The 239,780-nt window shown below is 41.8% G+C and overlaps 15 protein-coding genes across 19 annotated transcripts; 7 read left to right on the top strand and 8 right to left on the bottom strand.

The window, feature by feature from the left end:
• The first annotated feature begins 3,535 nt into the window (after positions 1–3,535).
• LOC146631553 (uncharacterized) lies at positions 3,536–4,984 on the top strand. Its single transcript, XM_085353760.1, has 2 exons — positions 3,536–4,658; positions 4,743–4,984. The coding sequence occupies exons 1-2, from the start codon at positions 3,536–3,538 to the stop codon at positions 4,982–4,984; spliced, it is 1,365 nt and encodes a 454-aa protein (XP_085209886.1).
• A 21,304-nt stretch (positions 4,985–26,288) lies between these two features.
• LOC146631552 (uncharacterized) lies at positions 26,289–27,737 on the top strand. The gene is made up of 2 exons (XM_085353759.1): positions 26,289–27,411; positions 27,496–27,737. Exons 1-2 carry the CDS (start codon positions 26,289–26,291, stop codon positions 27,735–27,737), a joined length of 1,365 nt encoding a protein of 454 aa, XP_085209885.1.
• A 15,593-nt stretch (positions 27,738–43,330) lies between these two features.
• Positions 43,331–44,779, top strand: LOC146631551 (uncharacterized). The gene is made up of 2 exons (XM_085353757.1): positions 43,331–44,453; positions 44,538–44,779. Exons 1-2 carry the CDS (start codon positions 43,331–43,333, stop codon positions 44,777–44,779), a joined length of 1,365 nt encoding a protein of 454 aa, XP_085209883.1.
• Positions 44,780–50,743: 5,964 nt separating this feature from the next.
• LOC146631550 (mitochondrial tRNA methylthiotransferase CDK5RAP1-like) lies at positions 50,744–61,164 on the bottom strand. 2 transcript variants are annotated; one of them, XM_085353755.1, is made up of 5 exons: positions 60,690–61,164; positions 60,508–60,611; positions 60,389–60,423; positions 60,201–60,301; positions 50,744–51,795 (listed from the first exon to the last, which is right to left on the bottom strand). In XM_085353755.1, the coding sequence occupies exons 1-5, from the start codon at positions 60,973–60,975 to the stop codon at positions 51,602–51,604; spliced, it is 720 nt and encodes a 239-aa protein (XP_085209881.1). In that variant the 5' UTR covers positions 60,976–61,164; the 3' UTR covers positions 50,744–51,601. The 2 variants fall into 2 exon arrangements, with proteins under 2 accessions (XP_085209881.1, XP_085209882.1); XM_085353756.1 differs by lacking the exon at positions 50,744–51,795 and adding an exon at positions 59,497–60,112.
• A 5,269-nt stretch (positions 61,165–66,433) lies between these two features.
• Positions 66,434–68,561, top strand: ghrh (growth hormone releasing hormone). Its single transcript, XM_085354821.1, has 5 exons — positions 66,434–66,525; positions 67,198–67,302; positions 68,115–68,219; positions 68,327–68,452; positions 68,549–68,561. Exons 1-5 carry the CDS (start codon positions 66,449–66,451, stop codon positions 68,559–68,561), a joined length of 426 nt encoding a protein of 141 aa, XP_085210947.1. The 5' UTR covers positions 66,434–66,448.
• A 3,308-nt stretch (positions 68,562–71,869) lies between these two features.
• rpn2 (ribophorin II) lies at positions 71,870–85,077 on the bottom strand. 2 transcript variants are annotated; one of them, XM_085353753.1, is made up of 18 exons: positions 85,022–85,077; positions 84,493–84,683; positions 84,297–84,392; positions 84,003–84,178; positions 83,822–83,897; positions 83,198–83,332; positions 81,329–81,505; positions 81,112–81,230; positions 80,768–80,873; positions 76,843–76,934; positions 76,609–76,723; positions 76,199–76,393; positions 76,033–76,119; positions 75,847–75,942; positions 75,238–75,313; positions 73,611–73,740; positions 72,949–73,048; positions 71,870–72,461 (listed from the first exon to the last, which is right to left on the bottom strand). In XM_085353753.1, exons 1-17 carry the CDS (start codon positions 85,032–85,034, stop codon positions 72,997–72,999), a joined length of 1,932 nt encoding a protein of 643 aa, XP_085209879.1. In that variant the 5' UTR covers positions 85,035–85,077; the 3' UTR covers positions 71,870–72,461; positions 72,949–72,996. The 2 variants fall into 2 exon arrangements, with proteins under 2 accessions (XP_085209879.1, XP_085209880.1); XM_085353754.1 differs by lacking the exon at positions 72,949–73,048.
• A 1,940-nt stretch (positions 85,078–87,017) lies between these two features.
• mybl2b (MYB proto-oncogene like 2b) lies at positions 87,018–94,869 on the bottom strand. The gene is made up of 15 exons (XM_085353752.1): positions 94,850–94,869; positions 94,318–94,414; positions 94,111–94,182; positions 93,935–94,027; positions 93,615–93,835; positions 92,941–93,073; positions 92,787–92,846; positions 92,484–92,684; positions 92,039–92,311; positions 91,824–91,963; positions 90,770–90,866; positions 90,574–90,681; positions 87,465–87,569; positions 87,244–87,375; positions 87,018–87,146 (listed from the first exon to the last, which is right to left on the bottom strand). The coding sequence occupies exons 1-15, from the start codon at positions 94,867–94,869 to the stop codon at positions 87,018–87,020; spliced, it is 1,881 nt and encodes a 626-aa protein (XP_085209878.1).
• A 1,048-nt stretch (positions 94,870–95,917) lies between these two features.
• Positions 95,918–96,527, top strand: LOC146631546 (uncharacterized). The gene is made up of 2 exons (XM_085353751.1): positions 95,918–95,951; positions 96,040–96,527. Exons 1-2 carry the CDS (start codon positions 95,918–95,920, stop codon positions 96,525–96,527), a joined length of 522 nt encoding a protein of 173 aa, XP_085209877.1.
• A 248-nt stretch (positions 96,528–96,775) lies between these two features.
• ift52 (intraflagellar transport 52 homolog (Chlamydomonas)) lies at positions 96,776–101,696 on the bottom strand. The gene is made up of 13 exons (XM_085353749.1): positions 101,242–101,696; positions 100,816–100,903; positions 100,536–100,665; positions 100,364–100,439; positions 100,139–100,210; positions 99,930–100,056; positions 99,758–99,841; positions 99,591–99,659; positions 99,203–99,357; positions 99,036–99,123; positions 98,806–98,914; positions 97,062–97,207; positions 96,776–96,987 (listed from the first exon to the last, which is right to left on the bottom strand). The coding sequence occupies exons 1-13, from the start codon at positions 101,358–101,360 to the stop codon at positions 96,946–96,948; spliced, it is 1,305 nt and encodes a 434-aa protein (XP_085209875.1). The 5' UTR covers positions 101,361–101,696; the 3' UTR covers positions 96,776–96,945.
• A 2,454-nt stretch (positions 101,697–104,150) lies between these two features.
• On the bottom strand, positions 104,151–108,156 carry srsf6b (serine and arginine rich splicing factor 6b). The gene is made up of 7 exons (XM_085353750.1): positions 107,991–108,156; positions 107,133–107,275; positions 105,974–105,976; positions 105,728–105,846; positions 105,217–105,419; positions 104,983–105,045; positions 104,151–104,594 (listed from the first exon to the last, which is right to left on the bottom strand). The coding sequence occupies exons 1-7, from the start codon at positions 108,095–108,097 to the stop codon at positions 104,210–104,212; spliced, it is 1,023 nt and encodes a 340-aa protein (XP_085209876.1). The 5' UTR covers positions 108,098–108,156; the 3' UTR covers positions 104,151–104,209.
• A 1,466-nt stretch (positions 108,157–109,622) lies between these two features.
• Positions 109,623–113,685, bottom strand: acot8 (acyl-CoA thioesterase 8). The gene is made up of 6 exons (XM_085353748.1): positions 113,483–113,685; positions 112,442–112,578; positions 112,010–112,235; positions 111,045–111,202; positions 110,763–110,954; positions 109,623–109,765 (listed from the first exon to the last, which is right to left on the bottom strand). The coding sequence occupies exons 1-6, from the start codon at positions 113,680–113,682 to the stop codon at positions 109,647–109,649; spliced, it is 1,032 nt and encodes a 343-aa protein (XP_085209874.1). The 5' UTR covers positions 113,683–113,685; the 3' UTR covers positions 109,623–109,646.
• Positions 113,686–116,152: 2,467 nt separating this feature from the next.
• phactr3b (phosphatase and actin regulator 3b) lies at positions 116,153–186,160 on the top strand. The gene is made up of 13 exons (XM_085353747.1): positions 116,153–116,261; positions 153,887–154,045; positions 154,177–154,251; positions 154,391–154,531; positions 155,468–155,698; positions 155,772–155,979; positions 158,574–158,764; positions 160,427–160,580; positions 183,343–183,398; positions 184,545–184,606; positions 184,754–184,894; positions 185,612–185,688; positions 186,098–186,160. The coding sequence occupies exons 1-13, from the start codon at positions 116,153–116,155 to the stop codon at positions 186,111–186,113; spliced, it is 1,620 nt and encodes a 539-aa protein (XP_085209873.1). The 3' UTR covers positions 186,114–186,160.
• A 6,988-nt stretch (positions 186,161–193,148) lies between these two features.
• On the bottom strand, positions 193,149–195,341 carry ppp1r3db (protein phosphatase 1, regulatory subunit 3Db). Of its 2 annotated transcripts, none has more exons than XM_085353745.1 (2): positions 195,287–195,341; positions 193,149–195,112 (listed from the first exon to the last, which is right to left on the bottom strand). In XM_085353745.1, exon 2 carries the CDS (start codon positions 195,090–195,092, stop codon positions 194,199–194,201), a length of 894 nt encoding a protein of 297 aa, XP_085209871.1. In that variant the 5' UTR covers positions 195,093–195,112; positions 195,287–195,341; the 3' UTR covers positions 193,149–194,198. The 2 variants fall into 2 exon arrangements, with proteins under 2 accessions (XP_085209871.1, XP_085209870.1); XM_085353744.1 differs by having other exon boundaries at positions 195,281–195,328.
• Positions 195,342–198,798: 3,457 nt separating this feature from the next.
• On the top strand, positions 198,799–215,016 carry LOC146631540 (solute carrier family 41 member 1-like). Of its 2 annotated transcripts, none has more exons than XM_085353000.1 (10): positions 198,799–198,941; positions 203,897–204,004; positions 204,264–204,335; positions 205,640–205,784; positions 205,877–206,023; positions 206,419–206,563; positions 206,662–206,741; positions 211,028–211,162; positions 211,335–211,483; positions 211,590–215,016. In XM_085353000.1, the coding sequence occupies exons 1-10, from the start codon at positions 198,813–198,815 to the stop codon at positions 211,767–211,769; spliced, it is 1,290 nt and encodes a 429-aa protein (XP_085209126.1). In that variant the 5' UTR covers positions 198,799–198,812; the 3' UTR covers positions 211,770–215,016. The 2 variants fall into 2 exon arrangements, with proteins under 2 accessions (XP_085209126.1, XP_085209125.1); XM_085352999.1 differs by lacking the exon at positions 198,799–198,941 and adding an exon at positions 202,167–202,361.
• A 1,359-nt stretch (positions 215,017–216,375) lies between these two features.
• LOC146631539 (carbohydrate sulfotransferase 11-like) lies at positions 216,376–238,740 on the bottom strand. The gene is made up of 3 exons (XM_085353743.1): positions 238,227–238,740; positions 224,409–224,488; positions 216,376–217,633 (listed from the first exon to the last, which is right to left on the bottom strand). Exons 1-3 carry the CDS (start codon positions 238,318–238,320, stop codon positions 216,788–216,790), a joined length of 1,020 nt encoding a protein of 339 aa, XP_085209869.1. The 5' UTR covers positions 238,321–238,740; the 3' UTR covers positions 216,376–216,787.
• Between the last annotated feature and the right edge of the window lie 1,040 nt (positions 238,741–239,780).

The following is a 239,780-nucleotide window of genomic DNA, read 5'->3' as shown; positions in this document are numbered from 1 at the left end:
CAGATGCCAAATACTTTTCATGACAGTCTTCGTTACTGCATAAATCTCCCCTTTTATCATTGATCAGTAAATCACTGCATATACATTCATCTAACCGTTATAATTTCATGAGTAAAGATTCTCAGATGACTGAATGGCGGTTTTAGTAAATGTTGAACTTTATTGTGATTTCTATTTTTAGAATCAATAGCACACATTTTGATTTCGTTTTGCAAGCTGCTGATTTCACACAGATCCACTGCCCAAACGTGCCTTTGAGTTTTTCATCATTTAACAAGAATAGGCTCAGGCAATCATTGTGTAATTAGGCTTTGGGAAGGTCTGGGGACAGGTATGATGATGGTGGTGGTTTTAAAGCACTGTGGCACAACAGCTTGACTCAGGGAGATGTTAAAGATGCCCGCTAGGACATCAGTCAGCTGGTCAGCACGGGCTCAGAGCACGCGTCCAGGTATATTGTCTGGTCCAGCAGCTTTGTGTGGGTTGACTTTAGTGAGAGTCCTTCTCACACTGGCCGTGGACAGGGACAGCACTTGGTTGTCTGGCGACGGGGTGGCCCTCTGTAGTCCATCTTGCATCCCATTTAAAGAAGTTCGTGTTCGCACTGCGCTTGGATGTCCTGGCCTCTGAGGTTAAGGTGTACGGCTCCTGGTTGTCAACTGACCAATTTATCATGGCAAAGCCTGTGGTGGACAAAAGATAAGAGGCTGATTATAAAAATGATCCATGCACGCCTTATGACCTACAGCATGTACAGTTAACACAGCTAAATGGCTGTGAAATTGTAAAATTACTTTTGAAATAAAGCTATTCAAAGTCATTTAACTGGGACTATAATAATAGCAATGTTAGTGCTAATGTTTGTTTGCTGGCTAATTAAAATAAGCTGCTAGGTGATGGTACTGTTTCAAGTTCTCTCATTGTTTGACATGTAGGGCAGATATTTTGGTGACACTGAGATCAGCCAGACACTAAACAGCAGTGTAATATCAACGCTAGATTAGATGTTTTCTAATCCGATAAAATGACATTATTCCTGTTTATAGAAGATGTTTGTCGTCTGTTTGTTTGACTGACAGGAACAGGAAATAGTGGTTGGAAATTACTGTTGGTGTTACATGAGGGTAAAGAAGGGCTTTAAGCACCTGGGTAAAAACTGGACCCATGATGAAACACTACAACAAGTACAACATATTCTTCAGTTTTAATATGTGACCATACTGTGCAGACTGCTGATGAGTTACACGGTTACATTTCATTAATCATTGTTAAACTAAAGTGGTAAGCAGTTACTTTATCCTTTCACTTAAAATTTCCAGGAAAAACACTACCTTGGCTACTTTTGTGCTTACATTTGATCTATGCTGGGTCACTACTTTTGCACTATAATGCTGCTGCTGACACCTTGGTTCACACTGACAATTAGAAAAAAGCTGATAGGAAAAGAAGGATGGAAAATGCCTGGAATTTAGTTACACTTGCAAATACTGCTTCCTCCAAACTGCAAGCATCAATAAAATGTTACAGTATTGTTTTCTATATCTGTGCATATATCCTTATTGGTAGTTTTCTCGAAATAGAAGCTCTTCATTTAAAAAAAAAAATCTCTGATAACATTGCTGAAGCTAGCGCCCACCCCTACTGCGCGTACTGCAAATAGAAAACTGATATATACTTACATCATGGAGCAGCTGATGTCTGGTTTCCGACAAATACAGTAAAGAGGTGCGTTCTCCCCCTCCATACCAGTGTTCTCAGGCACTGCTACATGGTCAGTGTCAGACACTTCACTGTCCTACAACATACCACATAGGACCACATTAGAAATGACATGTATGTAGACATGCTAATTATACCTGGCTAAATGGATACAGTAACAAAATGTTACTAACTACTCTAGTTATTAGTTTCCAGATGTGTGCAGTTGCTCCAGTCTTACTGACAGTATACCGTTTCAAACACCAGTGCCAACATTTTATTTTTTAAATCTTAGTATGATTCTGCACCAAGACTTGTGGCCTGTTGCTCGGTAACTTATTGTCTGACTACATTAACTACACTTCATAAACATCATTCATTTTCTCCTACTTATTTTATTCAGGTTGTATTCCAGCTGTCATAGGGCAAAAGTACACCCTGGACAGGTCGCCAGTCTGTTGGAGGGTTATTAGAGAGACTCAGACAACCACTCACACCAACAGCCAACTAACCTAACCCCGCGCATGTCTTTGGAGTTCAACACCAGTCTGGCCGAATCACAGATAAGCAGGGTGTCTGTGCTGCAGAGCACAGCTGTGTCAGAGACTCTCGACATCAATGTAGCGTTAAGGATGCGGAGCGATGGGTGCACTAACACAATGTAAATATTAACGTTCTCGCCATTGTCAATATGCTGTTGCGCCCTTGTTCGTATTATTGCAACCATATCTCGAGTCTAGCTTACCCTAAAAGTTTGGAGAGAATTGGTCTGTTAATAAACGCGATCGATTGTTTGGGACTGCTCTAGCAATCACGTCGCATAAACAACTCTACTTCCGGTGGGAAAACTAATTAAGGGTAAAGTCGCACTAATAACACCTACCACTCGCGTTCATAAGCATACACTATGATCACTTCCACGCAGTAACGTTGTAATAAATGTAATCCCCGGTAAAGTCAATTAGCGAACACTACTGGCATGTAATGCCAATGGCGACCATTTCACAAACTGTAGAAAATGCTCAAAATGTTGTCGGCACCAAAAGTGAAGGGCTGACAGTTGTGTTTATATACGAACCGTAAGCGCTAATGTTGGTTAGCATCAGCTAAAGCGAGGAAGTTTGACACTTGCAGAGGCAGTGAACGCAGAGAGAGCTTAAAAACGCATTGTGTTTTTGTTTTGTTTTTTTGCATTAAGACGTTGCACACAAAATTACAGATATAACGGTGACTTAGCTGCTCGTTGGATAAACCCATGGATCTTAGAAAAGATCAACACTACTCAGATGTAAGCACCCGTGTATAACACAATAGGCAAAATTACGCTTGCTAACCTTTCCACATCACAGGCTTCACATTAAATAAACATTTTTTTCAAATACTCACCATGATCTGAGACCGTTTAAATATTTTGTTCCTCTGAAAATATGGCAGTATGAAGCTAAACCTTTAGCTTGACGGCTAAAGCAATGCTAAGATTTACACGGAAACAATCAGCGGACATCGGTCTACATTCTTCTTCTATGGTAGCAGCCTGGGCAGAGTAACAGCCAACTTTAAACTGCGCCATCTGTTGGCACCAATTACAGTAGAAAACATTATTGCGACAACACGTTTTTGGGGGAAAATAACAGAGATTGAAACTTTACTGATAATTTGTCCAAGTTGAAAAATGCCCTCCTCCAAAAATATCACGTGACAACCTCATTGCCTTACAGAATTATGACGTCACACACATGTAGAATCTTACCACCATTCTTTCCTTTGATCCTTTGATCCAAAAACCTATAAATAGGGGTGAAGAGCAACGACTTTTAGTCCGTTTCTCGCAGCGTTGATGTGTGCAGCATTGAACCGTTCGCCAGAAAAGCCTTTTGAAATATTTGGATCCTTTGCAATTGTAACTGTATCCAGACACAACATGTCTCAAACAAATCCAAAGGGACAAGAAGTTGACGCCTACACTCTTCCTTGGGATGAGCCACTAGACTCTTCCATTTCCTCTCTTCCCTGGTGTGACCAAGTGGAACTAGAGGAAAAGCGTTTGGAAGAAATGGAGGCTGAAGCGCTCAGAAACACAGAGAACATTAAGTTCTTGATGGAGGAAAATGAGCGAAAGAGCGCTCAACTAAAAAAGTTATCATACCAGCTTCAAGAAAAGGAAGCTATTATTGAGGAGAAACAACAGGATCTCCAAGACATGGACAAAAAGAACCAGGAGCTCCAAGGAAAACTTGATGAAGCCCTGCAACAAAATAAAAAACTTGCCCAAGAGAAGAAACAAGATGGCATGAAGAAGAGAGGGCTGCAGAGCAATCTCCAAGAAATGGAGCTAATGTACAGTGTAGACAAAAAAAGGCTTGATCTCACACTGCAAGAAAATGAAAAGCTCCTCCAAGAGAAAAGGCAACAGGAGTTAAAAGAGAAAGAAATGCATTCCAAGCTTCAGAGCATCAAGCAACACAATGAAAGCTTGCAAGGAAAGCTTGATCAAGCTCTGCGGCAAAATAGAAAACTCCTCCAAGAGAAGATGCAAGACAGCACGAAGAAGAGAGGGCTGCACTCCAATCTCCGAGACATGGAGCTCATGTACAATGTAGACAAAAAAAGGCTTGATCGCACAGAGCAAGCAAATGAGAAGCTTCTCCAAGAGAAAAGGGAACAAGAAAGCAAACAAAAAGAAATGGATTCCAATCTTCAGAGCATCAAGCAACAAAATGAAAGCTTGCAAGGAAAGCTTGATGAAGCTCTGCAACAAAATAAAGAAATCCTTCAAGAGAAAGAGCAGCTGGACAGAAAGCAGGGAGACATGGAGTGCCAACTCCAGCTCATGGAGGGAAACAACAGGATGCTGCAGGTAAAGTTCGAAGAGACACTGCACAAATATCAAGACCTGCTTCAAGAGAGAGAGCAGCTGGTCATTAAGCAGAGAGAAGAAAAACTTCTTCTCCAGGAGTTTGAGAAGAAAAACCAAAACCTGCAAGAACTTTACAACAAAATGAAGTTCAAAGCATCTGAGCTGGAAGGAGAAAATGAAAAGCTGCAAAAACAGGAGGCAACATCTAAAGTGCTGAAAGAAAGGTTGGAAGAAAAACAAGCCGAAAAAGAAGAAGTGCAGAAAAAATGCAACAAGCTGCAGAAGCAAAACACAGAAAAAATCGAGGAGCTGATCCTCATCCTCGAGAAAAAGCAGAAAAAGAAAAAACGCTTCTTCTGGAGGAAGAACACTCCTTCTTTCACTACTGCCAATGTCACCTCTTCTTCCCCCACCTCTGCTCCAGCTTAATTCCCCCCCCCTCCCCCCAACCACCTCTCCCATCTCCCTCCCCTCTTTTCACAGTCACCCCCCAACCAGTCCCGACAGTTGACTGCCCCCTCTAGAGCCTGGTTCTGTCATAGGTTTCTTCCTTTAAAGGGAGTTTTTCCTATCCACCGTCGCCTCGTGCTTGCTCAGAGGGGATTGTTGGGGTTTTCTCTCCTCTCTCCCTTTAGTTTACGCTCTTCTTTACATCCCACCCACCCCCACCTTCTCTTTTTTCTTAATAATTGAACAATAAAAACAATTGGTCACTAATTAAATGTGTCAAATCAGTGTCTTTATTCAAGAATACAAGAAATGGGTAATAGCTGCATGTGTGTTTGTGTGTGTGCATAATATGCATACTTTACGTGTTGGATCCAAATCCCACAAGGAATTAAATAAAACAAGAAGACAAACAAAAACAAATATTTCTCTCCCTTCCCAGGTCAGGAATCAGGATGAGGAAGAAATGAGGTCAGATCAGTGCAGGTTTTTGCACTACTGACATAAAGTTTCTGCTGATTAAAAAAATTATGTCGATATTTCTGAAATACATTTGCAAACAAATAACTTTGACAACTTGTGTTTTTTCATAAAAGAAAAATCAGAGAGCAGAGCTGGTAAAACAGCTTAGCTCCGCAGGTTACAGGAGATCAGATGCCAAATACTTTTCATGACAGTCTTCGTTATTGCATAAATCTCCCCTTTTATCATTGATCAGTAAATCACTGCATATACATTCATCTAACCGTTATAATTTCATGAGTAAAGACTCTCAGATGACTGAATGGCGGTTTTAGTAAATGTTGAACTTTATTGTGATTTCTATTTTTAGAATCAATAGCACACATTTTGATTTCGTTTTGCAAGCTGCTGATTTCACACAGATCCACTGCCCAAACGTGCCTTTGAGTTTTTCATCATTTAACAAGAATAGGCTCAGGCAATCATTGTGGAATTAGGCTTTGGGAAGGTCTGGGGACAGGTATGATGATGGTGGTGGTTTTAAAGCACTGTGGCACAACAGCTTGACTCAGGGAGATGTTAAAGATGCCCGCTAGGACATCAGTCAGCTGGTCAGCACGGGCTCAGAGCACGCGTCCAGGTATATTGTCTGGTCCAGCAGCTTTGTGTGGGTTGACTTTAGTGAGAGTCCTTCTCACACTGGCCGTGGACAGGGACAGCACTTGGTTGTCTGGCGACGGGGTGGCCCTCTGTAGTCCATCTTGCATCCCATTTAAAGAAGTTCGTGTTCGCACTGCACTTGGATGTCCTGGCCTCTGAGGTTAAGGTGTACGGCTCCTGGTTGTCAACTGACCAATTTATCATGGCAAAGCCTGTGGTGGACAAAAGATAAGAGGCTGATTATAAAAATGATCCATGCACGCCTTATGACCTACAGCATGTACAGTTAACACAGCTAAATGGCTGTGAAATTGTAAAATTACTTTTGAAATAAAGCTATTCAAAGTCATTTAACTGGGACTATAATAATAGCAATGTTAGTGCTAATGTTTGTTTGCTGGCTAATTAAAATAAGCTGCTAGGTGATGGTACTGTTTCAAGTTCTCTCATTGTTTGACATGTAGGGCAGATATTTTGGTGACACTGAGATCAGCCAGACACTAAACAGCAGTGTAATATCAACGCTAGATTAGATGTTTTCTAATCCGATAAAATGACATTATTCCTGTTTATAGAAGATGTTTGTCGTCTGTTTGTTTGACTGACAGGAACAGGAAATAGTGGTTGGAAATTACTGTTGGTGTTACATGAGGGTAAAGAAGGGCTTTAAGCACCTGGGTAAAAACTGGACCCATGATGAAACACTACAACAAGTACAACATATTCTTCAGTTTTAATATGTGACCATACTGTGCAGACTGCTGATGAGTTACACGGTTACATTTCATTAATCATTGTTAAACTAAAGTGGTAAGCAGTTACTTTATCCTTTCACTTAAAATTTCCAGGAAAAACACTACCTTGGCTACTTTTGTGCTTACATTTGATCTATGCTGGGTCACTACTTTTGCACTATAATGCTGCTGCTGACACCTTGGTTCACACTGACAATTAGAAAAAAGCTGATAGGAAAAGAAGGATGGAAAATGCCTGGAATTTAGTTACACTTGCAAATACTGCTTCCTCCAAACTGCAAGCATCAATAAAATGTTACAGTATTGTTTTCTATATCTGTGCATATATCCTTATTGGTAGTTTTCTCGAAATAGAAGATCTTCATTTAAAAAAAAAAATCTCTGATAACATTGCTGAAGCTAGCGCCCACCCCTACTGCGCATACTGCAAATAGAAAACTGATATATACTTACATCATGGAGCAGTTGATGTCTGGTTTCCGACAAATACAGTAAAGAGGTGCGTTCTCCCCCTCCATACCAGTGTTCTCAGGCACTGCTACATGGTCAGTGTCAGACACTTCACTGTCCTACAACATACCACATAGGACCACATTAGAAATGACATGTATGTAGACATGCTAATTATACCTGGCTAAATGGATGCAGTAACAAAATGTTACTTAACTACTCTAGTTATTAGTTTCCAGATGTGTGCAGTTGCTCCAGTCTTACTGACAGTATACCGTTTCAAACACCAGTGCCAACATTTTATTTTTTAAATCTTAGTATGATTCTGCACCAAGACTTGTGGCCTGTTGCTCGGTAACTTATTGTCTGACTACATTAACTACACTTCATAAACATCATTCATTTTCTCCTACTTATTTTATTCAGGTTGTATTCCAGCTGTCATAGGGCAAAAGTACACCCTGGACAGGTCGCCAGTCTGTTGGAGGGTTATTAGAGAGACTCAGACAACCACTCACACCAACAGCCAACTAACCTAACCCCGCGCATGTCTTTGGAGTTCAACACCAGTCTGGCCGAATCACAGATAAGCAGGGTGTCTGTGCTGCAGAGCACAGCTGTGTCAGAGACTCTCGACATCAATGTAGCGTTAAGGATGCGGAGCGATGGGTGCACTAACACAATGTAAATATTAAAGTTCTCGCCATTGTCAATATGCTGTTGCGCCCTTGTTCGTATTATTGCAACCATATCTCGAGTCTAGCTTACCCTAAAAGTTTGGAGAGAATTGGTCTGTTAATAAACGCGATCGATTGTTTGGGACTGCTCTAGCAATCACGTCGCATAAACAACTCTACTTCCGGTGGGAAAACTAATTAAGGGTAAAGTCGCACTAATAACACCTACCACTCGCGTTCATAAGCATACACTATGATCACTTCCACGCAGTAACGTTGTAATAAATGTAATCCCCGGTAAAGTCAATTAGCGAACACTACTGGCATGTAATGCCAATGGCGACCATTTCACAAACTGTAGAAAATGCTCAAAATGTTGTCGGGACCAAAAGTGAAGGGCTGACAGTTGTGTTTATATACGAACCGTAAGCGCTAATGTTGGTTAGCATCAGCTAAAGCGAGGAAGTTTGACACTTGCAGAGGCAGTGAACGCAGAGAGAGCTTAAAAACGCATTGTGGGGTTTTTTTGTTTAGTCTTTGCTTCGTTGCTTTGCTTCGGGATTTTTTTTGCATTAAGACGTTGCACACAAAATTACAGATATAACGGTGACTTAGCTGCTCGTTGGATAAACCCATGGATCTTAGAAAAGATCAACACTACTCGGATGTAAGCACCCGTGTATAACACAATAGGCAAAATTACGCTTGCTAACCTTTCCACATCACAGGCTTCACATTAAATAAACATTTTTTTCAAATACTCACCATGATCTGAGACCGTTTAAATATTTTGTTCCTCTGAAAATATGGCAGTATGAAGCTAAACCTTTAGCTTGACGGCTAAAGCAATGCTAAGATTTACACGGAAACGATCAGCGGACATCGGTCTACATTCTTCTTCTATGGTAGCAGCCTGGGCAGAGTAACAGCCAACTTTAAACTGCGCCATCTGTTGGCACCAATTACAGTAGAAAACATTATTGCGACAACACGTTTTTGGGGGAAAATAACAGAGATTGAAACTTTACTGATAATTTGTCCAAGTTGAAAAATGCCCTCCTCCAAAAATATCACGTGACAACCTCATTGCCTTACAGAATTATGACGTCACACACATGTAGAATCTTACCACCATTCTTTCCTTTGATCCTTTGATCCAAAAACCTATAAATAGGGGTGAAGAGCAACGACTTTTAGTCCGTTTCTCGCAGCGTTGATGTGTGCAGCATTGAACCGTTCGCCAGAAAAGCCTTTTGAAATATTTGGATCCTTTGCAATTGTAACTGTATCCAGACACAACATGTCTCAAACAAATCCAAAGGGACAAGAAGTTGACGCCTACACTCTTCCTTGGGATGAGCCACTAGACTCTTCCATTTCCTCTCTTCCTTGGTGTGACCAAGTGGAACTAGAGGAAAAGCGTTTGGAAGAAATGGAGGCTGAAGCGCTCAGAAACACAGAGAACATTAAGTTCTTGATGGAGGAAAATGAGCGAAAGAGCGCTCAACTAAAAAAGTTATCATACCAGCTTCAAGAAAAGGAAGCTATTATTGAGGAGAAACAACAGGATCTCCAAGACATGGACAAAAAGAACCAGGAGCTCCAAGGAAAACTTGATGAAGCCCTGCAACAAAATAAAAACCTTGCCCAAGAGAAGAAACAAGATGGCATGAAGAAGAGAGGGCTGCAGAGCAATCTCCAAGAAATGGAGCTAATGTACAGTGTAGACAAAAAAAGGCTTGATCTCACACTGCAAGAAAATGAAAAGCTCCTCCAAGAGAAAAGGCAACAGGAGTTAAAAGAGAAAGAAATGCATTCCAAGCTTCAGAGCATCAAGCAACACAATGAAAGCTTGCAAGGAAAGCTTGATCAAGCTCTGCGGCAAAATAGAAAACTCCTCCAAGAGAAGATGCAAGACAGCACGAAGAAGAGAGGGCTGCACTCCAATCTCCGAGACATGGAGCTAATGTACAATGTAGACAAAAAAAGGCTTGATCGCACAGAGCAAGCAAATGAGAAGCTTCTCCAAGAGAAAAGGGAACAAGAAAGCAAACAAAAAGAAATGGATTCCAATCTTCAGAGCATCAAGCAACAAAATGAAAGCTTGCAAGGAAAGCTTGATGAAGCTCTGCAACAAAATAAAGAAATCCTTCAAGAGAAAGAGCAGCTGGACAGAAAGCAGGGAGACATGGAGTGCCAACTCCAGCTCATGGAGGGAAACAACAGGATGCTGCAGGTAAAGTTCGAAGAGACACTGCACAAATATCAAGACCTGCTTCAAGAGAGAGAGCAGCTGGTCATTAAGCAGAGAGAAGAAAAACTTCTTCTCCAGGAGTTTGAGAAGAAAAACCAAAACCTGCAAGAACTTTACAACAAAATGAAGTTCAAAGCATCTGAGCTGGAAGGAGAAAATGAAAAGCTGCAAAAACAGGAGGCAACATCTAAAGTGCTGAAAGAAAGGTTGGAAGAAAAACAAGCCGAAAAAGAAGAAGTGCAGAAAAAATGCAACAAGCTGCAGAAGCAAAACACAGAAAAAATCGAGGAGCTGATCCTCATCCTCGAGAAAAAGCAGAAAAAGAAAAAACGCTTCTTCTGGAGGAAGAACACTCCTTCTTTCACTACTGCCAATGTCACCTCTTCTTCCCCCACCTCTGCTCCAGCTTAATTCCCCCCCCCCTCCCCCCAACACCTCTCCCATCTCCCTCCCCTCTTTTCACAGTCACCCCCCAACCAGTCCCGACAGTTGACTGCCCCCTCTAGAGCCTGGTTCTGTCATAGGTTTCTTCCTTTAAAGGGAGTTTTTCCTATCCACTGTCGCCTCGTGCTTGCTCAGAGGGGATTGTTGGGGTTTTCTCTCCTCTCTCCCTTTAGTTTACGCTCTTCTTTACATCCCACCCACCCCCACCTTCTCTTTTTTCTTAATAATTGAACAATAAAAACAATTGGTCACTAATTAAATGTGTCAAATCAGTGTCTTTATTCAAGAATACAAGAAATGGGTAATAGCTGCATGTGTGTTTGTGTGTGTGCATAATATGCATACTTTACGTGTTGGATCCAAATCCCACAAGGAATTAAATAAAACAAGAAGACAAACAAAAACAAATATTTCTCTCCCTTCCCAGGTCAGGAATCAGGATGAGGAAGAAATGAGGTCAGATCAGTGCAGGTTTTTGCACTACTGACATAAAGTTTCTGCTGATTAAAAAAAGTATGTCGATATTTCTGAAATACATTTGCAAACAAATAACTTTGACAACTTGTGTTTTTTCATAAAAGAAAAATCAGAGAGCAGAGCTGGTAAAACAGCTTAGCTCCGCAGGTTACAGGAGATCAGATGCCAAATACTTTTCATGACAGTCTTCGTTACTGCATAAATCTCCCCTTTTATCATTGATCAGTAAATCACTGCATATACATTCATCTAACCGTTATAATTTCATGAGTAAAGACTCTCAGATGACTGAATGGCGGTTTTAGTAAATGTTGAACTTTATTGTGATTTCTATTTTTAGAATCAATAGCACACATTTTGATTTCGTTTTGCAAGCTGCTGATTTCACACAGATCCACTGCCCAAACGTGCCTTTGAGTTTTTCATCATTTAACAAGAATAGGCTCAGGCAATCATTGTGGAATTAGGCTTTGGGAAGGTCTGGGGACAGGTATGATGATGGTGGTGGTTTTAAAGCACTGTGGCACAACAGCTTGACTCAGGGAGATGTTAAAGATGCCCGCTAGGACATCAGTCAGCTGGTCAGCACGGGCTCAGAGCACGCGTCCAGGTATATTGTCTGGTCCAGCAGCTTTGTGTGGGTTGACTTTAGTGAGAGTCCTTCTCACACTGGCCGTGGACAGGGACAGCACTTGGTTGTCTGGCGACGGGGTGGCCCTCTGTAGTCCATCTTGCATCCCATTTAAAGAAGTTCGTGTTCGCACTGCGCTTGGATGTCCTGGCCTCTGAGGTTAAGGTGTACGGCTCCTGGTTGTCAACTGACCAATTTATCATGGCAAAGCCTGTGGTGGACAAAAGATAAGAGGCTGATTATAAAAATGATCCATGCACGCCTTATGACCTACAGCATGTACAGTTAACACAGCTAAATGGCTGTGAAATTGTAAAATTACTTTTGAAATAAAGCTATTCAAAGTCATTTAACTGGGACTATAATAATAGCAATGTTAGTGCTAATGTTTGTTTGCTGGCTAATTAAAATAAGCTGCTAGGTGATGGTACTGTTTCAAGTTCTCTCATTGTTTGACATGTAGGGCAGATATTTTGGTGACACTGAGATCAGCCAGACACTAAACAGCAGTGTAATATCAACGCTAGATTAGATGTTTTCTAATCCGATAAAATGACATTATTCCTGTTTATAGAAGATGTTTGTCGTCTGTTTGTTTGACTGACAGGAACAGGAAATAGTGGTTGGAAATTACTGTTGGTGTTACATGAGGGTAAAGAAGGGCTTTAAGCACCTGGGTAAAAACTGGACCCATGATGAAACACTACAACAAGTACAACATATTCTTCAGTTTTAATATGTGACCATACTGTGCAGACTGCTGATGAGTTACACGGTTACATTTCATTAATCATTGTTAAACTAAAGTGGTAAGCAGTTACTTTATCCTTTCACTTAAAATTTCCAGGAAAAACACTACCTTGGCTACTTTTGTGCTTACATTTGATCTATGCTGGGTCACTACTTTTGCACTATAATGCTGCTGCTGACACCTTGGTTCACACTGACAATTAGAAAAAAGCTGATAGGAAAAGAAGGATGGAAAATGCCTGGAATTTAGTTACACTTGCAAATACTGCTTCCTCCAAACTGCAAGCATCAATAAAATGTTACAGTATTGTTTTCTATATCTGTGCATATATCCTTATTGGTAGTTTTCTCGAAATAGAAGATCTTCATTTAAAAAAAAAAATCTCTGATAACATTGCTGAAGCTAGCGCCCACCCCTACTGCGCATACTGCAAATAGAAAACTGATATATACTTACATCATGGAGCAGTTGATGTCTGGTTTCCGACAAATACAGTAAAGAGGTGCGTTCTCCCCCTCCATACCAGTGTTCTCAGGCACTGCTACATGGTCAGTGTCAGACACTTCACTGTCCTACAACATACCACATAGGACCACATTAGAAATGACATGTATGTAGACATGCTAATTATACCTGGCTAAATGGATGCAGTAACAAAATGTTACTTAACTACTCTAGTTATTAGTTTCCAGATGTGTGCAGTTGCTCCAGTCTTACTGACAGTATACTGCTTCAAACACCAGTGCCAACATTTTATTTTTTAAATCTTAGTATGATTCTGCACCAAGACTTGTGGCCTGTTGCTCGGTAACTTATTGTCTGACTACATTAACTACAGTTCATAAACATCATTCATTTTCTCCTACTTATTTTATTCAGGTTGTATTCCAGCTGTCATAGGGCAAAAGTACACCCTGGACAGGTCGCCAGTCTGTTGGAGGGTTATTAGAGAGACTCAGACAACCACTCACACCAACAGCCAACTAACCTAACCCCGCGCATGTCTTTGGAGTTCAACACCAGTCTGGCCGAATCACAGATAAGCAGGGTGTCTGTGCTGCAGAGCACAGCTGTGTCAGAGACTCTCGACATCAATGTAGCGTTAAGGATGCGGAGCGATGGGTGCACTAACACAATGTAAATATTAAAGTTCTCGCCATTGTCAATATGCTGTTGCGCTCTTGTTCGTATTATTGCAACCATATCTCGAGTCTAGCTTACCCTAAAAGTTTGGAGAGAATTGGTCTGTTAATAAACGCGATCGATTGTTTGGGACTGCTCTAGCAATCACGTCGCATAAACAACTCTACTTCCGGTGGGAAAACTAATTAAGGGTAAAGTCGCACTAATAACACCTACCACTCGCGTTCATAAGCATACACTATGATCACTTCCACGCAGTAACGTTGTAATAAATGTAATCCCCGGTAAAGTCAATTAGCGAACACTACTGGCATGTAATGCCAATGGCGACCATTTCACAAACTGTAGAAAATGCTCAAAATGTTGTCGGCACCAAAAGTGAAGGGCTGACAGTTGTGTTTATATACGAACCGTAAGCGCTAATGTTGGTTAGCATCAGCTAAAGCGAGGAAGTTTGACACTTGCAGAGGCAGTGAACGCAGAGAGAGCTTAAAAACGCATTGTGGGGTTTTTTTGTTTAGTCTTTGCTTCGTTGCTTTGCTTCGGGATTTTTTTTGCATTAAGACGTTGCACACAAAATTACAGATATAACGGTGACTTAGCTGCTCGTTGGATAAACCCATGGATCTTAGAAAAGATCAACACTACTCGGATGTAAGCACCCGTGTATAACACAATAGGCAAAATTACGCTTGCTAACCTTTCCACATCACAGGCTTCACATTAAATAAACATTTTTTCAAATACTCACCATGATCTGAGACCGTTTAAATATTTTGTTCCTCTGAAAATATGGCAGTATGAAGCTAAACCTTTAGCTTGACGGCTAAAGCAATGCTAAGATTTACACGGAAACGATCAGCGGACATCGGTCTACATTCTTCTTCTATGGTAGCAGCCTGGGCAGAGTAACAGCCAACTTTAAACTGCGCCATCTGTTGGCACCAATTACAGTAGAAAACATTATTGCGACAACACGTTTTTGGGGGAAAATAACAGAGATTGAAACTTTACTGATAATTTGTCCAAGTTGAAAAATGCCCTCCTCCAAAAATATCACGTGACAACCTCATTGCCTTACAGAATTATGACGTCACACACATGTAGAATCTTACCACCATTCTTTCCTTTGATCCTTTGATCCAAAAACCTATAAATAGGGGTGAAGAGCAACGACTTTTAGTCCGTTTCTCGCAGCGTTGATGTGTGCAGCATTGAACCGTTCGCCAGAAAAGCCTTTTGAAATATTTGGATCCTTTGCAATTGTAACTGTATCCAGACACAACATGTCTCAAACAAATCCAAAGGGACAAGAAGTTGACGCCTACACTCTTCCTTGGGATGAGCCACTAGACTCTTCCCTTTCCTCTCTTCCCTGGTGTGACCAAGTGGAACTAGAGGAAAAGCGTTTGGAAGAAATGGAGGCTGAAGCGCTCAGAAACACAGAGAACATTAAGTTCTTGATGGAGGAAAATGAGAGAAAGAGCGCTCAACTAAAAAAGTTATCATACCAGCTTCAAGAAAAGGAAGCTATTATTGAGGAGAAACAACAGGATCTCCAAGACATGGACAAAAAGAACCAGGAGCTCCAAGGAAAACTTGATGAAGCCCTGCAACAAAATAAAAACCTTGCCCAAGAGAAGAAACAAGATGGCATGAAGAAGAGAGGGCTGCAGAGCAATCTCCAAGAAATGGAGCTAATGTACAGTGTAGACAAAAAAAGGCTTGATCTCACACTGCAAGAAAATGAAAAGCTCCTCCAAGAGAAAAGGCAACAGGAGTTAAAAGAGAAAGAAATGCATTCCAAGCTTCAGAGCATCAAGCAACACAATGAAAGCTTGCAAGGAAAGCTTGATCAAGCTCTGCGGCAAAATAGAAAACTCCTCCAAGAGAAGATGCAAGACAGCACGAAGAAGAGAGGGCTGCACTCCAATCTCCGAGACATGGAGCTCATGTACAATGTAGACAAAAAAAGGCTTGATCGCACAGAGCAAGCAAATGAGAAGCTTCTCCAAGAGAAAAGGGAACAAGAAAGCAAACAAAAAGAAATGGATTCCAATCTTCAGAGCATCAAGCAACAAAATGAAAGCTTGCAAGGAAAGCTTGATGAAGCTCTGCAACAAAATAAAGAAATCCTTCAAGAGAAAGAGCAGCTGGACAGAAAGCAGGGAGACATGGAGTGCCAACTCCAGCTCATGGAGGGAAACAACAGGATGCTGCAGGTAAAGTTCGAAGAGACACTGCACAAATATCAAGACCTGCTTCAAGAGAGAGAGCAGCTGGTCATTAAGCAGAGAGAAGAAAAACTTCTTCTCCAGGAGTTTGAGAAGAAAAACCAAAACCTGCAAGAACTTTACAACAAAATGAAGTTCAAAGCATCTGAGCTGGAAGGAGAAAATGAAAAGCTGCAAAAACAGGAGGCAACATCTAAAGTGCTGAAAGAAAGGTTGGAAGAAAAACAAGCCGAAAAAGAAGAAGTGCAGAAAAAATGCAACAAGCTGCAGAAGCAAAACACAGAAAAAATCGAGGAGCTGATCCTCATCCTCGAGAAAAAGCAGAAAAAGAAAAAACGCTTCTTCTGGAGGAAGAACACTCCTTCTTTCACTACTGCCAATGTCACCTCTTCTTCCCCCACCTCTGCTCCAGCTTAATTCCCCCCCCCCTCCCCCCAACACCTCTCCCATCTCCCTCCCCTCTTTTCACAGTCACCCCCCAACCAGTCCCGACAGTTGACTGCCCCCTCTAGAGCCTGGTTCTGTCATAGGTTTCTTCCTTTAAAGGGAGTTTTTCCTATCCACTGTCGCCTCGTGCTTGCTCAGAGGGGATTGTTGGGGTTTTCTCTCCTCTCTCCCTTTAGTTTACGCTCTTCTTTACATCCCACCCACCCCCACCTTCTCTTTTTTCTTAATAATTGAACAATAAAAACAATTGGTCACTAATTAAATGTGTCAAATCAGTGTCTTTATTCAAGAATACAAGAAATGGGTAATAGCTGCATGTGTGTTTGTGTGTGTGCATAATATGCATACTTTACGTGTTGGATCCAAATCCCACAAGGAATTAAATAAAACAAGAAGACAAACAAAAACAAATATTTCTCTCCCTTCCCAGGTCAGGAATCAGGATGAGGAAGAAATGAGGTCAGATCAGTGCAGGTTTTTGCACTACTGACATAAAGTTTCTGCTGATTAAAAAAAGTATGTCGATATTTCTGAAATACATTTGCAAACAAATAACTTTGACAACTTGTGTTTTTTCATAAAAGAAAAATCAGAGAGCAGAGCTGGTAAAACAGCTTAGCTCCGCAGGTTACAGGAGATCAGATGCCAAATACTTTTCATGACAGTCTTCGTTACTGCATAAATCTCCCCTTTTATCATTGATCAGTAAATCACTGCATATACATTCATCTAACCGTTATAATTTCATGAGTAAAGACTCTCAGATGACTGAATGGCGGTTTTAGTAAATGTTGAACTTTATTGTGATTTCTATTTTTAGAATCAATAGCACACATTTTGATTTCGTTTTGCAAGCTGCTGATTTCACACAGATCCACTGCCCAAACGTGCCTTTGAGTTTTTCATCATTTAACAAGAATAGGCTCAGGCAATCATTGTGGAATTAGGCTTTGGGAAGGTCTGGGGACAGGTATGATGATGGTGGTGGTTTTAAAGCACTGTGGCACAACAGCTTGACTCAGGGAGATGTTAAAGATGCCCGCTAGGACATCAGTCAGCTGGTCAGCACGGGCTCAGAGCACGCGTCCAGGTATATTGTCTGGTCCAGCAGCTTTGTGTGGGTTGACTTTAGTGAGAGTCCTTCTCACACTGGCCGTGGACAGGGACAGCACTTGGTTGTCTGGCGACGGGGTGGCCCTCTGTAGTCCATCTTGCATCCCATTTAAAGAAGTTCGTGTTCGCACTGCGCTTGGATGTCCTGGCCTCTGAGGTTAAGGTGTACGGCTCCTGGTTGTCAACTGACCAATTTATCATGGCAAAGCCTGTGGTGGACAAAAGATAAGAGGCTGATTATAAAAATGATCCATGCACGCCTTATGACCTACAGCATGTACAGTTAACACAGCTAAATGGCTGTGAAATTGTAAAATTACTTTTGAAATAAAGCTATTCAAAGTCATTTAACTGGGACTATAATAATAGCAATGTTAGTGCTAATGTTTGTTTGCTGGCTAATTAAAATAAGCTGCTAGGTGATGGTACTGTTTCAAGTTCTCTCATTGTTTGACATGTAGGGCAGATATTTTGGTGACACTGAGATCAGCCAGACACTAAACAGCAGTGTAATATCAACGCTAGATTAGATGTTTTCTAATCCGATAAAATGACATTATTCCTGTTTATAGAAGATGTTTGTCGTCTGTTTGTTTGACTGACAGGAACAGGAAATAGTGGTTGGAAATTACTGTTGGTGTTACATGAGGGTAAAGAAGGGCTTTAAGCACCTGGGTAAAAACTGGACCCATGATGAAACACTACAACAAGTACAACATATTCTTCAGTTTTAATATGTGACCATACTGTGCAGACTGCTGATGAGTTACACGGTTACATTTCATTAATCATTGTTAAACTAAAGTGGTAAGCAGTTACTTTATCCTTTCACTTAAAATTTCCAGGAAAAACACTACCTTGGCTACTTTTGTGCTTACATTTGATCTATGCTGGGTCACTACTTTTGCACTATAATGCTGCTGCTGACACCTTGGTTCACACTGACAATTAGAAAAAAGCTGATAGGAAAAGAAGGATGGAAAATGCCTGGAATTTAGTTACACTTGCAAATACTGCTTCCTCCAAACTGCAAGCATCAATAAAATGTTACAGTATTGTTTTCTATATCTGTGCATATATCCTTATTGGTAGTTTTCTCGAAATAGAAGATCTTCATTTTAAAAAAAAAATCTCTGATAACATTGCTGAAGCTAGCGCCCACCCCTACTGCGCATACTGCAAATAGAAAACTGATATATACTTACATCATGGAGCAGTTGATGTCTGGTTTCCGACAAATACAGTAAAGAGGTGCGTTCTCCCCCTCCATACCAGTGTTCTCAGGCACTGCTACATGGTCAGTGTCAGACACTTCACTGTCCTACAACATACCACATAGGACCACATTAGAAATGACATGTATGTAGACATGCTAATTATACCTGGCTAAATGGATGCAGTAACAAAATGTTACTTAACTACTCTAGTTATTAGTTTCCAGATGTGTGCAGTTGCTCCAGTCTTACTGACAGTATACCGTTTCAAACACCAGTGCCAACATTTTATTTTTTAAATCTTAGTATGATTCTGCACCAAGACTTGTGGCCTGTTGCTCGGTAACTTATTGTCTGACTACATTAACTACACTTCATAAACATCATTCATTTTCTCCTACTTATTTTATTCAGGTTGTATTCCAGCTGTCATAGGGCAAAAGTACACCCTGGACATGTCGCCAGTCTGTTGGAGGGTTATTAGAGAGACTCAGACAACCACTCACACCAACAGCCAACTAACCTAACCCCGCGCATGTCTTTGGAGTTCAACACCAGTCTGGCCGAATCACAGATAAGCAGGGTGTCTGTGCTGCAGAGCACAGCTGTGTCAGAGACTCTCGACATCAATGTAGCGTTAAGGATGCGGAGCGATGGGTGCACTAACACAATGTAAATATTAAAGTTCTCGCCATTGTCAATATGCTGTTGCGCCCTTGTTCGTATTATTGCAACCATATCTCGAGTCTAGCTTACCCTAAAAGTTTGGAGAGAATTGGTCTGTTAATAAACGCGATCGATTGTTTGGGACTGCTCTAGCAATCACGTCGCATAAACAACTCTACTTCCGGTGGGAAAACTAATTAAGGGTAAAGTCGCACTAATAACACCTACCACTCGCGTTCATAAGCATACACTATGATCACTTCCACGCAGTAACGTTGTAATAAATGTAATCCCCGGTAAAGTCAATTAGCGAACACTACTGGCATGTAATGCCAATGGCGACCATTTCACAAACTGTAGAAAATGCTCAAAATGTTGTCGGCACCAAAAGTGAAGGGCTGACAGTTGTGTTTATATACGAACCGTAAGCGCTAATGTTGGTTAGCATCAGCTAAAGCGAGGAAGTTTGACACTTGCAGAGGCAGTGAACGCAGAGAGAGCTTAAAAACGCATTGTGGGGTTTTTTTGTTTAGTCTTTGCTTCGTTGCTTTGCTTCGGGATTTTTTTTGCATTAAGACGTTGCACACAAAATTACAGATATAACGGTGACTTAGCTGCTCGTTGGATAAACCCATGGATCTTAGAAAAGATCAACACTACTCGGATGTAAGCACCCGTGTATAACACAATAGGCAAAATTACGCTTGCTAACCTTTCCACATGACAGGCTTCACATTAAATAAACATTTTTTCAAATACTCACCATGATCTGAGACCGTTTAAATATTTTGTTCCTCTGAAAATATGGCAGTATGAAGCTAAACCTTTAGCTCGACGGCTAAAGCAATGCTAAGATTTACACGGAAACGATCAGCGGACATCGGTCTACATTCTTCTTCTATGGTAGCAGCCTGGGCAGAGTAACAGCCAACTTTAAACTGCGCCATCTGTTGGCACCAATTACAGTAGAAAACATTATTGCGACAACACGTTTTTGGGGGAAAATAACAGAGATTGAAACTTTACTGATAATTTGTCCAAGTTGAAAAATGCCCTCCTCCAAAAATATCACGTGACAACCTCATTGCCTTACAGAATTATGACGTCACACACATGTAGAATCTTACCACCATTCTTTCCTTTGATCCTTTGATCCAAAAACCTATAAATAGGGGTGAAGAGCAACGACTTTTAGTCCGTTTCTCGCAGCGTTGATGTGTGCAGCATTGAACCGTTCGCCAGAAAAGCCTTTTGAAATATTTGGATCCTTTGCAATTGTAACTGTATCCAGACACAACATGTCTCAAACAAATCCAAAGGGACAAGAAGTTGACGCCTACACTCTTCCTTGGGATGAGCCACTAGACTCTTCCATTTCCTCTCTTCCTTGGTGTGACCAAGTGGAACTAGAGGAAAAGCGTTTGGAAGAAATGGAGGCTGAAGCGCTCAGAAACACAGAGAACATTAAGTTCTTGATGGAGGAAAATGAGCGAAAGAGCGCTCAACTAAAAAAGTTATCATACCAGCTTCAAGAAAAGGAAGCTATTATTGAGGAGAAACAACAGGATCTCCAAGACATGGACAAAAAGAACCAGGAGCTCCAAGGAAAACTTGATGAAGCCCTGCAACAAAATAAAAACCTTGCCCAAGAGAAGAAACAAGATGGCATGAAGAAGAGAGGGCTGCAGAGCAATCTCCAAGAAATGGAGCTAATGTACAGTGTAGACAAAAAAAGGCTTGATCTCACACTGCAAGAAAATGAAAAGCTTCTCCAAGAGAAAAGGCAACAGGAGTTAAAAGAGAAAGAAATGCATTCCAAGCTTCAGAGCATCAAGCAACACAATGAAAGCTTGCAAGGAAAGCTTGATCAAGCTCTGCGGCAAAATAGAAAACTCCTCCAAGAGAAGATGCAAGACAGCACGAAGAAGAGAGGGCTGCACTCCAATCTCCGAGACATGGAGCTCATGTACAATGTAGACAAAAAAAGGCTTGATCGCACAGAGCAAGCAAATGAGAAGCTTCTCCAAGAGAAAAGGGAACAAGAAAGCAAACAAAAAGAAATGGATTCCAATCTTCAGAGCATCAAGCAACAAAATGAAAGCTTGCAAGGAAAGCTTGATGAAGCTCTGCAACAAAATAAAGAAATCCTTCAAGAGAAAGAGCAGCTGGACAGAAAGCAGGGAGACATGGAGTGCCAACTCCAGCTCATGGAGGGAAACAACAGGATGCTGCAGGTAAAGTTCGATGAGACACTGCACAAATATCAAGACCTGCTTCAAGAGAGAGAACAGCTGGTCGGTAAGCAGAGAGAAGAAAAACTTCTTCTCCAGGAGTTTGAGAAGAAAAACCAAAACCTGCAAGAACTTTACAACAAAATGAAGTTCAAAGCATCTGAGCTGGAAGGAGAAAATGAAAAGCTGCAAAAACAGGAGGCAACATCTAAAGTGCTGAAAGAAAGGTTGGAAGAAAAACAAGCCGAAAAAGAAGAAGTGCAGAAAAAATGCAACAAGCTGCAGAAGCAAAACACAGAAAAAATCGAGGAGCTGATCCTCATCCTCGAGAAAAAGCAGAAAAAGAAAAAACGCTTCTTCTGGAGGAAGAACACTCCTTCTTTCACTACTGCCAATGTCACCTCTTCTTCCCCCACCTCTGTTCCAGCTTAATCCTCCCCCCTCTCCCTTTAACTACTAACACCTCTCCCATCTCCCTCCCCTCTTTTCACAGTCACCCCCCAACCAGTCCCGACAGTTGACTGCCCCCTCTAGAGCCTGGTTCTGTCATAGGTTTCTTCCTTTAAAGGGAGTTTTTCCTATCCACTGTCGCCTCGTGCTTGCTCAGAGGGGATTGTTGGGGTTTTCTCTCCTCTCTCCCTTTACTTTACGCTCTTCTTTACATCCCACCCACCCCCACCTTCTCTTTTTTCTTAATAATTGAACAATAAAAACAATTGGTCACTAATTAAATGTGTCAAATCAGTGTCTTTATTCAAGAATACAAGAAATGGGTAATAGCTGCATGTGTGTTTGTGTGTGTGCATAATATGCATACTTTACGTGTTGGATCCAAATCCCACAAGGAATTAAATAAAACAAGAAGACAAACAAAAACAAATATTTCTCTCCCTTCCCAGGTCAGGAATCAGGATGAGGAAGAAATGAGGTCAGATCAGTGCAGGTTTTTGCACTACTGACATAAAGTTTCTGCTGATTAAAAAAAGTATGTCGATATTTCTGAAATACATTTGCAAACAAATAACTTTGACAACTTGTGTTTTTTCATAAAAGAAAAATCAGAGAGCAGAGCTGGTAAAACAGCTTAGCTCCGCAGGTTACAGGAGATCAGATGCCAAATACTTTTCATGACAGTCTTCGTTACTGCATAAATCTCCCCTTTTATCATTGATCAGTAAATCACTGCATATACATTCATCTAACCGTTATAATTTCATGAGTAAAGACTCTCAGATGACTGAATGGCGGTTTTAGTAAATGTTGAACTTTATTGTGATTTCTATTTTTAGAATCAATAGCACACATTTTGATTTCGTTTTGCAAGCTGCTGATTTCACACAGATCCACTGCCCAAACGTGCCTTTGAGTTTTTCATCATTTAACAAGAATAGGCTCAGGCAATCATTGTGGAATTAGGCTTTGGGAAGGTCTGGGGACAGGTATGATGATGGTGGTGGTTTTAAAGCACTGTGGCACAACAGCTTGACTCAGGGAGATGTTAAAGATGCCCGCTAGGACATCAGTCAGCTGGTCAGCACGGGCTCCGAGCACGCGTCCAGGTATATTGTCTGGTCCAGCAGCTTTGTGTGGGTTGACTTTAGTGAGAGTCCTTCTCACACTGGCCGTGGACAGGGACAGCACTTGGTTGTCTGGCGACGGGGTGGCCCTCTGTAGTCCATCTTGCATCCCATTTAAAGAAGTTCGTGTTCGCACTGCGCTTGGATGTCCTGGCCTCTGAGGTTAAGGTGTACGGCTCCTGGTTGTCAACTGACCAATTTATCATGGCAAAGCCTGTGGTGGACAAAAGATAAGAGGCTGATTATAAAAATGATCCATGCACGCCTTATGACCTACAGCATGTACAGTTAACACAGCTAAATGGCTGTGAAATTGTAAAATTACTTTTGAAATAAAGCTATTCAAAGTCATTTAACTGGGACTATAATAATAGCAATGTTAGTGCTAATGTTTGTTTGCTGGCTAATTAAAATAAGCTGCTAGGTGATGGTACTGTTTCAAGTTCTCTCATTGTTTGACATGTAGGGCAGATATTTTGGTGACACTGAGATCAGCCAGACACTAAACAGCAGTGTAATATCAACGCTAGATTAGATGTTTTCTAATCCGATAAAATGACATTATTCCTGTTTATAGAAGATGTTTGTCGTCTGTTTGTTTGACTGACAGGAACAGGAAATAGTGGTTGGAAATTACTGTTGGTGTTACATGAGGGTAAAGAAGGGCTTTAAGCACCTGGGTAAAAACTGGACCCATGATGAAACACTACAACAAGTACAACATATTCTTCAGTTTTAATATGTGACCATACTGTGCAGACTGCTGATGAGTTACACGGTTACATTTCATTAATCATTGTTAAACTAAAGTGGTAAGCAGTTACTTTATCCTTTCACTTAAAATTTCCAGGAAAAACACTACCTTGGCTACTTTTGTGCTTACATTTGATCTATGCTGGGTCACTACTTTTGCACTATAATGCTGCTGCTGACACCTTGGTTCACACTGACAATTAGAAAAAAGCTGATAGGAAAAGAAGGATGGAAAATGCCTGGAATTTAGTTACACTTGCAAATACTGCTTCCTCCAAACTGCAAGCATCAATAAAATGTTACAGTATTGTTTTCTATATCTGTGCATATATCCTTATTGGTAGTTTTCTCGAAATAGAAGATCTTCATTTAAAAAAAAAAAATCTCTGATAACATTGCTGAAGCTAGCGCCCACCCCTACTGCGCATACTGCAAATAGAAAACTGATATATACTTACATCATGGAGCAGTTGATGTCTGGTTTCCGACAAATACAGTAAAGAGGTGCGTTCTCCCCCTCCATACCAGTGTTCTCAGGCACTGCTACATGGTCAGTGTCAGACACTTCACTGTCCTACAACATACCACATAGGACCACATTAGAAATGACATGTATGTAGACATGCTAATTATACCTGGCTAAATGGATGCAGTAACAAAATGTTACTTAACTACTCTAGTTATTAGTTTCCAGATGTGTGCAGTTGCTCCAGTCTTACTGACAGTATACCGTTTCAAACACCAGTGCCAACATTTTATTTTTTAAATCTTAGTATGATTCTGCACCAAGACTTGTGGCCTGTTGCTCGGTAACTTATTGTCTGACTACATTAACTACACTTCATAAACATCATTCATTTTCTCCTACTTATTTTATTCAGGTTGTATTCCAGCTGTCATAGGGCAAAAGTACACCCTGGACAGGTCGCCAGTCTGTTGGAGGGTTATTAGAGAGACTCAGACAACCACTCACACCAACAGCCAACTAACCTAACCCCGCGCATGTCTTTGGAGTTCAACACCAGTCTGGCCGAATCACAGATAAGCAGGGTGTCTGTGCTGCAGAGCACAGCTGTGTCAGAGACTCTCGACATCAATGTAGCGTTAAGGATGCGGAGCGATGGGTGCACTAACACAATGTAAATATTAAAGTTCTCGCCATTGTCAATATGCTGTTGCGCCCTTGTTCGTATTATTGCAACCATATCTCGAGTCTAGCTTACCCTAAAAGTTTGGAGAGAATTGGTCTGTTAATAAACGCGATCGATTGTTTGGGACTGCTCTAGCAATCACGTCGCATAAACAACTCTACTTCCGGTGGGAAAACTAATTAAGGGTAAAGTCGCACTAATAACACCTACCACTTGCGTTCATAAGCATACACTATGATCACTTCCACGCAGTAACGTTGTAATAAATGTAATCCCCGGTAAAGTCAATTAGCGAACACTACTGGCATGTAATGCCAATGGCGACCATTTCACAAACTGTAGAAAATGCTCAAAATGTTGTCGGCACCAAAAGTGAAGGGCTGACAGTTGTGTTTATATACGAACCGTAAGCGCTAATGTTGGTTAGCATCAGCTAAAGCGAGGAAGTTTGACACTTGCAGAGGCAGTGAACGCAGAGAGAGCTTAAAAACGCATTGTGGGGTTTTTTTGTTTAGTCTTTGCTTCGTTGCTTTGCTTCGGGATTTTTTTTGCATTAAGACGTTGCACACAAAATTACAGATATAACGGTGACTTAGCTGCTCGTTGGATAAACCCATGGATCTTAGAAAAGATCAACACTACTCGGATGTAAGCACCCGTGTATAACACAATAGGCAAAATTACGCTTGCTAACCTTTCCACATCACAGGCTTCACATTAAATAAACATTTTTTCAAATACTCACCATGATCTGAGACCGTTTAAATATTTTGTTCCTCTGAAAATATGGCAGTATGAAGCTAAACCTTTAGCTTGACGGCTAAAGCAATGCTAAGATTTACACGGAAACGATCAGCGGACATCGGTCTACATTCTTCTTCTATGGTAGCAGCCTGGGCAGAGTAACAGCCAACTTTAAACTGCGCCATCTGTTGGCACCAATTACAGTAGAAAACATTATTGCGACAACACGTTTTTGGGGGAAAATAACAGAGATTGAAACTTTACTGATAATTTGTCCAAGTTGAAAAATGCCCTCCTCCAAAAATATCACGTGACAACCTCATTGCCTTACAGAATTATGACGTCACACACATGTAGAATCTTACCACCATTCTTTCCTTTGATCCTTTGATCCAAAAACCTATAAATAGGGGTGAAGAGCAACGACTTTTAGTCCGTTTCTCGCAGCGTTGATGTGTGCAGCATTGAACCGTTCGCCAGAAAAGCCTTTTGAAATATTTGGATCCTTTGCAATTGTAACTGTATCCAGACACAACATGTCTCAAACAAATCCAAAGGGACAAGAAGTTGACGCCTACACTCTTCCTTGGGATGAGCCACTAGACTCTTCCCTTTCCTCTCTTCCCTGGTGTGACCAAGTGGAACTAGAGGAAAAGCGTTTGGAAGAAATGGAGGCTGAAGCGCTCAGAAACACAGAGAACATTAAGTTCTTGATGGAGGAAAATGAGAGAAAGAGCGCTCAACTAAAAAAGTTATCATACCAGCTTCAAGAAAAGGAAGCTATTATTGAGGAGAAACAACAGGATCTCCAAGACATGGACAAAAAGAACCAGGAGCTCCAAGGAAAACTTGATGAAGCCCTGCAACAAAATAAAAACCTTGCCCAAGAGAAGAAACAAGATGGCATGAAGAAGAGAGGGCTGCAGAGCAATCTCCAAGAAATGGAGCTAATGTACAGTGTAGACAAAAAAAGGCTTGATCTCACACTGCAAGAAAATGAAAAGCTCCTCCAAGAGAAAAGGCAACAGGAGTTAAAAGAGAAAGAAATGCATTCCAAGCTTCAGAGCATCAAGCAACACAATGAAAGCTTGCAAGGAAAGCTTGATCAAGCTCTGCGGCAAAATAGAAAACTCCTCCAAGAGAAGATGCAAGACAGCACGAAGAAGAGAGGGCTGCACTCCAATCTCCGAGACATGGAGCTCATGTACAATGTAGACAAAAAAAGGCTTGATCGCACAGAGCAAGCAAATGAGAAGCTTCTCCAAGAGAAAAGGGAACAAGAAAGCAAACAAAAAGAAATGGATTCCAATCTTCAGAGCATCAAGCAACAAAATGAAAGCTTGCAAGGAAAGCTTGATGAAGCTCTGCAACAAAATAAAGAAATCCTTCAAGAGAAAGAGCAGCTGGACAGAAAGCAGGGAGACATGGAGTGCCAACTCCAGCTCATGGAGGGAAACAACAGGATGCTGCAGGTAAAGTTCGAAGAGACACTGCACAAATATCAAGACCTGCTTCAAGAGAGAGAGCAGCTGGTCATTAAGCAGAGAGAAGAAAAACTTCTTCTCCAGGAGTTTGAGAAGAAAAACCAAAACCTGCAAGAACTTTACAACAAAATGAAGTTCAAAGCATCTGAGCTGGAAGGAGAAAATGAAAAGCTGCAAAAACAGGAGGCAACATCTAAAGTGCTGAAAGAAAGGTTGGAAGAAAAACAAGCCGAAAAAGAAGAAGTGCAGAAAAAATGCAACAAGCTGCAGAAGCAAAACACAGAAAAAATCGAGGAGCTGATCCTCATCCTCGAGAAAAAGCAGAAAAAGAAAAAACGCTTCTTCTGGAGGAAGAACACTCCTTCTTTCACTACTGCCAATGTCACCTCTTCTTCCCCCACCTCTGCTCCAGCTTAATTCCCCCCCCCCTCCCCCCAACACCTCTCCCATCTCCCTCCCCTCTTTTCACAGTCACCCCCCAACCAGTCCCGACAGTTGACTGCCCCCTCTAGAGCCTGGTTCTGTCATAGGTTTCTTCCTTTAAAGGGAGTTTTTCCTATCCACTGTCGCCTCGTGCTTGCTCAGAGGGGATTGTTGGGGTTTTCTCTCCTCTCTCCCTTTAGTTTACGCTCTTCTTTACATCCCACCCACCCCCACCTTCTCTTTTTTCTTAATAATTGAACAATAAAAACAATTGGTCACTAATTAAATGTGTCAAATCAGTGTCTTTATTCAAGAATACAAGAAATGGGTAATAGCTGCATGTGTGTTTGTGTGTGTGCATAATATGCATACTTTACGTGTTGGATCCAAATCCCACAAGGAATTAAATAAAACAAGAAGACAAACAAAAACAAATATTTCTCTCCCTTCCCAGGTCAGGAATCAGGATGAGGAAGAAATGAGGTCAGATCAGTGCAGGTTTTTGCACTACTGACATAAAGTTTCTGCTGATTAAAAAAAGTATGTCGATATTTCTGAAATACATTTGCAAACAAATAACTTTGACAACTTGTGTTTTTTCATAAAAGAAAAATCAGAGAGCAGAGCTGGTAAAACAGCTTAGCTCCGCAGGTTACAGGAGATCAGATGCCAAATACTTTTCATGACAGTCTTCGTTACTGCATAAATCTCCCCTTTTATCATTGATCAGTAAATCACTGCATATACATTCATCTAACCGTTATAATTTCATGAGTAAAGACTCTCAGATGACTGAATGGCGGTTTTAGTAAATGTTGAACTTTATTGTGATTTCTATTTTTAGAATCAATAGCACACATTTTGATTTCGTTTTGCAAGCTGCTGATTTCACACAGATCCACTGCCCAAACGTGCCTTTGAGTTTTTCATCATTTAACAAGAATAGGCTCAGGCAATCATTGTGGAATTAGGCTTTGGGAAGGTCTGGGGACAGGTATGATGATGGTGGTGGTTTTAAAGCACTGTGGCACAACAGCTTGACTCAGGGAGATGTTAAAGATGCCCGCTAGGACATCAGTCAGCTGGTCAGCACGGGCTCCGAGCACGCGTCCAGGTATATTGTCTGGTCCAGCAGCTTTGTGTGGGTTGACTTTAGTGAGAGTCCTTCTCACACTGGCCGTGGACAGGGACAGCACTTGGTTGTCTGGCGACGGGGTGGCCCTCTGTAGTCCATCTTGCATCCCATTTAAAGAAGTTCGTGTTCGCACTGCGCTTGGATGTCCTGGCCTCTGAGGTTAAGGTGTACGGCTCCTGGTTGTCAACTGACCAATTTATCATGGCAAAGCCTGTGGTGGACAAAAGATAAGAGGCTGATTATAAAAATGATCCATGCACGCCTTATGACCTACAGCATGTACAGTTAACACAGCTAAATGGCTGTGAAATTGTAAAATTACTTTTGAAATAAAGCTATTCAAAGTCATTTAACTGGGACTATAATAATAGCAATGTTAGTGCTAATGTTTGTTTGCTGGCTAATTAAAATAAGCTGCTAGGTGATGGTACTGTTTCAAGTTCTCTCATTGTTTGACATGTAGGGCAGATATTTTGGTGACACTGAGATCAGCCAGACACTAAACAGCAGTGTAATATCAACGCTAGATTAGATGTTTTCTAATCCGATAAAATGACATTATTCCTGTTTATAGAAGATGTTTGTCGTCTGTTTGTTTGACTGACAGGAACAGGAAATAGTGGTTGGAAATTACTGTTGGTGTTACATGAGGGTAAAGAAGGGCTTTAAGCACCTGGGTAAAAACTGGACCCATGATGAAACACTACAACAAGTACAACATATTCTTCAGTTTTAATATGTGACCATACTGTGCAGACTGCTGATGAGTTACACGGTTACATTTCATTAATCATTGTTAAACTAAAGTGGTAAGCAGTTACTTTATCCTTTCACTTAAAATTTCCAGGAAAAACACTACCTTGGCTACTTTTGTGCTTACATTTGATCTATGCTGGGTCACTACTTTTGCACTATAATGCTGCTGCTGACACCTTGGTTCACACTGACAATTAGAAAAAAGCTGATAGGAAAAGAAGGATGGAAAATGCCTGGAATTTAGTTACACTTGCAAATACTGCTTCCTCCAAACTGCAAGCATCAATAAAATGTTACAGTATTGTTTTCTATATCTGTGCATATATCCTTATTGGTAGTTTTCTCGAAATAGAAGATCTTCATTTAAAAAAAAAAAATCTCTGATAACATTGCTGAAGCTAGCGCCCACCCCTACTGCGCATACTGCAAATAGAAAACTGATATATACTTACATCATGGAGCAGTTGATGTCTGGTTTCCGACAAATACAGTAAAGAGGTGCGTTCTCCCCCTCCATACCAGTGTTCTCAGGCACTGCTACATGGTCAGTGTCAGACACTTCACTGTCCTACAACATACCACATAGGACCACATTAGAAATGACATGTATGTAGACATGCTAATTATACCTGGCTAAATGGATGCAGTAACAAAATGTTACTTAACTACTCTAGTTATTAGTTTCCAGATGTGTGCAGTTGCTCCAGTCTTACTGACAGTATACCGTTTCAAACACCAGTGCCAACATTTTATTTTTTAAATCTTAGTATGATTCTGCACCAAGACTTGTGGCCTGTTGCTCGGTAACTTATTGTCTGACTACATTAACTACACTTCATAAACATCATTCATTTTCTCCTACTTATTTTATTCAGGTTGTATTCCAGCTGTCATAGGGCAAAAGTACACCCTGGACAGGTCGCCAGTCTGTTGGAGGGTTATTAGAGAGACTCAGACAACCACTCACACCAACAGCCAACTAACCTAACCCCGCGCATGTCTTTGGAGTTCAACACCAGTCTGGCCGAATCACAGATAAGCAGGGTGTCTGTGCTGCAGAGCACAGCTGTGTCAGAGACTCTCGACATCAATGTAGCGTTAAGGATGCGGAGCGATGGGTGCACTAACACAATGTAAATATTAAAGTTCTCGCCATTGTCAATATGCTGTTGCGCCCTTGTTCGTATTATTGCAACCATATCTCGAGTCTAGCTTACCCTAAAAGTTTGGAGAGAATTGGTCTGTTAATAAACGCGATCGATTGTTTGGGACTGCTCTAGCAATCACGTCGCATAAACAACTCTACTTCCGGTGGGAAAACTAATTAAGGGTAAAGTCGCACTAATAACACCTACCACTTGCGTTCATAAGCATACACTATGATCACTTCCACGCAGTAACGTTGTAATAAATGTAATCCCCGGTAAAGTCAATTAGCGAACACTACTGGCATGTAATGCCAATGGCGACCATTTCACAAACTGTAGAAAATGCTCAAAATGTTGTCGGCACCAAAAGTGAAGGGCTGACAGTTGTGTTTATATACGAACCGTAAGCGCTAATGTTGGTTAGCATCAGCTAAAGCGAGGAAGTTTGACACTTGCAGAGGCAGTGAACGCAGAGAGAGCTTAAAAACGCATTGTGGGGTTTTTTTGTTTAGTCTTTGCTTCGTTGCTTTGCTTCGGGATTTTTTTTGCATTAAGACGTTGCACACAAAATTACAGATATAACGGTGACTTAGCTGCTCGTTGGATAAACCCATGGATCTTAGAAAAGATCAACACTACTCGGATGTAAGCACCCGTGTATAACACAATAGGCAAAATTACGCTTGCTAACCTTTCCACATCACAGGCTTCACATTAAATAAACATTTTTTCAAATACTCACCATGATCTGAGACCGTTTAAATATTTTGTTCCTCTGAAAATATGGCAGTATGAAGCTAAACCTTTAGCTTGACGGCTAAAGCAATGCTAAGATTTACACGGAAACGATCAGCGGACATCGGTCTACATTCTTCTTCTATGGTAGCAGCCTGGGCAGAGTAACAGCCAACTTTAAACTGCGCCATCTGTTGGCACCAATTACAGTAGAAAACATTATTGCGACAACACGTTTTTGGGGGAAAATAACAGAGATTGAAACTTTACTGATAATTTGTCCAAGTTGAAAAATGCCCTCCTCCAAAAATATCACGTGACAACCTCATTGCCTTACAGAATTATGACGTCACACACATGTAGAATCTTACCACCATTCTTTCCTTTGATCCTTTGATCCAAAAACCTATAAATAGGGGTGAAGAGCAACGACTTTTAGTCCGTTTCTCGCAGCGTTGATGTGTGCAGCATTGAACCGTTCGCCAGAAAAGCCTTTTGAAATATTTGGATCCTTTGCAATTGTAACTGTATCCAGACACAACATGTCTCAAACAAATCCAAAGGGACAAGAAGTTGACGCCTACACTCTTCCTTGGGATGAGCCACTAGACTCTTCCCTTTCCTCTCTTCCCTGGTGTGACCAAGTGGAACTAGAGGAAAAGCGTTTGGAAGAAATGGAGGCTGAAGCGCTCAGAAACACAGAGAACATTAAGTTCTTGATGGAGGAAAATGAGAGAAAGAGCGCTCAACTAAAAAAGTTATCATACCAGCTTCAAGAAAAGGAAGCTATTATTGAGGAGAAACAACAGGATCTCCAAGACATGGACAAAAAGAACCAGGAGCTCCAAGGAAAACTTGATGAAGCCCTGCAACAAAATAAAAACCTTGCCCAAGAGAAGAAACAAGATGGCATGAAGAAGAGAGGGCTGCAGAGCAATCTCCAAGAAATGGAGCTAATGTACAGTGTAGACAAAAAAAGGCTTGATCTCACACTGCAAGAAAATGAAAAGCTCCTCCAAGAGAAAAGGCAACAGGAGTTAAAAGAGAAAGAAATGCATTCCAAGCTTCAGAGCATCAAGCAACACAATGAAAGCTTGCAAGGAAAGCTTGATCAAGCTCTGCGGCAAAATAGAAAACTCCTCCAAGAGAAGATGCAAGACAGCACGAAGAAGAGAGGGCTGCACTCCAATCTCCGAGACATGGAGCTCATGTACAGTGTAGACAAAAAAAGGCTTGATCGCACAGAGCAAGCAAATGAGAAGCTTCTCCAAGAGAAAAGGGAACAAGAAAGCAAACAAAAAGAAATGGATTCCAATCTTCAGAGCATCAAGCAACAAAATGAAAGCTTGCAAGGAAAGCTTGATGAAGCTCTGCAACAAAATAAAGAAATCCTTCAAGAGAAAGAGCAGCTGGACAGAAAGCAGGGAGACATGGAGTGCCAACTCCAGCTCATGGAGGGAAACAACAGGATGCTGCAGGTAAAGTTCGAAGAGACACTGCACAAATATCAAGACCTGCTTCAAGAGAGAGAGCAGCTGGTCATTAAGCAGAGAGAAGAAAAACTTCTTCTCCAGGAGTTTGAGAAGAAAAACCAAAACCTGCAAGAACTTTACAACAAAATGAAGTTCAAAGCATCTGAGCTGGAAGGAGAAAATGAAAAGCTGCAAAAACAGGAGGCAACATCTAAAGTGCTGAAAGAAAGGTTGGAAGAAAAACAAGCCGAAAAAGAAGAAGTGCAGAAAAAATGCAACAAGCTGCAGAAGCAAAACACAGAAAAAATCGAGGAGCTGATCCTCATCCTCGAGAAAAAGCAGAAAAAGAAAAAACGCTTCTTCTGGAGGAAGAACACTCCTTCTTTCACTACTGCCAATGTCACCTCTTCTTCCCCCACCTCTGTTCCAGCTTAATCCTCCCCCCTCTCCCTTTAACTACTAACACCTCTCCCATCTCCCTCCCCTCTTTTCACAGTCACCCCCCAACCAGTCCCGACAGTTGACTGCCCCCTCTAGAGCCTGGTTCTGTCATAGGTTTCTTCCTTTAAAGGGAGTTTTTCCTATCCACTGTCGCCTCGTGCTTGCTCAGAGGGGATTGTTGGGGTTTTCTCTCCTCTCTCCCTTTACTTTACGCTCTTCTTTACATCCCACCCACCCCCACCTTCTCTTTTTTCTTAATAATTGAACAATAAAAACAATTGGTCACTAATTAAATGTGTCAAATCAGTGTCTTTATTCAAGAATACAAGAAATGGGTAATAGCTGCATGTGTGTTTGTGTGTGTGCATAATATGCATACTTTACGTGTTGGATCCAAATCCCACAAGGAATTAAATAAAACAAGAAGACAAACAAAAACAAATATTTCTCTCCCTTCCCAGGTCAGGAATCAGGATGAGGAAGAAATGAGGTCAGATCAGTGCAGGTTTTTGCACTACTGACATAAAGTTTCTGCTGATTAAAAAAAGTATGTCGATATTTCTGAAATACATTTGCAAACAAATAACTTTGACAACTTGTGTTTTTTCATAAAAGAAAAATCAGAGAGCAGAGCTGGTAAAACAGCTTAGCTCCGCAGGTTACAGGAGATCAGATGCCAAATACTTTTCATGACAGTCTTCGTTACTGCATAAATCTCCCCTTTTATCATTGATCAGTAAATCACTGCATATACATTCATCTAACCGTTATAATTTCATGAGTAAAGACTCTCAGATGACTGAATGGCGGTTTTAGTAAATGTTGAACTTTATTGTGATTTCTATTTTTAGAATCAATAGCACACATTTTGATTTCGTTTTGCAAGCTGCTGATTTCACACAGATCCACTGCCCAAACGTGCCTTTGAGTTTTTCATCATTTAACAAGAATAGGCTCAGGCAATCATTGTGGAATTAGGCTTTGGGAAGGTCTGGGGACAGGTATGATGATGGTGGTGGTTTTAAAGCACTGTGGCACAACAGCTTGACTCAGGGAGATGTTAAAGATGCCCGCTAGGACATCAGTCAGCTGGTCAGCACGGGCTCCGAGCACGCGTCCAGGTATATTGTCTGGTCCAGCAGCTTTGTGTGGGTTGACTTTAGTGAGAGTCCTTCTCACACTGGCCGTGGACAGGGACAGCACTTGGTTGTCTGGCGACGGGGTGGCCCTCTGTAGTCCATCTTGCATCCCATTTAAAGAAGTTCGTGTTCGCACTGCGCTTGGATGTCCTGGCCTCTGAGGTTAAGGTGTACGGCTCCTGGTTGTCAACTGACCAATTTATCATGGCAAAGCCTGTGGTGGACAAAAGATAAGAGGCTGATTATAAAAATGATCCATGCACGCCTTATGACCTACAGCATGTACAGTTAACACAGCTAAATGGCTGTGAAATTGTAAAATTACTTTTGAAATAAAGCTATTCAAAGTCATTTAACTGGGACTATAATAATAGCAATGTTAGTGCTAATGTTTGTTTGCTGGCTAATTAAAATAAGCTGCTAGGTGATGGTACTGTTTCAAGTTCTCTCATTGTTTGACATGTAGGGCAGATATTTTGGTGACACTGAGATCAGCCAGACACTAAACAGCAGTGTAATATCAACGCTAGATTAGATGTTTTCTAATCCGATAAAATGACATTATTCCTGTTTATAGAAGATGTTTGTCGTCTGTTTGTTTGACTGACAGGAACAGGAAATAGTGGTTGGAAATTACTGTTGGTGTTACATGAGGGTAAAGAAGGGCTTTAAGCACCTGGGTAAAAACTGGACCCATGATGAAACACTACAACAAGTACAACATATTCTTCAGTTTTAATATGTGACCATACTGTGCAGACTGCTGATGAGTTACACGGTTACATTTCATTAATCATTGTTAAACTAAAGTGGTAAGCAGTTACTTTATCCTTTCACTTAAAATTTCCAGGAAAAACACTACCTTGGCTACTTTTGTGCTTACATTTGATCTATGCTGGGTCACTACTTTTGCACTATAATGCTGCTGCTGACACCTTGGTTCACACTGACAATTAGAAAAAAGCTGATAGGAAAAGAAGGATGGAAAATGCCTGGAATTTAGTTACACTTGCAAATACTGCTTCCTCCAAACTGCAAGCATCAATAAAATGTTACAGTATTGTTTTCTATATCTGTGCATATATCCTTATTGGTAGTTTTCTCGAAATAGAAGATCTTCATTTTAAAAAAAAAATCTCTGATAACATTGCTGAAGCTAGCGCCCACCCCTACTGCGCATACTGCAAATAGAAAACTGATATATACTTACATCATGGAGCAGTTGATGTCTGGTTTCCGACAAATACAGTAAAGAGGTGCGTTCTCCCCCTCCATACCAGTGTTCTCAGGCACTGCTACATGGTCAGTGTCAGACACTTCACTGTCCTACAACATACCACATAGGACCACATTAGAAATGACATGTATGTAGACATGCTAATTATACCTGGCTAAATGGATGCAGTAACAAAATGTTACTTAACTACTCTAGTTATTAGTTTCCAGATGTGTGCAGTTGCTCCAGTCTTACTGACAGTATACCGTTTCAAACACCAGTGCCAACATTTTATTTTTTAAATCTTAGTATGATTCTGCACCAAGACTTGTGGCCTGTTGCTCGGTAACTTATTGTCTGACTACATTAACTACACTTCATAAACATCATTCATTTTCTCCTACTTATTTTATTCAGGTTGTATTCCAGCTGTCATAGGGCAAAAGTACACCCTGGACATGTCGCCAGTCTGTTGGAGGGTTATTAGAGAGACTCAGACAACCACTCACACCAACAGCCAACTAACCTAACCCCGCGCATGTCTTTGGAGTTCAACACCAGTCTGGCCGAATCACAGATAAGCAGGGTGTCTGTGCTGCAGAGCACAGCTGTGTCAGAGACTCTCGACATCAATGTAGCGTTAAGGATGCGGAGCGATGGGTGCACTAACACAATGTAAATATTAAAGTTCTCGCCATTGTCAATATGCTGTTGCGCCCTTGTTCGTATTATTGCAACCATATCTCGAGTCTAGCTTACCCTAAAAGTTTGGAGAGAATTGGTCTGTTAATAAACGCGATCGATTGTTTGGGACTGCTCTAGCAATCACGTCGCATAAACAACTCTACTTCCGGTGGGAAAACTAATTAAGGGTAAAGTCGCACTAATAACACCTACCACTCGCGTTCATAAGCATACACTATGATCACTTCCACGCAGTAACGTTGTAATAAATGTAATCCCCGGTAAAGTCAATTAGCGAACACTACTGGCATGTAATGCCAATGGCGACCATTTCACAAACTGTAGAAAATGCTCAAAATGTTGTCGGCACCAAAAGTGAAGGGCTGACAGTTGTGTTTATATACGAACCGTAAGCGCTAATGTTGGTTAGCATCAGCTAAAGCGAGGAAGTTTGACACTTGCAGAGGCAGTGAACGCAGAGAGAGCTTAAAAACGCATTGTGGGGTTTTTTTGTTTAGTCTTTGCTTCGTTGCTTTGCTTCGGGATTTTTTTTGCATTAAGACGTTGCACACAAAATTACAGATATAACGGTGACTTAGCTGCTCGTTGGATAAACCCATGGATCTTAGAAAAGATCAACACTACTCGGATGTAAGCACCCGTGTATAACACAATAGGCAAAATTACGCTTGCTAACCTTTCCACATGACAGGCTTCACATTAAATAAACATTTTTTCAAATACTCACCATGATCTGAGACCGTTTAAATATTTTGTTCCTCTGAAAATATGGCAGTATGAAGCTAAACCTTTAGCTCGACGGCTAAAGCAATGCTAAGATTTACACGGAAACGATCAGCGGACATCGGTCTACATTCTTCTTCTATGGTAGCAGCCTGGGCAGAGTAACAGCCAACTTTAAACTGCGCCATCTGTTGGCACCAATTACAGTAGAAAACATTATTGCGACAACACGTTTTTGGGGGAAAATAACAGAGATTGAAACTTTACTGATAATTTGTCCAAGTTGAAAAATGCCCTCCTCCAAAAATATCACGTGACAACCTCATTGCCTTACAGAATTATGACGTCACACACATGTAGAATCTTACCACCATTCTTTCCTTTGATCCTTTGATCCAAAAACCTATAAATAGGGGTGAAGAGCAACGACTTTTAGTCCGTTTCTCGCAGCGTTGATGTGTGCAGCATTGAACCGTTCGCCAGAAAAGCCTTTTGAAATATTTGGATCCTTTGCAATTGTAACTGTATCCAGACACAACATGTCTCAAACAAATCCAAAGGGACAAGAAGTTGACGCCTACACTCTTCCTTGGGATGAGCCACTAGACTCTTCCATTTCCTCTCTTCCTTGGTGTGACCAAGTGGAACTAGAGGAAAAGCGTTTGGAAGAAATGGAGGCTGAAGCGCTCAGAAACACAGAGAACATTAAGTTCTTGATGGAGGAAAATGAGCGAAAGAGCGCTCAACTAAAAAAGTTATCATACCAGCTTCAAGAAAAGGAAGCTATTATTGAGGAGAAACAACAGGATCTCCAAGACATGGACAAAAAGAACCAGGAGCTCCAAGGAAAACTTGATGAAGCCCTGCAACAAAATAAAAACCTTGCCCAAGAGAAGAAACAAGATGGCATGAAGAAGAGAGGGCTGCAGAGCAATCTCCAAGAAATGGAGCTAATGTACAGTGTAGACAAAAAAAGGCTTGATCTCACACTGCAAGAAAATGAAAAGCTTCTCCAAGAGAAAAGGCAACAGGAGTTAAAAGAGAAAGAAATGCATTCCAAGCTTCAGAGCATCAAGCAACACAATGAAAGCTTGCAAGGAAAGCTTGATCAAGCTCTGCGGCAAAATAGAAAACTCCTCCAAGAGAAGATGCAAGACAGCACGAAGAAGAGAGGGCTGCACTCCAATCTCCGAGACATGGAGCTCATGTACAATGTAGACAAAAAAAGGCTTGATCGCACAGAGCAAGCAAATGAGAAGCTTCTCCAAGAGAAAAGGGAACAAGAAAGCAAACAAAAAGAAATGGATTCCAATCTTCAGAGCATCAAGCAACAAAATGAAAGCTTGCAAGGAAAGCTTGATGAAGCTCTGCAACAAAATAAAGAAATCCTTCAAGAGAAAGAGCAGCTGGACAGAAAGCAGGGAGACATGGAGTGCCAACTCCAGCTCATGGAGGGAAACAACAGGATGCTGCAGGTAAAGTTCGATGAGACACTGCACAAATATCAAGACCTGCTTCAAGAGAGAGAACAGCTGGTCGGTAAGCAGAGAGAAGAAAAACTTCTTCTCCAGGAGTTTGAGAAGAAAAACCAAAACCTGCAAGAACTTTACAACAAAATGAAGTTCAAAGCATCTGAGCTGGAAGGAGAAAATGAAAAGCTGCAAAAACAGGAGGCAACATCTAAAGTGCTGAAAGAAAGGTTGGAAGAAAAACAAGCCGAAAAAGAAGAAGTGCAGAAAAAATGCAACAAGCTGCAGAAGCAAAACACAGAAAAAATCGAGGAGCTGATCCTCATCCTCGAGAAAAAGCAGAAAAAGAAAAAACGCTTCTTCTGGAGGAAGAACACTCCTTCTTTCACTACTGCCAATGTCACCTCTTCTTCCCCCACCTCTGTTCCAGCTTAATCCTCCCCCCTCTCCCTTTAACTACTAACACCTCTCCCATCTCCCTCCCCTCTTTTCACAGTCACCCCCCAACCAGTCCCGACAGTTGACTGCCCCCTCTAGAGCCTGGTTCTGTCATAGGTTTCTTCCTTTAAAGGGAGTTTTTCCTATCCACTGTCGCCTCGTGCTTGCTCAGAGGGGATTGTTGGGGTTTTCTCTCCTCTCTCCCTTTACTTTACGCTCTTCTTTACATCCCACCCACCCCCACCTTCTCTTTTTTCTTAATAATTGAACAATAAAAACAATTGGTCACTAATTAAATGTGTCAAATCAGTGTCTTTATTCAAGAATACAAGAAATGGGTAATAGCTGCATGTGTGTTTGTGTGTGTGCATAATATGCATACTTTACGTGTTGGATCCAAATCCCACAAGGAATTAAATAAAACAAGAAGACAAACAAAAACAAATATTTCTCTCCCTTCCCAGGTCAGGAATCAGGATGAGGAAGAAATGAGGTCAGATCAGTGCAGGTTTTTGCACTACTGACATAAAGTTTCTGCTGATTAAAAAAAGTATGTCGATATTTCTGAAATACATTTGCAAACAAATAACTTTGACAACTTGTGTTTTTTCATAAAAGAAAAATCAGAGAGCAGAGCTGGTAAAACAGCTTAGCTCCGCAGGTTACAGGAGATCAGATGCCAAATACTTTTCATGACAGTCTTCGTTACTGCATAAATCTCCCCTTTTATCATTGATCAGTAAATCACTGCATATACATTCATCTAACCGTTATAATTTCATGAGTAAAGACTCTCAGATGACTGAATGGCGGTTTTAGTAAATGTTGAACTTTATTGTGATTTCTATTTTTAGAATCAATAGCACACATTTTGATTTCGTTTTGCAAGCTGCTGATTTCACACAGATCCACTGCCCAAACGTGCCTTTGAGTTTTTCATCATTTAACAAGAATAGGCTCAGGCAATCATTGTGGAATTAGGCTTTGGGAAGGTCTGGGGACAGGTATGATGATGGTGGTGGTTTTAAAGCACTGTGGCACAACAGCTTGACTCAGGGAGATGTTAAAGATGCCCGCTAGGACATCAGTCAGCTGGTCAGCACGGGCTCCGAGCACGCGTCCAGGTATATTGTCTGGTCCAGCAGCTTTGTGTGGGTTGACTTTAGTGAGAGTCCTTCTCACACTGGCCGTGGACAGGGACAGCACTTGGTTGTCTGGCGACGGGGTGGCCCTCTGTAGTCCATCTTGCATCCCATTTAAAGAAGTTCGTGTTCGCACTGCGCTTGGATGTCCTGGCCTCTGAGGTTAAGGTGTACGGCTCCTGGTTGTCAACTGACCAATTTATCATGGCAAAGCCTGTGGTGGACAAAAGATAAGAGGCTGATTATAAAAATGATCCATGCACGCCTTATGACCTACAGCATGTACAGTTAACACAGCTAAATGGCTGTGAAATTGTAAAATTACTTTTGAAATAAAGCTATTCAAAGTCATTTAACTGGGACTATAATAATAGCAATGTTAGTGCTAATGTTTGTTTGCTGGCTAATTAAAATAAGCTGCTAGGTGATGGTACTGTTTCAAGTTCTCTCATTGTTTGACATGTAGGGCAGATATTTTGGTGACACTGAGATCAGCCAGACACTAAACAGCAGTGTAATATCAACGCTAGATTAGATGTTTTCTAATCCGATAAAATGACATTATTCCTGTTTATAGAAGATGTTTGTCGTCTGTTTGTTTGACTGACAGGAACAGGAAATAGTGGTTGGAAATTACTGTTGGTGTTACATGAGGGTAAAGAAGGGCTTTAAGCACCTGGGTAAAAACTGGACCCATGATGAAACACTACAACAAGTACAACATATTCTTCAGTTTTAATATGTGACCATACTGTGCAGACTGCTGATGAGTTACACGGTTACATTTCATTAATCATTGTTAAACTAAAGTGGTAAGCAGTTACTTTATCCTTTCACTTAAAATTTCCAGGAAAAACACTACCTTGGCTACTTTTGTGCTTACATTTGATCTATGCTGGGTCACTACTTTTGCACTATAATGCTGCTGCTGACACCTTGGTTCACACTGACAATTAGAAAAAAGCTGATAGGAAAAGAAGGATGGAAAATGCCTGGAATTTAGTTACACTTGCAAATACTGCTTCCTCCAAACTGCAAGCATCAATAAAATGTTACAGTATTGTTTTCTATATCTGTGCATATATCCTTATTGGTAGTTTTCTCGAAATAGAAGATCTTCATTTAAAAAAAAAAAATCTCTGATAACATTGCTGAAGCTAGCGCCCACCCCTACTGCGCATACTGCAAATAGAAAACTGATATATACTTACATCATGGAGCAGTTGATGTCTGGTTTCCGACAAATACAGTAAAGAGGTGCGTTCTCCCCCTCCATACCAGTGTTCTCAGGCACTGCTACATGGTCAGTGTCAGACACTTCACTGTCCTACAACATACCACATAGGACCACATTAGAAATGACATGTATGTAGACATGCTAATTATACCTGGCTAAATGGATGCAGTAACAAAATGTTACTTAACTACTCTAGTTATTAGTTTCCAGATGTGTGCAGTTGCTCCAGTCTTACTGACAGTATACCGTTTCAAACACCAGTGCCAACATTTTATTTTTTAAATCTTAGTATGATTCTGCACCAAGACTTGTGGCCTGTTGCTCGGTAACTTATTGTCTGACTACATTAACTACAGTTCATAAACATCATTCATTTTCTCCTACTTATTTTATTCAGGTTGTATTCCAGCTGTCATAGGGCAAAAGTACACCCTGGACAGGTCGCCAGTCTGTTGGAGGGTTATTAGAGAGACTCAGACAACCACTCACACCAACAGCCAACTAACCTAACCCCGCGCATGTCTTTGGAGTTCAACACCAGTCTGGCCGAATCACAGATAAGCAGGGTGTCTGTGCTGCAGAGCACAGCTGTGTCAGAGACTCTCGACATCAATGTAGCGTTAAGGATGCGGAGCGATGGGTGCACTAACACAATGTAAATATTAAAGTTCTCGCCATTGTCAATATGCTGTTGCGCCCTTGTTCGTATTATTGCAACCATATCTCGAGTCTAGCTTACCCTAAAAGTTTGGAGAGAATTGGTCTGTTAATAAACGCGATCGATTGTTTGGGACTGCTCTAGCAATCACGTCGCATAAACAACTCTACTTCCGGTGGGAAAACTAATTAAGGGTAAAGTCGCACTAATAACACCTACCACTTGCGTTCATAAGCATACACTATGATCACTTCCACGCAGTAACGTTGTAATAAATGTAATCCCCGGTAAAGTCAATTAGCGAACACTACTGGCATGTAATGCCAATGGCGACCATTTCACAAACTGTAGAAAATGCTCAAAATGTTGTCGGCACCAAAAGTGAAGGGCTGACAGTTGTGTTTATATACGAACCGTAAGCGCTAATGTTGGTTAGCATCAGCTAAAGCGAGGAAGTTTGACACTTGCAGAGGCAGTGAACGCAGAGAGAGCTTAAAAACGCATTGTGTTTTTGTTTTGTTTTTTTGCATTAAGACGTTGCACACAAAATTACAGATATAACGGTGACTTAGCTGCTCGTTGGATAAACCCATGGATCTTAGAAAAGATCAACACTACTCGGATGTAAGCACCCGTGTATAACACAATAGGCAAAATTACGCTTGCTAACCTTTCCACATGACAGGCTTCACATTAAATAAACATTTTTTTCAAATACTCACCATGATCTGAGACCGTTTAAATATTTTGTTCCTCTGAAAATATGGCAGTATGAAGCTAAACCTTTAGCTCGACGGCTAAAGCAATGCTAAGATTTACACGGAAACGATCAGCGGACATCGGTCTACATTCTTCTTCTATGGTAGCAGCCTGGGCAGAGTAACAGCCAACTTTAAACTGCGCCATCTGTTGGCACCAATTACAGTAGAAAACATTATTGCGACAACACGTTTTTGGGGGAAAATAACAGAGATTGAAACTTTACTGATAATTTGTCCAAGTTGAAAAATGCCCTCCTCCAAAAATATCACGTGACAACCTCATTGCCTTACAGAATTATGACGTCACACACATGTAGAATCTTACCACCATTCTTTCCTTTGATCCTTTGATCCAAAAACCTATAAATAGGGGTGAAGAGCAACGACTTTTAGTCCGTTTCTCGCAGCCTTGATGTGTGCAGCATTGAACCGTTCGCCAGAAAAGCCTTTTGAAATATTTGGATCCTTTGCAATTGTAACTGTATCCAGACACAACATGTCTCAAACAAATCCAAAGGGACAAGAAGTTGACGCCTACACTCTTCCTTGGGATGAGCCACTAGACTCTTCCATTTCCTCTCTTCCTTGGTGTGACCAAGTGGAACTAGAGGAAAAGCGTTTGGAAGAAATGGAGGCTGAAGCGCTCAGAAACACAGAGAACATTAAGTTCTTGATGGAGGAAAATGAGCGAAAGAGCGCTCAACTAAAAAAGTTATCATACCAGCTTCAAGAAAAGGAAGCTATTATTGAGGAGAAACAACAGGATCTCCAAGACATGGACAAAAAGAACCAGGAGCTCCAAGGAAAACTTGATGAAGCCCTGCAACAAAATAAAAACCTTGCCCAAGAGAAGAAACAAGATGGCATGAAAAAGAGAGGGCTGCAGAGCAATCTCCAAGAAATGGAGCTAATGTACAGTGTAGACAAAAAAAGGCTTGATCGCACACTGCAAGAAAATGAAAAGCTTCTCCAAGAGAAAAGGCAACAGGAGTTAAAAGAGAAAGAAATGCATTCCAAGCTTCAGAGCATCAAGCAACACAATGAAAGCTTGCAAGGAAAGCTTGATCAAGCTCTGCGGCAAAATAGAAAACTCCTCCAAGAGAAGATGCAAGACAGCACGAAGAAGAGAGGGCTGCACTCCAATCTCCGAGACATGGAGCTAATGTACAGTGTAGACAAAAAAAGGCTTGATCGCACAGAGCAAGCAAACGAGAAGCTTCTCCAAGAGAAAAGGGAACAAGAAATCAAACAAAAAGAAATGGATTCCAATCTTCAGAGCATCAAGCAACAAAATGAAAGCTTGCAAGGAAAGCTTGATGAAGCTCTGCAACAAAATAAAGAAATCCTTCAAGAGAAAGAGCAGCTGGACAGAAAGCAGGGAGACATGGAGTGCCAACTCCAGCTCATGGAGGGAAACAACAGGATGCTGCAGGTAAAGTTCGAAGAGACACTGCACAAATATCAAGACCTGCTTCAAGAGAGAGAACAGCTGGTCGGTAAGCAGAGAGAAGAAAAACTTCTTCTCCAGGAGTTTGAGAAGAAAAACCAAAACCTGCAAGAACTTTACAACAAAATGAAGTTCAAAGCATCTGAGCTGGAAGGAGAAAATGAAAAGCTGCAAAAACAGGAGGCAACATCTAAAGTGCTGAAAGAAAGGTTGGAAGAAAAACAAGCCGAAAAAGAAGAAGTGCAGAAAAAATGCAACAAGCTGCAGAAGCAAAACACAGAAAAAATCGAGGAGCTGATCCTCATCCTCGAGAAAAAGCAGAAAAAGAAAAAACGCTTCTTCTGGAGGAAGAACACTCCTTCTTTCACTACTGCCAATGTCACCTCTTCTTCCCCCACCTCTGCTCCAGCTTAATTCCCCCCCCCCCCCCCCCCCTCCCCCCAACACCTCTCCCATCTCCCTCCCCTCTTTTCACAGTCACCCCCCAACCAGTCCCGACAGTTGACTGCCCCCTCTAGAGCCTGGTTCTGTCATAGGTTTCTTCCTTTAAAGGGAGTTTTTCCTATCCACTGTCGCCTCGTGCTTGCTCAGAGGGGATTGTTGGGGTTTTCTCTCCTCTCTCCCTTTACTTTACGCTCTTCTTTACATCCCACCCACCCCCACCTTCTCTTTTTTCTTAATAATTGAACAATAAAAACAATTGGTCACTAATTAAATGTGTCAAATCAGTGTCTTTATTCAAGAATACAAGAAATGGGTAATAGCTGCATGTGTGTTTGTGTGTGTGCATAATATGCATACTTTACGTGTTGGATCCAAATCCCACAAGGAATTAAATAAAACAAGAAGACAAACAAAAACAAATATTTCTCTCCCTTCCCAGGTCAGGAATCAGGATGAGGAAGAAATGAGGTCAGATCAGTGCAGGTTTTTGCACTACTGACATAAAGTTTCTGCTGATTAAAAAAAGTATGTCGATATTTCTGAAATACATTTGCAAACAAATAACTTTGACAACTTGTGTTTTTTCATAAAAGAAAAATCAGAGAGCAGAGCTGGTAAAACAGCTTAGCTCCGCAGGTTACAGGAGATCAGATGCCAAATACTTTTCATGACAGTCTTCGTTATTGCATAAATCTCCCCTTTTATCATTGATCAGTAAATCACTGCATATACATTCATCTAACCGTTATAATTTCATGAGTAAAGACTCTCAGATGACTGAATGGCGGTTTTAGTAAATGTTGAACTTTATTGTGATTTCTATTTTTAGAATCAATTGCACACATTTTGATTTCGTTTTGCAAGCTGCTGATTTCACACAGATCCACTGCCCAAACGTGCCTTTGAGTTTTTCATCATTTAACAAGAATAGGCTCAGGCAATCATTGTGGAATTAGGCTTTGGGAAGGTCTGGGGACAGGTATGATGATGGTGGTGGTTTTAAAGCACTGTGGCACAACAGCTTGACTCAGGGAGATGTTAAAGATGCCCGCTAGGACATCAGTCAGCTGGTCAGCACGGGCTCAGAGCACGCGTCCAGGTATATTGTCTGGTCCAGCAGCTTTGTGTGGGTTGACTTTAGTGAGAGTCCTTCTCACACTGGCCGTGGACAGGGACAGCACTTGGTTGTCTGGCGACGGGGTGGCCCTCTGTAGTCCATCTTGCATCCCATTTAAAGAAGTTCGTGTTCGCACTGCGCTTGGATGTCCTGGCCTCTGAGGTTAAGGTGTACGGCTCCTGGTTGTCAACTGACCAATTTATCATGGCAAAGCCTGTGGTGGACAAAAGATAAGAGGCTGATTATAAAAATGATCCATGCACGCCTTATGACCTACAGCATGTACAGTTAACACAGCTAAATGGCTGTGAAATTGTAAAATTACTTTTGAAATAAAGCTATTCAAAGTCATTTAACTGGGACTATAATAATAGCAATGTTAGTGCTAATGTTTGTTTGCTGGCTAATTAAAATAAGCTGCTAGGTGATGGTACTGTTTCAAGTTCTCTCATTGTTTGACATGTAGGGCAGATATTTTGGTGACACTGAGATCAGCCAGACACTAAACAGCAGTGTAATATCAACGCTAGATTAGATGTTTTCTAATCCGATAAAATGACATTATTCCTGTTTATAGAAGATGTTTGTCGTCTGTTTGTTTGACTGACAGGAACAGGAAATAGTGGTTGGAAATTACTGTTGGTGTTACATGAGGGTAAAGAAGGGCTTTAAGCACCTGGGTAAAAACTGGACCCATGATGAAACACTACAACAAGTACAACATATTCTTCAGTTTTAATATGTGACCATACTGTGCAGACTGCTGATGAGTTACACGGTTACATTTCATTAATCATTGTTAAACTAAAGTGGTAAGCAGTTACTTTATCCTTTCACTTAAAATTTCCAGGAAAAACACTACCTTGGCTACTTTTGTGCTTACATTTGATCTATGCTGGGTCACTACTTTTGCACTATAATGCTGCTGCTGACACCTTGGTTCACACTGACAATTAGAAAAAAGCTGATAGGAAAAGAAGGATGGAAAATGCCTGGAATTTAGTTACACTTGCAAATACTGCTTCCTCCAAACTGCAAGCATCAATAAAATGTTACAGTATTGTTTTCTATATCTGTGCATATATCCTTATTGGTAGTTTTCTCGAAATAGAAGCTCTTCATTTAAAAAAAAAAAACCTCTGATAACATTGCTGAAGCTAGCGCCCACCCCTACTGCGCATACTGCAAATAGAAAACTGATATATACTTACATCATGAAGCAGTTGATGTCTGGTTTCCGACAAATACAGTAAAGAGGTGCGTTCTCCCCCTCCATACCAGTGTTCTCAGGCACTGCTACATGGTCAGTGTCAGACACTTCACTGTCCTACAACATACCACATAGGACCACATTAGAAATGACATGTATGTAGACATGCTAATTATACCTGGCTAAATGGATGCAGTAACAAAATGTTACTTAACTACTCTAGTTATTAGTTTCCAGATGTGTGCAGTTGCTCCAGTCTTACTGACAGTATACCGTTTCAAACACCAGTGCCAACATTTTATTTTTTAAATCTTAGTATGATTCTGCACCAAGACTTGTGGCCTGTTGCTCGGTAACTTATTGTCTGACTACATTAACTACAGTTCATAAACATCATTCATTTTCTCCTACTTATTTTATTCAGGTTGTATTCCAGCTGTCATAGGGCAAAAGTACACCCTGGACAGGTCGCCAGTCTGTTGGAGGGTTATTAGAGAGACTCAGACAACCACTCACACCAACAGCCAACTAACCTAACCCCGCGCATGTCTTTGGAGTTCAACACCAGTCTGGCCGAATCACAGATAAGCAGGGTGTCTGTGCTGCAGAGCACAGCTGTGTCAGAGACTCTCGACATCAATGTAGCGTTAAGGATGCGGAGCGATGGGTGCACTAACACAATGTAAATATTAAAGTTCTCGCCATTGTCAATATGCTGTTGCGCCCTTGTTCGTATTATTGCAACCATATCTCGAGTCTAGCTTACCCTAAAAGTTTGGAGAGAATTGGTCTGTTAATAAACGCGATCGATTGTTTGGGACTGCTCTAGCAATCACGTCGCATAAACAACTCTACTTCCGGTGGGAAAACTAATTAAGGGTAAAGTCGCACTAATAACACCTACCACTCGCGTTCATAAGCATACACTATGATCACTTCCACGCAGTAACGTTGTAATAAATGTAATCCCCGGTAAAGTCAATTAGCGAACACTACTGGCATGTAATGCCAATGGCGACCATTTCACAAACTGTAGAAAATGCTCAAAATGTTGTCGGCACCAAAAGTGAAGGGCTGACAGTTGTGTTTATATACGAACCGTAAGCGCTAATGTTGGTTAGCATCAGCTAAAGCGAGGAAGTTTGACACTTGCAGAGGCAGTGAACGCAGAGAGAGCTTAAAAACGCATTGTGTTTTTGTTTTGTTTTTTTGCATTAAGACGTTGCACACAAAATTACAGATATAACGGTGACTTAGCTGCTCGTTGGATAAACCCATGGATCTTAGAAAAGATCAACACTACTCGGATGTAAGCACCCGTGTATAACACAATAGGCAAAATTACGCTTGCTAACCTTTCCACATCACAGGCTTCACATTAAATAAACATTTTTTTCAAATACTCACCATGATCTGAGACCGTTTAAATATTTTGTTCCTCTGAAAATATGGCAGTATGAAGCTAAACCTTTAGCTCGACGGCTAAAGCAATGCTAAGATTTACACGGAAACGATCAGCGGACATCGGTCTACATTCTTCTTCTATGGTAGCAGCCTGGGCAGAGTAACAGCCAACTTTAAACTGCGCCATCTGTTGGCACCAATTACAGTAGAAAACATTATTGCGACAACACGTTTTTGGGGGAAAATAACAGAGATTGAAACTTTACTGATAATTTGTCCAAGTTGAAAAATGCCCTCCTCCAAAAATATCACGTGACAACCTCATTGCCTTACAGAATTATGACGTCACACACATGTAGAATCTTACCACCATTCTTTCCTTTGATCCTTTGATCCAAAAACCTATAAATAGGGGTGAAGAGCAACGACTTTTAGTCCGTTTCTCGCAGCCTTGATGTGTGCAGCATTGAACCGTTCGCCAGAAAAGCCTTTTGAAATATTTGGATCCTTTGCAATTGTAACTGTATCCAGACACAACATGTCTCAAACAAATCCAAAGGGACAAGAAGTTGACGCCTACACTCTTCCTTGGGATGAGCCACTAGACTCTTCCATTTCCTCTCTTCCTTGGTGTGACCAAGTGGAACTAGAGGAAAAGCGTTTGGAAGAAATGGAGGCTGAAGCGCTCAGAAACACAGAGAACATTAAGTTCTTGATGGAGGAAAATGAGCGAAAGAGCGCTCAACTAAAAAAGTTATCATACCAGCTTCAAGAAAAGGAAGCTATTATTGAGGAGAAACAACAGGATCTCCAAGACATGGACAAAAAGAACCAGGAGCTCCAAGGAAAACTTGATGAAGCCCTGCAACAAAATAAAAACCTTGCCCAAGAGAAGAAACAAGATGGCATGAAGAAGAGAGGGCTGCAGAGCAATCTCCAAGAAATGGAGCTAATGTACAGTGTAGACAAAAAAAGGCTTGATCTCACACTGCAAGAAAATGAAAAGCTTCTCCAAGAGAAAAGGCAACAGGAGTTAAAAGAGAAAGAAATGCATTCCAAGCTTCAGAGCATCAAGCAACACAATGAAAGCTTGCAAGGAAAGCTTGATCAAGCTCTGCGGCAAAATAGAAAACTCCTCCAAGAGAAGATGCAAGACAGCACGAAGAAGAGAGGGCTGCACTCCAATCTCCGAGACATGGAGCTCATGTACAATGTAGACAAAAAAAGGCTTGATCGCACAGAGCAAGCAAATGAGAAGCTTCTCCAAGAGAAAAGGGAACAAGAAAGCAAACAAAAAGAAATGGATTCCAATCTGCAGAGCATCAAGCAACAAAATGAAAGCTTGCAAGGAAAGCTTGATGAAGCTCTGCAACAAAATAAAGAAATCCTTCAAGAGAAAGAGCAGCTGGACAGAAAGCAGGGAGACATGGAGTGCCAACTCCAGCTCATGGAGGGAAACAACAGGATGCTGCAGGTAAAGTTCGAAGAGACACTGCACAAATATCAAGACCTGCTTCAAGAGAGAGAACAGCTGGTCGGTAAGCAGAGAGAAGAAAAACTTCTTCTCCAGGAGTTTGAGAAGAAAAACCAAAACCTGCAAGAACTTTACAACAAAATGAAGTTCAAAGCATCTGAGCTGGAAGGAGAAAATGAAAAGCTGCAAAAACAGGAGGCAACATCTAAAGTGCTGAAAGAAAGGTTGGAAGAAAAACAAGCCGAAAAAGAAGAAGTGCAGAAAAAATGCAACAAGCTGCAGAAGCAAAACACAGAAAAAATCGAGGAGCTGATCCTCATCCTCGAGAAAAAGCAGAAAAAGAAAAAACGCTTCTTCTGGAGGAAGAACACTCCTTCTTTCACTACTGCCAATGTCACCTCTTCTTCCCCCACCTCTGCTCCAGCTTAATTCCCCCCCCCCTCCCCCCAACACCTCTCCCATCTCCCTCCCCTCTTTTCACAGTCACCCCCCAACCAGTCCCGACAGTTGACTGCCCCCTCTAGAGCCTGGTTCTGTCATAGGTTTCTTCCTTTAAAGGGAGTTTTTCCTATCCACTGTCGCCTCGTGCTTGCTCAGAGGGGATTGTTGGGGTTTTCTCTCCTCTCTCCCTTTACTTTACGCTCTTCTTTACATCCCACCCACCCCCACCTTCTCTTTTTTCTTAATAATTGAACAATAAAAACAATTGGTCACTAATTAAATGTGTCAAATCAGTGTCTTTATTCAAGAATACAAGAAATGGGTAATAGCTGCATGTGTGTTTGTGTGTGTGCATAATATGCATACTTTACGTGTTGGATCCAAATCCCACAAGGAATTAAATAAAACAAGAAGACAAACAAAAACAAATATTTCTCTCCCTTCCCAGGTCAGGAATCAGGATGAGGAAGAAATGAGGTCAGATCAGTGCAGGTTTTTGCACTACTGACATAAAGTTTCTGCTGATTAAAAAAAGTATGTCGATATTTCTGAAATACATTTGCAAACAAATAACTTTGACAACTTGTGTTTTTTCATAAAAGAAAAATCAGAGAGCAGAGCTGGTAAAACAGCTTAGCTCCGCAGGTTACAGGAGATCAGATGCCAAATACTTTTCATGACAGTCTTCGTTATTGCATAAATCTCCCCTTTTATCATTGATCAGTAAATCACTGCATATACATTCATCTAACCGTTATAATTTCATGAGTAAAGACTCTCAGATGACTGAATGGCGGTTTTAGTAAATGTTGAACTTTATTGTGATTTCTATTTTTAGAATCAATTGCACACATTTTGATTTCGTTTTGCAAGCTGCTGATTTCACACAGATCCACTGCCCAAACGTGCCTTTGAGTTTTTCATCATTTAACAAGAATAGGCTCAGGCAATCATTGTGGAATTAGGCTTTGGGAAGGTCTGGGGACAGGTATGATGATGGTGGTGGTTTTAAAGCACTGTGGCACAACAGCTTGACTCAGGGAGATGTTAAAGATGCCCGCTAGGACATCAGTCAGCTGGTCAGCACGGGCTCAGAGCACGCGTCCAGGTATATTGTCTGGTCCAGCAGCTTTGTGTGGGTTGACTTTAGTGAGAGTCCTTCTCACACTGGCCGTGGACAGGGACAGCACTTGGTTGTCTGGCGACGGGGTGGCCCTCTGTAGTCCATCTTGCATCCCATTTAAAGAAGTTCGTGTTCGCACTGCGCTTGGATGTCCTGGCCTCTGAGGTTAAGGTGTACGGCTCCTGGTTGTCAACTGACCAATTTATCATGGCAAAGCCTGTGGTGGACAAAAGATAAGAGGCTGATTATAAAAATGATCCATGCACGCCTTATGACCTACAGCATGTACAGTTAACACAGCTAAATGGCTGTGAAATTGTAAAATTACTTTTGAAATAAAGCTATTCAAAGTCAATTAACTGGGACTATAATAATAGCAATGTTAGTGCTAATGTTTGTTTGCTGGCTAATTAAAATAAGCTGCTAGGTGATGGTACTGTTTCAAGTTCTCTCATTGTTTGACATGTAGGGCAGATATTTTGGTGACACTGAGATCAGCCAGACACTAAACAGCAGTGTAATATCAACGCTAGATTAGATGTTTTCTAATCCGATAAAATGACATTATTCCTGTTTATAGAAGATGTTTGTCGTCTGTTTGTTTGACTGACAGGAACAGGAAATAGTGGTTGGAAATTACTGTTGGTGTTACATGAGGGTAAAGAAGGGCTTTAAGCACCTGGGTAAAAACTGGACCCATGATGAAACACTACAACAAGTACAACATATTCTTCAGTTTTAATATGTGACCATACTGTGCAGTAGGGCTGTGCGATATGACCAAAATCTCATATCCCGATATCAGACATCTATCGTCCTGATAACGATATAAATCACAAAATTTTTACATTTTCTGAAAGTTCTGTGAATCTCCTGCAGCTCGACTTGCGTGAAGTGTTTCCAGCTGGGCGTGGTGTGCCTGGAGTCGAGTGTTTTATCCGATGCATGAAACGATACATTTTTAGACATAGGTTGTAACAGCCGCTGTTTTCATTGTGAGTATTTATTACACGGCGTGCTGCGGGGAAAAGCCTGTTCTAACATTCGAGTCTAAGGTTTATGTTTTAGCACCTGGCGGCTCTTTTTTGCTTCTCATCCGTAAACACTCTGAATACTCTTTCACGTAATTCGGTTTATTTTGAAAAGTCTCAACAGGATCTTGAGCTTTATCCTGAAAGGTTTATGTGGAAAATAAACAAGCGGACACGCGATGGTTTTACCGTCGTTGTTGCTAACGACAACGCATAAAAACAGGTGCTTGTCCGTCTGTAGTGTGGTTATATTAAATATAAGAGAAAGAGAGAACTTTAAGAAATTAATATAGCCACTACAGTGACCATCAAAATGGTGAAAAAATATTGCCGTAAACAGTTTATTTTGCGTCACCACGAAACAAACGATAGCGTAAAATGAAACGATAGATGTTTTTATATCGTCATCCGATATATATCGTTATATCGAACAGCCCTACTGTGCAGACTGCTGATGAGTTACATGGTTACATTTCATTAATCATTGTTAAACTAAAGTGGTAAGCAGTTACTTTATCCTTTCACTTAAAATTTCCAGGAAAAACACTACCTTGGCTACTTTTGTGCTTACATTTGATCTATTCATATTAATGTACAGAATTCACCTGCTTGCTGCTACTACTGCACATTCACCCAATGTGTGTGTGTGTGTGTGTGTGTGTGTGTGTGTGTGTGTGTGTGTGTGTGTGTGTGTGTGTACACATATATATATATATATATATATATATATATATATATATATATATATATATATACACACACTCAACAAAAATATAAACGCAACACTTTTGTTTTTGCTCCCATTCCCCATGGGATGGACGTAGAGACCTAAAATTCATTCCAGATACACAATATAACCATCCCTCCCAAACAGTGGTCACAAATCAGTCCAAATGTGTGGTAGTGGGCACATCTGCTATATTGAGATAATCCATCCCACCTCACAGGTGTGCCACATCAGGATGCTGATCTGACATCATGAGTAGTGCACAGGTGTACCTCAGACTGCCCACAACAAAAGGCCACCCTGGAATGTGCAGTTTTGTCTCACAGCAAAATGCCACAGATGCCACAAGCAATGAGGGAGCGTGCAATTGGCATGCTGACAGCAGGAATGTCAACCAGATCTGTCGCCCGTGCATTGAATGTTCATTTCTCAACCATAAGCCGTCTCCACAGGCGTTTCAGAGAATATGGCAGCACATCCAACCGGCCTCACAACCGCAGACCTCGTGTAACCACACCAGCCCAGGACCTCCACATCCAGCAGGTTCACCTCCAAGATCGTCTCTGACCAGCCACCTAGACAGCTGCTGGAACAATTGGTTTGCACAACCAAACAATTTCTGCACAAACTGTCAGAAACCGTCTCAGGGACGCTCAACTGCATGCCCGTCGTCCTCATCGGGGTCTTGACCTGACTCCAGCTCGTCGCCGTAACAGACTTGTGTGGGCAAGTGCTCACATTCGATGGCGTCTGGCACGTTGGAGAGGTGTGCGCTTCACGGATGAATCATGGTTCACATTGTTCAGGGCAGATGGCAGCTGAGAATGTCCCAGTTCTTGCATGGCCAGCATACTCACCGGACATGTCACCCATTGAGCATGTTCGGGATGTGCTTGACCGGCATATACGACAGCGTGTACCAGTTCCCACGAATATCCAACAACCTCGCACAGCCATTGAAGTGGAGTGGACCAACATTCCACAGGCCACAATTGACAATCTGATGGACTCCATGCGACGATGTGTTGCACTGCATGAGGCAAATGGTGGTCACACCAGATACTGACCGGTTCTGGGTCCCCAGACCCCCAATAGCACAAAAAACTGCACATTCCAGGGTGGCCTTTTGTTGTGGGCAGTCTGAGGTACACCTGTGCACTACTCATGATGTCAGATCAGCATCCTGATGTGGCACACCTGTGAGGTGGGATGGATTATCTCAATATAGCAGATGTGCCCACTACCACACATTTGGACTGATTTGTGACCACTGTTTGGGAGGGATGGTTATATTGTGTATCTGGAATGAATTTTAGGTCTCTACGTCCATCCCATGGGGAATGGGAGCAGTAACAAAGGTGTTGCGTTTATATTTTTGTTGAGTGTATATATTAGGGGTGCAACAATACACAAAATTCACGGTTCGGTTCGATACTTTGGTGTCACGGTTCGATATTTTTTCGATACAAAAAAATGTTCATGCCTTTTTAATTTGTCATTTATTACATTTTCACGGCACATTCTGCACCACATCTCTGTGCGTTCATCATTTGTTTGAAGCCAGCTCACCTCCTGCAACTACTTTTCCGAGAATACGTGCTTCTTTTGTGGTTCGGACTCCTTCTGACATTTCTTTGGAGGTGGAGGAACATCACAGTAATTGCTTAAAGGAGCTTGCTTCTTCGACATCTTTAAGAGTTCTAAACAAATGTCTGTCCTCCTCCTGAAAATCTTATGTATGTAAACACGCGTTGCAACTTCTTATCTTGTGCCCGTTTTTTATTTTGACAGCGAATGCGCACCTGCGGACCACTTATGTGCACCCCTGGTTATTTCGCTTGTGATATTGCAGCCACAGAAATTCTTTTGTCCATGAAACCATAAAGCTGCACTTTCTTTTTGCCTTATAGTCTTATTTGTCATAACTTTTCCGTTTTGTGGTAAGCTTTTCTTTGGCTGTCACTTCTTCACTCTGACCTGTCTTATTTGGCTCAGCAGAACTAAAATATATATTCTGCTGCTTTTACACACGCACTCACATAACGCTCAGCGATTCTCTGCGCGATCAACCTCTCACATGTTTAAGCTGCGGGAGGTTTCACTTGTCATGTTTGCATAGTAAGCTAACGATTGATAAGACGATGTCAGAGGAATTGGTGCACAAATTTTCATCACTCACCAATCAGTGCCCTCGCTCTCTATACACAGTTCGCACGATTGCAAAGTGAAAGCAAAAAAACAAGCGCAAATTCAAACGCGATTTCAATATGTCACATATTGACAGTGGCTCACCGATGCCAATGACATAATTACCCAGCTACATTTCCGAAAGAATGCAAAAGCATTGACATATATTTTTCCTTCCTAAGATAGGCCTACGGGCAGGGCAGAGATAGATTTTGGTAGCCCGACTGGAAAAATCGCTAGCCCCGGGACATCGGGCAGGCGATTTTGCGAGCCCTGTATCTGATTGAGGAATCACTCATCTTTGGAAAAGAGAGTTTATTACAGAGAAATGGCTCTTTCCAAAATAAAAGCTATACTATACGCTTCTTCTGGGCTATATTCTCAGCAGCATATTAAACATATCAGGTCCCCATAAGAAGAATCCTGTGCTAACGGCTGTTTAAATGACTCGGGTAAAGTTTGTAGCATGTGTGCTTGTTGTTTTTGTCTGCTTCCACTTGTCTTTGCACTAGGATGATGTTGGCGTAAATGTGCAGTCATATTCGTTGTGTTCCCACTAGTGCTGTCAGCGTTAATCTCGTTGAAATGACGTTAACGCCACAACAGGGCAAATCTCCGTTAACGAGCTACCGCGGATCGCCCCGTGCATGGGGCTGGACGGCCAACACGAGCTAACTGCGCTAACACACTAGCTCCCACCCATGTAATTGAGCATTGCATGGCACATCCAACATACTGTTTTACTTTAGTCCATGATGCGCTTACCTTCAGGGTCATACGTCACATGAAAACCAAAATAGTTCCAAACGCCAGATCTGAATGACGGTGGGGGAGGTTCAATTTGCCATGTTGCAAGGAGAGCTTAACTTCTGTCTCGCTAGCTTGCCCTGCGCTCAGTGAATCTGCGTTCGACTACTCCGCCTAGGCTGCACTGTCGAGCGCAGATCCACTGAGCGCTCAACACAGACAGCATCGTCAGAAGGAAAGTTGATAAAATAAATTAAAATTTTATTTTGTATTGTTCATACATATGCGTACCGAACCGAAAGCACTGTATCGAACGGTTCAATATCGATACGAGTATCGTTGCACCCCTTATATATATATATATATATATATATATATATATATATATATATATATATATATATATATATATATATATAAATAATGTTCTTCCTCTACCCCCCCCCCGCACATGTCAAGGAGCGTGTCAGGCTACATTTCACTGTGTGTTATACTATATAACTATGCATGTGACAAATACAGGGAGTGCAGAATTATTAGGCAAATGAGTATTTTGTCCACACCATCCTCTTCATGCATGTTGTCTTACTCCAAGCTGTATAGGCTCGAAAGCCTACTACCAATTAAGCATATTAGGTGATGTGCATCTCTGTAATGAGAAGGGGTGTGGTCTAATGACATCAACACCCTATATCAGGTGTGCATAATTATTAGGCAACGTCCTTTCCTTTGGCAAAATGGGTCAAAAGAAGGACTTGACAGGCTCAGAAAAGTCAAAAATAGTGAGATATCTTGCAGAGGGATGCAGCAGTCTCAAAATTGCAAAGCTTCTGAAGCGTGATCATCGAACAATCAAGCGTTTCATTCAAGACAGTCAACAGGGTCGCAAGAAGCGTGTGGAAAAACCAAGGCGCAAAATAACTGCCCATGAACTGAGAAAAGTCAAGCGTGCAGCTGCCAAGATGCCACTTGCCACCAGTTTGGCCATATTTCAGAGCTGCAACATCACTGGATGCCCAAAAGCACAAGGTGTGCAATACTCAGAGACATGGCCAAGGTAAGAAAGGCTGAAAGACGACCACCACTGAACAAGACACACAAGCTGAAACGTCAAGACTGGGCCAAGAAATATCTCGAGACTGATTTTTCTAAGGTTTTATGGACTGATGAAATGAGAGTGAGTCTTGATGGGCCAGATGGATGGGCCCGTGGCTGGATTGGTAAAGGGCAGAGAGCTCCAGTCCGACTCAGACGCCAGCAAGGTGGAGGTGGAGTACTGGTTTGGGCTGGTATCATCAAAGATGAGCTTGTGGGGCCTTTTCGGGTTGAGGATGGAGTCAAGCTCAACTCCCAGTCCTACTGCCAGTTTCTGGAAGACACCTTCTTCAAGCAGTGGTACAGGAAGAAGTCTGCATCCTTCAAGAAAAACATGATTTTCATGCAGGACAATGCTCCATCACACGCGTCCAAGTACTCCACAGCGTGGCTGGCAAGAAAGGGTATAAAAGAAGAAAAACTAATGACATGGCCTCCTTGTTCACCTGATCTGAACCCCATTGAGAACCTGTGGTCCATCATCAAATGTGAGATTTACAAGGAGGGAAAACAGTACACCTCTCTGAACAGTGTCTGGGAGGCTGTGGTTGCTGCTGCACGCAATGTTGATGGTGAACAGATCAAAACACTGACAGAATCCATGGATGGCAGGCTTTTGAGTGTCCTTGCAAAGAAAGGTGGCTATATTGGTCGCTGATTTGTTTTTGTTTTGTTTTTGAATGTCAGAAATGTATATTTGTGAATGTGGAGATGTTATATTGGTGTCACTGGTAAAAATAAATAATTGAAATGGGTATATATTTGTTTTTTGTTAAGTTGCCTAATAATTATGCACAGTAATAGTCACCTGCACACACAGATATCCCCCTAAAATAGCTAAAACTAAAAACAAACTAAAAACTACTTCCAAAAACATTCAGCTTTGATATTAATGAGTTTTTGGGTTCATTGAGAACATGGTTGGTGTTCAATAATAAAATTATTCCTCAAAAATACAACTTGCCTAATAATTCTGCACTCCCTGTAAAGAACCTTGAACCTATGCTGGGTCACTGTAATGCTGCTGCTGGCACCTTGTTTCACACTGAAAATTAGGAAATGTGTCATCAGTTACAAAAAAGCTGATAGGAAAAGAAGGATGGAAAATGCCTGGAATTTAATTACACTTACAAATACTGCTGCCTCCAAACTGCAAGCATCAATAAAATGTTACAGTATTGTTTCTATATCTGTGGATATATCATTATTGCTAGTTTTCTTGAAACAGAAGATTTCCATCCATCCATTTCCGCTTATCCTTTTTCAGGGTTGCGGGGGTGCTGGAGCCTATCCCAGCTATCATAGGGCGAGAGGCAGGGTACACCCTGGACAGGTCGCCAGTCTGTCACAGGGCTAACACACAGGGACAGACAACCAGTCGCACTCACATTCACTCCCACATTCACACCTATGGACAATTTAGATTTTTCAATTAACCTATCCCCGCAAAGTGGAGAAGATTTCCATTAAAAAGAAAATCTCTGATATCAATTTTGAAGCTAGCGCCCAGCCCTATTGCATGTACTGCAAATATAAAACTGATATATACTTACATCATGAAGCAGTTGATGTCTGGTTTCTGACAAATACAGCAAAGAGGTGCGTTCTCCCCCTCCATACCAGTGTTCTCAGGCACTGGGACATGGTCAGTGTCAGACATTTCACTGTGCTACAACATACAACATACAGCACGGACCACATTACAAATCATGTATATGTAGATGTACTAATTATACATGGCTGAATGGATGCAATAACAACATGTTACTTAGCTACTGTAGTTATTTGTTTCCAGCTGTGTGCAGTTGCTCCAGTCTTACTGACAGTATACTGCTTCAAACACCAGTGCCAACATTTTATTTTTTAAATCTTAGTATGATTCTGCACCAAGACTTGTGGCCTGTTGCTCGGTAACTTATTGTCTGACTATATTAACTACAGTTCATAAACATCATTCATTTTCTCCCACTTATTCCATTCAAGGTCTATTCCAGCTGTCATGGGGCAAAAGTACACCCTGGACATGTCGCCAGTCTGTCGGAGGGTTATTAGAGAGACAACCACGCACACCAATGCCAACTAACATAGACTGTTTCTTCCTATCCTACGCAAGGCCACCTGGGTTGGCTGGAGGACTGTTTACTTAGCCTGGCAGGGCGAAGGACACTGTCTCAGCTGAACTCTGGACACACACACACACACTGATAGACACTCATCCCCCCTCCCTTTCCAAACGCCTGCGATGCTTGTTCCCTCCCAGTGCAGATGCCGCAGACATGCTGCAGGACCGGATGCACTGTCCACACCGGCTCTCTCTTACCCACCCCTGTTGCTTGTCTTGTGTTTTTATGGTGTATTGACAGTCATGTGCTTTTTGTGCTGGGGTGGGGTTTTTTTCTGTTCTCAAACTGTTCTCCCATTAGGAGCTCAGTCTGAGTGGATTTTTTTTTCTCCTCCTCTCACCTCATGTTATGTATTTTCTTTTTTCCTATCAGCCTACCTCTCTGACATGTCTTCCCAATGTGATGTTTGTGTAAAGTTCGGTCAGAAGGTTCCTTTGTAAGCGCGCATGCGACATTAGTGTGCTGCCTGCTGTAACCCATAATTTCCTTCGGGATTAATAAAGTATTCTGATTCTGATACAGTCAAGAGACGCAGAAGGTCCCGGTATGCATCTGGACCAGCGAGGACATCTACGAGCTTCTCTCGCTCCAGAAGCTCCATCTTCAGCCTCTCCGCCATACAGCCTGAGACAAACACACCCATGAACGTACCCTTAATGTGACCTCCATCATCTGATGGAGCATGAGAGATGGTGCATGAGAGCTTACTCACCTAAAATTCCAATTTTCATTGGTGTGTGGGTCTTTAATCGTTTCCTCTTCATAGCTGTTAGTTGTTGCAGTCTATTCCATATTGTTTGCTCAGCCTTTTCTCTGTTAAGAAAAGAGATTAGGTTGCAAAGCTGCCATCACCTAGCACTAAATTTCAAAACTTTTCATGAGTTTGATCTTTGCTCCTACCTTACAGAGCACGTTACCAGAAGAACAACATCTGCCTGCAAGTACACGCACATCTTAAACAAACTGCATTAAAGTTACTTCTGCTAGATTCATAAAATAAAACCAGAAGTCAGCTGTACCTCGCTTAGATGAGCTGTGCGCTGATAGCCCTTCTTCTGCAGTATGGACCAGGCTATCTCTGTGTCATTCACATTCATTTGACATCCATAGGTTTCAAAATAAACTGCAACAATAAGCCAAAGAACCCCTTTAGCATCACCACAAACATTCAAAGCTAAGTAAACAAATGGCTTTCACCGACCTTTCCTTGAGTTTCCCATCAACAAGCCTTCAGAGAGATAGTCATGCTTTTCTGAGGGTTCTTCATCTGCAGCACGGCTCCTGTTAGCTGGAAGCCCTTTAACGAAATCCTGAAAACTTGGACCAGATGATAGCCGACTCTTGAACTTGTCTACAGTCTTCTTCTTTTCTCTCACAGTGTTAACAGCGCTAGCCAGTTTAGAACAGTATCTAGCCTGGATGCGGCTGAGAGGGGGCCAGTGTTGGGTTACTGTAAATATGGGTTTTAAAGTCCTGAGGTACTCCATGCTTAGCTAACCACAAGAGCAAAGGCTTCGTAATTCCCTATCGGGTGTATCTGGAAATGAGCGACTATGTATTTTAGTTAGCTACCTTTGCCGCAACCTAAAAACTAACATAGTGTCAAAAGTGCCTTTTTACTCAGTAAGATACAGCACGAGTGCTAACTACCTCGAGTGAATTGTCACTCAGGTACAGATATCATGTGGAGCCAAAGATGTCTTAGTATCAAGAGGAGTCACTCCCTGTTTCAAGTACCTGACGCTATTCATCAGTGGACCTGTACCGCCGGTCAGAGGAGGAGACGAGAGATTCAGCAGGTTGTTTACACTGAATAAATGGCTTATATCAGCATGTGCTGACCACTCAGTGCATTTTATCGACAACTTTAATATTTTTTGGGAACGCAGGCATCTGTTCAAAGCAAATGGATTTAATTTTAACAAGTCAGGGGTGAAACTGTTCACCTCCAACTTGTTTTATTCCATACGTCATCCATCCGTGCTTGGTGCCAAGGCTGAGATAAACGAGGAGTTATCTCATAAAGAGGAACAAACAGTACTCCAAGAACAGACAAAGCCCAGCAGAAACCTTGAGGAGGAGCTCCATTTGCCCCCACCCGGGAAGAGCCTCAGAAAGGAGAGACATCTAAGGCAAGAAGAGGGGTCCCTATTTGCCTCCAACTCTCTCAACAACACCAACGACCAGGACAAGGGACCACGACCTTCCCCAGTCCCCCAAACCCCTGACAGGCCATCACCCTCCTCCCCCTCCCTTTCTCCCTCCTCCCCACACCTGAAATTCACTGAGGAGATGATGGAGCGGGTCAATGCTGGGCTCAGATCTACCCCCCGTCCCAATCCCTTTTTGTCCCCCATAAACCCCCCACCAGAGCGGCCAAAGGTTCGCCATCGAGCCCCACCCTCAACAGAGCAATCGAAGTCACATTGCCCAGCCTCGCCCCCCTTAGTTCCTCTTCATGCCCTGTCTCCGCAGTCTGATGCGTGATGTGTGAAGGGTCCGGGCTGTGAGGATTATGGCAGTGATGACTTTTCCCAGGAGAAGCTGGGACCCTGTTTACTAGAAGGTTTTAAAATTTCTGTACTTTTAGGTGACAGGAGACATGTGGCCTGGTCAAAACACAGAGAGCTGCACTCTAAAAGATCTTTAAACATAGTAAACATACCTTGTGTGCCACAGACTGCTCCCAAACATGAGGGGACAAGTAATACCTCTAAAACACTTAAGTTGGCTTTATTAAACATTAGATCTCTAGCTGGGAAAACATTTTTAATTAATGATTTAATCACTGAGCACAGCCTTGATTTTATGTTTTTAACTGAAACTTGGTTGGACCAAAGTAACAGTGGAGCTGTTCTCATCGAGACGACCCCTCCTAACTACAGTTTTATCAGTGAGGTCAGGGCGAGCAGGAGAGGAGGAGGGGTTGCTGTCTTATTTAATGAATCATTTCAATGTAAGCAGCTATCTCCTGGAAGTTTTCAGTCTTTTGAATATGTGGCTTTACAGCTGAAGGCCCCATCCAAAGTTGTGTTTCTTAATGTTTACAGGCCTCCCAAATACTGCACAGACTTTTTTAATGACCTCGGTGAACTGCTGTCTGTGATCTGTGTTGATTTTGACTGTGTAATTATTGCTGGGGATTTTAACATTCATGTGGACAACCCTCAGGACAAAGGGACTAAAGACCTGAGTAACACTCTGGGCAACTTTGGGCTGACTCAGCATGTAACAGAGGCCACACATAATAGAGGACACACTCTTGACCTACTGATCTCCAAAGGCCTGAGCATTTCAAAGGTTACTGTGTCTGATGTGGGCGTGTCTGATCATTACTGTGTTTTCTTTGAAAGTAAAATCTCAGCCCACACAAATATATCAACAACAGTGATCACAAAACGGTGTATAACTGAACACAGTAGTGCAATTTTTAACCAGGTCTTCCCATTAACACCTGACCTGCCCAGAGGGTCAGTCAATGAGCTCGTCAATAACTTCAATGCTAACATGTTAAATGTAATGGACACTATTGCTCCCATTAAGGTGAAGGTTATCTCTGGAAGGAAAAAGTCTCCATGGAGAAACTCCACACTGGTGAAAAATGAAAAAAGAGAGTGTAGGAAAGCTGAGCGCAGATGGAGAAAAACAAACCTCCAGGTTCATTATGACATTTATAAAGAGAAACTTCACAATTATAATTTACAACTGAGGAATGCAAGGAGGTCCTACTTCTCTGACATCATCACTAAAAACAGCCATAATGCTCGGGTCTTATTTTCTACAGTTGACAGGCTAACAAACCCTCCTGTGCCAGTGGCAGCTGAACTTCATTCGACCATGGCCTGCAATGACTTTGCCAAATTCTTCACTGAAAAAAATCCAGAAAATTAGACAAGCAATTGGTACATCAACAGCAGATCCAGGATATGTACTGTGTCCACCAAAAAACTGTTTAAACACCATGAAACAGTTTCACCCTATTAACAGCAAAGACCTGGAGGACATCTTAGGTAAACTGAACTCCTCCTCCTGCTGTTTAGATGTCCTGCCAACAAGTTTTTTCAAAAAGGTCTCAAAGACTTTAGAGTCAGACCTGTTACAGATCGTCAACTTTTCTTTATTATCAGGTGTGTTTCCAGAATCACTAAAAACTGCTGTAATCAAACCTATACTGAAAAAGGACAATCTTGACAAGACACAAATGAACAACTACAGGCCGATCTCAAATCTCCCATTTTTAAGTAAAATCATTGAAAAAGCAGTTTCTCAACAGCTCAGTTACTTCTTAAAACAGAATAATTGCTACAATGCCTTCCAGTCAGGTTTTAGACAGAACCACAGCACTGAAACCGCTCTGACAAAAGTGTTTAATGACATATGTCTGAATACAGACAGTGGAAAAATGTCAGTCCTAGTTTTACTGGATCTCAGTGCAGCATTTGATACAGTTGACCACAACATATTACTCAAACGACTGGAGAACTGGACAGGTCTTTCAGGAACTGTACTAAACTGGTTCAAAACATACTTAGAAAACAGGAAATACTTTGTATCAATAGGTAACTTCACATCTGAGCAGACAAGTATCACATGTGGAGTTCCCCAAGGTTCCATCTTGGGACCCCTTCTGTTTAACATCTACATGCTCCCACTGGCACAGATTATAAACAACAACAAAATAAACTATCACAGCTATGCAGATGACACACAAATATATATCACAATGTCACCAGGAGACCGAGGCCCTGTATAGGCTCTTGGTAAATGCATTGAGGAAATTAATGACTGGTTGTGCCACAATTTTCTCCAGCTAAACAAAAACAAAACTGAGGTAATAGTCTTTGGCGCCAAAGAAAAACGATTACAGGTCACCAGAGAACTTCAATCTATACATCTAAAAACCACAAACCAGGCGAGAAATTTGGGTGTAGTGATGGATGCAGACCTAAACTTAGAAAAACACATTAAGACAATAACAAAATCAGCTTACTATCACCTCAAGAATATATCAAGGATAAAAGATCTGATGTCTCAACAGGACCTGGAAAAACTAGTCCATGCATTCATCTTTAGTAGGCTTGATTACTGTAACAGCATCTTTACAGGTCTACCTAAAAAATCAGTCAGACAACTACAGCTCATTCAGAACTCTGCTGCTCGAGTCCTCACTAAGACCAAAAAAGTGGACCACATCAGTCCAGCTCTGAGGTCCTTACACTGGCTGCCTGTCCGTCAGAGGATAGACTTTAAAGTTCTGATGCTGGCCTATAAAGCTCTGAATGGTTTAGGACCAAAATACATCAATGACCTCCTGACCCAGTATGAACCATCCAGATCCCTCAGGTCATCTGGATCCGGTCTTTTATCAGTTCCCAGAGTCAGAACCAGACACGGAGAAGCTGCATTCAGCTTTTATGCTCCTTATATCTGGAACAAACTCCCAGAAAGCCTCAGATCAGCTGAAACACTCAGTTTATTTAAATCCAGGTTGAAGACTCACCTGTTCTCAGCTGCATTTGAATAAAGCACCAAATCCACACTTTAAGCTTAAATTTCAAAACTTACATTTAACTACTGATTTTATCTACTGTTCTGATTTTATCTGTTTTGATTTTATATACTGTTGTTTGTTTGTTTGTTAATTAGTTAGTTAGTTTATTTGCTTGTTTTAATCAATTTTAAATCATGCTTTTTATTTGTTCTTGTTTCTTATGTCTCTGTAAAGCACTTTGAATCACCTTGTTGTTGAATTGTGCTATACAAATAAACTTGCCTTGCCTTGCCTAATGAAACCCGGAAAAACGTTTCACTCTTGTGAAGTGCTGCTACATACTAGTAAGTTTGTTTCAAACATAGAGGAAGCTCGAAAAGAGGTAAATAGTTTTTATCTTTAAGTCAATTCAGGCGCTTATCCAGTGTGTTAATAAGGTAATTAAATGTCAGACTACAATCCTCGAGAAGTCCGTAATGTCCGTTAGACAAAAATGTCACTGTACGTCCATCTTCACGGTCCGTCGTCATAATCTCCTTAGTCTAAACTATGGTTCCGTATGTGCGACAAAGCTTTGAAGGGAACTTTAACATTTACAGAATCGGGTTATTGATGGTGAGAGACGGATTTATGTCGTTGGGTTATTGTCCAAAACTCAGCTGCGGTCGAGATGAGAGTGGCGCATGAAAAAAAAAAAACGTTAATGGTTTTTGTTTGTTTATTCGTTTGCTTGTTTTATTATTTACATTAATCGAGGTCTTGATCTTATAAAAATATTCAATATTGTTGCATACCGACGTAAAGTATTAATATCAGGCCATAAGAACAAAACATTGTTCATACTTATCATGTAAATATGAAATCCTGCCAAAACAGTTTCAGACAGATGCTTTTAAATAAAGTTTTTGTTTTTGTTTTTTAAAGAAGAAGAACAAACGGTGACGAGAGAAAGCAACTTCTCATATGAATAAGTGAATATGCCCCCAATCCGCATCCCGGACGCACACACAGACAGAGAGAGAGAGAGAGAGAGAGAGAATCATGTGTGATGTAGGCGTGACTGGAGCCACAGGTTCAGTATAAAGTGAGCATGAACTCTGGGATGAGAAACAGTACTGTTCCAGTGTTTTCTTTTGTTCGTTCTTTCCTGGAAGTGAGACATCATGAGAGTGGAAGGTGCGGAATAAAACTGCAGAGGCACTCAGGATTCTTACCAAGAAAAAAAAAAAATCAAGGTAACTTAGAAAAATCACTCTGAATTTGATATCCATGTTTGTATAAATGTATTATTTATTCTTAAAATCATGATATTTCCTGTCACGTTATACATCTCTGCCTGCCTCAACTTCAGTTCCTTGTGCAGAGCGATGAGGCTGGTCTGGGAAACTGTGGTTTCAGCGTTTTTTCTAATGTAATTTCTACTCCTGTCATTTGTTCTGGCTATCCACTGTTCTCCAGGACTAGCTGTGATGATGGAGAAAGCTGCACTGCTGCTTTGCTCCCTGATCATGACTTTGTCAGGCTCCCCACTCTACCCATCCATTAGGTAAGTCCTGACAAAATCACTCAAATTCATTAGGTGTTGTTCATTTCCATTTTTACTGAGGTTTAGGCATATTTTGAAAGTTACGTAAACCCTTTGCTTAGTTCAGCTGTTCAGCTTTGGGAATGCCGATCAATGACAGCATTGGATGATTACACAAAGGGAACATTTTTTGTAAACTCATGGCAAATCACACCAATATGCACTATATATGCATCATTTAGCTAAAATGTTTGGAAACCTTACCAAGTGACATAGAAAATTTTCTTAATATTCAAAATCTGAATGAAACATTAAATATAACATATTTGATCTCTGTCAGGATTAGAAAAATGGTCGTGTCGAAGCTCATCTAACAGTTGACTCTTTACTTTACATGTCATAGCTGTGTCCTCTGTACTTCTGCTAAAAAGGGTCAAGAAGTCTGGATTAGTCACCGCGTTACGTTTACGAGGCATCATCGTCACAGTGTCGTGTACCAAAGCTGCAGATGTAATTTTTCACGCGCTAAAGCATTTTGCAGACTGATGATATTTTCTTTTCTTTTAAATCTGTCATCTTTACAAAGATTCTGCACTACTATGAAATCATCGTTCTTGCTAGATAAAGGGCTATGTTTGAATAATGGCATTTAAGATGTTCTGCATTCATATAGTTCATGGGGATGTTTCTCAGGTTCGGCCAGAGGGATACATCTATCCTGATGACATCTTCACTAAAGAATCCAGCAGAGCAGCAGGAGGAAGACGCACGTCCTCCCAGGGAGCCAGCAGAGTTGCGGTCCGTATGTTAATATGGTCTGAGTGGCTGATGTAAAATATGGCTCAAAGGCTCAGCTAATGAAACGTCCCAGTCAGAGTGGATCATTTACACATTTTTTAATGGGGATTCTTGATTTATTAGAAGGTACATCATTTTCGAAGATATGTCAAAAAAATACACACAGCTGAATACAATGCAAGCAAACATTGGACTACAGATAGTCTATGCTGGACCTAAATCTTTATATTTTGACCTTTTAGATATGGAGCTACATTTTATTAAAATAGTGCACAAAGTTTTCATTTATGAATTAATTATGAAATGTGGCTAAGATCGATCCACCCCATAATACAGCCCGTGCTGCAAATATAACATATTTCTAATGTAAGATGGGGAAATATTGTTTTTCTACAATATTATGATTTCATTGCACATTACTTAAAATGGATTGTGCAGTGAACATGCACTTGTCATTACAGTATATTTTTTGGTTTCCTGTAAAAACTTCACTTGTTAATTTCTTATTTTGGTGTACTTACCTTTAAATATTTATAGGTAACCATGACTACATTGTAATTTCAAAGCAAATATGTTGAAATTCCATTTGATTACAGGGTACTTACACCTTTAGTTGCAGGCCGTATTTTAAAGTTTTACTAAATGTGTCTTAATACTTCGAACTTTAGTGTGGATGCATAAAAAGATGTGAGCAAATTGTAAATCGACCGCTGGCCAGCTCCCAGATAAATCCTGCCGCTGCACTGCAGTTTACTTTATTTTCTGCTTACACTGACTGAACTGATGCAAACTGTCCCCATTTCTGATTCCAGCTTAGGGCGCCATGCTGATGCCATCTTTACAAACAGCTACAGGAAAGTCCTGGGCCAAATCTCTGCCAGAAAGTTCCTTCAGACAATCATGGGCAAACGGCTGGGGTAGGTAACACAAGTGGACTGAAATCGCTCCAATGTGTGTGGGTTACCAGTACAAATAGCCAGTGAAAGAGGAATTATTGTGGGGTTTGTTTGTTTTTTCCCCACAGGGATGGAAGTGAGAGCTACATGAAACGTCAGTCAGATATCTATGAGGGGACATACAAGGAAGACCTCACAGCCATCCAGAGAAATCAGAGATACAGGGGGGTGCACGGGAATGTCCTGAGACACAGGTATACACGTCTCCGATCTTTAAAAAGCCTAAACATTCAGAATTTGGCTTTTCCCACAACTGCAGATTCACTAAACTGAATCTTTTCTCTTTACAGACTGCTGAGTTGAGGAGGAAAGCTTTATCATCACATTTTTTTTAACCATCTTTTATTTGTTTGAGGGTGTCCTTTAAAGAAAAGAAATGAAATCATCTTATATATTCACATTAAAAGTTGTGAGGAAATCCTACAGCCTAGCTTATCATTGTGTGTATGTATGTGTATGTGTGTGTGTGTGTGTGTGTGTGTGGGCGAGGGGGGGTTGGGTTATTCAAACACCCAAATCAAACTATGTGACCAGATTTCATTAAAAAACCCTTTAGTGGCTTTCTGATTGTGTATCTTTCTGATTGTGTATCTTATGTGAGGATTGTCTCAAGAATGTGTCTTCAGGGCCACGTCTGCATTATAAATGCCAACTCTGTGTTACAGGTTTCCTGCTATGATTAACAGATGCGACCTTGATGGCCTGTTAAATGGCCGTGCGTGTTGATGTTACTGTACATCTGCACCTTTTCTTTAACATTTCAAGATGTTTCACGAGACAAAAGATGTGATATTTAGAAAGCTTGTATGGAAATGAAGTACATATTTGAAGCAATAATATATTTTACGAGTTTAAAAAGAAGTCAATCAAATCAAATCAAATCAAAATTTATTTATATAGCACATTTTTAAGACCGAAGTACACCAAAGTGCTTTCCAGTAAAATCACAATACAGATAAAATCACAATAAAATATAAATTACAAATATATAAAATATAAGATGATTACATAATCTAAATACAGAGCCAGATGTAAATTACCCTAATTCGCCTTAAATGCCAGATCAAACAAATACGTTTTTAAACGTGATTTAAAAGACTGAATGGAATCTGACGCGCGAATATGAAGAGGGAGAGTATTCCATAGCCTGGGTGCAGCAACGGCAAAGGCACGGTCTCCTCTGGTCTTCAGCCGAGACCTAGGTTGTACTAAGAGCAGTTGGTCCGATGATCTTAGTGCTCTCTGAGGGCTATACAGACAGAGGAGATCAGCTAAATAGTCAGGTGCCATATTGTTTAAAATTTTATAAGTAAACAATAAAATTTTAAAATCAATTCGATATTTGATAGGAAGCCAGTGTAAATTTTTCAGAACAGGGGTGATAGAGTCAAACTTTCTAGTGCCGGTCAAGAGACGTGCTGCGGCATTCTGGACCAGCTGCAAACGCTGCAGAAGAGAAGATTGTAGACCCAAGTAGAGTGAGTTACAATAGTCCAGTCTTGACGTAATGAAAGCATGAATGAGTTTCTCTATATCTTTGTGTGGTATGTAGGGTTTAGCCTTAGAAATTAGGCGTAGTTGATGAAAGCTAGTTTTCACCACAGTAGAGACCTGTTTATCAAGTTTGAAGGAACTGTCCATGAAAACTCCAAGATTCCTGGCAGTATCAGTAAGGTAGTTAGCAACAGGCCCAAATGTGCCAGTCAATTGTCCCAGAGGCATATTTCGGTCAAAAACAATAATTTCTGTCTTCTTTCCATTTAAAGTAAGAAAGTTACGTGATAACCAGTCTTTGACATCACTCAGACAATCAAACAGAGGATGTGGTGAGGATAGAGCATCCCCAGTCAGGTGAAGGTAGATTTGAATATCATCAGCATAACAGTGAAAAGAGACATTGTGTTTCAAAAGTCTGCTGTAGTCGCATGCAACTAGTAGTTTTTGCTGCCTAATGCGACTCTTCAAACACTGCAGATTAACTGGATGTCATTCTGCTGTGTTCTGTACCTGTTACACTACAGTATGTGCTGGCATTACCATTAGCCTGTAATTGTCTACTGTGGCCATCATGGGCACGCTTTATAGACTACACAACTTCACAGAGTGTGAAACACCTTCAAAGATCCCTCCATAGGGACCACGGAGCACCTTAACTCTGGGAAGGTGAACCGTTTTTATCTTGTGTGAAGACTGATTAAAAAAATATCCCTTTAAGGGACACACATGTGTGTACAATAGCGGGGAGTGTAATCACGGTACTGTCTGCACAACTGAGGAACAAACCCCAGCAGGCAGCTGGACTCGTGGCAGCACAGGTGCTGCTTCTAACATTGTCTTAATAACAGCTCTGCTCCGTTTAGAACTCTCATTAAGCTCTGCCATTGATCCATAATGCACAAACACCAGTACCCGACATTTGAATCATCCATGAATCGGTTCTATGGATTAATAATCTTCGCAACCTGTCATTTGATCTGACTTTGAATTAATCAGGGTGTGTTATCCACAATCCACGTGAGTCCAAGTGACGAGCTTTTGATGTGATTTCTATGAGTGATTCTTAATGTTTAGGATAAAAGTTGCTCTCTGTTCCTAATGCTTCCTCCAGCCTGCTCCACTGTGTGCAGGAGAAGAGCCAAACATGTTTGGCTCTTTGTGAACACACTGATGCCTTCTACGTAAAGGACAATAAATCTCCCTCAGGTCATTTTCTCTGCATCAATGATTACAAGACTTACTGAAAACATCACAAAATGATGACAGCTACTTCACTTAATGCTGGCGTCCATTTGTAAATACAGATGTAAAGCAGTTTTCAGATAACTATAAAATACTTTGTTTAGTGCCACACTGCTGGTTTCGTTTTCTTTCAGCTCCTTGCTTAGAGAATTTTTTTAAAATACTAATAATTTTATTCTGTGATATATTTTTATCAGACGAAGCATTTTTCACAATAAATTCCTAACCTTTGGAGATAAAAGTATTCATCTTTTATCTTATATAAGCTATAGTAATAGGTTATATTCTGACTGCACTACAAAATAGCGAACTCTCCACTTTTTTTTCCCTATGCTGTGCTTTTTATTTTTATTCCCACAATCTGCTCATTTGCATTCAGTACATGTAGCCGCCCTCCACTCAGACCTGCAATAAATTCGAGGCTGCTGTGGCTCAGGAGATAGAGCAGGTCATCTACCAATCAGAGGGTTAGTAGTTCAATCTCTGGCTATTCCAGTTCAAGCACCTTAAGAGTCCTTAGGTGAGATACTGAACCCTGAATGGCCTCTGATGCATTCAGTGGAGTCTGTGGGATCACTAAAGGTGTAGCTTTTAAAAGCAGCAGTGTGACTTTGATTAAGAAAGTACTATGGCAGTGCAAGTACATTTATCATTTATCTAATGTGTTTAGGAGACACCTTTAGATTGTAGCTGGAAAAAGAAGAATGTTTTTACCCAAGCAAATATCATTTCTTTCTCCCCTACTGTGATGACAAAAAAATAAAATATATAAGAGATATATATATAATCAATTTGACATACACAAAAAACCCACTGAGCTCATATTCTTCTCTATAATAAGAAAAAGAAAGAAACACGTGAGACTTGACCTCCCCAGCACCTTTATTTCCTGTTCTTCTTTACAAAAACATCCTCAAATTGCCCTCTTTTTTTACTTATTAACAGACTTTCTCAGAGACATCGACTCTGTATCAAATAGGAAACAGCCACAGAAATGTTCCATGTGTCAGTATTACTGCCAATATGGTTCATTAACAGTTGAAAAATGTTACGAGGTGAGCTGAGGGACAAAAAAGAGGAATGTACCAAAAAAAATAAAATAAAATAAGGAGGGGGGCGGGACAAACCCAGGTTTAAAAAAAAACAAACAAACAAAAAAAAAAGAAACCAACAAAAACAGCTCGCAATAAGAAAACAAATCTCACAGGAAGATGAAGTGCAATGATCAGTAGCTCCACAGTCCTCTGCACTGAGTGTTATTCCAGACTCCCAGAGACGTGGTGATATTTCAATTTCTTCCATTTGGCAACACAGACAAACTGCATGCTTTGAAGTTTTCAACTTTTCGTCCCATTTTCTCTTAAAAAAAAAAACAAAAAAAAACAAACAAAAAACAAAACAAGGTTTTGATGGAAACAACAAAACAATCATCTTCTTTTTTCTTGCCCCTATTTTTTCTGATTTCTGTGGAGAGATACAAAAACAAGCATTAGTTATTACAGACATGACAATGAATGAATGAATGAGAACCTCTCTGGGTTCTCACTGAGCACCTGATCACTGACAAATCATGGATCATGCATTCTGATTGTGCACCCTACCACAAAAACACAGTGTAAGTAGGCAAAAACACAGAGCAACCATCATGACCAAAATCTCTCAAGTCGTGGACGATGCACGGACATGGACACAAAACACATCTCTCAAATGTAATGGTACAACCAGAACCACGAGTGTTAGACAACACAATGGAGGGACTGTCCAAGTGGCTGCATGGCTATGGTTGCAGTGATCGTGGTGGGATGAGTGAAGAGGCAAACCAGAGGGGGGGTGGGGGGGTGGCAGCAAGTACATGTGAACACTCGGAGTTAGAATGAGCACCACACAGCCATGCACGCTGCGAGACATTATGGAAATGCGCAGTGGATGCAGTCTGTGAGGATGCCCTTACTTCAGCCTGGAAGCAGAACCGACTCATTTGTTACATATGGGGGAGGCTTTATCGAAGGCTTCTATACTTTGCCAATCTACTACTTTGCTCTGCAGCAATCCTGTAAGACACAGCGAGGTGTGGATAGAAGGGTTAAAGAAAAGAAAAGAGCTTCACGAGACAAAAACTAGCCTGGAAGAAGGGACAAAGTCCTCAGTTGGAGAATGACATTGGTGAAATCGTTAATTGAAATCTTCTACGTTGTTAAATGGGCTGTTGTGAGATCAAGAGGTAAAGGCGGACAATTACAAAGCGAGCTCTCGAGTCAGAGACAAATTGCTCACTCTGGCCCTCAAAGAGCTCTACATAATCACGGTGAAGAAATTGCCCCTGATATCATCACTGCTTTCACTCCTTTAGATCTTGCTGCTGTTCTTCTCTCCTTTTCCAAGTATGCACAAGCTCTTCTACTGGCAGAGAGCCTGATATCGAAATTAGCCTCTGCAGGCCCACTGAACAGCTACGAATATAGAATAGGCACTTTCCCTCAAGTTTGGAGATAAGAACTACCTAGAAGCCTCACAGCACTGAAGTCCTTGTTATCTGGAAAAGGGCTAGGCTTTCTCTCTACCATTAAGGACTCTCTAGGAGCCATTTGTGCCAGTCGCATTTGGCAGGCGTACCTCTTCACTGCTTTCTGGGCCAGCATGCGGTTTCCGGCAAGGAAAGTTACACCGCCGATGATTGCCAGGTACTTCAGAGTCTGGAACATGTTCAGGTGGGTCCAGTAGACGTACATCAGGCCCAGCATGGCTGAAATGAAACAGCCAAATAGATTTGAACATTAATGACCACCCAGCCAAGTTCCCCATCTCCACTCCTTCACAACATATAGAATGCTCCAATGCCATGATATATGATATACTGAGCCATAGTCCTTTGAATTTGACATATATCTTCATGGTAACAAAAGGAAATAATTATAGAATAAAACCTTTAATATTTTTACTGGAAGTATTACAGTGGTCCTGTGGTTTGGACAGCCAGCAACAGCCATTAACAGAACTGCAGCCACCATCCTGTTGCGCTGTAGTAGCCATTGTGGTGTCACGTCATTCACTCTAAAACTTACACTATAGCCTACATGTGTTAGTATCATGGATCACATTAGCTGGTTAATTAACATGCCAACTCAACTAGCATTTAACAAGTGGCTTCTTCCTAATGGCTCATCCTACAAAGCTTACAGAAACCACGCTCTGTCCTGACATCTGCAAACACGTTGCTGATGAGTTTATGGGCTCAGTCACTTGTTACGGGTCACACTAAATGAGTCCAATATTTAAATATTTAAACTTCTAAGAGTCCCTCAGCCTAGTGACTGTTTAGTGATCCCCAGGGAGCCGCTGGTCTAAGAAAAACTGAACCCGACCCAGTTAGCAAGTAGTTGTGGCAGGTTGCTGCCAGTCACTAACATGAGATAGGTTTCCTATCCCATTCTGGTTCTAAAAACACTACCCTGTGCAACTGGTTTCACCCAGCAGTAACCAGCCAACATTTGCTAACTGGTTGGGGAACACACATTTTTCCCTTTATATTCTGGGAAGCGGCCACTAAGAAAGCACAAATGTTCCACGAAAATGTTTTAAGTTGCGTTAAAAATTACATTAAACTGTTACAGAGCCATGAAGGTTTTGCCACGTGTGCACAGAGACATCGGGAGACACGGCACTTCGAAGGAAATTTTTTATGCCTAAAACACAAACCTCCCTTTAAAGAGAGCACTGTGGCAGGTGAAGCATCGGATCTGTGTGGCGTGACGAGAACACTGAACTCTGTGGTGATAAAAAACGCACAGAGCTAAGTCTGCTGGAATTCTGCATTGTTTTCCTGTCACAATTGCCTGTCGCACTTTTGTGTCATCATGAAGTGCCCTCGATTTCAGTGGTTTTGACACTTCATGGGAGATGTAGCCCCACCAGATGTTTACTTTGGAGAGCAATTTGCACAACAATAGTGATGATGGAAATGAGCAGAAATTTGCATTTCCTGTTGTCGTGCTTTTCTGGGTTTAAATTTTTGCTTCTTTTGGCTGCTAAATTCCGCACATGGAAAACTGACTTAATGTCACAGAGGTGTTTGGGGAATTTCATGAATAATGCATACTTAGAATAATCATTCTGCGTAATGTCAGCTGTTCTTACAGCAATTCGCTCATCGTGTAGAACAACAGCGGGCAAACAGCAGGCAGAGAAGCTGGAAAAAAGTCGAGTCTGTGGCAAAGATTTCATTTCAAACACGGGGACTAACCTGCGTGTCCCAGATGGAACAGGATGGTGCTCGGAGAGAAGCTGAAGCTGGAGATGTTGGCGCCGAGCTTGACCCACTACAGAGGAGAGAGGGGAATAAAACACAATGTGATTTTTCGTCCTCTGCAAGAGGACAAAAGAGCCAAAAAAATTGTTTACCACCTAACGCACAATGAACTGATCCACGGTAACAATGACTATTATTCATCACTGAAAATGCCAGGGGAAAAATACACTATAGCTTTTGTGATTTCAAATTAAAACAAGTATTATAGTCATAGTGGACTAGAGTCTCATTCACTGTCTGTGAAGGCTTCATACTGAAGAGCTTTTCAACAGGGGAAAAAAAGATCACTGCACAGAGCAATAGCACAGGCGGACGAGCTATCAGGGAAAGCTTGGACTGATAATGAAATAGGTTTGTTTGTAGGTGTGTCTCTTTAAATAGCAAATTACTTCCATACGTATACGAAACCACAGCTAGATGGAGAGTGGAAAAAAAAAAAAAAAAAAAAAAGGGAAACATTTTGTACAAACATATTATTATTATTATTATTATTATTATTATTATTATTATTATTATTATTATTATTATTATTATTATTATTACCAGAATGAGCAGCAGCAGGAAGGGAGACAGGATGAGTGCAGTGAAGGTGTTGGAAACCACTGTGGAGGGCTTCTTCTCAGGTTCCCTGAACAGATGCTGCACAAACATGAGGAGATTGTTAAAATCAAGCTGGTTTCATTCTATCATCAGCCAGTAAATGAGATGTTAACAGAGCATAACTAGTACCTGAATCTCTGGTTTGGGTACATAAAGAGTCTTAGGTTGAATTGTTGCCGGGGCCTCCTCATCCACGAACTTCAGAATGACGTCGGCCTTTCAAAAGATTAAAAGTGGGTGAGCAGGGTTTACGTCAGCGAGGACTCGCTATCGCCAACAGGCCTCAGACACTCACCACGTTCCACAGGATGGGATTCTCTAAAGTGGCGTCTCCAACGATGAGGTAGAGAGAATAGGTGCCAGAGATGGAGTCGAATTCCGATTTCCGCTCGGCTGTGTCCAACTCAAACTTGTACAGGTTCTTGCTGTCGGGTTCGGCCACAAACACGACCTCCTGGCCAGTTTTCTGATTGTGCAGCCGTACAAAGGTCTGCAACATGGACAAGAAACAGGTTTTTGACATCAGGTGAGGGTTTGAGCTCACCCTCCTGCCATAACCAGTGTGTCTTCTTGCGTTTGACTAGACGTTCACTATGAGGGCCGTATGGTCACAAACGAGACTATAAAAGCAGACGAAGTCAGAAACAAGTGTTCTGTCAGCAGTTTGCTGTAGACATGTGTTCCTGTCACACTCTGATTACACACCTGGTGAGGTGTGAGCTCCACTCCAGTGTTAATGTCAACCAGCTGGAAGGACATGGCAAAGTTCTGGTGGCTGTCTGCTGTGAAGGAGCTCTTAGCTTTGGAAGGATAGTCCACCCTGCATGTGTATTTACCAAAAAGAAAAGACAAAAACAGATGAAAATCTTTTAGTATTTTACTTTCCTCTTACGGTGGATCAACAAAAGCTGGCACCACTTTTTAAATTTGATTTCCAACCTGGTGGTCTTTGTGCCGATGCTCTGGTCCTTATCCACCACAGAGAGGTCCATGTTGGTCACAGCCACCTCTGTGGACACCTTCACTTTAAGCTACAGGTGGAGACAGAGTACAAAGCAGAGTCATGAGTACAGTAGTCAAAGTGTGTGCACAAACAATGCAATGAGAATTCAGTGGTTCCCCACACAGCCTGCACACGGGCAGGCAGCCCGGGTATATTAAAGCCTGAACAGATTATCCTGGATGCAAATCACATTCTACACATCTGTGATGGATCTAAAAGGAGTGGACAATCCCTTTACTCTTGTTTTCAAAGTTTAATCACTGCTCAAATGTCTCCTTAATATGGTTTAATATGCTACTGTGGAAAAACTCAACAGCATTCAGCTGCTTCCCCAGAGAGGATCGCAGAATCCAACTCCACAGTAGCTGGACCAAAGCTTGCATCAGCAGCCCCGGAGGGCCACTCCAACCAAAATGTGTAGCAGATGGAGAGCTGGTCCATACGTGACTACACCGAGACTGCAAAAGAGCAAAATGAGAACTACAAGTGCCAACTTCAAGACGGTGCCATCATCCCTCGGATCAGAGGTTTGCTGGACTGACATATGATTTTACTTTTTTTTTTTTTCCCCACAAAGTACATGGCAAATACAATACTTGCTGATGAGAACCTTATAAACATAATTATTTCTTTATTCATTTAAGAAATGATGGATCCCTGTTTTTCCTTCTCCTTTCCTTCTTCTGCTTTCCTTCTCCAAGCTGCTGGACTTGAATGAACACAAATTTTAAACTGGTGCAGCAGGTACTTCACACACACACACACACCAGCACCACGTTAGAGTGGTCTGTCCAACGATTTCTGTAACTGGGTTCACATCCACTTCATGTCGTGACTGGCCAGCTGCGAGGAGCCAAGAAAGCAGCCTGATTTTGTACTTCTCTCTCTCGTGTTCCCTTTTCCATTGGACACAGAGCATTTTACGGCACTTCTCCTGTGAACAACCAGGTGAAATATCCTGACAGTCTCCATGGAGAGACTGTCTGATGACGTGCACCATTGTTCCCACATACTGCACAGTATCCTGTTATACCCCACCCTCCAGCTTTGTCATGTCTCAATATGAATGAACAAGAGCTGCACAAATATGTTCTTCTAATTTTTGTTTTTAACTATATAGAAAACAAGATCATCTGCATAACCACATCTCCCTGATCAAGTTTTATTTATTTGGTTTTCAGTTAGATTGTAGCTAAAGTTCAATCTGCTGAAAAAAACAAACATGTTTTTAAGTTAGGAAATACATAAAGATTGTAGAGCACTCGTGTTAATAATTGCAAACTCATTACTGACCAAAACTATTCTGATTTCTGCCATAACTGAACATCAGCAGTGAAAGAAAGCTCCTGAAGCTGTAGAGGACCACCGTTTCCACAAGCCCAACAGCAGGCACTTTGTCATTAATACAAACAGCCTGCTGGTTAGTGGGATGGGCAGTACACCAGATGTATCAGCATACATGCAGTAATTTCTTTAATTATATGAATATTAAGTCAATAATAAGTCAAACAGCACTCAATAAACCAAAATGCCTATTGTGGATTTTACAGGAGTTAGAGCTGCATCCACACGTAGCGACCAGAGCACACAGAAAGTGATCGAGTAAAATAATCACTGGGATGCAAAGTTGACGGAAAGCGAGTACCAATGCGAGTGCAGGATACTTTCGATTGAGATATGACCTAGTAGTAAATGCATTAAAGGGTTACCTAGGCAACTGGAGCCTGGAACGTGTGCAAGCGATGAGCTGTCAGCTTCAAAGGGAATCATTTTGTGTGGACACAGTTTAAGAAGTTGAAGCTCAAGCTACACTTGTAGTATATTCATTAAAAGGAAAGTTTTCTATGCAGTCTATGCAGCGCTGTTCAAAACTAAGCACACCCCAACATTCAACAGCTTGCAGAACCACCTTTAGCAGCACCGTCACTGTTTTGTGTATGATTTTATCCGTCTCTCACATCGTTGTAGAGGAATTCTGACCCCACCCTTCTTTACAAAACTGCGTCAGCTCATTGAGGTTTGACTATATTTGATTAAGGCATTCATTTAAGCACAGCTCTCTTAAGATCAACAGCATATTGATCAGGTTGAGTTCTAGACTTTGACTGGACCTTTACGACATGTTGATTCTTTTCTCTTTCAGCCATTCCAAACTTTACTGCCAGAAAGAAGAAGAGTTTGTGCTGATGTGCCGTGTTTGGTTTTTCCCAAACATGGTAGATGTACATTATGGCCAAACATCTCCACCTATTCACATAAGTTTTGCTTTAATAATCAACAGCTTCCTGAAATCAAAGCACGTAACAGTGTTTGAAATATGAACACTTTCCAAATCTTTCATATTTACAGAATGGTATTCTGGGTAATGTCATCTTTCAAGGTAGAATAACAGTACAACAGCTGGGAGGATGTTTGTGGCTACATATAAAGACGAGGATGAAGAAAGAGACGCGACATGCCCTAACGCAGACCTTCCCAAAGTGGGGGCGCAGAGCCATTGCAGGGGGGGCGCGGTATGAAAAGGGGGGGGGAGGCTTGGACACTGCTAGCACGGGGCGCCCACACAAACGCAAAGCAGGAGATGAAGCATCGCGGAATATGTTTCCAAACCAACTTCATTCTAAGCCAAAGACTAGAAAATATGGTGAAGCAAATCTTCCCTTTGGCTTCACCTGCACAAGTGCCGAGGTAGGTCTCCCCTGCAGGATTGGTTTTCCCTGCGTCGGGAGCAGCGCTGGGCTGTTCAAATCACGGACAAACAGGATCCCACAGCTGTTTGTTTTTAAACCCATTTTGCACAGAGAGGCATTTTTTGAAAAATGGATTGATAGTAATGTTGAATATTATTACACAGGAAAAAAAACAACTACACGTAAAATAATCCCACTGTGACGCCTCTGCCTTTGTAAATGGAGGGACAGTAACTGCGTGTGTATATGTAAACATGTAAAACCTGAAGATTAACAGTATTTTGTCTCTATCTGCCATTCTGCAATTCATCTCACGTAAACAATAACGTGGCGCACAGCGTGACGTGAAAAAAAGGCACACACCTTTGACGTTGTGTTACGAACTCTGTATTCCTCGTCCACACGTAAACATAAAAAAGGAGTTTTAAAAAAAATCTCAGTTTTCGGTGATTTGAAACGCCGTTTAGGTGCGGACGAAAGGCCCAAGCACATAGAAACAGCTGCGTTTTCAAAAATACCCGTGTAGGTGTGGACGTACCGTACAAGAGTTAGTAGTTTATTTTATTATTACCTGTAATTTATTGCAGATTACTTGTATTTGCTTAATTGTTTACTAAATGTTTGAGGTGTGAAATAAACCGCAATGGAGCAAAATATGGGTGTGTGTGGTTGGAGGATGTGTTTGTGCGCGCGCAGGGCGCGAACATTTTTCTTGTAAAACAAAGGGGGGCCCAGCAAAATAAAGTTTGGGAACCACTGCCCTAACGTAACATAACATGTGACTAACAGAGAGCTGTGTGTATTTTAAGCTTTTTAGTTAAAGAAAAAATGAAAAAATTTTTTTTTGACTTTTTCATATTTGCTTGTTGCTTTGCTCTGCAAACACTAACGAGTCACATATTTGCTTCAAAACAGCAGCAATTAAAAGTGACCTTAGGTGCAGACTACAGGCCTCAGGCAAATATTTCATATTAGTTAAGGGGGGGTCTAAGACTACTTTTCTTATTGTTCTGATTGTGTGTTATTACAATGATTTATTTTACATATACCCCTGACAAAAGGGAAAAGGAGTCACTGTAAACCTAAATAAAGAACCACTGATTGGAAAAATAACAATGACTATTATTGTGCATGCCAATTCCAGCTAAATGCAGCAAGAAAAAAAACGTACCTCGACATGATTGGCAACCAGCCGGCTGTCCCCGGTCACTGCAATGGTGAACTGGTAATATCCGCTGGCTGGCTGGCTGGACATGAAGTTCAGTTCAAAGACGCCGCTGAAAAGGAGAAAATAAGAAGAACTCAGTATAACAGCTGGGGTTGCAGTCACAATTTACTGTAAAATGAAAGTACGTTGGGATATTATGTAAAGAGGATTAGAAACACAATCTACAGCCAATGACAACTGTCTGCTTTAATACTGGAGTTTACCCTGTCGTTGGGGATAAATCTCAACTTCTGGGGAACTTGAGAGACGACTGTACAGCTAACATACATTTGGATTCTTATACATACTCATTAATTGTGAATGGTGCTTGGTTGAGAATAGCAGCCTTCGAGGCCACAGCGTATGCAGATTCCACCACCACGTTGGCTGAGTCTAGTGGTTGAGACATGACATCAGTGACAAGGAGCTGTGAATCAGAAAGAGAGAGAGACAGGGTGATGTGACTGTGAGGTGATTAAAAACCACACTGAGGGCTGTAGATAGAACACGATCCATCATGTGTACCTGCAGGGTTGGCTGGCTGTGGGAAACAGTAGCTGGGCCCTGGGCAGTGACGACTACCGGTACGTGGAAGCGGTTGCCGGACAGAGCAGCGGCGGCGCTTGCCACGCTGAAAGCCTCAGCCAGAGAGTCCCAGGATTTCTTGCTGAAGATAGAATTCACCAGCTGGATGACCTGATCCTGTGTGAAGAGAACATTTGCCATCAATACCAAGCCAAATCGATATACAGTGGGGCAAAAAAGTATTTAGTCAGCCACCGATTGTGCAAGTTCCCCCACCTAAAATGATGACAGAGGTCAGTAATTTGCACCAGAGGTACACTTCAACTGTGAGAGACAGAATGTGAAAAAGAAATCCATGAATTCACATGGTAGGATTTGTAAAGAATTTATTCGTAAATCAGGGTGGAAAATAAGTATTTGGTCAATAACAAAAATACAACTCAATACTTTGTAACATAACCTTTGTTGGCAATAACAGAGGTCAAACGTTTACTATAGGTCTTTACCAGGTTTGCACACACAGTAGCTGGTATTTTGGCCCATTCCTCCATGCAGATCTTCTCGAGAGCAGTGATGTTTTGGGGCTGTCGCCGAGCAACACGGACTTTCAACTCCCGCCACAGATTTTCTATGGGGTTGAGGTCTGGAGACTGGCTAGGCCACTCCAGGACTTTCAAATGCTTCTTACGGAGCCACTCCTTTGTTGCCCGGGCGGTGTGTTTTGGATCATTGTCATGTTGGAAGACCCAGCCTCGTTTCATCTTCAAAGTTCTCACTGATGGAAGGAGGTTTTGGCTCAAAATCTCACGATACATGGCCCCATTCATTCTGTCCTTAACACGGATCAGTCGTCCTGTCCCCTTGGCAGAAAAACAGCCCCATAGCATGATGTTTCCACCCCCATGCTTCACAGTAGGTATGGTGTTCTTGGGATGCAACTCAGTATTCTTCTTCCTCCAAACACGACGAGTTGAGTTTATACCAAAAAGTTCTATTTTGGTTTCATCTGACCACATGACATTCTCCCAATCCTCTGCTGTATCATCCATGTGCTCTCTGGCAAACTTCAGACGGGCCTGGACATGCACTGGCTTCAGCAGCGGAACACGTCTGGCACTGCGGGATTTGATTCCCTGCCGTTGTAGTGTGTTACTGATGGTGACCTTTGTTACTTTGGTCCCAGCTCTCTGCAGGTCATTCACCAGGTCCCCCCGTGTGGTTCTGGGATCTTTGCTCACCGTTCTCATGATCATTTTGACCCCACGGGATGAGATCTTGCGTGGAGCCCCAGATCGAGGGAGATTATCAGTGGTCTTGTATGTCTTCCATTTTCTGATGATTGCTCCCACAGTTGATTTTTTCACACCAAGCTGCTTGCCTATTGTAGATTCACTCTTCCCAGTCTGGTGCAGGTCTACAATACTTTTCCTGGTGTCCTTCGAAAGCTCTTTGGTCTTGGCCATGGCGGAGTTTGGAGTCTGACTGTTTGAGGCTGTGGACAGGTGTCTTTTATACAGATGATGAGTTCAAACAGGTGCCATTCATACAGGTAACGAGTGGGGGACAGAAAAGCGTCTTACAGAAGACGTTACAGGTCTGTGAGAGCCAGAGATTTTCCTTGTTTGAGGTGACCAAATACTTATTTTCCACCCTAATTTACGAATAAATTCTTTACAAATCCTACCATGTGGATTCATGGATTTTTTTTTCACATTCTGTCTCTCACAGTTGAAGTGTACCTCTGGTGCAAATTACTGACCTCTGTCATCATTTTAGGTGGGGGAACTTGCACAATCGGTGGCTGACTAAATACTTTTTTGCCCCACTGTAACTTCAGCTGGTACAGCACCTCACAAACAGATATCAGACCTCTTTGATAGGAGGCTCCATGTCCATGTGATCTGACAGGGAATAAGCAGCGGTCACAAACATGGCGGTTGCTTCGAGTCCCTCTTCAAACTGGAGGTAGAGGCCACCGAGGTCATCCAAGCGAGCTGTCAGATCCTGGAAGGGAAAAGCCATCAGAAGAGGAGTTAGAATTTACCTTAATGTCTGTCGTGCATATTGTTGCAGTGATAGATACTCTTATTAAACAAAGCCAAGGTCAGCATATGTACAAGTAACACCTCCGAGTCAAAAGTTCAGACTTCAGAGGGTTTTTTTTACTCCCGACTCCTTACTGTCACTGAGAGAGGATATCACTGACTTGCTCAGCTCATCTGTTGTTCACACCTTGTGACTGGTAAAAAGAAGCCAACCAGAAGGAAACTAAAATGCCTCATTTGAACAAAGAGGCTGTCCCAAGGCCTAGTGCAACACAAATGTGGATCATTTGCAGCTTTACATCATGCAAAGCAATCCTTTTAGGGTCAAAGAATAAAAATATAAAACCATAAGTAAATACAATAGGGCCCATTTTGAAGATATAGGATTTCTTGCTATAAATCAAAAAATAGTGAGACAGCACCATCTGGTGGTAGTTTTAAAGTTCACCTCAATTTCTTCCAGTATTCCTCCGAGCTCTGCCTGCTGGGAAAGCTGGGATGCTGTTTGCAGAGCCATGGTGATGCTGTCCAAAGAGAACACCCATTTATTGTAAAATAAGATGCATAGACTCTCTTTATTTTTATTGTATTTTTTTGGTAATGACAACTGAAAAGCATCTAACACTTACGCCATAACATTATCCTCTTTGTTGATCCGGGCTGTCAAGGAACCTACAACTTCCTGGGAAGCAAGAGGAAGCCCAAGAGAGCTGAGAGCAGTCACAGCCCGATGAATCTGAGTCATGGTCGAATCTTCACTGACTGCAGCCAGGAGGAGGTCGCGGGTTTCGTTGGATACAGGGATCTAAAGAGTTAAAAACAAAAACAATGCACACAAATGTAATTCATGCATTTCTGTTACACTTATCTCTAACAGAAAGAAGGGATAACAGACAGAGAGACACCATGAAATATTTTTATACCTCACATCCTGAAATGGCACGACTGATCTCAGCAGCAAAGAAGAGTGAATCAACACTAGTGGAATCAAGCTGAGATTTCACAAACTGGCACACATCCTAAAAACAAACAAATGCAAAACAGCCACATAGTGAAGACCGATGGGAGTCTAGAGTCCATATATTACATATGCAAATAATGAAGGACTGTTTTTCTCACTTCGTGATCGGGAACTGTCGCTCCCAGCTTGGTCAGACCTACAACTGAGTAGTATGCGGACTCCAGGTCAGTGAACTGCTGGCTCAGGAGGTTCTGCAGTCGGGCCACATCAGACAGGGAGAGGTAATGTGACGGTGTGAGCGCCTGAGCTCCGGAAAGAGCCAGGCTGAGAAAGAACAACCCGAACAGCCCTGCGGACACACAGCATGGACTAAGTAATCTGACGCCGGCTGCTGCTCGAAAGGTGAATTCATAAACACAAAATTAAATATATAATAAACAGAATAATACATTTTTATAATAGCTTCTCAACATACAATTCATTCATTCATGTAACGCTCGCTCGTGCAGGTCTAGCTACGAGCCAGCAAGCTAACGTCAGTAGGAAACGGCACACTGCGAGCACAGAGCGGTATTTTTCCACCAACGATAAAACCTGCATTTCAACAAAAGCTTACACGACATGAATAAAACCAAAGATGCACATAAATGACATTCAATTCGGCGTTTTGTAAAGGAATGTACTCACTAGACCGGTCCATGTCTTGAGGTCTAATGCAGCGTCACCAAAAGCGACGATTACTTCCGGTGTCTCAGAGCGCGACCTGTCAGTAGGGGGATATCCGGCTGTACACGTTGCATTTAAAAATAAATGCCCACTAAAATTATCATTTTTATTATTATTATTTTAATATATAAATACTTTGTATACGTGTAAGACGCACTGTAAATAAAATAATGGTCTATATTTACATTCTTTGACATCGAATGCAAACTGTAGATCATGTTCGCAAATATCAGCTGTGCCGTCGCCATACTGCAACAGGATTCTGGATGCTTTCAGGAAATTTCTAGATTTTTGTACCTATACAGCTACCGATATCACTGTAAAGTAGTATTTGCAAATCGGACTTGTTTAGTTTTTGTTTTTCATTTATAAAAACCGCATTTAAATTGTAAGCATTTTACAACTAATTTTAAAAGTACACTAATGTGACCAACTGTGCTTTTTTTGCACTTGACTTGTAAAAGCCTATATGACATTTTTTTTATTTCACCATTCATTAACCGCATAGAGAAGTTTTCGTCGTTTAATAATGTTAAAGTTTTCTTGAAGCAAACGGTATTATTAAAGTTCTTCATGACCGGGCCAAGTGTCCTCTTATGTGGAAATCAAAATATGGTCACCCTAAAGTACACCACGTGAGTCAACTGCCAAAACCTGTTTTTATCGAGGTGGTTTCTTGTGCTGATGGTGAGTACATTAAGTGTACTCCACTTACACTGATACTTTCAATGGAAACAGTTTGTTTTTGAATTTTTCACAGGCTTACATAGAGCCTTAGGAAATTGTTTTTTCACATTCCTGTGTACTCAGAAATTTAGATCTTGCATTAAGAAAATGTGATTGGAAAATTCTGAAAGTTAATATCTTAATTTAAGTTACCTGGACAACTCCAACTCAAGCTAGGAAAGAACTTTAACCTCTAACCTTTAACCTGCTGAGGCTTCCTGATTGTTGGGTCTTTGCCTTGTAATATAATGTGACCCGATTCAAATGTTGTGAATTGGTGCCATATAAACATAATTGAACAAAATGTTGCATAAACTAAGACAGGCTCCAATTATTAGACCACACTTTCAGCACATTCCAACTAAAACAAAGCCTACTTTATACACCTTAATTTGTCAGGACTGCATCACAAAGTTGCAGCAGCATAATCAAACAGCAAGTGTATTGAACATATCAGTATTTTATTCAATTCTGCAACATTCTTGTATGACAGAGCAAACAGTCAACTCTATTTACAGTGTCACATTATTTATAATCCCCTTCACACCAACAGTTGGAACACTTTTACACCTTCACTACATCTCACATAAATGACTATTACAGATTAAAACTTGAGATGTACGCATCTTGATGGGTAGCTCCTCATCTTTAGAGATATGATTAGTGTCAATTTCTCTCCAATGTGTGGGAAGCTACAATTTGTGTGTACCGAAATGCATCATAAAACGAATCTATACATGCTAAATAGATCCTACAATAAGTGTTCCCTTCATGCATTACTGTTCAACCTGTAAATCCTCTATAACACAGAACATGGATATGGAGGGGCAACCTTTGTACAAAACACAATGTTAAAAAAACTGTTTAATCACATGTAAAACCTTTTTTTTTTTCCCCAGTGATGGCAAAACTATACAGCCTTGATTTTTCATTTACACATTCTTCTTCTTCCCCCTCAACATTCATTCGTTCTTTTCAAACACTGAAATAACAACTATGGAATTAAACATGCCTGGCAGCCTGACTCTACATCTAAAAGCAACATTCTCTTTCAGACAGGCCTAACACTGTCAATAACCTGATCGCTAACGTGTTGTTCAAACATGGCGCTAACCTTATAAGACGTGACTCTTTCTCCGCCACAAAGTACACCAGGCCCTCAGGAGAAATGGGAAAATAGCAACTGTAAGTTCTGGATAAGTAACATTTTGGCGTAAAAACACGAGCCATCTCAGGACAGGATCAGAGCCCGGCTAGGAGCGTGGGATTTTAGTGAGCGAAGGTAGCGCCGGGCTTTTTCTGTCATTATTAACTGGTCTTTAGTTTGTCCGCAAACAACCATTTCCCATTCCTTTGACATCTGTGGAGGAAAAAAAAACCCATAAACAGATGTAAATGACTTCACACTCTGATTACACTTATAACTCCTCTCAAAAGAGCAAAAAGGTGGAACATACTGGAACTGGGGGGACTGTGCTGGGAAATATGGCACTGTCACTTGGTCCCAAAAGGAAGCCCTGATCCAAAATGTTTTCGTGCCGCTTGCTGCTAAGTGGTGAAGAGCTGACAGAAATCAACATCGGTTCTTCCTGTGGCCAAAAAAGTAAGGACCAAATATCAAGAATTAGGATATGACTAAACCACACGCAGGCTAATAAAGCGTTTCCACACACTTTACCTTGATGTTGTGTTTGGCTGATTTACGTTTGGATGTAGGCATCACCTGGCAGTCCATTACATCCAGCGCCAACGACTTACGCACTTTCTTCATAGGAGGGCGATGCTGGCAATAAAAGACGATCAAATCGGCAAAGAGAAACAAGGTCTGTTAAAAATATCTGAGTGAAGAATGGAAGGAGGGTAGCAATGAGCTGTCAGCAGCTCTTAGCTCAAAGCATTCTCACAGAGTGGTGGCAGTAAGAGCCTGCTTTGGGTACAGCGACTGAACAAGGCTGCTTTCTGTGTGTGACAACTGTGATTGACAGCCCCGAGGTGGGCACTCCTGAGTGTGAAGAAAGGAGGTGCTATGTTCCAAAACTTTACAAGTTACAAAAGGCTCAGTGTTTGTGTAGCTGAAGGTCATTAACAGAATAAAATAGCATCCCCTGCATGCACCATTACAAAAACCCTTTTAAACAGAATTCCTCCGTACTAACATTTGTCAGTTTGCAGCTACGGCTCTAGGTGTATTATACTCATACATGTTGCACTCAGAATGATTTTTTCTTTAAATTATGTGGAACATAGCAGAACAAAAAGAGTGCAAAACCGTGCAGCCTATATAGTGGAAAGAAGACCACCTAAGACTATTCAGCCAGTAGGGGAAGGATATGTCATAAACAGCGGTAGATCCTTTCCCTGCCCCAGGTATTAGTGTTTTTTGGCATTTGTGTCTTAAACTCGAATATTCAGTGTAGGATTAGCACTGTGTTATACTGCCCACAGTATAAGTGTACAAAAGTGAAGGGACCTGATGCATGTGAGCAGAAACACACTGCTATCACTGACAGAGCATGACAGCACATGTAACTGAACTGTAAAGTTTGATGATTTTAGCAACTTACATCTACTTACAACTGCTAGTGAGACTTTTAGTAGTTTTCCTAGGATCAGTTTCACTCCAGGTTTTAGATATTTAGTGCACAATATGTATACTATGGATGTTATGATCAGGAGTATCAAGATGTCAGAGCACCCGCACTACTACTATATTAGTATAGCGGGTCCATGGGGATGAAAAAAAAGAGACAGTTTTTGTGAATTAAGAGAACACTAATGATTTTTAAATTAAATTCTAGATATTGAGCTGCTAGCCAGAATTTTTTTAATTTTATGATGTTATTTTATTTATTTTTTCCAGTGTAAGCCTAATGAGCCATGATGATGACGACTTTCTTTAATTTACTGTAGTAGCATCTTCCTAAAGTGGACAAACTCAAAATTGTGTTTATTTTTATAATACATCTCAGCCTCATATTAATGGATGGGGTATCCGACCGGTGGCACTGACGTCACATCTTATGAAGACTCTAGAGCGGCTCTTCCTCAACCTCCTCCGACCACAGGTACAACATGCCCAGGACCCACTACAGTTTGCATACAAGGCGGGTGTCGGAGTGGAGGATGCCATCCTGTACCTCCTGCATAGAGCCCACTCACACCTGGATGGGGGAAAAGGCACGGTCAGGATCCTGTTTCTTGACTTTTCCAGTGCCTTTAATACCATCCGGCCCTGTACGCTTCAGGAAAAACTGAACAGGATGGAGGTGGACCCCTGCCTGGTGGCTTGGATCTCCGACTACCTCACCGACAGGCCACAGTACGTCAGGCTGAAGGACATCACGTCTGACACAGTGGTCAGCAGCACAGGAGCACCACAGGGAACTGTGCTGTCCCCTCTTCTCTTCACCCTGTACACCTCTGACTTCTGCTACAACTCTGAACTATGCCATATTCAGAAGTTTGCAGATGACACGGCCATCATGGGGTGTATCTGGGATGATCAGGAAGAGGAGTACAGAAGTCTGGTGAGGAACTTTGTCGCATGGAGTCACACAAACCACCTGCAACTCAACACCTCAAAGACTAAGGAACTGGTTGTGGACTTCGGGAGGTCCAGAGAAGGTCCACTGCCGGTTCAGATAGAGGGGGAGGAGGTGGAGGTGGTCAACAAGTACAAGTACCTCGGGCTGTGGGTGGACAATAAACTGGACTGGTCATGCAACACAGAGCACCTGTATAAAAAAGCCCAAAGCCGACTGTACTTCCTCAGGAGGCTGAGGTCTTTTAACATCTGCAGGAAGCTCCTGAGGATGTTTTACCAGTCAGTGGTTGCTGGAGTACTTTTCTATGCTGTGGTGTGCTGGGGGAGCAGCACAGCAAAGAAGGACTCATCCAGGCTGGAGAAACTGATCAGGAAGGCTAGCTCTGTGGTCGGCATGAAGCTGGACACTCTGGTGACAGTGGCAGAGAAAAGGACATTAAAGAAACTGCTGGACATTATGAACAATGCTGGGCATCCTCTGCACACGGCCATTAACAACCAGAAGAGTCTTTTCAGTGACAGGTTGCTTCTCCCCAAGACAAGAACCAACAGACTTAAAAACTCCTTTGTCCCAAACGCCATCAGACTGTTTAACTCCTCTCTGGAGGGGAGAGGGAGGAGAAACAGGTGGACAAAGGAGGGGGGAACAACTAAGCTGTAGTGCCTCTTCACCTCACTGTACAATACCTTGTGCAATACTTTTTGTAAATAGTCAACAGTGCAATAGACTCAATACTTGAAATGTGCAATTCACTTGTATTTTTATTTTTTATTCCTATTTATTCTATTTATCCCCTTTGTATATTTTATTTATATTTGTCTCTGTATTATATATATATATATATATATATATATATATATATATATATATATATATATATATATATATATATATATATATATATATATATATATATATATATATATATATATATATATATATATATATATATATATAACAATTCTGTAACTGTAACTTCGGTCGTTGCTGTGCTTTTTGGAAGTCGAATTTCCCAGAGGAACCCACCCGAGGGATTAATAAAGTTCTATCTTATCTTATCTTATCTTATTATATTTCTTTATACTAAAAGAAAGGGGAACAATATGCAGGTGTATTAGGTTAGTAAATCTACCAGTCTGACCTACTTGGAATCAAATGTTGGGCAGAAAGTGAGTCTGACACCAGCCTCTGACTGAAATGACTAAAAATCTGTGCAATGTATTAAAATCGGCTTTTAGTTACCACAGTTTTGCGCCTCTGTTCGGGTGGAGTTAAGCGCATCATTAAGTCGATCCCCGCATCTCTCAAGATGACCTCATTTATGTCGTCCTCGAGGTTGGGAGTCTGAGGCTGACAAAAGAGCAGAAAAGGCTGTTAACAGCACAGGAGAAAGACGAGAGCTAGCATGTTTTCCCAGACAGCACATGCTGATGCTCACCAGAGGCTGCAGAGGCCCGTACTTCTCCATGGCATTTTTAAACGGTGTTGGAGTTCGTGGGGTACACAGCTCAGACTTGTGGTTGGGTGTAACAAAACTAGAGAAAACAAAAAGGAGAACACAGAGAAGTTCATATACACTGTGTTAGATTAACAACGTATAATTCTTACTGTGAGAAAGACGCTAGAAGTCATTGTTCAGATTAACATCAGGCCCTGCTTAAACTATGTTAATGACAAAAATAAAAATCCTACTTCCAATTTTATCCACTCATTTCAGCTCAGTGTTACGTCACTTATGATCACCCTCACTGGTGGGTGTACCGCCTCACTAATACGTGTGGCTTTGAGCAGATAAGACACAAGCAGGCTGAATAGTTACAGTAATCGAGGTGCTGGCGAGATATTATGTTAGTGCAAGTGCTGCATTAAACACTGAACATAGGACTCGATTAGCCCATCGTCACCAATATCTAATCTCTCCAAACTTGAATCAGCATCAAACCGATATCTGATTTTTACACCACTTTACAATTAATGATTAGTTATTATTAATCTCTCACTCTCTTTCACAGTGTCTCTTTTGTCCTGTTTCCAAACCTCTGCCTGAGGCTTCTTCCTGTTAAAAGGGAGTTTTTCCTTCCCACTGCTGCCAAGTGCTTGCTCATGGGGGGGGGGGGGGTCGCCTGATTGTTGGGGTTTTCTCTCTATTGTTGTAGTGTCTTTACCTTACAATATAAAGTGCCTTAGGTGACTTTTGTTGTGATTTGGTTCTATATAATAAATGAATAAACTGAATTGATGTAAAAAAAATACTAGTAATAAATGTTAATCCATTGAATCTGACATATTCAATCCACAACCCTTTGTACTTGTAGAAAAACACACTCTAATAATTCTAAGAACATTACATGAGATTAAAATGTGCAAGAATCATTATTATAAGTTGGTGGAGATGCTTTGATGGCATCAGATCTTCAGAAATTTGTCTGTTTTTAGATGAACCCATGAAAAACGAAGCCATCAGATGCCTCCACCAATTAGAGGACTCTTACACTGAGTTTTCCTTTTGAGTGAGAGGCGTCTTGTCTCGCTGCAGTGGAGTGGTAACTATGGCTTTCTGGCTGCACACGGGTGTGGACGTGAGAGGCGACTCTAAGTCATGAGTGTCCTGCTTAGTCCACATGTTGAGAAACTGCAAAAACACACATTTGTCAGTAGAGTGCATTAATAGGACATGACTGCGAGTACCACTGAACAAGGGACTTACTTGAGATGGAGAAAAGGGCAAGATTTTGACAGGGGTGCTCTTAGGAGTCATGGACTTGTTGGCGTCGGGAGACAAAGCGATGCACCTTCGGCTCCGGTGGCTCAGTATGGAGGGGGGTGTGACGCCCCCAGGAGAGATGGGGATGAGTTCTCCTTTGCTGCCTTTGCTTAGTTCCTGCAGGGCGCTGCCTTCCAGACGAAACTGATGTCGCTCTGGGCTGGGACTGTCCTCGGGGAGGTCAAAGGCTGCGAGGTTGCACCAGCCATCAAGATCCTTAGTGCAGAAGAGACATTTATTTGTTAGGTCAGCATGCAACCACGACTGTGAAATAGCCAAGACTGAACAGGTGCAGGACAAACTGTATAGAGAATACATTATAGACAATATAAAACCAGGACAGTTTTTTGTTTTTTTTAAATAACCCCGTAGTATTGTAGATATTCACCCCATCCACCATGTCTAACACTTCCTTCAGAGCTGGGCCAGTGGGAGACAGAAATCCGGAGCTGTCCACCACCCAGCTGGTGCTGTTCAGCGCTCCTGTGCTGTCCACCTCACTCTTGGGACTCAGACTGTTGGTTGGAGAGGGAACAGACTTTGACGGCCCAGCTTTGCTGGTGCCAGCTTTAGCTGACGTTTCTTGCAGCTATTGGAAAAAGGAGATTCTATAACAACACTAGCATAGACTAGTTTCTGATACTTAAGATAACTGTGTTATTTTCTTTAATGAATGCGAACAGTCACTTACTGAAGGAGGGATCTTCTGCTCAGAGTCCTTGTCTGAACTGTCTTGAGAGCAACTGGGCACCTGTGTAATGAGAAGAACCCAATTTCTGTATCTCACCATACATATCTTTTGTATCTTGTATCATAGAGGAGGACATCATGGAAACACAGCCCACCTGACCATCCTTGTTAACACGAGCCCACAGCTCCTCCAGCTCATTGGGCCTGAAGACCTCCCCGGAGTAGAAGCCCATCTCTAACTTCCGTTTGATGGTCGAATTCCAGTGATTCTTCACTGCATTGTCCGTCCTGTCAATATATATCAGGACATGAATTGCAGTGTTTCCCCACATACTGACTTTATTTGGCAACACAAAGTAATCCTTGCACTTGTTTTGAAAGTTGACTTATTGCTAACAACCTAGCCCTGGCCCTTCTCCTGAGACATCCAACAATGTAATACACTACCTCTTAAGTGTGTCTCACACCCTGTGGATGAAAGGATTCCAACAAACAACAGTAGACAATACTCTGCTGCGAAGATCTGCTGTGACCTACAGGCTCAGTCTAGCTAGAACAAGTCCCTTGTGGCTGAGAACAGAACAAGGACTACTGTTTAAGTTTAAGACTGTGGTGTAGGAGTCCATGCAGTCCATTGCAGGACAAGTGACCCACCAGATAGGCAGCTGATTAAATTGTTCATCAGTTGTTACAAAGTATCTGACAAGCACAGCAAAGTATCAAACTTTTCTAAGTTAAAAATTTAAGAATTCAATTCAGAAAAGAGCAGGAGTTTGCATGTAAAAGCTCATATCAGCCAAATTCTGTTTCTGGCAGAGTAGCTACTTGCCTTCCAGGGAGCAGTTTTGCGATCTCAGCCCAGCGATTGCCAAGCAGGCAGTGAGCCTTATAGATGATGAGGTCCTCCTCAGCCGTCCATGAAGACTTCTTGACACTGGGATTGAGGTGGTTGTGCCAGCGCTCTCTGCACTGCTTCCCCAGTCTGCCTTTCAGGTGCTTGGCTACCAGTGCCCACTGTTTGTTGCCATAAAGATTGACAAGCTCTATAACCTAGAGGACAAAAAAGAAAAGTTAAAAAAAAAAAAGAAGATCACCAGCATGCTTTTATTCACAACATATTTACTCCGTTAACACCTCTAAACTACCTACCTTCTCATCTTCCTCTTTAGTCCAGGGGCCTTTCACTAATTCTGGGTCCAAGACTTTAAACCAGCGGTGCTGACACTGATGTTCAGTATGATTCTAAAAAACAAAAAAGCAAACTCAAAATACTGAAAAAGATTTCTGTTGACATACATTCTTACAGAAAAGATGTTCAGACTCACAGGTATGTAGCTGGCTATGGTTTTCCAGTCATTTGGTCCCAGTTTCTGAACCAGCGTTTTAAGCTTCTCATCCTGTATACACACCCAAAAATGAGCATTTTTATGATCCCTGTCCTCTAAAGCCATCTAAATAGTCGGTTTACTTCAATGTTTAAATGAAGGTCTGGTTTACATTATATATATCAAAAAATAAAAATAAACAAATACCTCCTCTTGAGTCCATTTCACCTTCACTTTCCCTCCATCCCTCTGCTCTGCCACATCAGAATCAGTGTCCTGATGCATGGCCTCCTCTCCATCCTCACTGAGAGACAAACAACTGTGATGTGGACGAACATAGCTGACAGACAACTCACTACTGACCGGCCCTGGTGATGTCCGGAAGACAGCTAGATTATTGTTCTTATTTTTCTAGCAACTGCGCGGACAACAGCTCGCAGAAATAACATACTGTTTGCCAATTATGTCTGTGTTGAGCAGTGATTTTTTTATCTAGTGAGATCTAAGAGAAACCGTGTTTGGCCTCAAGTTTAACCCTAAGCCTGTTTTCCGTGTCCGGAAAAAGGGCGGCACAGACACAAGCGAGCTCCCAGGCATAGCAGGGTTAGGTCAAACAGTAAAGACTGCAGTTTCCAACTGACTGTATTAAACAGAAGACGTTAAATACTCACATTATCCCCCGTGTTAAAAAAAATAAAATAAGCACAGCTAATTTAGGTAATAAATATTAACATCTTACCCGCGCGGCCACCGGGACATTTCCCTCTATTTCTGTTGTTTACGGTCCGAAAGCGATTTCTCCGGCGGCCGTTGCACGTCATGTACATACGTACTCGGTATTATGTCGTCGTAATACCCGTGATTAATGTCTCTATGCTGTAGCCAGTGTTGGTGATGGAGGCTCGGCACTTTTCTAATGTTACAGCCTATACAACCAGCTGGTGCGGAGCGCCAGAGTTGTCCGCGCTCTTGGATTTCTATCTCGCGCTCTTCTCTGTCGTAGGAACCGGATAGTGACGTAGCTGCGCATTGGAGCTGCGCGTAGCCACAAAGAACGCTTCCGGTTTGTCCCAGCGGTGTAAATTTTGTTTTATTATCGTAAAATAATGTTTTTTGCTGTCATTTGTGTGTCCTAGTCAAACACTGTAAACACCCAATTGCTCAGAGGAGATGTTTAGATATTGTTACATAATAAAACAGTAAAACAGTAAATTTAGTTTGAAAAAACACGATTTTTCTACTAGAAAATTTCAGACACTTTCACATAAATATTTTTACTTATGAAGTCATTTTAATTTATTTTTTTGTTTGTTTTTTCATATTTACACTTTTAACTAAATATACTTTCTACCATTTCCTTCCCAGAAAATCTATAGTATGTTTGTGAACAGCTTTTAAATAATACAGTGCTTATTAGACCACCACCCAGTGTAAGGTTTATGCCACAGCTGCCTTAAATTGATAGTACTAGTATTCAAAAAGTATTTTTTTATGTTTCTGTATTGGTTAGGCCACCAGTATGTGTGAGCTCTTTAATAAAAATTATATTTTTATGCTAAAAGATTTTTTTAAACAGCATACAAAAAAAATAGTTTTTAAAAAGTTTAGTGATTTTGTTAAAATTACAGCCTTAGATATAACCTAACAGATTAGTGCTCAATAAACCACAAGTAAATTAAAGGGCCTGAATCTGTACAGGGCTGACAGGTCCACCTCCTTCTCCCACTGATGATCTGCAGCTGGGTCAATTAGCAAGTAGCTCCAACAGCTTAAAAGCCAGCTGGAGCTCAGGCAGCCCTGATTAAACATGGAGACAATGGAGAAAGTGTTTGTGGTCAAAGGTAAGAAAACTGGACTGAATTAGACGTGTTCATTTGCCTCATCAGGTGATTTGTTTCTGAATTCTGTCCAACATGTTTTACCTTTTAGATATGAAAAGCTTTGAGTGCTCATCTCCATCAGAGCTTGACAGGAAGTTTTATGGGGAACAGAGTCTGCTGTCTGCACTGTCAGTGGAACAACTGTCCACATCGAGGGTGTTGAATGACACGACAGCTGATGGATTGGACACTAGGCCGTCTGTTGGAGCCTCTCTCTGCCTGTCCTCTGACACCGCCTCCCCCTATTCAGGGTTTTCAGTGAACACCATGAACACTCATGAAGCTGACGGCTGCTACCTGGCCATCCCATTACTGGGGAAGTCCTCCACTCCCCATATGCTCCTTCAGAAGCCAAAGCAGCCAGCTTGTTTTGATCAGTCATACAACGATCTCACCGCCTCGCAAATGTCATGGGACGTGTCTGTGATCAAGTCGGAGAGCAATAGCCCCAGATTCTACGTGGAGTCCTGCACTCTGGAGCAAACGTGGAGTCCAAAACCCTCACAACAAGAGTCACTAGCTGATGTTTCGCCCTGATGTGGCTAAAATTAACACTTTACAAGGGAAAAACGTTAGATGTCAAGTGTGATGTGTACTCCCAGCCTCTTAACACACTATGTCCAAGTTACCCCCTGCCCCGCCCTCAAATCTGTAGTTTGACATCATGTTCTGTTTTTAAGGGATCCATGTGAGGACTGATGCAGAACAGTTTGCCTTTTTAATAATCATATCAATGTTTTAACTACAAAAATATTTTCAAAGCACTGTTAAATAAAGGGTAGAACTTTATTTGCTCTGGTATATTCTTACAATGAAAGACAATACAAAGTTATAAAATGTAGCTGTACATGTTCTGAAAAGTGTGGTTACCGCAGTCCCTCCATTGTAACTGTGTGCTCATAAGCTTTCTAATTTCAACAGGGACGTATCGAATGTTCAGGTTTCTTGAATCCAATCACAGCGGAGTGAACCGGGCCTCCGGGTCCACATCGTGTTCCTGCCAAAAGTGAGGAAAGTCATTATTGGACAAAGCCTTTAGATACAGGAAGATGTAGTTATGAACACACTCACCTGATTTAGTTTCTTGAACTCTACAACCTGGAAGAAAATGTGTTCCAAGATGTGCTTGGCATCCCTCTGCTCTTTATCCAACTTAGAAGTCACTCCGAGAATTTCACCACATTTCCGGACGTAGAATTCAAGGTCATCGTCTGTACCTGTGAACACAACCAGTTTAATATCAGGATGAGTACGATTAACTGCCTGCTTCAAAACCGGCAAGTTCAGAAATAAACTTAGTTTAAGGGAGATGTCTGGGTAAAGTGTACAAGAGGTGGGACTAGGATGATCAGATTTAGACTCATGAGCAAACATTTAACATGTAAAGAATATCAGTAGCAGGAGGATTGAAAGTTGCATCCTACCTGACGGGAGGTATCAACAGGCCTTTTTAGACTTGTTTAAAAAAAAAACCCCACTGCATTTCCTATTATTTGTAGTACTTTTATTCATATTCCATGAACATTTCATTCACTTTTGGTGATTTGTAAATTTAAACTTTAAGTAAACAGAAAAATATCATGAAATGCTAACCTGCAGGAGAATTATGACAACATTCTTCAGACATTCAATAATTCGATTAAATTTTATTTATATAGTGCCAATTCACAGTCCCCTATATTTTATTGTAAATACCCTACAATAATAGAGAGAAAACCCCAGCAATCAGATGCTCCCTATGAGCAAGCAACTGGTGACAGCGGGAAGGAAAAACTCCCTTTTAACAGGAAGAAGCCAACAGAACCAGGCTCACGGAGGGGCAGCCATCTGCCACGATTAGATGGGGTGAGGGGAGGACACTGTGGAAGTAGAGTTAGGTAGCTGCTCTGCTTCGTGTTGCCACATGACACTAAAGATAACAACTGTGGAGGAATTGGCTGACTTTTGAAGTGTCCTGTCTTATATATAATATATATGTTGAACAGAAGAGTCTGTTCAGTGACAGGTTGCTTCTCCCCAAGACAAGAACTAACAGACTTAAAAACTCCTTTGTCCCACACGCCATCAGACTGTTTAACTCCTCTCTGGGGGGGAGAGGGAGGGGAAACAGGAGGACAAAGGAGGGGGGAACAACTAAGCTGTAGTGCCTCTTCACTTCACTGTGCAATACCTTTTGTGTAATACTTTTGTTAATAGTCAACGGTGCAATAGACCTCAATACTTGAAATGTGCAATTCACTTGTATTTTTATTTTTTATTCCTATTTATTCTATTTATCCCCTTCGTATATTTTATTTATATTTGTCTCTGTATTTATGTGTGTGTGTGTGTGTGTGTGTGTGTGTGTGTGTGTGTGTGTGTGTGTGTGTATAATATTCTGTAACTCTGTAACTTCTGTCGGTGCTGTGCTTTTGGAAACCGAATTTCCCAGAGGAACCCACCCGAGGGATTAATAAAGTTTTATCTAATCTAATCTTTTAAAACTAGGTCCAATTAAAAGATAAGACATAGGTTAAGTCTTAATATGTGATGCAAGAGCTGAAACTGCTGTGCAGTCCCACGTAAAGAGGGACACCTGATCAACCTATATGAGATACAGGATGACTACTGAACTGCTGTGAAAATAACCACCAAGCTTCTCACATTAGCTTATCACACATCATTAGTCTTATACGTGATAAGTAGCAAATGAAAGTCAGTTTAATGTGGAATCTCACTGCCCTGGACATGTAAGTCCTCACATACGCGTCCATCAAATGATATCTAGAGGGCTGCAGTGCATGTTTGGATGCTCCATTAGCAATTCTGAACTTACACTTATTGGTGAGCTGTGCCAGACGCACTTTCTCCGACGAGAATGTTTCGTCTAGATCGAACAGATCCAGCATGGGTGGAGGCAAATCGTTTAAGGCAGGCGGAAAGACCTGAAAGACAGGGCAGCACCTACTTTTGGCTTCAAACTTGTGGGACTTTAAGCAAAAATGTCATCTTAAGATTTCAGTGAAATCCTTTGTACAGAAAAACCCCAGGGGAAAAAAAACTCACAGCAGGCTGAAGCTGAGGCAGAGGAGTTTCAAACTGCGGTGCAATCAGCTGCAGCGGCTCAGCTTTCACATTAAGCTGCTTGTAAGCACTGCAAACCAAAGATCTGTTTTTAGCTTCGAAGGGAAACAACAGCGTTTGGACTCAGGGGAGGGTGACCGATTTCTCACCTGATGACTTGGGGTAAGGTGTCAGTCGACAGATTGAACAAAGACATATCAAAGAGAGAGGTGAAGTCCCGTGGGTTTTCGTCTCCTTCTTGTAAGCACACTCTGAGCTGTTCAGACAAACAGCCAGTGTCTGGCAGCATCGTGTAATCTGTGATCTGGGGGACAAAAAAAAGGACAAGAAGAAAAGAAGAACCTTGGCTCATTAAAAAAAAAAAGAGAGAGGGAGAGAACACAATTAGAATCAGAATACTTTATTGATCCCTGGGGGAAATTATTTTTTTGTTACAGTGCTCCATTATAAACCAACATTAAGACAAGACAGACAATACGCTAACTAAGAATAGGAATGGCTAGGAAAGCCATTCTGCCATGCACTCTTCTTCCTCACCTCTGGGTCTTCGGCATCAATCTGATTCAGCTGAATGTTATCGGTCATGAGCCACTGAAGCACAACGTCCTGTGATAAAAGAAAAAGTTTCATTTAAAGGAGCTTTATTCTAGAAGGATCATGCTTCTACCTTTACATAATAAATTACACAAAAAAAGTGGACTTACCATGATTTTACTGTTCTCCTCTTTGTCTATGTATTGATCACTGAACATGTGGCAGGAACCCAAGACAGCCAGTTTGCCAGAATTCTACATTAAAAAAAAGTAATCTCCATCTTACCACATTTCTGACCATATGGTTAGAAAAACAAAGTTGTTACTACACTGTGCCTCTGACCTTGCCATGATAGAAAGCCACGACAGGCCTGTTGAGGGGGAAGCAGACGGAGCCCGTTGAAAGAACAGCCACGGCCGGCTTCATCACGGTCAGTGTGGCACCGTATGGGTACACAAATGTGAGCGCCCTGCACAAAGAAAGACAACAGCTCAAATGTGAAGTCTTTCTCTTTAATACAGAAGATGGAGGTGTACAAGATTGAGACTCACTGTGCATTGTTTCCAACATTTTCATCTTCAATGATTCCCGTGACCACTTTTCCAGCAGCACGGCTGATCTCCCTGCAGAGGAAACAGGCAACTGAATTGATAGTTTGGCATGTATCAGCATACAGATGAAATTAGATAAATCTTAGATTATGCCAGCATAAATTTAGGCTAGAACAATCTGGGACTCTGTGAAATATACATAAAAAGAGAAAAACACTGGTGAACCTGTTCAGTACACCATTGGACACAAGCGCCTCCTTAGGATGGAAGTATTTGTAGTACACATTCCTCACCACAGCATCTTGGATAAACAAGATGAAAACAAATATAAAGCATTTTAAAAACAGCATGGGCAATGTTTGCATAGCTGTTTTCCCAACAAGGTTTCAATACGCACCATTGTTGACCATTACTCCGAAGTCCTCCAGGAGAAAATTGATGTTTGTGTCATACTTCATTTCTCCTCCTTCACCGAGCATGACCAAGATATTCCCTCCTCCATCCAGGTAGACTTTCAGCGCCTCCATCTGAAATAAAAGGAAATAACTAATGTGAAAATGTGTTTGCGGTTGAACAAATGAAAGAAGCTTAAATATTTTGGGTGGCCCTAAGCCTTGTAGAATTTTAGACTGCTTGGAAATTAGCCTTCAAATAACATCTTTTCGCCCATACATCACCTCTGACCCTGTGAACCTCTCCCTTGGACCTGCAGTTATCCACAACTTGACACTCTTCAGCTTATCCAAGGACAGCTCTTCTTTTATGCTACAGGAGACAGCACAGATTTTGCATTTGAGGTTTTGAAATTGCTGCAGAACTATGCGAAAATGTTGGTTAAGCTTGAGAAAAATGACAAAGTAAAATATAACTCAGTAAACATACTAAAGTGCTTTATTAAGATTATTACCAATACGTCCCATTTTATTATTTTACTTTACTATACTTACTTACAGAGACGAATATTCTAGCCTCCTATGTCTATATGCTTGCTTTGTTTACCAGGTCCACTGTATCACATTTACATTTAAGAGCATGTCTTAGCTGATAACTAGAGGACTTGGTACTATTTCTCTCTTGTATTTAATCGTCCCCAAACACCTTACCTTTGGATTTTCCACTGAGCTTTTAGTCTCTTCTGCATGGATTTGTAGCCATTGTTCGTAGTAAAAAGCTCTCTTTTTGAAGCATTGAAGACCACGCTGTTGCACTGTTCCTTCTCCATTATTTACCAGCTTCAGTCACCAAAGTTAGTGCTATTATCATCCACACACCTAAAAGACGTTAAAAGCCCAAGTCAGACTTTACCATTAGTCCAGGGCTGCTATTCGCCAGCTGTAATTAGCATAGTTTTGGGTTTGCATCCACCGTCGTGTGCTAAAATGGTGTTAGCAAAAAACAGCCAAGAAGCTCGCTAACATTATGGTTAGCCGTGAAGCTAATAGCGAGGTGTTTTCGCTTCGTTTCACTAAAGACTGCTATGGTAACCTGTCAACTGTAGCACTCTGTTTTCCCCTTATGTTAAAGCCCAGGTTTACATTATTAAATGTTAATTACCTCAAAGCGCTCTTAGAAGCGGTGCATTATGGGAAATAATGGTAACCAAGGGCGCTAACAGCATAGCAACTGGATAGCGCAGAGCATTGTGTCAAAGCAACGTACGGTTAAAACAGCTTTTCAGCGCGTTTGTTCAGTAAGCATCACTCCAAGGTCAAAATATTTGCACTTTGAAGTGCTAGATAAAGTTAAAGGAATGTTCTGTGGTTTAACGATGGTTTTTATAAACAGAAAAACTTACAAGTCAAAACTTTAAAGGTATTATTTCATCCCTGTCTATTAGTGCCATCACGGTGCATACACTAGTGCGGCTGATCCCAATAACCAACCAAGTATGACAGGAACTAAAGGTCTGTGGTTCAGATGAGGTGTGGGGACCTTCACCAGATGTGCCAGCAACTCTTACATTTGAAGTATATAAGTAAAGTTGTAAAAGAGGCTCACACTCATTCCAAAAAATATATTTTTTTAGTTATGGTAAATGGCCTGTATTTATATAGCGCTTTTCTAGTCCCTAAGGACCCCAAAGCGCTTTACATATCCAGTCATCCACCCATTCACACACTGGTGATGGCAAGCTACATTGTAGCCACAGCCACCCTGGGGCGCACTGACAGAGGCGAGGCTGCCGGACACTGGCGCCACCGGGCCCTCTGACCACCACCAGTAGGCAACGGGTGAAGTGTCTTGCCCAAGGACACAACGACCGAGACTGTCCAAGCCGGGGCTCGAACCGGCAACCTTCCGATTACAAGGCGAACTCCCAACTCTTGAGCCACGATCGTAGTTATGATATCTGTTCCTCCAGTCTGCCTTCAGCACAAAAATATCTGCCTTTTCTGGAAGAACTGGAGTCAGGATCTGAGAATGTGTGTGGGACCCTGGAGGCCAGCTGGTGAGTCTGTAGGAGGAGATGGAGTGGTGTTCCCCCTCGGACTCTGCTGCACAGGGGTAAAAAAAGGTGTCATCAGCTGCTCTGAGTGAAACAATCCCCTGACTGCGATATGAGGAAACTCCTTGGACCCCGTAACCAGGTCAGGGTAAAGGGAGAGGAATAGATTGTTCATAGAGTCCAAATGGCTGCTGTTTAAAGGATGGTTCCTCAAGTTTGTGATGAAAATCTGACGTACGAACATCACACAACTGTGGGATACTGTCTGTTCGTGACTTGGACAGGGGGAACAAACTGTAGCAGGATCAGCCTGATATTATTTGTATCCCACTGTAACTTTACTGTATAAAGAGCTAACATCTCCAAAATTTCAGGAGTAGTTAGTCATTATAAGAAGTGTTTATGAACTAAAAATCAAGAATGTGGGGTGCTGTTTGTCCATGATTTGGAAAGCCCAGAGCGTGCTCCCGACGCTGGGGAAACAAATTCTGCCGTGGATACTTACCTTGGCATCACTGTTGTGCAGGTGAAGCCAAAGACAAGATAGGCTTCATCATATTTTCTAGTCTTTGGCTTGGAAACATATTTGGCGTTACTTCATCTTCTGCTTTGCGTTTGTGTGGGAGCCCCCCCACACACACACACACTTTGGGAACAACTGTGTTACTGGGTGGTTGTGGCCTATGAGGTGAGTCACATTCGCCCCTAAGTAATGAATACATTTCATACAAATCATCTACTGATGGAAATGTTGGCAGTTCCATCCCTGGCTGCTCCAGTCTGTATCCCAAAGTATCCTTGGGCACAATACTGAACACAAGTTGAATGTGGGAAAGAAAGTTAGAGAAGGAAAACGTTAGATAGAAAGCCCTTAGATGTAGGAAGGGTGCTTGTATGAATGTGTGTGAATGACGCATGTTGTATAAAGTGCTTTGAGTGCATGAGTAGAAAAGTGCTATATAAAAGTTCATTTTATAAAGCAGTTGCTTATTGCTATGTGATAGCCTCTATCAGATTTGGAGGTAGACTCCAGGTGCCTTATTCGTGGTAAAACAAGAGACAGATTTATCTGTGAGGATTTCTCTCTTTTTTTTTTTTTTACAAACTAGCTTCAAATGAATGAATATTAGTAAATAAAAAAAATTTAAATAAATATTGTTAAACATTAACAAAAAACAGCAGAGCTTGTTCTTTTTATTCTGTTATTTTATTACAATATAACATTACAAATAAATGATGTAGACTGTTTAAAAAGGACTGGGGACTTTAAAAGGCAAACAGCTAAAAAAAACAACCATCACAAACCATGCAAATGTATTCATTACAAAAGTATTAGTTGGGACTGAAAAAATATGAAGCAACTTTCGCTGCTGCTGTCAGCGGTTCGACTCAAATTGTACATTTGGACTTCACTAAAGAGAGAAATACTGTCACGTAAAGAGTTTCATCTAATAACTATTTAATTTAACAGAAAATACAAACGAAGAAACAAAAAAAAAAAAAAAAAAGACTGTCAAGAAAAGACAGATTTATAGATTTCACAGCCTCCCAGTTTGTGCCAGAAGATTGAAACCTTTCTGCTTCTGTAAACACCTCAGACAGGCCTGAGATTGTCAGAGATCCAATCAATCCTGCGAGGCCGATCTGGATCGAGAGCGAGACTTGGAGCGGGAGGCGGAGTGCTTGGCAGGGGACTTGGATGCCTCCTTGCTCGGGGGTGATTTGGAGGTATCTTTCTCTCCCCTACTCTCTGAACGGGACCTTGATCGGCTTCGTGACTTCTTACTGGACGACTTCTCCTTGGAAGGACTCCGGGATTTGCGCGTGGCTTTGACTTTGGATGAGCTCTTGGAGCGAGACTTCCGAGTGCTGCTCTTGGAGGGACTGTGAGATTTGCGAGTGCGAGAACGAAACTTCTCTGGAGATTTAGAACGGGAGTTCCTCTTGGATCTGGAATGCGACTTCCCCTCTGACCTGGAGCGAGATCGCCCTTTGCTGCGTGACCGAGACCTGCAAAACACACACACACACACACACACACACACACACACACACACAGAGAGGGAGAGGGAGAGGAATAATTCATCACCAACTTGGTCTGGTCCCTGCACACCATCAACTACCAGGTTTCAGGACTGAGATGTAGTACACAATCACAGTAACTGGGTACTTTGGCTTTCTCTGACACCATATTTCCTTAATAACATGACAAAAACATGACTTCCTGCTGCTGAAAAGTTTAAAAAACTGAACAGATGAAGAAGCAGTCCACATGAAAATGACAAATGGGTTTGCCGTCTTCGTCAAAGTGGAACCACTAAAATTAAAACGGCTGCTGAAAAGACAAAAAGCTAAATATGCTTAAAGCATGAGACAAAGCCATTCAAACGTAACTGACCGTGAGCGGGACCTGGACGAGCTTCTACTTCTGCGGCTGTGAGAGCGCCGTCTGCTACGAGACCTGTGGGTTCGAAAGTAAAAATAACTTTAAAGTGGACGTGGAAATCTGCTCACCACCAACATTACGTGTTAAGTTTAAAATAATCCTTAATTATGCTGAACAGCAATTACAGATAAAACATAAGAAAAGTGAACAAACAATAAGCATGAAAAAAATATAAGCCTCACTTACCTGGATCTGCTGCCAGAATATGAGCGTCGGCGGCGAGGTTTGTCTTCCACCAGACGAATCTTCCTTCCATTAATATCAGTGCCGTCCAGTTTTTCCAGAGCTCGTTTCATGTCTGAACGGGAACGAAATTCGATGACGCCCTCGTTGGCCCGTCCTTTATGAGCGTCAGCATAGGTTACTTCACCCGCCTGCCTCATAAAGTCCTATGACACAAATAAAAACATGACTCTGAAAATGACTGTGGCTAGTTGTGGATGACATGTGGCACGTTAGCTCTATCTACCACTGGACATTATTAAGCTGTTCCCACACAGGAAGCAATTTGCTTGTTGCACATCGATTTGAAACTGAAGTTTGGTTGTTCGTGTAGCAGCCAATCAAATCTCAAAACAGATTCATCCTGTAGGTGGTTAGGTCCAGGCTAATTTTTCTTTCTTGCAAGGGCAACTGCCATCCTCTGCTGACATGCAGAGGTGGTCAGGAAAAGGAGACAGGAGATACAAAGTCTCACCTTAAGGTCCTGCCAGCTGCACCTGCTGGACAGGTTCTCCACAATGAGGCGGTGTTCAGTGCGAACAGGTGGCCCGTACTTATCCCTGCCGGTGCGATTCCAACTGCTGTAGCCTCCACCTTCAACAAAGACAGAGAGACTAACATTTCATTCAAGGCCAGAAAACCTCAAAAAAAGGACCAAACTGGCCTAAAAAGATTTACTAGATCACTGCAGACTGAACCTCTCTTGTTTTTGTTCTTAAACCTCCTTCAACTATTAATTATACCATCAACTAATACCTGTGAACCTGTCTTAATTGTGTAAGTGAAGGGGATTAAAGATGCCAGTGGTTTTTAGTATAAATCCCAGAGTCCTATTGATTGTTTTATATGTAGACAGGGATCGCTTAATTTAGCATTTAAAGAACAGAGAAAATGTGCAGCACCCTATGCCCTGTGGACAAGGAATAAAAACCACTTTATTAAGAATTACACAGCAGTTCTTCTCCTTTAGTTGTATTTATTAAACAGCTACAGATTTGCCTAAATATACAAAAAAAAGGATTTTTTATTCTGTCCTTATAAGACACATCTAACGCCTCTTTTTTTCTCTTTATATACTGGGAATAATGTGATGCTTGATTCTTGCTGTTGAAGCTGTTTTAGAGTCTACAGTTTAAATATAAGGTAAGGCTCTTTCTAAATTTCTTATTTTCTAGTCTTACTGTACAATAAAATATGCCTTGTTCTGAACTCTATCCACTTGAAACTCAATGACACAAACATGAAACCTACCAAACTCTTTTACTACAGAGTACAGGGAGCCAATTCACAGGCTCAAACGCGTGTTGGCTCGATCCTCTGCGACATGTCTTGCGTCAGTAAAACCAACAGGATTCCTCACCATCACCCTGGTCTATTGGAAAAGGGTGCTGTCATCACGGCTTCCGGTTATGTCAACCAATGGTCAAAGGGCAAAGGTCACACACACATTTCAAGGGAGAAAACCCAGGCCAAACAGGTCAGGCAGTCATCGTTACCCTCATTGGACTCGGACCCAGCCCGCAGTGGACTCTTTCAAATTGAAACATCAAGCACTGTGTTAATGTCGACTTCAAATTGAATACATCGTAGCTTCACAAGTCTTACCTTTTCTTTAATCACTGTTACTCATTGGATTTTAATACAGTTCTCTTTACACAAAGGCACAATGGATTTGAGTGCTAATGGGAATAGACGTGTAAATTAGCAATGTGTATGGCAGGGCATGTCACATGTGTACAGGCAGCTTCAGTGAAACTCATTTAATTCTTTGCTTCAAGAGTCAGTGCAAGTGTAGCTCACGTTAGTTAGCACAAACGTGTAAGAACCCCACGTCTGTATGACAATCATGCTTTGCTCTCAATCAGACGTGTTCAACTTACTACGTCCCCCATAGCCATATCCGTCTCTCCTGGGTCCACGGGCATGCTCGATAACGACCCGCTCTCCACAAAGTTCCTTTCCATTCAGCTCATACACAGCATCATCAGCATCTCGCATGTCCTCAAACTCGACAAAGCCGTACCTAAGAATCAGTGTGCAGGAGTCAAAACAATGGCAAACACTAGCCATTAATATCATTACCAATTAATGCAAATGATTCATAATTAACTCTAAAGACTGTCTAATATGGTAAACTTTTAATCAGCGGCTAAGAGAACTGCTTTCCAATTTAAAAATCCTGGTGCTCCTGTCAAACTTTACAAGCAAGGGAATAAAGGGATTTGGGAAGCTATGGCAATTAATCTAGGAATATTTCTGTAAAGTTTATCATAGACTCTGACTCTATCTGATCTGATTTGGTAATTATATGCAATCTATTTCTCTAATACAGCAATTATCTAAAACTTACACTTAACTATTATATTTGTGCTCAGCAGCCTTTCTGTTTTGTAGGCATATAACCAGAATACAACCAGCTGGCAGCCAGCTGATAGAGTCCCCTTGTTTGCGCTCACTGACAAATTCTCATTTAAACTGATGATTGACCCTGTAGCGTTTCCCAAGCAGCTAGTGTAATGTTAGCGAAGAAAAATTAGCTAAAAGTACCAAAAGCAGAGCTTTGTAAAACTTAAATGACAAAAGACAGGACACTGTACCGCAAATTCAACTTTTAGCTGACATTAGCGCGGTTAGCACCGCACACTGTCCCTACTAGGGCATCAACTCTCGGGGTTAACATTAAAATAACATCAAGCTAGCTCACTAGCTAGCAGCTAAGAAAGATGAGACGGTCTTACCCATTTTTCAGGTCGATCTCTAATAATTTGCCATAGCCACTAAAAAACCTTTGAATATCTTTCTCTCGAACATGGTAGCTAAGTTTGCCAACATAGACCCGAGGCATGCCTGAAAATATTGGGCAGAACAAGTTAAACACAACTTGTTTGGAGCTACACACAGGCCTAGGCGACGCTCGAGGTTAGACTTCCGGAAAAAACAACTTCAGAATAAAAGCTGACGAAAATGTAGGCACAAAGTACACACTTCAGTTTTGTGTGTGTGAAGCTTGTACTAGGGCTGCCACGATTTGTCGACTAGTCACGATTACGTCGACTATCAAAATCGTCGACGACTGATTTAATAGTCGACGCGTCGTTTGAAACTTTGTACGATCACAAAAGACGCAGGAATAAGTGGCAGGATTTAAGAGTGTAATAACGGACTGAAACAGAAGATGGCAGCATTGCATGTACAAGGATGTCAGCTACCGTTAAACCCCGAAGAAGAAGAAGAAGAAGAAGAAGCAGCTGTGTCCCAGAATTCATAGCGCGGCCCAGCGCAGTTTCCAACAATGGCGGCAGCTAGTTAGTTTTAATGTTACTCTTATTATTCTTTCTGGGTCACAAAATAAACGTTTAACATATTTTCAGGCGAGAATGTAGCTGTGTAAACCTCAAATATCTGCTCAGTTTATCAGGACACCACATATTTTCAAAAGCGCTCCGACGTTTTCGGAGACATCTGTTACCCACTAGCTCGTTAGCGAGCCGGGGGCTAGGCTCACTAGCGCCGTGAGAACACCGGACTCCCCGCAAATCGTTTTCAAACCCACCGCCGTCTTTCGCTACTCAGGTTAAATATATATGAGTCACTTAGATAACTTAAAATGTTATTGTTTGGCTTTTTTTTTTTTAGTATTTTATTTGTTCCTGAGTAAATCAGTTTGTCTGAGATTAAAGTTATAGTTTTTACACAGCTGAATAAACGTCAAGCAGACAGCTGATTATCAGAAGTGTGAGATGCTCCAGAATATACTCCAGTGTCCTGTTATATTTTAGATAGCAAGGAGTTTATTAATCTTCACCGAAACAATCTGCAAATTTCATTAAAATTCAATAAACTATCATCTTGTCTTTATTTTTAGTTAGCACAGACCTTAAACACTTAAAGCTGTAAGCTAATGATAGTTATATAAGAGCAGATGCTGCTGGTGCAATAAGCTGTACGTTTTACGTCTAATGGATGATGATCTGATTAGTCGACTAATCGCAAAAATAATCGGTGACTAGTCGACTATCAAAATAATCGTTTGTGGCAGCCCTAGCTTGTACATAAGACCTGTGCGGTACCTTCACACTGTACATGTCTCTTTTGACTTATGTGAATATTCAAGTCTTTGCCTTGATAAGGAGAATTTCCTGTAGGAATATGAATGAAGGATTGAATCATGTTTATGTGTGAGAATGAAGGCATTTCTCAAACAAATGACAAGCGTGCATCCATTACAACTATTTTAGTCTTTATTGACGGAAAATACATTTATTAAAATTTTTTTTTTTTAAAAAATCATGCTTTCATATATTAATTTTTAAACGTTTAGAATTCTTTTGCTAATCATATAATTAGATTATACAAATAAATTAGGGTTTCAAAAGGAAACCCATAAAGTATCCCTATAATTTGCTGGGCTCAGTGACTGGTTTCACTCTCAGGACACCCTCCTGGGAACATGAGGCAGCCAGCATCCCATCTCTTCTCCACATTCGGCCCTGCACCAGTCCCCTGCTGCTCCCTGTAGGGCACAAAACAGAAAGTCATTTCAGGAATGGACAAAAGGACAAGCAAAGCATAAACAAATACAAAGTCTTTGAAAGTTAGAACCAAATACACAACAATCATCATCACTGATGATGGTACTCAAAAATACTACTGTTACATTAATACTACTTAAGATAAGATTTTATTGGTTCCACAACGGGGAAATTTCAAGGTTCAAGGTTCTTTATTCGTCACATGCATAGTTATACTTATGCATGGGGGGGGGGGGTTGTTTTTGCGGTACCTCAGCTCAGGTACAGATATCAGAAGGAAAATACAAAAAATACAAATAAAATAGAAACAAATATAAAATAAGTAAGATAATACACAATATACAACGGTAGCATACACAGTGATTATAGATATGGTTGTGGAAATATGCAAGACATAAACTATATAGCTTAACATAACTATTCTACCACTACTATTCCTATGTAAGTAATAGATATCTATAAGTATAGATATCAGACATCAGAGACATCAGAGAAACACTTTAAATGTTTTAGTATTATAAATGGTATGCACAGTTATTAGTTTAGGTAGTTATCAACATAATTAGACTAAAAGACTTAAAACAAACACAGATGATGGATTATAAACACTGTAATGAGGATGGGAACAGATAACTCATGGGGTGTAACAATAATCATGCACTGATGAACTATCTATCTATCTCCCATGACAACAAATTATAACAAAGAAAAGCTAAAAACAATATTTAATCTAATAAAAATGAAACACATACCATGTGTTCCCAGGGACAGAAAAACAAAGACTGCTTTTCAAACGAGTTCAAGCTACTAGTTTGAATAATGCAGGACATTACTTGTGGACTTTGTTTCAAAATAAAAACAAAGTGCTTACCTAAGAAAACAGTGAAGCTGGAAACATGACCGGTCATATTCTGATGTTAAAAACATATGCTTTACTGTGTTCTGCATTCGTTCTTGAGATGTGACCAACATACTGACCTGCCCATGGGCTCTCACACTCGTACAGCATCCACTCATCACTGCGGAACGTGCTGTGGAACCACATGGAGTGGTCGAGCGAGGCGGCGAACTTGGCCCTGTACTCTGGGTAAGGCAGCAGCACTGTGCCCAGCAGAGCAAAGTCTGACACATAAGCAGCAACGCAGCAGTGTAGCTTCATGTTACCTTCCCCTACGCAAACACACAACAAAAACAGCTTAGCATGTACCATACGTCTTACTCTGATCTCAAACACGAGGCAGGATGACAATGATATTTTACCAATATGTCCTCGTGCTCGCCCCCAAAACAGCCTTCTTGGTTGCTCTGGACCCAGTCTGTAAAAGTGTGCTGGGTTGACTGGTTTTATCTCAATGGGGACTTCATTAGCCAGCAGTTTTTTCAGGCCTTTCTTTGCCTCCTCTGCCAGGTCAGGTTTACTGCAAAACAACCCACAGACAGAGAGAAAACACAGTTATATGTTTGCTTTATTTATTCTAACTGCAGTTCTTTAGTAATGCATAATAGCAGTGTTAGCAAAACTGTTGTTTTAAACAATAATAATAAGTTTTACATTTTTTGATGTCTATGAACTTCAAGATTTTTGACTTCAAAAATAAAATGCTAGTGTGGTTTCTCCTGATTAATGATCCTAATCCATGAAGTTTGCATAATAAATAAAGTGAAGTTTTATATGATTATAACTAAAGTGAATACAAAAAACCCCACAGGGTACCTGAAACTAGACAGATGGATAATGACAAATTTAGCAGACTTTATAGCTGGACTCAGATATTAGTGTTGTAAACAACAGCTTAACCAACAGTTAAATCTAAGTTTTAATCAGCTGATATGTGTCGTAGGAGAAACAACACAATCTGGACTTGTCAAAGTGAAAAAGCTCTTGTTAGCACTTCCTCTCAGCTCCTTACCGTACACGCTTGCAAACAAAGACACAATGCAGAGAGAAAACAGTGAAGCTGGAAACATGATTATAAAAAAGTTTTTTTTTTAAAAACAGCAACTAAAGCGATCTGCAATAGTGTCGTTCACAAGACTGCTCCTTGGTCACACACAAAGTTTTGGTCAGTGTGACTTTAGAGGCCATTCTGCCTGAGGAAGCCTCAAAGGTGCCTAAAATTTACAGAAAACAGTGACTTGGAATGTTATTTTATATAGCTTTAAGCACAATTTGGATCAGACGAAGGCACAGTCTAATCCACAATAATAAATAAAGTCAATGCTACCTGAGGTAATGGTGAATAAGTTCCTCCACGGTGAGGAGGTCTTCAGGCGGAGGGACCACTGGCATGGGGAACTGGTGCTGCAGGGGGCTGGGCTGCAGTGTTTGGAAGGAGGCTTGGCAGATTAGTATGGGCTGTCCATGCTGGATGGCCTTCACAGAGCGCACGGTGAAGCTGCGGCCATCTCGCGTGCGGTCCACCTGGTAAAGCACCGGAACCTTCGGATCACCTGGAAAACACCAAGAACAGTAAAGTGCTATCATAACTGACTGAAAATGAAAACAGGTGCACATTTGCTTGTACAGAAAAAGAAGAGGAGATGAAGCTATTTAAGCCCATCTGTATGTTGTCTCTTTCTCTCTGTCTTTGCTGACTTCCAAATGGATTCTTTGTAATGTTATTCTTTCATCACCGAGGAAGTTCAGCTCATCTTACCTGCTCGGACAAAGTAGCAGTGCAGAGAGTGGGCGTACAGGCTGTCGCTCACAGACTTGGCCGCAGCCACCAGGGCCTGGCCAACTATCTGACCTCCAAACAGACGCTGAGTGCGGGGCACCCAGTGGTGGGTCCCCCTGTGGGAACAGAGGATACACTGCTGAAAGGTAATCAGGCAAATGCTTATAAAAGGTGAACTGAACTTACCACAGAACGTAAAGAAAATTTGTGTTTGGTGGATTATTTTATTTATATACCATTTGAAATCCTGTTTATTTCCCCTTAAATGGTGCCACATTTGGATCTATCATCTTTCGCCTCCGTTGATGACAAGCCTAGCTTTTCCAGTGAGGGAGACGCTGCCCCACACCATCACACTGCCTCCACCAAAAGCTGGTGCAGCAATCAGTGTAGTGTTCTCTACATCTTCTCCACACTTTGACCCTATGATCCCGTTGCTGTCGCAGAATATGAACTCATTGCTGAACATAACTTTCCTCCCAACACGTTCTCATCCCAATGTCTAACATACCGACGCAATGTGCCAAATCGTCGGCATGAGAGCCAAATATTCCACATAACAGGGAGCGCATCCCCTGTTATATGGAATATTTGGCCTTAAATTTGGAGTTGGTACTAGGGCTCCATCCAGATAATGCGGCAGCTTGGTTTTGTGGAAAACAGGCTTGAAGTTGTCCTATGCATACTTTCAATAAAGGCCATAATTTCGTTGTACATGTACAATGACAACAAATGCCTATTCCATTGATTCCTAATCAGTCAAACGTGGCGTGCTTAGAGCAGACACCTGCTGACCGCTGTAGGAGGGTCCATGCTCACAGGTGCTGCTTGCTAATCAGGAGCCAATCAGGTCCCTGGTTGTCAACACCTGTGGTACCAGAAGCTCAAAAAGAGTCAGCAGCAGATAGAGAAGGTTTGGGAGGTCGCTGCCTACAATGACGTGTTTTAAATATTACCTTCCTGTTGTATACCGAGCGGGGACCAGTGCACATCAAACAGCGAGCTGCAGTGGAAACTTACCGGTACAGGTCGACATCCAGCTTCTCCAGGTTTAAAACGCTGGTGAGGAGGACGCTTTTCAGGTCCTGCTGATACTGAGAGTTACGGCTCTGCGAAACGTCATCTTGTTCTGATTTCAGTGCCTCATTAGCTTCCAGAATTTTGTTTTTATCGATTAAACCGCTATTTTCATGACATCCGCCGAGTTCTTTCTCCGCCATGTTTGTTTGGAAACTTCTTCTACACTGTAAAAGGAAAAAATGGTGAAAAGTTCATAACTGCCACCTAGCGTTGGGACAAAACACAGACATTTACTACTACCATTAAAGTACCAAAGTTTCTCAGCACTTGAATTGGATCCATTTATTTTGCACTTTTGCAAAGACACGGATCGGGTATAACATTATGAACGCCTGACTAATGTGTTGGTTCCCTCTTTTTGCCCTGACCCATCGAGGCATGGACTCCTCTAGACCCCTGAAGGTGTGCTGTCGTATCAACACTAAGGTGTCTATATTGTGATTAGAAAATTAACCACCTGACTGGTTCACTGCATATTTGTGCAGCGTTTATATAGCAGGTCTTCCTTTACATTGTTAATGTTGTAGTGTGTTATCATTGGCATATGGCAAAATATGTAAATGAGTGTCTGAGAACAACATGTTTATTGATTTGAGTTTTACTCTGACGGCATTTTGAAGGGAACGTCTTAATAAGGAGGAAACAATACGTCTCTTACTTGTCGAGGAGTTATCAGTCTTCTTAGCTGTGCTTGAAACAGTCAGAGCAGAATAATGATTTTCCTTTACCAGTCATTCTGGTCATATTATGGCATTTACAGGGATGGCGTTAGGGACACTCATGGACAGTTTAAAGTATTTACAGTTGGTTTACTGTTTTCATTTCTAAATTTGGTAAGCAGTCACAAGATAGTAGGTTTTAGTATACATTCGCAAACAGTTTCCAGACCTTTACAGACTGTTGTTAAAGAAAATTAGATAAATGAGAGACTACACAGTGTTACCCTCTCTAGAGGGATTTGAGACTGCCATCAAATTCCAAATAGTCTTTAACAAAAATTATTTAAACACTTGACATACTTTGTATTGTGAATAAAATATGAGTTTTTAAGATTTGCAAATTATTGCATTGTTTTTATTTACATTTTACAGTGTGCAGTGTCTTTGTACCTTTCATCAACTCAATAAATCCAACTATCAGCTTTTTATTAAAATTTGTCGTCTGTTTGTGGTTTTAAAATTAAATTATTAGTTAAATTTTAGTTTAGAAATTCCATAAAACTGTCATCATTAATTAAATATCGTATATACAGAAATCGAGCAGCAGGCCAGAGACGCAGAGATGACTATCAGGAAATGTGCATCATCTGTGTTGAGTCAGCGACATGTATCCACAACTCTTCAAAAGCTGTACCAAAAGAACAATTTTCTATGTGTGTGCAGTTAACCTGATATTTAATCTTTTCAAAAACGATTTGTAAAAAACAAAGGTTCTTGCTAAATGTGAAGACTTTGTGCACTGTTGCAATCTTGAGTTGAAACTGATTTTTTTTTTTTTTTTTATGTTGCTGTTGACTTTGACTTTAAAGTGACTGTTTAAGGTTGACTGTTTTTGTTTTTGTTGAAAAAAAAAAAAGATTTGTTCACTGCAGGAACCATGACTGAGTCAAGTCTATAAACTACAGTTTTCAGTGCGTCATTTGGGAGAAACATTTTCCCAAATGTACTTTACATTATACCTGCATGTTGTTATGTTTTTGTTTTTTGTTTTTTTTACTTTCTGCTTTGTTGATGGAAATGTGTTGATAACATGTTATACTCATAAGACCAACCTTTTTAATACATAATCACCAGTGATAACTGCCATTTCAAACCCAAAGCTGAAGTATCTCACATGTAATAGTGTTACGTCTGTGTTAATGACTTTGGCCATGGCAGTGAACTGAAAACGATGTCTCTGGCACTGATGTCAAATTCTGACTGCTATGCACTGCCTCTCCTCCTTATATTCAGATGTATTTGGTGCTTAAAGTGATTCAAGCGTTGATCTGAAGTATTAAGGAGAGAACAGCGCAGCAGACTTCAGAGGGATCGAGCAGCACAAACTATGAATTTAACCAACATTGACATGGTTTGCATGAACTGGACAGAAGGCTGAAACCAAAGCATGGATTCAGACGAAGATTCCATTAAGAGGCTGCCCATTTTCAGCTAATACCAAGCAGGCCATGACTCTGATGCTGCCTTCAGAGGCTGTAGGATCTATTGCTTTCAAATGTGGCCTGATATTTAAGACATTAAAGGGCAAAGAAAAAACACTAAAAGGCACAAGCCTTTCTTACCAAATTGCACAAACCGGGACTGCAACAGAGGACAGATTTAAATGGAGTTCTTTATTATATGAATTTGAATCAATATTGCGCTTTCCTAGTTTTATTTACCACTCAAATTCACTTACTACCTGTTAACGTTGCTGATTTTGCGAGCAACACCTGAAGGCGCCATGATGCTGCGCGCGTAATGGATTTCCCCAGCGCTGCTGCTTTTCGGGGACCAGGAGCTGCAGCTGCAGCACTCCGACCACATTTAATCCGCACCACCTCTTGATGCCGGTGACCTTGGCTGACGGAGATCGCCCCTTTCAGTCTCGTGTCGCCGTCTTGTTTTCACCATGGCATCATCGGATGGGCTGGAGGAGGACTGTGTGTTGCAGCGGGGAAGATCTCAGAGTGACCCGAGCAGCATCACCGAGGTCCGCCTGGGTGAAGCGCACAGAGCAGGTAAGAGGAGGGGGGCGGTAATCCGACTGCTTGTTGGACATGTGTCAGCTGTCTCATTTACTGCTGCTTCACGCGGTCGACTGGGTAGGCGTGACATCACGGAGTCCGGGCTCGCCCGCATCCAGTCACGCAGACTGCACCCGTGGTGGTCCCACTTCATTTGTGTGCTTGTGTTGTAAACGTGCGTCATTTACTACCCAGTGCTCGCTCTGGCTGTGAGAAGTAGGCCTTCTGTGTGGCTGCCTTTAAAATATCAACCACACCGTAATGAATCAGGCTATGATGGGTTTTTTTCCCCCACTAGTGTCATGCAGGTCATATGTAGAGTCCCCCTTTTTAAGCATTGCACTGATTTTATCCCAATAATGGCATCCAGACTTGTAACATCAGCTCCTCATTGCCCAAATCTCCTTCACATCATCAGGCTGTGACATCTTTGAATAAACACGATGTCATGATGTAGAACTGGGTGTTCTCTCTCTCCTCCCCCTCTCTATTCTCGCTCTCTTATTTCTGCATTTGTGAACGAGGTGTGTGCTTGCAGCATGGGGGCACACAAGTTGCTATCACACATGGACTGCAGTGTGTTGAGCCGAAGCTGACGAGAGTGCTGGTTGTGTATTTGGCTGTTTCCATGGTGATCTAAATGGCAGAAGGCAGCGCTTGGCTCTCCAACTGTGAGACGACATGGTGTTTGTCTGTCTGCTCCACACTGGTGATGTACAGCAGCCAGCAATTCAAAGCGAAATGCCACTTAGGCCGTGAGTTGTGCTTATTCGTGAGGTGGGATTCGCAGTTCCACCGGGAGTCTGTGGGAAGGCGTTCACTGTTGCTGTGTAGATGTGAAGCAGGAGTCATAAAAATGTTCTGCTTTCAAAGGTACTGAGCGACAGACTCATGTGAAAGTGAGTTGGATGATTATTTGCAGGCTGGAAGCACAATGCTGTTTGTTTGCCAGCAGTACATTCAACTGGTTTCAGGTAAACGGCAACCTCAAGGTCCGAAAACTGAAGCCAACACGGAAGTGCCAAACACTACACTTCCTCTAATGGCCACTAGAGGCTGGCTTCTGGAATGAGTCAATCCTCAGATGATAAAATGTACAACTTTACATGTTTACAGCCTCACACTTAAAAGCTTTTGGCCGTTATGAATATTTCCCCTTTGTAACAGCTGTGTGGAGGGTGATTTTTCTTTAAAAAAAAAAGAGTCATCCATCTTGATACTGTTAATGCTTAAAGTTAAGGGTGTGGCCATTTTGATTGTTTGCTAACATGGGCAGCTAGCTGGTTACTGAAATGAACTCTTGGCCATATTTATGGTGGTACCTTGCCCCTAACCCCTCCACCACTCCACAGTGATTATGCATAGAGGTTTAAACCATTTTTTTCCTGCACCAGGCCATGAACATGGCTTTTAATGCTGTGAAGTTGGGCATTTCAATGAGGGAGTCCTTGGGGTTTGACTTGCTTTTGGAGTCAGCATCAAGTTGCCATTAGATGAAATGCTGTCTTTGTATGTTCTGCGTTGGCTTCATTCCAGAGGCTGTTGCTCAGTGGCTCCAAAAATCCAGAAATATTGCATGGCATCATTCAAAATGGCAATGTTGGGACTTGGAAATACAAATTCCAAAAGCAATGCGTGCCTACATACACCCATCTTTTATATACGGTCCATGGTTTCACAGCCAAAGTGATGAGTGCAGACATTGATGCTGCTGTATCTCTACAAATAAGAGGCTCAGTTACTGAATCACAAGTGTGGGGGTTGCAGTATAATGCACATGACAGGATTCATTCATCTTGTGGCATGCATGCCACACTTTCATTTTCACCAGTGTGTGATGTTACAGTCTGTTTGAACATTGGACTCCTTCAGCTGGCTGTCTTTAGAGAAGGAGAGCCACAGCAATGCTGCAGAAGAGGATGTTCAAGTTCTCTCGCTGGCGGCGAATACCGTTGTGTTCATGCCTTCGGTTTCTACTGCTTGTCACGTTGTTGTGGTTGTTATAGTTACGTAACAGCGTTGGTGTATATGTGAAACTCTAAGGCATCACTGGCAGGGTTGTCCTGTCATATGCCGCTTATTACCATTTTTATCTAAATGTCAAATAGGCTCAGATCTCATTTCATCTCATCTCTGAAGCACTGTGGCAGATTTCTCCCCAAAAGCTGGACATTTCCAGTGCAGCATTAGACAGACAGAGCTCAGGCAATGCAGCAAGTGCAAACCTGCCTGTCCTGTTCCTCCCCCACTTCTCCATCCCCTCAGATCGGTGCTAACCCTTTCCGAGCCCCCTACTGCTTTGATCCTTCTACTTGAAGAATCCTATCCATTAGAGGGGAGGGAAAGGGGAGTGACAGATCACTGATGGTGGTATTATCACAGCACCCAGCTGGGCAATGTCAAACTGAATCAGCTGCACAATCGACCGGACTTAATACAAATGACTTCTTACAATGTAAACATTTCCTCTGAATTACAAGGTTGTAACCAGAAATGGAAAATCACTTGCCATTTGTGCTTAGTCCTCACTCAGTGCTTTTAGCATCTGCTAAGCACTGAAGACTGATTTAACCCAAATACTTGTTACCCTGAAGTTTAAAGGTTGTCAGACAGGTCTTTGCTTTACCAACTAGTCAGCAGGCTGAGAACAGAACAGCATGCCATGTATTAAAATCTCTCCCTATGGACTTCGTTAAGTGGTGATAAGCAGCCGCCTTGATCAGCCCATAGAGGTTACATCATTGTCTCTGCTAGAGATGGTGCAGAACAATATGTGCCGCCAAAAACATTGTAGCCCAAAGGTGGATTCAAATTCAGGGTGTACAGGGACAGGGTGGAGCAACAGTTTGACAACCCTCGGAGTATGTGGCAGGGACTAAACACGATCACAGACTTTAGAGGGAAAACCAGCACACCGCAGACCACGGCCTCTCTATGTGAGGATCTAAACGTATTCTACGCTAGATTCGACACAGCGAACACCATGAGACCGGACAGTGTGCGCACCGCGGATGACGTCAGTGCGCACACTGTGTCTGAGGAGGATGTGCGGAAGTGCTTCGGGAAGGTGAACGCACGCAAAGCTACTGGTCCGGACGGGATTCCCGGCCGCGTCCTCAGGTCATGCGCGGCTCAGCTGGCTGGAGTGTTCACGCACATCTTCAACCTTTCCCTCTCTCTGTCTGTAGTCCCAGCCTGCTTCAAAATGGCCACCATCGTCCCTGTACCCAAATCCTCCACCATCTCCTCATTGAACGACTGGCGACCTGTAGCCCTGACCCCCATCGTAAGCAAATGCTTCGAGAAGCTGGTCAGGGACTTCATCTGCTCTGCACTACCCGACTCACTGGACCCTCTACAGTTTGCATACCGCCACAACAGGTCCACTGATGATGCCATAGCCCTGACACTACACACTGCCCTGTCACACCTGGAGAAGAGAGACACGTATGTGAGAATGCTGTTTGTAGATTACAGCTCAGCATTCAATACCATCGTTCCCTCGAAGCTGGACAGGAAACTGCAGGATCTAGGACTGAGCAGCTCCCTCTGCAGCTGGATCCTTAGCTTCCTGTCTGACAGACGCCAAGTGGTCAGACTGGGCAGCATCACCTCATCACCTCATCCCCCATCACACTGAACACTGGTGCTCCACAGGGGTGTGTACTGAGCCCTCTCCTGTACTCACTCTACACCTACGACTGCACAGCCACTAACAGCTCCAACATCATTGTGAAGTTTGCGGACGACACTACAGTGGTGGGTCTTATCACCAACGGTGATGAGACGGCTTACAGGGAGGAGGTCAGCGCCCTGACCCACTGGTGTCAAGACAACCATCTCACCCTCAACGTCGCAAAGACAAAGGAGTTGATAGTGGACTTCCGGAGGTGCAGAGAAGTACACACCCCCATCACCATCAACGGCGCTGCTGTGGAGAGAGTGAGCAGCTTCCGGTTCCTTGGTGTACATCTGGCTGAGGATCTTACGTGGTCAGTACACATAAACAAAACAGTGAAGAAGGCGCAGCAGCGCCTCTTCTTTCTCAGGAGACTGAAAAGATTCGGCATGAGCCCCCGCATCCTCAGGACCTTCTATCACTGTGCCATTGAGAGCATCCTCACTGGATGCATCACCACCTGGTATGGCAACAGCACCGCCTACAACTGCAAAGCTCTCCAGCGAGTAGTGCGGTGCTCTGAACGGATAATTGGAGGTGAGCTTCCCTCCCTCCAAGACATCTACAGGAAGCGCTGCCTGAGGAAAGCGGGGAGGATCATCAAGGACTCCAGTCACCCCAGCCATAAACTGTTCAGACTGCTTCCATCAGGAAGGAGGTTCTGCAGCATCCGGTCCCGTACCAGCAGACTGAGAGACAGCTTCTTCCATCAGGCCATCAGACTGCTGAACACGTCATAGACACCTCAGCTTCACTACTGGAACTTCAACATTATGCACTCCACACTGTATATAAATGCCACTTGTTTTGCACATATTCAACTCTGTATATTTTATATATTTTATTATTATTATTATTATTATTATTATTATTATTATTTTATTTTATTTTTTTACTATTTAATTTGTAAAAATGTGTATACACACACACACACACACACACACACACACACACACACACACACACACGTAGGAAAATATTTAGTATACACATCCAGAAATGCATACACTATTATATATTGTACATATATTTATTAGTTTCAGGTTGGCCATTCTTGTATTTTGCTCGTTTGTGTTGTTGTGTTTGCACATCTCTGTTGCTTGTGGGGCTCGCACACAAGAATTTCACTCGCATGTGCTGTGCCAGTGTGCCTACACATGTGATGTGACAATAAAAGTGATTTGATTTGATTTGATTTGAAATTCACATTTTGGCATTTACACTAAGAGTCAAAAGTTTGGACATACCTTCTCATTTAATGTTTTTTCTTTATTCCATATTGTAGATTCTCACTGAAGGCATCAAAACTATGAATGAACACATATGGAATTATGTAGTAAAACAGCCACCCTTAGCTTTGATTCCTGCTTTGGACACTCTCGGCATTCTCTCGATGAACTTCATGAGGTCGTCATCTGAAATGGTTTTCCAACAGTCTTGAAGGAGTTCCCAGAGATGGTCAGCACTTGTTGGTTCTTTTGCCTTCACTCTGCGCTCCATCTCATCCCAAACAATCTCGATTGGGTTAAGGTCAGGTGACTGTGGAGGCCAGGCCATCTGGTGCAGCACTCCATCACTCTTCTTCTTGGTCAGATAGCCCTTACACAGCCTGGAGGTGTGTTTGGGGTCGTTGTCCTGTTGAAAAATTAATGATGGTCTAACTAAATGCAGGATGCTGTGGTAGCCATGCTGGTTCAGTGTGCCTTCAGTTTTGAATAAATCCCCAACAGTGTCACCAGCAAAGCACCCCACACCATCACACCTCCTCCACCATGCTTCACGGTGGGATCCATGCATGTGGAGACCATCCGTTCACCTTTTCTGCGTCGCACAAAGACACGGCAGGTGGAACCAAAGATCTCAAATTTGGACTCATCAGACCAAAGCACAGATTTCCACTGGTGGTGTCCACTCTTTGTTTCTTGACCCAAACAAATCTCTTCTGCTTGTGTTTTTTTCTTAGTAGTGGTTTCTTAGCAGCTATTTGACTATAAAGGCCTGATTCACAGTCTCCTCTGAACAGTTGATGTAGGGATGTGTCTGCTACTGGAACTCTGTGTGGCATTTATCTGTGCTCTAATCTGAGATGCGGTTCCTGAGGCTGGTGTGTGGAGGGGTGTGGTTTGTGGCTCGGCTGCAGAGGACGTGTGGAGTGAGGTCCCAGTGTGGTGTTAGGGGGGAGGCTGACTTGCACACCTGACCTCCATCATCGAATCATGACTCCTCTTTAAAGGATGTTGCCAGACAGGAGGGGAGAGCGGTGTGGCAGCTGGTAAGCTGCTCAGACAGAAAGTGCCTAAACGTATACACAAGAAAACGCATAGCAACGTGCAACACTGTGTGTGTGGGTTCTCATTCGTGCCACGTGATGACTCGGATGAATGTATCCTCAGCAGCAGAGGTGGCTCTTGGTCTTGCTTTCCTGGTGCGGTCCTCATGTGAGCCAGTTTCATCGTAGCGCTTGATGGTTTTTGCGACTGCATTTGGGGATGCATTAAAAGTTTTAGCAATTCTCAATTTCCCTTTAGCTCTACATTTTCATTTTACAGTTTATATTGCTTTTAACTAATCTTGCTAACCGACTAGCTCACGAAATGTTGCATATTTCAAAAGGTAGTCAGTAAATTAAAATAAAATAATGCAGACTTACATACAATAGGCTATTCATATTAATGTACAGAATTCACCTGCTTGCTGCTACTACTGCACATTCACCCAGTGTATATACTATATGTATGTATGTATATATATATATATATAATGTTCTTCCTCTACACCCCCCCCCCCCCCCCCCAATTTTTGCACATGTCAAGGAGCGTGTCAGGCTACATTTCACTGTGTGTTATACTTGTATAACTATGCATGTGACAAATAAAGAACCTTGAACCTTGAAATACAAAACTAAAATAGTTTAGTGAGACAAAACTTGCAATGTGTATAGATAAGAAAAGGTTTGCTAGCTGCCTAGCTTAAAGCAGGTAGCATTGTTCAAAATGCAGGCTGAAAAACAATAAATAAAATAATACAGAGTGTTCTCATATAGTTTTCCAATGCTGTGATCAATTGTCAGCAGTGTTTTACAGTTTACCAGATTTACTACCTGCAGTCTAACAGCTGAAGCTTTTTGCTCAACAGGGTTTATTTTTGTAATATTATGAAGCAAGCTGCAAGCAAGTACACACACATAATGTCAACATTGATAATGATAATATATATGATACAGTATTATCATTAAATGTTAGAATTGAACGTATCTTATTAACTGTATTAAGACAGAAAATTCTTTAAGTTAAACGAAGTATTCATTTATGCCAAATGTACTGTTGCTTGTGCACTAAAGATGTGAAGCTTGCTGACACTGTAACATTGCCCTGTCCCTCCCTGCTGTTGCCTTTAGCCTGCAGGAGCCTCTTCCCTTGCTCCCCTCATCTCCCTATTTGAGTCACTGCTGTTGTACTAATCTGACATGCTGCTCCGACATCAAAGGCTTTCTCCCTGGACTCCTCTGCTGTTCTCGTACACTGCACCCCACCACCATCACACCGCCGCAACCCTCGGTTACTGATGGGCCTCAGTTTAGTCCTCGCATTCAGTCAGAGGCGATGGCGGCAGCCTGATGAGAAGATTAGGATTCTTTTTATTTGAATTCCTCATGTTTTATTAATCAGGAAGCCTTTACATAAGCCGGTTTGTCTCATTCCATATTCACTGCTGTGATTGAGAGGACAGAATAGCAAGCCTGGCACCTGGCAGCTCACTCCTACATGCATGTTGAGCTCAGCGAGGAACGAGTGCTAAATGTCTCCACATGAGTCACTGCACAGCAGCTGCAGTTGGAGATGAGACAGAATAAAAGGTGTGCATAGCTGGAAATAGAAAACAATAAAGCAATGTCACTTCCATTGTCCTCATGTGTGTCTGTGGAAATGTCAGCTGTAACAGCATTTGGCAAGAGCCTTGTCATAAAGTTTTTGGGTTTCTGAAATCCATGTTGTGAACCTGGAAGACGTTTTCTTGTCTTCACTGCATACTTAAATTTCCCCTCTCACAGTCTGTGTGAATTACCCATGGGTATGCGGCTTAGATTTTAACATGAGATACAGAGAAGCATGCAACTGCAGACTGTTTACCCTAGGTCTATCAGCTAGTTAAAGGATACTTAGATTCTCAGTATCTTACCTTATGTTATTTCACTAATATGATTCTAATATAATATATGAATGAAACTTTGTCACACACAGTGATTGTTACCATCTAGTTGTTTTAAAAAAAGGATTTATTATAAATCACAATTCACGTGCAATGTTCAGTGCATATTAGGCTTAGTGGTCACCAAAATTTGTATCTCCAACTCACCACAAAATATGGAAGGAAGAATATGAAAAAGTGGCACAGGCTAGCAGATCAATAGATGGACATAGCTACCACCTAATAACACGTTTGTAAAGTGCTGATGTATTGACTACCACCATGTTGGGCTTTTTTTCTTTTGCTTTAAACTAGTACTGATTGCATTTGGTTTAGAGGTTGGCGTGCTCAGTTAAGAGCTAATGCCGGTAAGCTTAGCTGGAAAGATGCGCTGAACAGAAATCAGTACTTTCCTTCCATCTAATTAGTAATAACCACAGGTTGCAAATAAAATGCTGGTAACACCACAAACATGATTGAAAGGTCCAGTTCAGTGAATTAGTGGACGCAAACAGACAGCTGGTGGCTTAGCTGGCAAAGCAGTATTTCCAGTCTATGTCTATACAGGTTTACGCCATGTAGACCTGTGTCTACATGGCGTAAACCTCATTTTCAGAGCATCTAATATCTGCTATTATTTTTTTACCGTGCTGAATTTTGACTGCTTCTTGATTTTGATTGTTTTGTGAGAAGTTCAACTTCTCAGTTCAACTCAACATTAGGTTTATGGTTTTCCAACAGGTGGTAGTACATGGTACCCAGACCTTTTTAGTGCCTATTTGGCTGGGGTTTCAGGCGATCTGAGGCGATCCAAAAATGTGACATCAACAGACTGCATTGGCTAGTCAGTTGCATCACTCCATGAGTGTCTCATTCACAAAAATCTAAACCGCCATTTTTTTAAACCCAGTAAAGAGGGAAATCCATCCATCCATTCATTTTCTTCCGCTTATCCGGGGTCGGGTACCCGGGACAGCAGCCCTAGCAGAGAAGCCTAGACCCCAGCCTCCTCCTCCAGCTTGTCCGGGGGAACACCGATGCGTTCCCAGGCCAGCTGAGAGATATAATCTCTCCTGTGTGTCCTGGGTCTCCCTTCTGGTGGGACATGCTCATAACACCAGGGAGGCATCCTTGTCAGATGCCCAAACCACCTCAACTAGCTCCTTTCGATGTGAAGGAGCAGCAGCTCTACTCTGAGCCCCTCCCAGATGGCCGAACTTCTCACCCTTTTCACCCAGAGAGAGCTTCAGAGGAAGCCCATTTCCGCCGCTTGTATCCGCGATCTCGTTCTTTTGGTCACTACCACAGCTCATGACCATAGGTGAGGGTAGGGACGTAGATCGACCGGTAAACTGAGAGCTTCACTTTTACACTCAGCTGTCTCTTCACCGCAACAGACCGGTACAGCATCCACATCACTGCAGCCGGAGCACCAATCCGTCTGTCGATCTCTCGCTCCCTTCTCCCGTCACTCGTGAACAAGACCCCGAGATTCTTAAACTCTTCCACTTGGTGCAGGAACTTATCCCTGACCCGGAGTGGACATTCCACCCTACACAAAAAACACACTGCATTCCCCAATTCTGACAAAAAGCCTTATGCACAGCAGCAGGTATACCATCACGCTATAACAACACATTAGGTGGTACTCAATTGTAATGGAAAACATGTGAAATCCAGTTGAGGCAAGTCGAGCTGTGTCAAGTAGGTACTAGTGGAAAAAGGCTTTAAGTGTTACCTTAATTTTTCAGCCTGAAAGGTTCTACTTTAGGACAGACTACACGGATGCTACTGACTCCTTAACACTTAGACCCCCGGAGAGCAGTCATTTTGGTTTTCTACCTTAGACCCCCGCGGAGTCATCATTTTGCGTTTCTACCTTTAAAAGCCGGAGAGCAGTCAGTCAAATGCTGGAGTCATTCATATGTATATTGGGTCGTTACCTAGGAATTCTGGAGGGAGGGGAGTGGGGGTGAGTGATTGAGGGGGTGGGGGAGCTGCTAAAAGCGGTGAGCTTCCTTTTGTGTTTCATCTTGATGCATTCTCAATCATCCAGGGAAACAAATCTCCAAAAGTCACCAACTTGGAGTGTTTCAGTTTGCCATCTTGGGGAGAAATCAACACACATGGGTGTATGTCCTTTGTTGCTGACATTTATTGATAAAAACAGTACAAAAAACCAACCATTTGTACACATATTTACAAATAATTCAACATTGTCAGCAATCACTCACAATCCTGGCACTGCCATGGTACCTGTAGTCTGCATTTACCACATGTGTACCTGTAGCAGTGAACACATCGCACAGTGGCCTGATTTATCTTGCATTTGTGTTTGACCTGACACGTGGCTCTTTTTCCAGGGCTCGGTGTGGAGGGTTCTGCCCGAAGCAACTGATCTTTTCTTGCCTTCTTCGCAGCTACATGAGAGTGAGCCAACTCTGTTGCAAGCGCCACCAGGAAGTCCACCCGTCTTTCCTTCGTCCCGGTGCATGCTTGATACAGCACATGTGCATTCAGTGCTGCCATGTCAATCATGTTATAAAACACGGCGACTGGCCAGCGCCGTGTTCCTTTGCGGACAGTGTACTCCAGAACCATCTGGTCAATCACATCCACGCCACACTTTGTTTTGTTGTAAAGGGTGACAGTGTTTGGCTTCCTTTTGGTGGTGTTATCAGTCTGAACCACGCTGTGCATGCTGCTAAGAATATAGACTGTCTTCTTCCGTTTGGCCGCATACGCCGTCAGCGTGGCAGCAGAGGTTGAAAACACCTAAGAAATAAGATAAATTGTTATTTTCATAGCCCTTTTACACACAATGAAACACATAAACATAGAACCACAAAAGACCTGCAACATACCTGAGTGGTGAATTCATTGCGATCTGTCTGTCTAGTGGATTGAGGAATTTCCCTGCGAATCTTGTTGACTGTGCCGAGGATGGTGGTTTTCCGTCCAAGAAGTTTTTGCGCAAGTGAAAGCGATGTGAAAAAATTGTCCGTGGTAACATTTCTGCCCTTGTCTAGGAATGGTTCCATCAGCCTCATTACTACATTTTCAGAAAGTCTCTCCCCAGTGGGACGACTGGGGTCCTTGCCAAGATATGGGAAGACATTGCAAATGTACTTGGATTTTAGGTCGCAAGCCACCCAAAACTTGATCCCAAACTTGTCCGGTTTACTTGCAATATACTGCAGGAAACAGCACCGAGTCTTTGATGGGAAAAGCTGTTCATCAATGGTGATATGTAGACCAGGGTTGTAGCACGTGATGCAGTTGGTGACAAATGATCCCCACACACTGGAAATTGCAGCAAACTTGTCAGTCTTTGCTCGATCACAGCGGGTGGACTTGTCATCAAAGCGTAGGTGTTGCATGATGTTTTGGAAGCGGTTTCGTGCCATAGTTCCAATTATCTGTGGGTTTCCCAGGTTTGCTGACCAGCAGTCATTTACCGATGGAAGCCTGCAAACCCCCCGCAAGATCACAATTGCAATAAATGCCATTAGTTCAGGGAGGTCCATGAACCAATGAACATGCTCCGTTTGCTGTGCATGTTGAATAGTCCATTCTTGAATGCTACGAAGCATGTCAAGAGTGACGAAACACAGGAAGCTCTGAAGGCGACTCGAGATACTTCTCCTGGCCTTAGCCGTTGGCTCTCCATCTGCAGCGTACGCTTCTATTGGGGTGAAAGGGAGACAGGTCCCCACATGTTCTTCACGCCACACTGTGCCATCTTTCGCTGTCTCAGTCCCCAAACAAGGTCTCTTTTTCGGTGGAGAAGCAGTCTCCTCATCTGCAGTGTGAACAAATTCAAATTGTGAGCAAAATGGGAAGGTCAAACAAAATCACAAATGCATGCATAGGTACTAATTATAATTCCAGTATCTCCTCCTCTGTATCAGAATAATGTCTGAAATATCTTACTTACTAACTACATCCACTTACTTGTTTGAAATGAAAAAGGAAATAACATGAAATGAAACTAACCGGAAGACTGATCAGACAGCTCTGAGTCCGAATCCGGCTGAACTGCTAGGTCTTCTCCATCCGAGTCACAAGGGTCGACTTCCGTCAGGATCATTTCCAAGGCCTGCTGAGTGGTGAGTCTTCTCTGCATTTTCTTTCCTTGGAGAGGAGGTCCGTACACCAGAGGCAGTGCCAGGATTGTGAGTGATTGCTGACAATGTTGAATTATTTGTAAATATGTGTACAAATGGTTGGTTTTTTGTACTGTTTTTATCAATAAATGTCAGCAACAAAGGACATACACCCATGTGTGTTGATTTCTCCCCAAGATGGCAAACTGAAACACTCCAAGTTGGTGACTTTTGGAGATTTGTTTCCCTGGATGATTGAGAATGCATCAAGATGAAACACAAAAGGAAGCTCACCGCTTTTAGCAGCTCCCCCACCCCCTCAATCACTCACCCCCACTCCCCTCCCTCCAGAATTCCTAGGTAACGACCCAATATACATATGAATGACTAGCCAATTTAGCTTCCATTTCCACCATTTGACTGCTCTCGGGTTTTATAGGTAGAAAGGTAGAAGCCTGGGGATGCTAGTTTAAGGCAGTCCTGTCCTGTCATCATTTGTTGCATCGTTTTATCAGAAGAAAGTTCCTTTGGTTCATTTTCATGCTAACAGGCAAAAATACTTCCAGGGTTTTATTTGCTTCTTTTAAAATCTAAACTCACTATATAATTAACCAAGGGGTTCCCTAACATGTGCTTAGAAATGCATTTCCGGACTTCCGGTTGAGCTTTGATGGAGTAGGACGCGAGTCTGGGAGCTCCCGCCGATTTCGATTAAATTGTTATTTATTCGCGCGTTTTGGCCGTATTTTCAGTCCTGTTTTGGTTTGTGGATTGTCTTGTTGAGAAGTTTTACTCGGGCCGGCGTAAAATGGCAGCAAAAAATGTTAAAACCCGCAGTACTATTCAGACACAACTGAGGCCTAGTTTGCAAACCGCGACCACACCCTCGAGTGAGCCGTCGTCTCCTGCAAAGCCCCCCACATGTCAAGCTAATCCTGATATTGAGGCTCTCAAGGTCGAGTTGCTGGCTTCGCTGAGGAAAGATATCGCCGACATCTTTAAAAAGGAACTTCAGGATACTCTGGGTGATGCTTTGTCTACCATTAAGTTCGACCTGCAGGCGGTGAAGACGCAGCTGGCGATCGATAAAGCTGCAAATGACGCTACCATGTCTGAGCTAAAAGGTACGGTGAAGGAGATGGAGCACGCACTTACTGTCTGCTCTGATGATATAGCTGAGATGAAAAACACTATCAAGGGTCTCACAGCTCATGTAGCCAAGCTGGAAAGTAAGTGTGAAGATTTGGAGTCCAGATCGCGGCGCAACAATGTTAGGATAGTGGGAGTACCGGAGGGCCCTGACACGTGCACCACTGCCGCCGTAGCTTCCTTGCTAAAAGAAGCATTTGATCTGGGGAAGGAGCCGCTTTTGGATCGTTCGCACAGGACCCTCCAACCCGCACCTAAGCCTGGCGACCGTCCACGAGCCATTGTATGCAGGTTTCATTACCACACTGACTGTGTCGACATTTTACGACGTGCTAGAGAACGCCGACAGATTAAAGTTGGAGATCGGACCATCTCAGTCTTCCCCGACTACACCGCCAGGGTGGCACGGGCTCGTGCTGCATTCAACACGGTCAGGCAGCAACTCCGTGGCATTGACGGTGTTCGGTATGGCCTGCTTCATCCAGCGCGACTCCGCATCACATATAAGGGTGTCGAGAAGGACTTTGTTTCGGCAGAGGAGGCCAGTGATTATGTCAAAACTTTGATTTCTGGGTGAGCCTCGTTAGCTCCTCAGTTTGATACTGTAATGCTGCTAAGGGTTCACGGTCTCCTTAGGTTTAACGCCACCCGTGCATTGTTTTCTTAGGCCATTGTGCTGGTTATTGTACTGTTGGTGTGCTGGTTCCTTTTATTTTCATTGTTATTTATTGAAACTGGATCATATAATATACTCTTGAACTTCGGACCAGTCCGGCACAATCTTCTCCAAGCTTGCTGCATTGATTTGCATAGGACTGAGTTGTTTTTCGTTTCTGTTAAATTTTTATTTATTTATTTTTTTGTTTGGTTGTTTTTGTTTTGATTGTTTATCTATTTATGTATGTTGTTTTTGTTTTTAGTTTTTTTAAATTTTATGCACTTTCGGTGATTTGTTGGAAAGTTCTCCTTCTGAGGAAGTCATATTTTGTACTGTGAGATCTTTTTTTGGTTGGTTGGTTTCCTTTTTATTTTTTCCCTTTTTAAAAAAACATGTTTACTGTTACGCGCACACCGTTATGCTGTAGAGAAGTTGGTGAGAGGTTATTTTTCCCTCTCTCGCTTTTATTTTTATTTAGACAACAATTAGTCCAGTCACTTCGGTGAATCATTTTTGCTACTTTGGGGGTACACTGCTGTCTCCTTTGTTCTGTTCTGTGGAGACTTGGGGGTGTATTTGTGTTCAGGGTTGGGTTGGGGGGGGGCTGTCCCATTTCGGCTCTTCATGGCCACTGGCATTTTGGTTTGGTCTTTTTCCTCTTCCTTTTTGTAAATGGTTAATGGAAATATAGACCCCAGCATTGCTGGGTCAGGTATGCCTCTTAGATTCATTAGTTGGAATATCAGAGGTATGGGTAACCCTGTTAAGAGATCTAAGGTTTTTACTCACTTGAAACGTCTAAATTCTGACATAGCATTTTTACAGGAGACTCATCTTCGCATTAAGGATCATTATAGGTTATATTGCCCTTGGGTAGGTCAGGTCTTTCACTCAAATTTTAATTCGAAGGCTAGAGGAGTGGCCATTCTCATTAATAAGAAAGTTCAATTCACTTTGACCAATGTTGTCGCTGATAGGAACGGTAGATACATCATTGTTGCTGGTACCCTAATGCAGAAAAAGGTTTTGTTGGTAAATGTATATGCCCCGAATTTTGATGATGCTGAATTCGCTAATAGATTGCTGAGTAACATCCCCTTTCTGAATACACATTTGCTTATCCTTGGTGGTGATCTGAATTGTGTTTTTGATCCAATTTTGGATCGATCTAGTCCTCGTAATTTGACTCAATCATCTATGTCTAAAACATTCTCAGATTTTATGAAACAGAATGATCTTGTTGATCCATGGAGATTTCGCAACCCTTCAATCAAAAAATTTTCATTCTTCTCTCAGGTCCACCAGTCTTATTCCAGGATTGATTATTTTTTCATCGACAGAACTCTTAATTCATGTGTTAATTCTTCCGACTATTCTGGTATTGTAATATCTGATCATTCTCCTCTGCTATTGGATGTTCATCTTTCTACCCATAAACATAGCCCTCCACTTTGGAGATTTAACTCTCTCCTTCTGGCGGATAAAGAATTTTGTGAATTTATTTCAGGCTCTATTGAGGAGTTCTTGTCCTTCAATCAGGATGATTCTGTCTCATATTCTCTGCTATGGGAGACTCTTAAATGCTACCTGAGAGGTCAAGTTATTTCTTACTCTGTCCGTGCTAATAAAAAGATTAATGCCAGGCTTAAAGAACTTATAGCTGCAATTAGTAACCTTGATCAAAGTTATACACTGAACCCTTCTCCAGAATTACTGAAGCAGCGCCTTGATTTGCAAGCAGAATTTGATCTTATGTCAACCAAAGAGGCTGAGCACTTATTACTACGCAGTCGTGGCTCATATTACGAATATGGTGACAAGGCTAGTCGCTTGTTGGCACATCAGTTACGACGTCAGGCCTCCTCGCGTGTGATCCCCATTATTAAACACTCTGATGACAATATTACTACAGATCCCTTGGAAATTAATTCTACCTTTAAAACATTTTACTCTTTGTTGTACAGGTCCGAATTTCCCACGGATAAAGCTAAAATGAATGCATTTCTTCATAATCTTTCAAACCCTGTTATTGGTGCTAATGATGCGGGGCAATTGGACTCCCCATTATCTGTTGAAGAAGTATTAAAAGCTATTACAGCTATGCAGTCTAATAAAGCCCCGGGCCCGGATGGGTTTCCAATTGAATTCTATAAAACATTTATTGGTAAATTGGCACCATTGCTTTTGTCTGTGTTTAACGAATCCTTGGAAACCGGTTCATTACCACCTACTTTCACACAAGCAACCATAGCGCTCCTTCTCAAAAATGACAAGGACCCAACCTCCTGTGGTTCCTACAGGCCATTATCTCTGCTTAATGCCGATGCAAAGGTATTGGCTAAAGTAATTTCATCTCGCCTTGAGGATGTGCTTCCTCGAATTATATCTGAAGAGCAGAATGGCTTTATAAAGGGACGGCAATTGTTTTTTAATACCCGTACACTCTTTAATGTTATTTACTCAAAGCGTCTATCTGAACTTCCTGAACTTGTGATTTCTTTAGATGCTGAAAAGGCTTTCGATAGGGTGGAGTGGGAGTACTTGTTTGCAGTTTTAGAGAAATTTGGTTTTGGTGATAAATTTATTTCCTGGATTCGGCTTCTTTATTCGTCCCCTAAAGCCAGTGTTCATACTAATGATGTTTACTCTGATTATTTTGCGCTGGGTCGTGGTTGTCGTCAAGGTTGCCCTTTGTCTCCCTTACTCTTTGCCATTGCCATCGAGCCTCTGTCTATTACATTGCGATCTTCTTCTGTATTCAGGGGAATCATCCGTAATGGAATTACACATAAAGTATCATTGTATGCGGATGACTTGTTATTATATATGACTGACCCCGCATGCTCCATCCCTGCTGTTTTAAGTATTCTGGAGAACTTCAGTTCGTTTTCAGGTTATAAATTGAATTTGGGGAAAAGTGAGTGTTTTCCTGTTAATACGGCAGCACGTCAACTTCAACAGTCCGATCTACCCTTTCGTCTCAGTCCGTCTGGGTTTAAGTACTTAGGGATTAACGTGACTCGCTCTCTAGCTGGCCTTAAATCAGCAAATTTGTCTCCTCTTATATCTAGGGTCACATCTGATATTCAAAGATGGGGTAATCTCCCCCTTTCTTTAATCGGTAAGATTAACGTTGTTAAAATGAACATCTTACCAAAATTTTTATTTTTATTTCAGTCAATTCCCTTATTTTTGCCGAAACATTTTTTTGTTTCACTGGACAAGATTATTGGTTCTTTCATTTGGGGAGGGAAGCCACCTAGGGTCTCTAAAACTTTGCTGCAGCGATGCAGATTTAGTGGAGGACTTGCATTACCTAATTTTTTAGTCTATTACTGGGCCGCTCACATCCATAAACTTTGCTACTGGCTAAAATCTTCTGGTTCCTCGTGGTGTAAATTGGAGCTATCATCATGTAAGGGCTCTTCTTTACCGGCTTTGCTCTATTCCTCTTTACCCGTGAGACCCTCTCTGTACACTGATAATCAGGTGGTTCTTAACACACTCAAAATCTGGTTTCAGTTTAGACGTCACTTTAATTTTGTAATGCCGTCTTCCTCGGGTCCTCTAAGCGAAAACCATTTGTTTCCCCCTTCACTTTTGGACTCGACATTTTCAGTGTGGTGTGACAAGGGTATAAAACAGTTCAAACATTTATATGTGGATGGTGTTTTCGATAGTTTTCCCAACTTGTCTTCTCGTTACAATCTCCCTGTTACCCATTTGTTTCGCTATTTTCAAATTCGAAATTTTGTTGCTAAGTGTTTCCCAAATTTCCCCTCTTTACCTCCAGAACAGCAGTGGGAAACTACGTTATCATTTGTTCCTCATCACAGAGGAACCATTTCGAAACTCTATGATGCTATTCTGTCTTTTAGTAACCACTCTAATGTTAAGCTTAAGCATACATGGGAAGAAGAACTGGGATTTCGAATACATGAGGAGTCTTGGGAACGGGCTATAACGAGGATACGATCTTCCACCTCCTGTGCTCGTCTTGGACTTATTCAATTTAAGGTCATACACAGGGTGCATTTCTCTAAGTCTAGACTTTCTGAATTGTATCCAGAAGTGGAAAATAAATGTGATAAATGCCATGGTTCTCCTTGTCACCTTAGCCACATGTTTTTTCTGTGCCCTGAGCTACAAGGTTTCTGGACAAGGTATTTTGCTATTATGTCAACTGTTCTTGGGGTAACTCTTCATCCTTGTCCTCTGATTGCTGTGTTTGGGATTCCTGCTCGCTCACTTACACTTGATTCCACACAAAGGGATATTATAGCCTTCACATCCCTATTAGCGAGACGTCTAATATTGTTGCATTGGAAGTCTGCTAAGTATCCTACTATTTCCCGGTGGCTTAAAGATGTCATGTTTTTTTTAAAACTTGAAAAAATTAAATATATGTTGAGAGGTTGCACAGCCAAATTTTTTCACAAGTGGCAACCCTTTATCTCTTATTTTGCTAGTCTAGAGGTATTGCCTGTTTAAATCTACTTTTGTTACTGTTATATTCCTCTAATATGTTTGATGGTTGTGTTGATCTGTGTGGGACTGGGGGGGGGGGGGGGGGGGGGGCGTTGTGTTTTGTTTTTTTGTTTTTTTTGTTGTTTTTTTCATATATATATATATGTTAATTTACTTAGGAAAATTAAGAAAGGTTGATTGTATTTCGGTAACTGCAAGTACTGTTTTCTTTTTTCAATAAAAATATTTTCAAAAAAAAAAAAAAGAAATGCATTTCCACCACTAAAATGTGACATCTACAGCTGGAGTAGATATGAGATTTGAGACATTTTGAAAGACTTGTTAATAACTTACATAGTGGCAGAGCCCTGAATATGCTTCTAAGTGGGTTCAAGAGCAGTTGAAAGGTGAAACACAGCCACAAGAGGGCTCTACTCGGCAGATGGCTTAATGTTGCATAAGTGCAGTGAGCAGTCACTGTCACGGCAAGTCCAGCACTGCAGTCACCAGGTCTCTCTCAAAAAAGAGGGACAGCACATGGTTTGTTCAAGGTCATGCTGCATACGGTGAGAGCGGGCAGACTCCTTCCTAGGATTAATCAGCATTACTCTCCATGTTTTAAGAGGAGTCTGAACTGGTATTGAAGTGAGGGGCACTTCAACTCAATATTCACTTCATGTCAAAGACCGCAGGGATGAGCGCAGTGAAGGCAATATTAGAATAAGTTTCGAAATCTTTTGAAATTCAATTAGAGGTGGTTACAACTGCACACGGGAAATGAAACTTTGCTCATCTTCACACCCCTCTATTTTCAGAGCTGATGCAATTCCTCTCAAGCTCTTTTTTTGTGATCTCATGTCTGTTTCAAAAGAGGAACATCTTGAAAGCAGTGATGAAGGATTTAACATGGACAGCTTGGCCATGATTAATGCGGAGCATTCCAGAAGTGATGTGACTGTAATGTAGGACTATAAATGAAATGTGGCTTTGCTGAGACAGTAATGGGTTGTTCAGAGTGAATGTTACCCTTGAGTCTTTGGTGCAGCATTGATTCTTTTTTATTGGTTGGCCAAGGCTCAGTAGTACAGTGGCTAATTCAAAAGCACTTCGCTTTTTTCCCCTCCCTGTTTTTTTTGTGCCAACTCATCTCTCATACCCTTGTGCACTATGCAGAGACATCGCTGGGTTCCACTGACTACAGGGCCCTGGGGAGCAACGCAGCAAGCAGGGAAAAACATGACGTCACTGTTGGCCAATGCCATGAGAGGACAAAACACTGTTATGCAGAATGCTGTAGCTAGGTCATTAAAAAAACTGAAGTCACCAGTCCAAAATAATATAAAGGAAGTGATCAATTTGGCGGTTCGGTTTGGTTCGATACTTTGGTGTCACGGCTCGATATTTTTTCGATACAAAGAAAATGTTCATGCCTTTTTAATTTGTCATTTATTAAAATTATAAATATATATTTTAACTCAAAAGTACAGTTTTTAAATGTAATGTTGCTGAAACAACAAAATAATAAAAAAAATCTATCTGATCGAGAAATCACTCATCTTTGGAAAAGAGTTTATTACAGAGAAATGGCTCTTTCTAAAATAAAAGCTATACTATATGCTTCTTCTGGGCTATATTCTCAGCAGCACATTAAACATATCAGGTCCCCATAAGGAGAATCCTGTGCTAACACTGTCTAAATGACTCGGGTAAAGTTTGTAGCATGCATGCTTGTTGTTTTTGTCTGCTTCCACTTGTCTTTGCACTAGAATGATGTCAGCGTAAATGTGCAGTCATATTCATTTTGTTCCCACTAGTGCTGTCAGCGTTAATCTCGTTAAAATGACGTAAACGCCATAACGCGGCAAATCTCCGTTAACAAGTTACCGCGGATCGCCCCGTGCATGGGGCTGGACAGCGTCAACACGTTAACGAGCTAACTGCGCTAACACACTAGTTCCCACCCATGTAATTGAGCATTGCGTGGCACATCCGACATACTGTTTTACTTTAGTCCATGACGCGCTTACCTTCAGGGTCATACGTCACATGAAGACCAAAATAGTTCCAAAGGCCAGATCTGAATGAGGGTGGGGGAGGTTCAGTTTGCCATGTTGCAACGAGCTTAGCTTCTGTCTCGCTAGCTTGTGCTGCGCTCAGTGGATCTGCGCTCGACAGTGCAGCCTAGGCGGAGTAGTCGAACGCAGATCCACTGAGTGCTCAACACAGACAGCATCGTCAGAAGAAAAGTTGATAAAATAAATGAAAAATTTTGTATTGTTCGATACATATGCGTACCGAACCGAAAGCACTGTATCGAACGGTTCAATATCGATACGAGTATCGTTGCACCCCTAATAAATATAGATATATATCTATATATATATAGATATGTATGTGTATATGTGTGTGTATATGTATATATATATATATATATATATATATATATATATATATATATATATATATGTGTATATATGTATATATATATATATATATATATGTGTGTATGTGTATATGTATGTGTGTATATATATATGTGTATGTGTATATGTGTGTGTATATATATGAATAAATAAACATCAAGGTCTTGGTGAGTAGGGCTGGGCCATATCATACCGTTCATGGTAATATCGGTATAATGTTGGGCAACGATAAGAAAATGAAATATCGCGATAGAATATGGGTAAAATGCGCATGCACGGTAGCTTTGTTTTCATACGCACATGGCGGAAAAAGCATGACAGAGAATGAGAAGGGCTAAAGCGGATCGTTGAATGAAACGGGTGAACCAGAATTGGTTTGTAAAAATGCTGCAACTTCAGTGGTGTGGAACTGGTTTAGCTTTCGTCCGTCATATACACAACAAAGCACTATTTTTGGTAGCGCATGCTAGCGGGCCGTCGTTATTACCGTGTTGTTTGGAAAATACGGCACACTTAAAATCAATCCTTTGATTTTTCTGAAAATCGAGAGTGCCCCTTATAATCCCGTGTGCCTTATGTATGAATTCTGGTTGTTTACTGACCTTGAAACGATTTTATGTGGTACACGGCGCTCGAAAATCTGTCAAATGTTTTAGTACGACTTTGCTAAGCTACAAACCCGCACCGCTTGATGGATTGTCGGAGCATTACGGCTATCGTAGGCAGGCGCCTCGCGGAGTGATACGTACTGTGCTTCAACATAATATTACCGTATTGTGTGTGTATAACCTCTTTTTAAGTTTTGTGGATATTATACATGGTTATGCTGAGGATATGTCGGACAATTTCCACTGGAAATGCCTTTTGGTTAAACTGTCAGCAAGGAATTTGCATTTGCACTGTTACATTTTTATATAACTTTAATGCACATAAAAAACAGCTGCTTGTTTAAGTGAAAATACATTGATGGTTTTTTTGCACTAATAAAGTTGTGGAGTTGTAAAGTATTTTGTCTAGTGTCAATTATATCGTCAGTTATATCGTTATCGCAAATTTTCAAATGTATATCGTGATAAATATTTTTGGTCATATCGCCCTGCTCTAGTGGTGAGTACCCGTGCATATTTGAAAAGCACTTTATAAAGCGCTTTAGAAGAGTCAGTTGGGTCTGAAGGCTACAAGTTCAAATTTTAAAAAGAGGTGTATAGTATTCCCGAGTACTTCAAGTCATTTTAGCATAACACAGCGGGGTTAAACTGTTAGGGGCTATAAAATGTGTACGTTGCATAATGGGTGATGTAAGCACTTGGGTTTGTCAACGGAAACAAATAAGAAATACGAAAAGGTCTCTGGTTCTGGTTTTGAGCAACAACCTTGCGGCCTGAAAATTTAAGCCAATGGGAGAAGTTCCAAAATCTGCAGTTCCTTGTGTGGCGACTTGAGTCAGTCTTCACAGACACAATTTAAGAGCACAAATAAACACGTTTAGAGTCTGTACAAGGAGCAGTTTTGGGCTCTATAACTATTTACCATTATATATATTTTTGTTTATAGCTCACATGTTTAGCTTTTGTTTGGGCTCAGGCTTAAGGTTCAAGGTAGCCAGCAGCTGTCTCCTCAATTTTATCCCCAGACCTGGCCCTGTGCTGTTAAGTGAGTGGACCAGTTCTTCCCGTAATGTGCTGTATGTATTGCTGATACGCTGCATCGCATTCAAAAATCAAAACACTGAGTTTTTTTTGTTTATATTAGTTACAAAATATCAAAATTAGGCATTACAAACATAAAATAAGCAATATGAGTAAATAAAAGAAGTGCTACTGGAGCCCCTCAAACACCACAATCACTTCATGGTTTGAAATGATTGCAAAACAATAGAGAAATCGAAATATTATGCTTAAAATATCAGTTCAGGCACTTGGGAAGGTTTAGAAAAAAATACATCAATGTATATTGTTAATGTCTTCAAAATAAAATCCTCTGATTACTTTTTCAAACCTATCTAAAGTGCCTGGACTTGGATTTCTTGTGCAGTTTTTGGAGCATAGTGTTTTACAAAATATGCAATGTGGACTTAAACAGTAAAAGGTAATCAGCTTAAATTCTCAGAAATGTGAATTATGCTCTCCGTACTATCACCACGTACAAAGTACTTAGGGCCTATTTGATAACGAATGGAAAGGAAGGACTGCAGAGCTGGTGATAATTCTATGTTTTGTCCTCACAATTTGCTGTTTTTAAACTTCAGGGCAGAAACATAATTTCCTAATCAGAGTGGTTAAGGTTAAAAAGCTTTAGCAAACTGACACAGTGGACTGGTAAGGCTTCTGACTTTGAAACTGAAACCCGAGAAACTTCCCGAGCAATTTGACTTCCCGAGCTGTCTGGCATAAGGATGTAATTAACATCAAAGCAATAACATGTGATGATGTGCTAATTCTTTTTCAGGGCAGGTTTTTCCCCTCTCATAGAAAAGATGAATATAAATAGGCTGATAGTCTTTGTCTCTTTGTCTCCGAGTACACACTTGATTGAACGGCAGCACAAACACGACTGGTATGGATGTACCATCCCCTCCCCGCTGCATGCACACACACGCTACTGTCTCCCCTCCCCCCAGCTACAAAACAAAATCTCTACAAAAACAAGGATGTCTCCCGTACACTGGGACTTTAACATGCTTCTCTGGTGCGTTTGAGTCCTCGACAGTATCTGCAAAATTAAAAACAGAGTGGCGGTGAAGCCGTGCCCAGAGAGATGAATGGCTTGTGGCTTGTATTTATTGCTCTGCATGCTGCCCACAGTAAGCTTAATGTTTTCACACCAAACAGAGCTTCACTTTTGTGCCTTACTGTGATCTCTCTGCCTCTGATCTGCACTGCAATGGAGCAACCCTGGCTTTACTGCATGTTTGTAGTAATAGTTTATGCATCTCGTGTCTTAACGTGAGCTTACCGTTTGCTATATGTGTAACGGAGACAGAGATGTACCCTGCGACTGGGCCAGACATGCTGGGGGAAGCGATTCGAGTTAAGCTGTCAGCCATTTACACATAATGTATCTTTTATGAATGTTTCATGTGCTGACCTAATTCCTTTCAGAGCCGAGTAAAAGCAATATGTTGCACATGAGAAGACACCAGAGCATCCAGCTGATCCTTTTGACATCCTCGGCCCACGACGAGGGGATAGGAAGGGTCGGCCAAATGGAAACAGAGCTGCGATGTGAAAGTCGAGAATAGAGGCTGTAGACCGCCCCGGCAGAGTTATTTTCAGCCATTTGTTTCTACAAAATCTACACTGCATCCCACAGAGATGGGGAATAAAACAGACACACAAGCAGATACTGTACTTTGCTCTCCGCCTTACGTGTAATTAAACCGCGCGCTTAAGCCTAGAGTTAAGAGACTGATCACTCTGACAGACTTGAATGTTTCAGCAGTGTTAAACAAGGACGAGGATCAGGAAGAGGAGGGGGAGGAGGGGGTGCTGCAGCTGCAGAAATCAGTGTGGGTGCTGTTGCTGAACTCCATCTAGAATTAAGTAAAATCAAACTGCTGTTCCAATGTGACGAGAGCTAACCCAAAGAAATTCATGCAGGGAAAAAGTGTGGCTGCTCAGAGTCGTCTCAAAACACAGATGTGTCACGTTATGTGATTACAGTGACAAACCTGTTTGATTTCATGAGCTTGCCAGACTACCGCGAGAGCAATTAGTCGCATCACTGATGGACGCGATACCGGAGGCTGTCTTCACAAGTAAATGAGCAAATTCAGTTTGTGTTTACGTTCACCTAACTGGAAGCAGACATCACATTTATGATCCTTGTAGTAAGAAATGCGAAGGCCTTGTAGGGAGCATGTCAGGTTTGATAGAAGGGTCTTTTGGTTTCATCAATCTTTTCAATGATTGTTGTGCCAGGAGGCACTGAGGACCACAACAAAACTTTCAGCTGTACAACTGAGGAAGCTTCCGACGGTAGTCCGTTAGATGTTCAGGTTTGTTTAGGATCATTGTTCTGATGTAGTGGCCTCTCTTTTCTAACAGTACAATAGTAAAAAACCCTTACTGGAAGGATGTGAGGTTTGATACCTGCGATCGTGGCTCAAGAGTTGGGAGTTCACCTTGTAATCGGAAGGTTGCTGGTTCGAGCCCCGGCTCGGAAAGTCTCGGTCATTGTGTCCTTGGGCAAGACACTTCACCTGCCGCCTACTGGTGTTGGCCAGAAGGGCCGATGGCGTGATATGGCAGCCTCGCTTCTGTCAGTCTGCAGCTGTGGCTACAACTGTAGCTTGCCTCCACCAGTGTGTGAATGGGTGGATGACTGGATGTGTAAAGCGCTTTGGGGTCCCTAAGGGGGGACTAGTAAAAGTGCTATACAAATAAGCTCTTTTGTCTTACCCTTGTATGCAGAAGCTCGGGCTGCTGTGAAAGGCTTCGTAAGATGAACTGATCTCCAAAAGGTGTATAATACAGGCATTTTCATTCTAAACAAGCCAAAATGACACTAATATTGTCTTTTAAAAACATGCAGGTTTACTGAACTGGCCAAAATAGTGTGTGACCCCGATGGTATAACATGTAAGTAAATCTTGATGCTTCTAATTTTAAAATCTACTTTACACTTATACAGACAGGCTTGTGGATCTAATGTAGTCCTGTTTTAAGTATTTGTGCATGCTTTACAGTTTATTGAATGGGGAAAGGGGGCCCACTGATATTGCTAATTAGAGGCCACGGATATCTGTGCTGCACCACTGCTTTTGTGCTCCAGCCTTATTAAACTTTAATCACAGCAGAGGCAGATGAAACATAGTAATAAAAGTGGTCACCTAATGTTAATTGTTTGGTTGCATAACAATATTAAGCAATAATTGAAGACGGCACTGATTAATGGCCTCCTGCCATAGAGCTCTCTAACGGGAAAATGTGTTGATCAGACAAAAAAAAAACCCAAGACCAGTTTTGAAGACATCAGCTAGTGTTCTGGGAAGACGATTAAACCAATAAATTAAAATAAAATGTAAAAAATCGATAAAGTACGCTCTTGCTCTGCCCAGGCAGCATCCTGGCCTCCTCCCAACCTTGAAACCTCTCCTTCAGAGGAATCCCAGAGACTGTTTTGTTTGCAGCTCACACACTCTACGCACTCAAGACTGTGTCTTCCCCACTGCTACAGTCCCCCCATCTGTCACTGTGACACTGCACTGGCTCCAAGGCTACGCAGGCTGTGGTTGTACCTGATGAATGATTAAGCAGATTTAAAGGGGGCCAGGGCAGAAGTGGAGTAGCAGCAGCAGAGGCCTTTAGGAGCACTTACCTTTTAAATGTGGCTGCACTGCCACGGTGCAAAGCCTGCTTTGGAGTGAAATGCCACAGAGTCAGTCTCCTACGGCCTGTGGAGCTGCTTCCAGCCTGGCATGGTTTGCCTCGTGAATCGCTGCCTTAATGTAGAGTTTGTAAGCAGTTCATGTATCATTTGTGTCTTTGTGAGCACATATTTGAATGATACGCAGCTTTAAAAAAAATAATAAAAAAAAGTGTAGTTAAATGTGTAGTTTAAATAGAAATGAGAAATCTGAATACGAATATCAGACTAATTTGATTATTCAACATTACTTTTCGTTAACCCTCATGTGCCTTCTGATTCGGTTACTTTGTGGCTTATCTCTGATGCTCAGAAGCTCTCACTCCAAAGAGAATGTGACCATGCTGCTGCTGAGGCTTGCAATCAATTTTAAAGTGCTTTGGTGCAAATTGCTCCACAAATGGACAGTCCATAACTGCAGGTTTGAGCATTTATACTGCTGATGTACAGCACGTTTCTCCATCTCCCTCATCCCCCCTGTGACTGCACCACAGTTAAATTCACTCTACAGATACACACAAACATAAAAAAGTGCATACATCTACACGTCGCTGCCAGTGATCATTTACAGTCATCAACAGTAAAAATGCAAAAGTGCCCTAATGATGTGACATCTTATGTTATGCAGTTTTACATCATCTGCAGCAGCAGATTGATCGTGCAAAGGAACGTCAACACGTGTTGGTGCTATGTCTTTATCATGATATGACGGCAGTGTCATTGCAGAGCTGAGCATAAATTTAACTGAACAGTAAAATGACACCATTAAATAAATGCAGAATTATTAGAAATATTTGCTCCTCCTGTTTGTGAACAGACAACTGACACAGGCTCACTTTGGCACTGAGGGAAAGTTTAAATATCATAAACGAGTTAAAATTGACACTGAACTTTACAATGGAGCAGTTTGCATACATGCGACTCGTGCTTGTCTCACTCTTATTGCAAATTGTGTTACCTAATTAGCAAATTCATCTTCGTGATATCCCAGTGTGAAACTTCCTTCAAGACCTGTGGTTTGAAATGAATGAACAAAGTAATTATAGCTGTTTTTCCTTTGGGCATCTCCAGTTCAGGGCCCATGGTACAGATATTTTAAGGCGGATATTAACTCTCTTGTCTATTCCTAGATGGGTAGACCCACTGCTGACCTTGTAGTCACACAATTTAAATTGCTTAATTTAGTTTATCTGAAGTGATTCATTAAAAATCATTACAGTTGAAATCAGAAACACAGCAGCCGTGTTTAGCCCCCTTTCCTTTCACCAGAATTAATTCAACTGTGTTGATATTGGATTTAATGTTGCTTTAACTGCCAGTGATAGCTGCTCTGCAGCCGTGTTACTAGCAGTTTGTTGAAACCTCTGGGAGGTGCACAGCGATTACAGCAGAGGTATCGCTCATAACTATGATTTGGGAAAGAGGGCTGGTGTTTATGAATCCTGGAGAAGCAGACATACAAATGACTTTGTTTCCACTGAAGGGCGGTTACGATCAGGCTTTCTATCATCATAAAACAGGAAGTTTATGCATATGCCCATGCAAAGTAGGTTTTAATGTGCTCTATGTTGCCTGTTTGAGCCTCTACTACAAAGTACACACTGCATTTCTTTGCATTCTCTTCTTTGTGTAGGTCTGACTTCCCCTTTTCATTTTTTTTTTTTCATTTTTTTTTTTTTTTTCCCGCCTGTCCCATTTGGTTCTTTAGCCATCAGAATTGTTGTCTGAAGACCAACAAGGATACCCAATGGATTTACTTTGCCAAATGGATTATCGTGGCATTGCCGTATTGGTCCATTTGGTCGATCTTTGTTTTTATTATTTATTATATTTTATTTTCAGATGTTACAGACGGGACAGACATGAGTGAGAGATAGGAAAGGGAGAAAGAAAGAGGAAGGAAAGGAAAAACAGAAGGGGAGAGGGACAGTGAGAAAGGGGGGGGAGAAAAAAAATCTCCTGGATCACCTGTTGAGAGAAGAATAGAAAACAAGCAAAAAAAGACAAAAAAAAAGAAAAGAAACAAAGCAACATACTAAACACAACACCATCGCATTAATCTAGCTAAGTGTAAACAGCAGTAAATACTAAATATTCAATGTTGTTGTGCAGCACGCAGGACAGATGTGCTTCGAAGTAGCAGCCAAGAAAGGTGTAATTTGGGTCTACGAGCAGTGAACACCCGTGTGCATACCTGTGTGGATCAGCGCACTTGTATTCCAAAGGTTTCTCCATGTAACGATCTGCTAGGGAGTGTGGGGGGGCCACAGCCCCGTCCTCCAGGGTGTGAAGCAGGTATGGAGGAGATCAAAACTCCAGACATCCAGAGGCCCCCAGAACACAAGAGACCATGGAAGACCAACAGAGGGGCAGCCGCGCCACTGTTCCAGTAAGAGCTGAGGAGAGTCCCAGATGAGGGCTCACTCAGCAGCCGCGGAGCAGAAGCCAGGGGGAGTTGCAGTGACGTGCCCGTGAGCTCCGCCGGCCGCCAGCTGTGCCTGAGTGACCGAGCCCCAGGCCGAGAGGCCGGGGGCACCCCACCCCCGAAGGGGCCCGAGCGAGCCCCAGGCTCCAGGCCCCGATAAGCGGCCGCCAAGGAGTGAGCTGGTGTGTACCTGGGCGCCCACCCCCAGACACAAAGAACCACCAACGCACCGACACCTGAGGGAGTCCACCACCGGCAGGGGAAGTGGTGGTATGTGGAGATAGGCCTGTTTGAGCCTCTACTACAAAGTACACACTGCATTTCTTTGCATTCTCTTCTTTGTGTAGGTCTGACTTCCCCTTTTCAACTAAAGTACTAACACAACCCTGACAGATGTGCAATTCTGAAAATAATAGTACTTTATACAACATATAGAGCCTATTAAATTAAAATGAACTATTGGTAATTCTATCAAAAATATGACTCTGATTATGTCATCACCTCACACGGCTGCATGGGCCCCTGAATATAATAACAAGCTGTAGACTCCAAAAATACAAAGCATTAGTGCGACGTCTTGCAGTATAATCAACAATATATAACTGCACACAAGATGTACAGTAATATATTAAAGTCCTTCTAGAGGAAATTCTGTCACCTGACACCCATCTTGAAAAATACCTACATGCACTTAAATGGTTATGTTGAAGCATATCTTCATGAAACTGAGATAAAGACAACATATAGAATCATAAGTCAAATCTGATGACTTTCCCTTAAAACAAGATTATAAGAAATCTTTCTGCACCACAGATTTAAATTCAGTGTTCTCCCAGTGCTGTGTTTCTCTTTATGTCTCTGGCTTTAAAATTGGACAGTTTGTATCTATAAATGTACAAAGGTGCAATTTCCTATTAAAATGTCCCCGTGCACGATATCAGAGCCCACACTGACACTCCACAGTGGGAAGCAGCCATCACTGAAACTATTAATGACACGTCGTGACTTTTTCCAGCTGTGACAACAAGCGATTTGTTTAATATGAATGCTAAAAATTGTCTTTAGTAATAATAATAATAATAATAATCTTTAGCTGTAACTACTGAAGCAGTGCCTTTAATATTTCTACATGTGCGCTTACATAATGGGGTATAGTCTTGTTTTTTCATCTTCAAGTTAGCCAGCTTGAGGTCATGTGTCAGTTCCTTATTAACTGGTCAAAATGTGCTCGCGCAACCTTTTGGCCATATTAAATGAAGCCTTGTAAATATTGAATGAGACGCTATTCGGTGAGTACCCTACATCCTTGTTTATATTCTTCGCTGACTGCTAGTGTGTCCCTAAGGAGATATCCAGCCACGGACTTTCATCATCTCTGATGTAACTCGGCTCTTCCTGCTGTTAATGTATGAGGGGCCCTCTGAAGGATCGATGAGAAATCACAAAAGACTTTATTTACACATAAGTGATGTTGTTTGATAAATTATTAAATCATCTGTGTTTCAAGCAGACTTTACGGAAGTCGAGGAAACGTATCTTTAAGAATAGATCTAACAAGAAAGGTTGCCTATTTAAAAATATGCACAGGAAAAATTGAAAGTGGTAACCCTGTGTTCTTGCAGTGGCAGCTGTACTGTCTGAACAAGAGGCTTGCAGTTACTAGTGTGGACATATTTATCTCTTTATCACCAGTCATTTTTCCTGTGGTATAAATATCTGTCCTCAAGTAGGTGCCTGATCTTTTTATATTTACTTGCTATTGTCTGTTTGACTAAAGGACAAACTTGTGAACCGGTGATTTTCTTTCCTCTAGCCCAAACACCAGGCTGACTTTGAGGGCTTTGAGTGACGTCACTTAACTTTTTCGACACATGTTCACATTAGGTTGAACTTTGGTGACTTCTTGACTCTTTGTCTAGCATCATTGTGGCCATTTAACAAATTGTGTAATTTATGACCATTAAGCATTAAAGCACCTCTTTAAACTTAACTGAGCACTTAAACATTTGGTGATGGGAATTTTTACTATTTTTATACATCATATAGACTTTGTGGTTAATGAAACTGAGATATTAGCTTTCATGATAATCATAATGGTTAGCTGAAACAAAGCACCAACCTCAAGAGCTGAAAAATCAAACAAATATGAAAGTGATTTTAAAAGATTGCAGTTCCTCAAATGGCCCCTTGAGGCTGCTTCCAATGGTGAGTCAGTCCACAAAAACGCGCCCATTTTAATTCTTTTATCAAGCATTTTTGCAGCATTGTACAAGATAGTTTGGGCGTCTGTGGTTACTTAAACATAAGTGTCCCCTTATAATGATAAACAAGTTTTAAAAGGGGGAAAAAACTCATTTACATGGATACTGGTGAGGTTCAAAGTTAGGGGTGTGGTTGTTTGGCTTGACAGGTTGGTTTACCCAGACAGCTGTTGCCCATTACGGTCTGCTAGGCCTCAATTATTACACCTCACCTCTTTTTGGAGTATTTTAATGGGTTTAAGAGTATTGCTTGCTCTTTGGTTCCAAGAACACCCCGTCTAAGAGGTTTGTGCTTCATTTTTGGTGAATTAAATTCTAAAATGTTATCAGTCTGTTAATTAGCAGAGGTGTATTCTTTGGATCCCTACATGAAAGATAGGAGTAGCTACTGTGACATCCCATTTTGAAGCCTTGAAATGAGTGTTTCCAGTCTTTGTTTTGAAACAGTAAAGGTTTAAGGCAGGGGTGTCCTGCAGGTTTTAGATGTGTCCTTGATCCAACGCAGCTGATTTAAATGGTTAAATTACCACCTCAACATGTCTTGAAGTTCTCCAGAGACCTGGTAATGAACTAATCATTTTATTCAGGTGTGTTGACCCAGGGTGAGATCTAAAATCTGCAGGACACCGGCCCTCGAGGCCTGGAGTTAGACACCCCTGGTTTAAGGCATTTCCATTGGCTTCTTTTTATTGTGAGAAAGACTCAGAAGTTCATGTTAGTGTCTAAGTTGTGGATGCAGCTTGCTCAGCACTTCAGCTTCTGGTCTACTAAAAAAGACACTAAGCTGCTCTGCTGCTATAGAGTCCAACACCAATAAGTGATGTCATGGTGGCTTTGTCCATCTTTTATATGCAGTCTTTATATGTGGTCTTTATCTACAGGGGTGATCGTGGCTCAAGAGTTGTGAGTTCGCCTTGTAATCGGAAGGTTGCCGGTTTGAGCCCGGCTTGGACAGTCTCGGTTGTTGTGTCCTTGGGCAAGACACTTCACCTGTTGCCTACTGGTGGTGGTCAGAGGGCCCAGTGGTGCCAGTGTCCGGCAGCCTCGCCTCTGTCAGTGCGCCCCAGGGTGGCTGTGGCTACAATGTAGCTGCCATCACCAGTGTGTGAATGGGTGGATGACTGGATATGTAAAGCGCTTTGGGGTCCTTAGGGACTAGTAAAGCGCTATATAAATACAGGCCATTTACCATTTACAGTCCGTTTTCAATTCATTTTTAAATCCCCAAGAGCAAATTTAAACCCATACAATTTAATCCCATTCATTTAAAGCAAGTGTAATCTAGGTGTTTTTAACATTATATCCTCCTGAGAGCCAGCCTATTCCTTTATGTCCTCTCTAATGGACATTTGTTTTTGGTCTATATCTTTTGACTTATTTGAGCTAGTCCAAATGACCTTAATAGAGAACATCCTGGACTTTCCATTGATATCTCATGTATTTGGGCGGGTTATTAAAGGCTATTTTAGGATACAAAAAAAAACATGTACAAAAAGCATTAAAATCCCTTTACATTAATTATTATATATAGTAATGCATATATGACGTATATTATACATTAAACCCTGTTAATGTTAAACCTGTAGTCGCGGCTAAGCAGCTGTTAGCAGCGTGTATGTTTGCTACTGTACTACATGCACAGTACAGTGTGTCAGAGTGTATTGGTGTATTTGCCCTCCTCCTCCCGGCGGAGGGGCGGGATCCATATGATTGCACATCAACACTCACGGCTAGCTGCAGACGCAACTCGGTCGCTCACACTTTCTCCACTTTCAGCTCACTCCCGGCGTTCCCGTCGCTGTTTAAACAACGTTTCCGCAACTTTTAGGAAGAGGAAATTTGAACATAAAGTATTTTTTAAATTATTATCATTGTGTGGTAATTCAAGAAAGAAAAAGAAGAGGAAGAGAAACCATCAGTCTCTGGTTCAGCCGCTCCGCTCTTTGGGAAGATATGATGTGAGCACCGAAGCTGCAGGAGGACTGGATAACCGCGCATCCTTTAAGTAAGTGCTTCACGCCTCACCGGCACGGATTTATGGCTCGTGGAGATTAATAACCCCTAACATAGTGCTGCTCTTTTACCTTTTTTTGCGCGGGGGTCATACGCTGCTTGCCTACCGTGGATATCATTTTCCTCTGATAATCTTATTGTGACCCGTAGCGTTCAGCAGCTAGCCTGTACCTAATATTGTTGTTCTTTCACTGCTATGACTCTACAGATGAACGACTCTTTGGGGACTTTAGGTGTAACATTACTGGAAACGACCTCTCCCTGCTGACTGACTGTTTTTATGTTATCTGCAGCACTAAACTCATGACAGATCATTTGTAGTGTAAGTGATGAGGCTGTTGTAACATTTCCAGGAGCTCTGTGTTTCCCATCCTCAGCAGCCTCATTATGTGCACAGCTTTTCTCTAGGTTACTGTGCACACACTACAGAATCTGACTTTCACCACTTGTTTTTTTTCCCCTTTGCTCCAAAACCCTCCACCAAACAAGTGTCCTGCATTTGCAGAAAGCCATGCTGACGCCCTTACCACTTCAATAAATATTTTAGCATTAGTTGTACAAATGAAACATGCAGCATCTCCCTGACTTACATTATGCACACTTGCACGCTGAGACGCGATTGGCTGCAGCTCAGCATCTCTCCGTGTGGCAACAAGCCTTCCCCATCCACCCAGCAACTCCCTATTCCTCATGCTGTGGTGAGTCTCTCTGCCTCTGAGGGCCCTTTCTGCAGCATCCGACGTGGTAACCATGGCAACGGAGCCTGACCCTGGGCATGCTTACTACAGGCTTGACCTGGATTTCTCTCTACATGCCAGGCAGGGGCGCATGACTTGGGCAACTGACCCGCTTCTCACATTGATTGGCTGTCGAGCAGTGAGATCAGAGGCGACGATACGCTGCTTGTTCAACGAATCAATGAACTCACTTGTGATTGGCTTTGTGTCACTGGGTGTCTGAGTAATGTGTTTGTAATGTTAACACATTTGGTAATGCTGTTCTGGGAGACGAGACGGGTGCTTTGCCAGTTTTTCTAGGATGAAGACTGGCTTTTCTTTCTTTTCTTTTTTTTTTTTTTTGAATTAATCTAATGTGCCAGTAGGTTTAATCGTTTTGGATTGTGCACTAATGCTTGGGGAAAAAAAGACATCTGAAGATGATTTCTAATCCGTGTAAGTTAAGATGATCTCTGGCTTCTTGTTGCTTGGTTTTGGAGGATTTGAGCTTAATAATGAATTATTTTTAATTACATATTTAAAAATTTTCTAAAATTAATTTTTGTTTAGCACTTTTGCGTCACATGCCTGGTTTCATATCCACCACCTGGCTGGTTTCTGTGTGGAGTTTGCACGTTCTTCCTGTGTTTGCGTGGGTTCTCTCTGGGTACTCCGGCTTCCTCCCAGAGTACAGAGACATGCAGTTAGTGGGGTTAGGTTAATGGGTGATTCTAAATGCTAAATTCCCCTTGCTGCAAATTTTGAGTGTAAATGCTTGTTTGTCTCTCTGTGTAAACCCTGTGACAGGGGCAGCCTGTCACCCCGGCAACCCTGAATTGGATAAGTGGAAGAGAGAGAAATTAATTTATTACGAAATTCTGTCCTTATTTTTTTTACTTTTAACTATTTACTTCTCTTCATTCCAGGGAAACAAAGCAATCTTTGTCAAAAATGACTGTGTTAAAGGTACTTTTTGTAAAAAACTTCTATAAACTACAGTTAAAACTTTGACCACAAGATGGCAGTGTTTTAAATGAAAATGTTAGTGTAGTTGCCTGCTGCGCCAGAATTAAATGCACAGTACTGTGCAAAAGTCGTGAGCCACCCCTCATTTGATCATATTTTGGTAGGAAATGGGACATAGGTGCATTGATTTATTGAAATATGCAAATACAAAAAATAAGAAAAAAACTGAGTTTATTCATTTCTAACAAGCTTGAAAGTCAATATTTGGTACGAGCACCTTTATTCTTCAACACAGCTTGAAGTCTCTTGTGCATCTTTCTTATCCTTTCTTCAAGTTGTCTTAAGGAACAGTTCTCCAGGCTTCTTGAAGGACATTAAACGCTCTTCTTTGGACACGATCTCACGCTGCTTCAGTAATGTTGAGCGAACCATGACTGAGCTTCCACCATGTTTTAGAGACAGGAGGCACTCACAGTTGTACCCCTCTCCTCATTTCCATAGTGGTTATTGATTTAACCACAATTTTCAAATTTGGATTCATCACTTCATGAGACCTGTTGTCACTAACTTTCAGGTCTTGTGTAATTTGGCACACCTCGGTTTCATCCCATGAACTTGGTGCCTTTTTTCTACTTGAACGATTCACGATTCACAGTGTTAAGTAGCAAGGACTGGACTGAAAATGAGTGAAGAATCAGCCAATTTCTAAAGAACTTTAGCAACATTGTTCCGTTGGATGTGGAAGATATGTTCCTGATATGCACCTGTTTGGCAGATACAGTTTTTCCTGCTTTTTAAATTGAGTTTTTTTTTTTTACTATTTATTCCCTCTTTGTTCCAGGGAAACACAGAATTCCTGATAAGCAAAGTGACCACACAGTGTTTAATATCTAGCTAGCACAAAACTGCAGATAAATATCGGCTACATATAACTGTATTAAAATGTCAGTGTGTTTGCTCATGCTGATGTCACTGGGACCGGCTGCAGATATTCAGTCGATATTTCTGCACATCCTTAGTTTCAAATATCAGCTGATTTTTGACCTTTTTTGTGTTACATTTGCTTGCCTTGCCTCCACACAGACACACACCCGCCCACCTGTGGAATTTCCCTGTATAAATAGCGGCACATTCAATATCTTCCTCTTACTGTGTAATTCGAGTGTATATGTAATTCATTTCTGGAGGGATAAGTGAGCAGATGTTGTGGATTTAGTCGCCTTTGACAGAAAATGGAAGTGTTCATAGATCCGTCGCTGCGCAGCCCACGGCTCAGCTGTAAGATCCCCGAGGTGTCAGCTTGTTGTCGGAGCCAGACTGTGTAGGAGTGCCTATTTCTGTCCTCTCTCTCTCTCTCTCTGTGTGTCTCTCTGCCACTCGGTGCATCATGACTGAAGTCAGCACGGTCAGCCTCTTTGCTTCTCTGCCTGTCAATGTGAACCCTCGTATGCAGCTTAGCGTGCAGACTTAAGAGCACTCGAAGGAGTCAGAGTACCTGCTAAGAGGGAGAGCCATTGATTGAGTTTGTCTGTGGCAAGAGATCAAAGCTTCAGTGCAAAATTAGTCTATATGCAAAATGTGAATCTGCAGCTGTTTAGATTGTTGCTCTGAAGCAGTGAAATATTTTTAATTTTTGCTTTGCAGATGTAAAGATTTCCTTGCCCTGCTTGCCCTCAGTGAAGACTAGAAGCCACTAATACAAGTGATTAGTCATCACGCAGCGATGATATTATATTGGTCATTTTTAAAAAGTAATATAATATAATAACTCTGATATTCCTCATTAATTGTGAGTGGTGTTAATTCAAAGTGGACATATTTAGGAACCGCAGGAACAGAGAAACCACATCGGCTCATAAGGATTCCTTCCAAACACAAGTTTGTCCAGGATTTACAGTCCTGTGATTTTTCTCCAGGCTTTCTGAAGCTCTTTCAAAGTTTTTCTCTTTATCACTCATTTTCAATCCAGCCCTCGTAACTGTCCAATATCAGAGGATTTTCTTTTTGTTTGTTGAGCCACTTAACTCTGGTGGGCAGTTAATACAAATAAATAATAAATAAATGAAAATACTGACAATAAATGAGTTTAAATGGACTGGTCTTACTTTTCTTGACAGAGTACATAATTGCAAACTTGAGCATCTTCACTGATAACTTTAGCATATTGGATAAAATAAAAATGACAAAGCTGAACTTTGGGGAGATCATCTGCAGCTGAAGGTAATGTTATTGCAATACTCAGCTTATTGCGATTTTTAACATTTTGCAATAACATCGTATCGTGAGTGAAATTCTGTGATAATATCGTATACCACTGGTAGACATACATCTTTATAGTGTGTTATGAAGGTTTCTTGTTTTTAACAGTGTCAGCTTGAGCTCTGGGAAATCTTGGTCAGCATCTAAACTATTTTAAACTATTTTCTGGTCTTTTATTGAGGGGAAAAAGGAAATAATATGCAGTGTTTCCTTGCAGTCTTGCATTAATGGAGTAATTATTCAACCACTGACAGAACATGAATTGTAAAAACTTGAATCACCTCTTTTCAAAAGCAGGCCTTCCAACACACGCTCATCAGTATCCAAAAATAAAAACAAACGCCGGACTAAAAGAGACAACGAAAATAAACAGTGGGGGCTCGGAGGCGGGCAGGAGGTTCTAAAGGGCTGTCAGTAGCTGCATGCAGGATTTGTACGACTCTGTCACTAATGCACGATGTTTCGCACGCTGATGTTTACTTCACTGAGAGAAGAGTGCAGGCTGAAATGGTGTAAAATCAGTGTGGAGTCAGGCTGCAGATGTCTGCTCTGATGACCTAAGGAGAGGCATTCGAGCTGAAGCTGATTTTATTTATTCCCTGCGTGTGTTTCAAGACGTCGTTTAAAAGCCTTCCATTGTGTGCGTGTTTTGGGGCCGGCGAGGTCTGGCTGCCGTCGAACCATGTGAGTCACACGGCAACAATGCGATTCTCTGTCCTCTCCCCTCAGCACCGCTTCTCCTCAGAAATGAGGCTGGAATCAATAAGGTGTTTGCAGCCAGTGACCCACATTTACTGCTCTCAGATGATGAGAGGTTATCGGTAAACGAGGGATTCAAGAAATTCCTCCAGTCCTCACTGTGCTCGTGACGGATGTCGTGAACGCCTGGGTGGATTTTGTTTTCTCAGCCCGTGTTAAAGGCAGCTGTGTTCTGTATTGCAGATGTGATGGACCAGCAGAGGGCTCTGCATTCAGGTTGCCTGGTCTCAGGGGTCCGTACGCCTCCCGTTCGCCGCAACAGCAAGCTGGCCAGTCTGGGACGCATCTTCAAGCCCTGGAAGTGGAGGAAAAAGAAAAACGAGAAGCTGAAGCCCACAGGAGGTGAGTGTGACGCCGTGCACTTCCACGGGTGGCGTTAAACGCTGAAAGCCATAACATGCAAATAGTCCCACGCGCTCTCATTTCCTTATGCAGTCTGAGGACCGGTTTGATTAATGTTTGTGTTCGTGTAGCGGTGGAGAAGAAGGCAGCTGTACGGCAGAAGAGAGATGACCTCGTCAGGAGGAACCCCGGGGAGACCGAGACAGGTGCAGAACCACAGATGAACACACGTTAGCGCACTAGCACACATATGACTCCAGGCTTTGCACGGTTCACTTGCTCAGCCGCATGAGGCCTAAACTGCCACGCAGACTCATTCCTGTCGCCTCTGTGTGCTATGTGCAGAGTCAGATCTTGCTTGTGGGGGTAACAGTGAGGACCTGGACACCCCCCCTCACTCTGACGGTGAGGACAGAGACGAGGAGCCGGTGGCACCGCTGGCCAACACTAATGAAGACCTGGGCAGTGATTTAGAAAGCTCAACAGGTACAGCGATGTAGGCTCAGGCTTTGTGTTCACCTTGTTGCTAGCACTATTTTCTTTTTATACATATCCTGTAACTGCCTCACAAAAATGCTGCTTTATTGCATCAGTTGTGCAAAACTGCTAAACATATTTGTCACATCTCTAAGAAACTTTAGGAAAACTGTTTTTAGCATCTTTTAGCTCATTGTTTTGATTTTATAGCTCATCTGTTTTTTACTGGATAGTCTCACATATGTAAATTCATCACAGCAAACAACAGACCCACACCACGCTGGGGGACACAGGGAAGCATTTATCGTGTAAAGATGGGAATTTCCCAAAACAGTTGGTTTATAACAAATATAAAAAATACTGGAGAGTAAATAAAGGTCACGACTTGACCAAAAGTATGGCTCTTAGCGCTTAGCTAATACTGGCCCCGCCAGTATCTCAGCCAGCTATATTTGCCATTATTTTGGTATATATATTAAAATTAAATAGAAATTCAAAAGAAAGGAAGAGATGAAAAACATTTCAAATATGTTATAAAAGTTTCTGCAACTTCCTTGTTGACATGTGTTCACAAAACAAAGAAAACAACCACCTGATGCGAGTCAGAGTATAAACAAATAATCCATGACTTGTTGTAACAGTGCAACAATTATTTTAAGGGCTCATAAATAACAACACACAACAAATGTCAGAAATCTGTTTGTGTTTCACGTGTCTGAAAGAAAATGTAAAAACATCCGCCAATGTTTAAATCGCCAAATATGGATACAGACTCTTCCTTACTTTAGTTTCTATTTTCATCACCTGATTTAAAATAAGTGATATTGATTATAAAATGGGTTTTCCGAGTGCAGTTGCGCTATGTCTCTGATTGTCCACTAGGTGGAGCCAAAGGCTTCAGAAACTCACTAAACCTTTCGGCTTACCTTCGCTGTGTGCTTTCAGTACAAGATGTGACTGAAGTGGCAAAGACAGCAGGTGATCAGAGTCAGAGTGAAGATGGAGAAGATGAAAGCACCTCAATCAGTGACCCCAGCGAAGAGCAGATGCAGGGCAAAGCCGAGGGTATCGAGGGGAAGCAGGAGGCGGCGGCGACCAAGCCTCAGAGACGAGCCAGCACCCCTCCTCCACCCAGCCTGCCTGTCAAACTGCTCACCAGGCTGGGCAGCTTAGAAGGTGCGTCCAGCAGGACTCACACTGATGTAAAACCAGCGTTCGGTATCTGACTCGATGTGTTTCGCTTCTCCAGGTGCTCCTCCAGTGCCGGTGAAGAAGTCCCCTGCCACCTTACCCAGGAACTTCACTCTGCCCAAAGACCCTCATGGCTCTCTGTTGAGAGGCAGGATCTCCACACCCACCGGGTCCCCTCACCTCGGGGCGCTGCACCCACAGCTGCCCCCCAGCTGCATCATTGAGGAGCTGCACCGCGCCCTGGCTACCAAACACAGACAGGACAGGTCAGGCTTGATGTGCAGCATTTCCACCACGTCTCTGTTTGTGTAGTTGCCAAAGAACACAAACAGCATTTTGGTCAGTGAATGGATTTGCATTAGTCCTGTTAGACAGAAACTCCCACGACAAAAATGTAACCAATGTGGAGCCAAAAAAAAAGACCACAGGCGTCGTGTAAAAAGAGGAAGTATTTCTAAATATATTTCATGTATGGATTTTAAAGACCTGTTTTAAATGATGACCCCTTCAGAACAGAATCCAACTTATAATCAGCTTAATCTCACCAGCAACATATTGGGACAGTTTCTTTTTAACAAGGAGCAGCCACGTCTGACCCCCTCTGACCTTCAGGGGCAGCTGTGCTGTGTGAGGATATGCTTCACGCTCGTCCTTCAGGACATAGTGGAAGGGTTGGAGTCATATGTGAGCATTACTCACAGACTGGAGCTGCAGGCCAGCAGGCTGTTGATTAGATTTAAAGAAGCAGCCTTCTGTTTGAGTTTGCCTCCCGTTAATGCTGACCCAGACAGTGTGTGCACGTGGACAAAGATGCTAATCTTCAAGTGCTAAAAATGAATGAAATGAGGATAAAATATGAACTTTTTTTGTATTCTAGTGCAGAAACCAACAAAATGTGAACAAGTGTTTAAAAAAAATGAATGAATGGACTAGAGATGGCACGATACCACTTTTTTATGTCCGATACCGATACCGATATCATAAATTTGGATATCTGCCGATACCGATATGAATCTGATATAGTGTTTTTTTAATCAACAAAACTGTTTTTTAAATATCTTGCTGCATTTTGTATAAGTTCATACTCAAGTTTAAAACAACAACTACACTAAAGCTATTCTGTTATACCTGTATGCAAAAAAAAATATTTCATAGTTCAGCAATACTGATCAATCTAATAAACTTAAACCTGCACCATCCTCCCTATTCTGGTATTTTAAAGAGTGCTTAGCGTAAATATTAAGCAACCTAACTAACAGGGTTCCAACTCCCAGCAACAACACAAATAAATAAATAAAAAATAGGGAACCACCCCTCACGCTCCACCTCATGATGCTTAATCGACGTAATCAACCTTAATTTGATGCAGTGTGAAAAAAAAATGCACAGAAATCAATTATTTTTCAAGAAATATTAAATAGATTCAACATCTTTCTTCAACAAAATTGCAGACTGCACAGATGGTACCTTCCCAAAGGAAAAAGTACTATAGCTTACTAGGGTATATATATTAGACTTAATAGTTACTATATACAGTAATTGACTTCTATTCATTTTACATCAAATTAAAACTTTGTGTGTCAGATAATTATTTATTAAAAGCTAGACATTTTAAATGAGAATAAGAAAGAAAAGTATGTCTATGCCCCCTTTTCCCTGTTCATGCCCTATCGGCCCCCCTGGCTAAACTTTGCTAGATCCGCCCCTGCACAGTTACCAGCGTCAGCTACGTAGAAAAAGATCCTCGAGTAGAAAGTAATATTAAATAAATTCTAACAACAGCTGATCAAGCTTAAACGTGCTGCTGTTGTTCAGCCGCTGGTTTCCTCTTTCTGGTGCAAAGTGGGCCAAAAGCAAACTAGAGACACGGACTCGCGACAGAAAAGCCGATCAGCTGATCATTAAGCAGTTTCATGATCGAAGTAGCAGCAGGAGAGGCAGTCGCTTGTTAAGCTTAACGTGGGAATGCTTTACAAACATTCAGAGATGGACTTACACACTTGCTTTACTTCTCTCGGGATAACTTTGTTGGAGATGAAATGCCGGGTTGCTAGCGAAGCTCCACATGCTATCCAGACCACCGACAGGTCCCGCATGCCACAGCCGCTCTATCACGTGATGCATACTGCTCCGACGTGCTAACGTTCTGAGGCGAGTTACGGCGTGTTGCAAGTTTTGTGAGGTGCTTTCGTGATATTTAATGGATCGGATTACATTTTTTATTTTTCTCCGATATCCGATCCAGTAATTTAGGTCAGTATCGGACCGATACCGATACGTAATATCGGATCGGTCCATCTCTAGAATGGACGATTGATTGTGTTTAGTTTTCTCTAGATTTGCTTTGATGTTGGAGCTTGAACAAGGACGTGCAAGTAAATGCTTCACAGACCTATAGTATTATTGGTATTTTGAGTGTTGTTGTTGGGTTTTTTTTTTTAGATCTGTAAACCTGTTAGTGAAGCAGAAAACAACAGAGAGGGATTCCCGGTGTATTCAAAGCTTTTCATCTCTTATTTTGCCTTTGGAACCCAAACTGAAGCTTTATGCAGTTTAACGACTGTTTAGTGCTCTGTTTTATAGTTTACAGTCAGCTCATGAAGATAAATCAGTCTGTTGTTCCAGTGTCTTGGTCACAGGATTGTTACATTGTGATGCTTTAGTTGTGCGATTTCTGCCTGGGCTGCAGACACAACCTGAACTCTTTAATCACTTCAGTGACTGCTGCTCGACCACGTTCGGTGGTAAACTAACATTTCAGCTGCTCTCTGAAAGATGAGCCGTGCAGCATCTCAGTCGCTCAAACACAACAATCCACCACAGCTGTAACTGACAGACATTTCGTGACATGTGACCTCAGTTTTCAGATGAAGGAGGCGCGCTCGTCTCCGAAACGCCGTCCGGAGGGCCGCCTGTCTCGCACGTCCAGCACAGAGAAGGACCCGGCCGGAGAGTCCGAGAGCAAGAAGGAGTCTGACGAGAACAAGGAGAACTGGCGTCTGGATGAATACTTGAGCGACCAGGACAGCTGGAACGAGTCTGTGATCTCCGGTATGTGTGCCGACAGCCGACTTGTGGTATGATGTTTGCTTTACTGTTATCGCCCACGTTCTGTACAGAGCCCAAATCTGGGCACCCTGTCAGTGGATAATGAAGCTGCATAATCTGTGGTGATGTTTGTTTATACTCGCAGCCTGACGGGGAGATTTACATGGATGATGAATGGCATACTTGCTGGTGTTAAGTTTCAGAGCCTGTCAACATCTGCTCTGGTGGCCTAATTCTTAGCTGTTCATTTGGGTCAGTGGTGCTCGGACTCCTGCCGTTAGCATGTCTGCGACTCTGGGGGAAAAAATGTTAAAAGGGTGAACTGTGGAGCTCACTGGAGACTTAAATAGCACTGCCACAAAGGTTTACTCTTACCCAGAAAGGGTTAGTCGCAGAGATCGTGATGCTAATGTGTGGTGAAGGAGATGCTAACAGGATGAAAGCAGGAAAAAAAACAATGAATCAAAGGGAGTCACAGCTCAGATTTAAGAATGGTAGCAGTGCATCTTTGCACAAATCAGATATTTTTGGATACTATGAATGCCTTTAATGGCCTCTTTTGTCAAGCAGAAACATGTGGTGTTAAAACTTAGAGCCCAAAAACGGCAGTTCTTTCAGTGGACGAGCGAGGCTCGGTAATAATTTGAATATTTTTGATGCCTAAAGTTGGGTTTAGTTGACACTCCTCCGCATCAAAAGGAGCCAGTTGAGGCCCAGGATGCCTTCTGGGCATCTTGGCTGGCTTGGGAACATCTTGGTGTCCCCTCAGAAGTGTTGGAGGAGGTGGTCAGGGGAGAGGGGAGGTCCGCTGCCCTTGCGACCTGGAATGGCAGAAAATATGCGGATGCTGGGATGGGCATTTGCTTTTACCAATGATTCCAGACACAAACTCTGCCTCATGAATGTTTGTGTCAGGAAGGGCATCCACCACAAAATCTGTGCCAAATCAAACATGTGGATCCATCTGCTGTGGTGACCTCAGCCAAGTTCTAACATTAGTCTAAGTAATTGGCAGGTATCCGTGTTTGTGCACAGCAGGCATGTCACAGTTGATACTTTCATCTTTTATATGCAGTCTGTGTTCTTTTAAATTGAACATAAACTCAAAATATTTAAAACATGAAAGGTTTGATGGAGACGAGCACTCAGTCAAGGTGTGACATCTGATCTGCTCAGTCCGATCAGTTTTCCTGGTAAAGACAAAAATACCAGCTAATTTCCCAGGAAACAACTACAGCACTGGGCATCTGTGAAGGGAGGGAATTTTATGGAAATACTTCAACATGCTTCAGTCTGCAAGAGACGTGCAAGCCTGGGTGAAGATTTTCTGTATTTTTTTAATCAAGCCAACTCAGCAAACATGAAATCAAAGCTTCACACTGGCTTAAAAAAACCCGTTAATACCCCGGAGCAGACCCGAACTTAATCCCGAGTTTGTGGAAGGTGTTTTATGTAAGAGAACGAGGGTTCAGACCTGTCCACTCAGACTCGGGCTCTAATCAAATGTGTAGCTGTTGCGAGGAATGTGTGAAAGTTCACAGGCTAATTCTTAGATGATTAGAATCAGTTTAGCAGGTTAAGCTGGAAAACTATGTGCAGCAGCTAGAAAGCCACTGTACAGCCACTGTACAGCCACTGACGTTAACTTGTGTTCGACGACGACAGGGACCCTCCCACGCAGAATGAAGAAGGAGCTGCTGGCTGTGAAGCTTCGGAACAGGCCCAGCAAGCAGGAGCTGGAGGACCGCAACATCTTCCCCGTCCGCAGCGATCAGGAGCGGCAAGAAATCCGCCAACAGATAGAGATGAAGCTGGCCAAGTGAGTCGCTGTGTGTGGAGCCAGACCAGCATCCCACCCCTGTCTGACCCCCACCCCCTCATCGTGCTCTGTCTCATGTATGTCCGTTTCATCTCTCATCATCGCTGTTGACTGCACTTTGCCTGCTTGTCTATTTCCCATATGTAAATAATAATTATAATGATTATAATAATATGAATGATAGATGTCCTTGAATGCAACACAGAGGCTTTTAATGCACATTCAGTTTGTGCCCTCAAACTGAGATGTGTAAATCTCTGCACAGTGTAAACCGGTAACAAGTACAGCAGAACATTGTTTTTACACACAACACTTTAATCACATCCGATGCGGTAAATGAGACAGAAACCATTTACAGACAAGCAGATGCACTTCCTATGACTGTGCACAGAAAGTTCACCAAGAGGGCAGATGGCCGTCAATGAAAGGAGGGAATGGAGCTAAAATATTTATTTATACCTGCTCCAAGACAAAAAGCAAACATCAACTTGGTTTTTGCAAATATTTCATTGAATGCAATATTTCCATTTATCAGAGTTGAAGTATAACAACATTAATGTTACATTGCTGTTATCACATAATTACTAGAATCCTGCTAATATATGCTCGATTGTTTGAAACAGAAACGTGTATAAAAGAAGCATCAGGCTGAGGTGGCTGTTGTCAGGCAGATCCTGCTAGAAGTTCTCTGCTCACAAATACTGTAACTACCTGTGTCAAAACTGAGCCTTTTCTATATGGAGCTTAATGAAAAGTTCCAGACATCCCAGGAATGTTAATTTTGTGGGTTACAGTTCAGCTCCTTGTGAAACTTTCCAGGAAAGGTCGTTTTCCCTCTTATTTCTGAAATACACCGGGTATCTCTGACGTAGCTTCACTCTGTCCTTTACACGTTTTCCCATCACAGCCAGAGAATTTTAAAAGCAGGACATATAATCCAGAAGGAGACTTTTATTATGAAAATCATCCCATGTGTGTTTATCAGAGCATGTCAGTGAAACGTTCACTGAGATTCGCTGCTGCCGGTGAGAACAGTTGGTGACAGTGAGCCTAGATTGTGTTTAAAAGATGGATTTAGCCACTGTGATGTCACCCTTTATATATTTATTTATTCATTCATTCAAATTTCATTCAAATGTAGCCCTTTGGCTGCTGCCATGTTGTTTTTTTCTGGCCCAGAAATAACCGTATTTGTGCAAGAGGTTGGAGTGCTGAGTTATCAGCTTGATTAGCATTTTTCAACCCCAGTATTTGCTGCTGGAACCAGGCAGTGACCGAACACACTACAAGTCAACCTAACGCTTTTATTTTCAGGTGTCTACAGCAGGGGTCTAATCTAATCTAGTACTAAACTTTCACGTCATGTTTTAGTGATTACCAGTTTTCTTGAATATTTTTTTTTATTATGCAAAATATAAAACATCTCTCCCCTTTAAACACTCCTAAGAAGCCATCATCGTCATACAAGCGCCATCACTCTTAATAAACCTAAAAATTAAAAATAGGCCATGATACTTGATTGAACATGACGTCGAATGTGTTTGTTGCCACTTGTCTCCTAAAACAATGAATCTGAGCTAAATAGCAGTGGGATCTAGAATTTTATGAGTCCTTTCCCAAAATTCCTGCACCTCCCTACATGTGCCTTCTCCTCATTTTATACATCTGTGATGATCTTGGATCACTTTGACATAGATCACGTCAAGTGTACCAGCCATCCACATCATACAGATACAGTCGCCTAAAGAAATGGTGTAATGCCTCCATAACCATGCTCACAACAGCTACGTTCACACTGCAGGTCTTAATGCTCAATCCCGATTTTTTTTTGATCAAATACGATTTTTTTTTTTGTCTGCTCGTTCACTCTACAAATAAAATGTGACAGCAAACGCGCTCTAGTGTGAACCCTCAAAGCGGCCAGCATGCGCAAAAGAAGACGTCACACACAACGCGCTCTGTTTAGACCCAGAGCAAACAGTATTGTTTGACTGATGGGCCTTAATATAAAGACTTGTTTCGGACTTTACGTTTCCCAATTTTGCTTTAAGTTATAAAGTTATTTTGTTCTTTACATATGGCCTAATAATGATCCTTATTGCTGTTTTAGAGGAGCGGTGCTTCAAAGGATAGTTGCAGATTTCTGTCAGAATCTGCAGATTATACAGTACAAATAAAATGTTCACATTCCTCCAACGTTGTCTTCCCAACAGTTTCACTGGATGGCCAACAAGTGTTCACGATGTCTTCTCCGGCGCTGATAATTGGTGTCTGTCTTGTGTCAGTGACGTAAAAGACGGAGACAGCAGTCGCTTTCTAAAACATCAGATATGTATCGGATTCAGTACCACATACGAAAGTGACCCAGATCGGATTTGAAAATATGGGATTTGTGCTGTTCACACTGTCAAACCATGATCAGATATTGGTCGCAGAGGGTCAAAAAAGTTGGATTTGATGCGCTTTCGCCTGCAGTGTGAACGTAGCCTAAGTTGCTCTGTTGCGTGTAGTTCCATGTAAATAGTGCAGTCGAGTCCTACCTTTATAAAGCTCATTCATTTTTGTTGTAATGCACACCTGTGTGAATTTTACGCAGTGGAAATGTATTATGTATTATGCAGGTTTGAAAAAAGAAGGAGACACCTTTCAATGAGTGTATATGTGAGCAGGCAGAATGAATGCTAGGTTATTTGAGAGTTTCTGTGCTAACGTGGGTTTTGGTTCTTATAGTGCTTTTCTAATGAGTATTGAGCACCAAGTGATTTTTGCTACAAGCCTCATTCACCCAGTTATAGACCCGCATTCATACAAGCAGTTTTTTCCTATACCTAAGCAAACACTAACTGGTGGATGCATCGGGGTTCAGTAGAAATCGATCGACCAACCTTCTCCTTGATAGGACTTCCTCCTGACCCAGAGCCACCCCAGCTGTTTTCCACATCAGCTGTGTGTAGATTGTAAACATAGCGATTGTTGTTGCTCACCTTTGCTTGGATGTGCTTTTCTGGAATGTGGAACAGGATTTTCTGAAAGGCAGAGCAGAAAGGCCACGCAGATCATAATAGTATTTGTCATCTTATGTAAAAGGCAATAGGCTGTTACTACGGTGACTTTAATAGGATTATAGTGACTATAAAATTAGATTTTCTTTTGTGTGTGTGAATAACACAGCGACAGGGTGTTCTGGTATGCTTCTGCAGCGTCAGAATTGAGAAGGAAAGTTCATATTTCTCCGAGTCCCCAAAATAAATGAGTTTTTTGGAACACTTTCATACCACGGTGAGATCAAGTGTGGGCGTTGGACAGTAACACAGGCTCTCTCCACAGTGAGCGACTCCGACTTTGAGGACTCACACAGAGTCGATGCTGATTTTAGAGCTGTTTGCACTTTTCTCTCAGAGGACTATTAACACATTGAGTTGTTTTTCATACCTTTGTTGATACGGGCAGCTGTGATAATAGCCTGTTAGCAAAGTGTTCACACCTCACTTGTGCTTCCGAGGCTGCTAAGTGCTGTAATTCGACGTTGACCCGCTTTCAGCGAGCTGAAATAGAAGCTATTGTTCTCAGAGAGTGACAAACAAGTGCAAGTTTCTAATTAGCTTCTCCAAATGCATCGCTACGGCTCTCAGCTCTGAAGACTGAATTACAGTAAACGTGTTTTCTCAGCTGAACAGCTTCAAATCATGTTGCAGTGCAGAATGCTGTGACATTTTCTTCAGTGATAGCTTATTATATGTGCATATGAAAGCCTCTAAATAATGCAATAGTTAATAAAGCACCTGCGTTATACTGTAATGCTGTTTGCTTTTGTTGAACAGGCTCCTTTAAGAGCAGTCTACTGCTGTAATCAGTCAGTTTGTAGTAACCGTGGGTCGGACCACTGCGTGTGATGTGCAATATGCATTGTGATGATGATGATGATGATGATGATGAAGATGATGATGCAGAGGATCCTGCCGCTTTACAGGTCCTCTCAGCTCTATGGAGAGTTTTAGCTTCTTTGAGCTTTTTGTTTTGATTTTATTCATATTTCTCAGCAGAACAAAGAAACTGCTGAAAGGAGGCTTTAATTGTACTTCAGATAAATGCCTCTGCTGTTCTGTGTTTGCTGTGTTTCATAACGAAGTTGTTGTATGTTCCTCTATGAGATGATCGGGAATCTTTGTGGTTGCAGTTTCGCTTGATTTGTAATGCTACAATCCAACAAATTTCTCTTAAAAGCACTTGTTTACTTTACTGAATGTAACACTGTGCTGTTATAGACTGACTATAAGGGCTGCTCAGTTCCCATGCCATATTCTTGGCTTTCTATGAGAAAGACTAAGACTAAATCACTGGAGGTTCATCTGTGGAGGATATGAGAGACACTGTGGTGATTCTCACTGTGGAGTCTGCCCGTGAACCAAACCACAGACAATAAATGGGAAGTTAAGCGGCGGATACACTTTAGACTCTAGTGTGTCTAAAGTGTTGTTGGAACTATTTTTTACCAGAGTCAGGTGGTTTCCGTCATTGGGTCTTTCATGTTCACACAGACGTTTTTTTTTTTATCTTAGGTTAGATAAGATCACCATTGATTAAAATGTTGAATAAGCAATAAAATGTTGTTTGTCATACATGAGGGGCATTTCAAGTCTTATACAATAAAGATGCTTTCTAAATATGAATACTTCATACTTTAAACCAGTGTTTCCCAACTGGTGTGCCGCGGCCCACAGGTGTGCCGTGAGAAATGATCAGTTATCTGGTTCCACCTGATTAGTACTCGAGCGATCGGCTTGAGTAACGCGCAGAACAATTACATACCTGCTCTAATTGATTGGGTTGCAAACTGCCAGTTTAACAGAAGTCCTGGAGAAAATTCGGACCCAGATGAAGGCCCTAGCATGAGTAGTGGTCAGAAGAAAGCAAAAGAGGTATAACTGGGGACAAACGAGCCTGGTGTGCGGGAACATGCCGTGTGACTTTTCTAATGTGAAATATGTGCAGTGGCTCTAAAAGGTTGGGAAACACGGGTGTAAAGTATGATCTGGATGTGTTGCATTATATCCTATTGTATAATAATATGTGTTTAGGGGCTTAAAGGTGGTCTGTTGGATTGACGTCTGGTGACTGTGGAGGGTATTTGAGTACAGAGAACTCGCTGTCGTGTCAGGAGATGGCTGCACTGTGGTGCTAAAGGGATGGATGGCAACAATACTGTGTGAGCGTAATGTGGAGAAGATTTCCTCTACGCCATTACGCCATCACCAACCATGAACCATTGATACAGGAAAGGTTGGATCCATCCTGCCATGTTGTTTGTGCCAAGTTCTGACCCTGCCGTCTGAATGTTTCTCTAGAAATGGTCATTAGACTAACAGTCAAGAGGCTTTGGCAACTGAAACGTCACATGGAGTCAGTGAACTCCCTTGATGTCCTGGATGTAATTTCCTTCCGTATCCAAACACATCACAGGTCAGAGCAGTTAATGAGAGAGATGAAGAGTCTGAGCTGAGAGAGAGGTGCTTTCCATTCCCGTCTCCCCACACTGAGACGGGAAACAAGGCGCTGAGTGTTTGATGAAGCCTAATTAATTTACAGCTAAGCCTTTTGCTCCCCGCTTTGTAACTTTGTAACTGTGAGAGATGAGTAAAGCAGGGAGACATTCAGACAGGCTACATAATGCTTCTCATGAGCTCCTTTGAACCAGGCATCATGCTTTTTAATGTGCCTTTTTCCTGCGCTTTCACCAGAGGCATTTCACAGCTGCGTGCTAGTCTGGATAGGCACCGTTCCTATGCCTGCATGCAGTATACGCGAAATTATCACAAATCCAAACTAGTTCCAAGCACGCCTCCTTCCATGTGCACAGACACATTTCAGCAAGTAACTGCAAAATAGAAAAAAAAAAAGGCTTCGTGGGTTTTTTCCCTAAACTTACTTATCTTTATTCTGCAGGGGGCAGTGCAGTGAGACCCAGCTTGACCCCAAGCAACACTTATATAAAGTCAACTCCTGATCACTCTTGCATAATGAAAACAGAAAGCGATCAATTGTGTGTCATAAGTGCACAGTGTAACAGTGGGGCTCTGGGTATGAACAGTGTGTGCACTGTGTTAGGTAAGGACAGAGGTCAGCTGCTCTGTTGTGAGCCAAGGTTCCTGCTGATAAAACCCAGTTCACTGTGTGCTACATTACTGCAGCGATTAGTTTTGTGACTGCAGCTCTATACAGTATATAAGCCTCCACATACACCAAAGGTACTAATTATGTTTCTGAAACAAGCAGCAACCTGTGGCCAAGTTCAGTTCATCCAAAAGTGAGTCGGTTCCATAGACTGTCCTGTTAAAATGCTTCTCTTTATCGTAGGAATAATTTCTCCTTATAGGTACATTTTATTGTAACTAACCTGTTGTACTTGTATTAGGACTTAAGTTACACACGACTGTGGAGTGGGGAAATTTATGCCGGAGTGGTGTCTGAAACCCCAAACTGTGACCCACATCTGAACCCTCGAAGTGTAACTACACCTCAGTCGACGCCGCACGCGTCTGCTGTGATTCGCCTGTTCAGCGCCCTCGATACTTTTTCACCACCTTTTTTAAATTTATCAGTATAACAATCATCCTCTCAGCATAAGGAATAATAATCGATAAAATGTCAATATGAGCACCTTGAGGCAACTGTTGTTGTGATTTGTGATGTAAATAAAGTTGAATTGAATTGAAAGGAATCACAAATGTAACAGTCGGAATAGATGTGAGGGAATGTACGAAAGACCGGGGAAAAACCTCCCAGCATTTTATTAATTTCTGTCATGGCTGGCATAGCTATAAACACTCAGAGCGGCCACATACTAATTAACACATAATTAACCGGCAGTGCCTTAAATGACATCAGCCACTTGTGTAGGTTACATCAGCAGGATCTACAAAGCTTCCCTGCAGAAGTCCAAGTCAGGCCTTAATAGAAGCATACCCAAGATAGCTGAAACCCTCATCTAGCTCAGCTAGTTCTGGCTGAGCAAAACTAACAAGTTGATGACCATGAAAATAAAATTGCACCTTTAATTTGCAATGTGCAAAAACCAGTGGGTGACGTCACAATTGGCTACATCAATCTTTTATATACAGTTTATGATTCAAATGAGACATTGAGCCAAAAGCAGGCATAGTAAAGTACATCGTGTCATTTTAAACAAAGAGCCAGCTGGGTGTAAAGCCTTCTTTTTCAGATGTGCAAAAGTTATCTGCGGGTAAAAATCTGCAGTTGAATTATACTGACATGAAGATCAGAGAGCTGGCTGTGACCTCAAAACAGATCATCCATGAAAAAAAGAGTCAAAGCGCAGGAAGTGCACGCATCGAGAAGAAAGGGGAAGCCACTGGTGTACTTGAAAAATAAATAGAGCACAAGACGATGACAGAAAAATCCTTTGAGCTGTGAAGACGGACACCAAAACGGCGACTTCGCTGCCAGTCTGTAGAGCTGTTGTGGTATGTGTCACAGTTCACAGGTTTTAGAAGACTTAAGCAGCAAAATTTCAGAAAATATCAAAAGATGTACAGCTCGAGGTCGAGCAGAGAGAGTCCAACTCACAAAGTGGAATTTGCCGAATATTAGAGGAAAGCTTTATGTGGGTGCCGCCATCCAGACTCCATAAAATTTACATGTTATTTTGCTGCTTTTGGGACTAGCTGAGCCTAACGGCAGCATTCAGAGACGTACTCATGTGTTGTGTCTGCTTATGTACTGAGGATTTCTCTGATCTCAGTGGCTGACCTCTGATTTACAGACAGACAGACAGTGATTTAACACATACCAATGCAACCTCAGCTTTTATCAGTGACAAACCTGGAAGGTCTTACACAACTGCAGTAACAAACAGCCAATAAAGGCAGCTGCTTTATGGTAAAAAGAGAAGCACTTTCCCCAAAGGTGATACTGCTTGCTTAAGCAGTGTCATACTCATGGTCGACTGCGCTCTGCTTGCCCGTCTGCCTGCAGAGAGCTCTGTTGGCCGATGGAGGCAGTGTAGAAAGTGTTCCAGCCAGTCTGTGGGCCACGCTCAGTTGTGCTGTTGTTCTGTCATCCAGCCTCACAGGAGAGCGAAGTTATAACATTCAACTAGCTAAAGTGAGACTTGGGTGTTAAAAACAGTGGAAGCACTGTCTGCACCCTGGCTGAAATGTCCCTTTATGTGTTGATTGAGGTAATCTTCAATTCCAGATGGACTGTAACAAGTGTCCCATCCAAGCCATTAAGTGCCTGCAGTTTTGCTGTGTTTGCAGGCTTTCTCACAGGTGCTGCCTCGCTCAGCTCTGACCCAGACTGGCTGGTCAACAAGACTCATCTACATGAACTGAGTCAGGGCTGCGGGCAGCTGAGGCGTGCCATTGTTTAGATTAACAGAACCGTATGTTTGTCTGCGAGCGTCTCCGTCCCGCTGACCACGGGCTTCTGGCACAGGACGTGATGAGTCTCTCCCTCCCAACAGCGGTAAACAAACGCTGATTCGGCCTCTCCCGTGCCTGCTCTTGAAACACCCATCCTGCACCGGTGATTTTGTCCGCGATGAGTGAATCACACTTAATGTGTCGCATTGAGTGAGTCGTGCTGAATCAAACAGAGCTGTGTTTGTGGAGGTGGCTGAGCACTGCGTGTCCTGGTTAAAGCTGTGAAGGGCCTTGGGAGGCACAGCTGTTTGTGCAACATCAGGAACAGAACAGCCTTCGTTAGGGACAGAGAACAATCAGTTGTTCTCACCTTGAGTCATCTGCAGAGCAGCAGCACACATGACAGACAGCTGCACGTTGCCCTGAGCTGATCCAGTCAACATTTTAAAGTGGCTTTGTCCCGAATTTAAATGTGATTTTTAGATATTTTTTTCAAATTGTTTTTATAAAGTAGGTTTTGCTTGTGTAAAAAGGGACGTATCCTAGAAGTCAACACTGCATTTTCAGAAATGCAATACAGTACGGATGTAAGGAGTAAGGAGGTGCTGCAGAACTGCACTACACATTTTGACAGGTTTGAGAAGCAAACATTATTCAGCAATGCATAGATGAAGCCGAGGTGATAGCAATGTGCTAAGCTGTTTGCAGAGAGAATTTAATGGTTTCATCAGTATTTACAACAGAGACAGAAGTTTGAATTATCTGCAATCCTGCAGTTTTGGCATGTTTGTGGTCTAAATACTAGAGGCTCAGCCAGGACGGCAATATAGCCTTAAAACTACGTCACGATATTTCATGGAAACTTGTGATAACAGTATTTCACACGATATTAAAAATAAATCTGGAACATTTTATCATGACTGCAGTGTGCAAGCAGCAGCATTTAATAGTGCTAACAGTGAAAAATGAAACAACATAAAAGATCTTTTGATTCAACTTTTCAGTCAGCTGCATGTGACAGACTACCTGATGAACGTGACTCTTTAGAAACAAGGTTCCAGCAGCATCGTTGTAGTGTAATAGCAGGGACACAGCATTGTATCCAGTGACACTGCAAAGGTAGGACATTAGTAAAAAAAAGTAGCCTAGTTAGTGTTTTCCCTGGAAATAGTTTTATTGTAACCACAGTAAAGTAACCATGAAATTCTTTTTACCTGGAACGTTGAGTCTTGGATCGAACTTTCTAACCAGTCGATTGCAGCCCTGCTTTTCTGCGGTTACGTATAGGCCACACACTATATGTCCTGATATATGACGTGAAAATGGCGAGTGCTCCAGCGAGGTTCTGTTGAGTAATTTGATTACATTTGGATCACAAATCAGTACCTCCTTATTCCTTCACAGCCTGGTTGTTCTCAACAGTTTGCTCTTTGAGGCCTGACCTCTTGTACTTAAACCACCTTCACACTGTTGAAGTTTTTCCCCTTTTTAGATCCTAATGCTTCAGTCACATGAGGGACAACAGCGATTGAAGACTGTGAAGTTTTGCAACAGTGTGCAGTTAACTTGCAGTCATGTTCCCTCGGTTGCTTCAGAGATGTTGATCAGTAGATTCAGATCAGATTCAGAGTCCAGACAAAACATCTTCAATTTAAACCTCGTAAATTCAGAAATTCCTCCTCAAATAGTGACGGAGTTTAACTGCAAAATGACTTAGGCACTCGCCAGCTTTGCTTTAATATAGGAATATATCCAGAATGCAGTCAGTTAGCAACCAGCTGAGTTGAGACCCCAGCTGCAAACAGTTGCAGACCAGTTGCACTTATTGGCGCAGACAGACTCAGATTGACTGCGATTTGTTGGCAGGCTGTGTTTACAAATGAAACTGCAAGTATTTGCAAACCTTCGCCACTCTGTCTGACAGTGACTGCCTTCAGATTGTAATTGTTTGGAGACGGGTTCCTTCTCGCCACATGAACTGTGCAATCTGTTTGTGATCAAAAGTGGTCACCCAGAAGTTGGAGTTGAAGGCAGCTACTTGCTGTCAGTTATTAAATGCAATCACCAGGCAACCATTGAGGTTTTTTGCTTTCTTTTTTCATAGCTGTTCTATTTTTACTCTGGTGTGATAGAACCATAAATTGCCATTGGAGGCAGACACACTGCTCTAAGACTTGTTTGGGTTTGTGTTGTTGTTGTTGTTGTGTGTGCTAGGAAATGTAAATGCATGATGTAGCTATAGCATTCATATCATGACACTTTGTTTATCACTTAAAGATTTCCACCCTAGTGAAGAAATTCAGAGCACTTTGGCAAAACCAGACTAATTCCTCATGCCAGATTCTTTAGGAAACACTGTTCACACTGTTATTGGGAAATATTCAGGTTGGATTAATGTGTCTAGATATCAGAAACCTATCTGTAGCCATTGCTGTGTTAACAATATACTTTTCATACTTTTAGCATTTGTCCACACACTGCTGTTCTCTGTGTCGCCCTCCTTAGGTTTTACTTGCAGCACTTTGGATTCTCCTGCTCTGATTGTGACGCCATTGCTGAATTTTTCTTGGCAACCGATGCAAAAGATGCACCAATCTGATTTGAGTAGCACGAGCATCAGGGCTGAAATGCAGTTTAATCTAACTGGAGTCACATTAAACCACCTCAAAATGTTTTTGTTTTTATAACTAAAAATTTTATAGCTGCTTTGTAAATATATACATTGGCAAATGTTGTAAGATTAAACAAATAGCAGGCTGCAGAACTTATGTCAGTAATCTAGCTTGGTGTTTGAATGTTTCCTACCAACATGCAAGTCATTACTGATATATTGTTTTCATACCAGCTTTGTAAACAGGCAGAGTGTAAAGCAGATCCAAGCAGTAGAAGTGGTGCAACTTTGAGTCACCTATCTGTGGGAGAAAACGGATAGACCCGGGGATTCCCGAAATAGTTCCTCCCACTTCACAGCTCTGTTCCTTTACACATATGCTTTTTGGAGGAATGCATTAACTACATTATGGCGGTTTCAATCCAGTTAAGAAACTCTGCATTGCTGTTAAGCATCGTAGGAGGCTCATTAAGTCACGAAACAGTGTCAGACTGACAACCCTGAATCAGGATTGTTGTCTTTAAAGACAGTCAGCACAGAATGTGTGAGAGCATTGTTGTATTTTCATGTGTGCTGTGATGCAACACATGCACTGATATTCACCGAAGCGCACAGACCATGTTGCATTGATTTGCATTACTTAAGCACGGCGCTCTGCAGCAGAATGCAGAGCAGCAGGCTGGCCCAGGATAGCAGAAGGGAACCCTCTTTCTAAATTTAGCTCTCAGTGGCGAAATGCTGCAGCGGCACCCATAATCAATGGCCTGTCTACGTCAGAGCCCAGCTTCGCTTTCCTTTAACCCGGGCCCCGCAGATAAATAGATTGTGCTTTCTCTGCTGGTCATTTCTCTCTGATCAAACTGACACCATTGCCCTCTGTGTTGTTCTATTTTTGGAGAGCAGACCACAGTTTACTGCATGACCTGCACCTCTGTCCTGTGTCCTGTGCAGGCTTTTATGCAGGCACCCTCAGCCTGTGCCCTCAGCTGAGGACATCATTGCTTACATAAATGTGACTCTGTAAACACTTCTTTTATCATACTGCTGAGATTGTGCTGCAGCCCTTCTGCAGACCGTGTAAGGTCATGAGAGGGTAGTGATCATGCATCTGATGACTTAGTAAAAAGTGCCTGAAGCGTCAGTGACCTGAATTCCCTGCGGGAGTGTTTTGCTGCTTTTAGGAGGGCGAGTTTTTACATCCATTGTTTGTTTGTGTGCACCTGTGATGTGACTGGCCCTGGAGCTGACCATGCAGGAAAAGGCAGTAATGTATATGTGCACAATAATGTTCATGGGGGATAAACAGATGGACTGCGTTCATCTGCCTAATCCAGATGTGAAAAGAGAGGGGTGGATCTCACTAAGAACCACTGCACAGATGCACAGATATGGTAGTAACTTACCCATCACAGGCTCCTACCTTCAAACCATACTCTGCTTTATTTACTCTGCGGAGCTTTGACCCGGCACCTCCAATACAATCCAGATATTAGAACCATTTTTCTTATTCATTCAATATATCGATTAGACTTGCACTTTGATTATATTGTTTGATTATGAATAAGGATGATTTACTATTAGCAAAAACATGTATTTAGCACTCTGTATCACTCTAAACGTAAAAGGCTGGAAGTTCTTTTACCCTCTGTGTGGGATCGCAGGTCTATTAATCAGAAGGTTGGTGGGTTGCCACCAGAGATGGGCAGTAACGCGTTACTTGTAACGCGTTACTGTAATCTGATTACTTTTTTCAAGTAACGAGTAAAGTAAGGGATTACTATTGCAAAATCGGTAATTAGATTACCGTTACTTTCCCGTAGGAACGCTGCGTTACTGCGTTACTAAAACCGTGATTTTTTTGCGAGAATGTCTCATGACAGTGACGTAAGCAAGTGCGACGTTGGTGACAGCAGCTGTGTGCAGATCAACAATGGATAATATATCGAGTGCGGGAGAGAGTATGAGCGTGCAGCGTTTAAAGCGTGGAAGTACTGACCTTACTTTGAGTTTGATTCCATAAAAAGTGACAAAAACATTAGCGTCCATCGTGCGTGGGAAGAAAACTTCTTTTTACAGCGAAAAAAACCCCTAAACTTCCGAGCAAGCACCGAGTAGCTACGACGTGATGGGAAACTCACAGAGACACTCGCGCGGATTCTTCAACTGACCGCAGCACACCTACACCAGGGTAACCCTCCGCCTACCCTGCTCCTGCTTTACAGGTGAAAATAGAGCAAAAGGACCGCCGAGTCTTTGACTTTATTTATTTTCTGCTGTGTTTTACTTGCATCTGTTTGAAAGAGTGAGTGAAAACACAAAAAATATTTTATTTTATGTGCTGGAATGTGTAGAAAATAGGTTTAAATGTTAAACTAATTTATTCAAGTCAGAGAATGTTGCATATAATTAAATGTTTTGCTTGATGCATAAAGTTAAAAGATTAAAACTGATAAAACAAGTTAAAAAAAAGAGACTTTTCCATTTGATTACATTTTGTATGATGGATTATGTAGAAAAAGTAGAATTGGGCTGAAAGATCTATCACTTTATCACCTCTTCAGGTTGTAAATCGTGTTTTTAAAAAGTAACTAAGTAACTAAGTAACTAAGTAATTAATTACTTTTGAAAATAAGTAATCAGTAAAGTAACGGGATTACTTTTTGGGGGGAGTAATCAGTAATTAATTACTGATTACTTTTTTCAAGTAACTTGACCAACACTGGTTGCCACAGTGGCATGTTTGATTTGTCACAGTTTTACACCGGATGCAACTTCAGAGGGGATTTGTGTCTCCAGCTGGAATCAATAAGAAAATGCCTTTCTGCTGCAGTGAGTTCGAACACGTCATTTACTGTGTCGAGATCCAAAGGTCAAAGAAGACAAACCACTATCTGAAACAACAGACTGACCCCATCACTGTTGGATGCTCTCGCCTTCCTGACTTCCAGGGTTCAGTGTACACGCGTACAACTAGTTAAACTATCAAGATGAGCTGACATAACAAGATTATATCAATGAACGTGACTGCTTCTTATAAAAACACTTCTTGTCTTTGCAATTCAAATTTGTGCTGAAATAATTTAGCACAGCAGTATTAACCTCCTCAGCCATGCTCGTTAGCTCAGCTAACAGGATTATTTCTGCTGTGGGGTCATCCTCAGTGAAAATGTCTGTGGAGATAAAACTCCACTCAGCACGCCTGCTCTCTTTGGGGTATTTCAAATTAAGAGTTATGCTAAAGGAAGAGGAAGGCAGAAGGAAGGAAGACACAGCAGTAGCAGTAATGGTGATGATGACAGGAGCCCACTCAGTATCTGCCTCCTTCTGCAGAGCCACAGAGAAACCAATAATTGGATATTTGTGGCACAGAGACCAATTTCTGCTGACACCACATCTCACTGTGTGAAGTAGGATGGAGTAACTAAGCACAGCTGCTGTGCAGAACTGCTATAAATAGCTCTACTGGCCACACAGCAGCTGACTGCAAGACAACAGTGTTATCATTCAGGAATCCCAGTGCTGGGAGTTTCAAGTACACCTCATTTCCACAGTGTATTTATTATCTATCTGTGATCACTTTAGTGGGCAATCATTACACTCGGACAGAGCTAGAATCCACAAAGTAAAGAAAGACAAGCGTTCGAGTGCCAGAGCTGAGAAAGCTGGGCTTAATTTAATCATTCCACTGACATAAAAGGATTTCCTTTCAAATGATATCACCATGTGCTGCATTTGACACAATAGCAGTTTCCAGGCAACCGAGGCTGTCAGATGGCAGCAGGCTGCTCTTCCTTGCAGCTGAGAAAACTTTCAGTTTTATAATCTGTTTCAGCCGACATGAAATATTAATGATTGCTTTCCTTGGGTTTCCCCCCTCACTCCTATTCTTTTTTTTTTTCTGTCCTGCAGGCAAGAAAAAAAAAAGTTTGCTTGGTAAAAAGATTACTTTCCCAGAAGCAGAAGTGTGTGAGTCTTGAGGACTTTCACAGCAGCGGAGAGTGCAGTCGACAAAAGCAAGGCCTGCTGCTTTGTTGTGCAGTGTACGTGATGCAAAAAAAACATTTCCAGCAGTTCCAAATGTCCAAACCTCAGGAAAGAAAAATAACACGAGTATCTAATCAACGTAATAACTGCTAATAAGTGTGACCAGTCACTCTTCTTTTATCTGCTCTTATCTCGTTTGGGACTGTTTGACCTGCAAAAGATAAGATGTTTTATTCACTGGAGCAAATTTTCTGCTGAACTGTGCAGACAATGTCATCAAGTGTCCTTTGTCCTTGTTGGTGTATAGAAATCACATGATGCTATAGTTGTTTTTGTAACAAGCTGTTTCATATTTAAACAGCAAGCTGTTTTTATGTCATGACATGAATTTCTTGTTAATATTATCATAACACAGGACTGCATGTATGATAGTAGAAGTAAGGATTCAGTCGAAGCCTAAATACAGGAGGGCACCAAAGAGCTGTGTCTAACATTAGCTAGCCACATGTTATCGTTATAATAGTAAAGCAGATAAAGGTGTAGAAGCAAAATGAAGGGAGTGCAAATGTTATACCAAAAACTTTCAATTTACAAAACAGCTTCTTAAAAAAGTGAATTTGCATAGAATTCAGACTCTGCAGCAACATGTGGACGTTGGGCCAAAATGGACGTTGCATTCTTGAGTCACTCGATTGATTCAATGACTCTACGTCTCTTTGTTTGGCCGAAGTCTGTAACTTTTGGATATTGGCTACAACCTGTTATGGTGGAGTTCCAGAAATTCCTCTATGCAGGAATAACCCTGCCTGTTTCATCAGTTGTGCGTGCAGAGAATATTGTAGCAGGTGTTATGGTGCCCATGCGTCCAGTCAGCACAGAGTGCTCAAGGAATTTAGACGACAAACAGCCGTATTTCTACACTGCACGGAGAAATGACAAACTAAACAAGAACCCGTGTGATCTACCGGAGGTTGGCCTGCGTGGTGAAGCACACAGAAACTCAGGGTTTCCTGATGACAATAATAATAACTTTATTTGTGTAGCAGTTTTTAAAGCACACAGTTATCAAGTGCTTCACAGTTTAGATGAAAACATACATGGAGTGTACCTTACATTTGTTTCTACGTGCATACTTCCATACATACATTAGATGTGAACTCTAGCCAGCAAATAATGTGGGAAACGTGAAGGAAACATGAACCTGTTTAAAGAAAGCACTGAGGAAGGCTGTTCTAAAATATAGATGCAACAGCCTCACGGCGTAGAACAATCCACAGACTCAGATCTGATGGCTGGAGATGAATAAGGTGTAGAATAAGATCTCAGCAGCAGCCTGGGTTCACAGCAGATGAATTTATCTTGATTGCAAGGAGTTTGATGTAATAACTGACCTCTGTAGACGCGACAGCAGGAGTAAACACAAGATCTTCATTTTTGACAGGATTGAGAATGAGGCCATTTTACGGCATTCATTTAGTAATAGCAATAAAGCATTCTCTAAGGTAGGAGAGGCTGCTAAGTGTTGTTAGGCCTAATAGACAAATAGAGCTGTGTATCCTCAGCATAGCAATGGTGGGAGATGCTTTCGAAGCTCTTAGTTCAATTCAATTTTATTTATATAGCGCCAAATCACAACAGTGGTTGCCTCAAGGCGCTTTATATTGTAAGGGCCCTCCAGTTATACAAATAATATGAATAAATACACAAGACAGCAGTAATACATAAAATGAAAAAAGCAGTGGTCCAAAGAACGACACATGAGGGACCCCATATACAAGAGGAGCAGAAGACGACATATTTATTAATATGGCTTCTGAATGTCAGTAGAGTAAAAACCGTTTGAGAGCAGCGACAGAGATGCCAACCCGGTGTTTAAGTGATGATGTATGAACTCTGCTTCTGGGTCCAAACTACTCTGCGTTTATTAAGGTTGTTGTCTTTTTAACATGTTTTAATGCTATTTCATCTGAACAAGCCCCCTAAAAAAATTAATTAATTACATTTTTTTTGTTTTGTTTTTTTTAAAGGCAGTGATCACTGTCAGTCTGTCAGCAGTAAATTAGTGACTAACCTCTTATTGTGGATGGATTATCTCAGTTGTTCTCCTGACTGAAGTTTGGTCCGTTTATAGCATCGGGAACCCTCTCGTCAACTTTTATCAGTGCTGTGGAAAATATGAAAAATTTGGAGGAGGTTGATTAGTGAATTGGCCAGTGATAATTAACACTTCCTACCATCACTCCCATAATCAGACTACTTGACCTCTCCTCAAACTCCAGAAATCAGACCCCATTACCACATTACACCACAGTGTATGGTTTGAAAATAAAGAACCCTGGTCAACTTTACAGAGTAAAAAGCCAGCTGACCCACCCTCCTCGAGCCATCGCTTTAGTTTTGTAGTCAGCTGAGGTGTTAAAAAATGAAGCCAGTGTGTAGTTCTCGTTTTTGTGGTTTCACACGAGGGACTCTTTTCTCAGAATGTGCCCCTCCGGTTTCTATTTGTGTCTTTATAGTGAGCAGCATCACAGCCGGGCATCACTCCAGTTACAGGGCTGGAGTTGGCAGATACTGTAAAACAGTTGGGTAGACGTAAGCACCGGATGACACAGCCTGCACATATATGGCATAAAGCGAAATCCTCAAATTACATGTTGTCACCACTGTAGACCGTCCCTGTCCCACAAGCAGTAATTAACGTTATACAATGGCTTTTCCCCCCTCTAGAGTTCTAGCTGTGAGAACCCTCTCATTGAAATGCCAAAAGTCTGAAAGCCTTTGCACCCACTCTGATCACTGGTTGATTTTCTTTTCAGCCTCACGCCAAATTAGGGTTAGATCGCTGACGATCAAAGATGTAACATACAGCTATTTTTATTTGCCTGTCACCCACTGCTACAACTGCAGCCATAGAGAATAGAGTGTAGTTGTTTTGTTACAGTCTGGCCTTTGTACATGCAGTATCTAGGACTGATTGTGGTCCTCAAGTTGACCGTTAGACTGGTCAATATGCAAACAGAATCAGAAATAGATTTTTACATCTGCTATGTTGACTAATGGATATCCATTGCTAAAGAAAACCAGATAAAGAATTTTAACCATGCTTGTAGTTAAGATGTTGGTGCGCTAGTTTTTCTATCACCACTCGTCTCGATGTTCCTTTACACTTATTTCATGGCTTGCTATGGCTGTGTCAGTATTATTTTGTCTCATGGACAGTGAAAACTTGGCAAAGACATTTATATTGTCTAAACTGTGATGTTTAAATGTTTCTTTTTAAGTTGGTTAAATGTGTTTGCCTTATTTAACTTTTCATCTAGCACCACATTCATGTCAATATTTACCTTTGTCTTTGATTGGCTGGACTTTGTTAATTTTAGCATGCTAAACTTTGCTAATTAGTGAAAAACACAGATTTGAATGTGATTTTGCAGATATCTGGTCTTAAACCAAAGTAAACATTAAACATGCTTTGTGAGCATGTTCACTTGCCGACATTAACTGCATTAACTTTTGATCACATGTGGACTTTCCAGGCTTAAGAAGGTCATGTCAGCTAGTGTATTCTTTCCTTCAACTGGTAATCACTTCAGTCACTTAGTTTAACCCTAATTTCTTTGCCCTTTTACATAACATCTACATTACACTTTACTATATATGGTCAGTTTATCTGTTGTGCCAACACCAGGTCACAGAATGCCACCAAAAAAAGCTCATGTTTCTATTGTCATGGCAGCTTCCTGCATTTACCACGAGTTGTTTATTGCAAACAGAGTACAACAATTTAAACAAGTAAAGGCTATCTGCTGACACATGTTCATATGTGTTTCGTGTCAAATCAGGATGCAACACATCCTGCAGGATGATTAGTCATTTTACAGGAAATGACAAGCTCTAAAATATCATCAAGAACACCTACAGAAGTTGTTGCGTACCTGTCACCATCAGTTTTGGTATCAACACGGAAGCTTTGCTACAAGGATCAGTTTGTCCCGTGTGAATCACAAGGCTCTTTGTTTTCATGTTTACACACCCGGGACCTGATCTGGGATAGTGAAATGATTGAGAATGAATTTAGTTTGGAAGGGTTTGGTTGATTTCATGCTGTTCTGCCTTCATTGTGAAAAGTGTATAGCCAATGTACAGTAACCTGTAGAGAGACTGAGCTATTATAAAATGGTTTCTTGCACACTGTGCTCCCAGCAGGTTGTTCAAAAGCGAGAAATCATCCTTCACTTGATCTGTGGACCTGAAGAAAAGGGCAAAGCCTTGGAGATCAACAACTGTCTAGATAAAGAATTGATTCTTGGTCTTGGAGTGTTTGAATGCCTCCCATTCATAGATCATCAATAGCACAGCAAGGCTTTGAGGAGAAAAATAACTTTACAAGCTAGTTGGTGGATGTTTGAATTATTTACTGGAGCTTTGCTCTAACGTGAATTAAGAGGTTATAGAGTTTCAGTTTGAAGTGATCTCAGTAATGGAATATAATGTTGACCAAACTAGGACCGACCTCAAAGTCGTTCATATTTGATGGACCTAGCAACAGAGAGAGAGTTATCCAGGTCAACATTTAAACACAACAGAGTCCTCCACAACCACGTTACATAAATATTGAGCTTCTGGTACAAAGAAGGTTCCTTTAGCAACAAGCCCCCACCTCCTCGGTCCCCAGGGCCATCCTGGGCTCACTCAGACTCCACATCCGAGCGTGGCACCGCTGTCCTCGGGCTCTCTCACTGAGGGGAAGGAGCGAGGGATTAGGACACACCTCAGTGGGCAGTAGCAGGCCGCCGCCTGGCCCGTGGCGCCTGACTCATCCCATTCTCCTCCACTTTTTATGGGCTGACATTCCCATCAGCCCCTGCTCTTACAGGCGGCTCATCGCTTTGACATGCTTGTGAGTTCTTCAACAAACAAGGAACTTTTACCTCTGCCCAAACAGAGTGGGCGAGCACTTGTGAAGCGCACATCGCTGCAGGAGTCTGTGACTAATAGCCCATTAGGATTTTTTGGCAAAATACAAAAACAGGCTGACTCACTCGTGCTTTTATGCAGCTTGCATTAAGTATTTGATTTTAATCCACTGCACCTAAATTTTCTAACGCAAAATACATCTGATACCCTTTCGCCTGCAAGTCATATGACTTGCTCCGCGAACCAAGGGAAGTGCTGCTGACCTGAACGGTTTTGTGCCGCACGCCACACATCCAAGTACAGCTCCGCTCCATTTAGCATGCTGACTCCTTGCAGGCCTCCAGTGCCGCCGCGTCTGTGGTCCTGTATTGCTAGTCGTCTGAGATCCCAGTTACAGCTGACGCCATCACAGGACGGGCTTATTTTAGGCCTGCGCTACAAATGCTGCAGCTTGTGAAATTTTTCTGTTATTTGCTCGGTGCATTTTTTGGCCTCCACTTTTCCAGTTTCCTCACATTTTTTAAAGACTCAATGCACACCATGCTAAGATATACCACATTTTCAGCTAATATCTCATTGGGTTAAAAAATACTAGTTTATGCCTGTCAGACTGTGTTATCTGCGGCATTTTCCATAGATTCAGGTACAGAAATACAGAATGAATGATGTTTTTGAGACAGACTGATGGTTACAAAGTGTCTAAAGATACTGTTTAAAACTGATTCTTTGCTAAGTTGTCTGTTATGTGTAGACAAACATCGATTCATTCCTTGAGTCTGATGCCTTTTTTTTATGGTTGAATGACTCATAGGTTAGTGTTAAGTTGGTAAACAAACAAAACCTCTGAAAATGGTCAAGTACAAGGATTTTTGCACAGTCCTACTCTGATACATACATGATGCATTTACCATGATACAGTAACAGCTACCCAACGCACTCAAAACAGAATTTGAAAGTAATCACTGATTCATGTTTATGCCAGAGATCCCTGGTATTTACTGAACTTTGACTTAAGTTGGCTGCTTTTAATCGTTATATGATATGAATGACAGTTGAACTGGATTAAGGAGACGTGAAAACTGACTGCATCAGCTAGATTTCGATGTGTCTGTTGGAGGTGATAGGAGTACAGTATGTAAATGCTTGCTATGACTGTGCCACACGGTGACTTATCTTCCCTCAGACAATCTTTGGTCAGCGATGGACTATTTTGTACACAAGTTGGGACAGCAGAGTTTAACCTTTTGCTAAATGAGGGAAGGTGCTTTTTCTCCGCGCAGTGTTCAGGATCACTTTGCATCACATTAGTGGCTGTAACTGCTGTTACATCTGGAATCTTTCCCCTCTGAGCAGCTGGACAGTCTGTTAATGCTGTCCTACATATGCAAAGAGCAGTAGAAGCCAACAAGGATTTCTTTTTAATACCTTGAGCCTATTTTGAAAGAACTAAATGTAAACAGAATCATAAAAAATGAACATTTTCTATGAATCTGTATATGTATAGGTGGCAGGGCGGAAATGTATGATAGAAGGGAATCATAAACATCAGATGATGTTGAATGGTGTAGAAATCTGAGTCTGTCAAACCGCTCAAAAGCTGCAAGGAATTAACACATGAGTACAGCTTGTATGTAGGGCTGAGCATCTGCCCACATGACTGCATTGTTAGTGCTGGACTGATTAGGCCAGTCAATTGCAGAACAGTTACTTATTTAATTAATTTATTGGAAAGAAAATGCCAAAAAATGTATTGCTTGGAGGTTGTCAACAGTGGGGATGTTTCCTTTGTCTTACATTTCTTTGCTGAAAATGAAAAAGTCTTAAGAAGTGGGCAGAACGCATAATTTTAGGATTTCAAATGGGGTTAAGCTTTCACGGTTTTCTGAAATTCTTGCGCTAAATAAATGTTTCTGGCCTGTCCTGCGCTCCCAACCGCTCTCTGAATTTGGTTCCGGAAGTTTCTTCCTGCTAAAAGGGAGTTTTTCCTTCCCAAGTGATTGCTCAGAGGGATTTTCTCTGTATGGCTGTTGCATCTTTACCTTACAAAAAATAAAACAGTTAATGAGAATAAACTAACAGATCTGCATTTTATAGCTTTTTTTGTCGTTAAAATGTCGTTACTAACGCGTATTTGGTCTGTCCATAAAAGAAAAAACCGCATTGTTAGTTGCTAAATTGTCCACTAAATTTTAGGCAGTAATTTTCTTTTTCCCCTTTTGTTATATATTTCTTCTAATCCCCCTCTTTCGTTGATGCTCCTCTACCACCCCATGTTAAATTCCTGGAAATGCCCCTGATCCTGTAAACGTGTTTCAATACAGAACAGCTCGCTTCATCGCAGCCGTCTGTGTGTGTGCGTGTGTTGCGTGTGAGTGGGTACACAGGGAATCTCCTCCTCAGTCCCACCCCTTCACATTAGTAGTGAGCTAAAAAGGAGGCAGGCGGTGCTGCACCACTCTCAGTCCACTCAGCGCGCATCGCAGAGCTCTCTCCTCATCCCCCGAACGTCCGCGGGGACTCCACCGAGCAGCCAACCAGCGCTCCTCGCTCTCTAAACTCAGCGTCTGCTCGAGCAGCCTCCAAACGGAGCAGAGTCAGGGACAATCTCACATTATTTCCTTTCCACGGAGCTGCGAAACGCGGGGCCTGACTTTGAGTTCCCGATGTGGAGTTGTAATACTTCAAAGACCAAAACGAGCAGCGCGTCGGACTCGAGGTGGAACGCGTTTTGGATGCGCAGCTCTCGGCGCTCTGCGCACCGGCACAAGCGCGCCAAGTGCTAGTAGCAGTGAAAGGACTGAAAAGACTATTGACGGGTGCTGTGGGAGGAAAACATGGTCCAGAACGTAATTCTGGTGTTTTTCCGCAGGAGACTGAGCCAGAGGCCGGCAGTGGAGGAGCTGGAGAGCCGGAACATTTTGAAGCGTAAGTAAAGCGAGCATCCACGGAGCTTTCCACTCCCACTTCATGGCAGGCCTGCGTCTTAAAAAACGAAGTTTCTGATCCTAATTGTAATATTACAGTCAGGTGCTCCCGGAGTTTACATTGACTTAATGGTCCACTTCTTATTTATTTCAGACTTTGGTCGTTTCATATATCTTTAATACTACTTTAATAAGTTACTTTGGACTCTCATGCCACATGGACAAATAGATAATATTTTTAAATAAGTGGATAATGACGGAAAGCTTCATAATCAGTCATTACCCAATTTCCTTCGGGGTCAACCTTCAGGATCAATAAAGTTTTGAATTGAATTGAATTGAATTGAGAATGGCAGCTCTGCTTTTTGTTTGTAGGAGGCTGTAGTTATCATGGCCAAATTCTCTTTTTTCAGCAGATAACGGTCCCCCTCTGATTACACAGTGTCCACGTATTATGTGGAAATTGTTCCCGTGCAGTCCCAGTAATAAGAACATACTTCACTGTGGTTCTAACTGCATTTTTGCAGCAAGAAATTGTTTGATTGTAGCGCTCCAAGCAGTGGAATTAGTCCCGCTGCCCTGAAAGAACAGAACGCTTATGAAAGAGTGTGTGAGGAGACCTAGATTTTGTACATCTGTGTGTCTCTGAGCCACCTGTGAGCCCTCAACAGCTGCCCCTTTCTCTCTCCACACAGGGGCATGTGTTTAAGCCAAACAGCTAGCCCTTTGGCATGACACGCACTGTCTAGCACAGAACATTCAAAAAATTTTAATATTTGGAATCGTGTTTTCCTGTTGAATGAAAAAGAAAGAAATGCGCTCAGGTGCCAGCCCTGCTTTAAGCTGCCAGACTAGTTGACCAAAATTTCAAATGAAACGAGATTAAAAATAAATGAAGTGACATTGAGGGATCTCTGGGCTGTATAATAAAGATCAATCCTATTAGAGGCCTAATCTGCTCCAGTCTCGCTCTCTGACTGACTTGCATTCCTTCTCCTGAGCGCTGCTGCACGCTGGCTCACTAGGGGATATTGATTGCAAGGAGGATCAGACACACTGGCTCTGTTAATCACAGACAGATTACCTGAGCGTCTATCATTTTGCCTCATTTTTCACATCTAATGTTTGTCCTTTCATGTGTCAACAGAGAGAAATGACCAGACTGAGCAGGAGGAGAGGAGGGAGATCAAACAGCGGCTGAACAGAAAGGTAAGAATTTCCCATGTTTGGGTTCACCGCAGGAACCCCAACAGCACACTCACTGTTGCTTTATAAAAAATATTTAGCTTCTATCACCAATTCCATTGATTGCATGAATAAGCTGAAACCATTTGGTTGTTTTGTTTTGTTTTCCAGTTGAACCAGCGGCCGACGGTAGATGAGTTGCGGGACAGAAAGATCCTAATTCGTTTCAGCGACTATGTGGAAGTGGCCAAAGCTCAGGACTATGACAGGAGAGCCGACAAGCCCTGGACCAGACTGTCAGCTGCTGACAAGGTAGCTGAAACTTCTTCACTGTTGTTTTTTTTTTTTTTTTAAAGCACATAGTCTTTAAACGTCTCTTTTTTTTGTTGTTGTTTAATTGTTGTGTTGTCTCCTTTTTTGGAGGGTATTTATAAAAAAGATGATTTAGCATCCGGTATTTGATTGTTGGATGATTGCCAATCATTAGATCCTATTGGACAGTGTTTCTTCTTGACCCAATAAATATTCATAAATGTATAATTTGCAATTGGTTAATCCATCACATAATTCAGATCAATTCAAATTATTTATATGGCACCAAATCACAGTAACAGTTGCCTCAAGGTGCTTTAAACTGTAAAGTAACAACCTTCCAATAACAGAGAGCACACCAACAGTCAGAACTATAAGTTGGCTCTTGGCAACAATGGGAAGGAAAAACTCCCTTTTAACAGGAAGAGAACCATACTCGGGCAGGGTCACCCAACTGTTGTGACTGGTAGGGGTGAGAGGAGGAAGATGGTTATATTGTTGCTCCTGGTTTCCCATTAATGCGCATTTATTTGCATTCAGTTTGGGCCACTTTCACTTTTTTTTTCACTTCCTAAAAACCCATGTAAGCTTATATAATCTGAGCCCAAACAACAGATGTTCCCCCCTAATTTGAGCTCCACCACCTGAGCGACCGCGTTTGGGTTTCGAGGGAGGGCACACCTGGGCTCACGCTTGATGTTGCTTTTGTTTTCGCAGGCGGCGATACGGAAGGAGCTGAACGAGTTCAAAAGCAACGAGATGGAAGTTCATTCTTCGAGCAAGCATCTGACAAGGTCAGTGTGTGAGCACGGCGTCACCGGTGCTTCCTTTCTTTATATTTCTGCTAGCTTTACTGTTAGCGGACGGGGTTCGGTTTGACATTGTGCAAAGAATGGAAAGTGCATTATTCAACATCAATGAGTGCACACCCTGCAGAGTAGAGCTTAAATTTAGCTGCAGCCGGGGCCCTTGAGATGGGGGGGGAAAAAATTTGCACCACCTCTCGGCTATAATGAATGTCCGCACATATTCAGCTTACGTTTTGCTTCTGTCAGGACTGTCTGTAGCTAAAAAAAAAAGAATTAGCTGGGGTTGTGCTTACGCAAGACCCCATTTTTTTTAAGTGCCCTGTCCATTTGGTAATAATAGGACTGTTGATTGATGAAACCATGCTCACTCTTTCCCCCCTTTTCTGCTTCGCAGGTTCCACCGGCCTTAGCAAGGTTTCTTCTGTGAAGAGTTGCTTAAATCTGGTTTCTTTAGTGAAGACCTTGCACAAAGTCTTCCATTGGCCTGCAGCCACTGGGTGTCCTGATATTTGGGTCCGTTGAACCTTTGGAGGCTATGTCTCTAGAAATGGATCTGCCAGCAGAAGGACAGGGGGGGGGCATGCAGCAAGCTCCACTTCTGCTCAGAAGACCATCTCCTTAACCCTCACTTCACCTCGTCAGCGGAGCAGGAAGAGCTGAGGTTGCGCATTCGCCATAATAAACAAAGCATTGACTTCTTTTTGTTTTTGTAAACGGACTCTTTTAAAAGACGCTCTTTTTTTGACACGGGAGGGGGGGCACGTGCATGTGACCGAGTCGACCAATCCCACTCCAGTATCAGTAGTCACATCCCCGAGCTGTGTCGGAGCTGATTCAGTTGATGATGATTTTCATATCGACAGTGTACATGTTCTTAAACAGAAACCTTGTCTGTGTACAAGATGAAAATCCCTTTGTAAGCACTATTTATTGTCTGCACAATACAGGCTTTCAAATTTGTAAAAACAAACTCTCCTGGTCTTGTGTGTACATTGTGTGTGTTTCAGATCATATTTTAATATCAAAAAGCACAAGAGATATGTGGGATATTTTAGAAATGTGATTCAAAGTTGTTTTTTTCCTCACAGAGGTCAGAATTAGGCTGACGGATGATAGCTGGCTACGGCTGATGAATGGGTTGTAATCCCCTAGATTTATGTCAGTTTTAGATTTATAGCATTTGAGTGAAGTTCGTCTCGTCACATCAGATGAAGCAGCAATTAGTTGGCAGAATGCAGGCAGTGACCTGTTTCTTATCCTCACGCTTTGTCATCCTCGCACAAATGGCTCTCTGTGCCGGGGACGTCATGTGGGTTTAAACTCCCTCGTGAAAACAAGCTCACCTGACTGCATTTGTCCAATTTGCAGCGAGCTGCTGATCTAATGAGCTTTAATGCGGCGACACAGGAACGGGAATAAGAACGAACCGTTGTGTCAAACCTGAATATTACATGACAAACGCATTAAAATGGTAGGCGAAGCAGGTGCAAGTGAGGTGAGTGAAAAGCCGCTTTCAGAGATTAGAAGCCTCTTACCTGATATTAAAAAATAATAATAAAAAATAAACTAACCCTCCTAATGTAACATTTCAGTCAAGTGGAAATATCAGAGGCTGAAAAATAAAGCACTTCCTGCTGACCCTCTCACTGACTCTCAGGGAATAGAAGTGAACAGAGACAAAAGCTAAATGGCTAAAACGATTATTTATACCTGCGTCTAGAGTTTTAGTTCTTCCCAAATACATTATTGCTAATGTGTCAGAAATGTAAATACCACCTATTTCCTGCTGTTTTTCTTGCAAAAGCCAATTTTTCCCATTCTACTCTATCATTCTGCAATGCGTGCCGATTGGTCAGTTAAGGATTTACTTGAGGACACTGTCCCTTGATGACAACTATTTCCGTTTCCAAACTAGATGTTAAAAGCGTTGTTAAAGTATTTATTGTTAGGAGCTGGTTGCCGTGGTTGGGACTATCGGGGGACTTTAATCAAACTGGCAGATGCTGTGATGAAGTCCCTAATATTTACAGTATGGTATTTCACTACAGTTGAAAAATGGAGCTAGAACTGCCAGAAGAAAGAGGTTTACCCAAACAAATGTTTTTTCACCGTTTGGAACTATCTCACTAACATACTTTATGTAACAGGGGGTTTATAAAGCAGAGGTTCTTAAGTCTTCAGACGACCATGTTCATAGGCCCATCTTCAGCTATTAAATCACTACCTCACAACCTGCTACACAAAATGTCTGGTCTCTGTGGTTAGTTTCCCTCCTTAAGCGGTGGATGGATCAATCCAAAAATCGATAGTATCGAAGCCAACTCTTGTATTTATATTCAATCAATACTAGTGTGAAAGGATCAATACTTTTACTATCATCTAAGGTCAATATGTAGACCACTGAATTGTGTTAAATTATTTTTCGGGGAGAGGGTGAGAAGACGCACAACAAACATGCACTATGAAAAATGTCTGAATCTTCTTGTGTTGACTGCCATGTCAATTTAATTTATATCCTATAGTAGGGCTGTGCGATATGACCAAAATCTCATATCCCGATATAAGACATCTATCGTCCGATAACGATATAAATCACAAAAATGTAACATTTTCTGTAAATTCTGTGAATCTCGGGCAGCTCGACTTGCGTGAAGTGTTTCCAGCTGCGCGTCATGTAGCTGGAGTCGAGTGTTTTAACCGATGCATGAAACGATACATTTTTAGACATAAGTTGTAACGGCCGCCGTTTTCATTGTGAGTATTTATTACACGGCGTGCTGCGGGGAAAAGCCTGTTCTAACGTTTGAGTCTAAGGTTTATTTTTTAGCACCTGGCGGCTCTTTTTTACTTCTCATCCGTAAACACTCTGCATCTTTCACGTGATTCAGTTTATTTTGAAAAGTCTCAACAGGATCTTGAGCTTTAATTTGAAAGGTTTAAGTGGAAAATAAACAAGCGGAAACGCGATGCTGTTACCGTCCTTGTTGCTAACGACAACACATAAAAACAAGCACTTGTCTGTCTGTAGTGTGGTTATATTAAATATAAGAGAAAGAGAGAACTTAAAGAAATTAATATAGCCACTACAGTGACCATCAAAATAATGAAAAAATATTGCCGTAAACAGTTTATTTTGCGACACCACGAAACGATAGCATAAAATGAAACGATAGATGTTTTTATATCATCATCCGATATATATGAACAGCCCTAGCCTATAGTACATTTAAACAACAGAAGCTGACCCAGTCCTTTAGAGACAGGCATGTTTACGACCCAGGTCTCAAAAACAAAACCCAGTTTAAGAATAAATGATGAGCTGAAAGATGTGCTTGTTGTGTTAACTAATTGTTGCAGAAAGTAAAAATCCCAGAGATTTAGTCGTTATTTAAACGTGTGAAGAAATTGCAAATTGATGATGATTCATCTCATAAGTCATGAGTCGTGACACTGCTCTCCCCTTAAACTGCCTTTACAGTGTAAAAGTATTGGTACCGGTATTTAGAGCGCTGGCCCTGTATTTACTTTATTTTGGATATACCCTCCATTTTTAAATGTAATGAATTTCTAACTTTAATGTTAACGTTAGAGGCGTGGCTAGTTTGACTGACAGATGTGCTAATCTGTCTGCTAACTGGAGCCTATGAACTACTGAGGTCAGTCCGCCAGCTCAAAGTTTCTGCTGCAGTTTAGGTGAGTGAATTTCTATTTCACAATTTTCTGTTACTTACCCCACACCTATAGTTTACAGATATAGCTAGCTAAATATAGTTTGCTAACTTAAGCTGTGGCTCTTGGGGCTTTTCTGGTACACTTCCGGTTCCAAAAAGCCAAGATGTCGGCATCAAAACACTGTCACTGTGACATAGAAAATGTTTTTCCCTTCTTTTTTTTCCTTTATTGTTTCCGCTGAGGCTTCAAAACACGAGCAGTGGCTATGGGCACATTTTTCATACACACCGTGATCCGTGTCTTTCACCTCTCTGACATAAACATACACGTTATGAGTCACCGGCTTTTTCCTGGGAGGAGCAGATGGCAGGTGCACTATACTCAAGGACCTCTCGCTGTGTGTAGTAATGAAACACTGATGGTGGTGCAGTCCGGTCCAAACCTGTGGAGGTGCGTGGGAGGAGTAAGGGATGCTCTCGTAGGCATGTGGGGATATCCTGACTTCCGGAGTGTCCCTCAGATGGCTGAAGTCCAGCGGCAAACACACATGGTGAACATATGCTTTGCAGCTTGTAGCCAAGGGTAAGCGTGACGACTATCTGCTCCTGAAACAGTCAAATGTTGTCATGTGTTGGAGCCGCTTACCCGGAAGCTGCTATTTTCAACCACGCAGTTGCGTCTGTAGAAGCAATCTGAGGAAATCAATCACATGATGAACACTAAAAATAAACTGCTATTACAAGTTACACAACTCCTTTATCTCAGAAAACATACATTTCTTCCTGACTTTTTGATGTTACATTAATTATTTGAATCCTAACGAATCCATAAATTTTTACATTTCAGTCAAAGCCAGTCTACAAAGCGAACGTCAGCACCGATCATCATGCAGGCACCTAATATGGTGTCTTCTTATATAACTACCGACAACAAGCGCAAGATGACGGCCCAAAAATAAAGCCAGAGCGCTGGAAGGCTGCATTCAAGTGTGTCTCAACAACAGCAACACCACACTGGCACAACAGCTATTCAATTCAGTTCAGTTCAATTCAATTTATTTATTTAGTGCTAAATCACAACTGTCACCTCAAGGCGCTTTATACTGTAAGGTAAATCCCCTACAGTAAACAAAGAAAACAGAGAAAAAAACCAACAATTATATGACCCTATGAGCAAGCCCTTTGGTGACAGTGGGAAGGAAAAACTCCCTTTTAACAGGAAGGAACCTCCAGCAGAACCAGGCTTAGGAAGGGGTGGCCATCTGCCCTGACTGGTTGGGGTGAGGGCATAAATAGATGAAGACAGGATGAAGATGTGCTCTGGTTTCGGCTAATGGACTATAAATGAGAAAGGGGAAAGCGATGAAAAAGTGGTAACATAGAGCAGCGGTCCCCAACCCCCGAGCCACGGACCAGTTTGGTAGCGGGCCGCGAGAGTTGAGGCTCGGGTGTGAAATTTATGGTTTTATGTTTTTTTTATGTAGACTGGAGCCTTCAAGTTTATATTGTTAAATGGAAATTATGAGACAATGTTTTCACATTGTTTTAAGGAGAAACATGAAAGTAACGTATTGAATAGTATAAAAATGATTTTCTCCTGGAAATAATACTGCATTACTTTTACAAAAAGTGTTCTGTATAATATGTGTAAAACTTCAGTTTTTTTGAGTAACAACCCCGACACTGATCACAACATGTACAAACATTGAACTACACAGCATGCAGTCAATTTGGATGAATGAAACGTCTTTGAAATGTTGCTTCTGGTGGTGATTGTCAATGAGAACCCAACGGCAACTGGTAAGAAAATTGGTAAGGAATGTAATCAATAAGTAATATTGATAAAGGAATAATAATGGAGAAATTCTTACAACTTCCCACCCCATGTCGTCGATGTGCTCTTGGAGTAACTGGTAGTCCGGCAACTCCTGGGAAGGCCCGCCACTGTCCCAACGTCTCTCCAAGCCTAAGAAATAGCTTTGTAACCCTTCCAGGCTGATGGATGTCAATGACTTTGTTTCTCAGCTGTTTCTTTCTATTGTGGCATGATTGACTGAGATCTTTCAGCCTACTTCTCTTTGTCAGACAGCTTCTATTTAAGTGATTTCTTGATTGGCAGTACTCGGGGACACTGAACTGAGGTTTTCAAAAATGTGGTCGATCAAAGTTGATTCATGATTTAATAAGTGGGAACAATTAGTTTTTCACATAGAGCCAGGTAGGCTTGGATGGCTTTCATCCCTTAATAAATGAAATCATAATTTTATATTTCTTCACAGCATTATAAAGTGGAGGCACCAGAGTTTATCATTTGTATTGCAAGAATAGTAGAAGTTGCAGAGGCGCATAACAACCCCATCATATATGAGATATTGTTACATCTTAAGTCCCCCTCCCCAAAAAACGTGTAAGCTAGATTAAATTTGCTTCACCTGGAGTATTACGTGTATGTATTTATATAGCAATGATCCAGTGGCAACATATAAAAATGTAACTAAAGCTATAACTCCTTTGATTGTTTGATGTTGTTTTTGTTGCTACTTTTAAACATTTGAAATGGAACATTTCACTTCTGTAACAGAGGTTTTTGTTTTTTTTACATGGCGGCTTTTGTCTGAAGTTTTCCATCACATACCCTAAACAAAAATGTGAAACTTAGTAACTGGATTTCAAATCAACATACAGTTGGAGCAATTGCGCCATCTAGTGCCCCACAAAAATATCAGCATTCCCTGGTGTGAGTAAATGAGGAGTGGTTGGCATTTTTTGTGCTTTCAGACATTTTACAAATCACATAGAAGATAATGAGACATGACGATTGTTCCAAAAATCTGCAGCCTGCTTTTTTATACTGAAAATTTAAACGTTACCTTGCTCTGTTTTGAATCCTTTTTAAATATGAACCGCTGTAACATTATACAGTATGTATATGACGGAAAATAAAGAAATTCATATTAGGTCTCATTTAAGATATACATAAATATGTATTGTATGGATTATGTTTTCCACTGTTTCAGCAGAATCATATTAACCACAGTGCACGATCTAGAAAGTAAATCCATTAATCAGATTAATGTGAAGAAACAGGAGAAGGAAATACTCAGGTGTATTTAAATGCCTGCCTGATATGCTCTTTGAGGTCTTGGGTGGTCACATCTCATAGCTGCTGTCATGTGTAAAGCATGCCACACAGCTGTGGCAACTAATGCAGGTGGAAACATATCCTCCTGTGAGCTAAACACCACGTCTGCCAGAAAGTGCTCTGGAATCTGTGCTCTCATATTTATGGAAACTTCTTGGTCAAAGGTCAGCACTGTTTGGGATCTAAGGCTCTCCCTACAACAAAATGATCTCCAGAGGAATGGGGTCAAGCAGAAAGTGCACAAGCAGCTTATGTGTAGCCAGCAGCTCACGACATCCACTCCGTCTGTGTGAAATCAGCACAGAGAATAGGTTTTATCACCTTGTGCAGTTTCTGCGTTAAGATGCGACGACTCAGACTGTCAGTCACGAAAATGGGTCACGAGACTTGTTAAAGTGCAGAGTGAGCAAAATATTTTGTGAGTTTGTGCAGAGGTGGCCGTGGTTTTGTCTAAATAAAAGCCCAGTAGGAACATGCAGATCTTTTCCTGCAGCGGCACAGATTTTACTCACCAGGTTGTGTTGATTTGTTACAAGGTGATGTCATCAGGGTTGTCTCGGCCCAGTGTGTACACTTTATTTTTTTTAAATACTTTATAATATAAGCTCACAAACAATGTGGATTTATGCCAATTGACACTTTTTTATTCAGATTACAAAACCAAATTCACCAAAACACACACAAGACAGCTGATCAGATAAATTGAATGGCATCATTATATTCATGTTCATCTTATTCCACTGTCTGTTTTTAAGGTTTCATTTGTAAACCGCTGAAGAGCTGTAGACGTTGGGGAGCATTTTACCAGCAGGTGTGTCGTCTCAAAGCTTTGATATCTCTATCAAAACCTACTGAGTTTCCTCAAGAGATCTTTTCCCAGACCAGCATGGAAAAATAATCTGTTTTAAAATCATTGCCTGTTTAAATATAGCATACTGTGCCATCTTTCACTTCAGCTACAAACTACACTAAACTTGAGCATGGCACTAGTTCAGCTTCAGTTGGTGTCATAGCTGCTGTTGTATTCTGTCAATCTGATTTAAGTAAATGTAGAACATTTTAACTATTTTTAAAAACAGGAATTCACATTGAGTACCTTTTAATAGCCCAATAGCTCAAAACTTTATCAAGGAAGTTAAAAATCCCACAGCACCTTCTTTCAGATTTCACGGCAGCCCATTGAGACACCACTTTCTAGTACATTTGGCACAAAATTACTAAATGACTGGTTCACACAAGAAAATGTTACTTGTGCATGAGAGGTGGAGGACCTGCTGTTTGACTTACTGTGAAAGCAAAATTTTAGCATCCAAAATGATACATGGAGCTGAAATATTGTGAAAAATATGGACATTCTGAACGGTAACTGAACATACAAAGCATTAAAACTAATTACAGATAAAGTGAAAAACAACATTGTCTTATTAAGATGCAGTGTTCTGCCTGGATACTGCCCAGCACAATTATATAACTGGAGGCAGGTGGTTTTAATGTTAGCTCTTTTGTAGATGGTATAAACTGAAGAATTTGCATGTTAGCGATATTTAAAAGTAGCTGGTTGAGTGCAAATTCCTAGAAATTGTGCTTGCTTAGTTCCAGTCCACCACACAATGCAATATAATGGATAAAAGTTTGGCTGCAAAGGATTTAGTGTCATCCTCTCCACGCGTCCATGTGGTTGCTCAGGTGAAATGTAGCATGCTATCTTCACACTCCCTTGGCACGGTCACCTTGTAGCTGTGGCATGAAAGTTTGTAATTATTGCCGTTGTTGTTGTCCCAGTAATCAGATCCTTTTACGTGGTAGCAGATTGCAAATTCCAAGCTAGCCCCTGGCTGCAAAGCGAACGGTGGGACAGGAAGACGAAACCTGAAGACGTCCAGTACTGGAGAGTCACACCCCTCACGGTATACACTCGATAGCCAGGATGCTGCTGTATTTGTGTGTGTTCTCCAGTTGGTGTAAGAGTAGTGTACTGTGACTTCTTTCTCATAGGCTACATTAAATACTTGTATGGTGCCTGTTATCCCCTGCTCTGAACATAGGATCTGCTCAAGACACACGCGCTGTGTGTGCAGCCGTGTCAGGAAGTCCGGCTGAGCACCCATATTTTCAGGAAAACAGGGTTTGAAGTAAGGCAGTGACAGCTCCAGGGACTTCCCAAAAGCCAATTCAGAGCTCATCAGCAGCCTGAATATAACATGTTGGGGTATAATGGGACACTCTTGAACTTTGAAAACCTTAACTTCCTCTAACTGAAGACCCAGTGAGTCCACAAAGCGTACCTGTACACTCCTAAGTTCCTTCTTGCGCTCTGCAGACGATGGAAGAGACTGAGCTCGTCTCCTTATGATGGTCTTGGTTGAGGGATCGCTGGAAAGACTTTGCCTTGAACTGGGCTCCTTCACGGGTGGAGGTCTTGGACTTGGAGGGCGGATCCGGACGGGGGCTTTGGGAGGTTGAGGTTTGGGATCATAAATGTCCCGTAGCCGGATGGTTCTAGTTGAGGATACATTGTTGGAGCCACCCATGAACTGAAGCTGGTTCCAAGACTTCTCACAAGAAGCCCCATCCATTTTTGTGACAACTGAAACACCTTGAGAAACAAAGCAACCAATGCATAACCCAAACATTTCATTCACAACTGCTCATACAGTCTACAAGCATTCACCAATTCTACACAAAACATATTTGACAAAATGATCTTTCAAATGCTTAAAATCTAAAATTGCTCTGTGCTATACTGGTTCAAGCAGGATCAAACCTTTACAGCAGTGTTTGTTGTTGAGCAGGTCTCTTGCGTGTGACCTAGTTCACTATGCGGGACTTGCTATGAACCCAGCTGCAACCACATGACAGAGAAGAGGAGACCACCTCTGCCAGCAAATGCCAGAGATTCCACGGGAAGGCTGACTAGACATATTTAGCCAAAATGAAAATAAAAACCCCTCTTTATATCTCTCTATCTAGACTCTAGAGAGGTTTGTATTAATAAAGATATAGCAAGCCACCAACAGTTAATAATTAGCAAAGATAATTCCATAAACAGCCTAAGGGACTCCACTGACAGCCAGATCTGGACGATAACCTCCAATTTGTAGCTCACACCCTTTGATCTCAGCACTTGACATATAACATGAGACCCTGACTGAGGACGGGATGAGTGTTTATTTATAGCAGACAGGGAAGGACGGTGTCTCTGTTCTCTGAAGATGCCTGTCTTGTTTCTTTATAGTTGCTGACCTGAAACAGTAATTATTTACAAGCTTAAAAATGGTGAAACATACTGCAGCAGCAAAACACTATGAAAAGGGGAATTTCTAATTGTTTAGACTGGATTGGTGTATGGTGATACTAGGCTTGAAATAAATAGTCACGGAGATGCAAAAAAATGTTGAAAATTTCAAGTTTATTTTGTGTATTGGCTGAGGACGGGTTTCAATGATGCCTTTTTCACCTACACTACCAGTCAGAAGTTTTAGAACACCCCAATTTTTCCAGTTTGTTGAAAATTATGCAGTTCAATATCTCGTTTCAGCATAGTACAAATAAGTAACTGGAGTTAAAAAAGAAATCATGGTTCAAAATTCTAAACTTTTGACTCATCAAAGTAGCCGCCTTTGGCAGATATAACAGCTGAACACACCCGTGTTCTTTCTTCAATAGAAGTCAAATATTCTTCAGAAAGTTCTTCCCATATCTGCTGCAGAAGTTCCCATAAATGTGACACTTGTAGGTTGCTTTGCTTTCACTCTTCTGTCCAGTTCATCCCAAACCAGCTTGATGTGGTTTAAGTCTGGAGTCTGTGCTGACCACTCCATGTTTTCAAGCTTAGCATCTTGTTCTTTTTTCCCGAGGTAGTTCTGTCATAGCTGGACTCGTGTTTTGGGTCATTATCTTGCTGTAGGATGAACCCCTGACCAACTAGGTGCATAGAGGGTACTGCATGGCGCTGCAGAATGCTGTGGTAGCTGCTTTGGTTCAGGCTGCCTCTCACTCTGTACAAGTCACCGACCCTGGATCCAGCAAAAAGTCCCAGACCATCACGCTGATGCCACACACTGTGGAACCATCCTTTCACCTACTCGACGGCTCACAAAGATCCTGTGTGATGAACCGAAGATTTTGATTCATCCATAACACCTTCTTCCAGTCTTCAGTAGTCCAATGGCGTTGTTTCATGGCCCAGGCAAGCCAAGTCTTATTCTGAAATCTTAACAAAGGCTTTCTTCCTGCAACTCGTCCTGTCAAACCTGCAGCTCGAAGTCTTCTCTTCACAGCTGAAACTGAGACTTGCTACTACGACCACTATGAAGCTGTGCTTGAAGCTGTTGTCCTGTCGCCTATCACACAAGCTGTTAACTCTCAGAAACTTGTCCTCTGATTCAGTTGAGGCTTTGGGTCTGCCAGACCTCTTCCTGTCAGAGTTTCCCAGTTTCTGAGTCTTTGATGGTGAAGGAACTGTACTCACTGACACCTTGAATTTCTTTGCCATTTCTCTGTAGAAAAGACCTACATTTTATGTGTTATGATGGTCTGTCTCCCTTCCACTGTTAATTGCCTTTTTCTTGCCATTTTTGTATCAACACACTATTTTCTGCAGTACAATAGTGTTCAACTGATGCTCACAAGGGTATGATACCACAGTGTGTTCTAACACTGCTTTTATGCAGACAGAGGAGTAAGTCATCCAGAAAAGTTGGAGCACCTGTAGGAATTAGTAGCACCAGATTTCAAGACTTGATCAACCTTCATTGCTGCAGAACAGTTTTAAATTGGTAATACATTTTTGTTTTCTTGAAAAAGGACTATTTTTTTAGTTTTGGGTAACCTTACTGCAATAGACTGGCCACCTGTCCAGGGTGTACCCCACCTCTCGCCCTGTGATAGCTGAGATAGGCTGCAGCCCCCCTGCAAACCTGGTAGGGGTCACGGGGGCTGCAGACGATACTTATTTATTAAGGTTGTTTGTTTTTTGTTATGTGGGAAAATAGGCTTATATCAGACATAGCATGGTAATGAATTAAGCAGCACCAGCTAGCCATTGGTACATTGAACTCCAACATATTACATATATTTATGTATGAAGATGGACAGATCCATTGGCAGACTTAAAAGGAGAGATGATGATGGCATTAGAGCTAGTAGTTAAAAGTTGTATTACAGTACTGTGAAAATAGCTTTTGCCACCCCTCTTGTTATTACATTTAGCTAGGCAAACGACAGTCCTTCATTTTATTGTTCAATACAGACTGAACTTCTCTTTTTGTGCTTTCTTGAAGTAGTCTTCAGGAATAATTCTCCAGGCTTCTGGAAGAACATTCAAAGCTCTTCTTTGGATGTTGACTGCCTTTTGTTCCTTTCTTTGTCAAGATGATCCCACAATAGTTCTTGGCTCTGGGAGGCCAATGCGTGACTTTCAGTGGTCCACTCTGTGTTTGTCTATCCACGTATGCTTTTTCTTTGACCATTTGTTTGGGATCCCTGTTATGCTGAAAAATAAAATCCCTGTCAATCTGACAGTTTCCAGATATCTTGGTACTCGCATTTATAATTTTCTCAATTTTGACAATAACTCCAACCAGAACTTTTATATTTGGACTAATCACTCCATCAGACTGGTTGGCACCAATTTTCAGTCCAGTTCTTGTGTAATTAGGCATCGATCAGTCTTTTCTCCCCATTTGCCATTCTTACGTATGACTACTTAAGACCCCGCAGATCATTTCTGATGAGGACTGAGCAAAAATTAGATGGATCAGGTGAAAGGTGAGATGCATCACGCATGTACTGTCTCGGGTCTTTGCTGAATTTTTTTTCCAGTTTCTTATGACTTGCTACTGTTCTTCTGCTGTAGATAGTTTGTCAGGCCTGTCACATGTTCTTTTAGTCTTCCACTTGTCCAGTTTGTGCAAAATTGCTTGCATACATACTGCAAAGCATGTTGACTCTTATAAATTTTGGTTAGTAGCTCTTTGGTAAACAATTTGTTGTTTCAAAAATACTATTTTACAACTGTCAAACTATGTTATCAATGGCATTTTTTCATAGATTAAACCAAAGAAACAGGAACAAATCATGTGTTTTTCTGCTAGACAGAACAACTGAACACACGTTAGCACAGATACCTGCGTTTATCACAGAGAAGTGTGGAGGACAGGTTGACCGATTGAAGTTCAAACAGCTTTGGGCTCTTCTGGTTGGCAGCAGTTTGGATTGTGTGAGCACTGATCATTGGCAGCTTTGCAGAACAAACATCAATCTTAGAAGCTGTATAGCTGCCATGTCATGAAAAGATGGAGGAGCCAAAGCTTCACATTTCCTGCAGAGAGTCATCAAGGGTGATCTGCCTTCAGGTGCTGCCTTCATACCTGCTGGCAGGGCTGGGCATGGTGACGGCTGGTATGCTGCTAGACTGTGTGCAGGTCAGTAACACACCAGCTGCTGAATCAAAGAACTATGACAGTGTTGTTCTGTACAGGGTAGCTGCAGGTCTAGTACAGTCTGATAAAGCACAGAATTCATTCTCCTCACCCAAAAAGTCAGTAGAAAGTATTGTTTATGTTCCTCACTTCACTGCAGGTCTGAACTAGCAGGTGTGATCTGCACTGAAATGATTGGTGATTTTTAGCAAGTTTCTTAGGTTTGTATGACTGAAGTTAGAATAAAACAGTTGGGCTTATTGCTCTTGTGTGTTTTCCCAAATCTTTGAATGATATGATCACAACAAGGTTATTAAGTATCATCACACCTATCTTTAAAATTACGTTTTAAAAAATTCTGACAAAAACTTGGTAAGCAATCTGAACTACACTGTGACGTGTCCAAGCTTATCTCAGGTGAAGTAACTGAGCTGTGAGCTCATGATAGATTTGGAGGTCACCATGACCAACTATGAAGTGGCCTTGACCTATGGGAAGTAAATAAGGTTTGAAAGCAATTTGCAATTACCCATGAACACGCCAACAAGTGACTATGGGACAACTGAAACAAGGCTAGACTGTAAATGAAAATGGAAGGAGATACACTGGCAGACTTTGCAGTTGTGTAAATGGATAAAAAACCATTAGGCAGGGTTAGGCCTCTTAAACAACTTTCACATTTTCCTGTTATATTGTAAATCTGTAGTACAACAGAGTATTAGGGCCACATTAAGAAGAAAATATTGTTGATCAGTTTAAGAATAAAGTCAAAATTAAAGTGGAAAATCTATTTAGAGAAAAGTCAGCATGTGGAGATTACCATTGTTGTGTCAAGACAAACTGCTACGTTTGCTGTACCCTCTACAAAATACCTTGTTTAGATGAATTTGTGACACAACATACATCCTCTTTACTGCACGAGGGTGTATCTGTCCATTGCCAGTCATTTTATTTTGTATGAATCCGCTCTTGTGAGTTTGTGTGTTTTTCTTTCTGCTAAATCATTTCACAGCACTTATACTGATCACCACAATATGTTTATGTACTTAAAGGGAAATCATTTCCTTCCTCGTTACTAAAACTGATTCTGAAGTATGATTTCGCTGACTCCGAGGAATAGCAACTGTGGCACTTTGTTTTCAAACAACAACTATAATCTCTACATTTCAACTTTTTTCTCAACATTTTGTCCTTTTTCTCAAAATGATCGATTTTTTTCACGTTGGTTTTAAAAGTGAATCTAGCATCCAGCCAGAGTCCTCAGTATTTCTAACTTTTATGGGACAGATACTGTTTTCCTACTGAAAGCAGGACCTGTTTCCTTTTTATTACATAAAATTTACTACCAAACTTTGAGAGGAAGAGGTGCAGTGAATCATCACTGACATTGAAATGTGGACTGAAGCTGCCTCTTCGTTTGGCAACAGGCCCTTTTGAGATTTATTTGAAATGTAATATGAGCTCCGGGATCTAGAAAAGCCTTTTGGTGTTTTGCTGGTGCGTTAGTGAAACAGAGAGATGTGAGGTGATCTGAGATGCCAAAAAGCAATGCTCAAGAAGATTAATTTAGTTACAGCTCAGTGTTTAGCAGCTGTTGCTTCACTGTTCAAAGTACAGGAAGAAGTCAGAAGGGGGAGCTGTAGAGAGTGGAGCACCAAGTCATGTCTCAAGGACACTTTTCAGCTGAGTCACTGTCTTCATGTACGTGTGTCTGAGACAATGTCGTTTACCAAGCAGTCTGCTTCATCTGCTCTCCTGTTTTACATTATTTTAATATGTTTACTGTAGTTTGACCAGAGGGGAGGAAAAAATGCTCTTTTTAAACACAAAGTTGCAGAACTTGCCCTATTTCCATCTTTCTGTTCCACCTAAAGCAGCAGTTTATCCACATGAAGAAACAGCAGATTATTATTGCTGTGCCATGCGTCGCTAATGATTACTTTGTGTAACACAGAAGAGCAAATGGCATAAGAAGGTGTGACGTAATGATCTCTGACAGACTGTAAATATCAGTTAGTGGCAGCGTGTGTGCTTCCTCCAGTCAAAGAGGATACACTGCATCCTCCGCAGGCAGCAGCAGCACCACGTGTCTGTGACAGGTACAGCACCTGCTGCTCTGAGTGCGTCACCCACTCAGAGTGTGAGGAGAAGGAGGAGCTATCAAAGAGGGGGAGAGCACATCTGCAGTCTCCTCTGAACTGATCTGAAAACAGACCAGGAGGAGAGAAGAGTCCTGATACAGCCTGGTCACTTCTGCTTCTACTCAGACATCTTTCTGATCATCACGCCTGCACACACACTCGTGTGCACTTTTTCTGTGACTGCCACCATCACAGAAAACGTCACGACTCATCGATCCACCTGGAAGACGAGGGAAGCCCTACCAGAAGAACAACAACAATCACCCTGCCTCCTCAGACAAGCCTCAGACGTCAGACCGTCCATCAGCGCAGCCTAGGCCGACACCGCGGCGTCCCACAGATTAAAATGAAGAAGGTGCTCCAAAGCAGTGAGGCTCACACAGAGCAACAGCACGGCAGCGAGGAGATAGAGAGGGAGAAGGAGTGGCAGCACAGTAGGGCTGAGAAGAAGCTGCTGGCCTTCTGGATGTCCTTGTCTCACAGGACCTGGACCTTCTTCAGGCCCCGTGAGAGGCCGGGATTCCAGCGCTCCGCCTCAGCCGCCCGGCTGCTGAAGAGTGAGGCGTGAGGAGAGAAAGACAGGGGGCATGTGTGTGGCTGGAGAGTGTGTGTGTGTCTGTGTGTGCGTGTGTGTGATGGTCTGTCAGTAGCACAGTGTCAGAAGAGGCCTGGCAGACCTGCTGTCAAGTGGTCCTGTGTGTGTGATTGTGTGATTGTGTGAGTGGTCCATTCAAGTAGATGAAAGTTTCCATTCCTCTGGCTAGTCCACCATTTGCAAAAGCACTTTGTGTTGCTGCCCTGCCAGTCCTGGAGTGACAGGTGAAGGGCAAAGCACTGTTTACTTCTTCTTTAAGCATTGTTTTTCATCACCTGTGACTTAACGGCAAGCCTGGATTTTTGTCACAAGAACTTAACAGTCTGGAAAAAGGAAATCTTCTCTGTCCTGGTTGCAACTTCTTACTCTAAGTGGATCGTTACATTCTTTTCAAACTAGCCTTCACGGATTCAGCTCGAAAGCTGAGTTTGTGGGCACTCCTCGCTAGAAACACTTCAGCTCGAGGCAGGGATGGGTTAACAGGGATCAGCCATGGTGGTGACCCATCTGGCTCTGGAGTTTCGTTTCCAGGGGAAGAAGCTGAGGGGCTTCAAGTGCAAACTAACCCGCTCAGCCCGCAGCTTCCTGCCAGAGAACTCATGGATCATTGCAGCCCAAATCCTGCTGCCTTACCTGGTGTCTGGTCTGGGAATGGTGGCAGCAGGAATAGTCATGGATGTTGTGCAAGTATGGAAACTAATTATTTTCAATGTGTTAAATTGTATACACTAATTTCTAATTAGGTATGATTGTAAAACAGGTTTTATAGTGACAGTGTTTAATGTAACCTTGAATGGTCAGTAGTGAGGATGAAAGAGGTGATTATGTCATTCCCTATGTATGCTTTGCAATCAAACCAAGATGTACAGAAATAATAGGAACAAATGTTAGTGGTAGGCTGAAATATGAAGATCAGCCGTCTTCCATTAAGGATTTAGTTTTATTTATTAGCAGATATCTGTACACCTAACGCTGTGTCCACAAAGGAAGCTGATTATTGATTGCTAGTGGACATTTCAGGCTAGGTAACGCTCTAATGTATTATATATATATATATATATATATATATATATATAGCTACTAGCTAACCTTAGCTGGTAATTTGTACTCCACCCTCTCACACAACTATGGTTATTTCTTGCTCCACAAAACAGAAATAAAGTGGCAGCCAATATGTTAAAGTTGAGGCCACAATATTCAAATCCAAAGTCCAAAACTAATGAATGATGTCACTTGGTCACGTGTAACAGCGATGGCCGTCTTACAGGCAACACTTTACTTGCTAGCTTTTTTTTTTAAGACTAAATGAAAGATACAAAAAACGAACATTTGAAGCATATTACATACTTTTACACTTTTAAAATGAAGTAAGCTTTTAAGTGGACTGAACAATTTTTCTGTTTAAATAAATGAGGAGTCTTCACATCCAGTTTAGTCTCTGAGTTGCTGCTGCTACTGAAAGACTGAACAGACCGTGACGTCTGGTGCTGCTGCAGTTGGATACATGCTGTTCTAAATTTACTATGAGATAAATCATACACCCATTCCTAAATATTCATACACAGCCTAAACCCATAAATCCAAAATCCGGAGTAATATACTAACACAGACAAGTTCGACTGTTTTACCAGCATGTTGATAGTGTAGCTGTATGATGCAAAATGCTGCAGAGTACTGTCAATGTTCTGGCTGCCTGTTTTAGCTAAACACCATAACAAACCTTTGTTAAAGGTTGTGTCAATTAGCTTGGGAGAAAATCCTTTGGACTAATGTTGTAAACATTAATTAAACCAGAAGTTAAACTTGGTTTGAGCGTGTCCATATTTATGAAAATGCAGGGGTCTTACTCTGAGGTAGTCAGCTCTCCCACTGCCAAAAATAATCCATCAACCCCTGGAAATTATTAATGTTGCTGCTTTCTTCATATGAAAGCACTGGTGCTTATCTGACCACAAAGAATGTGATTAGATAAGAACACAGTGACCACTCACCCACTGCAGTCCTAGTATTTATTAGACCACAAATCTGGAGTGTGTATGAGTGATTTGATCAGATAGAACCGGCATGTCCTCAACAAAGCTCCAGGAGATCACTTGCTGTGTTTTTCACCTATAAAAGTGGTGAAAGGAAAGAGAGAGTGACCAGTTTAAAAAATAAGGGGCCAACTGTGTTTTAGCAAACAGTAGCTTTACTGTGCCGTTTTTTTGTTTTGTTTATTTTAGCACTGGGAGGTGTTCAAGGAGATCTCCGAGGTGTTTATCTTGGTGCCAGCCCTCGTGGGTCTGAAGGGGAATCTGGAAATGACACTGGCATCCAGACTGTCAACAGCAGTGGGTGGAAACACACTCACACACCTAGTCTTTTAACACAAATATACCTTTAAAACATTACATGATAAACTGACATTGATACAGCATCATTGAACAAGAATTGACAATCAACACATGTGATTTTCTTTATCAAATCTTTCCAGGATTTAGACTGTACTAATAAATAATCTTGTCTGCCAGTGAGCATTGATTTTACACATTCACACTCGAGACTGTGCGATGGAGCAATATGATTACGTAAACCTGTTTGTGCCCACAGGCCAACACAGGGCAGATGGATGAGGCCCAGCAGCAGTGGAGGATGGTGTTCTGTAATCTGGCTCTCATTCAGGTGACACTGCAGCACAACGCACTCTTCATCCCATTAAAAACACACTCCATCACTTCGCCGGTTCGCTGCTGGCTTCGTGACAATCCGCTTAAACTCAAAAAGCTTTGCTGGGGTGATTAGATCGTCCTCCCTTTCAAGACGCTAATGTAGCTCAGCCAATTAACCACACATGATAACAGTCGGGGATGATTAAAAAATGGGAGATCAGATCAGATATTGAAGCACAAAATCCCAAAACTGGTTTAATTCAGTGTCTGCTTATGAAAATACACTCTGCAGTGTACACAGTGCGAGCGGCATGAAGATATTTAACCAGCACTCTTCAAAGTATTTAGCATTTCATATATTTCATGGAAGGATACTGTGAAATGTAAAGTCAGTGCTTCAGCTGATGCCCCTGTATGCAACCTGGTGGCAAATTTCACATAGGTGCACAATTTCAGCTGCTTCAGCCTCTAGACAGGCACTCCTGTTTCTGCAAGCTGCTTTGCAACCCACTTCCCTTCCCCAGAGCTCCTCCAATTCACACTGTTCACTGTATTTCTCACTTAATGTCATGTCAGTGATGCCTCCACTGTTCTGTGAGGTCGGCATGGTATCGCCCTCTTCCTCACCTTACACTCAGCCTTTCACAAGTGCCTGTGAAAGGAACAGGGAGTCCCCATACTGTACAATATGAGTTATTGCAGATGGAAAAAGCAGGCACAAAGTGGTCCTGACACTGATATATTTATTGCTACCACAGAGTTTAATACTAGGATTTATAAACATGCCTAATAAAATATGGAATACAAATTAATCTATCTTTTAACTGTTATGGAGAAAATGTTATAGGATGCTGTTCCTTATTTTCTCCCTTATATGTGTTAAAAATGATCAGGGTAGGTACGAAGTTGTATTTGATATAGTATGACAGAGGGGGGATCCTTAACAGGAACATTTCAGCTCGAAACATATAACTGTATTATAAAAACATGTGCAAAAATATCTGTGGGCACCAATCAGATGAGAGTTGGCTTAAAGGGAGAGGAGCTAGAAAATCTCCTCATCTGATAGAACACAGGGCTGCTCAAAGGCCTTGTATAAGGTTAAGCAAGGTTATTTTTTACAAGGAAGTCATGCAGAGCTATTGTAGTAGATTCGAAGAAGGAAAATATGGAAATAGAATCAGAATCTTTAAGCATTTTTGTTACTCTCACAGGGCACATTTGGTGAGATTTTAGTTAAAAGAATAAAATGTCTGAAATCAAACTTGCTCTTTCATTGCTTTGTTTCCTTGTCTTTGCTCTGTCCTTCTTCCTCAGGCTCAGGCCACAGTGGTTGGTTTCCTGGCAGCAGTTGCAGCAGTAGGTCTTGGAGGTCTGACCAAAGGGAGAGTGGATGTTACCCAGGCTGCTGCCCTGTGTGCCAGCAGTGTCACCACTGCTTTCATTGCCGCACTGTCTCTAGGTCAGACAAAGGACCTCGTTGCTCTGGAGGAAGAAACAATGTAGAACACAACATGGAGGAATTCATCTCTGGTATGCTGTGTTTGGTTTCAGGGTTAGTGATGGTGGCAGTGATCATCGGCTCCAGGAAGGTGGGCATCAACCCAGATAACGTGGCCACGCCCATCGCTGCCAGCCTGGGAGACCTCATCACTCTGTCTTTGCTCGCTGGGGTCAGCAGTCTCTTCTTCCTTTACAGAGGTCAGAGGTCATATATAACATTATAAAAGCACCATTTCAGTACACAGTATGTCTCAATATTCTGTACGTTTAAAGAAACAAGATCGCAGCTACAATTAGAGCATTTTTTGTGATATAAAGCAGTCGTTAAAGCAGGTTAACTAAGTCATTACAGCCAGTTATTAGCAAAGTGTTTCAGCCAGGAGAGGGCAGCAGATCCCATCTCTTATTCTTTAGTTTTTATGCTTACAGCAGAAGTAGATGCCAGACATTCTGACAGTCTGCTCTTTCACCAATCCCTGCTCCCTCTCAAAAAAGACTCAAAGATAAAGCGAAGCAATCTTTTTTTTTTTTAGTACATGAAGAGTTTGTGGAATATTTTTGAAAGATTTATTCTCTACAATGTTACTCTGCAGACATATGGTACCTGCCCTCTGTGGTGTGTGGTTTCTTCCTGTTCCTCGTCCCTGTGTGGGTCATTATTGCTAGTCGCTCTCCTCAAATCAGAGAGGTCCTAAAGTCAGGCTGGCAACCAGTCATTTTGGCCATGTCCATCAGCAGGTGAGGCGACCTGTCACAGATCACTGTGTCACTTCCTTTTCAGTGTAGGAGTGCAATAGGTGCAACTCACATGTATCGTGTCTTTTCTTCTTCCCCAGTATTGGTGGTTTGATTCTGGATAAAACTGTGAGCAATCCAAACTTTGAGGGTATGGCAGTGTTTACTCCAGTCATCAATGGTGAGTAAAAGAAGAACCAGCCAGTGCAGATATGTGCAGAAAAAAAATGACATTTATCCGTTTCTTCTTAATTTCCCCTGCAGAGCATTCATGCAAACAGTTACAGTTTTTTCTGAATGCTTAAACCCTAACTGTGATTCCTGTAGCACAATCTCTAAAACTATTCAGACTTATAGCAAAACCACTCACTGAGTCTGCAAAACTAAAAGCACAAAAACTGCTTTGCACTCAGTTTGCAATTTTGTAACACACACTTTGCAAAACTGTAGGCACAATTCACTGCACAACACTCAATTACCAAATTTCCAACACACTCCTAGCAAAAGTATACACATGTATGGCTATCATTAACACTAATTTGCCAACTGTCTGGCACACTTTCACATGTGAAAACTTTTTTAGATAATTAGTTCACTTTGCAATCAGCCTAAGCACTATAATACAGGTAAGCTGTGTGTGCGGAGTACAATGGAGGGAGCAGAAAGAGTGAGAAGTAGAGGAGGCCGAGGAAGAGGACGTGGAGGTGAAGAAGTAGGATGAAGAGGACGACAAGGACAAGGAGGAGCAAGAGGAAGATGAGGAGGGGGGAGAGGAAGATGAGGAGGGGGGGAGAGGAAGGGTAGGAAGAGTAAGAAATAGAATTGCTGATGACATCAGAGCTACAATAGTGGACCATGTAATCAACCGTGGAATGACCCTGAGGGTAGCTGGCCAACGGGTCCAGCCTAACTCGAGCCGCTACACTGTAGCAAGCATCATAAGGACATCTTGAAATGAGAATCGGTTAGTACAGTCACTTCGCACAAAGATTTGTAGCACTGCCATATGCCAATGAGAAACACACCAATACCATTGATGTAAAAATACTGAAATTGTTACTTTACAGAATTGCTAGATGACCAGATGCTGGGGGCAGAGGAAGCATGTTCACTGCAGACCAAGTAACCCATATAGTCATTATGGCGATTGCAAATAATCCTATACTTGGAAATAAACACTTGTGTTTGTTTTGATGTGTTTGAATAAACACCAGTACTTGAAGTTTGGATCCCTCTATGCTTATGGATCTATGACAGAAGTATGAGCTCAAACTGACATAGCCTACCTTGTGCACAGAGGAAGCAAAGGCCAGATGTGTTTTGTATTCATACCATCAGTGTGCAGTTGGCGCATTGTGTGCTTAGTAGATGATGGCTTGTGTGTACTGTTTGATACGGAAACACCATTTTTACGAAGGTGTGAAGAGTTAATCTAGCTGTGTTTGCTTTTGCAAGAGAACTACAATGTTTTGATTATTGGGTGACAGGTTTTCTTATTTGTGTGAAGAGTTTTGCAAAATTAGCCAATAGTTACAAAAAATGTGCTTAAGCAATCAGAAAAAACTGTAATAAGTGAGGGATAATAAGGTTTGAAATGCACATTTTAAACCTTATTATGCAGCATTTATTAACACTTTAAATACATAAGCAAATTATCCACTGGTATTTTTGAAATTTTGAGAGAAAGCTTTAATTTTAATGGAGTGAGACAGAACCCCGAACAAAAATCCAGAAACAAAAATAAATAAAAGTTATGAATTGATTTGGATTTCATTGAGTGAAATAATTATTTAATACCCAAGCAAAACATGACTTAGTACTTGGTGGAAAAGCCCTTACTTGTCAGGGTCCTGGGTCTCCTGACCCAGCATGTTTAGTTCTTTGTGATTTTTGTGTTATTGTACTTGGTGTGAGTTATTCTATGGTTTCTAGTTTCGATCCCTTGCCCTTCATGTTTCTCTGTGTCCCCTCTGTTCTGTGTAAGTCTGTGTCTGCATGTTTGAGTTTCCCTCTGTGTCTTTCAGTTCTTAGAGTCCTCTGCCTTATGGTTTATGTCTCTGTGTTTCTTAGTTGCTGTCTCCACTGTGTCAAGTTCGCGTCTCTGTGTGATACTTCCTGTTATACTTTGAAGGTCTGTGTCTTATGTGAATGTGTCCTGCTTTGCTTGTCTCGTCAGTCCTGATTTCTCCCAGCTGTGCCCTCCTGTGTCTCATTCCCCTCGTTACTTTCCCAGTGTATTTAAACCCGGTGTTTCTCTGAGTCAGTGTTGTGTTGTTCCTCACGCTGTGTGGATCTCCCTGTGAATTTTAGTTTGTTGTTTCCCAGTTTAGTTTACTTTGTATGGCTGTTTTTCTGTGACCAGCAAATAAAGCTGTGGTTTTGAGTTCATCTCTTGAGTCTGTGAGTCCTGCACTTTGAGTCCTCATCTCCTTCCTGCCACACGGCGTTTCATGACATTACTGGCAAGTACAGGGCATTGAGCCCACTGTTTTTGTGACCGGGTGCTTTATAAACTGGTAACCCGAAGCTTCAGTCCCCTTCTATACGACTGATTTCTCATTAACCTTAATGAGCTTCTGCTTTAGCCACTCTTTGTGTTGCCTTGGTGTTTTCATGGGCCATTGTTGTGCAGAAAGACCCATCCAATGTTCTGGCTGAGAGAAGGAGGTTCTCATCTAATATTTTACAGTACATGACCCCTGGATTCCTGCTGAAAAGTCATCCTGTACACTTAGATCAAAAACAGCCCAAAACATAATGTTTCCACCTCCGTGCTTTACTGTGGGGATGTTGTTCGAGCTCGATTTCGACCACAGCACTTTCTCCCAAGCCTTCTTTTATTACTTTTATGTAATGTGTCTTTCCTGGATTTTTGGTTGATATTCTGTCTTTCACCATAAAAATGCAAAACTGCTTGTTTCTTTGGAAGTGAGCAAACTTTTATATTCAGCAGAGGATCAAATAATTATTTCCCCACAGTGGGAGGTAAATGCAACAGCACTAATGTTATTGTGTGTTTTGCATGCTGCCTAATTTTGTAAAATGGTGTAACTGACTCAGCCTGATTCTAAATCCTGCTCCATTAAGTAAAATAACCACACTCATAAACGCGTCTGCAGCAGTTCAGTGGCAACATCAGCATGCTTGTTTATCATGTTTCAAATCTCATTAGGGACGCATTATCCATCTAATGATTGTTGAGACATTTCAGGGATATCTGTTTGATTATGGTGAAACAATTAGTGGCATATCTTCTATGTGTGTTTAAAAATAAATAAATAAATAAAGCTGGCATGTTTTCTGAAGGAGAATGGAGAGCAGGAATGTAGGTTTATGGTATTTTCATCCGCCCTCAGCTTTGAAGAATAGTTCATAGTTAGCTTAATTGCTATCAATAAAAAAAAACCCAAAACATCAAGCCAACTGATGTCATGTGGAAATTGTTGAAGCCTGCAAGAGCCCAGCAGTTAATCCCATCATTTATAAGTCCTGCTGTGTCCACACCCTGACAGCGAGGCGGTAAGCAAGCTGAGCCTTGCTTTTAAAGGGCTTCAAATCTGAGGGCTTACTCAATCGTGAGACATTAATGTGCTGCTGATTTCAAGGAGTCTCCTTCCTGTCAAAGTGGGCTAGATCTTTGCTTTGTGGCTTGCCTGCTGTCCACAAAGCGGCATACTAAGTAGAGAGGAATAACAATGGTCTTTACATAAACCACAAGCCTGATCAGAATGCCAACTATGCATTCACTGGCTCTCATTTCCGCAGCATCCCTGCCAACCTCAGTGCTACCCAACACTCCTGCATGTATTGCCATCCCAGTACAGGAAGTGCATTTGCATTCCAATTCAGAGCTCTCCTCTGCAGCCTTGCTGACCAGAAACACTCCTCCATTTTTTTGTTCAAATGAGCCATGTGCTCCAAAGCTCAGCAAATCCTGGAGGTTTTGTTTTTAATGACATCAGCCCAAGGGGTGAGCCGCATTGGGAATAATATGGCACAACAATGAGTATGCCTTTTCCAGACATTCGGAGAAGAAAGCCCCCGGGAGACCCTGCTGTAGGAATAACTGCTGAATAGATTCCTAGCAAAATTAGTTGTTGGACGGTGAGTTATTTTTCCAAGATAACTCTGTTAACTCTCCAGTGCCTGCTCAGCCTCTCGTGTGACTCTTAGATGAAAAGGGAACAGTGGCTTAACAAGTGATGACTGTAATGCACTCTATGATATATGCATGTTTGCAAATACCACAGTAATACAGCCATATTAACACATAAATAAAACGCAACGCAGTGGTTACAAAGTCACTTTGAATGAGCAGTGCTTTCCTGTCATCAGCAACACCACCCTTTCTTTGGTGTTTTCAGTGGAATCTTGGAAAGCAGTTGTGCTTTTTGTCCTGTTATTGCTGCTTTTATTAAAATGTCAAACACGATCAGCTATGCTCAGGACTTGTTCATATCCACACAGGTGTAGGGGGAAATCTGGTGGCCATCCAGGCCAGCAGGATGTCTACTTACCTCCACTACTGGAGTGTTCCCGGAGCTCTTCCGTTCAACATGAGTGAGAAGTGTCCTGGACCCTGTGCTACCTTCTTCTCTTCAGGTTAGATACTGAACAAATACACTATTTACATGTGAGTTGAGTTTCAGCCATGTTTGCTTGGTTATGGTTCAAAAGTCAGTCGACTAACTATCAGCCAGAGAGACATGGGAATAGGCTTTTAATGTGCACCTATTGAACAGTCGCTTATGACTTTCTTTCCATGTTTATTCAGATGTGAACTCCAAATCAGCCAGAGTCCTGGTCAGCCTTGTGGTCCCAGGTCACCTCCTCTTCCTGTACACCATCCACCTCCTGCAGGGAGGTCACACTGCCATGACGCCAATGTTCATCATGTGCTTCCTGCTTGCAGCTCTGCTTCAGGTCAGAGATCCTCTTAAAGGTTTTCATTTTCAAAACAACTGTGTACTTTAAAAAGAAACAAAGAGTCTTCATCCTTGAAACATGTGCGACTGCTGTCACTATGCAGGTGGGGATTTTGCTCTATGTGGCCAGCCTGATGGTGCGCTGGCTGTGGAGCAGGGGCCTGGATCCAGACAACTTCTCCATCCCCTACCTGACAGCTCTCGGTGACCTGCTGGGTACTGGCTTCTTGGCTCTGAGCTTCAGGCTGATTGTGATGATCAGCTCTACTCAAACTGGACTTTGATACAAAAACATAGTCCTGCACATCCTGAATGCACTGTTCCCTGTGTGCAAGACGCCAAAACGAACTGAAAAGAAGGAACGAGAGGACAGATGGTGTTATTTCTACACTCATTATCATGAAAAGAAGAATGGAATTTTAGCTAAGGAAACATATTTAGTACGAGGGCACAGTTTCACTCATTAGATTTCTGATTCTCTCCTCATAATTTGTTAAACTTTAAGATCTGCTCTACATTTCTGTTGACCATGAAACAGCACAGCTGTTACCTCTTTTCCACGAACACAGTCTTTAGGCTGCATCTACCAATCAGTGGTGAATTTCATGTTGTAGTCTAGCCTGTAACCACCAATTCAGTGGTTTCATCTTTGGGCCCAGCAATTTGGTAGTACCAGCCTTCTGGCACCAATCAAAGTCTGTTTTAGCTCTAGATTGGAGACTTGCATTGGGACCACACTGGTACAAAAGGGATATTTGTGTTCAGACAGACTGTCAAGCCTTACAGTTACATACAAAGCAATCTGTAGGCAGTATTTGTCCAGCTGCCATTGAATTGTCTTTGTGAAGTTTCTGATGAGGTCAGACGGAGCCTGAGTGGTCTGTAACAGACAGCTGGTACATTAGCATGTAGGGGAGAATAAACACACCAGCCACACTGTCGGATCTGTGTAAATTACAGCCGGCCCAAAGCTGGAGCAAGTAATGTCTGGTGTACTGTTTTGGTCTCTAGTCCACCTGTTAGTAGGATTATTGGTTACTAGTTTAACTCTAATGGTGTATTCCAATCTATCTCATAAATAATTCACCAGAAACTCAAAGCTGAAGTATATTAGTGCTTAAACGTAGTCACCAGTTTGTTGCACTGTGATAAAGACAGCTTGGAGGACTTTGTTTGTTAGATAGTATTTTGCAAGAAAGAATACAATGCTAGCTTATTAAAATTTAACTGTTTATGCTCAAGAAACAGCAGAGTGAGGAGACATCCAAGGGACTGAAATATTTGCTAAAGAACAACTGAGGAATGAATAAGGAAGAAGCTGAGCACTAATGAGCTGAGCACTTCCCTAATACCTCCTGATGATTATTTACCAAAGTAATCAGCTGGGAGATGTTACATTAGTGAAACAATAGCTAGTAAATAGCCTGTAAATGAAACTAATTCCCTGCTTTGCTGCCATTGTTTCCTACTGTGATCTTACACGTTTTTGTATTCCCCCTAATGAAGTACAGAGCTTCACCTTCAGCCTGAAGCGACAGAAAGAGCAGTTTACATGTAAAAGAATGCTACACGAACGAGTATCTACTTAGCTGGGTTACTTGAGGTGACAAAGAAACAGCAGGTAATAATTTGGTTCAGCCTGTTGTCCAAACATGCTAATAGCTATTGTTCTGTTTTGTTGGTAATGAAAAAGTACACAGTTCTCATTATTTTAGTTTCATAACTGCAGCAAAAACAGGCTGTTACTGTGATGGAAAGCAAAAATATCTGATAGTGTTGGTTAGACTAGCATACATTTCATAGGCTGTGTCACATTCATTGTAAGGTCCAAATAGGTTTTGCTACTTTTGCAATTTTGGGTAAAAAACGAATCCCTAAAAACATCCTAGATAGGAAATGATAAAGGAAGTCTTGATGAACAAAGTCCCACATAGTTCCTGAATTTTTCCCCACCAAGTTTGTGTGACCCTTGTTGTTTTGTAAAAAAGCAGACATAACAATCACAACAGATTTTATTTTGTGAAAAGTAAATCATTCATTGTGTGGTTATAATTTATTCACAACATACACTACTGTGCAATAATCTCGAGTCTCCCCATCCTTTCATTATATGTTGCTTCCCCTCCCCCATTCAAGAGAAGGTCTTGAACAACAGTTCTCCGGGTTTTCAGAAGGTCTTTCAAAGTTTTTCTTTGGACATTGGCTGAGTTTTCACCCATTTTCAGTCCAGTGCTTGTACCGGACCATTTTCAGAGGAATACTTTGTCTGTTAAGCCAATTAACACCGACTTATGAACAGGTATTATCTGAAAACCTGGCATCTCTTGCCATGGTGTGCAGTGTGTTGTTAAAAAATGTGAGGAAACTGGTGTTGGAGATCATGATCCACTATGCAATACCACACGGAAAGCATTTAATTGGCAGCAACTTCATTTGTCTGCATGGCAATGATCCCCAAAACACGGTGCAGCACTGAGTCATGGATCGGCCTCCCCAGAGCTCGGACCTCAACATTACTGAAGCAGTGATCTCGGCAGAGAACTGAACAAAAGGTAGAAAGATCCAGAGAAGAGCTTTGAGTGTCCTTCAAAAAGCCTGGAGAACTAATCGTGAGGGCTACTGAACAAAATCACAAAAATGCTTTGAAGCTTGTTACAATCGTACAGACACTGTTTTTGCATTGCATACTACATTGCACCAATTTTAGCAAAATATAAAGAAATGAGGGACTTTTGCACTATAGTTTATATCAATTTTTACTGCTGATAGCTCTTCACACCCAGCACTGAGGCACAGATATGCCCACTGTAGATAAGCAGCATGTAAAAAAAGAGAATACAGGAAACAGGTGGTGGAAGAAAAAATAAATAAACACGTGGACAGGGTGGAGTTGTTTTGCACTTTAGTCTCCATATTCACCAGCTCACTGTGGCCATTATCAAAACCACAGTCCATTCAAAGTGGATGCAGCGAGTGGGAGTAATGTAGAACCACCGTAATAACTGTTGGCACATCTGTACAACTGTTGTCAGCTCCTAAATGTTACACGGCAAATGATCGTATTCAGGCAATAACATATATACTGAGTGTAAATGTATACTAGGCGTTGCACAGTCTGGATGAATGTTAGATTTTAATCGTGCTTATTTTCTGTAGATTTGTGCCTTTTAAACCGTGACGAGCCTTCAGTTGGTTCTTGCCAAATTTCTACTGGATCTCTTATTGTTGTGCAGCACGATGCCACTGAATATAGCCTGTCGTATTTAACCGTGTCTATGTGTATTGATGGCACGGATTGTTTTTGTGCTGTTTTTGTGAACAAATGATTTAGTATGCACTTTTCTGTATGGGGCCTTCTCAATTGTTTGATATGCACTTTTAGCTTGTCATTAGTCTGGAAATAGCACTCAGAAACAGTAATTAATCCTATTTCCACTGACATCGAGCTTGACTGGACTTCGTAGTACCGTTGCCTTTATAAACACTTCTAGGTCACATCCAGTCATGGTTTATCATTTCAATAAAAGATTGACATGCAAAATGTGCCCGGCGTATTCTGCATTATTGCAGTGAGAATTCTTGTAACTATTAAGGAATTAACAAGTTCTTTCTGAGATGCATTTTATTTGAAAATCGTGAGAGAAACTTTACCTATTTTGGTTGGTTTGACTCTGTGGAATCAGAAATGGCACAATAAATAAAGACAATATCATAGTTCACACAGAAGTCTCCTCCTACAGTACGAAAAAGTAAACAAAGTCACAGTTACAAAAGTTGTCATTTAGAACTGACCCCCCCCCCCCAAAAGGCCCAAAAGCAAAGGCACACATGTTGAGAGACATTCACTGTCTAAACATGAATTTAATACTTTAATCATTATGCTATGGAACTTGCAACAATAACGTTTGTCGTGCAAATACACTTTTAAAAACAGCAGACCACAACCGGAATAAAATGAAGCCAAAAATATTCCATGCTAGGACTGAGTGATCGGAAAAATATATCCGTTTATATCGCATATAGTCCAAAGCCGGGTTTTTAAGCACTTTCTTGCTCCTTTTTGGTTGGTGGGTGGGGCTGGGCATATTATGCTAACATAATGGACCAGGAAGCGATCAACCTTTCTACTATCCAATGATTCCTCTGAGCTTTGAGGAGTGCCAGCAGATATCCAGGCTAACGCTTATTCTATTAAACACTGACGAGCATTTTCAAATTTAGATTCAAATTACTGTCCAATAAAAGCCAGCAGTTTTCAGTTTGCACTTCGGCGATGCGTTCCCTTTTTCCGCTCTTCACATCCTGCATGCAAAAGCCAAAAGCTTCAGGTTGTGATTCTGCATAATTACAAGCAGAAATCTTTTTTTAAATGGAGACATATTAGACTAAATCGAAGCTCAATTCATACTGTACATGTATAGGAAAACATTTCACAAAACACTAAACACTTTTGCCATTTTTAAGTGGCTGCTGTTGAATTGATTGGCACTGAATAAAAACATCTATATTATTCAATCAAATTAAACAAGTAGACCAAAAACTACATGTACAGTTGGGCAACCTAATCAATTAGCAAGCAGGTTATCCTGCTGTTTGTACCGCGTGGACGCACTTCATCTTACTGCTTAGTTTAGATCCTTTGGTTTGTCCGGTTGAACCGTCTGAGGTTTAAATTGTCATTATTGGACCTTAATCTAACCTTAACTCCAACTCCAGGCAATCAGAGTATTTTTCTCCCAAGATTTGGAAAACTGGGAACAAAGAAACTAATCATTCTGGCTGACAACAGAAAAGCCAGTTTTGCCTCGCTCATAAATATACGGTTAGAGCTATCACGTATGATGACGTACACCTTAGAGAGTTACAACCATAAACCCAAATAGCGGATTCTTCTTTTCCTCAAATATCTCTTTTATGATTGCAAACAGATATTATAGCAATGCAGTAGTTGGACTGACGGTGGCCCGGTTGGACAGTTTCAACATATCGCCCAACCCTGTTTCACACATTCAAAAGCAATGAGCAACATCTAGTTGCTCGATAACTACAGTACAAGAGGATTTGCCTTTTTTAAAATTTTTGTTTTATTTTTTCAGGCATCAATGTTGATCTTATGATTCCTTCAAGAGTTCTCCATCGCAATGTTCGGTCTCAAGAATAAAATTAGTTTTCTTTGGAGCTCTGATAAGGATTGCTCTTCTTTCTCTTAAAACAGAACTTGCAGTGTTTGCATGGAGAAGCTTCTTCTGCAGGTGTCCAGGCTCTGTAATTTAGTTTCTGTGTGCGCGAGTGAAATCCAGCCTCATCTAAACTTGAGGTAGGCTGGTACAGAGTAATTGAAGAGCAGGAAGTCCATGCGATAGAGATTATACAGCTTCTTCTGATAAAAAGGGCTGATGTTGTGGAAGAACTGGGCAGCCATGTCTCCTGTAGTCCTGGTGCTCTTGGACGAGGCGGGGAAGCTGACCTGGTCCTCCACCCCGGCCAGCTGCAGCACGTAGCGGGAGTCCTGCTCCAGCGTCTCGTATTTCCCCACCACGTCATAGTGGATGAGGCAGGGGTGGCACAGTGAGTGCACCCGCTCCCAGTGCTCGTTGAAGGGCTCTTCTCGCTGGGTGGCTGGGTCCACGAGGTAATAGACAAACTCCTCAAAGGAGACGTCATTTCCTTTCTCCAGAGCTTCCGGCTGCGGGTCTGGCCTGTGCTGCCGCACTATCTTTGTGCCGTATCGTTTATGGAAGGCTGTGTTGTAGCTCCGTGTGAATTTGTTGCGGTACGCAGACACCAGCCGCTCAAAGGGCTCGCGCACGAAGACGAACTTCAGGTATGAGCGCAGCCGCTGATTGATCTGGGAGGTGGAGTACTCAGAAAGTGTGCGGAGGTTTCCGGGGATGTGGGCCTCGTTGGCAGGGATTGCGAGAGGGTCTCTGTTGGACCCGGCAACGCCCGTCAGAACCATGAGCACCCGCTTCCAGTTGGTGCAGGCCACTTTGGGCACGTAGCAGTAGAGCAAGCCGTGCTGGTCGTCCACGATGATGTGCTTCAGGTCCTCGGGGATGAGGACTCTGCGTTTGCGGGTATAGGAGCGACAAGCTTCTTCCAGCAGCTCCCGTCTGCCCTGATGGATCGCCTGTACCGCCGACTCAACCTACAGGGATGAGAGGAATCGCAGAGAATTGGCATTTAGTAATAAAAGAAAAACCTGAGTTACAATTTATACGAGTTTTTCAGGTCAGTTTATGGCACTGATTGTAAGTTATGATGATAGAAGTTACCAGAAGAAATTTTTCCCTCTTCATGGTAAACTCTGCTGTTGCTCTTTTCCCTGTTCAAGCCAACTTTCAGCATCTGTCCTATTAATAGCTACACTGCTGGTTTTGGGGAGGAGTGCATGTAAATGTACCTCCACAGGCTCTTTGATGGTTCATGTCCCACAACTCCTCAGGTATCAGTGCAGGACTTGCATGGCATTAAACCCAAGGAAAAGTGATTTAAAGTTGGGACAGTTTAAGTTATAATGTGACGAATGGGAGAATCTGGCCTTCCTGAGAGGACTCCACTGATTCAGCAGCACTGCCTACATTGCCAATGTTCCCTTCGTCCAATTTTTAAGGAATGTTGAACAATGCAGGTAGGACAGCTCAGATATGACCAACTTTGCAGCTTCAAACAGATCCAATAAGCTCGCTTCCTTCCAGTGCAACACCCCCTAATTTTTCCCCACTTTCACCTTCAGCAACTCAGTGTTGCTTAAGGACATTTAGCAGATTTTGTGCAGCGCCATCCGAGGCTGAAAAAGGCTCTTCTCACTCCACCCTTATGATGATATACGGACGCCGCTTACAGCCTTTTGAATGAGAGAAAATGCACTCACAGATTTATCTCCTCTGTTGGTCTTAATTATGGCCCATCCCCAACTTTAATCAAGTCACAGGTCATCCAGTTCAGCTTGGCCTCTGCGTGGCACAAATGTCTTATTTACTCCTTTCATTTACTCAGCCTGGCATCCCACTGCAGTGGTTGGAGCCCCCAGACTCATCTTGACTCTGCGCCTGACCCTCTGTGTTTAGCGGCAGACACCTGAACGACTGCAGAGCCAACACAGACCCTTCCTCTCAGCAGAGGTTTGTGCACTGTGGTTACACAATAGTGCGTTTGAAACTCCTGTTTCAGTCTTTTCATGTGAGCAGGATGCATGAGTTCATAGTTTGAGGATATTAACTGCTGTTAGTGTTTCATGGCATTCAAACCTTCAAAGAACACCAAAGTCTTCTTAAGTGTGCTGAACACTTTAACATTTAATCAGTGGAGCGAGCAGCAGCTAGTGGAAGTGACAATTTGCTGTGTGGAAACATTCATTAAAGATATCGTGTTTTGATCTATTTGTAGAAATTTCATCTGGACTAATCAAAACTGATTTTCAGATATCTGTGTTTTCACACTTGGGGAAATAATTATTTGAATCCCTGCTGAATTTTTTCCATTCAAAGAAATGAACAGTCTTAAATTTTTACGGTAGTCTCATCAACTGAAATGTTATCCCCTATCACCCAGCCTGAATACTGGCTTTCACAGACTGGCTGCGGGCTTATGTGGCACACAAGCGATTACAAATACTCCTGATCTCAACTCATTATGTATATAAACCACACATTCTTCATTTCCAACCTGCCACCATCATGAGCAAGAGCACAGAGCTGTCAAAGGACGTCAGGGACCAGACTGTAGCCCTGCGCAAGGCTGGACTGGGCTGCAAGACCATCAGTCAGCCAGAAGCTTGGTGAGACGGTGACAGCTGTTGGTGCAATTATAAAATGGCCATTAGTCGGCCTCAGACTTTCCTGCCAGTTTTTAAAAGGGGTCTCGAGCAATAATTATCCAGATTTTGTGGAGGTCTTTCAAAGATTTTTTTTGGACATTGGCTGCTTTTTCACTCAAGTTTAGTCCAGTCTTTGTACCTGACCATTTTTAGAAGAATTCTGCTCGTTTTGGGTTTGTTAACCCACTTCACTAAAGTATAAAAAGGCGCCTTACTCAAGTCAACCAATGTTGTATCTACACAGACGACTTACAATTTAAATCTTAGTTCCTTGGTATCTTTAAGCACTTTGTTACAAGCAGCGCATCACAAAAACTTAACAGTTTGAAAAGAGGATTTTTGCACCCAAAAAAGTGACAGCAAAGAGTCTTACAACTTTCTTACAAGTTGTAAGCAATGGTTGCACTCAATTCTTAATCGTATTGCTCAGTTTCTTCCAGTCGCCAGGTTGTCAGCTATTCCGCTACATGTAGCTTTTCACCCAGTTACCTGCTGCACATGTGCAGAGAGCAACAAATGGAGACAGAATCAGTCGCCCATTGTGTTTACAGAATTAAACAATTAAATAAATCTGCCTCACATTAATCAAGCTCACTCCAGCATCCTGCTGCTGCTAAACAGTTTAAGTGGAAATGGAACAGTGAAAATATGACATCAATTGGAAGCGAGTGGACCGGACTCCACTGGAGCTAGTTTGTTTTCTGGCATGTGCACCGTCCTTCTCCTCACAGGGAGATTTAACTGGAACCAGCTGTAAGATCTGCTTTAATAGCAGAGCCCAGATCGTGAACGCTGAACGTCTGCGTAGAGGAAAGTGGTCATTCAGAGCCCCGCCCACGGGTGTTTACCTGAGAAAGCCTCCTCAAAAAGCAAATACTGAATTGAACTCAATAATGGCAGCTGTTTCCAAAGAACAAACTGATAGATAAAAGTTACGCTGAGTCATCGCTGTTTAATGTCAAGTGAGCTTGAGTCAAAACAAAGCGGGGATGAAAGTGTGTGTTCGAGCTGGCCCCAGTGTTTTCTGGCATCTTCAACTCCTCACTGCAGGCATGTCATGTGCCTGCCTGCTTCAAGTCCTCTACCATAATCCCTGTCCCCAAGAAACCTAGGATCACTGGACTAAATGACTACAGACCCGTGGCTCTGACATCTGTGGTCATGAAGTCATTTGAGCGCCTAGTTCTCTCCCATCTCAAGACCCTCACGGCCCCCCTCCTGGACCCCCTGCAGTTTGCATATAGAGCCAACAGGTCTGTAGACGACGCCATCAACATGGCCCTACACTTCATCCTGCAGCATCTGGACTCCCCAGGAACCTACGCCAGGATCCTGTTTGTGGACTTCAGCTCTGCCTTCAACACCATCCTTCCAGACCATCTCCGAGGCAAGCTTTCCCAGATGAATGTGCCTGATCCCATCTGCCGGTGGATCACTGACTTCCTGACGGACAGGAAGCAGCACGTGAGGCTGGGAAAGAATGTCTCGGACTCCCGGACCATCAGCACCGGCTCCCCTCAGGGCTGTGTTCTTTCTCCTCTGCTCTTCTCCCTGTACACCAACTGCTGCACCTCCACCCACCAGTCTGTCAAGCTAATCAAGTTCGCAGATGACACCACCGTCATTGGGCTCATCTCTGACGGGGATGAGTCTGCCTACAGGAGGGAGGTTGAACGTCTGGTGTCTTGGTGCAGCCACAACAACCTGGTGCTGAATGCCCAGAAGACAGTGGAGATTATTGTGGACTTCAGGAAGCACACAGCCCCACTCCCCCCCATCATCCTGACTGACACCCCCATCACCTCTGTGGACTCATTCCGCTTCCTGGGTACCACCATCACCCAGGACCTGAAGTGGGAGCCCACCATCACCTCCGTCATCAAGAAAGCCCAGCAGAGGATGTACTTCCTGAGGCAGCTGAAGAAATTCAACCTGCCAACACGGACGATGATGCAATTCTACACTGCAATCATCGAGTCCATCCTCATCTCCTCCATCACCGTGTGGTACGCTGGAGCCACTATCAGGGACAAACAGAGACTGCAGCGTGTTGTGCGCTCTGCTGAGAAGGTGATTGGCTGCAGACTCCCATCTCTGCAGGACCTGTACACCTCCAGGACACTGGGGCGTGCAGCTCGGATCTCAGCTGACCCTTCTCACCCTGGACACAGTCTGTTTGACCTGCTCCCCTCAGGCAGGAGGCTCCGGTCCATTCGCACCAGAACCTCTCGCCACAAGAACAGTTTCTTCCCCTCTGCTGTTGGACACATGAACAATAACCACATGACTGTCCCCGCCACTAACACATGACCCTACGCTGTGTCACTGCATCATTTCATGTCTGGCACTGATCACCACCTGCACTCATGTATATATCTTTCTACGTAGCACTCATAATTCTTATTCTCATGTATATATCTCATGTATATCTCATGCACATATCTCTCTTTCTACATAGCACTTTAATTCTTATTGTCTGCACTGAAGCACCGCAGCAATTTCCTAATGTTGTAAACCTCAACATCTGGCAATAAACCCATTCTGATTCTGATTCAGATATGTCAACACCCAGTGAGGCAATGGTTGTGTACAGCTGTTATACGCAACTCATAACTAGAGTGGAAATGAAAGGCTGCACATGGACATGTTTCTGTCTAATACTAAGCTGCAGACAGTAAACCTGCTAACGACCGAAAAAGTGATATTTTTGTATTTCCTGATAAAGGGCGGCTCCTGTTACTGCTTTTAGCTTCATGTAACCTGTGCATGGATGAAAAGCAGTCAGACGCATCTCTAAATATAAAACTCTTAACTGCCTGACAGTATCTGTACAAAGTCGTGAATCCTCCTCTATAAATGTCGTGTCTTTAATTCCACAAAAATGGCCGACCTTTATTTCTCCTCCTTTACTGCTCAGATGGGAGTGCATCAAAGTATTTCTCCTTGACATGAAAAATATCACTATCAAGACTTCACAAATTTCCGGGGAGATTTGTCTCTTAGACATTTCGTTACAAAGAGCAGGTATTACTTTCCTTTAGATGCAGCTAAAGCAGATTTATGAGGACTGGAGCAAAACGTGGACTGAACTGCTGAATTAAGTGGAGGTGGCTCTTCTATGTTCAGCCATGCGTTTATGAAGTGGCTGTTTGGTCTCTCCGATGTAGAGGTCTGAGCATTCCTCGCCACACTGCACAGCATACACTACGATGTTAAGTTTGTGCTTAGGAGTTTTGTCTTTGGGATGAACCAGTTTTTGTCTGAGTGTGTGGCTGGGTCTGAAGTACACGGGGATGTCGTGATTGGAGAAAACTCTCCTGAGTTTCTCTGATAAATCTGGTACATAGAGGATGACAGTATTGTTCTGATTGTCTCTCTGACTCTCCGCTAGCTGGTGGTGTATCCGGTCGTTAAGTGATGACGTGACGAATCCTACTTCCGGGCCTAAAGTAGTCTGCGTTTAATATGGCTTTTGTGTTGTTAACATGTTTAATGTTATGCATTTTCTTATATTTGATCTCAAAAAGCTCCTAAAACAGTCAGTGATCACTGTTGACCTCCCTCGGCTTTTATTACCGCTAATCATTTATTTAAGCTCAGTTTTTAAAACCTTAGGATGTAACTACAGCCCAGCCCATGCAGCAGTATATGAATGACTAACCTCGTATTGTGGATGGATTATCTCAGTTGTTCTCCTGGCTGAAGTTTGGTCCTTTTACAGCATCCTGCCATGCGATTACATTTGTTCCTGACCACCGAGAACACTCACGTTAACTTTTATCGAGTGGAAAAAAAGCTTGTTTATATTATGCTAACATAGCTGTGTCGCTAGCGGTCACGTAGCACATCATTATATACCAGCTAGCCCAACTTCAGTAACCCTACAAACGTCACTGCTTTTTAGTTTTCTGTCTTCATTTATGCTGGAAGTGATAACAGAGCTGTACGTTTTAATTTGTTTCCAAAACCCCGTAGTCAGGACATGCTATATTGTATTTAGATAGAAGCTAGCGAGCTAACTTCCTGCTAACTTCTAACTCCGTTAAATGTCATAAATTCCGTTTTCATAGATGCCTGGATGTTAAACTCAATTGTTACACCTGGTAGAGCAGAACGCTGATCATTTTATTAAAGATGAAAGACTTTAGACAGTTTTTCAACTCTCAGTAATGCCATAGTGATCGTTTGATATATGGACCTGCAGCGGAGTTTAGGCCCAGACACGGCTAGTGACGTCAGACTGAACGACCGCATAGGGGGGGTCCATGACCCACTTGGGAACACTCCCATAGGGTTTAAAAACTGGGACTCTCCACCAGTTGCTCTTCAAACTGAAGAAACTTCTCAGATGAGAGGTGAAACATCTTCAAGGAAACTTAAAGAAGTCCAGACGCTTTTCTTTCCAAGCTCCTTAAAAACCTCTGTGGTTTTTTTCCTATCAGCCATGGATCGGCCTCCCCAAAGCACGGACCTCAACATGACTGAATCAGTGTGGGATCATCATGACCGAGCACAGAACGAAAAGCAGCCAACATCCAGAGAAGAGCTTTTGAGTGTCTTTCAAGAAGCCTGCAGAACTATTTCTGAAGTCTAGTCAGTTCTAAGAAAGCATTCATTAGCGTTCCAGCTGTTCTGAAGAATAAAGGCGGTCACACCAAATGTGAACTTTCAAGCTTGTTAGAATTGTACAAAGTCTGTTTTTACCGTTACACTGCATTTCCATGTATGTTTGCATGTTTCAGTAAATCACTCCACCTACTTCTTTTTTCCCCAAGCAAAGTATAAACAATTGTGACTCAAGAGTTTTGGACACTGATTTATTTATGCCAACAAACTGCAGGAGGACTGAATTTCCACAGCTAGAAGATTATTATTAAATATTAAAAATGAGACCCTGTTTGTCATTAAACACTCGGCCTATCCTGTCTGGTTATGTGTGCTCTCTTTCATTCAAACATAGAACGTTCCAGAAACACAAAGAATCATAAAATCACAAAATGACTATTTATCATAACCTTTGCCAAGTTTGTTAAAATAACCCCGAGTAATCCTGGAATAAATCCTTACAAATAAATATTTAAAGTGCACATGACGTTAGACTGACCTGATCGCCATCGTACAGCATCTGTAGAGGACTCCTCCTCGACTTCTGTCTGCTGCCGCTTTCACCCACCGCCTCTGAGGCTGAGGAAAAAGCACATCGGTTATGGAGCAGTCACCGCTGAATTATCACTAATAATGCTTTTGTGAATGTGTGTCATCACGCCCAAATGTGGTCCTGTGACCCTGACTGTGGTAGTTTGGCTGGTGTTCATATTTCTGTGGACACATTTTAAAGAAAATATGCACGATACATTTGCAAACTGTCAACATGAGATGAGTTAGAAGGGGGACGGTGTCCATCCCATGATTACCAATCAGTCGCTGACTTCGCGCTTTTATTGAAGTTTAACATGCTGCAGCCTGAAGGGGCGTGAGCTTACTGCAGGGTTTCAGGGAGGAACAAAGGCCGAGGATAAAGAGGTGCAGTGCAATTATTTTATTTGATCATTCACTGAATTACTGAATGCCAAAATTATAATTAGCCAAATATCCTCAAGCAAGATACTGAACCCAAGCAGTACACAAGAATCAGCTCATTTACTATTTAACTACTACTGTTGGTGTTAACTACCATTATCATAAATAATAATACAGTGTGGTATATCATTAGACAGATAAAACAGGAGAATAAAGTGCACTGTAGAACATTAACACAAACTGAGCACAAAAACGTTGCACTGAAACAATAAAGTAAACTTTCATGGTTTGTTATCGCTGCTTTTATTTGCTCGAGTGCTTTAGAAACGGAACAAGAGTTTTGGCCGGGCAGAACATTTCATTTTCCACGTTATGTCAGACTCAAGTTTGAAAGGAAGGATAAAAGGACCTTATTTATGTCCTTTGGCTTAGAGCCATCATTTGTTTCCTTCCAGATATTGGACATGTATAGAGTTTCACCACATGATCCTCAGATTTAATCTGGGTAAAGGTAGTCGATCTGTTCCTCCTAAAAGCTGCAGGCCTTCGTTGGAGAAAAAAAAGAAAGATGCAAAGGCGTGCGGCCTGGTTTGAAAAGGCAGTGGTTGCTTCACTCAAACAGTTTCATCATAGTTAGAAAAATGAAAACGAGCTCTCAGAACAACATCTACCATCAAGTATTCTGCACTCCAACCTGCCTGCAGTGAAAGCAGAGATGAGCACCACGCTGCTGAACCATGACTCGCTGACACAACAGGGAGCAGCAGGACTCCAAGACACTGCGAACATCCCCACAGGAGCACAGCTTATTTGATTTACAGAACAAGCTCATCACATCGTACACTTTCCGGCCACAGATGTAAGGTTACAATCAACACTCACGAGACTGAGTTACTGAGAGAGACACTTCCATCTGATCTGCATGCATGTTGTGGACGTAGTCACTTTCTATAAAAGCCATATCTTCACTCCATCTGCAGCGTAGTGTGGAGGTTATTTGTTTTTTCCTCAGAGATAAACATAGATAGCCCCGCTTCATCAGATGTTCTTTTATGAAAAACGCACACTCCCTAAATGAAACGCAGATGTATTCTGGTGTGTTTAGCCAGTAAGTGTTAGCTTGAAGATAAAACTGCAATCTGTCCCCTTCTTCAGATGAGACGAGTCATTTTAGTGTTTTAAATTATGAAGTTAGCCAGGAGGCACTTCGTTAGAGCAGCGGTCCCCAACCTTTTTTGCGCCATGGACCGGTTTATACACGACAATATTTTCACGGACCGGCCTTTAAGATGTCGTGGATAAATACAACAAAATAAAACTAGTACTGGTACCGAAAAAAAGAAGATTTATTCATAACACATGTGAAAAGACCCAGGAAAACCGAGTTAACGATAAAAACGATAACAAAATAACGCTGAAAACTGATAAAAACCATACATTTCACACCCGAGCCTCAACTCTCGCGACCCAGTACCAAACGACTCGGCCCGGGGTTTGGGGACCGCTGCGTTAGAAGACTGGGAAAAGAAACAGCTAGCGTGGCTCTGTCCAAAGATCAGGCAATCTGAAGCTGCTGTGAAAAGCTCACAGAATAAGTCCTCATGCTGCTGATTCAGTTCAGCTGAAGAGGGTTAGGTTTCCAGTATCTTGCTGAACTCAGACCACCTGGTGCAGTGTAGTTTCAGGGTGACATCGGTGCCTCTTTCTGGAAAATCCAGCATTGAACCAACTTTGCTTTTAGCGTGCGTGTCGATTCCAGGAAGAATAATCCCTGCAATTAGTGATCCCTTTCTACACAAGTTAGACCTTGCTTCAATTCATGAACTTCCCAGTATGTTTGACGATTCAAGGAATTCAAGTATTCAAATACACACACACACACACACACACACACACACACACACACACACACACACACACACACGAAATTTCCATATTTTCACTAACAAATGTTCACCCCTTGCTGCTCAGGAGGTTCAAGCGATACAGGCAATAATCCATTGAAACTCATTCAGAAAACTCCATAAATGTTCTTCTGTATTGCTGCCATTTAAATTTAACTTGACTCATATTTCTGAAACCGGAACTCTTCTTGCTCCATAACCACAATGTGAAGAAAAATATCACATTAACTGTTTAATGATTACATCCATTTTCACAAACTCCCCCAGTTTTAGAGGCTCGAAATTCACTGACAAGCAGTCCAACAGCCAGGTTCCCTCATTATCGACAGCAAACTAAGCAGATAAAAGTCGTACTTGAACTTGTTTCAAGTGTTACACAGAAGCAGTTCACTGGACCACTATGAGGTCCAAAGAGGCTCAGGTTCAGACAAATGCTCCGAAACTGTTCAGACGGTGTATAACAATGCAAACGGATCATAACCCAAATCTCAGGGCAAAGAACAGAGTCGCTCACCTAACATCAGCCCAGCATGCTTTTCACTTACTGAGACCAAAAGTGAACAGCAAACCTCAAAGAAGGAAGCATGTGATGATGTCCACAGGTGCTGGACTGCAGGGATACCTGTCACTTTCAACAAATGAAAAAGGGGGATTATTTATAAAGTTCGGAATGAATAAAGTCTGTCCCTTCAATTAACATCTTCATCATTTGATTTAAAAAAAAAAAAAAAAAAAAAAAAATCCACTTTAGGATTTGGTTCTTTTGTCTTGAAGCCACTGGCTCATGGCTAAACTCAAGTTTAAACACATAACTCCCTGTTAGAGACGTGCTCTTCACAGCGCATCAACAATGAAATGACATCAGTTTGCTCACAGAGACAAGGCCAGGCTGCTTTTCACTGGAGTAAACATCTGCAAGCAGCTGTGTGGCTCCAAGTCCAGATTGAGCAGTGCAACTCAGCACTAACTGCCCATTGAACAAATGACTTCCTGTGCTGTGCCATTATTCAAATGGCAGTATGCACAAACGCCTTATGTACAAGTCTGCCTTTTATGCAGTCATTACGCTCCAAACTTGCACGAACAGCAACATTTGTCATCTGGAGACAATTAGATTTACAAAAGCTCAGGATCTGTTACTAATTAGCTGCTTTAATTGGAGACAATGATGCTGTAATGGTGGAAACTGCACAGGCCCAACACTATTGAGCACAGGCTACTGTGAGACTCAAGTGACCACATGTGTGCACCTCTCTCCTCCCTGTGGTGTGGTCAGGTCACTCATGGCAAACTGGTTATGAGCTGTAAACACGCTCACTGCAGGCAGCCCAGCATGCAGTAATGAGCATACTACACAGAATCATTGAGAATACCTGCGAGAGACACACAGTCGATCATACAACTGAAATCACAGGTCTTTACTAGCTTCTAACAGCAGGTGAGAGTAACTAGAGAAATGCTGAAGCTGTGCAACAGTATTGTATAAAGATCATATATCAGTGCCGGTCTTATTTCAGACACTCCATCCCCATGTACTTATTAACATAATGTATGAATCTGATCAGCGTAGCGTTGTCTATAGCAAGCATGCCAGGTGCAGTTACTGATAAGGAGGACTGCAACAGTAGACCGTGACTGTTGCATCAGCCGCCTCATTTTGCAATCTTTTACAACTGGCCAGCATTCTCACCACACATTAAGGCTGCACAGTTAATGGAATTTTAATCTTGATTTTAGCTTCCCACAGTTAAATGAACACGATCACATATTTAAAATATGTGCTCAGCCAATAGAATGCAAAGCAAAAAGCAAATCAGGAGCTCCGACTGCATGCCAGCATGTGACAGTCACAGCCGTTCTGAAGTGTCCTGGACTAGTAAGACTACGTTCAAAGATATACAACAGAATTCAAATGTCTGCCACACTCATGCCTCGAAGTGGATCATCATCATCCATTTTTCAGAAATACTCTTGAGCAATCAGCTGGCTGAAAAAACAAAACAAAACAAAAAAAAAAAAAAAAAAAAAAAAAAACACCAAAAACTGCAGTTCTAAATAAAACTCGGCCAAAACAAACAAACAGACAAACAAAAAACAAAAAAACATGGCTGCTGACGTGAACTGTCCAACATCAGCTCCATAAAAGTCCATTAAAGCGAGCATGCATACTGTGCATCAGCGCTCACAAAGGTGCACTGACGTCACCAAAATCTTTGCCAAAGATTCACTCAAACCAAGTGAATGAACACCAATACTGACTAACAAGTGATCAAAATGATCACTTTGACCATAATCGTTCAGCCCTACCACAGATATAGCACTAAATGTTAATGTTCAGTTCAATAAAAATATAAGCTGCTCAGTGTTAGCTTGCACTGGCTTCTACCCAGATAGCAACCATTAAAACAGTTCACAGTGTTTCCCACTTAACTTGAATGCACCCAATTTAGAGGCAAAATTCCCAGTCTGGCTGCAACTAAAGTTATTCAGGACCAATTTATAAAAGCTAAAAAAGGGATGCATTGCATTTCGTTCTTTTGCACTCTCTCTTAAAATACTGTGTGGAATGACCCATGGAACTTAAACAAAGCAGCCATTTCCCCAAAACACCTATAAAAACTGCACTTATTTTGCTAAAGTGAGTTCTGTTTTCAGTCAAATTTGGTCAATGTCAACAAATCTGCACGTGGTCTTCTGTCCAGTCTTTGAAGCACAGTTTGCCTGAATTCGGACAGGACAGCATTGGCTCATATCAAACTTGGTACTTTGTGGATTTACTGATAAGCAGGATTTCAACAGTTGAACATGACTGTTGTGTTAGCGTCACATTTTACAATCGTTTACACTTTGACTTACACTTTGACCACATGTGATAATTTATCACTCATAAACACAAATAACCACTACAACCCCATATAAAGCCAGTGCCTGACACACACTACATTCAGTTAGCTAGCATTGATACTGCTGTCAGTACTGACAAATTATTCTGATTCTTCCAGCTGAAAACGGTGTGGTGGTCGCTCTTTCAACCATCAAAAGTGGAGTTTTACAAAGTTCCACACTAAACTTTCTGACCATAGGAACACCGTCGAGGTACAAACAGCCAACTGGTTTACCAGCAGGCCAATATTACTGGCCCATACTATGCAATGTGTTAATCCAATAAGATTTACTTATTTAATTTCAGTTACTTTGTTGCAAAATGAGATTGTCAAGCATGCCAACCATGTTACTAAAACCTGCCGTAAATGTTGCCATGAGACAGAGCTTGTGCTATCAGTCTGATATCATTACACGCAATTTGGTTCTATATAGACAGAAATTCAACAATTCAAATTAGCAATTAGAATCGCGCTAAGCAGCCTTCTTTTTCTAGAGGATTAGAACCAAAAGCCAACCAGCAAACCTTCAACAATCTTACAGCGTGATTGCCATTAGTCAAAGTCAGACTCAGTTTGCAGAAAGGTTTCTTCCTACCAGCCGAACTTTGCAATCACCTTGAGATAAAAAGTTGCTGTGAGTGTGCAGCACCCTCAACATTAACTTGGCTCCTGGTTTGACATAGGCAAACGTAGAGGTACCAGGCGAACAGCCTGGGAAAACACTTAGAAAGTACTTAGCTGTTGCAATAACAAGAAGATCACTGATCATAGCAAACACTCAGAGATTTATACATAAGAAGCAAGCTTCACAGTAATCAGCATCAATTCTTTTGACACATAAATAATCTTCTCATTTAGTGGATTCACCTCTGCCAAAAAGCCAGATGATGCCTTATTACTGGAATCAAGAGCGTCACATGCAGCCGGATGCTGCTGCCAAAAGGAGGCTTTGTCTTTTGCCTTGAGCTGCCGAGGTGAGGAGATCATTCTGCCACAGCGCACCAATTTATCTGACCTGTTTTCTAAACACATTTCATTGCGACCTCTCCCAAAGAGAGCACTAAAATGGAACAGAGAGGTAGCGGCTGAAATGATTCAGAAGCTGACAAACACCTGGAAAACTGAGTGTTTCAGCAACAGGGTGAGACGGCACACTGAAAAGGTTTGTGTCTCATCTGTCATCTGCTAACTTGGCATCAATTAGCAAGCAAGGAAATTTACAGTCCAAGTTTTGTCATGAGGTATTTAAAAGGGGGGCAGGTGAAAATATCAAGAAACTGTTTAAAATGTCAGAATAGCTGGATATCAGGACTCGGCGCAGACACTAGGACACACTGCACAGCATAGATATAGGTGGAAAAATGTGTGCTATGTTTTGCCATTAGAAGGGGGAAGAAAAAAAAAAGCTGCTGGTTATAACCGTGTACCACTCTAACAAAACAGTGTCTCAGCTGCCCTTAACTCCTCCACTGATACAAGACGTCTGAAACTCACCAACCCCAGCTAAGGCAGACTCAAAGGAAGACGTCGTCCTGTTGGTTTAACCCTGTCTGGACCCCCAAAGCCTACAGCATTCCTTACGGTACGCACGGAACCAAATGCTGGGGAAATGCAAAATATAGAAAGGCCGATGTGTGTTCCTGCTGTCCGAGCCATGAAATGAGCTCTGTGTTTAGGTCCCACTGGGAAAACTGCCCCCCCCTTCCTTGACCTGACTTGCCAAAGAGTAGCTTTGACGCTGTACAAGGGAAAGCCTGATCCTTTTAGGCCACAAATGTGTGTGTGTGAAAAGGGTGTTAGTGCATAGGCAGGAGCATGTGGGTGGTGTACTGTCTGTTTGCTGAGTCTTAGAAGAATGTCTGCAGATCCAGGAGTCCCTATGATCCTGTGCAGAAGCGTAAAAGAGTTCAATGTGCATTTGTGGGGCGACTCCTTAGCTGGCTGACTAAAATCCATCACATCTGCATTTGAGCAGTTGGAAACAGTGACAATAGACACATATTTGGCCGTAAAGAGAAATATCCATCACACAGGAAAATACTGACCCGACTGCATGTTTCACCAGTGTAGTACAATCCTGAGGTCCATTTAACTTAAACTGAATCTCCCGTGGGTCTAGGCACCTCCGACTTTCTTCATATGCAAAAGCAATGATGTGTTAAATTCACTAATGGACCTTAACAGCCTGGTGTTAGTTTTCGGTTTTATACGTACATAAAAAATGAGGACGCTTGCTGCTGTGAGGCGACACTTTAACCACTAGTCACTGCTGTCAGTGTCACAGATTTCTGTGATCCTACAATGACAGCTGTTTACTGGGTGATTCAAGTTATTAAGGTTCATCATCTGAGGACACTGAATGTCTACCATACATTAGGGCGGTCAGTAACTTTACTGTGACAAACACTGCATGCATTAGTAAACACAATCAAATAGATTGGTATTTATTCTGCACTCTTCCTGATCACTCCGAGCACTCTACACCATCACCTCATTGTATAAACTTTAGTTACCTCAGATTAACATTAACCATCCCACCAGCCAATTTACAACCACACATAAGCCTAACGTGCATGGACATGCATTCTAATCAATTTGCAATAGGAATCCAGGAGTGACAGCCCTCTGTATACCCACTTATTATTTTAACATAAAAATAAAATATTTTAAAAAATGTTATTGCTTCCATTATATATACTATATGATCAATATATATCATATATGCCTTATGAAAAGGCTTGATAAAGAGGAAAAGATCATTGCACCTGTATATGTAAAATTTATGTAGAAACATGTACCTGTACATGATGTCATGTCTCTTGTTGCTCTTTGAGTGAGGAATAATAAAAGCCTGGCTCTGCGTGGGCTTTTTAATCGAGCGCGACTAAAATTACTGAACCAGAACAACCCTAACCCAGACAATATTTGCCAGTGTAATTTAGTCTGGACCAAAGTGGGGATGAGTTGAATTATTTGGCTACCACAGAGCACTTGGATTGAAATAGTAGAGCAGAAGACTTATTCAGTAACTTTAATTGCGAAAGGACAAACCAGAAAAATCAAATCACTTGAGGATACGGGCTCTGAAAGCAGATGGTCCTAATGTAATTTTGAAAAAATTCCTCCAGAGTACTTTCTGTGCTATCAGCTCCTGCTGTGCCGTTTCATGAATATGCAGCTGGCTGGAGAACAGGCTGGAACAGCAGGACCACCCCGACCCCCCATGTCACCGCAGACGGACGGGGATCTGACAGCAGCCAGGAGGAGCGAGCGGTTTCAATTGGCAACTGCACGCCGCAGCATACGAAGATCAAGTCACACACTGTTCCCGTGTGGATGCGTCTGCTTTTAATTGGATAATGTCCCATCCACAAGTGACCATGTGTGAAAATTAGTTTCCAAAGAGCGCCGCAACAATTTCGTCAGTGCTCCGACAGAGTTCTGGGAAGCTAATTTTTATGACTTTTGTGGCCTCAAGTCAAGCCTAGACAAGGGAGGTATGAGATGGGGGTAAGTCTCCAGTACATGAATAACAACAGCTGCCCCGAGGCCCACACAATAGTCTCAGGCTCCGTTTGTGATTAAACAGCTACAACTAGCTACACTCATAGCAGTCAGCTCACATCTGTATGTGTGATGTTCCTGGATTTTACTCCCAGGAAAACAAAGGGAGAAGTCCCTCACTGTGCTGTAACATACAACACCACATTCCAGACTATGATATACTTCTTCCTCTTCAGTCAATGCGTCTAAAAGCCCAAAGGCGAAATCATAGTGGCGACTGTAGTAAAGACCTCTCACGCTGACACATAAGCCCATCTTACAAAGTCAGCTTTTCTAAAACAGATGTGAATTTCAAAGACCGGATACGAAGACGTCACAAAGGGTTAAGTTTCTGCAGCATGAAAGGCAACTCGTGTTCTGAAAAACTATTTCTGTCCAGGATGTTACAGTAAAGCCACTCTGCATCTATGCAATTATGCTAAATTTGGATTAGCACTGCATTTCCAAGCACTGTAATTTTATGCTAACTCTGACTTGGCACTATGTTCCTTTGTTATGCGGCTGTTCTCCTTCAGCTTCACATCGCCTAAAAACACTCTGACCTTTACCCCAGATAGAGCAGCTTCACCTCCCCTAACTAACTGCATATCTGAAACCAATTTAGATTCACTTAGAGCAGACAGGCAGGTTTAATGGTCGGCGCGTGAGCTGCATTCCAGGTGTGTTTGGAATACGTGGAGCCAATCCCCCCCCCAAAAAAAACAGAGGCAGCATCTAGGAATGTGTGCACTTATGCCATGTGTCTCATCAAAGCACTGGTTGTAAACCTATTCAATCAAAATTAACTCACAAAGGCAAATTAATACACAATAGCAATTTACAGTAATCGTAAACAAAAGCATCTTTAATTTTGGGGGTTTGCACTGTCGATCGGACTGGAAAATCATTCAGTGCCGATTTTTGTAGCTGGTGAGGAAACAATTGCTTTTGTGCATTTATCCTGGCTAGAAAGCTCTCGTTTGGACCTGTAACGAATCAAGCGCTCCCCTTTCTTTTATACAGTGAAGCGCACAACCTTGTGAAAAAGCCAGTTTAAATGGATGGTGACTGATCAAGATTGCTACCTTCTTTTTCAAGAGACTAGGGTATGACGCTGTTTTAAGACCTGCTTACTTAACAAGGACATAAAAAATTTAACTTGCAGTGCCACTTTTTGATGGGACAGCTCTAGTGTGCTGCTCTTCCACACCAACGCTGAATTTCCCACGAAGTAGAAGCACAGGTGTGGCCAATAAGACCGCCGATGGCTTCGTTAAGTCATTATATCACCGAGCAGCAAACCATCATTACTGTCACTAACACACCCCTGCTTTTCCTGCTAGGACATGTCTCCCGTTTTTATTAGTTACAATGAAGCAAAAGCAATTTGTCCAGTATAGCTACACGAGGACGTGCACACAGATGAACCAATGTTTTTATCTAGAAGTCACAAATGTAAAAGTCAAGTCAAAGGTTAGTTATGAAGTTCTATGAGATCGCCTGCTAAAATAAATATATACACATTTCCACTGACATGCAGATGAAACAGTTTTGTTAATCTATGAAGCTGGCACTAAAAACATGTCACAAAGGCCTGGATTATCTGTAATTTTCTATCTCTTAATTTGAATTTGCTCCTCAAAATGTCAGAAATGTGAAGTCCTGCGTCTGGATAGCAGTACCTTAGCCTCTAGTACTATCAAGGACACATTTTTTTGTTAGTCCTTTGGACTGGCGCGATAAAGCTTTCTGTAATACTGTCAAAACAACAAGCACCATGTTTCAGAGCAATATTGAAAGACAATATTTATTTGGTGGAGGCATTTTTAAGCTGTTATGATCAGCAGTAGAAGCTTTTAGATGAACACAGGTTTGTAAGATGATGAGGAAACCCCCTGATCAGTTTAGAGGTGATCATTTCCTATTTACGTTCACGGTGAGGGGGGCTAAGAGTACATTTTGCACCATCTTACATTGCTGTGATTTAAGTACACGTGGCCACTGACCAATGGTCATGGCGCTTTGCATAATAATGATCATGAAACTGATCTTCTGGCTCTTTGTTTGTCTGCGGTGCTTGTTTCAATTATTATCCAACTTTATTGTTAATGCAGGTGAGGCTGAAGAAGAAACTTGGTTACGAAAACTTTCTGGGATTTTCTACCTGGATGATTAAGAATTCCTCAAGCTTTTAGTGTCCCATTTTTAGAGTATGACTATCAAATCAAAAGCAATGCGAGTGCGAGATCCTACTGTAAATGCAAACATCACTTAATGTAAATACACTAAACAGCACAGACTGTTACTTTATTCTTTTACAACTGCATGTTGAGACCATCTTGCAGCACTATCGCATCATTTCCGAAGAACCACACCCTTGATTTTGATTTCAACCACACACCTGTAACGGTTTGTGACTGTATCTTACACAATCACACCTACCGCACTGACACGTTAACCTACTGACAGAAAAGCATATCAGTCACGCTATCATAACCGATACCCCTGACTTTAACAGTGTAACACTACACTGACAGTAACGTCTTTCACAAGTTACTTATGGACATGTCACACACCCAAACTTTCTGGGATCGCCATTAAACGTGAATCCACCTCACAATATGGGCTATACCTACAGTTTTTAGGCCCCTAAAATAGCTGAGCACGTGTGAAAGAGGCCTTTGTATGTGGCAGAGGGAAGCAGATCCCACCAAAGGGACAACCCCACTGCCAGCCAGCTGCGTCTGCTCCCAGCCCTCCTCCCTGTAGCTGAGGAAACACTGCGCTAAACACTCTGCTAATGGAAGTTTTTCTCCTGTTCCTCAATTTAGATCTGAGCTTCATGGGAAAATAAAGACATCGGGATGGAGCACAACGGGGTGAAATGACAATGGGCTGGAGGCCACGCTTTAGTATTGGAATGACAAGGACCAACAAGTCGCACAAAAAAATCCTTTATAGCTGGGCTAAGAATGTCTCAATAGCCTGCTTTCATGCACTTCACTGATATGTGTATTGGATTACAAGTATGCCACAACCCATTAACACAGCGGGTTATGAATGGGTTTTATTATGAAGGCATGGGCAAACCCATATGCCAACAGAAAAGGACCAGCTGGTCTGCTGCACACTTTAAACTAGAGCCCATACATCAGATACACTTTTGTCTCCACACAAGAGATCTTCACAAACACACAACCCTTTATGGGACTATAGATCATATGAGATAAATTTAGATGTAAATTTAGAAAAACTTATAAATTAATATTTAATCAAACTTCTTTTGTTACTGATAAAAGAAAAAAACAAACCCTCATATTTAAATACTTGAGTCATTTGCAGATGGATGGAGATGAACTGATAAAAGTGATGAAATATTTTCTTTGCTTGAAAGGTGTCAGGTTGGGACGTCTGTGTAAACTATTCACGGGGCGCTTAATTTCTAATGTTTCATGTTAGCTTTAGTTTTATTCTTAGCGTAGCGGCAGGCAGACAGAGCGGGGATGCAGGAGAATGAGCGCTCCGATGGCAGGGTGTGGAAGCAAGTTTAAGCAGAGCAGAGGGGGAAATATTGTGTATTTATGGGATTTATACTAGGGCTCAACGATATATCGCATTTGCGATAATATCGCGACATGATCAAGTGCAATTTTCTAACCGCAAAGGCTGCGATTATACTCTGGACATGTCCAAATTCATGGGCTGCATCCTCCTGAGGCCGCATTTGTAGACCGATTACGTCACAGCGACGCGCCGAAGGCTGTCCAAATTACTACCATATCCCAGAATTCATAGCGCGGCCCAGCCAAACTCCAGTTTCCAGCAATGGCGGCCGCTACTAAGTTTTAAAATTACTCATACTAATCTTTCAGGGTCACAAAATAAACTTTTAACATATTTTCAGGCGAGAAAGTAGTTGTGTAAACATCAAATATCTGCTCGGTTTATCAAGATATCCCATATTTGCAAAAGTGCTTCGACGTTTTCAGAGGCGTCTGCTACCCACCAGCTCGACAGCTAGCCGGGAGCTCGAGGGTTACTGATGCGGCCGAGAACGGCACAACTCCCGGCACATCATTTTCAGATCACCGCGGAGTTTCGCTGCTCGGGTTAAACGTAATATATAAGTCACTTAGACAACCTAAAAATGTTATTGTTGGGCTTTTTTCAGTGTTTTGTTTGTTCGTGAGTAAATCGGTTTGGCTGAGATTAAAGTTATTAGATTAGATAAAATAAAACTTTATTAATCCCCCGGGTGGGTTCCTCCTTGGTTTTCACACAGCTGACTAAACGTCAAACAGAAAACTTATTAAACAGAAGTATGAGACAGTCGAGAATTTACACCAGTGTCTGGTTATATTTTAGATAGCAAGAAGCAGACGGCCGAGTTTATTAAACTCCACCGAGACAGCGGTGACGCTAATCAGAACTAGACCGTCCAATTTCACGCCTTTAAACTTTAAAGGCGTGTTTGTGTGTGTGTTTATACAATTGCTATTATGTTTGCACTTTATGTGTAATGTTACTGACTGCAGAGATCAGTAAGATGTGTGTATTTTTTATTTATTAGTTTTATTTATTTAATATTATTTTTTAATTGAATGACTGTCTAGTAGTTCACAGATGTCGAAAAACTGAGTGTGGTAAAGCCACTGATTTTGTTTATGTATATTTCTGCAATCTGCACATTGTACTGACTTTCATTTTAATGTTTACACCAGGGTTCCTTGTCAGCACTTTATGCTCAGATGTTTGTAAGCTAAAAATAAACTATTGTGTATGTTCAAATATACTGTTGTGATTGAAGAAGTTAAATAAAAATGTCAGTCATCAATTCATGCATCACCTCATGTCATCATAACAGAGGTCTGTCTTCCAGGAAAGAACAGTTTAAAATTAATGTAATATAGTATTGGCCATACTATATGATGTATTGCTTGTCTTTGTTTAATAATACAGAAGACAAAGACCTTAAAAAATAATCGCATATCGCATCGCAATCGCAATATTGGGGCAAAAAATCGCAATTAGATTATTTTCCATAATCGTTCAGCCCTAATTTATACTCACCTGGCTTCAGACTGCTGTTAAAGTAGAATATGACCATGACGAAACATCCCAGGGACAAGGCAAAAACCATCCGGATCACTCTGGGTTTCCTCATCCTGAGAGTCTCTGGAAGCCACCGAGAAGCCGAGCCCAATCCTGCCAGGGTTCAGGCGAACTACACGGTTTTTGTCGAGTCTACTTCACCGGCCGTGGGAGCATCGATCCGGCTCGCTGCTCGACCTTTGCCGCTCCTTATCTTCCTGGACATCCTCGCATGCCGGGTCAGGAGGAGGCAGCGGTGAGGGAGGACGAGGGGGCCCCGGGCGGCAGACTCCGCTGGTCTGCCGTGTCTCTCTCGGTTACCGACGCGTTTCTGTGTGCCTTTGTAGAGACGACGGAGAAGGCTGCATCACTGCCGCTGTGGTGCCAGCACAGGCCGCCGGACTGCGTGGGTAACGGGCCCTTTATACGCCACGACAGGGTCTTTCCAAATGTCCGCTTAACCCCTTTCTCCCCGCGGACACAGAAAGGGTCCAACCACTCAACGACCCGGTGGTCGAGAAATAAGCGACACGTTTCAGAAGAAGGGCGGGTTCCGGGGAGACCTTTCAAAGTAAAACTTCTATACAGACAGTATGAAATCTGCTGTGAGTTTGGGACTGAACCGGTTTACAATTCATTAATGCGAAATTAATAAAAAAATAAATTAATATCACTGGTGGAAACGCTTCTAGAGGCATTTCAGAATAAGAGTCTTGCACCTTTTATGAATTTCAAACCTTAGATTTTAAAAACTTGCTGAATTTCAGTCTTTAAAAAATGTGTAAAATTTTCGTACAAATAGAACAAAATTTAATACCAGAAATATTAAAGACATCACTGGTTTCAGACATGGTTTTTATGATGCTGGGACAAGACTAAATTTTAAGATTAGCAAAGAAACACCCAGAGAAAGCCTTCATATAGCCTGAAATGTTAGATCTGTTGGAAAAGTGTGGTTCTTTTCCAATTCAGAGTGGGGGACTGGTCTATAAAAATCAGTTCCCACCCCCATTTCCAGAGGATCAAAAGTAGCTGGAAAAACCAACATTTAGGATGGGAGATAATATGGACTGTTTTAAATGAGAAAATGCAAAACCTGCCTGTCTAGAAACCATGAGCATCACAAAATGCTGGCTCTCCTCTTGCGGAGCTCTGTTGGGCCTTTACTACAGCCACCTTTAGTTGCTGCTCGTCTGTGGGTCTTTCTGCCTTCAGTTTTGTATATAATAACTGTAAAACAATGCTCTGTCGTTTTGAGATTGGGTGACTGAAATTTCCTCTACCATGTTTAACAGATCATACAGGATGCTTCAGATCACCATCGGCCCCTTTTCTTCTCCAAGCTTTTCTCTTCCACTCATTTTGCAGCAAGTCAATTTTGTACCACTGAACATGTTTAGATATTTTTTCTTTATTTGTTATGTTTTTATTTTTTGGCAACATCTAAAAATGCTTGCACAGTGATACTGTTCTTGAGTGGTTTGTAGACTTAATTATAGATGTTGACACTAAGATGCCAGCCTCTTTGAGAGC

The sequence above is a fragment of the Diplotaxodon limnothrissa genome, linkage group LG5 (genome assembly GCF_057381915.1).
Source record: "Diplotaxodon limnothrissa isolate DT_005_m linkage group LG5, D_limnothrissa_male_GT1.1, whole genome shotgun sequence".
Taxonomy (NCBI): domain Eukaryota; kingdom Metazoa; phylum Chordata; class Actinopteri; order Cichliformes; family Cichlidae; genus Diplotaxodon; species Diplotaxodon limnothrissa.
The sequence above is the reverse complement of the archived record's forward strand: the minus strand, read 5'-3'. Positions and strand labels throughout refer to the sequence as shown.

Excerpts from the sequence above, each read along its gene's own strand:
- LOC146631553 (XM_085353760.1), top strand. The coding sequence starts at position 3,536 with ATGTGTGCAGCATTGAACCGTTCGCCAGAAAAGCCTTTTGAAATATTT. Across the intron at positions 4,659-4,742 it reads ACTTCTTCTCCAGGAGTTTG|AAAAACAGGAGGCAACATCT; the intron begins AGAAGAAAAACC and ends ATGAAAAGCTGC.
- ghrh (XM_085354821.1), top strand. The coding sequence starts at position 66,449 with ATGATGGAGAAAGCTGCACTGCTGCTTTGCTCCCTGATCATGACTTTG. Across the intron at positions 67,303-68,114 it reads AGGGAGCCAGCAGAGTTGCG|CTTAGGGCGCCATGCTGATG; the intron begins GTCCGTATGTTA and ends TTCTGATTCCAG. Across the intron at positions 68,220-68,326 it reads ATCATGGGCAAACGGCTGGG|GGATGGAAGTGAGAGCTACA; the intron begins GTAGGTAACACA and ends TTTTCCCCACAG.
- LOC146631539 (XM_085353743.1), bottom strand. The coding sequence starts at position 238,320 with ATGAGGAAACCCAGAGTGATCCGGATGGTTTTTGCCTTGTCCCTGGGA. Across the intron at positions 224,489-238,226 it reads TAACAGCAGTCTGAAGCCAG|CCTCAGAGGCGGTGGGTGAA; the intron begins GTGAGTATAAAT and ends CTTTTTCCTCAG. Across the intron at positions 217,634-224,408 it reads TGCTGTACGATGGCGATCAG|GTTGAGTCGGCGGTACAGGC; the intron begins GTCAGTCTAACG and ends TCATCCCTGTAG.
- LOC146631540 (XM_085352999.1), top strand. The coding sequence starts at position 202,167 with ATGGTGGTGACCCATCTGGCTCTGGAGTTTCGTTTCCAGGGGAAGAAG. Across the intron at positions 202,362-203,896 it reads TAGTCATGGATGTTGTGCAA|CACTGGGAGGTGTTCAAGGA; the intron begins GTATGGAAACTA and ends TGTTTATTTTAG. Across the intron at positions 205,785-205,876 it reads CATTGCCGCACTGTCTCTAG|GGTTAGTGATGGTGGCAGTG; the intron begins GTCAGACAAAGG and ends GTTTGGTTTCAG.
- acot8 (XM_085353748.1), bottom strand. The coding sequence starts at position 113,682 with ATGGCGGAGAAAGAACTCGGCGGATGTCATGAAAATAGCGGTTTAATC. Across the intron at positions 112,236-112,441 it reads CTGCTACTTTGTCCGAGCAG|GTGATCCGAAGGTTCCGGTG; the intron begins GTAAGATGAGCT and ends GGTGTTTTCCAG. Across the intron at positions 109,766-110,762 it reads GTGTGAGAGCCCATGGGCAG|GGAGCAGCAGGGGACTGGTG; the intron begins GTCAGTATGTTG and ends TGTGCCCTACAG.
- ift52 (XM_085353749.1), bottom strand. The coding sequence starts at position 101,360 with ATGGAGAAGGAACAGTGCAACAGCGTGGTCTTCAATGCTTCAAAAAGA. Across the intron at positions 99,842-99,929 it reads TGGCTTTCTATCATGGCAAG|AATTCTGGCAAACTGGCTGT; the intron begins GTCAGAGGCACA and ends TTTTTAATGTAG. Across the intron at positions 99,124-99,202 it reads ACCTTACCCCAAGTCATCAG|TGCTTACAAGCAGCTTAATG; the intron begins GTGAGAAATCGG and ends TTTGGTTTGCAG.
- LOC146631552 (XM_085353759.1), top strand. The coding sequence starts at position 26,289 with ATGTGTGCAGCATTGAACCGTTCGCCAGAAAAGCCTTTTGAAATATTT. Across the intron at positions 27,412-27,495 it reads ACTTCTTCTCCAGGAGTTTG|AAAAACAGGAGGCAACATCT; the intron begins AGAAGAAAAACC and ends ATGAAAAGCTGC.
- LOC146631546 (XM_085353751.1), top strand. The coding sequence starts at position 95,918 with ATGGAGACAATGGAGAAAGTGTTTGTGGTCAAAG. Across the intron at positions 95,952-96,039 it reads GAAAGTGTTTGTGGTCAAAG|ATATGAAAAGCTTTGAGTGC; the intron begins GTAAGAAAACTG and ends TTTACCTTTTAG.
- rpn2 (XM_085353753.1), bottom strand. Across the intron at positions 83,898-84,002 it reads AAAGAGGATAATGTTATGGC|CATCACCATGGCTCTGCAAA; the intron begins GTAAGTGTTAGA and ends CTCTTTGGACAG. Across the intron at positions 76,724-76,842 it reads ATCGGCACAAAGACCACCAG|GGTGGACTATCCTTCCAAAG; the intron begins GTTGGAAATCAA and ends ATACACATGCAG.
- LOC146631551 (XM_085353757.1), top strand. The coding sequence starts at position 43,331 with ATGTGTGCAGCATTGAACCGTTCGCCAGAAAAGCCTTTTGAAATATTT. Across the intron at positions 44,454-44,537 it reads ACTTCTTCTCCAGGAGTTTG|AAAAACAGGAGGCAACATCT; the intron begins AGAAGAAAAACC and ends ATGAAAAGCTGC.
- phactr3b (XM_085353747.1), top strand. The coding sequence starts at position 116,153 with ATGGCATCATCGGATGGGCTGGAGGAGGACTGTGTGTTGCAGCGGGGA. Across the intron at positions 154,532-155,467 it reads TGATTTAGAAAGCTCAACAG|TACAAGATGTGACTGAAGTG; the intron begins GTACAGCGATGT and ends GTGTGCTTTCAG. Across the intron at positions 155,699-155,771 it reads CAGGCTGGGCAGCTTAGAAG|GTGCTCCTCCAGTGCCGGTG; the intron begins GTGCGTCCAGCA and ends TCGCTTCTCCAG.
- LOC146631550 (XM_085353755.1), bottom strand. The coding sequence starts at position 60,975 with ATGGAGTACCTCAGGACTTTAAAACCCATATTTACAGTAACCCAACAC. Across the intron at positions 60,424-60,507 it reads GCACAGCTCATCTAAGCGAG|GCAGATGTTGTTCTTCTGGT; the intron begins GTACAGCTGACT and ends GTGTACTTGCAG. Across the intron at positions 51,796-60,200 it reads AATGAAAATTGGAATTTTAG|GCTTTGCCATGATAAATTGG; the intron begins GTGAGTAAGCTC and ends TGTCCACCACAG.
- mybl2b (XM_085353752.1), bottom strand. The coding sequence starts at position 94,869 with ATGTCCCGGTGGCCGCGCGG. Across the intron at positions 93,074-93,614 it reads GCAAAACTGCTCCCTGGAAG|GACGGACAATGCAGTGAAGA; the intron begins GCAAGTAGCTAC and ends ATATATTGACAG. Across the intron at positions 87,376-87,464 it reads CAGCCAAACACAACATCAAG|GAAGAACCGATGTTGATTTC; the intron begins GTAAAGTGTGTG and ends TTTTGGCCACAG.
- ppp1r3db (XM_085353745.1), bottom strand. The coding sequence starts at position 195,092 with ATGGATGGGGCTTCTTGTGAGAAGTCTTGGAACCAGCTTCAGTTCATG.
- srsf6b (XM_085353750.1), bottom strand. The coding sequence starts at position 108,097 with ATGCCTCGGGTCTATGTTGGCAAACTTAGCTACCATGTTCGAGAGAAA. Across the intron at positions 107,276-107,990 it reads GAGATCGACCTGAAAAATGG|GTACGGCTTTGTCGAGTTTG; the intron begins GTAAGACCGTCT and ends ACTGATTCTTAG. Across the intron at positions 105,420-105,727 it reads GCAGCTGGCAGGACCTTAAG|GACTTTATGAGGCAGGCGGG; the intron begins GTGAGACTTTGT and ends TTTGTGTCATAG.